Source organism: Aythya ferina (assembly GCF_964211825.1).
Source record: "Aythya ferina genome assembly, chromosome: 8".
Taxonomy (NCBI): Eukaryota; Metazoa; Chordata; class Aves; order Anseriformes; family Anatidae; genus Aythya; species Aythya ferina.
The window spans coordinates 12513995-12753782 of NC_140304.1; the positions used below are offsets into that span (position 1 = coordinate 12513995).

Below are 239788 nucleotides of genomic sequence, written 5' to 3' on the forward strand. Positions count from 1 at the left end.
GCTGCTGCGGGGGGTGGAGAAGGGAGACGGACTCGACAGCTGTGCCCAGGGAAACTTTCCACCCGCGGTGGCTGCCAGGCTAAATATACTTTGGGACGGGACCCCCGCGGCCACGGCGGGGAAAAGGGGGACCTGCCAGCCGCGGGGCCACCCCGCCTGGCAGCTGCCAGGGATCTTGCATCAGCATCCAGTGTATGGTCCCCTCCCCGCTGGCCTTGTCCCCGTGCTGTCCGCTCACCCCAGGGCAGAAATCCTGGGGGGGGGGGGAAAGGGGATGGAGATAGCCCCTAAGGTGCTCGTTCTGCTGGGGACGGGGATGGAGAGGACAACACAGCAAGGGGCAAGGGACAGCAGGTGCTGACGACCCTTTTCATTGGGGTGGGTGTGTGGGAGCTGCAGAACCTCTGCTGCCAGCTTCAGCCCCCCCAAAACCCCGCTGCGCTCCCCGAGGGCCGCAGCCGGGCCGCCAGTGCCCCCCAGCGGCAGCGGGACCCGGCCGCGGCGACACCCGCGGTGCCCGGCCCCACGCGTGGCACCGGGACACAGAGCAGGGAGCCGGGAGAGGGGGAAATTTGGCAAAGGTCCTAAAATGCTTAAGAAGTGTTAGGGGAGCCCCTGGTGTCAATGCAGTGGCTGCTTTCCCTCTGTGATCCTAACAGGCATTTGCAAAGCAGCAGGGAGAGGGTTTGTGCCAGCTTATGTAAACATATTTATCTATCAATCTCTATATATGTATACATACGTATATATACGTATATATACGTATATACGTATATATACGTATGTATACATTTAAATAAATGTATATATAACACATATATCTGGAAGAGAAGTCCTGTGAGCAGTGGCTGAGGGAACTGGGGGTATTTGGGCTGGGGAAGAGGAGGCTCAGGGCAGACCTCATTGCTCTCTGCAACTCCCTGAAAGGAAGGGGTGGGAAGCTGGGGGTCGGCCTCTTCTCACAGGTAACAAGTGATAGGACTAGAGGGAATGGCCTCAAGTTGTGCCAGGGGAGGTTCAGGTTGGAAATTAGAGAAATTTCTTCTCAGAAGAGCAGTCAGGCATTGGGACGGGTTGCCCAGGGAGGTGGTGGAGTCACTGTCCCTGGGGGTGTTTGAGGAGAGGTTGGACGTGGTGCTGGGCGACACGGTTTAGTGGGTGACACTGGTGGCAGGGGGTGGTTGGAGCAGATGTTCTTTCCCACCCTCAGTGATTCTGTGATTCCATGATTCCATTCACACCTAACTGGTTCTATGACCGTATCCAACCAACAGCCAACTTGGAGCTTTCCTCTCACTGGGGGCTTCCACTCTGCCCCCAAGAGGGTTTTGAGGAGAACCGTGCCACGGCTGCCCAGCTTGGACGTGGCTCTGGCCATGGCTCCTTCTCACCGAGACACCCAGGGCACGGCCCAAACCACGGGGGGCTCAGGCCCACCGCCCTGCTGGGCACACAGACCCCCTGTGTGGGCTGCAGTGGCAGCAGCAGGCTTCGAGGCTGGACGCTCCAGAGGAAGCCGAGCCCAGGGCAGTTCTCCACCCCGCGAGCCCTCAGCCCTGCCCTTCACTGTGCCTCTTCTGTCGCTTCCAGGGAACGGGCCGGTGGGCCTCAGCTTCTGTGGGGACAGACTGCCAGGGAAAGGGCGCTCTGCATGATTCCGCCTTGCGCTGCCGGATGGAGGCCAACGCTGCCGTCATGGTGAGGAGCCTCAAGCGCCTCCACCAGCTCCGCCTGCAAGAGCTCGGGTTCCCACAGCCGAGGGAGAAGGCACAAAACAAGGAGAAGAAAAGAAGAGCCCCCTGGAGTACCCCCGGCAACAAGGAGGGTAGCCCTTGGTCTTACGACCTCCAAGGCCCGTGCGAGGGCAGGCATCGCACTGGGAAAAGACGCAGGTGGAAGCAAATGCCTGGCTAATAATTCTGGCACAGCCTTTTCACCCATCTGACAGTCAGTTCTCTTCAGACTGACAGCGAGCCAGTGAGGCAGGACACCCCTCAGCCCTCCAAAGGCTCTGGTGCTGAAGGCACCTCCCCTGGCAGCTGGATGCCAACATCGCCCTGATCACCGCCCTGCATGGGCGCCACCGACATTACTGGCTGTCCCCTGGTGGGCTGCCCGTGCCCAGCCAGCACAACACCAGCGGGGAATCGACATTCATCTCATGAGGGCCTCCAAGGAGGGTCCCCTTTTGCACCCTCCCAGAGGCGCCGCTGGGGCTGCTGGCATCCCATGGGACGTGGCTCCACAGAGGACAGCAGGAGCATGCGTGTGCAGTGAGCTGGCTGGGGGACTCTTGGAAATCCCTGCTGGTAGCAGACCACTTCTCCCAGCTGAATAAAGATCATCCTTACAGCAACTTGTGTCCTTTGGTACCAAGGGGCTTGGGGCACAGACACACAGGAGGCAGTGGGGCAAGTGAGGGCTGCTGCGTGTGGGTGTTAGAGAACACACCTGCAGAGGAATGAGGGAGCTGGGCTGGGAGAGAAGAGCTGTGAGGTGCCTCTGAGGCCCCAGCAGGAGAGACCACATCCTGGCAGGGTGCCCGTGTCCCACTGAGGTTTCCTGCAGGTGCCCATGGCCCTGGGAGGTGGCAGAGGCTGGTGAGTGCCCAGGACCCTGTAAGTCATGTCGCTGGGGGACTAATTCCAGACTAACTCCACTCCTACTTCACAACACTTTACATTTGAAGGCTCTGCATAGGGACCTGGAAAAGTTGGATCAATGGCAGAGGCCGAGGGGATGAGGTTGGGGTCCTGCGCTTTGGCCACAGCAACCCCATGCAATGCTCTGGCTTTGGCCGGAGTGACTCAAAAGCTGTGCAGACCAAAAGCATCTGAGGGCGTTGGTTGATGCTCGCCTGAACATAAGCCAGCAGTGTGCCCAGGTGGCCAGGAAGGCCACCAGTGTCCTGTCTTATGTCAGGAATAGTGCAGCCAGCAGGGCCAGGGAGGTGGTCGTCCCCCTGTACTCAGCTCTGGTGAGGCCGTACCTCGAGTGCTGTGTTCAGCTTTGGGCCCCTCACTACGAGAAGCACATCGAGGCTCTGGAGCGTGTCCAGAGAAGGGCTACGAAGCTGGTGAAGGGCCTGGAGCACAAGTCCTGTGAGGGGCGGCTGAGGGAACTGGGGGTGTTTGGGCTGGGGAAGAGGAGGCTCAGGGCAGACCTCATTGCTCTCTGCAACTGCCTGAAAGGAAGGGGTGGGGAGCTGGGGGTCGGCCTCTTCTCACAGGTAACTGTGATAGGATTAGAGGGAATGGCCTCAAGTTGTGCCAGGGAAGGTTCAGGTTGGAAATTAGACAAATTTCTCCTCAGAAGAGCAGTCAGGCACTGGGATGGGTTGCCCAAGGAGGTGGTGGAGTCACTGTCCCTGGGGGTGTTTGAGGAGAGGTTGGACGTGGTGCTGGGGGACACGGTTTGGTGGGTGACATGGGTGGCAGGGGGTGGTTGGAGATGACTGTGAAGGGCTTTTCCAGCCTTAACCCACAACACGCAGCCCGGGCTCCTGCACCAAGCTCAGGATGCGGCTGCCGAGCTCAGCCTCAGCTCCGGGCGGGCTGCCGACCCCTTTGCCTGAGGCGCTGAGCGCGGCGGGTGCCGAGCGGTCCCGGAACGTCCCTTCTCGGCTCGTTTTTCTCCCCGGGCCGCGGTGCCGCCGTACCGGGGCCGGTCGGGGCGGTGCTGTGCGGGCGGAGCGGCCGCCATGGCGTCGCCCTCGGGGGCGGCCGGCAGCGGCGCTGAGGGGAGCTCGGGGGACTCGGGGGGCTCGGAGCCGGCCGGCGGCCGCCACCTGCCCGCCCTGTTCGAGCAGGCGGCCGAGCGGCTGCCCGGGCTGCTGGGCGCCGCCAGCAAGGAGCAGCTGCTCTACCTCTACGCCCGCTACAAGCAGGTGAGGCCCCGGCCGGCTCCTCTCCCTCACGGAGAGCCCCTCGGTGGGGCTGGGAGGCAGCAGGGACGGGCTCGGTCCCCGCTCTGTGCTGGGCGCCCGCCTGCCGGGCTCCCCGTGCTGAATCCGTGGGGTTTGGATGCGGCCCCGTGAAGGATGGGGCTGTTTGTGGAGCCCCATTGAGGCGGGTTGGTGGTTCAGGGGGTCGCCAGGGCATTAGGTTGTAGGGTTGTGGAATGTTCTAGGCTGGGAGATGCTCTTCAGGCGTCCCACTCAACCTTGACCATTCATGATTGTGGCGTGCTCTCGGTGGTCCTGCTCGGCGGGGGCTGCTCTTCACGGGTCCCTCACAACCTCAGCCCCTCTGTGAGGGACCTTTTCCCATTCACTGACACCTCTCCCGTTCAGCCCCTGAGTATCAGCAACTCAGGGATGTGCCGTGTTGGAAAGTGCAAGGCGACTTTCCTGCTCCTCTGGGAGAACTGATGTCAAACAAAAGCACCAGTTAAGGTGGAGAGAGCTGTAATTGGCTCACCCGGAGAAACAGAAGAGTTAAAACTTGTGTTGCACGTGGAAGATTAAAGGGTAAAAGCTTGAACCTGACTCACCTGTATGGCAAAAGATTGCCCAGAACCGAATCCCACCCGTTTGGGTTAATAGTTGAAGTTAGGCGCGTACATCTTCCCCATGATTTGTCTCCCACACTGAATACCCTCGTCTGGCTACTGCCACTTAAAAGCATTTCTATTTTTTTTGGTGTAATATTTAATTATCCACCAAGCTGGTGGCTCCCAGGCTGTGGTCTCTGGGCCATGAGTTGTACGCGGTCTGTTAAGAACAGACTGGCCGCGTGAGGCTCTGTCTTGAGGTTTTTCTGGTGCCTGTTTTTTTTAAACAGGTCTCCAGGTTTCATCCTCCTCGTAAGAAAAAGGAGGGGAAAAAAAGTGCCAGGAAAACTTGTAAGAACTAAGACCATGACGAGAATGAGGTGAAAAGGAAGGGCTTTGGTGCAAATGCTTTGTAAGTGTCCCAGTTGGAAAAGGGGAAGTGTCGCTGATGTACTTCTCTGTGAGTGTCAGCAGACTCTAAAATATTTATTAGGGTTGTCTCTGTAAGAGCAATAGAGTATTTAATGTTTCAGTTAAAAATGATTAAAATGGGAAACTCTTTCACAAGGTTTGATACCAGGCAGAAACAGCAGCAATTAGCACTGTCAGCACCGATGTCCAGTCCCCTCCAGCCGAGGGGCGCTTCCATCCCCTCCACCTCTGTCCCTCTTGTCCCCGGCCAAGAGGATGCACGGGAAGAACCCGCCTGCTCCTTGCTTCGGGGCTGTGTCAGCTCCCTGGTTTCTGTGCCTCCGGTGCCAGCTCGCACAGCTGCTGCAGGATTAGGCTCTGCTAACTTGGACTTTTGCAGCGTTTGGGGCTTTAAATCAACGTGATGGCGCTTAATGCGAGTTTTCTCTATTTAATTACAGCAGCCGTAGCAGCATGCGTAATGGGCTGCTAATATATTACGCCGGTGGGCAGTGGTATTGCTCGCACACAAAAGGTGCTGACTCAGATCTGTCCGCTGCCCTTGATTTGGCACCCTTGTCTTTCCTCCGTGCGGTGTTTTATGTCGCTCAGGGCTTTGATTTAGGACGCAGCGCCGTCATAAAAGGGGTGGCAGTAACAGCTGAGCTCTCTGTTAAAATACTGTATATTATTTATTTCCAACTGTTTGGGTATATAACCGTTTTCCTGGGATTTTATTACCTTTTATTGGAGGCCATTTCAGGGTTTTATTACTTTTCTCTCTGATTTTGTTTATGTGTCAGAGACTTGAAAATAAGGGAATTGCTTAGTTGTCACCTCCAGTGAGCTTTTTAGAAGATGTTGCTGGCTTTACGACTCAGGGGAAGAACAGACTGCTTGGCAGGGCTCTCGCCTGGGACCCGTTTTGTTTCTCCCCCTGCTTTTGGGCAGATCTCTCGTCCTGCCTGCCTTGAGCCTGCAGCGGTAAGGTGAAGGTGGTAGAGCTTGTGGGAATGCCAAAGAGGGGGGCTCGGGAGCTGTGGTGATGGAGACCAGTACAGCACTTGTTGTTCAGAGCAGGGAGCGGGTCCAGAACCTCCCTGGGAGTGACCCGAGGCTGGGAAAGCTGCTTGCCAGCGGGATGCTCCGGGCTGCAAACCCAGTGCTGCTGGCAGGGGCTTGTGCTGCCCCTGGGGAGGGTAAATGTAAGGATTTTGGAGCAGCTGGGACTCCCCGCTGCATAAACGTGTTACTTGAAAACTTAGCACACAGCAGTTTGTTCCCCACCACCGGGAAGAAAAAAATAAAACAGTTGTGGTGTGATGAGCAAGGAGAATCTCGGGGTTTTTCACGGGACGGCCCAACAGCTGAGATTTTATCTGGTGGTACGCAGCACTGCCACGTCTCTCAGTCTGTCCAGGAGCTTTTCTGAACGTTGTGACCTCCAGCCGTCAGGTGAAGGCATCAGCCAGGGCTTCTAAATTTCCCTTTTGGCCACAAACGCAGACACAGCCCATTCAGAGCTGCCTGGGTCAGCTTTTTGCATGGTTCAGGAGTCTATTTAGCTAAAAATCCCCTTTCTCAGCTACTGGGCTCCAGTCTCCCCTACCATTAGGTTCCTGTTTGGCTTCTGCTGCGTTATGGAGTCCTGCAGCAGAAAGAAGGAAGCCAAGAATTTTTTTTCTTCTTCTCTCCAGCAAAAGCACTGCAAGCCTTTTTAATATATCTCAAAATAGGAAACAGGGCACACGCGTGGTTTTTTTTTCCCCCCACTCTTGATGGATGAAATTTAACTACCGTTCCTTGATTTGTATTACTATTGATGTTACTAACAGTCTTTTCAGTGCTGGAACGGCCTCTGAATGCCAAATCTGGAGAAAAGGAACTGCTGTCTTGTTTTGATGACGGCAGCGAACAATTAATATTAAAAAAGATGGTATTTCTTTGATCTGGCTTGGCCAGTTTTGTATTGAAGAATTGCCAGGCAGGCATTTTCCACCCAGATAATGAATTCGCATTTTATTTCCGTGTTTCTTTTGTTTTATGGAACAAGTGGTCCAGTCCATATCTGAGCACAGGAGGAGACATTTACAACACAAATGAGCCGTGACTGATTTACGGGGCTTAACTGTTGCTCGTCCTCTCCCCCAGTTCTCCACGAAACCCGCGATGGGTTGTTTTAAAGGCCGGCTGAGATGCCCTGATGTGAACGGACTGCTCGCCAGGAGATGGTCAGATGTGCAGAGCATTAATTTCAGTTAGTCCCTCATCTCCTCTAGCACTCGAAATGAAAACATGGTGTAACTAATAAATATCTCTCGGCGTGGGCACGCTCGCTCTAAGGCCTGATTAATGATTCCCATCCTCAGCAGAAAATCCCCACCCTGCTAAGGTGAAGAATTGTTGGTTGATTTAAGCGCTTCACCTGCCTGAACACTGGAGCATATTTCATTTACAAATAGAAAATAACGGGGGGATGCAATTTGGCGTTGCTCGGCTAACAACGTGTTTGGCCAGCAGCCTTTGCCCACCTCCAGGCCGTGCCTGCATGGTAGACCAAGGGTTTCTTGGCCTTTTGTTGTCCCTGCAGGACATGCACCACTTTCCTTAAGCTGAATGTAAAAAAACTAAGACGAATCCACGCTTTGTGTAAGTCCGTTCCCTTCCACGGTGATATTTTCGTTTCAGTTGGATCCGTTTTGCTGAGACAGCTGTGTGCCGAGGGCTTTATTCTGTAAGAGGAAGGGGCGCTGATGGCAGCCGGGTCTGGTGAGTCCTCACTGCGTTCACCAGCAGGCACAGAGGCATGTTCACGTCTAAATTCTCCTGAGCTGACTTTCAGGAAAACGTTACCGTGTCTCAGTCTTCTCACTGCTCTTCCTGAGACGATCTTATCACCAGAAGCCTCTCAGCAGCGTGCTTGTGCTGTTGGAGCTGCGGGCAGGGGAAGCCTTTGTCCGTCCTCTCTGTTCCCTTCTGTGGGCGAGCTCGTAACGGAGATAGGGCTGCTAGACCCCACTGAAATGAAAAAAGCAGCTTTGTGTGTCACATCAGCACGCCTTTATATGAAAACCCAGCTGAGGCCCCCTGGTGCTAAGTCCATTTCACGCTTTTACGTCGGGATCCGCTTGGGAACCTCGTCAGTTCTGGCGTTTCTGAGCTAGAGTGGAGCCAGAGAAGTGCACGCCTGATTCTGCACCCATCCCCTAAATTTGGTGTGGTGCTATTCCTGTTACTTCTCCCTTTCCCCCTTTTCACTCGTGCCTCCTCGTGCCAGCCCGCTTCGTCTCGGGCGGTTCTGCTCAGGCCTCGACTTGTTCCGCTCGCGGAGTGCTTCCTGTGCAGCCAGATGCCTCGGAGCTGATTCAGAAGCTGCTTGGCGTTCCTTCCCCCTGACTTTGTCCCCTTGCCTTCCCGAGGACCTTGAAAATAATTAAGCAAAGTCTGTTTACTCAAACTTGGTGCGGAAGCAGGTGAATTTCATCCTTAATGAATAATCATCTCTCTAGAAACCCTAATCAACAGATTTTTTTCTTGATACTGGTGGAGAATGAGGCATTTGGCTGAGTAATAAACATAACATTAAGTGAGAAATCACTTGCTGGTGATCCCTGTTGGGTAATGCATGCAAAAGAAATGAGCTGCCTAACAAAATTGCTTCCCTTGCATCACACAAAGCAAGCACAGCGATGCAGAGGTAACTGTGTAGTAATTGAGAGTGCTAAAACAAGGGTAAAACACAGCTGAGTTGGGTGTCAGTACTTTCCCTCAAAAACTTTTCATCTGGCACAAGAATAAAAGGACCCGGAGCCATCCGAACCTGGTATTTTCTTAAGCAAGTTCCCTTCCCTTTGGTTTGTTCTAACAGAAGGAAATTTCTTTTCTTTAGGTGAAATTCGGAGCCTGTAACACTCCAAAGCCAGGCTTCTTCGATTTTGAGGGGAAACAGAAATGGTAAGAGGAAACGCTTGTAAACCCTGCATATTTCAGGCTCTAGTTTGTGTTGCATCTTGTCTCCTCTGTCAACAGATTACAGCCCTGACTTAGAGGAGGTAAAATTTAGAGTGTCTGCCATGGGATGGCTTTTGTTTAAAAGACACTTTTGTATTGGAGTGCTGCACTGGCAGCAGTCATGGCTTCACTGAAATGTTGGCTGCTTCCACATGAATGGAAGATAGCTTTACAGCCCCTAAAATCATATATGTGACTCTGATTGCCGTGTTCTACCGCTGACACAGTAAAAAGACATTGTGCTGTCTCCGAGTGGCTCACTGATATCTTGCTCTCTGTCCTAGGGAAGCCTGGAAAGCCCTGGGAGACACCAGTCCTCATCAAGCTATGGAGGAGTATGTGGCTACAGTGAAAAAACTGGATCCCAGTTGGAACCCACAGGTAGGAAATGTGAAAACACTGTTTGGAAAACAAACCCACATCCGTGTCTTTTCAAAGCCAGCAACGGTTCAGCTTCACACAGACTTCAGTTGCTGCATAGGAAACTTCATTCTGAGCAGGTCAAACTCTAAATCCGTTTTAAAACTCCCCTTTTGTTAAGACTGAAACTTGAAGAACCATCTTTTTCATTCGTAATTATCTTCATTACAGTAAGCACATGCGCAGGGTTGATTTGGCTGTAGTGATCTAATTTATTTTGCTTTTATGGGTTCATGCTGTATTTAGCATGTAAGGATACTTTTTATCCTTTTCTCATCTTTGTCTTTTCAACTACTCTTTAAATGTTGATCAATACAAAGTAATCTCCATAAAAGTGATGTGAACTGAATGATCAATTCTGAAAATGTTTCCTTTTTGTTTCGATAGAGCAAATTACCAAATCTGATTATGGTTAGGTGCTCCAACATAACAAGCGTATTTTTAAGCCCTGTATGTGTTTGTTATAGGGAGATTGTACTGTCATCTTAATTAATCTGCCTTTCATCTGCCAGGTTTATTACTTGATTGAATATTTAAGGATCTCTCTCTGTTTATAGACTGATTTTTATATAATTTTTAAGAGGATTGGATTTTGGAAAAATACTGCTTTTAACTGGAGTTAGAATGGAGATATTTTACTAACAGCAAAATGCTGAACGCATAGTAATTTCTTCGCACAGTAGGAAATTGATTCTTTTTTTGTCCTGCACTTTGGAAGCAAATTCTAGTTTGAGCACCAGCCTATGAATCAAGAATTTGATTCTCAGTTGTCTTCTGGTACTGCTCTTCAGTCTAAAGAGTAATTGTCTTCTTTACTAGCTCATGTTCTGTGGGTTTGATCCTGTTTTTGCAGCAGGTGTTGTTTAGAGAGAACCCTTTTTAATATCTTTGGGAAAAAGTTTTATGCGCTGTACAGTGTGGTTAGCAAAAGTCAGCCACATGCTGTGTGAGTTCTTGTCCGATCTGAAATGGTCATACAGGAATATTCAGGATTCTACCTAAATTTTTAAAAATTATGAGGAGGCTACCCAGCAGCATAAAGTGAAACATCCTGAATATTCATTAAACATTGACCAAAAAAAAAGAATAATTCTTGAACCTTTTGTGTGTAGAGCTTGTGTTTGTTTTGTCATCATGCATGATTTCTCGTGCATGATGACAAGTTCAGCTTGGGGTACTCTTCTCACTTCATTGCTTCAGAGAAATACCTTTTTCATAGGCATCACCTTCAGGTTACAAAGCTGTCAGCTAGGAAAGTGGAATAATCTAGTAGTTTTCAGATCTTTTTTTAAGAAACCACGAGGAATGGTTTGCAGTGCTGCTCCTTCTCTCTTCCCCTAAGGTGAGGAATGAATGTGTGAGCATGTTTTTTGTTTTGCATACCCCTGTCCCCAGGACTCAGCAGAAACTGGACTGTGTGGGGTGATGCTATTGCACCAGCATGTTTGCTCTTTCATGTGTTGTGCCGTCCTCCCTTGTTTATGGATGGTTGATGCAAAAAGTGTGGGTTTGCAGCTTTAAAGAGCAACACTAGAGCTTGAGCAGAAGCTTCTGTGTCAATAGCAGGGCTGAGGGCATCTGAGTGGTTTAAAGACGTGTGATTTTCTTTCTTTGAATGCTTTTTGTTGCAGCTTTTCAACAGGTAAGTTTCTCTCACTCATGTAACCGTGTATTTCTTGACCTTTTGAAACCAATGATGTTCTCTGTGTGGTCTCAGTACATGGCATTGTCTGGTTTACTGTTCCTTCACCACTGCACAGGTACCGTGCTTCTTGTCCTTATCCCTTTTCCCCTATTCCTTGCCTATTTCTAGCTAGAAATCTGTTAAAAGAGCTGTGAGAGCTTTACACTGAAGGAATCTGCTCAACTACAGAAAGGCCTAACAGGAAGTTAAAAGAGCAGAGGATGCAATTTAAGAGTTAGCATTAGAGCACACATGGCTTTGGATTCTTTAAAAGATTCCATCTGTCCTTCCTACAATATTTTCATTTTAATTCCACTCGTCTACAACCAAAATCCTGCCAGGATTCTTCTTGTTCTTTGATCTATCTCATGCTGCAATTTTTTTCCTACCACATCCACCTTGTGGAGCCACGAGAGGGAGCTCTGTTCTTTAAAATGACGGAGGTACGTGCATCGGGGGGCAGTGATGGAATAATAGCTATTTGAGTCTTCAAATTTCAAATTGGATTTATAGAAGAGATCTGTAGGAACATTACGAGGTTCTTCATCACTGTCACTGTCTCCTTTCCATGTTCACCTGCTGAATTTCTGAATTGCTCTTGTGTTCTATAGATTATGAATGAAATACTCCTAGTGTTTGGTAAATGCGATATAAAGCTTGGTACAAATTGGAAAAGTTCAGCTTTTGGATCATTACAGATGGCAGGCAGCAATTAGAGTACGAAGCTGTCACATTTCTCATTGTGTAGCTTCATGAATTTTGCTGTTGGAAGCTGTCCCAATATTACCTGCATATTTTCTCTTCAACTGCTCACTTTGTCCCTTAAAGTCTTTCTTGTGTTATCTTCAATCCTCCTCCTCTCCGGTTTCATGTATTCGCAAAGGGCATTGATCCTTGTCTTGATCCTTTAGTACTAACTGTGCAAAATGTAAAACTTGGGAGCACCACATAGATAGACAGACAGATAGCTTCCCCAACAGATTTGTTACTGCTCTGTGGCCTTTGGGTTGTCCGTTCCTAATAAATAAAATGGAAATAAATGCCGTGGTTTTCGTGCTGTCTCAACATATCCACTTCTTTCACTTTTCTTGATTATTCCTTGATTCATTCCTTCACGTTGACCTTGCAGTTTCTTAGTGCATTGAACTTTAGTACGTTTTCAGCATCAGACTGCTCTGATGTAGTAATTTTTCTTTGTTTTCAATGGGGACAAAACCAAAGTGAACGTGTACTGATGCAGCAGGAGCATCCTGAATTCGGGTTCAGAAGCACCGAGAACACCACTAACAGCCAAAATCCGACCACCTTCTTCCTGTTCCTACCTGGAGGCTGGAGCACCTGCAGTTACAGGAGACAATTGAATGTGGAGAGGCAGTGCCCACAGCTATTTCCTGCTGGGTGAAGCTAGAATGCTGCTTTTGACAATAGTGGTGCAGCTGTTGGGTCATCTCCATGGCCATTTCCCGTGTTTTAGCTTTTTCTTCATCCTTGCCACCAGCAGGCCGTCTGGTAGTCATGCCTCATCTCTTCTGTAAGAACTTTTGTCTAAAACCTAGCAAGGAAGGAGATGTTAAAAACAGCAGATATAATAAAGTATATTGAGATAAGTTATCTTTACGTTCACAAAGCTGCTGTATTTATCTTGAACCCAGAAGTCTATAACCCCTGATCACAATTGCCTTTCTGGATGTTTTTGCAGTTGGATCTCCCTGTTGGCGTGGTCTTCTGAATTTTTGTGTTGTAGGTGGTTTTGCTCCTTTTCCCAAGAGCAGCTGTTAGGAGGTCAGGATTCAACTCCTGCCTTGATTCTCCTCTTGGTGCCATCTACCTTCGTCATCTTCTACCTTTTAGCACATCTTTTGTTTCTTGTTCTTTCTTCTGAGTCATTCCTTTTAGTCTGGAGTTCCAGGCAGTGAAAAGGTAATTGCTTGGACCAGCTCAGCTCCATTTGCATATTTCAGAGACATCACCTGTCCTTAAAGTCTATTCACTCTTTCTCCAGAACACAGAATAATTTATGAAGCAATTCTTTTGTGTTCTCTATTCTTAAACAGAAATGTTTTATGCTGTCAACACATCTGACTGCTTCAGAGAGGTGTATGTGTCCTGGCTGCTTCACTTCTCATACTTTCACCTGTCGTATTCCTGCCTCGCTGGCAGCAAATGCCACGTTGCTTTCTGTGGCTTTTGCTGATGTGTGTGAGGGTCCAGGTGCTCTCCCGGCCAGCCACCTGCCCGTTATTGCCTACCCCCATCCCTCTCTGCATCACGCTGGGGCTCTGCAGTACCTACTGTCTGGGCGTCAGCAGTGGTTTGGGTGATCTGGGGAGATCTCAAACTGAGTGCTTTGCATCTCCATGCAATAACTGTTCTCCTGTACGTCGCTGTCTCAGCTGTATGCTTGGGCATTGATGGCACTCAACATTTTTGAGGCGTTCTTAGCAGCGATATTTGCTTTTCCACACTCTAATCTCCCCGGCATGTATTTGGTGTCATGGAAATCCCCAGTGGATTTACACCTCTGGATGTTTCAGACCTCACATCAGCACGGGAGTTGGGTCTGTCCACAGGCATGGACCACGCCGAGGCAGGAGCAGGATAGCACTCAGCACCCCAAGCGAGTCCCTTTTGCAAGGGACGGGCTGGAGGTGTGCACAGCACGTGCGGCGAGGCAGTTGGGAGCTGTTATTGATCGTTTCTTGTAACAAGATGGTTCTATGGCACGGCTTGGACAATAAAAAGAAATAATAAAGAAAGCATCCAGAGCTGCTCATCAGTTTTAGCCTTCCATTTGCTGATTGCAGTTTTGGCATCTCTCGATTCTAAATATTTTCTTCTGCTATTTCTTATATTGCACATTTACCAGTTCAATCTCAACAACCTGTCATGCGACTAACTTCAGCGGGGCACCCTTCCCTGAACCGTTGCAGAGGCCTTCTGTCTGTTTGCTTTGACAGCTGAAGTTCACAGGAGGTGTTCGTGATTTTCTATATGTGTATCAGGAAAAAAATGGGCATTTTAACTTAGTTAACTAACTGTAATTCAACCTCATCCATAGTGCACAAAGATTTCCACTGTGTAACAAGGGAAGTTGCATCTTAGGAGCCCCAACAGCAGAGATGCATCTCTAAGGAGAGCAGAAATAGAGCCTGAGCTCTAAGAAAATAAATGTTTGCTGAATGTTTTCGAAGCTCTCAGAGGTTTGAAATTCCAGTGCTGATGTTTACGGGGAGGAAAGCTGTTTTTCACCTATTGTCCCGTGCTTTGTTTGGGAAGAGGAAGATTGATTTCTCTGTACTCTGGACCAAGTAGTCAGCAGGAGTAAAATACCTCTGTTGCTGCTGGCGTGTGGGAGTACCGAGTCGTGGCAGTCAGAGCAGCCAGGAGAGGACCCCTGGGATTAGGCAGCCCGTCTCATAAAAAAGAAAACAAACTGCAGAGCGAAGAAAAAAGCAAAAGCACCGTTGCTTGCAGGCTCAGAGCAGTCCCGAAAGCTGGAAAGCCTGCAGGTGAAACGCAGATGGATTTGCTCAGTGGCCAGTGGGTGTTTTTGCAGGGAGTACTGCAGGGGGCAATATTTGCTCGGGTGGGCGGCCAGTTGCCCTGTTCCCTCCTCCTTTTCCATTGCTGTAGAAATAACCTTTCCCTGCCACATTTTAAATGCAACAGGCAAGTTGAGGGAAACTAAAACATGGCAAAGGGGGATTTGTAACTCCAGGATACAGTGGAAGGTGAAACAACTTCTAGGCTTGCAGCAGAGCTGCGTGTGTACATCATAGGAGGTTGCACCAGGTGTTACCAAAGTGTTTTAACAATTGATTTAAATTGATGACCCTCTTGTATTTAAGTAGCACTTCCAAGGCAGTTTAGGTTTTGTGCAGTGTCTCAAATGCAAACTGTATCCAAGTATGTTAACAGGCATTTTGAAATCCAGACCTGATTTTTTTTTTTTTTAAATATAAACCTGGGCTCAGTGCTCAAATTTGCCTTCTTCATGTCTGTCCAGAGCACGAAGCTTTGCTCTTTTACAGTCCATAGGTTTTATATTTGGTCAATTTCTGAGAACTACATTAGCAAATGGTAAATCATATTATGTAGTTTCAGATCGAAATATGCAGATTTCCTGCAGGCTGACAATTTCTTCTGGAAATTCAGAAATGCATTGGAAAAACTGGTCTGTAAACAAAACGAGCCCGCCCATCGTGTTTTCCTGTTTTGTCTATCAGTCAAACAGATGTCACCCTCGATAATCTGTCCAAGCAGCCACTCTTTGGGGTTGGGAAAGAGGAGCAGGGTGGCGTAGGCAGGATTACAAGGGGGATGGGGAGAGCAGGAAGGAGAAGACCTGTTTGGGTCTCTTGCCTGTCGCAAGCAGCAGTGTGTTCAGTCACCTGCTGTGTGCTTAGTTTGGGTTAATGTCTCAATTTATTTCTTTTGTAGTATAAAACTAATGTAATTGCATCAGGTGGCGTGGGGCTATGTGGAATTATGGCCGTGCTCCTTAAAGCTTGCCTCCCTGCGCCTTGCTAATGCAGCACGCCGGGGAGAGGAGCCTCCTGCGTGCTGCACAGCAGTGCTGCCGGCGTCCTTGCTCCTCTCCGTCCCCATTTCTTTCTGGGTTTGTGCAGGTCTTTGTGTGCCAGTTCGTGCCCGGTGAGTCTTTTGTTTGACTCTGTTTGGTTTTGTTTCACCCAAATGTCAGTAATTGTTCTGAACGATAAAAATGGTAACAAAATGCTGAAAACAGGCAGCGCTGCTTGCTAGCTGTTTTGAAAGCTCCCACCTCAATGGATGGCCACTCTGCAAGATGCAAATCACTGAGATAATTCATAAACTAATCAGACTTTCTCCTTGTAAAAAGCAAATAAGTAAATCAAGGGCACAACAGCAAGCCTATATGTATTTTTAATTGTCTTTAACAAAGAAGAAAGCACTAGGAAATTGTTAAAACAAAAACAAACAAATCCCTGTGATCCAGCCCAGACTGGGGTGTGTAAGGGACTGCGGTGCCCTGTGGGTTTGGGCAGCCTTACAAACTGCAGAGTTGCTTGTTTTTCTTTTTTTTTCAGCCCAGCTCAGGTATGTGTGTTTGCTGTATGTCCCGAGAGGGTTAGATCTTGACACCCAGGATGGTTCCTCTGCCCTGCTGCCTTCTGCAGCTGTGCAAGGGGCAGGGGCAGCCTCCAGGCACAGGGAGGCAGTGGGTGGTGCAGCCTGTGCCGTGCCATTCATGTGCCCCTTACTCTAACACGCAAGCCAGCAGGCAGAGCAACCCATTTTATTTCATCAGACTTGGGGAAATAGCGGTTCTTTGGCTGTACAAGTTAAGCCTTAAACGCTTTGCTTTTGGCGCAGTTTCTTTTTTCACTGTTTTCTTGTTCCTTGTGCACAATGCAGTACAATATCACACTGCGAACACCAAATAAATTTCCCAGTTCTTTTGAAATTAAGGTGGATAATGCTGTACCCCTTACTGCTTATTTATCTTCTCATGCCAATGCTTCATTATTTTAGTTTTGAAGTATTTGACAGAGGTCCTTCTCGTAAACCGAAGTGTCCATGGGTCATTTGCTACCTTGCTGTCTCTTTGCAGATGTAAGTGCCTTTAGCAGCTGTATTCATGCAAGAAAGCCCAACTCCGGCATACCAAGTAGGAGGCAGCGTGTTGTTTACCTGCTTTGTTATGACTGCTGTGCTCTGAGCAGCAGCTGGAAACTCAGCTTCCTCTTTACATTTACTGCTGTTAAAAGCAGCGCAGGCTGACGGGCAGTCAGAGTCCTCGCTCGGGGCCGTGCAGACAGCACTGCCAGCCATCGGGCTGTGTTCGTTGAGGTGAGGGAGGGGATTGATAGGCAGCCCGTGCAATTTCTGCTCAGAACAACAGCAGCAGAGGTGGATGCTGGCAGCTGTTCGCCAAGAACCCACGTGAGGATGAGGATGGAGCCATTGGATGTACCCCAGGTGCTTGGTTCTGGCGAGTCGCTCACACAGCTTGTGGGGCTGCCAGCACCAGGGTCTGGGCTCTGCCTGGGGACATGCTTGGTAGGTGAGGTCTCTCTCCTCTGCATCTGTATTTCGCTGTAGCACAAAACAAAACGCCAGATCCAGAGTGAGATTTTCAGGTTTTTGGACTCCTGCTTCTGACAGGCTGTGCGTAAGTGAAGAAGTTGAAAAGAGCAAGTGTCTCCTGGTGGAAATAGAAGCAGCTGGAACATGTGTCGGTCTCCCACCCCCTGGGAGCCTGTTGGATTGTTCTCTTTGATTTTACATCTCCGTGGAAATTTATGGTCCTAGCACCTTTTATTTATGACGTTGCAGTCCTTGGTCAAGCAGTTGATTGAAATACAGCAGTGCCAAGCCGCGAGCCTCTATTTTAGAAAGATTGAAGTTTAGAAAGCAAAGCAGCAATGCAAAGTCGTGTATAGAAAGCTGCACTGGAGTCCTGTACAGAGGCTGTCTGGGCTGCTATATTCCAAACTCCTTTAAAGTAAAGAATTACCAAGGACAACGATTTATACCTTTTCGCTCTGCTACTAGTTAAGCCACCTGGTGTTGTTGAAAACATGCTGCTTGTCAGATACACAATCTTACTAGCTCTGCTAACTTCTGCATATAATATCCATATTTTTCCAGCTCACATTAGCAGTGGCAATGTGCTGTGCTGTTAGCATAGTGTGTGCAACATCATATAGCCTCTTGCTCAGGAGCTCAGGAATGTAGTAGTAGTTGTCTTCTGGGACTACAAGCAAGAAATTAGAGGGCTTATCATTTTTAGCTGCCACTGCAGAGGCTTTGGTTAAACGCTTAAGCAAAGAGGAAATAGTTTTCCTTTTGAATATGTCAGTGAATTAATTTCTATCACCTCGCTTTAATTTATATAAAAAGAAATCTTGTGCTATTTTGAAACTTACTGAGGAAAAATAATAATTAGGGATGTGGCTCTGCTTGCTGCTGCCGAGTGCTGCTGCAGCATAGTGATGTGTGTGGCGTCCTGACCTCGTGGTTCCTGGCTTGCTGGTGGATTAAAACATTGCATCCTAGCCAGATACACCACAGGCAACTGGAGAGGGGGAAAGAAAAAAAAAAAAAAGGAAAGTAAATAAATTCAAACTACTGGCATCCAGTGATGACAGGATGTAGCAGAACGAGGCAAGGTAATTGATTGTGGAACTCTGCACAGCAGGGACCTGGTTGCTTTTTTCTTTCCTCCTTAATAGATGCCCAGAAGTAACCCATGTTGCTGTATGGCTGCAGTGCACAGGGAGCAGCGCGGGGTTCTTCTGTGATCCCACAGCTGTGGGACTGCAGGCAGAATTTCTTCTGTGGGACACAGCTGAGCTCTGGGGTCTTAAAACTCCCACTTGAATGGGTGCTTCCTGGCTGAGAGAGCATCTCAGTACCTGAGAAGGACCACCGGATTGGCTTTATGTTGCTGCCAGTCCTCTGCTGAAGGCTGCTGCTGCTTCAGCTGAGTTGATAGGAGGTGGATGGCTGCTCATACTTCCAGGTGAGCCCAAGATCTTGGCTTAAATTGAGAAGGCGAGAGTGAATTGAAGATGTCAGACTGCAAGCTGAAGTGGCACGGACAACCAGGTATTGCCCTCTGCCATTTCTGCCTGGAGAGGTGATGATTTCTGGCAAGGAAGGGCTTTGATTGCCACGTGCAGTTGTTTTCATTCATTGCAGACAAATGGCAGTGCTGCTTCTCCCCACCAACAAAAACGGGGATAGTGCAAGTGCTGGAAAGCTTGTTCTTATGGAGCGGCTGTGAACCTGAGAGCAGGAATGAGCAGCGTCGGTGTGGCTTGAGAAGCAACTCCACCTGCAGTCAAACCTCAGGCAAGGACTCTGCTGGCCTTCATTTGGAGACTCTGGACTTCATTTAAGCGAGCTGGTAAACGAAGCTTTCAGCAGCCATGGGTAGTGGTAGGATTTGGGGATCTGGGAGGGCTGCAGCCTTGCTGTTAGTGCATGAGTGGCACAGAGCCAGCACGGTGCTGCCACAGGGGGTAGCAGGAAGGAAGAAAAAGCAGGACAGGCAAAACAGGAGCCTGAGTGTAACGGGGTGCTTGGGAGGGGAGGAAAACCAGACAGAAACCTGCAAGCATTGGCATGGGAGGTGGGGAGGACTAGGGGGTAAGAGGTGCTTTCTCTGCTCAGAATTCCTGCAGGCTTCCTGAGCAGAAGGGAACAGACATCCACACACCCCAAAGTCTTCCTGGGGTGCCCAGAAATGAGAAGAGCCTGGCTTAGAGCCACCAAACCCTGTTGCCTTGGGTAGGGAGGCAAGGTGGTGACGGAGGTTGGGAGGAGCAGGGCCAGCCTCCTCTGCTTGCGCCACGAGGCGGGCGTTTGGGAGATGGGTTTGGGTCGCGCCGTGGCTTCCTCAGGAGCTCGTGGCAGCTCTCATCAAAGTGCTGCTCCGGTTTTGGCCAGCAAGCCGCCAGGCTCTGCTCGCAGTTCGACTGTTTTAAATGGGGAAGGGTGCAACCTCTAATTAAAAAATCCTATTTTTCAAACTAATTGAAGCTGTTGCGGAACTTTAAACTCGCTGCGTCAGAGGCTGTTAAAAAATCAGGGACTTGGATGGAAGCTGTAGGTTTATTTCACTGTGGAGCACAAAACGCCTTGATTTTTGGGTGCAGAGCTGTAGACATTTACCTGGTGGTGTTCAGACAGGGGAGGGTCCCTGTACCCTCCTGCTTCGAGTGGCTAGGTTTAAAAGAGAGAACGTGTTAATAATAGTAATAAAAAACCAGATGATTTTAGTTAGGAGAAAATAGCTGTCGTTGCTTGGTGTATAACCCAACCTACAGAATAATTAAGCTGTTGCTTTTGTGAAAGTGCAGCTTTCTGGGTTAGAAAGAGGCTCAGTGGTTATGTTTAGTTTGCTCTTTACATGAAGTATCAGGGAGGCATTGGGTGTAATTACTGGAGATGAAGTTTCTGTTTAGATGTTAGCTAACACATGGGTTAACGTTGGTAAATGCTGTTTGTTTCTTAACAATGGAAAAAATTGTCCTTTAAAAGACCGTGTATTATCTGGGACTTAGATGCTTGGGCTTAAATAGGAAAGCTGGCACTCCTTACACGTCTGTAAAGCACCCCGTAAGTATTTTGAGCTGAGTTATCCAGCTCCAAGGCGGGCAGTCTTGGGCTCAGTGTCCGTACACATCTCTGAAGGCTGAGCAGCGCTGCTGCATCCAGATCCTGCTGAGGCTGAGCCTTATCCTGGTACCTTCAGCAGCCTCCTGCTGCCACCCTCTGATCCTTCCCCTGCCCGGCTCAGCGGGGACAGGGACTGCCAAATATCTCTCCGTTCTGTCACTTCTTTGTCTGCAGAGCTCGTAAATCCAGCCTCTGCCTTTATGACCCGGATCTGTTGGAGGAAAGATTTCCGTGGCGGTGGTCGGGTGGTCCTGGGGCTGCGGTCCCTGGCAAGCAGGGGATGAATCCCACGACAGGCAGGCTGGGCATGGGGGCTGATGTCCTGGCACTGCCGTGTTGCTCAAATTTAGGGTGGCTTCGGAGCATGAGCTGCATCCCACGCAGCCTTTCAGCCTTTCCAGTTTGGCTCGGGATATACTTCTTGCCCAAACAAACGTCTCTGTTAATCTGTACAGATGAATGCCTTGGATTAAATTGACCAGAGAAATGGCAATTACAGTAAAGGCTGTTTGTGTGTATGCCTTGGGCTGCCGTGCCCGGGCACTTGGGGATTATTTTTTTATATGGTCAGCGTGACAGAAGTGATCGATTGCTTCCAGGGCTGAGGATGCAGGGCGCTGTGCTCCTGGTTTCTGCCTCCCGTTGGCGGGCTGCAGCTGGCCCCGTGCTTCACCCACTGGGCTGTGGACCTGGGGAGTCTGCAAGCCACTGCAGCAGCCACAAAAAGGAGCTGAGGAAAGGCAAGTCTGCCATCACTCCTGCTGTTCTCACCTGTGGACCTCCTTTTCCATTAAAAAAAAAAAGCTCCACGCACCAAAAAAATGTTGTGAACCGCTGCATGAGGTTTCTTGGCTGAGCATATTATTTCATGTCATGCAAATGTTAAAATGTAGACAGTGAGTCATGAAATCAGAGCTGCTAGCAACAGTAAAACTTGCTCAGAGTTAATGCTAAGCATTTTACGTTTATTTCCCCTCCCCTGACTGTCTTTACTACTAATTTCCAACTGTGTTGATGGTACAGTTTTTAATTAACTCATTAAATGAGTAATCTTCGAGGCTTTGCCTAAGATTGCGGGTCTGTTAAACTATGCAACACAACGACATTAATTATAGTGTATTTGTTTTTATCTTCCGAATATAATCAGGAAAATATTTCCTCCGTCTTGGATTGTGTTTATAGGAGGAAATTCCGCGATGGGATTTAAAAGAACCAGAAAACTTTATTTTTTTTTTAATGTAGCCGTTAATGGAATCTTAACTAAACTGTCCCTGCAATATTTAAAAAACAAAAAACAACCAAAACCCATTATCCCGGGGAACGTACTGCTGTGTTTTTTGTTTTTTTTTTCCTAGGACAGCGTGCTCAAATTGTGCAGCTCCTCAGTGGTCTCTTGAAGATGCTCCAGGAGCTGAGTCATGTGCATTCGCCGGCCGAGCTGCCGCTCGGAGCCAAGGAGGGTTGTTGGGAGAGGAATATGAAAACCCGCAGTTTCTGACGGGCATTAGTAGGGCTGGTTCACGAGAGGCAGCTTTACAGAAGAGCCTAGCAGTGTATTTTTATCTTGTTTGCATCTAGCTGGCCGCCACCGCTCCGTAGAGTGGTGAGGAATGCTGAGCTCATACTTTTTAGCAGGGAAGGGAGGATTTTTATGAATGCTACTGAAGCATTTAATTTAGTGCCTAATCTTGCAGACAGTCATTTTCGTTTTCCTTTGGCAGCCTCGCCCCTGAAGGGTTAATATTTACCAAGTAGTGTGAAGTTCAGCCAGGCCGAGAAGATACAGGTGGAAAATACCTTCGGAGGAGCACATCGCTTGTCCTCATTTCATGCCTCATTAGCTGCCCCGTCCCGCATTGTTATGGGGTCAGGAGCTGCCACACGCTTGGGGGAGAGGGGACATCTCCTCCCATCCCCGGACCACCTGCGTTTGGGGTGCAGCTCAGCCTCCTCCTCATCTCTCTCTCCTGGCACTGGCCTCGGCTAGTAAAGGGAAAGACGGCAGCAATTATGGCACACACAATTAACGAGCTTCTAATCTCCAGCCTTGCGTGTAATTGCTGCTGTCAAATACAATTAGTGTCTGCCCAAGTTCCCTTCCCAGGGGGACAGCCGGGCCATGACACAGGGGGAGAGGAGGAGGAGGGGGTGGCTGAAACTTTAGGAGAGTTTACATTTTCTTGTTGCCTCCCTAATTATCCTCGCCCCTGAAATGGTGTGCAGAAATGTTAATCCGGTGCATTTAGGGGACGTGGTAACCAGCACAGCACTCCTTGAGGCCTACCCCTGAGTTAGCTCTGAGGCGTCTTCTGTCAAATTTGTCGCCCGAGACAATGCCAGCTTAATTACAATTCAATCAGCACGCTTCAAGGGTTTGCTGCTGACTTCGTGCGAGCCTGAAGGGGTTAGAGGACGATGCCTGTCCCGTTGTGGCAGCTGAGACTGGAACAACTGATCATCTCCTGGGTGTACTTGGGGCAGGTTGGACTCAGGATGAGTTTTCTCTTGCTGCCACCAAGCAAACCTCCATGGACACCCAGAGCTCACAGCTCCTCCAGGCTCAGGACCCTTAGCTGCACGTAGGAAGGGATGTAGGAAGATTGGTGCAGAGCAAGCGTCGATGGAAGCCTCTGGGCTGCGTATTCACCACTGCAGGAACACTTCAGGAAAGTTTTTATTGTAATGACTTTACTGGGGGTGTTTCTTCTCTCCTTCCCATGTGCCAGGTAGTGCTGCTCCTCTGCACAAAACTTGTCAGAGGTCTAATTTTATTCTGAATAAAGTTAGGATGTCCTGTATTTAACTCTTGCCTACGATCTAGCTTTTCTGTTATATTACAGCTTACAAAGACAAACAACAACAAAAAACCTTGTGCTCTTCTTGCTGCTCTGCTGTGTCTTTGTAGGACTTGTGTACCTTTTCTTCAATCACCCATAAAACAGCTGTGTGGGACGGGGCCCAGTGCAGCCCCAGTAATCCCCCAGTAAACTCCCTCGCGTCCCTGCAGCGAGTGCTGGCACAGGAGGGCAGTGAGTCACCAGAAGGGCCCTTGGAAGTGGCACGTTGTGAGATCTGTGGCAGCCTGCTTTGTGTACATCCAAACAAATCCTGGGCTCTGAGACAAGAAGCAATAAATCCCTGCCCTACCTTCAGGGATCCAGCGAGAGGTTAACCTGCCAAACCACCCACTTGACAGGAAATTACCTCTCTCTTATGCTTTTCCTCCTGCTGCCCAAAAAGGCAGGAGGAAAAATGGATCATGCTGTAATCACGGGAGACTTTTAAGACCAAAACCGAAGGTGAACACAAAACCCCTGCAAAGAAAATGTTTGCCTCTGTAATTGCTTTTCGTTTCCATAATGCTTAGTAGGATAAAACTATCTTCTTTCTCCTTTCTTTTTCAATCACAATTAGACTTTAATGTTGTTAAAGCTTATAAGTGAGTTTGAGCTACTGTCTTCCTGAAGAAAAGATGGAGCTGAAATTGTCAGTGAGACATTGGACAGGGTTTTTTAATGTGTCTGTCATTATATGTTAACCTCTGAACTGGGACACGATGTCTGGTTTATGGCTGACAACAATTTAAAGGTATACATCTTGACATCGTGGATAAAGGAAGAAGGGGGAGTGGGGCAAAAAATGAATTAATGATGTTAGCAAATATTAGTCCCCGTATTTCCATTTTGTTCTGAAAGTGGTTGTCAGGCTTTGAGGCTGCCTGGAGCAGCATTGTCCATGACAGGCAGTCAGGAGGCGAGCGGAGCTTGAATCGAGCCGGTCTTTTATTGACAAACACAGTGCCTGGAGGCAGGGATGAGGATGCTCTGCTGTCCCTTTCAGCACAAGTGTGGCTTTTCTCCTGCGGCAGAGCTCCCCGTGCTGCCCCGCGAAGGCATTGCCAGTCAGGGGGCTTGAAAATGCCTCTCATGAGTGCATTTGCTGCATGCAGAAGCACACCTTTGCCCATGATTTATGCTGGCTTCGGTCAACCAGATCCACCTGCTGAAGTTAACTGTCAAGAGTAAAAGTGACTTCGCTGTCAGCCGTAAGGGTACGCAAGCAGCAAAGAATCAATCAGCAATAATTAGGGGAAAACGTGGGAAATTCCAGTGCCTCTTAAGGCATTTCTTCACCCCTTTACTGCCTCTTCCTGGATCTCTTCTGTGACACTGCTTGTTCTTCAGCATCTGAGTGCAATCCTCCAGGACTTCTAGCCTTGCTGCTTCAAGTTCCCCTATATCCCCAGTTCCTTTACCAGCACCTTGAGAGCAGTTCCTTCACACCCATGGGGCACGTTGTAATTTTGCCTTTTCTCCAGCATCTCCTACGTGGTCCTGACTGCAGATAATACAGCTGGCATCTGTCTCGGATTCGGATTGCAAATTCTGGGAGCCTGGGATCGTGTTATTTCTTAGCTCTCATTAGTTACACGTGTAGCTGCAGTGCTTCGGCCTGCGCTGCCAGCGGTGAAAGAAATGGAGCTGGCTTAATTGAGAGCTACATAGTTAATTATTGGGGCCTTTTTTAACGGAGGAGAGGGAATTTGCAGCGTCAGTTTTTAATTTCATTGTGGCTCGCACGGTAACTCACTGCCTGCCATCCGTCTGCGTGTGACGTCTGCTTTATCTTTGCAGCCTGAAGAGCCCTCGTTCAGCGTAGAAATGCCAGGAGATTAAGAAAGGGATCTGCAACAGGGACACTTCGGCCGGTATGAGCAGCAAATAACACCACCGGGGTGGCTCGGAGCGAGCAGCTGCTCCTGTCCCACCTCTTATATTACCAGCCTGGCTTGCCACGTCGCGTTGGGATGCTGTGGCACAGGTACTGGCTGAGCTCACGGCATAGGCAAGGCGTCAAGGGTGGCTGGAAGGCACCCAGTTCCTATCTGCATCGAGGCTGCCTTACCGGTGCTCCGGGGAAGAAGTGTGGCTCCTGGCCTGGCCAGATTCCCCTGGGGAAGTCCGGGGCGATGATGGATGTTGGACCACGGGGCTGTTTTTAATGGCTTTGCAGAGGGGAGGCACGTGCTGAATCCTGAGAGGCGAGCCGAGCCGTTTGCTGGGCATTTTTCATAAACTTGTTCTCCATATCGAGGGCCGTGATGGAAGAAACTGGGTTCAGCATTCACAAATGGGATATTGAGTTCCCCGCTCCTGGCTGAAAGAGAGGAGATAAAAGCGACTTGGACAAAGCAACCTGTGCACGGATTGAGAGCTAGGGAAGTTTTTGTGTGAGCGTTTTTGGGAAAGCCTTTATCGCTGAGTTTCCCGCTGACCTTAGGTGTACTCGATCAAGAAGATTAATCTTTGGTGGAAATGCATTGGTTGCGCAAAGAGGGGGAACTTAATCCAAGAAACCTTTTCTTACGATTTGTGCCTCGAGAAGGATGAAATGTATTCGCTCGAGTGTTGCCTCTGACTTTGAAAAAAGCAACCACCGAGAAGTGGTAGTGGGAAGAAAGGGAAGAATATAGATTAAAAATTTTCCTGTAGCTTCTGGAACTGGTGCCCCCAGCATCCAAGGAGATCGGCTGGTTGTGAACGTAGCTTCATTTTATAGAAATAGCTCTCCCGTGCAATAGCAGATGATCTGAAATTAATTTTCTTTATAAGTGGTGTGGAAATAATTGGTGGACAGGAAGGTTCTCTGCTGAATAATTTTTTAAGAGGGGCACTGCACTGTGGAGACTCCAAAGCCCTTTCGCTTCAGGAAGGAGGAACTTCGTGTCACCTTTTACTCTAAATTAGAGAAAGCCAACTTGCCATGGATGAGCCTTCAAAGCCAATTTCCCTTCTGTTTTTTCTTTTAGAAAAGCTTGTCTGAGATATCTGCAAACCCAAATATTATGGCTCTGGGCTAGCGCAGGAGAGCTGAAATGTGGAGTTGGTGGGTTCGAGCCAGGCAGAGGGGAAATTTATTATGGGGAAAAAGCAAAATTGTTTAAAACTAAAGCAACTTAGGGAGCAGGAAGCAAGGCGAATTTAAGCATGTTTTACTTTAAAAAATCAACATCTTTCTGGGTAGATTTATGATGAGACAGCAACATTTTTGGTGTAGTCAGCAATGTATTGTGTCTACCAAGAGAGGGCTCAAGGTTGGGCCAGCTTTCCTTCGCTTCTCTGCTTTTATTCAGCTTGGGTATGATAATCCCTTGTCACGGAAGGCAAGGGAGCTGTCCTCTGCCAGCAGCATCTTGCACTTAATGGGCTGCTCTTGTAAGGAATTACTGCCGTGAATTGCAAACCAGTTTCGCCCGCTCACCTAAGGACCGAGATACTGGACTCCCTGGAAAAAATCAGGGCTTCTGGTGTCCTGCTGAGAGGGCTGGGCTCTCAGACAGCCCTGCTGAAAATCTGGCATCAGGTTAGAGGCAGGCAGCCGGAGAGCCCAGACTGCGGGAGGTTTTTGCAGAGGGAGGCCTGAGGCTGCACATCGATCAATCAGCTCTAATTGTTCGCTTCTATTACGGTGGGGATCATTCAGAATCCTAGAGTTCCTGGGAGTCAATCATTTGGAAATGCTGCCCATTATAGAAATTTAATTTTAAATCTATATTAAATAGATTTACAAAGGCAAGCTTTGCAGTCTAGTAACGTAACATTATGCCGCCGCACAGAGCCTCGGCTTTCGGGTCCTTGGGGGCCGCAGCTGAGAGCACTGCGGTGCGGAGGCAACGCCAGCGGGGCGGCGAGGCCACCACGCACACCTCTGGGTGACCAAGCTGGCCACACTCGGGGAAGCATCGATCCCAGTTTGCCCAGAGATGCACCCAGCTTTTCTGGATGGTGTGGGGTCACGGGATGCAGTCTGCCATGCAGATGAGGCATCCAGGGGCTGGGAGATGGAGGGGAGGGATGGCAGGTGGATGCTGGACCAATCTTTCTTTTTCTTTCAGACAACAGAGAAGAGGGGAAAAGAAAGCAAAACTGCATTTGGAGGCCCAGTTGTCAGCTCGTTGTATCAAGAAGAAACAATCAGGTGATTATCTCTGCCGCACTTGAGTTAAAAACAGTGTTTTCTGATGTCGTCTTGTACAGCTTTTTTTTTTTTTTTAATATCACACAAGTGTGGTGGCAACTACAACAGGATAATAAATGACAGGAAAGAACTTTTCAGGTCCATAATCATTTAAATCAATAACTCTCTGTATCATTGCCAGGTACTAACCTTTCCCTAGTGCAAGATGTGGGGGAAGGGCAAGGCTTCCCATTTTTCAGTTATATGGCTGAAAAAGCCTAATATTGGCTTTTTTAATAGAAAGCTATTCAGACACCACCTTTCTCAAATATTTATTTCTTTACCAATATATTCATTAAGGATTGTTCAGTGCAGGTTTTAATATTGGACAGTGTTTGCCTTCGGGGAGAGTTTGCACCCTATATCAAATTAATTTTTTTCCAGCTTCTGCAGCTAGCGTAGCAGAAATGCATTCACAGAAGTAGAATGGCTGCTATTTAAAAACTGTCAAGGTGCAAGTAGTAAGTGACATTAGCTACTGAATAAGGACAGCTGTTGGTGGTTTTTTTCCTGTTTCAAACTACTAAACTTCTAATCACGGGAGTAATATTAACTCCGATACATAAATGATTGCCTGGAGAATCTTTGAGAATGTGGCAACATTTTTAGTTAAAATGAAGAGTCAGAGAAGACTAAATGTTTGAGCAGTGTTTGCTGTCACGTTGCAGTTACCCATTTATGTGTTTGTGATCCCATTTGTTTTATTGTATGCCTTGCATCATTTCAGTCCCAGGAAATTAGAAGATAAACACTGTTTTCTCTACACACCCCCTCCCAGGCTGGCTGGGAATTTTCCCAAAGTGTTAAAACTCTAACGCAGCATTTCTTTGACTTGTCGCAAACTCATAAAAAATAAATCTTGAGCTGGTGGCTTCAAACCTTTTGCAAGGAGCTCGGGTAGATGTCCTGAGTAAGCAAACACGGCGGCAGCAGTGGGCATTGCAGTGTGCTGCACGGCAAGAGGGAACAGTTGGCCAGGAGCAGCCTTTCCAACCTGGCTCGGGGAGCCAACACGTCCTTAACTTGTCCCTGGACCTTGACCAGAGCTGGGCAAGTATGACGTTGGTTTAACAAACTGCTTGAGGAATAGCACTTCTGCTAGCCACAAGCTCCTTTTTCTTCCCTGCTCTGTCAGTAGGGGTCTCGGCTCACGTCCTTGATGGCATAGTTTGACCTTGTAGTTTGGATTCTGTCTGAGCTGTTCCTTCAGGAGTTGAACATATCAGTGCTGCACAGCGTTGAAATTAAATGAAATGTTTATTCCTACAGTTCTTTCAGAGTTGTGGCTATCCCAGGTATTGCCTGTGGCCCTTCTTGATCACGAAATACAGCCCAATATACAGGAAACCAGGTTTTGTCCTGGTTAGCTTGGTCTCAATTGGTCTCAATCTTCTCTTTGTATTTTTGTTCTCATTCCTCTGAGAACATGGCTCATGGAGGACTTGAAGGTGACTGCAGCTCCAAATACTTTTTTTCAAACATGCCACGTGGAAAGCAGTGCACTGTGTGGGTATCAGTGCCCTGATAGCTGTGGTCTCGTACAGCATAGCTGTAATCCTCACAAACTTCAGCTGTGGATGGATGTATCCACTGACACAGCTGGTAGAGTGAGATTCTGCCAAAAGGGAGTTACAAGAAGTCTCTTCACGCTGCTTGCAGAACAGAAACTCGGGTGATCCATTAGCAGTGCTTGGCTAGTACGCATCAGCGTCCTCACCTATAAGATGGGGAGTGAGTCTCACCCACAGAATTACACTGGTACAAAATCTGAAAGCAAATGAAGCTAAGAAGGATGGCTCTGGACATTTGATTTTGTATCCAAATGTATTTAGAGCATAGAAGTGATTTGGTTTGTTAATACCACCTCGGGGGTGGGGGAAGCAGAAGGAGAAAGAAAACTTAGTGCCCTGAGCCAGCAAAAATCTGTGTGTTGGTAATTAGCAGTAAGTAGGTGGTGGTTCATAGCCTAAGATCTGAGAAAAGAAACCTGTTTGTGGACTCAGTTGTCAATGGTGAGCCTTACCGAGCCTTTACAACAAGCCTGCAAAAATTGGAATATAAATCAATCCACTTTAGTCTCTGTTTCCCTGAGCTGTTGATGGGATAAATATTTCCCAGTTACGGGGTCACTTTAAGAAAGCCCAGAACGAGGGAAAATCTTATTTTGTGTATTAAAAACTAAAACTCGAGTCCTCACCAGCCTTGGGTTCTGACAGACTGCTGAAAGCAATGAATCTCTTAGCAGGCAGCACCGAGCCAAGTACAGCCTGCCGTGTGCCCTTTAGGATTCAGCTGATGCAAAGGCAGAGAAAGGCTGTCTAATTCATCTGGAGCCCAGCATCTTCACCACCTCGCCGTGCACCAGCAGATAGACAAGAATAAGAATGCAAGTGCAGAGTTTTAAAGGTTCACCTAAGCAGATCCACGTAATTTATTCTTACCAGAAGCTTTTGAACAGTTTAACAAATGATTACATAGCAGCAGCTCGGAGTAGGTTAATAGGGAGATGAGAGATCTTGTTTTAAATGTAGTGTAAACCACGAATTTACTGTCAGCAGTCATTTACCAAACAAAGCAGCAATGCTACTGCTTTTAAACTGAGTGTCTGAAATTAAATAATGCTCGCATTTATTTTGTGGGATGAAGTGCTTGGCTTTTAGGGTGCGAATCTGTAAATGCTGGACAAGGCGGAGCTGCCGTACCCCGCCATAAAGTCAGGTGGATCAGAAATTGGAGGAACCGGGGTGGTACAAGCACTGATTTTGCCGAATCACTAATTATCTCAAATATTACTACTCTGAGAACAGGACAGCAAAATGGTCAGCCTGGCTCATGTAACTACACTGCGAAGGTTCCAAATAAATTCAGGAGCATCTGTAGAAACAGGTTATACCGATCTAATTAAATCAATTCAGACAGAGATTCAGTTAAATCGGTGCAATTTGTGTGTTCATAGATCAATCCTCAAATCAGGAGAAGGTCTCTTGAGCTAATGAGGCGTAGCAGTTATTTACTTTGGGGTGCTGGGCACTGGTCATCAATTAGGAGTCATTAATAAACCCTGGCAATAAAGAGCTGAAGTACCCCCAGTGACTAATGGGGAGCAGTTGCACAGTGTATTAGCATAGTGCTCTGCCTTTGTGTTCCTCTGTAAATCACTTATCTGGCTTTGGGCATTCCAGAAAAACAAAGCGTGCTGGTGGGGGAACGTGGAGGATCCCTGAAAGGAAGGACTGCGAAATTATCAGGGACTGCAGACCGCTCAGCCCAGCGGGGCTGGGGACGGTGAGGGTTGGTTTGGTTTTTGCTGTTGGATCCAGCTTTATGTCTGCTTGTAAGACCAGAACAAAAGCAGCAGTAGTTGAGCTCTTCGGTGATCAAATAACTGTAATTAGCGTTTCACAAACCTGGGAAATAAACAGTGAGGTGAGGCTGACTGGCGTGTCACCGCTGTAAATCTGAGACAGGGGCTGAGCGAGATGCCAGAAATACCGCAGAATTGGAAATTCAACTTTAAAGTTATTTTTAAATATATTTTTTTAAAGACCAAAAAAAAAAAAAGGCAGTTTACAAATGTTTCCAGCACCCGAAAGCATTCAGTTGGCAAGGTGCGAACACAAAACCCTGCTGCCAAACGGCTCTGTGTGGGAGCCCTCCGGCGCTCAGCCCCAGCACCCCAGCATGGAAGCACCGAGGCTGAGCTGAGCTGATTTTCACACTTTTACCATCCCGAGGGACGAGGGAAGCCCTTTTGCTACTAAAAATCAAAAAACCTGAACGCTTTCCTGCAGTGCTCGGGAGCAAAGAGCACCCCGTGTCGGCCAGGAGGCGCGTTTAGGAGCCGCAGGTGAGTGAGTGCTTGCGTTTTGGCAACTGGGTGGCGAGCACCCCTCTGTCCTCCCCATCCCAGGGCTCGCCCGTCCCCCTGGGTCTGGGAGCCCGGCTGATGCCGTGTAATCTATCAGAATTGTATTAATCCCGCTAACGCAGCCGCCATCTGGCCCCGCTGCCGGCCGGCTTGCGCGAGCCCCCCCGTGATTGATGGGCTCTGGAATTGATTAGTTGTTCTGCGAGACAAATGAACTGTTTTGGCAGAAAATACCAGAGGTCGCTGCGTGTGGTCAGGCACAAAGGCTGCTGAATTTTAAAGAGCCGCTTCCAGCATCCGTTTGTAAAGATGCTGCTTCGCCGCGGCGTGACGGCTTTTGGGAAGAGCCCGGAGCGCGGTCGGGGGGTTTTGTTCCTTTCCTCCGGGAACACCAGCATCGGGAATGAGAACACGATGGCAGCGTTTGTGTCGGGACGGGGCTGGCATCGCCGGCTGGTGGGGAAAAAAAGAGGGTTGGCACCATGCCTCGCACTGATGCTGGCCCACGAAATCCCTGCGGAAGAGCCCTGCCTGAGCAACCCATCATCGCAATGGAGAGGCGTTTCTCAGGAATAAAACACCTGCAGATGCAGCCAGAAGGCATGCCGGTGCTCTGAGGTTGGCGTTATTTAGAAATGGACCCTCCAAGACGCTTGCCAAGCTGGCCTGGAGTTTAGGGCATCCCCTGAGCAGTCACCCTTGGGCGCTTCACTTTGTCAGGCAGCGGGGCGGCCTCGTTCAGGCCTCGCTCCCGTTGGGAGGCTTCATCCTTCCTTGACAGCTCCCGTGGGGGCTTTTTGTGGCCTCCCCACCACTGGTGACGCTGCTCGGCCTCCCGTGAGGGCTGGGGAGTGGGATGGCACACGTCTTGTGTGTCCCGGCCCCCCTCGGGGGACAGCGCACAAGTGTGCAGGCAAGTGGGCAACGCTTCCCCGGGGACAGCCCGCCGGCTCAAAATAAACTTGAGTTATGGATTTATTCAGCTTGTAAAACCTCAGCTGGCATAAATAATTGAGAAAGCAAAGGTTTGTCTGCGGTGCATACCTCAGGGACCCGCTCCTGCCTCCCCCCCTCCCACCACCCTTTCTTATGAAAATGATCCCAGTTGCACTGATAGATAATAACAACACCAAGCAATTAAAAGCTATGGGTGGCTGGAGAGAGGAGAAAAGGTTCAGTTAATGAGCTTTTCCTCTTCCTGTGCCCAGGAGAGCCTCAGAAGTGACGAGGCGATTAAAGCGAAGAGATAATTATAGATTATGTGAAAATGGGTCCCTTGGGGGCCCAGGGCCTCGACACAAACAGCCAGCGTTGCGAGTGCCTCTCGGCTCCCCACACGCTGCCTGCTCCGCTCCGGCGAGCTCCCACCAGCTCGGCAGCCCCGTGCCAAACCCACGGCCGATGCCACCTGTTTGTGGCACCGTCCCGGGCGAGGTGCCGGCCCCACAGAGGGTCCCATGGGGTTCAGTGCTGACTGACCCCACAAAGGAGGAGAGGAGGCCCAGAGCAGCCCACGAGGGGTGGAAGGGAATGGGGCTGGCCTCGGGATGCTCTCTGTTTTGAAAGCGACTCCGTTTACAGCACTAAAGGTAAGGAGGAAGCGAAGCCTGGCAAAGCAACAGCAGATCTCTTCTACGAGCTGTTAAAAAACCATCATCAAAAAAAAAATACAGAGCGTCAGGTGGTTTGGTTTCTGGGCCTTGCTGCTGGCTCTCACCAGTTCTATAGGTAGAGTGCAAATACCCGCTAAGTCCCGGTCTGAAAGCAGTGCATCACTTTGCTTTCTTGTAACTGCTCTGCTGGAGGGGTTTTTGGTGCATATTCGTACACACAGACATGAAACAAAAGGAAAAAACTCAGCTGCAAGTATTTTTAAGCAATGTCTTATTTGTCCAGTTCACATCAAAAAAAAAAAAAAAAAGTGCGTGTGGGAGGAATCTGGTTTAAATTCCTTTAGTGAGTTTTTTTGTCCATTTACCTTCCTGGTTTTGGCACATGGCAAGACCAAATCGGTTTGAATGCCTGAAGCACAGCTTCATGGGACCAGTTTGTTGGCAGGTAAAATGTTTTTGTTAGGGCTGCATGGACGTCCCTCCAATCTGTTTGTGCAAAGGCTCACTTCTTTGATTTGTAGAATGGATTCAGAGTCCGTATGATACATATATATAAATATATATTTAAGTGGGGGGCAGCAGGAGAGTGGTTTAAAGCATGACAAATAAATGCGCTGTAGAAAGATGAAATTTCCTCAACTGTTATCTTCATGTGGGGAAATTGCTATCCTGGAATAATTCCATTGTGGAGCCTGCTCTGAAAGAAAAGTGGCTTTTTGGAAGGAGAAGATACAGAGCATTCACAGGGGCGGTTATTCCAGAACAGCTAAATCATACCCAGATAGCTGTGCCCATTTATTCTCCCTCCAGACAGTACCGGTATCCTCGGGAGAAGACCACAGAAGTTTGTCTGGAGGTGGTGGTAGGATGATTGCTCGGTTTGGCTCCAGCACGGGCTGCAAGCAGTTGTTTCATTGCTGCTTTTTGCCTTTCCACTGGTACCTTTGGCTCTGCCGCATCAGATTCGGCAGGGCTGGTGTCATTGCCAGGGACGGAGGGTGCAGCCTGAGCTCGGGGTTGTGACACAAATTCATCCAGGAGTAGCCGAGGATGGTTGTGATGGAAGGAGAGACTGGATTATGCTTTGATGGTGCAGTGGAGAGAGTCATCTGTCATAAATGGTGTGCTTACAAAGGGGGAAGAGCTGTTTGAGCCACATTGTTCCATCTTGTCTGAATGGCAGGCTCACCAAAAGGCTGCTTTCAGCAGCCGAGGGCACGTTTGAGAGGCTGGACTAACAAGGTAGGACCGGAGGGACCTCCCGGCACGTCACATCAGCCCTTGTTAGTAGGGGCAGGCGTGCCTCGTAACCTCCATCACGAATCTGTCAGACCCCATCTTGAGCAGCACGAGCCTTTGCCTTTCCTAGTCCCACCGTGAGATTCCTTTTTCCCCAGGACTCAAAGCGATCTCAAAGACTCAAAGCAATGGTGCAGGGTACAGCCAGGGCCCCCACCGAAGGAGCTCTTCAGAGACCAGTTAAGAAACTGGAAGCCGTCTGTAATGCCTCTGTGAGACCTCATCCAGCCCCCAGCTCCTTGCTGGAAGGGCACAGCTCAGGAGGACTGCTGTGTGCAAAGCAGGGGTGATGTGCAGGGCTCCTGGACGAGAAAGGTGGGAGAGATCGGGGCAAGCGGCTTCCTAAGGGGAAGTACTGGGATTTCTGCTGCTGGAGCTGAAGATGAGCACTGTTTTGTTTTGTTTTGTTTTGTTTTGTTTTATTTTATTTTATTTTTTATTTTATTTTATTTTTATTTTATTTTATTTCCAAACTTTTACTGGCACTGAGGAAAAATGCTTAAAGCGTTTTTAAGGCGAACAGAGTGTCGCTCTGGATGTCTAGCGGTACAAGACAGAAAGTCAGAGTTCCCCCACGGAGCCCTGCCTGTCCTGATGTGAGGGGGGACGTGGCCTGGTTGGCAGCAGCGTTTGTTTTTTTCAATTTTTGCTGGGGTTGCAAATGGAAGAGCATCGCTTTTTCTTTGTTAGCAATTACTCAGTAATGCAATAAAGTTCTGATTTTACTTCTGCTCTGACTCACATCAACCTGCAGTGTTCGTGAGCAGATAAACGTGAGGAGTGCCGTTACCTTTTAGCACCAGGAGAGCTGTTTCCCTCGAGCTGCCCCGGTGCACTGCAGGCATTTTCTCTGCTGCCTGCCAGGCTCAGAGCACAGCGACCTCCCTGCTGGGTCTGGGCTGCCCTAGCAAGCTCCTATTCTTGTGAGGCGTTTCCTCTGAGGCTGTGGTTGTTTTTGTTTCTTGACCATCCTGCAAGTGACCCCGCTGCAATCCTTTTTGCAGTGGTGTTGTTAAGGCAGAGCTTGGCCGTGCCGTGTCCGAGAGCAGCAGGCTGCATGCGAGGGGCCAGCACCCGCTCCCTGACACCTGCTGCTGGCAGCAAGAGCAACAAGTTGGGATGTCACAGGCGTCAGTGTGGCCTCAGATTTACTAAAACTTCTCTTACCAGCTAACCAAGCAATTTCTCATGAAGTTAAGACCTTTTACAGATTCTTGAAACACGCAGGAGCTTTGTGTGAGTCGCTGGAGCTACAGCGCTCCATGGCAATTAAAAAAGCAAGCGCAGGAACCTTTTTACCCTGTACAAATCTGTACTGATCTGCACTTGCTTATCTAATAGGGCACACAGGTTGGATCAACCCGTCTCAAAAAGGATGTAGCAGAAGGAGGGAGACTGAAGAAGAAGATGAAAGGGGCTATCAGAGGCAGCGTGGAGTCTCTGTCCAAAGAGACAACGGGATGGATTGGTAGGAGAGAAGGTGCCTAAAACATGGTCTGACCCAAAGCGGCTGTTGTTACAGGCTTGTTTGTGTAGCAAGGAGAATAAAGGTTTAGTCTTTTATCTTCTGTGGGATTGCAGAGCTTTATACCAGGGCTGAATGTGGTTTGTGTTAACAGACTTTATAGACTTGTGCCAGCTCACAGGAGCAAGTCTTCTGCCCTGGCACAGCATTGTTTAAAAGAACCTTTGTTTTCTAGGAAGCAGGATTTCCAGGTCTCTTACCTGGAAAAAAACATTGTTCTGCATGCCCCGTACCAGGAGTCTGTTCCACTCCAGTGATGCTGTTGAAATGTCCATGGCAAAGTTAGGGCGTATGATGTGCACGTGGCTTTGTGCTGTGCAGTAACACGGTGCTTCTCTTGCTTTTGTTTCCTGAATAGGGAAGAGGACAAGAACATTTTTGACTACTGCAAAGAAAACAACATTGACTATGTAACCAAAGCCATTCAATCGAAAAAAGTGGATGTGAATGTTGCAGATGAAGAGGTATGGATAAAAAAGATTTAAAAAAATAATCTTGGAGCTGTTTTGAAAATGGCAGCTTTCCACTGGCTTTCTGGTAGTGGATGCCCTGTGATGCTGTTGCATATCAGAAACTTCCTATGTTATTTCCAGCAACACCAGCAGCAACTTGCAGAGTAAGACCCCTTACAAGCCCCACTTTCTAAAGGCATCGTCCAGTCTTTATTTTTTTTTCTTATCAGAATCAAAACACCATAAAACACCATTTCTCCACAGGGAGCTAATGCAGCTATTGCCAGAAACCTCAAGGAGAGGGCGAGTGTCTAAAATGTGAATTGTGTCAATCTTTTTTTGGTGACAGTGAACACCTGAAGCAGACAGCTCAGCCCTCAGGAAGTGCAGCAGAACCAGCTTCACCGCGCTGGGTTCAGTGCTTGCATACTGCCACCTAGCCCTGCTCTCGGTCAATAGGATGTGCAGCTACTTTTGCCCGCTGCTCTCCAGCACATTGTGTCTCGGTGAACAGATGAAGTGCTTACACATTCATAGACTGAGACGCCACAAATTCAGTTGGGTTCTCCTGTAGCTCTAAGCAGATTTCTGCCCTCTGAGCCATGACAGCCCCGGCTGGGGCTCTGAATGCTGATGGCAGGGCCTTTTATTATTAATCAGGAATTCGTGTGAATTAATTTTCAGCGGAGAGGGAGGGTGCTCGCCATCAGGCTTGGAATTTCACATCGTAAATTCAATGAGCTGAAGCTGTCGTGTGCCACACGGTTGCTGCAACAGCGCCGATACTGAGCTCCTGCTGACCACAGGCTACAGCACTGAGCACCCAGGGCAGAAGCTCAGAACATGGCTGGAGTCCTTTAAGTGATAAAAGCTCACTTTGGAGATCACGCACTTGCAATAAGTACATAATAGCATCACGTTTCATTTCCATTGCTGAGATGCTCATTCCTAGTTAGGCAGGTTCAGAAGCTGTTACCTTCCTTTGCATTCAAACAGCAAACGTGCTTGTTTTCAGGCAAAGAAATTGTTTTGCTTTTTTTGAAATTGTGAAAGATGGCTGAAGTATTTCTGTGCTCTCAGTGTAAACATTCAGAGCCAGATCTGAAAACTGTCAGGTGACATCCTCATTGAGAGTTACCGAGTCCGATGTATGAGGGGGCCTGTTTCAGGAGCTCACAGCCCGTGACTCTTGCAGAGCAGGGAGCTGCTTCAGCAAACCTGTGACACCTCTGCACCCTGTGAAAGGTTGATGGGATGGTTCTCACTGGTGCAAAATCTCCCCACAGGTGAAATTCTCACAACATCGCTTATTTTTGCTTACCCCAGCAAATGCTTGACACAGGGAAGTAGGAGGTAGGAGCCTTTTTTTTTTCCTTTTTCTTTTTCTTTTTTGGCAAGTGCTGGCTTCCTGAGGCTCGTTTCTAACTGGTAAAATAAATAAATAAATAAGTTAGGGTACCAAAAAGGAAGATCTGAAAGAAATACTTCAGTTGTTTTAGGGAGCTGAAACCATTACCAGTGTTGTTTGGTATCCAAATGTATTTTTCGAAATCTGGAGTGCAGCTGATTTTCCAATATCGTGCAGGTTGATTGAAGTTTTAGAACCCATTTTAGGATGGAGATAACCCAGAGCGAGCCTTTGGTAGAGGGAAGTGTATGCAAGCATAATCTTGTCATTTTCATTAACTGTTTTAGTGTTACTGCATAAATATATCCTGCCGTACCCAGAAGATGCTTCCCCTAGCCCTCAGAACATAACTCACGCTGTCAGGCTTTTGATTTAAGCACATATAAATTTAAAATGGCAGCAGGGATACGTACAAAGAGTTAACTTGTGGAGCAAAACCTTCCAAAGCATCAACCACTCTCCTGCTAACTGCACAGCCTTTCCTCGTGGGTAACGACTCGGCTGAGGTTGCAAGGTGCTTAGGTTTTATCTCCAAGTGATGCATTCGTCCTGTATCTAATCGCATCCTCTCTAATTTGGTGTGAGCCTGAAAGAAGTTAGCAAAAGGAGAAAATGAGAAGGAAAATGTGAAATGGGGACAAGCCTGCTTAGAAGCAAAAGGATTTCAGAAGGGGCAAGAGAAGTCTTGGAGGCTTTAGACAGAGATGGGCTTGGCAACTTTGGATGCATAAGCTGTCTACTTCCCTAGATTAAAAAAAAAATGAATAAAAACCTTCATGTAGAGCACTGAAGCCTGCATACCTGTGAACAGTTTGGATATAATAAGCTTCAGTTTAGAATTAGACAAAGAATCTAATGACAGTAATCATGTACAAGCCTCCATTTACTCTATCTAAATTGCCCAGGGTTCAGCAGGATAGCTTGCACTCACTTAGGAGAAGTCGCACAGACTAAAACAACCAGTTCCTCATGCGTGTGTCAGCAGGATTAATGGAAGAAGAAATGGACTGTGGCTGTGGGGTTACCACAGGGCTTCGGGCACCTTCCGGGAGCGTGGATTGTTTGCTGCCTTTATGGGAAAAATATTTCTTGGACTACTAACTAACCAGAAGTTGTCCAGAAGCATAGATGAGCTGCTTTTGTAATTTGTGCCAAGGGCCGTGGAGGCTGTGGAGAGAGGGTTTTTTTTTTTGTAATTGTTGGAGAAATCCCAATAAACAAACATGTTACCTGTGTGCAGCATTTAAGCCCTTGCCAGAGCTTAATGATAAAAGGCGTCTGGATGGTGCTCGTTTGGGCCCCGGTTCCCATGCTGTTGAGACAGCGAGTGCCAAGCTGCTGCCAGCTTGCCAAGGCGAGGGCAGGTGGAAATGGGTTCAAAGCAGCATCGCCTTTCTGGGCTGCTAAGGAAGAATTTCCCTGAACGTTTCCCAGCTCTGGAAGTGACTGACTTCCAAATCAAAGCTGAATTTCACCTGGATTTTTGCAACCGCTGCCTTCCCGTTCACCACCTCCCCGGTGTCAGGAAGGGGACGCAGCCTTTACGTGTCTCTCTCCGTAATTACCAGAAATAAAATACTTGCTCCAGGTTGGATCAGCTGCCAGTGGTGTACGACCATTACAGCTGCAAACGTGGTACCTAGAAGGACACCCTGATATCGTGGTGTATCCGCTGGGCTTGGCTTTGTTCTCCTCTTTCTCTGCACAGGCTAATTGATGTGAAAATCATTCCCATCCGCTCGTCTGCCGAGGCTCGGTGTATCCGAGACAAATCCCTGTCCTGTGCTTTGTTTGTGAACACCCTGTGACTTGGAGCTGAGCAAAATTGATATGCTGCTGGCTGGAGAAACTGCTGCGGGAGCTGGCCAAGCTGGCAGTGGCTGTCCAGGCAAAGCACAGAAGATTTAAGAGGCAGGGTTAGTGCACTGGGGCTATTTTTATGCTTTTATTTTATTTTATTTTATTAAATATTTCAGAGGCAGGGGAAAATGCATCCTTCCACATAACTTCTGCAACAATTGGTGTGTGTTTGAGCTGCAGGGAGCGAGCACCTCGATGTTTGACTGCGTTTGGGCAAGACCTCGCCCCTGCAGTGCTTTCCCCTGCAAAATTATTGCTGTCAGTCTGAGTTTTTTTACTACCTAATGAAATAGTTGTATGGGAAGTGCTTTGGGAAAGCTCAGTCTGTGGCTCTCCACGTTTCTGCCCTGTTGTTTAACCACGGAGACACATGTTGATAGCAAGCAACAGCTGGGCAAGGCTAAAGGATTTTGCGCTGTGGGTAGCTGATAGCCGTGCTGCACAGCGAGCTGAGATCCTACATCCAGCTGAAGCCTGGCTCATCTCCGAGGCTTTTTTCTTGTTAGGAGGACATGGGAAACAAGTCAGCTTTGTAGCTGTACAGCTGTCTTAACTACCTGTAGCTAGAACTGAGCATTTTAACTTGTCTCATTCTATGCAAACAGCAGTGAGTATCTTCTGGTTTTAAACATAAGTTTCTTGGCAGCAATTTTTGTTCTATCGTAAGGAAGTGGAGACTCTTCTGCAGGTATTTTTACTTCCATATCAAACGGTGTGCTCGTGCAGAGGAGGTCTCCGAAATCCCCAGCACCCGGTGTTTAGGAGATAACACGCTGCAAGGGTGCAGCCACTGCTGGGCTGGAACGTGTCAGCTGCTTAATAGCGCACGATTACAATGCAGAGCCATTTAAGGCACTAATTGGAAAATATTGTACCCATTTAGAATTGCAGAGAAAATATATAGGTAAGCAGAGTGTAATTATCCAAAGTGGAATTGGCCCAAGACTTGAAATCCATACTCCTGCAAATAGCACAAGGAGATTTTTAATGACTGTGGGTGATCGGGCCTCTGTTTCTCGTCGTGTTCACAAGGCAACGTTTGCAGCAGAACCAGATGTCCAGCGTGGTAGGAAGGGACCAGTTGCACCCTGCTGCAGCATCGCTGAGTTCACAGAATCGGCAGCCCAATTCCTCCTGAGCTGCTAGTCTTCCTTCATCGGTCTCAGCCAAATTCGGCACCAATAAAATGAAATAAGATCCTGTTTGGCTGGAGCCAAATGCAAAACAACAGATTAGAGCCACAAAACTATAACCTGAGTTTCATCAAAAGGATAGAAATGGCTTTATTTTGCCCCACAACTGCACAAAAATTGCAATTGTGTAATTTTGATATTGTTCCTGTATGCACGTATAAAGAAAGTGGAGCAACCAGTTGGAAGTACTGAGTGTTAGTGTGCATATTGCAGGTAGTGCTTCTTGCTTCTGAAATAAACGTCTGGCATAAAGAAGTTGCTGTTATTTGCCCAACTGAAATCCTTATTTTTAAGTAATTACCAGCCTGGGTAGGACTTAGGGATGCTAAAGATAAATGGAAGATCTTTCCATGTTTACTTTTTTTATTTTAATTTACTCTTTTCCCCTCTTAGGCTTTGATTGTGGTGTTGAGTACAAGAGCATCCGTCAGTAAATGGCCCCATGGATGTCACCCGTGCTTCCGCGGAAAGTCATTGTCAGAGAATTCATTCTGATTCAGGGTTAATTAGTGTAACATTAAAATTATGCGTTACAAAAAATTAATTACTTGCTGGGTCAAAAAGTGTGTTAAAAAGCTTAATGCCTCGTGCCTGAGTTCACGTTTCCTCCCTCAAAATAATGGTCTGCCTCCGCTGCTCCCGGAGAATGCCCGGCAGGAGGAGGGCGAGCTCCAGCCCCAGGTGTCTCCTGCCCCACCTGCAGATTTTGGCACTCGGCTTGGGAAGCTTGGCTCATGCTTCCCGTTAGCAGATGAATGAGCTGCTCACCTTGCTCACCGCCGCTGTGTCGAGAGATTTCTGGCCAGGCGGTGGCTGATCTAATTGCTTTCGCCTCTGAAGGTCTGGGGCTGGTTTGTGTAGGATTGGGAAAAACGGGTCAAGTTTTTCCCAATGAAACATGGGTTTCAAGTCCAGATCAGGAGCACCAGTGTGTTACGTACCTTTTATTTTGTTTGTGTTTGTTCTTGGTACTCAGTACTTCATAGCATGACTAGTTTTTTGGGGTCTGTTTTTGGCTAGCTCTGATAATTTTCTCTTGGATGTTGCAGGGCAGGGCTCTGCTCCACTGGGCATGCGACAGAGGACACAAGGAGCTCGTTTCAGTACTGTTACAGCACGCTGCCGACGTTAACAGCCAGGTAAGGAACGAAAGGCTGAACCTGAGCGATGTTACGTAGCCTCCTGACCAAACATTTCACACTCTGAATTCTTCCAAGACTCCACAGCAAGTTCTTTCACACCATTAATCACAGAGAAGAGCATCCAAAAGCGTCAGAGGTAAACTGGCAGCAATTTTGGCATCCCTTAATACGCCAGGCTGGGAACTGCACTGCTTCAGCAACAGCTTAGCAAGGGCTTGGTGCCTTCTGGCCAGCCAGCTCGAAGCTGCTCCTAGTTTTGTCAGCTTGTAACGAAGGGCTGACCTGTCTAAGTGGGATTGTATTCGGAAATAATTGCTCAACATATCTCTGTCAAATTGTGATTGACTGCTCTTTACCAGCCTGGCTTTTGTAGCCTTTGTTCTCCTGCCCGTGCACCTCTTGACAAATTTGCTAGCTCTTACCAACAGTGGCTTAAACAGCCTTGCGATAGGCACCTCAGGAACTTGTACAACCGTAACCACACTTGCAACCTGCAGGCTTCTCAGCAGACCTGTGATGTTCATAGGTCAAAAGCAGCTGTGTTAGTACTTACACACAAAATCTTTGTTTAAAAAAAAAAGTCTATCTGGCCCTTATCTGAGCAGAATTGCAGATGGGATGCGTATTAGGAAGCATGGCTCCAGAGGAGCCAACAACCCAACAGCCCAGGAGTGGGTTCGGTTTGGAGTGCTGTACCATGGCAGCAGTCTGAAAATTCACTTTTTTGATGTTTATCTCATTTCTTGGGGGTAAGGGCTGACTCTTAAAAGAAAAGGCTGAATGAAGAATCATCTTATTTTTCCCTGAGCATTAATTTTCTGTTAAATTCTCTTTTTTTTTTGATGTATTGCACATTTTCCAACCAGATTATTTTTGGCCAGTAACAAAAGGTTAATAATAGCCATAAAAAGAAAATCAATCTTTGATTTTTTTTCCACCAAGGTAATAAAGGAGAATTTTTATAAAGGTTCTGGTTTTGCACGTAGGTGTGTTCCCCGAGAAGGCAGACACATTTTTATTCTCAACCATTTATGAATTGCAATAACATCTCAAGTCTTTGTGAACCAATGTTTATTTCTTTTTCATTTTGACCTTTCCCCTGTGAGAATTCATATCCAGAGAAGGAGCAGAAAGAACTCTGTGAGGAGCAACCTAAAGAAAAAAGGGAGAGGGAAAAACTCTGGCTTCCTAACAGGCCATAAACGCTGCAGTGTCTGCTCTTACCCGTTCCCAAAAGCTCTATCAGTTAATGTCAGGGCTATAAAGAAGGGTGTAAGGGAATCTCTGGTGCCTTGAATCAGTGGCGCAATTATTTCAGCCCAACGTGCTCTCAGCAGAGCTTCTCTTCGCAGGCTGCCCCAGCCCGGTGTGCCAACAGCCTCTGCAATTGCCACCCGCTCGAGTTTTTGGGTGCTTTCCCATCTCAGCACCTAAATGCAGGCAATGTAAGAGAGAGAATAAATTTGGGGATTGTGAGGGTGAGATAGTGAAGGAGAGTGATCTTACAGACTGATGTTTATTTTTTAAATTACCTGTGTTTTAGCATGCTTCTAAAAATCAGTCCATCAGCCTGACAGATTTACACCCTTCCATTACCACCTCAGTACCACTCATTCTTGTGGCATGTTCAAAACAGCTTCGGGTCTTGGAATCACCACGTGCTGTGCTTCTGGACTGCTGAGATCCTGCACCATGCTTTTTGGTTTAAATGGTGGTGCTGCAGTTTCAATGGGGCGTTTGTGTGAGTGAATTATCAAAATCTTCAGAGCCAGAGGCCATTTCAAAGTGGGTGGTGGTTGGGTGTTTTGGGGCTCTGCTGGAAGTACCCAGAGCTTGGAGATCAGTCTGAAAACAGCCTCCTGCAAGCTCTGCTTGCTTGAAGAGTGTGCTTTTAACTGAGCAATGACGTGGAAGGAAGGGGAGCGTATCTGTAACCCAGCAGTTACAAAGCAGCTCGGGCAACATGACTGTAATATCAATTTCTAGCTTTAAAATATATCAAGACATGAATAAGTTTTCCTTGCAGAAGGTCAAGCAACAAAGGGAAACCTTTTTTCCCCTGTTGAAGCTTCAGTTGTGACAGTTTTTCCTTGCAATGCGTGCTGTGGAAAACTGCTCCTGGGGCAGGGTTGGATGCCTCTGACTCTGGTCTCCTCCTGCTGCTCTGGCACAAAAGCCCCGTGTAAGTGGTTGTCCTGTGCAGGGAGCATTGCAGCTTTCAAGTCTACAAAATATGAGTGCTGTCTTAAGAAAGATGAAGGGCATCCTGCTCTAATAATTGTGCAGTGGGAGGGAAAATGATGAATGCTATCTCATATCTACAACATCAAAACAGGAGACTTGAGACTCATCCTGGTCTTGCTGTAGAGGCACTTCTTTTGCATTTGTGTGTAATTTTGTTTTCTGGAATAATCCATGCATTCAAGGTATGCCTTTGGGTACGCGTGGGTACCTGTCCTGGAATGGTTACTCTGCTTACTCTGAGAAAACTCTTCAACTCGACCTGGCCACGTGAATGAGTCTTAAACGCTGTTAGTTGCTGGTGGGTCCGTGTCACTCGGTGTACAGGGTAATTAAGGACTACGTCTAAAACAATACTTGGGTTGCTGCTGAGTTAAAATTGTGCCCAAATATTCCTCTGTTTTATGACTTAAACCACATTATCGTGCAGTTCTATTAATCAGCTTATCGATGTTATAGAAATCATTTGTACATGTAAAACTGCAGTCTAATTATAGTACTTCAGGGTTGAAAAAAGTTATAACAACAGTTTTTGTTTTATTTGCTGACCCTTCACGTCCTCAGTAAAGGCACATCACTGTACAGAGACTTCGGAGCTGCTGTCAGTAAGCTTTCCATGGGTCACCCACGGACCCTCAAGGGTTTGGGGAGGAAACTTGAGAACCAAAGCTGGAATCTGCCAGGTTAGGAAGTCTGTTGCTGGTGTGTGTGGATTTTGTTTTACTCGTTCGTGCACTTTTGTCATTTCAGTGAAAGGCATCGTGTGCCTGTGGCTGCCTGCAGTGAGAGTTGGTTGCTCCTTGGTGCCAATGCTGATGTTGCATCCGCATCTTGTACTAACTCCCAAGGCAGCACAGCTCTCTGAAGCCGTGCTTGCTAGCTTGTGATTTGGAGCTAGCTGGGTTTACTTTTTCAAATTTTTCCTCCAAGAGTAGCAAGAGGAGCGTGATTGCCTCCTTGGCTTGTCTTTTTTCCCAGTCTCCTGCCACAAATGTCTAGCAGACAGCAGCTACCATCATCCCCATTTGCATGCTAACACCCTGGTGAGTCAGAGAGCTTCTGGAGACCGGGACGTGGAGTGGCTGTCCCCTCGTAATACCTTCGGTCACGTCTTCATTGGAAAAAAAAACCTTTTCAAATGGAGACAATACAAACATAATAAATGGCAGGGAGGGTTCATCTCCCTCATGACTCAATCCTTCTCAAACAACATTATTATTGACTGGCCTATTGGTTGCCAAAAAGGAAAATCAATTGTACTAGAGGTAGTTGCTGGGCCACAGATCATGGGGCTAACCCAGCAGAGACAGGTTGATTTTTATCAACTGCGCAAAGACTAATTTCCACTATTAGCTAAAAGTGAAGTAGAAATTATGGGTATGTCAAATATTGCCAAGATTGGTGGTCTGTTGGTTTGGTTTTGTTTGTTCAGTTTTCCTGTTTTCCTGCCTGACTCTTGAAGGATTTTGTGCGCAGAGGGTAAAAAGAAGCGAGAAAAAGTCAGACCTCCTTGCCTGCAAGTCACTGCCTGTATTTTTTATTTTTCTTTTCAACTACGTTCATTCTGATTTCACAGCAAGAAAATGAACTGCTTCAGTGTCTTTGTGGGTCTTGTGTTGGAGGCAACATTTGGAAGTGAAGCCAGTATCAGCCAGCACACATCCTCCCCTGCCTTCGTGCCTGTGTTTTTCTGTAGGGAGACGTTGAGGAAATTGGTGTGGGCATCTTGATGGTTCTTGACGAAGAACCAGAGGTCCCAGGCTGTGCCTGCACAGCTTTCCCCTCCCTGTTGACTCTGTGCCTGTGTCCATGCAGCCCCCCCCCACCTATCAGAGCAAACACCGCTGTAGGTAAGGTGCCAGCCATCAGAGTACTCTGCTGTTAGGGCCATTCTCTAAACCTCATCAGATTTAAAAAGGAAAATACCTGAGCCTTGTGCCCTTTTTGTTAATGGCCCTGGTATAAATTTTCCCCTGAATATACTAAAAGCTTGGCTCGTAAAGCCATGAGGACCCTCTCCTGGATCTGACGAGTGCTGCAGAGGTTTGGCGGCGTTACGCTCGCCGCAAGCAAATGCCACTGCAGGTGCTGCTGAAGTGACCATCGCTGCAGTAGGAAGCACGATGGCAAATGGATGAAGAAACTAAACAAAGATGAAAGGCAAGGCAACGAGTAATGAGAGCAGAATTATTAACCACAACAGTTTTCTTCCTTCTTTATAGCCCCCCCCCCAGTCCCTATCTCAATATTTCTGTACTCGGCTTTGCCAAGCAGATCTCAGAAGACTGCAGGCTTACACCCCTTCAGTCCTGACGTTGTTGCCAATGGGTGTGAAATCCATTAGCCAAAAGAAAGGAGAGATCTGCTTAGTGACAGAGGGTAGCTTTCTACATTAAAGCATTGACATGGTGCCAGTCACACAGTTATTAGAAGTGGCACCGCTCCATGTCTCTCCTGTGGGTCTCTCTGTGGAATGGAGATTGGCAGCAGGTTGAATGTTAAATGGTCACCACTCAGCAGATGCTGATTTTACCTACTGGGAGAAAAGTCCCTTTCAGCAGAAGCATTTGCAAAATGTTTGCAGCTCTTAATATATGCTGGGGGATGCAGAGACTCGTCCCTGGTTCGTGCTTCTGAAGACACCTCAGGTCTCATCAACACGAACTCCAGATCGTAAGGACACGGAGATGTTTCCTTCTGCCTGTGCATGCTGATTTTTTTCTTTTTTTTTTCTGCATTGTCTCTTCCCATCTTCCAGCTTGACATGTACAGCCTTTGTTTCTTCTGCTCCCTGTAGACGTATGAATCATTGCTTCGTTGCTGGTGCAGCAAAGCAGTTGGCACCCTTGCCCCGGCAGCGCGCGTGCAGCACTGCCTGCAAAGCAGGCTCACCAGCCTGCTTCGGTGTGGTTCCAGCAGTGATTTCAGGACCCACGCAGTCCTTTCAACCTCTCCGTGCAAAAGCAGCGTTTGAAGAAGTGAAATCCAAGAGCCTGTCCTGAAAAACTAGCGGCAGTCTGCATTGTTTTACCCTCAAAGCTGCTTTCAGGGTAATCAAAATGCAGGGATTAAATCGAGGGACCAGGGACAGCAGCACATTTTAGGGAATTGCTGTGGGATCGCGTGGTTTGTGGGCATCACCTTGTCCTGAGGGCTCTGCTGTGCAGAGGGAGGCACTCTGCGTGGCCAGTGCTGGTGCAGGAGGAATGCAGTTTGCCACCAGGCACATAGTTTTATCTCGGGCAGGCTCAGGAAGCGTGACCACGCTCTGCATCAGGACACCTTGTGCCTGTTTCCATACCTGATTAGCACAGCTTTGTGCAGCGTGGTGGCTGCAGTCTGCGTGCTCCCAGGAGCCAGGCCAGCAGCAGGTAGCTCTTAGATGGGTGCAGGTGGCACTCTGTTGCCTGTCATGTCCTGGTGCAGAGGAGAAACGTGTGTTTTATTCCTTACTGGCTGTACATGTCTTTGCAGATGCAGGAAATGTCCTTACCTCGAATTGCCTCCCTGCAAGGACTTGGGATGGTCCCAAGCCCCATTGTCCCAGGGTCATCTTCGAAATAAGCACCTGCCATTTCTGAAGTCATTGTTGGAAATGCTTTAGCCCCTCATTAAGGCATTTGGTGAGCTGCACAAACAGGATACCAGTGGCAGCTGAGCTGGTTTTGCAGGTGAACACATCACCACAGGAATGGTCTGCAGCCTTGCTTCATTTCCTACATCCCAGGCATCACCGTCTGTGCCAGGGGAAAAGCCTTTGCCAAGCAGCCAGATACTGTGCTCAGGGGAGACGGTTCCTAGAGAAAACTTGAAGAAGTTTTCCCTGCTTTGGAGGAACTAAATCCTGCCACTGGTCTTCTCCCTGAGGAGTTTTCAACATGGGAGAGTCTGGGTTTACTTCCCAAATGGCATTTTGTATTCAGCTGTTGTTGGTTATCTCTCCCAGTTTGTTTAAAGTAAAAAAAAAAAAAAAAAAAAATTCTGAGCACATCACTGGGGCATGCTGAATTTGAAGGCTTTGATGCAAAGAACTTTTACTAGTTTCCTAGTCCTAAATAAGATTGACTTTATCCCAACACTTCGGATGTTGGGACAGTAATGCTTTGTGCTTTCTTTTTAAAAGATATTAAATAAGATTTTTACTAATTTACAGCTGCTGCTTGACTCCATGGGTCATAAGTGGCAAACTGCCACTTAAAATGGCAAAGCTAATTTAGGTTTCCACCTCTAAACCTCTATATCTCATTTCTGCATCTGTGATTGTAGTTGTCAACACAGGACTCTTTCAGTCTCAGTATCACATCCCTCACAGCAGGAGGAGTAAATGCGTAGGGAACAGAACAGGGTAAGAATAGAGGTAGTTTTATATATTTACCCAAAGCGTGTGGCTTAGAGGCTTCCTAAGCCCCTGCTGTTATCTTTGTGCTCCTGGATTTTCCTTTGATAATTTTCTCTCGTCCCTATATGGGTCCCAGCCTTTTATGCTGGTGGGAGCTCTGTGGTTGAACTGCATTTGCTTTGCACGTGCCACGGTGATTTCATGCGGTAGCCCATCGTTCTGGTGCAATGAGGAACAGGAATTGTTCCCCTGGTTACCTTTTCTGTCCTGCTTTTGGCTTTATCAGCCTCCTTGAGCCTTCTTGATCACTTCTTTGTCAGACTGAGAAGTTTAATTCTAAATTAATCTGTTTAATTGTGCCCTATTTGGAAGCCGCTCAGTAACTTTGCACCTCCTTGAATCATTTCTAGTTCCTCCATGGTTTCTTCCAGACGTGGGAGTAGCTCTTCTCTGTGCCCCTGCTGTAAGTGCAACATGAATCTTAATGAAGCAACATAATGATGTTTTCTTACTTCTTCTCTTTTTTTCTAATGCCTCCTTTTTGTTTATTAACTGTTTATTAAGTGTCCTGTCACTCTGAGATCTCTTCATAGCATTTTACAGTCAGCTTTGCTTATGCTGCTTTGGAAGATGTAACAGAGGATGCTTCACTCTCAGCCTGCTTCCCCTGTTTGCTTACGTGTTTGCTTTACAACCCAAGCCCTTGCACTGAGCCCTTGGAGTGATCACCAGCAATTGTGCAAGTTTATCCCTTCTCCCTATTCAATCATTACCTTTGTAATCAGCTACCAGTCAGTGCAAGGACCTTCCCTCTTGTTCTCTAGCAGTAGCATTTAATAGCTTCTGAGAGGATGCATTTGGAAGGCTTTTGGAAATTCGTGTGGACAGGAACCCCTGGGGTGAGATGCAGCAGAGGGCTCAGCGGTGCTCACCTGCACAGGGAAGCAAAGGCTGGGGCTTTTCTCCCTCTGCATCTCGCAAGGTGAGTGCTTCATTGCTGGAAAACAGCAAATCCCACACTGCAGGAACTTTCTGGCTTACCTAACAGTCTGGTTGGTTGTCCCAGCTTAAACATCCCGCGTTTAAATGAGCCTTCTGTCTCCTGCTACAAGGCTCAGCTTGGCTGGGCTAAATCAGCCTGTCCTAAGAAGGGTTTCTTACAAAATGAAGGCCTGAACTTAGATGAAGGTGGAAGGTGCACTGAGGCTTTCTGCTGTGTTTTCTCAGGTCGGGACCTGGCTTTCTGCAAGCTGTGTTCCAGCCTTTGAAAAATTGGTAAACTTCCATCGTCTAAATCTGTTCCTCCTGTTCCAGCCAATTAAACATTAAAATGAGCATGACAAATAAGTGTTCATTTATGGGTCAATAACTCCGTAGTGTGTCTGTGACATGACTGGCTGAGACAATCCATTTCGGTACCGTCCTGGGCAAGCCGACATCTTCAAGTATGTAATTGCTTTTATACAGAAGGAGAAGTAATAAGGATAATGTAGCCATCAGGCCTCGACTCCCGAGTTCAGAAACTTCCCCTTGCCAATCAAATTTCTTCGGTATTCAGCCCGGTTTGGTCTCATTGCAGAGGCATTATTGTGCTGTCAGAAAATACCCTAATTGATATATATGCGTTATCTCCAGTGTGGGATGTTACCTCCTTGAAGGCGCTCGGTTTTGTCCACCAGCCAAGTAACCATCCGTGAGGAGGCCTTCGCGCACGCGCCGTGGCACCAGACAGGGTTGCCTCGTCCCTCTCCTCTCCCCCCACCCATTATATCTATATTTTCTCAGCACTATTAGATTATTAAATGCTTAATGACTATTCCATTCCTGCTAACTCTACTTTTGATGAGCTGCAGCGATAAAACTTTGGATCGGCAACGTGTGCGTCTGGTTCCTTTATAGGAAGGGCACATTTGGGGAGCTGAAGTAATGGGGGATAAAACTCAATTAATGAATAGAAATAAAAAGAAGTAAATGAGGTAATCAAACTCGGAGAAATTAGTATTGGCAGGTTCTGAATGATGCTTTTGGATGAACAATCTTTCAGAATCCTTCCTTGTATGCTGCTGCCGTCTCTTTATTTATTATTAAAATAACATGATCCATGAGGCGCTCGGGGTGACTCCCAGCCTAGCTAATTCTAATTAATCCAGTCAGGGAGAGCAGCAGGGTAAGTGGAGCAGTCTATCGGATTGAAATTCATAACTTAATTGAGGTCAAAGTCCCGGGTTGGGAGAACAAAAGTCTTTCGCTGGGACCAGGCAGATCAATAGCAATAAATATCTGGCTTGGTTACAAGTAGCTTATAGTGACGGATTATCTGACACTGGGCAGAGGTCTTGGTCTTGTTGAGGGCAAAGTCCTGTGGCATGCCCAGGGTAGGGTGACTTTCATCAGTGCTCCCTCCAAAACCCCGAGGAACTCCTCCAGGGCTCGTGGGAGCCGCAGAAGAAGGACGCCCATAACGACGTCCACATGAGTCGTGCCGAAATTTGGATTCGGCTTCTCAAGGTACGGGTGTCTCGGAAGTAGCACAAGGGCACGTGTCACATTAGTGCTGACGGAGGTTGGAAGAAGTTGCTCAGACTTACAGGAACTTGGAGCTAAATCACAGCGTGTCCAGAGAAAGGCCTTTAGGACCGGGGGAGCTGAGCGGTGGATTGATGGGCTTTACGCCAAGCCTGTATTTATAGCACGTTTACATTAGATGAGAGAGGAAAGTTGGAAGAGGGCAGCGTAAATAACCACTAAGGTAGCTCTGTCGTGGTGGAGAAACCAGCAGAGGCAGGTGTGGGTTCACCTGATCTTCAGAAATGCAGACACTCTCTGCTCTGACCTCCAAAATGTTCCCTCTGCGTGGGTTTGTATCTGCCAGCGATGGCTGGGACCCCCAGTCCTTATCCATGGCTCTACGGTGTGACTTTGAGAGTCAGCTGCAGCCCTGGGCCCAGGGGAAGAAGCCAGCAGGTCCTACCCTGAGCCCTGGGCACCGTACTGTCCACGCAGCCCTACCTGCTGGTTCTGGAGTATTCAGCAGCAGTAGCAACCTCAGGAGCTTCTCTGAGCTCTTAGCAGGTAGGTGTTTGCCTGGTGCTCAATATCGAGATGCTATCTTCACCCGGGCTGGTTGTTATTAATGCAGTATTTATGCAGATTCAACTGTTCCGCTCGTATCCTCTGTAGAGGACAAATCCTGCTGTGGTCAGCATTTGATCCATCTCTGATGGATGTTGTTCTGCCAATGTACTTCAACACCGCTTGGAAGTGAGATGGAAACCGCAGCTCGGATGCAGCCAGTGGCTCTTTGACGTTCCCCCTCCTCCCCATGAGCACTGCATCAGCCTAAAGCATCTTTTAGTGTCCCACTCGCCAAAAACGTTCAAAAGGTCTCTACACCTCCGCTCTAGGTGAGATGTCTTGGCTGGTCAGCTTGCAGGCTTACCTTGATGGTATTTCGGTGTTCGTAAGTGGTAGGTGCACCCTCACACCTTTCTGAAGCTGCCTCTGGAAAACACCTCTTGTTTTCCACTGCAGGACATTAGCTTCAAATGCACAAATGGACAGAGCACAGCAAACAAGGCAGCTGTTCAGTGCATGTGTATAACTGCTGTTGAGGTTTCCTCACTGCAAGGCTGCACCACAGCCTCCTCTCTAGGTCGGTGCTGTCCCTCTCCAGACTGCTGCTGCCCTGGTGATGCTACCCCGTTCCTTCCCAGCATAGACCAGGGCAAAACAGAGTTCCTGAGGCTATTAAAAACTTTATAAATGGCAGAAATCAGTAACAAAACTGCATTGGCAGCTGCCATTTTCCCTGTTATAGTGAAGGGGGAGATAGTTTGCTGCTTGTCATTAGCAGTTGTTCATGTTATTAAAAAAAAGTAGCGCTGGATGTCCCAGCCTGCAGCACCCCTGGTGATTCAGCGAGGAAGTTCCCCTTGTGGTTTATTAAGAATTGAGTTCAGGTTTCTAATTCTCCAGTTTTGCTACAAAATCCTGCGTGACCTTGAACAAGTCACTTGATTTCTTTCTGTCTTGGTTTCCCATTTGGGAAATGCTGGGGCAAATAATTGTTTTTTATCTCATGGATATAACAAGATTATAAAAATATGGTAGTTCTAAGACCCTGAGAAAACCGATCAAATGAAATTAAACAGATCTTGCAGCCCAGACAAAATGAGATGAAACAAGCATGGAACTATTAGGGAAAGAAATGTTTCTTTATCTTCCACAAATAAAAATGCAAAGTGATTAAGTGGGTCTTTTCTAGCTATTAGCAATAACAGCTCCAGCCAGCTGACTTTTGCCACCCTTGAAAATTAATTTGCGGGGTACAGTCCTGAATTTAGTGTGCTTACAATAAATACCCCTAAAAATGTTGTCACCTTCTGCAGTGCAGGGTGTAACTGCTGTGATAGTACTGCAATTACTTGCCCTACGAATAAAAAGTGGCTGCTCTAAATGAGATGCTCTAACACGATGGTTTGCAAATTTCTTTTAATTGATTTTTTTTCCCCTACGATATTTCCTTCCTTAGTTATACATATATTTTTATATGTATTTTATATATTTTTATTTTTATCCAGGCTGGTTTCAGAGGTCTGATTCACAGCATGTATGCATCCCAGCCAGCTCCAGGTGAGCAGTGGCAGGGCGATGGACCGGGTGGCTGGAGGTGGCCTTATCCCCAGCAGCTTCTCCTCCTGCCATGCAGCTACACACCAGAGATCACCGCACGTCCCTGCTGCTGGGAGAGGCTGGGCACGTTCCTGTACGAGCTTGGTGTGTGCAGGAGATGATGGAGAGGAGGAAAGCCCCAGCTCTGGAGCCATTTTCCTTCCCCGGCTCGGTGAGCAGATGAGAAATGTCACCCTTTCAGCAGGGCCCTCAAAACGAGATAGTGATTAATGAACAAAACGGGAAAGAGTAGGGAAGGAGCTGCGAGTGGCTGACTTTCTGCAGCACGGAGGGAAGATGAGAAGCGTTTCAGAAAGCACTAGGCTGCAGTGTGCTACGGAAAAAGCCTGGTAGGTGCTTGGGCAGCCAGGGGCAGGGTCACCTGTGTGTAGGAAATTTCATTTTACTCTTTTTTTTCCTTTTTAACTTCCTTTTTTTCTTTTTAACTTCAAGTTTTAATCACAGTCACACCGTGCAAATGACATCTGAGTCTGAAGCCAGATCTGCAGAAGCTGCCCGGTTGCCTTCTCCGCGATGCCCTATTCCCGATGCTATTGTCAGGGTATTTCCGAGCGATGCTCACAGATTACACGGCAATTTGGCTTCCGAAGTGGTGTGAAATTGAGCATTGCAGTCTAAATTCCACTGGTCAAACCCAGAAGAGGTTTGTAAAGTTATGGCTCAGCAATTGCAGGTGATCGATTTTTCATAGCTTGATAACCGAGCGCTCAGGTTTTGTACAACAGGAGGTGATCGCGGGCACCCTCACCTCCGGTCCTAATTGCAAAGTAACGAGGTTAATGTGGACCGTGAAGGCAGTTTCGATCTGGATATTTCACAGCAGCAGAAAAACTCAGAGCTCTGGTGACTTCTGCTCATCAATTTTTCTTCTCGGATGGAAAAGTGAAGCGTGGAGGTGGTCAGCTTGCACTCATCAGCTGGTAGGAAGCAACTTGCTAAGCCACAGGAGCCCAGCGGCTCAGGAAGAAGTCTCAAACTGAAGAAGATGCAAACTGGAGTGTACCACTGGAAGCATTCATTTTGACCTGTTTTAGATTATCTTTTTTTTTTTTTTTTTCCTTTTTGCCAGGTGTTCCTCTTGTGCACGGGTAAATTACGACACGAAACAGCTCTCTGAATTTACCTAGGAACAACTACACGGTCAGAAACTCTTAGATTTTATTTTGTCAGGCGGAAAAAGGAAAGCACAACTTGAATCGAAAAGAAAAACTTGTCAAGCTTTTAAAATATTTTTTTTAAAAGGCAAGTTTTCACTGCTGTGCCCAGCTCCTCTACATCTGCATGTGAGCAGGGCACACCGGTAGAGCAGCACATGGAGAGCAACGGGCTCAGCGTTGCCCTGAGCTCTTCTAGCTGATTTTTATGGCTGAAGCTGGCATGAATGCCACTTGAGGCATCAGGCAAGAAGCAAAGGCTGTCTGTCCCTTTCCCCAAAAGTTCTTCTTGGCATCAGATGCAGAGCGACAGGTAGTGCAAATGGAAAGGCTGAGGGAATGGAAATAAGGGAGAACAAACCAGAGATCAGCACAGGAATAGGAATTGTGGCTCAGCATTTCCCCAGGCGGTGACACGGAGGGACATGGCAGAGGAACTCTGCCTCCAGGGATTTAGAAGATGGCAAAAGGTCATTCCCAAGGACTTCTGATGAAGGACAAACACGTGAATCCCCTGCTGAAATCAATGGGGCTTTTATCTGCGTGCATCTCGGGGCTGAACGTGTCCCTTTCTGCAACCAGATCGGTTAAAAAAAAAACAAAAAACCTACAAGTGTGGCTTTCTGTCACGTCCATTGGGAGATAAATTCAGTGACGGGGAAGAAATGGGAGACTTTTCATAGAGGGAAAGAGAAAATTGATTAATTTGCATAGGAATGTATCACAGCTGTACCCCATGCAGGAAACGTTCCCTCTCGGGACAGGGTGGTTTGAAACCAGCCAGCCGGCTGCAGAATTAAGTCTGATCTGAGCAGATAGTGGCACTGACGGTGGCACCGCGTTCCTGGAGGGAGGATGCCCTGCTGCTGACAGCACCTGGTGCTATCTCGGGGGTGTCATCTTCTACTCACACGCTGGAGTGGGCTGCTTCCAGCCTGCGGATGCCGCAGCGATATTCCCCAGCCGGGGAATTGCCATCTAGATCTGCCAACTGCAACCTGTCTTACTTGATGTGGCTGCTTGTTAGTCCCTACATCATCAAATAGCATAGAAACATCCAACTCGGTGCTTTTCAATCATTTCATCTTTGAGACCTTTATTTTGTAGCTGGTGCTGTGTTTCCGCGAGTTGTTTGTGTTTGTATCCTGTGAATCTGGAGCTGTAGCTAGTCAAGGATGGTCCAGGAGGTGAGCAAGTACCTGTAAGGTTGTGTCCTGGGTGTCCAGTGTGCTTTTAGCAACACTCTTCCAGCAGATCAGTGGTTTCTTTATTGTGGTTGCTTTCAAGGCACTAGGCGAGAACGATTTCTGCAGCTCTGGAGAAACAACAAGGTAGATAAAAAAAAAAAAAAAAAAAAAAAAAAAAGGAGAAATTTGCTATGTTTTGGTCATTAAACAAATTTTGTGCAAAATTCTGGTTATTGCTGCTAAAAAAAAAAATAAAGTTCTGGTTATTGCTGCTGCTCTGGTTATAGCGCTGGGGAGCAGCAATGTATGGCGTTGCCCTCCCTCGTGCACATCAGTACCTGGAAAAGAGTAAGGCAGTAATTCTTTAATCTTGAGCACTGAGGGTTCGTTTTGCTGGAAAAAAAAAAAAAAAAAAAAATCCTAAGCAGTGTTTTAGAGCAAGATTCAAACGGCCTCAAAAAGGCATCAGTTAAACCTGCCCGCGCTGTGATCGCCAAGGAGCGGATCTTTCAGCTGGCGGCGCGTTCCCTGGGGGTTCGCATTATTAATATCTGCCTTATGACAAGGTGCCTGTGCTGATGCCAGGTTTTTTTCCCAGGCAGCATGATTAATTTTTTTTCCCTTTTCTTAATATCTCAGAGCCAGATGCTTCTCAATGTCCTCACAGGGGTGTATTGCTGTTCTTAAGCGCTCCTCCTTCTCCCCCACCCCTTTCCAACTAATTCATATAATGGCCCCGGAGATGTGTTTTGTAGAGCCACAAAAAAAAGCAAAACTTTGAAAGCATCCCGAGATGATGGACTTGACATGTGCAAATCTGTCCTCCTGACGTTCCTGGTGGGTTTGCCGTTTCGGGGCGTGCTTCTTTGCCTAGCACTTTGCAAATTGTGTACACGCAGAAGTGCTGAACGCAGATATTCTGCTGGGGAGAACGAGCAGCAGCGGGGCGTTGAGCTGGCATCTTGGAGAGAGCAAAGGAAGGCTTGGCTGAGGAAGAGGAGCACGTGGTAGCTCTAGGAAGCACCCTGGGTCTTCAAGCATTGGTTAGTTTAAAGACTTCAAGACTTTGCAGTACTAAAAAAGGTCTTTATTGTGTAAAAAGAGAAGAAATTAATTCTCTGCTGGAATTCTTGTGCAAAAGTGCAGCTGCACAGGCTTGGGTTTTTCCAGCCTTCAGATGAGCTTCCTTAGCCAGCTGTGCAGGAATGGTTTGTCCAAGAAGCTCCTACTTCTGCCATGTCCATCCAGCAGTTTCCCCCGGGTAAGGGATTCCCACAACTCCTGTACTGATCCTCACCTGCTTTCAAAGATGCCTGCGCTCACCTGGACTTCAGGGTGGTTTCCTGGGGGAAGCAACACCCCAAATCCCAGAAACAGAATAGTTAATGGTGGATAGATTAAGAGACAGGTATAATTTAATGAATTTGTAAGTGTGAGCAGGGGAATCAAGTCCTTCCTCCCTGTCTCCCTTAGTTTTGGTGCAAGGGGAGGCTGCCAGGAGGGCAGGAGGACATTGAAGCACTCCCTCCCGCAGCAGGTCACCTCGCTGTGTGTCAGGCACCGGCAGGCAGAATGGGAATTAAGTCAAAATTAACCTCAGTCAGGAAACCCCCTAGCCCCGCTTTATTTGGCCATTTAATTGAATTAACGACGCCGTGTAAGCGTGCTGACCCCCAGATGTAAACTGCTCCTCCCTCCCCATTTCCCTCCTTCATTCCCTCACGCTAACGGAGCCGGTGGGGATGTGACTGCAGAGAGAGGGAGGAAAAGAGGGAAAAAGGCTGGAAATAAAAGGAAAAAACTCCAGCCTGGTGCAAACCTTTCCCTTCAGTGTCACAGCTGTGCTCACCGTGCTGTGATCTTTGGTGCCGCTAAGCTGATTGCGCCCGCTGAGGGGTTCATCCACCTAATCCCACGGTGCTGCAACTGGTTGCTTTCTATTTAAGCACAATTTGTATTTTTTTTCCGGAGAACTAAAAGTCAGTTTGGCTTCAGTGGACTCTCGAAGTGGGTCAGGCTGTTACGGGGACCCACTTTTTGACGTTTGCTCGGTTAATACAGGAAAATAGGACGCATTAGTGGGCTCCGCGTCCTAATGGATGCTCTCGGGCTGGGAGAGGTCTCTGCATGCATTAGGGCTCACGGCGTCTGGCGTGGTTTGGGAGGGATGGATTCAGGAGGTGCTGTGCTGCCACTTGGATGCCGCAGCAATTTTGGTTTTGCTTGCGTGGACAAACCACGCCGGCACAGGCTGTGCATCTAAAAGGGACTCTAATGGGAGATGCCAATAGGTTCGATTGATTTCATTAATTTAATAATCAATTTAAATCCAGTTCTCAGTTATTTTTCCAAGGAAGGGTTGATTCCCATTTGTTAACAACCATTAAAACATGTTCATTTGCAACTAGATACAGCCTTCATGGTAAATTCAGTTCTCTTGCTAACCAGATATACAACATCCGTGTGTGTTTAATTTAACTTAGAGCAGTTTAACCTACTTCATTCACACTCTTAATTTTTAGGTGCATATGAATTGAAGTTAGAATTTCATTGAAAAGCCTTTTCACTTTTCAAATTCTCCTTAAAAATAAATTGAAATCTCACCAGAAGTATGGCGATGGGGCTTGGTTTTGGAAGGGGGAAAATAAACAGAATTGTATTTGTGTTTGTGAATAGCACATTTAGGAAAGGAGATGTTTACTACCAGAATGTGTCAGAAACCCTTCCTGCCCAAGTTTTGTTAACAAAATCAGGAATTTTAGGAGCAAAATGAAGGAGTGACTGAAGATTAGCTTAGGTTTCACCTCTGCTCTTAACCATTCTTAAGACCTAGTAGGTCCATTGCCTCCTACTTCATTTTTATCCAGAAATAGTTCAAAGCTATTCTAATACCTCAAAAGAGTTGTTACAGGAGTTTGTGTGACTTACCTGGTGATTTTCTTCAGATAGCAGGCATCAGATATATGCTGCTTGAAAACATACGTTATTTTCCATTAACTGCAGTGATTTTATGGGGTTGTATTCTGCTTGAGCCATCACTTAGGACAACCTGATTTCAAATATATTATTGAAGTATTTTTATTTTAGCAGAAAAAAATAATTTTATGCCTTTCAAGCACTAAACAACATTAGTTTTATTTTGTAGAAGGTTCTTAAAAAATGTTTTTTTCATGATTCCAAGTACAACTTTTCTTATAAACTCTAAAGCCCCATTAAAACTGGTAGAACACATTATTTCAATTCCTTCTCGTCGTTAAGGCTTACTTGTTTAATTGGACAAGACCTGTAAAGCTGCTCGGTAAAAGTGGGACAAGACTGAAGATAACACAGGAGGTGTGCACAAGGATGCTAAGCCACTTGTGGGGTGTCTAGCTGGCAGCTGGGACAGTCCCAGTTCACACCTTGTGCTTTTCAGGTTTGGGCTCTTGCTTATTTTGTCTCCCCAGATTACCGAACGAAGGCAAGATTCTCACTAATGGAGGCTTACGTGTGGGCAGATCTTATTAGGAGAGGGAAGACCTAGCGTGGAAAAGGACAGCACGTCCTGCTAGTCAGAGCGTGGGGAGCTCAGCATCCTGAAACTAATCCTGGCTGTGGGCTGTGCTCCTTGTTTGACCTTGAGTAAATCAGACAGTCAGGTTTTTTCTTCTGCGTGTGTCTCGGTTTCTGTAACTGTAACATGGGAGCATTATGTGCATATATCCCTGGGTCTTGCCTAGATTAATAAATCAATATTTGTAAAGTAAGCCTCGATAAATGCTAACTGTATTAATACGTGTGCTCAAACCTTGCACAGAAGTTTGGGAACACGCCTGCATTGCTGCCGTGCGAGTGCCTGAAGTGCATCAGGGGCTCTTGGCCAGGGGTGGTCGGCTGGGAGAGACCACTTTGGGCTGTGCTCGTCCTCCCAGGGGACTGCCTGTAGCACAGATCTGCCAGGAGGTCTTGAATACAACTTTTCCACTTAACATGCTCCCCCATCACCCACTGTCAGCAATGAGATTAAATTCTGTGCGACTGCAGAGGACGTTGCATGATTAAAATCCTCTTTTAGAAATTAATATGTACCATCGCTCTGGAGCACGGTGCCTCTTCTCCGAGAAGGGTATTGTCTCCTGAGCACTCAAGGTGGGAAAAGCCACCAAGTGAAGCTGTCTATCTTGGAATTTTATGCTGCTGCACAGTTGCTCTGCTGACAGCTACCGCTGCTTGAAATCACAGGGACCTGGGGACTTCTCCCTTCCCAGGGTCACGGTTTGCAGGATAATAAAAGGAGGGTTTCAAACTTCTAGGTCCTATCAAGAAAGGGAAGGATTTCCTGAAGGAGAGGGATGATCCAAATCCCCAGCAACCCATTCTCCATAGTAACTCTTTTCCACATCTGGGTATCCTGAACAAAAGCCCTTTGCCTCCAAGCGTGGCATGGCAATTCCTTACCTTGCTGCCCACATCAGCCTGAAGAAATCAGCAGTCAGCACATTTGCACATCCAAATTCAGCCTTCAGACACTGGCACGGCCACAGAGGTGCCTTCTACACCAGCTTCATGTGCTCTCACCAAGCAGGGCTGCTCGTTTGGTCCAACCTGAAGCTCCCCAGTTGCCATTTCCATTTTGCTCCAGGTGCTGGGAGGCTGCGTGGCGTAACTGGGAGGCACAGCAGGGTGAGTTACCCTGGGTGGGTTGACAGGTTTCTGGAGGAGCTTTTCTGGAAGGTAAAGGATATTTTGGATATTTGGATACCCCTGCTGAATACAGCCTGCAGGCTCTGAGAAACAGGGCTCAGCAGCCCTGGCTGTGCCCAGCAGCCTCCCTTTTCACATGCACATCCTTAGTGCCACACAAAGCAACCAACAAGAGCAAGCCCCACAGGTGTTCCCTGTTAATATACATGGGGAAAGTGATTGCTGCCTATTTAAATCCTGCACTGAAGGTGGTTCATCCTTCTGTGAGGCTTCAGATGCTGTTGGTGGGGGTAAGCATGTTTGCTGCTCTGAATTATCTATTGAGAAACTGCTTATGTTGCCAGCCCATGCTTTGGGGTTGGTGTCCACAGGGTGAGTTCCCCTGCTTGTGGCCAACATCACACCTTGCTGGCTGGGGTAGGGAGTGAAAATAGCAGCTGTGTCTGTTGTACAGCCCCAAGGGCTTGGGGTTAGAGCAGGCTGAGTGATGTTTCTAGGCTTGTGCCAGGTGGTTATGCTGCATGGGATTGATTCAGGCCACTGTTTGTGGGTGAAAGTCAGTGAGAATTTACATTCCTTATCATTCTTTTACAATATCCAACAAATACTTGAAAATTAATCATTGGAAAAGAGAGGGGAAGATTTATTTTCTTTAAAAACAGAAGTCCCGAGTTTTATCTGTTAATTTTTTTTCCTAATGTAGCTTTGGAAGTGTATAAAAGTGTATTTCAGAGGGGAGAAATCTGATTTAGGGGAATGATTTTTCATCTGAGAGCATATATAAAGCTGTGCCTTTATTTGCTGTTAATATTTGCCTGGTATTTGAGTCTAAAATGAGCTTGTTAAAGCACTCTGCCCTCGCTGCCTTCAGTGGGTGGCAGGCAGCACTTCCACTCCCATTGCCCAGGCTTCCCAGGAATTGGAATAATGATTTCTCCTGTGAAATTAGGCTTTGCTGAGTTAGGCTTTCATGGCTATTTCTAATCCAAAAATTAACCAAAAATCTTCTGAGCATCTAGAAGAAGTCTTTAAACAACATAAAGGCTGCAAACCTTTTTTTTTTTTTTTTCTTCCCACCAATAAAAGCAAGTTTTTTAAATAGTGATTTTTTTTTTCTGGACTTTGTTTTCTCTGCCAGCTTCCCACTGTGCTTGGTTCTCCTGTTCCCCAAGTTATGCAGGAGCCCCCAGAGGGCTCTGGGGGTTTGCTCAGGACCCTTGCTATAGGAGGTTTCTTGTACTTCTACAGCCTGAGCATCTCTCACCTTCCTAACTTGCTCCGGGAGGGCCCTACCTTCCTGCTCGTGGCTGTGCAGGATTTAAAAGGAGTTTGTGTTCCTTCTCTTCCCATAGTCCTGTGGTGTTCTTAGAACATTAATTCAGAGTGTTCTAGAGAAATAGCTGTCTTTAGAAACGTGCACACTGGCTGATTCAGGTATACAGGCTGTGGGCTCCAGAATAAAATCGTGCAGATGTCTGCAGGGTGGGCACGCGTCCAGCACATCCCATCCAGGCTGGAGATGCACCTTTTGTGTTGTGCCTGCGGAGCCCAGAGCATCCCGTTACCCTCACCTGTGCACTTCTGATCATTCCTCTTTGGTTCTGAAGCGATGCTTTGCAGTTAGGTATAATTCAGGCACGTGTGGCTGCAGGTTTTACTGTACCCATCGCCGCCCCCAGACCATGCAGGTGTCTCGGGAGCATGCCTCCAGTCCTGCCCTCCTGACCCACTCCAGTCCTCGCTGTGGGCAGACACACGGCCGTGCCCCTTGCTAATTCCCCTCCTGTAGCTCCAGGCACACGGGGATGTGTGCCCCAGCTGGAAGGCACGTGGCACATTTGGAGGCCTGCTGGCAATGTGCAGCTCTGGAAATGCCAGGACAAATGTGCTGTGGGATCGCAGAGCACGCTTTTCCCCATGCCTGGCAGCTGGAAACACTCACAGGCTCATGGCTCCCAGCAGCTCAGTCCTGTTTTTCTATCAGAAAACCAAGAATCTGGGGGAATTCACAAAAATGCCACCTCAAAGCAGGCACACGGTTTCCAAACTCTGCCTTTCTGCGGCTGTTAGCGGGAGGGTCGATTTGGGTCAAAATGAAGGCAAACGCTCCTTTCAGACCACTTCACGTTTGGTTTATGGACCTGTTAAGGCAGCGGGATAATCCCTTTAGCTCACCCATGTAATTCCTAGTGAATATTTATTTTAAAGTGACTTCTGTGCCCTCCCTCATTAGCAGAGCTTGGTAATGCATCTCCCAGCTGCTGAGCAGTGGCTGACAGCGGGAGGCTCTCTCCTTTTGTCTCCTTGCGGGGTTTTTAAACCAACTCTTGCTGGTTTAACCCCTCCAGCTCACCTCTAACCATGGGGAAGAGGGTCCTGAGCCCGGGCTGGGCTCTGAGTGCTGGGCACCAGCCCCGCTGGGGGAGGACGGAGCCGGCGGCGGGTTCAAGGACGCGCTCCCGCGTTAATGTGCGCAGACATGCTCCCTCTCCTGCGCTGATTGGCAAGGTTAACCCGGAGAGGCTGCAGCTTTTTCAGCTGATTTGATTAGACCCACTGCTTTATCCCATTTCCCCCACCCCCTCGGCCCAGCACCTCCTGATCCTTTTAGTGCAGCCCTTGCTCCGGTGAGCAGCCCTTCGGATCTCACCCCCCTCCACCGCCACCACCACCACCGTCCTTTTTCTGATTTTCGTGCAGAATTTTGACATGCAGCAGATGATGCAGCCCTAAAGGGAAGAGCAGGCAGCGGGGTCTCAGTCTCACGGGTGTGTTATTGTCACTTGTCAAGGGGCTGCCACCTCTTCATCACTCCCCCCAGCTCTGCCTGCTCCCGGTGTGCCTGTGTGAGTTTGGGGAGCAGAGGGTGAGGCTGACGTGACCCCAGCAGGATGCCCGTCACCCTCCAGTTCCTTCTCTGCCTCCAAAACTGGGGGCAGGAGGGAATTTTGTAGGCAGGACCAGCTGCTGGTCCCTCGGTCCCCTGTAGCCCAGAGGCTGCTTGAAGTCTCGTCTCCGATGCTTCGACGTGGGTTCCTTCATCCCACAGATGCGGCCTGGTCCCAAAGCCACACAAACCACATCATATTTCAGCAGCAGTACCCCCAGTTTTTCTGGGCAGAGGTGGCTGTGGTCCCCTGGGAGTGGCACCAGTGCCAGGCCGCAGGGCTGCCAGATCCTCCTTGGTGTTTCTCTTACACCGTGGAGGCGAGCGCTTTGTGTGCCTCGGGTTGTCAGTTCTGGGCTCCATCCCTCGTATTAAGCTGATGCCTGTCATATTAAATACTCCAGGGGAATTGGGAGCCTTGTGTCAGCGTGCCTAAGTGCCTCTTGCCAAGTCTCTTTAGTCCTCATAAATAAATAAGTGAAGCCCATAAATTACAGGCGCTCACAAAACCAAGAGTGCCCAAACTCCCAGATGGAAATTACCGGGGGGAGACCGGCACTGCTGCATTTTTGGGAACCCCACACTGACCCGGGGGAAGGTCCAACGGGGCTCTTTGTCACACCTTCATGGCCAGAACTGACCTAAATTGATGTGGGTTGAGGAGCTCAGCCCAAACAGGGGCTGGGTCCGGCGAACAGGGCCGACCCCACAGACTCGCCCTGGGGAAGCAGACAATCCCCCGCACACGATGTATTAAACCTTGACACGCTGCATTACTTAAGAGGTCTCGGGGAAAATTAAAACCCTTTCGACTGGGTTTTGCAATGCAGGGGAAATTTTAGTGACATTTAAAAGGTTTCTCTTGTGTTCCTCTAATGGGATAAATAAAAAAAGGCTTGTTTTAGGCCAGCAAATGGGGGGACAATCCAATTTCCCTGATTCCATCAAGACACTCTTAAAGCATTAGCTCGTGCAGTTTTGAAAAAAAAACACACACACGACAGGCTGACCCCTCTGCCTGATGGCTTTGAGAAGTGTCCTGATGCGGAGGTGCCCGTCCCACCCCGTGTGCTCAGAGCCTTCAGGCAGCGCTCCCCAATCCACTCCCCTGCCCTTAACCTGCTTAGGGGCAAGCTGTGCAGGAGGGGGCACGGCCACCACTTTGTGATTCACCGCAGCCATCCACGCTGCTCTGCAGGGGCTGTGCTCCTTCAATTTGGTGCTTTGGCTCTCGGGAGGGGAAAAAAAAAAATAAATGACATCAACCGGTAACGTTTCTGATGAGGGAATGAAATCTTTGCGTTTTTTTTTTTAATCGGTGTTTTGGCCCAAAATAAATACAGGTCCCCCCCGTGGAAAGCTGTATTTGCAGCTCGGGATGATTAATGTGTCAATACTTAGATTTGGGGGGGCTCTGGGGGTGGATAACGGGAGGTACGGAGCTGTTCACCTCGGGGTCACCGCTTCAGCTCTGCCCCAGCTCGGTGGCCACCACGGGTGGGTGCCATCTGCTCCCCAGCAGCCCACCCCGTGCACTGGGCTGGTCCCAGCTCTGCGCACTGGGGCAGATGTCGGGGTCCCAGCAGGCTCCCAGCGGCTTTTTCCAGGCCGCCGAGCTCAGCCCTCGCCGTGACTTCGGCCCCAGCCTTCAGCTCGGGCCGGGTGGCTCAGGGGGACCTTGACCTCCTGCCGTGCTCACACGCCCCGTGAGCAGCCAGCCTGTTATCCCTGCCACGGCTGGGGTATCGCCTTCAAAAAGCAGGGCATCCCCGGCCATAAATCTGGCTGTCGGAAAGCCGGCCGCGGTTTCCCCTGCGCGCCTCCTGGTCCTGCTGAATTGCATTAGGATCGCCGCTGTCGCGCTCTGAAAGAGCCCTTTAAAGCGAAGAGCAGTTCTGCATCTCGCTAAATAAGTGATGACAAACCAAACTGCCCAGATTTAGTCTGGCTATATCTTAATGGCGCTGTGGTTCCTCCGAGAAATCCCGGTTACTGACAGTGTGATGACCCGAGGCACTTTTCCCCAGATGTTTTTCCTATCTTTTTTTTTTTGCCTTCCGTATTGGCACTCGATTAAAAGCTGGTTGGAAAGCCGACTGTCTGCGGGTGAGCAGCACTAATAAACCTTTATCCTCCCTATTTCTCGGCTCTTCCAGCAGGAATTGGTCCCAAAGATCGTAAACCGGGAGGGGAGTTTTCGGAGTGCAGCGCGGAGCTGTGCTGGATGATAAAACGAAAGAGCAGCTTCGTGCACAAAGGGCCTTATAAAATAAAATAAAAAAAATGATAAATTAGCTACTGACACAGCTCACAGAGGCTGTGAAAAGGCCTTTAGATGTCACAGCCCTTGGAGGTCAAGAGGCAGGAGCCTCTTACGTCGGCTCCGGCCGCAGCGTCTCCCTGGCAGTGCTCCACTTGGGGCAGGATCCAGGCTCTGATGCCTTCCCCCTCTGGCAGACGGCTGCGAGTGCGCGAACGCCCTCTCTAATTCCAGATTAGCCACAGAGAGCAGCCGTCAGGCTTAAGGAGCAGGCGTGCTTGGGAAGAAGGGCTTGTCTGGAGGCTGCGGGGCACGGCGCTGTCCTGAGGTGCTTCGGGGTGGCTGGGCCAGCTCCCTGGTACCACGTTTGCTCTAAAAGAGCGGAAAAAAAATGCCTGTTGGGCTGGGGGCCACTGTAATTCATCTGCCCACTTACCCCAGCCTTCCCCAGGGCATAGTTTAGTAAAATCCAGAGCTCATTTAGTGGGGTTTTATAACGCCAAACCCATGGTTCAGACCATCCAAACGCAGAAAGTTTTGATTTTGCAAACCTAGCCGAAGAAGGTTTATGAGACCAAAACACAGCCTCCAGATTCTTTATCCTCACCAGTTTAAAAGCAAAAAAAAAAAAAAAAAAAAAGGAACTGAGACATCCCTTAGACCACGAGCAGTGCCTCTGGTCCTCCTGGTACACATCTCCCCATGCCTGGTCCGTGCACAGCACTGCTCCTGAGCACTGCTCCTGGCTGCGGCGCAGGGGTACAGGGATGCGTTTTGCAGCTCCTCCTGTGCAGTGGGATTGCAGCCGTGCCTGCAGTCCTGGAAACTGGCTTCAGGAGGCTGAAACCTTGTTTCCAGCCCCACAGCTGCTCTTGCACTCCTGCATGCCTGCAGTGTCTCAGCCTCACCCTGCCTTTCTCACCCTGCTTTGCCTGAGCTGGGCAGACTCGATGGATCTGCGCAGACACCTGTGCTGAGCAAACTCCTGTGTTTGGTGCTGCTCTGGCCCACGCAGGGATGGTTTCTGTGCTTTCTCTTGGGTTTCTTTATCTCTTAAAAGCCACCCAGCTCTTGGCTTTGAAAATGACACATTAAGCAGAGAGGACATGGAGAGCTGCAGGGTGGCAGCTCCCGTGCCATTAAAGGTGCTGGTTAAAGGTGCAACACCTCCCTGGCCACCCCCGGCTGTGGGTTCAGTCCTTCCTAGGAAAAACGGTGATTTACAAAGTCCCGAGCCCCTCTGAACTCTTTTAAACACAAGCCTCGAAGTCAGAAAGGACTCAGGTAAACAGAGCAGCAGCAGCAACACCCTCAGCTCGCGCCCACCCCGCTAATTTCGGCAGCCCCATGGAGCATCCTTCTCTCTCGCGGGGCAGAGCTGGTGCTGGGTGCTGGATCTCACCCTGCTCACGGCATCGCCAGCCCTGCTGCAGGACGGGGGAGCCGTGCTCAGGACGGTGCCTGCTGCCCGCTAAGCTCCCCGCTCCCGGCCACACGTGCTGCCCCGATAGCCGACAGCCGGTCCCACGCGGGCACGGCGCCAGCGGTGACTTTACAGGCTTTGTGGCGGAGATTATTTAAAGGAGATTAACCCTTCTAAACCCCTTAGATTTTAATTATTTCTGTATGTATTTATAAAACCCGCAGTCTGCTGGTTCCAGGGCACAACTGCCCCAGTCCCCATCCGTAACCTGGATTCGGGAACGCACAGCACAGCCCTATTACAGGACAGGGCTGGGCTGGGGGCATGCTGCTTAGTTATTTATTTACTGCCCTGCTGGAACAATCGACGAAGCTGAAACATTCAGCTTTCCAACTGTAAAAGGAGCTAATAATGAGGGTGACGTTAAAATAACGCTGCATTAATTGAGCTGTTTGTGAGCCCTCGCTAATTGTTTCGCTTCGGGCAGCCCTGCCCTTAGCGCATGCTGCTGCCTGGGGAGGTAGGGAGGTAGGGTCGTGGCACTGGCAAGCAGGGGAGGGAAGGAGAGGGAGTCCTGCTTTGTCCCTTCGGTCTTTTATGTTGGTGTTGTCAAATGACAAAGCCTGGAAAGTCGCCCAGGTAGCGCTCAGAGGAGAAAACCAAAGGGCGTGCGCCTCCATCCTTTGATGCGCCTCCATCCTTTGATGCTCTCTCCTATTTGCCCTGTTAGTGCTGGGCTTATTGGGTTTGTTAGAGTTAGGGAGAGATGGAGGGAAGGTTTGCACTCTGCACATGAGCTGGAAAATCCAAATATTTCCACACACCAGTCCCTGCAGGAGGGGCAGGACACCCAGCGCTGGTGGTGAGCGACATTGGGTCAGAGATGCTGCAGAACCCTTAATACAGGTCCCAGTCCCGGCTTGAGGCCGAAGGCCCTGTTTCTGTGTGTGTGCTGGGATTGCTGCTGAGATGTGATGGTATTTAAATGTGGCTGCTTGTTTCGTAAATACAGACATAAAAGGTGGCTGTTAGAAAGAAACAGACCCCACAGCATTACGGACCCCGATGATCTGAGAAAAAAATAGGTCACTCTGAGGACATTTCCTAAAATCAGATGATTTTATTTATCCTTGCACCTTGAGCAAGGAAATAGATGCCAATAGAGCCAAGGAGCCCATGATTTTTTTTATTTTTTTTCTGGGAGAACTCTTTAACATGCACACGGTCCTACTTCTCTGGTGGTGAACATTTGACCAATATCAATTAATTTCTCATCACGGCCTTTCCATGAGCTAAGAACACAACAGCGGCCCCATTAGGAGGGGAGATGCGCCCGGCTCCCTGCACTGCCCCACTGCCTGCCGAGTGGCAGGCTCAGGAAACCTTCAGTTTTCCTTCAAGCTGCCCCAAAATTAATACATATTTGGGGATTTTGGGATTTGCATGGGCAAGGTCTTCAGCTGGAAGCACCGGACCCTTGCGCTCAGCCCCGTGCCCTGCAGTGGGGGGGGAGGAAGCAAAGGGTTAAATTTCGGGGCTGTAGAAGCAGATTGTGTTTTCCTTCTATGATGTGGGCTGACAAGACATCAGTATTCTATTCATCTGTTGGGAATTAGGCTGTTAATCCAATCAATGACTCTTGAGCGAGCCGCAGCCTGCCTCCCCACTGGGGAACAATCGGATCAGACGGGAGATTGTTTAAGAGCAGAGCGCGGTCCCGGTGTCAGGTGGAATTTCCAAGCATTCCCTAGTGAGTTGGGGATGGGAAAGCTGTCTCAGCCCATTTATCCTGCCCCTTAAATAACCAGGTATCTGCTAAAGTGATAAAGCAGCACACGAGCAGAATGGGGAGCGACGAACTTTTACGCGGGGGGGCAGGGAAGCGCCAGGAGAAGGGATATTTGAGCATCACGTAATACAGGGCTACAAAGGAGAGAGGGGGAGCAGCTTTTGGCTGTCCTGTTTGCAGCCTGTGATCATATATAGGTACTTTTGTACGGCTGGCTCAGCTGCAGCACTGTGCTGCCTGTTGCAACTCGAGGCACGGCTCCCTCCAAGGTTTGCATCCCCATCCTTGCAGTGAGACAACAAAGCCCAAATTTTCCAGGTTTTGTCTTACACTAACACACCTCTGCGATGACCGGGAAGGTGCCTGATGCTGGAAGTAACGGAGAGCACCAAATATTCCTTGGGGCACTACAAACACAACCCCTCAGCAGTGCTTGGGTGCACAAATCGGGGCAGGAAGGCACCCCGGGCCGGCAGCCCAGGAGTCGCAGCAGTGCACGAGGTGCAGAAATGCATTTGTTCTGCAGTGAAACAGCCACGCTGCGGGGGGATAGCGAGGTGCGAGCACGGGGTGCTGACAGCAGGGAATGTGATAAAGCCCACTGAAACTGCACGTGGAAATTGAGGTGCGGAACTCGTTGGGAACTGGGGCGGTGAGGGATTAGCGTGACCCTGGCCCTCTGAACTCCTGGGCCAGCCGGGTTTGGGGGCAGTAGCGGATGCAGGCTGCTATGGGGAGCGAGTTCCTGGGCATCAGGTGCTCTCTGAGCTTTCTGGGATCTGCCTTTAGCAGTAGGTTTGATTGCCTTCAAATCAGAGCACCTGAATGAACCAGGAGCGTATCCTCAAGGCACAGGTACGGGTAGGGAGGTTCCCAGACAGAAGGATCCCCAGCTGCTCGGCTTTAAAGGGCTGCTGCATCCCTCTTCCCTCGATCATAACGGTGAATCAAACAAAAGCTAATGCAATTTCCTTTGCCTTTCAGTAGCAGACTGTGCTGTAAGGGTCCGTGCCATTGGAAATGTAATAATTGCTTCTCTATGCAGATCTAATTTATCCAGGAGGCACTTAGGAGATAGCCCCAGTGATAGCCTGGTGATAGGCTCTGGAGAAGGGCTCAAGAGGTGATGATAAAGATCTGTCTAGCACCTTCCAGCCTGGCGGGTATCTGCCTTGAAAGGTATAAAGGGGCAGGAGAGAGAGCTCCTGGAGAAGGACAGCTCGGCACCAGGAGCAAGGGGCACCTGCCAACCATGCCTGCCTGCTAGATTTAATTGGGGAGCTCATGACGGGATATCCAAGCCCCGCGTGGGTTAGCTTGGGTTGTTGCAGACCCCAAATAACAGCTGTGTGTGGCTGGTGCCTGGATTTGGGTTTTGCTTCTGACGGAAGTTGCCCTGTGTCCTTGGTCCTTGGAGCCTTTGCAGGTGTTAATGGTACGTGCCCAAACCCAGGCTGCTGTGTGCAAAATAAGCACAAAAATGAAAATAAAGGCTGTGCTGGGCCATCCACTGAGTTGCCTGGTGGAGTTCAGGCTGCTTGTAGCAGCCCAGGTCGCTCGGTTTCGCGTGCTGGTGGGCATTAGCATACGAATCCTGGTGCGCTTTTGGCTGCAGTCTCACCCGCAGTCATCCTGGGGATAAAATCTCGGAGAGAAAAAGAAGATGATGAGGTTAAAGTAAATTGTTGGGAAGTTGAAGTCTAAAGTGGAAATAAATGAGAAATAAAACCGTTTTTAAAAGTGGAGGGAAGTATTTTCTTGCGATTTTTCATCTCCCTGGCTTGAGTGAGTCTGTGTCGTGCGGCTGCGGAGATTTATATTCACAGCTCCTAAGCAGTAGTTCAGAGTCTGTATTATCCCAGCCCTTTTTATTCACTCACCTTCTAAAGACGTAGTGTAAATATTTATCTTCGCTGGCCCATCCACGCTGCCCAGGCCCTGCGCTGTTAAACTCTCTTATCACCTCATCGCTCTTATCTGCTGCGATCCCTGCCAACCTTTGGAGCCCGTGAACAGGAACGAGCACGCACCCGTTAACATCCCACAGATGAACAGAAAAAAAATGGTAACGGAGGAAGAGAATACCTTCACGTGCCATCTTTCAGAAGGGAAAGGTTACTATTTGTGTTTTCTGCTGATGTCTGCCCAGCCCTGGGTTCATCACCGTGGACCAAAGCCCTTGGGTAAGCAGAGGCACGTGGTGAGCATATCCTAACCGAAGTGCTCACCCACAAGAGAAGGGACCAGCTGCCCTGGCTGCACACTGGTGTGGATTTGTTGCTCTTCTGTGCAGAAGAAAAACCCAACGTGGAGCCACTCTTGGCTTTGTTTTCCCTCCTAAATGAAAGGTGCATGTGTAGGGGGTGTCCCCCAGGCGGTGTCCATGCCTCCTTTGCATGGGCAGGGGTTTCTGTAGGCAGCTGGGTGAGGATTTGGTGGGTGTGGAAGATCCCTGTATATATAACACTATTTAAAAAATGTCTGTATGTATGAAAACAGTGCAGTCAGCCAGTGGCACATCTCCACGTGGCAGCAGGAGCTGTGTTAGGTGATGTACACAGCTGCAGGGCTCGGTGCAGATGGCTCCGTGCCGCTGCCTCCCCATCTGTACTTCCAAAACCCTGTGTCAGGTACACCAGGGAACAGAAATCCCCAAGGAACGAGCTGGGGATGGAAGCCCCGGTGTAATCCTCTCCCTTATAAGACCAAACTGGCGTGCAGTGGCCATAGTACCACTTAAGGGATAAGACAGTCGGTCCATCTGCGCTCGCTCCGTCTTCTCTCATTTCTCTTGCCCAAATTTCTCAGGAGCACCGCGCAATCCCCTTATCCTATAAGTTACCCACTGCCAGCGGGATTTCCACGGAGTGACATCTGTCGCAGACCTTGCACGTAGGAGGCAGCAGTAGTTTTGCAGCATCTTTGTGTCGATGGGTTGGGTAAACACGGACGTTTGTTATTTTTGAAGTTCTTGGCTCGCCAGCCGCTGTTACGGGGCATAACGCAGCGGCTCCCAAAGAGGAAATTGTTGCAAGACAAGCAATATTCTTTTATTTGCATACTCTGTCTTCATATCAGAAGGAGAAGTTGTTGGCTCAAACGCTTACAAGTGAGTGCACTGTCACGGGGCCACACGCGCAGACCAGCGGCATTGCAGGCTCAAACCTGGCTCGAGATGTTCTCTGCAGGAGCCCGTCCTTCGTGCTCCAGAGCACGTTCAGTGCCCGGGTATTTACCTGCCTCCTCACGCCTCTTGGGCCTCTTAGCTGCCTCGGCAGCAGCCTCAGACACCTTTCTGTCTGTCTGTCCTGGTGGGTGATCTGTGCCCGGAGGCGTTTTGCCTCCCCGAGACCGAGACCGGTGGTGGCTGCGGGTCTGCCACCAGCTGCAGCGCTTGCTCCTGGCACGGGAATCCCCGCGTGTAACCATCAGCGATGCAGCTAATTTTAATATTTTAAAGCTAGCCAGAAGTGTGCTGTGCTGTCGTGAGGCTTTGCTGGAGCAGCCACGTGCTTTTTTTGTGGCTACAGCTGAGTTTTGCTGGGGGCACGCAGCCCTGCCATGCAGCACAGGGCTAGAATAAAAGCTCATTTCCAACTTTCCTGTGCCCTAATACAGAAAAGAAGGGCGCCAGCACTGCGATTACCAAACTTCCCATGCTTGCACTTTGGAAATAACCGAGGGAAGCATTCAGGTTTTTATGTTACAGATCTGTAACACGGTTGGTTTCAGTGGGTATCAGTGGGCTCTGGGTTCTGCTGTAGTCGCAGCGCCGTGTGATTTACATTTCCCCAACCCCAAAGCTAAAGTGGAGCGAGAAGAAGTAAACAGTCACAACAAACACCCCCTTTGACTCGGCGCTTTATATGAACCAAAGCAACAAATATCCCCGTCGGTTTCAAAGGAGAAAAATTAACAGCTCCAGCTGCACTTTGGGCGGTGTCCTTTGCACCAAGACCAGCTGGAGTTCACCTTGAGACCACATCTGCACATCACGATTCGACACAAACATTTCCAGAGCCTGGGAGGTGGCATTCATCTCCTGAAATTTCCCCAGCCATAGCCCTAACACGTACTTTCACGGCCCATCCGATTAGTCCCCAGGTGTGGGCACAGCACCCTGAAGGATGAGCACGGCCCTGCCTGGTGCCCAGCTGCAGCACACGGGGGGCTCCAGAAACCCAAATCATCGAGGGGCTGCCGTCAGCAGCCTCCGGAGGGCATTTCAAGGCCCTTAGCGAGGGACCACGCCGGAGCTTTTTCCATTTCCCTGGATTAAAAATTGTCACGGAGGAAACAGAAGCGAACAGCATCGCGTCGGAGAAGTGGAACAAATGGCATTTGGCCAGCGGTCAGGCTCAGAAGGGAAAAAAAAAAAAAAACACGGTGTAAATAAAGTGTAAACAGTGTTTGCATAACATGGGATTAATAGCTCTTTTTAAAAGCAGCGTCGGGATTGAAGAGACGCATTTTGTGTGCTGGGACCTGCAAAAAGGCCGGTCAGGCAGCCCGATGGTGGCAGTGCTGAAGCAGCAGCGTTCAGCGCAGGCCTTTGGAAGAGGAACAAATGTCTGGAGCATTTCTGGACCAGCCCTCGGCATTTTGCAAGGAGCTTGGAGGCGCAGCTTTCCTCCAGGCAGGGATTTCTGCCAGGGGGCCCGGGTCCTGTTGTGCCTCTCCGATTCGATCCACCTGCGGGTATTTTTTTGTCGCTGTTGCTGGCTGAAATTTTGAGAGCGGTGATGCAGAGCAGAGCTCGCCTCCCATCCCCCAGCCCGCGCACACCCTGCATATTTTAAAGCCTGCCTCTCCGATAATTCACCCGTGCTGCTGCCACCTCTCCTCCTCCTCGAGCCCGGCTCCGGTCCGTGCCATCCCCAGCGCTGCTCCGAACCGCTCTGTGGCTCTGCACCAGGGCCAATTCCTCATTAACACAGAGGAATTAGCAGCTGCCATCCATTGATGGGGTCCGTGGGGTCCCCTTCCCAAAGTTTGGCATCGCAGCGGGGGCCAGGGTAGGAGCTGCAGAAATAGGGTCCCTGCGCCACGGTGCCACCGAGCATCGTTAGTGGCATGGTGGCAGGGGGAAGGAAAAATCTCACCCGCCACCTTTTATCCCAAAAGGATGTGAAAGAGATGCTTGGGCAGCAAATGCCTGCTCTGTCTGCTGTCTCTGCTGCTCCTGTGCCACCTTGGTGCAGAGTCCCAGGGCAAGGCACGGCAGCTCTCACCCTACACCATGGGTTGGCCCTAGTTTCTCAGCTGGATATGGCTAAAGTCATTGATAATAACCAGCCTGGAAACCAGACATCTCCAAGCAGCAGTTTTCTGTGTGGTTTCTACCTGTTCTCCTCTCCTTTTTTCTCCTTTTGTCGGTTCCAGCATCCATGGTGGGCTGTCGAATTTGCACCTTAATCCCAAAGATGATGGTAATTAAAAACTTAAGTCTCCATAAACAGATGCAAATACATTAAGGAGGCAAGGAGCTGACTTAGAGGCTAATCCCGGTGGGGCAGTGAAAGCAAAGGGGACAGTAATTCCTCCCTGCTGGCATTTCACCTGCTCCCGTGGCAGGACGAGGCTGCGGCACGGGGCAGTGCCAGCTTTGTGCTGCTGGGTCTGGGGACGGGACACGCAGGAAGAGCAGGGCAGGACACACCAAGGGCTGGTATCTTCAATCCGAGTTGATTTTTTTTGTTTTGGTTTGGTTTGGTTTGGTTTTTTTCATTATGTCCACTATCTTGAGCCATACAGGCACCCAGGTGCATTACCTGTTTCCTTACTCTCAATGGGCACCTACAGAGGTAGCTGCCACCAAAGCTTCAGCATTAGTGAGGATCCCAAAATAAGGTTGCAGGAATTAAATCCTTCATTTTCATGAACTGAATTATACTCATGTTGTTATGCCCGGCTAGGTGCTGGTTGCCCATCAATATGGACCGATGGTGGGTAAGAGCCTGGCCGCTACGTAGCTGGGTGTCCAGGACTGTTGCTCTGGTCAATTAATGTACTGCTGTGATTCACCTCATTTATTGAAAGCTGGCATTTACTTCTAGCCACACGGCATTGCCTACACCTCTCAAATCAAGTCTCTGTCTCTCTTCCAGGACGGCGAAGGCCAGACTGCGCTCCATTATGGTAAGCTGCCCCTCGCCTTGGTGGTTCCCTCTTAACAGGATGGATTTGTAGCTGGAGCTAAGTACAGAAAACAAATTTCAGCAGGAACATCAGGAGGGAAGATGGGGTTGTTTAACCGGTGACCACGTCCATGAGGAATGTGGTCTAACCTCCAAGTGGCCTGGTTACAGGCTGGTTTGGTGCCAGCTGAGAGCACAACAGATCCTCTGCTGCCAAACCAAGCAGGGCAATGTTACAGCTTGCATCACTCCTACAACTGCATGCTGGTTAGATACAAGATTTTGTAGCAGTTCTTTTAATTGAAAGATTGTTCTATCCCTAAATGAGAAAAGTAGAGAGACTAAAGTGACATATGCAGTGCTGACGTACAGGGGACAGAAAAAAAAACGATTTAATCTCTATCATAATTTTTTCCAAAATTAAGACATACCCAGTTATTATTTTTTACTCCCTCTCAGTGGCTGTCAGTGTGTAATTAAGAGCCTACTTGTCATTCTGAAGTGTTTGTGCCTCCTTCTCTCTTGCTGAGCTCTCCACAAGGACATTAGCAGGATGGCAAAATTGCTTTGTAGCCCATCGGTCCGAGACACAGCACTTGGACCTGGAGCTAGACTACCAGATTCCCGGGCCCTTGAACCAAGACTGCAATTACAGTAATGCAGGAGTGTTCCCCCTGTGATCTCTCCTGCAGGAGGCTTCATTTTTCAAATTTGTATCCCTCTGACTGAAGCAGAAAATCTGCTGCGTGGTGCTGCGGTGTCTGGAGAGCAGCACTTCGGTGCCTTGCTCTCTACCCAGCTCGTTCCAAATTTGGGGCTGGGTGTTTAACAAAAACTTAACTATTTTAACTAACGTTATTTCAGAAGTAGTTTCTCTGATCCACCTGGCCAGCTCTGATGTCTAAATAATGGGTTTTCCTTTTTTTTTTTTTTGAAATGTTGTGAGTGTTAAAGGACAATCTTCCCTTCCCTCAGGTGTTATCCCTGTGAGTCACCTGCGGGGAAGCCTCTGGGTCTCAAGCCCATGGGTCTGGTCTGCAGGAGATTTCCTTCCTAGTTCCCTTATGTAGCAGGTCTGGCCACAAATCACCCAAATCTTGAACCCCTATTAAATGAGACAATTGCTCTGATTCAAGTGCTACCAGCCTGAAACTGGGGCTCGCCAAAAAGCCGATGCCAGCTCAGTAAGGGCTCCATAACCAAGACATTCATTGCAGCACAGGCACCAGAGCAGAACGCGGCCTCCCCTTTTATTCGAGCCTTTTCTGGGAAGGGTTAAGCCCCGGGAGCGGCTGCTTTTAGGGTGTAGCCATCCCTTTTTATGAGCGAGCGCGGCCTGACAGCTGGCCTTGTGGCGACAGCTCTCCTGATTACAGCCGGCGTCGGACCTCAGGATGCACCAGGCTATAAATTCTGCCTCCTTCCACCCATCAGGGCGCTGACCCTGGGTTTAAGTGCAGGTTAAGCGGGGGCCAGTGCTCAGCTGCCTCCCAAAAGCTCCTCTGGCCTGTGGGACCAGCCGGGCACGAGCGTGGCCTCCCACTGAATGGCCTCCTGGTCTTCGCCACCCACCCATCCATCCATCCATCCATCCATCCATCCATCCATCCATCCATCCATCCCTCCCTCCTTCCATCCATCCATCCACCCGCCCACAGGGAATACAAAAATCATTGCCGCTGCCGCTCCCAGAGGAAATCAAGGCTTCTCCGAGCGCTCGCGGCCACGTGGCCGCGGGGTGGGCAGGCTCTCTATCCTCACGGGCGCTCTGTCTTCCTTGTAAAGCACCATCTGTTCGGCTCTGTCTGTGCCGTGGCAGGGCAGTGGGAGGGGACGCTGGAGGGAAAATAAATAAAAAAAAAAAAAAAGGGGGGGGGGAGAGAGAGAGAGAAAGAAATTCATCATCTGAACCCTGAGGATTAATGGAGTCGGAAGGCGAACTGCGCTGAATGAAAATTCATCTTCACCCTTGCTGGTGTCAGGGCTGCCGCTCCGGCCCCGTGACAAATAGGGGTTCCCAGGGGGCCATAAATCCACCCCCCTGGGGCACGAGGACGGGCACCGCAGATGCCGCTGCCTTGGCATCCCTGGGCTGCCCCTTTTCCACAGCCACCCCCGGGTGCTCCCTCCCCAGCCCCTCCGTCCGGGCTCCCCCATGTCCCCGCTGCCACCTGCTCCGTCATCAGCCCCGTCCCTTTCCCCTTTTTTTATCTTTTTCCATCCGAGCTCCAATCGCCGATTGAATTTATTTTAATTAAACGTTGCTGCTTGTCCCTTTGGGTCAGGACAGAAAAACTGCGGAGTAATGCAAAAGACACTCTTAATTACTACATTTAATGGCAAAAAAAAAAAAAAGAGTTAGTCGGTTATGTTGTAAAAGTTATATAATTAAATTTAATATATATATATATGAAATTAATTATATGAAAGATAATTAAAACCAAGAGACACCAATCCGACAGGACGCCGCCTTCGCAGTCGTGTAGGGCAGATGGGGCCGGGATGGTGCTGGCTTCCCTAGGACCCATGTGGGAAGGGGAGATAGAGCAATTGGGACTTTTGCTGGTGTTAGCCAGGCTGGGCTCTTCAGCGCTGAGGTTTCCTGCTTTTTTCAAGACCCTTTTTTCAACACGACGTCCCTGGGACACCCAGGGGAAGCCACCAGCCACCAGCCACCGCGCCGAACCGAACGGGGCCTGTCACCACCACCCAGCCCCTAACCCTTCCCTTTCTCCCTGCAGCCGCCGCCTGCGAGTTTTTGGACATCGTGGAGCTGCTGCTGAAGTCGGGAGCCGACCCCAGGCTGCGGGACCAGGAGGGCTGCCTGCCGGAGGAGGTGACGGACTGTAAGGCCATCAGCTCGGCCCTGCGGCAGCACGCCGCCGGCGGGCCCTAACACGGCCCCATCCAGGACATCGAGGCTTCAGAGCACGGGGTCTGGGCTTTCGGGCTCGAAGGCTGGCCCCCCGCGGGCAGGACGGGCGCAGGGCTGTGCATGCTCGGGCATTTATCGCTGTTTTTGGGGTAGAGAGGCCCGGATAAGGCCCTGCTGTTGTTTTACTGTCTTCGAGGCCGCTCCTGGCTGGGCCGCTCGCCTCTTCCCTTTGGGGCGAGGCCCGGTTTGTTTTTATTTTTCTTATTTTTTTTTCTCCTGGGTCCAAGCAACGTGTTATAAATAAAAACAAGCACAGCATCGGGACGGTGCCTCCGCGTGTTCGCCTCGTTGGGACGCCGTGGGGATGGGTGCCCCCATCCCGGGGAAAAGAGGGCTGAAATACAGCGGGGACTCGAGCCACTTCATGCGTCCTCTTTGCTGGTTTCAACCTAGCAGGAAAAAAACCCACAGATTGGGGTTTTTTTTTGGCTGACACTGATGGCTTTTGCTGTGCTGGCTCGGCCTCGGCAGGGCACGGGGCTGCTCCTCTGGCCGGGGGGCTCCAAGCCCCCTGCCCTCACCGGGGAAGCTCAGCCCTTCTGCCCACCGACACCACGGAGGGACCCTGGGCTTGACGGATGCACCAGGCAATAAAAAAATCTCTCTTAAACCCGGGGTGCAAAGCGGTAGCGACGAGGCCCCGGCTTTCAGGGAGCACATCTGGGGGCTCAGCGCGCAGCCCTGGAGATGTTTATAGCACTTTAGGTCTGTTTGTGAGGTTGGAGCCTTTCCAAAAAAAAGCAGGGGGCGGTGGGGGGGGAAGAGAAAGACATATATTATTGTTTATAATCTGCTTTATTCAGCCAAACCTTTTCCCCAACAGCCTTGCGGATTGCTGCTTAAATCCCCCAGTGCCTTTAACTACCGATACAGAAAGTGGTTAATGTGCATTCGGGCTAAGCTTGGCATCTACTCCAGGAAATCACTTTAATTGAGAAGCATTAAATGTTAAAATGATTAAAATATATAAAGCCAACACACCGGTGCCCGTGGCGGGGCTCAGCGCCCCCAGCGCCTCTCACCTGCACCCGCCTTGGGCGTTTTTGGGGTGCCCGGGGGGCAGTGGCAGGGATGGAGGTGCCCACCCTGAGCCCTCCCACCCTGCACGAAGCAGCACGGCTGGCGTGAGGTGTGCCGGATCCGCGCCGAGCTGCCAAAACTGGCATCACCCATCCCAGCTGCCGGGACGTGGCCACCAACTCGGTAAGGTTCCTCCATGGGACAAGCCAGAGCCACCCCATCTCCATCCCAGTCCTGGGGACCCCAGGCTCAACCTCACCCGAATTATTGCCCACCCAATATCCCGGGGAGGGTTTCAGGTGGCTGCTGAGCCACTGCCCCCCCGGGCGGGGAAGAAAAGCCCAGAGACAGCGGCTGCTAAAGAGCGTCCCGAGTTTATTTTACACGGCGCGCCCTCGGTGCGGCGGGCTGACCGTACACAGCTCATGCCATCGCGCAGGAGGCAGGGTACAAAGCGACGCCCCGGGCCCAAAATTTGGGGCAGGGGGCAGGAGAGGGGATGTTGTGTCTCCCCAAAGACATGGCAATAAATAAGGTTTTATTCTTTGATTTCATTTTTATTTTTTTATTTTCTCTTTTTTTTTTTTTTTTTTCCCCAGGAAACAAGACTCTCACTTTCTGGAACTGTACAAAATTTACACAGCGAGGGGAGGGGGGGGACGTTTGGCCTTGTCATGGTGTGGGGGGGTGGACAACAAACAAGCACTGCCAGTGGGGACCCCCCTGCGGGGGTCTGGCCCCCGATGTCCCCCCTCCCACCATCCCAGGGCTCCCACCAGTGGCCGGGAGCTTGGCACAGAGCAGCACCAAAGGGGGGCACGGCGGGGGGGCACATGGGTGCAGCACTGACACACCCAGCTGGGGGGCAAGGGCACGTCCTGGCGATGTGCTTTCTTCAGCTGAATGTTTAATTCTTACTCATTTATTTATTTTTTTTCTCCCTTTTGCTTTCTGGGCTCTGGCAGCAGCCCGCACACCCCAGGGGCACCGAAGGCCCCGGCAGCAGGGCTGCGAGGCGCTGAGCTGGGTTTCAGCCATCGGATCAAGTGCCTTCAGCCCACTGTGTGCGTGCACCCAAGGGTGCCAAAACCACCCCAAGGCCCCCCCCATGCTGGCTGCACCCACACTCGGTCCTGCTACCTGGAGGAGGTGTGTGGCCGGGGCTCACCCCCGTGTGCCCTTCGCTCCTCACCATGCAGCTGGCAAAATGCCCTTTTCCCCTCTGTTTTTCGGGGAAGTTGTTGCCATACCCAGGAGCAAACAGGCTCGCCTCACCCCCCTGCTCCCCACCGCCTTTGGCCGCGTCCCCTCTCCCCGTGCCAGCCCCGGGCATCCCGGCCACGACCGATATTTTGGGCCTCTCAGGCTCAAGGTTTGCAATTCCTCCGTGCCGTGCTCGCGAGGCACAGCCCGCAGTGATGCACCGCGAGCGCTCCTGCGCACCCGGGGATAAATCACGGCCCCGCAGCCGCAGGGCGACAGCTCCGCTCCCACCCCGCCGCCACCACCCGAGCCGGGAGCCAGCGGCATCACCCCCCGGGGAGGGGTCAAAAATAAACCCTTCTGCAATATAGACTTTGCCTTCCCTGATTGTCCTCCCCTCCCGCCTCCATCCCGCCCGAGCACGTGGCTCTCCGCCAACACGGGGAGGGACGAGGCTGGAGCAGGGCCGGTGCCCCCCTTCCCCACCGTGCCGCCCTCACCTCCCTTGTGCTTACACCCAAAAGCATCCGACCCCGTCCCCGCCGAGCCCCGGACATCACCGATGCCCTGGGGACGCCCCCGTTCCCCCTCCCCGTGTCCCCAAAAAGCCCTCCGTGTCCGATTCCCACGGGAGATCCTGGAAACATCTCACGTACGTCCCGGCGGGCGCCTCCGGCGGTGCTGCGTTTGCGGGCTGCTGGCGGAGGGGGTGGGAGCGGGTTTGCGAGGGGGGCCGGGGCGGGGGGCGAGCGGTGTTTAGAAGGGGGGGTGATCCATGTCGTCCAGCCAGGAGGCCGGGCTGGTGGGAAAGTCTGGGTACCCGACGCTGCTCCCCGTGGAGATGTCGGAGGTGGGGCCCCCCCCGGCCATGGCGCGCAGCGTCTGACTCACCCCCTGCGCCCCGTGTGCCACCAGCCCCAGGCCGCTGTCCATGGCGTAGTCCAGCCCGTTGAGCAAGGGCGGGTGGGACGGCAGGGACGAGATGGACGATGGCGACTGGGGGAGCCCGTAGGGGCTGCCGTCCCGCAAGTCCTGGTACGATTGTCCCGTCCCGTCCATGGAGAAGTTCCCGTTCATCAACTGTCCGCCTGCCACGTCCCCGACCGTGCCGTAAACCCTGTTGGTGTGGCCGAGCTCGGAGAGGATCTGGTCTTCTGCTGGGGAGAAGGGGGAGAGCAGAGGGGGTGTCAGTGCATGGAAAACCCCACAGACCCCCCCAGCCCCTCGCCCCTGTCCCCGCTCACCGCGGAAGCTGAGCTCGCTGTCGCTGACGCCGCAGTCCTCGGCCGAGCTCTCCTTCTCCAGCTTGCCGCCCCCGCGGCTCCGCTTGACGCTCTTGTAGAACTGCCCCCAGCGGTGCCGCCCCGCGTCCTTCTTCAGCCGCTTCTCCTTGGCCCGCCGGTTCTGGAACCACACCTGGGGCAGGCAACGGGGACGTGGGTGGCACCGCAGCACCCCCTGACCCAGCACAGCAGCGCCCAAACAGCCCAGCCCCACACACCGGGACCCCACAGCTCTGCACCACAGCTTCCAGGCACCCGTGCAGATGAGCACCCTGCAGTCTGACACCCCAGCACGGCACATCCATGACACCCAGCACCCCAGCACCCATGCAACCCAGCACCCCGCAGCCCAGCACCCCCCTTGCTGGGACCAGCCCGTCCTGGGGGCAGGGGGTCGCCCCGGGGCTCACCTGCACCACCCTCATGTCCAGCCCCGTCTCGGAGGAGAGCTGCTCCCGCACGTGCCGGGCGGGCTTGGGGGAGTTCTTGTAGGCATTCTTCAGCGTCTCCAGCTGCTTGGCCGTGATGGTGGTCCGGGGCCGCTTCGCCCCCGCCTCGGAGTCATCTGGGAGCAAACGAGCAGCGTGAGCATCCCCGAAACGTGCCTGGAGGAGCAGCCCCTGCCTAAAGCGCAGCCCACCCGCTCCGGGACCAGAAAATCCTCAAAGAACTGGATTGCCCGCTGGAGGCGGGCACCAGGTGCCGTGAGGGCCGCGCTTACCGTTCTGCTTGGCGGTCTCGTAGTCCTCCTTGCACACCAGCCTCCCGTCCTCCATCAGGTAGAACTCGTCGCCCGTGGCCAGCTGCCGGCTGCAGATGATGCAGGCGAAGCAGTGCAGGTGGTAGACGAAGTCCTGGGCTTTCCGCACCACCTGCGTGGGGGGGATGCCCTGCTGGCACGCCGTGCATTTGGTCCCGAAACGCCTGCAAGGACAAGCGGTGGCCCTGAGCCCCGGCCGGGGACGGGCACGGGTGGGCTCCGGTGCAATAAGGGCTGGGGGGGGGGATGCTGGGAGAGGGGGCAAAGTTTAAACCAGCAATCAAGCTAATTATGCATGACACTTCACACGCCGGGGTTTTATCTTCTTCAGCATGAGAGACCGGCCTAATGGATCTGAGGAAGGTTTGATTTTAATGGTTCTTTTAACTAATGCTTATAGGCTGCCTGATTTCCCCTGCAAGGACAGTACATATTTCATCCACATTAATACCAAATAAATTAATTACACCGCCCCGCTAGCATGATGAATCCCAGATTAATTCAGAATGATAGGGCTCTTACACCATAATGACAGCCCGCTGGGTGCACCGGCCGCGCCGGCGTGGGGTGGGCGCGGGGCCCAGCACGTCTCCAAGGAGCCTGCAAGAATGGTGCACGGAGCGTACAAGGAGTGTGCAAGAGGTGTGCAAGTAGCCTGCAAGAATCGTGCATGGAGCGTGCAAGGAGTGTGCAAGGAGCCTGCAAGAACGGTGCGTGGAGTTGCAAGGAACACGCAAGAGGTGCACAAGGAGCGTGCAAGGAGCAAAGAGCTTGGACAGAGCTTGCATGGAGCGTGCAAGGAGTGTGCAACAAGCGTGCATCTCGCCCCCCTGGGCCACAGACAGAAAGCAAAGGGTGCCATCGCTCCATGTGCACCCGCAGGACAGCGGGATGGGGCAGAGGGAGGGATGGACAGGACAGACAGACCCCATTTCTCCGTGCCCAAGAGCAAGCCTGCAGAAGGGCGCACTCATTGCATCAGCAAGGAACAGTGATTGGGGGAAAAAAAGTAAATAAATTTAAAAAAAAAAAAAAAAACTGGCTTTTTTGGCAGCCCCAAAGAAGCTGGCCTGAAATCCCCATGTGCCCCACAGGTCACGGAGCCGGGGTCCAGGGGCAGGTGAAATAAAGGTGAAGCGAGCGGCCGCCGTGGAGCTATCGATCGGCGCGAAATAATCCAGGCGGGACCTAATCTGAGAACATCGCTGAGCTCCCGGCTCTAATTAACATCGATTACCCACACCTTTCGGGCAGCTATTTAAATGACTTTGAGATTAATAGTCTGGAGAGCGTCGCGGGGGAAACGCTACCACCAGGGCTGGGGCGGCCGCCTGCCCGCCGAGCAATCCCAGCGGCATTTTGCGCAGTGACTTTTGGCTGCCACAGCAGCAAGGAGAAGGGGAATCTGCACAGCACCAGGGTTTATCCGTGCTGGTTTTGGCTTCCCAAGGGGCACAGAAGCCCCGCACCAAGCCCCCTGTGCCACTAAACCGGGGAAAGTCCTGCCTGGGGATTACGGCCGTGTAATCGCCATTTCGCGGTTTAGCCGGCGATGAAGGATGGGGCACGCGGCACAGCCCCCCTGGGGCTTGCAGGGGACAGGGACAGGGATGTAGCCCCTGTCCCTGAGGTGTGGCAGCTCCTTGTTGGCCCGGCTCCACCACCTGAAGCAGGATCCGTCCCTCCTCCCCTCTGCCTCACGTCACAGCAGCCAATGCCAATGTACCCGCTGTGCCCGGCCCTGGTGCAACACCCGCTGCCAGCCCTGGGGAAAACTCCCAGATTTTGCCAGCAATCATGGAATAAAGCGTCTTTGCTGAAGAGTCCATTTCTTTTTCCCTGGAAAAAGGTTTTTCTTCCCTGCAGGAGCTGGGGAAAACACCGAGGAGGGTGCATCACGCGGCTCAGGGGCCAATTGCAAAGCAGCAACAAAATGAAACGAGGTTTTTGCACACCAGGAGCAAAATAAAAGCAATAAAATTAAATAAAATTAAAAAAAAAAAAAAAAGGCAAGGGAAAACAAAAAAAAAAAAAAAAGAGGAGAAAAATGGGGGGGAAAATGTGAAAAAAAATAAAAGCAAAGGGAGAGAAGCGGCACCAGCAGAGCCCCGGAGCAGGCAGCGCTGCGCCTTGCATGGGTGGCTCCTGCCCTCTAGCTCCCAGCACCGCGGGGCTGCCAACCGAGATCAATTCGGGCTGCAAAATATAAAAGGGAGCTGGGCAGGGAGTGTGAGGGGGAGCTGGGTCTGTAGGATTAAATCCTGACAAACAGCACCCAGCCTGGGCCAGCCGGGAAGCGGCAAAATTTCCTTGTTCTAAGCACTTGGGCTTGAAAAAAAATATAGACAGGACAAAAAAAAAAAAAATTGGAGACGTGATGCTTTAAAATGGTGTGTGCTTGCCTGCTTTGCTGGTGGGGTTTTTGGGGCGCTGTACTCACTTGAAGAAGTCTTCCTTGCAGTAGACGCTGCCGGCGCGGGCGAAGCAGCGGTCGGCCAGCTGCATCTGGCAGTCGGCGCACTTGAGGCAGGAGCTGTGCCAGTGCCGGTCCAGCACCTTCAGGATGAACTTGTCAAGGATGTGCTGGTTGCAGCCGGCGCACTGGGGGATTTCTGGGGAGGGGGAGATGGAGAGAAAAGCAGCGTCAGCCCCCCCCCGGCTGCTCCGTGCGTGCACCCCTCGCTTTCCTGCGCTCTGCCACCTGTTTGCCGTGCCGGGAGCAGGGACTGAAGCCTCCTCCCCTCTGGCATCGAGGAATAGATTTCCAAAATTCGTTCCCACATGGAAAAACGTCTCTTCCTCCCCTGCTTGCTCCCACTTCACCCCGAGGACCGTGCGTGCCCGGTTTCCCCCCTGCAGGGGCTGCAGGCTCGCCCGCCGGCTCCCAGCCGCATGTTGCGGATCCCCGGTGCTGGAAAGGGGCTGAAGCAAGGGGGGGGGGGCTCCAGCAGGGCTTGGGGTAACCCTGCGGGTGGCCAACGCGTCCCTGGCCTCCTCTGCAGCCCCCCTGCTGCAGGAGGATGCGTGTGCGGTGCCTCACACACAGCATCTGCCCGCAGCCCGGCTGCTCCCGTGGATCTGGAGAGCCGGGTGTTTCTCTCTCTTTCTACCCGACCCTAGCTCGGAATAAACAGGGGGGGCTGTAAAAGTCTGCAGGAGATTGCCCGGTAAAAGCCATGCACAAAACGCTGAGACGCACGCATGAAAGAAAATTGATTTTTTGGGGAAAAAAAAAAACCCTCACGCTCATAGCTGGAGATGCTCCGGCATCAGCTCTGCCTCCCCTCCCGCCGGTGCCAGCAGAGCAGCTCACGGGAAATATCTGGGCTGCTGGGGGGATTTTTGTTCTGGCCACCACAAATCCCGGGTGGGATTAGGAGCCGCTCGGCTGCCCCCGGAGCAGTGGCTGGGCGAGCGCCTTTGCCCCGCGCACCCCAGAGAGGGATGGGCAAGGGGAGAAGGAGGGGAGAGGGAAATAAAAGGGGAAAGGAAAGGAAAGGAAAGGAAAGGAAAGGAAAGGAAAGGAAAGGAAAGGAAAGGAAAGGAAAGGAAAGGAAAGGAAAGGAAAGGAAAGGAAAGGAAAGGAAAGGAAAGGAAAGGAAAGGAAAGGAAAGGAAAGGAAAGGAAAGGAAAGGAAAGGAAAGGAAAGGAAAGGAAAGGAAAGGAAAGGAAAGGAAAGGAAAGGAAAGGAAAGGAAAGGAAAGGAAAGGAAAGGAAAGGAAAGGAAAGGAAAGGAAAGGAAAGGAAAGGAAGAAGAAAAAAGGAAAAATGAGGAAAAAAAAGGAAAAATGAAGAAAAAAGAAAAAAGGAAAAAGGGGAAGGGAAAAGGAAAAGAAAGGAAAGGATCAGAAATGACAAAATGAGAGGAATTAAAAGGCAAAAGAGAAGGAAAAAAAGGAAAAATGAAAAGAAAAAAAAGAAAAAAAATGAAAAAGAAAAGTGAAAAGAAAGGAAGAAAGGAAAGGAAATGAGAAGGTGAAAAGAAAGGAAAGGAAAGCAAAATGGAAAAAGAACAGAACAGAACAGAACAGAACAGAACAGAAAAGAAAAGAAAAGAAAAAGGTAGAAAAGACAGAAAAAGAAAAGGGCAGACAAGAAAAGAAACGGAAAATGAAATGAATATAAAAGGAAAAAAAGAAAGGAAAATAAAAAAATAAATAAAAAAGAAAGGAAAAGAAAAGGGAAAAAAGAAAGGAAAATAAAAGAGAAAAGGAAAGGAAAAGAGAAGGGAAAAATAAAAAGGGAAAAGAAAAGGTGAAAAAGAAAAGGTGAAAAGGTGAAAAGAGAGGAAAATAAAATGAAAAATAAAGGAAAAGAAAAGGGAAAGAGACAGGAAAAGAAAAGGGAAAAAGGTACGAAAAGGAAATGGAAATACAGGAAAAGGAAAGGGGGGGGAGGAAATGAAAAGAGGAAAAAAAAAATGAAAAGGAGAAATAAAGGAAAAGAAAATTGGGAAGAAAGGGGAAAAGGCAAGTAAAAGCAAAGTGGAAAAGAAAGAAAGAAAATAAAAGTTAAAAAAAAAATAATGGGGAAAAAGAAAGGAAAAGGGCACAGTAGGAAATTATATCATTACAGTCTAAACCAAACCAACATTACTTAAAATTACTTTGGGGTTACTGACAAGTCTGTCAAGTGAAGCCAGCTTATTTTATAATTCTCGAGGGCAGATAAGTTACAATCCCAGTGGCCTTCGGGCCGTATTTATTGCTGGCATTTAAGCCCGTGTCACATTAACAGCACGAGGATGAATAAAACCCCGCACACGCAGGTCCCGCAGTCCCTCTCCCCGCTTGTTTTGGGACTGCACCCAACTTCTTGCCCTCCTTTGCACCTTGCTCACCCCTGCCACAGCCCAACACCAGATTTTGGGGTCCCAATTCCACCCGGACCCTGCTCCAGAGAGATTCCGGCACTGCAATGCCCAGCCCCGGAGCGGCCGGGTCGGTGGCACCGAAAAGTGAATTATCTCACTTATTTCATAAACATACGTGCTGCTTTATGAAATGGGATTTATGTGCGTGTTTATTTGTCCGAGCGGGGAGGTGGAGGTGCTCGGGAGCTCGCAGGTTTCTCGCTGTCGAGGGCAGCGGCACGGCTTCACGTCAACACGCAAACAGTCGCGATCGGTATCACAATGCCTGCCCCCAAATTGCCGGGGGGGGGAAAAATAAATAAATATACATTCGAAAATAAAATATAAGATGAAGCAAAACTAAAAAAAAAAAAAAAAAAAAAAAAAAAAAGCAACTAAACAAAAGAAAATAAAAACAAATCAAAACGCAACGAAACAAAATAAGCCGAAGCAAAGCAAAACAAAGCCAAGCCAAGCAAAAACCGAGCCGAGGACCGGCTCTTGCCCGCGGGCTGCCCGGAGCCACACGGTGCTGCGGACCACCCCCCGGACCCCCCCCGCCCCGGGATGGGCGCACACGGAGCGGCCCCACGCGTGGCACGGCCCCGCGGGGCCCCCCCAGCCGCCCACGGTGGCGGTGACAGCGATAGGCGGGGGACAGACCTGGTGCCACCATAGCAGGCGATTTTTTAAAAAAAAAAATTATTATTTTATCATTTCGGGAAGAGCTCCCCGCAACCCCGCGGCCTCTGCCTTGCAGCAGGACGTTAATAAATAGCGCTGTTAATCACGGCCGGCAATTAGCACGAAGCACCCAGGGGCTGCCGGGGGGTGTGGGGGGGTTCTCCTGGATTTCCCCGCCCGGGGGCAGCCCCTTGCCCCCCGGGAAGACATCCCTGGGCAGGATTGGGCCCCGACATCGCGGTGCCACGGGGCCCGCTGGCTGCTCGTAGGGCTCAGCACCAGGCAATTAATTAATTAATTAATTGCACGGCTTGGGCCCCCCAGGAGGCGGGGAGAACCCGGTAGCACGTATATGTGTGTGTGTGTGTGTGTGTATATATGGACACGGCTATATAGCAAATAGATATCTATCTGCCACCAATTTCTGTGCTTAAATAAATCCGAATAACAAAATCTCGTTTGATTTTTCCCTGCTAATTCCCGCTGCACGGTTACCGCGGCAGTGGTGGGGGGGGAAGGCTGGTGGCACCCCGAGGGGCCGGGGGGGAACAGGGGCCGTGCTGGGGGCTGAATCTCCCTTCGGACACCTCGTTTATCCCTTGCTGCAGCGAGATTTTGGGGCCATAAACGCCGATTCCGCGGCTCTGCCCCGGAGCTGTCATTTGGCTGCGGGGGGAGGTCAGGATGCGGCCGTGGGACAGAGCCCCGCGGCCCCGGGGGGGGGCCCACCCGTTACACGGGGCGTGTAATTGCCTCCGGGCCCGGCCATGGGAACGAAAAGGGGCAAAAGCGGGGAAACAGCCCCAAAACCTGGTGCGGGGGGGTTGAGCCGAGCCGTCGGGACCGGCACCGGTGGCGCACGGACAGCGGCTGCGGGTGGGTGACGGCGGCCGGGCCGGGACCGGGGGGACTCGGGGGGGGTGCAGCGGGCACGGGAAGGAGATTTGGGGGTGGAGGGGGGTGAAAAGAGGGTTTGGGGGCGCAGCAGCGAGCAGATGAGGGCGAAGGCCGGCGGCAGAGCGGGACAGACAGACGGGGCACAGCCGTCTGTATCCCCCCGAAAAGCAGCCGCCCCCCAGGCAGAGCCGCCCGCTCAGCACGGCCCCGGGGCTCGGGTCCTGTTCATCCCCGCACCGTTGTCCCCTTTAATCCCCCTCTTCCCCCCCCAAAAAAAACCCACAACTTTCCCGGGGCCCCGGGGCCGCAGAGCATCGCCCGGCTCCCCCCAACGAGCTCCCCGTCCCCGGGCTCGCCGGGACGCTCCGGTTCTCCGGAACCGTTTGCAAACAACGGGAAAAAAAAAAAAAATAACAAAAATAATCAAATCAACAACAACAGCAACAAAACCGCCCCCACCGCCGGCTCCCCACCACCACCCCCGGCAGGGCAGGGTCCGGCCGGCCCCGTGGAAAGGGGGGGGGGGGGGGCAAAATCGGGGCTCTCCCGCAGCACGTCGGGGCCGGGCCGTCCCCGTGCGGTGCTGTGCCCGCAGCCCGGCGGCGGGGGGGGGCGGCTGGGTGCGCTACCTGTGGCTGTGCGGCACGTATGGCCATGTGCACACACACACATATAGATATAAATATATAAATATATAAAATATACGCCTGGTGCGGGGGAGCCCGCAGCCGCAGCGGGATCACCGCCGCCCTCCCCGTCCCGGCTGCAGGGCTCTCCCCTCCGCCGCGGCTTGCCTGTCGCGATAAACGACATAAGCGGGGTGTCGTGCGGTAGGGGCCGGGAAGGGGGCACCGCGAGCATCCCCGCACCTCCCCACCGCGCCGCGCCGCGCCGACCTCCCCGTCGGGGCCGGGCCCTCCCGGCTCCCCCCGTGCCCTGCGGCAGGGAGCGAAGCGGGGGAGAAGAGAAACGCGTCCTTACGTTGCACCGGCACGCCGAGGATCTCCGGCAGCCCCTTGACAGCCCCTTCGGCAGCGAGCGCGGAGCTCTGCATCATTTTATTGGCCCGGGGGTTGGGGGGACGGGAGGGCAGGGCAGGGCCGGCGGAGCCCCGGGGCCGGCGCTCGGAGCCCAGCCGTGCCCGTGCCGGTGCCGGTGCCGGTGCCGGTGGCGGCCCGGGCGCGGCGCCGCAGCTGTGCCCGCCCGCGCCGCCCGCCTCCCATTCATTCCCCTGCGGGGAGCGCGCCTGACGTCACCGCCCGCAGGGGGGCGGGGGCGGGGCGGGCCAATCCCCGCCCGCCCCGCGCCCTAGGGGGCGGGGCCAGCTCGGAGAAGGGGCGGGGTTTGTGGGCTTCGGGGGAGGGGCCTGCGGGGAAGGGGCGGGGCTTGCGGGGCGCGCCACGCCCCGCGCGCGGGGGTCCGGCGGCTGCGGAGCGTGGCGAGGGTGTCGCGACAGAGGGGATCGCGATATAGGGATCGCGATATAAGGGAATCGCGATATAGGGGACGAGGAGCTCTGCTTCACGAGCTTCCACGAGGGATCCCACAGCCAAACGGGACCCGGCCAGGGACCCGCGCTGCGGGTGCCCGCGGGACACCAAGAATTGGGGGGAAAAAAAGGGAAAAGGGGCGAAAATAAAACACGGGAGGATGGAGGGGAGGAATGCAGCAATTCTGGTGCTTCCTCGGGAAAAATCATCAGCCGCTGCTGGGTGTTCACCCCCGCGCCCGGTGGCACCGCAGGACCCCGGCTCCTTGCTCACCGCAGCCGTGGCCCCCCCGGCCCCCACCCCAAACCCCGCCGTGCCGTGGGGGTGTCGGCCCTGACCCCAAACCTCCCGGCCCCAAAACCCGGCTCTGCGCTGCGCTGAGCGCATCCCAGGCCCCTGCAGCCCCCACCACCTGCGGCCGGGGCCGACCCCGGGGACGCGGCTGCTGTCCCCAGCGGGTCTGGGGGAGAAGTCCCCCGGCAGGACGCGTGGCCGTGCATGGACAGCACCTCTCCTGCTCCTCCTCCTCCTCTCCTCCTCCCGAAGCGGTTCCCCAATTACCCCAGGGCTGTCGGCAGGCATCGCGCTCTCCTCCTCTCCTCCAGGCTCTGATTTATCTTTCTGTCTGGAACGCGGCTCCCCCCCCCCCCCCCTTCCCCCCCAACCCCCTTCTCCTCGGGGAATTCAATTTTCATTCATTTTTCTGCCGTGCCGGATTGATGCAGACCCCGCTGCCCCGCTCCATATCACTCATCGCGACGGCGAGCGGCCGCGGGGAGCAGCGCAGCGCCGAGTTTCCCCTAAAAAACCCCCCCGAGCATCCTCCTCTCGGGCTGCCCGCGGCTTCCCTGTGCCCCCCCCCCCGTCCCTGTGCCCCCCCGTGCCGTGTCGCTTGGTCTTTGCCCCCCCAGCCCCTTGCTGCCCCTCTGCTCCTCGCCTTGCGGGGTTTGGTGGCCGCGGGGTTTGTTTTGCCTTCGGGGGGGAGAGGGTGGCGCAGGGAGAATCGCCCAGGTATTTCCCATCCCAAACCATGAGCGAGGATTTTTTGGGGGGGGAATTCCCCCCCTCCCACCCCCTCCCAGGGTTTATTTTCTCCCCCGAGCTAAATCGGGGCGAAGTTTCGGCGCGGTGCCTGCCGGGGGGCGACCATCCCGAATTCCAGCAGGTTGCATTTCGGGGCAGTTTGGGGGATGCTCAGCTGGGTTTCCCCATTTCCAACCGCAGCAGGGCCACCCCAAGACCCCAAAAACCCCCCCAAAGCCACCCCCCCGCCCTGGGCCGCATCCCGCCCCGGCGGTGCCATTTGTGCCACCCCTGCACCAAGCTCGCCAGGTCTCAGCCCGCCTCCCGGCGCCCCCCTGCGCGACCAAACCAGGCTCAGCACGGCCCCCCCCCAATTCTTGGGCACCCCCCCACACACCCCAAATCATCCCATCCCCATCTCCCGGAGCTCGGGCACTTACCGGCGGCTGGAGAAAGCGGGGGCTGGCGGGCAGGGAGCCGGTGATTTTAATTGGGAATTATCGGACATTAAAGGCCCCCCCTGTGTGTGTGCGTCCCGTGTCCCCCCCCCTCCCCGGTGATTTTAGGGCCCGAGCAGGGGCGGCGGGGGGGTGCCGGCACAACGCTCTCGCCCACGCCGAGGAGGGAGAAAGGGAAAAGGAAAAAGGAAAAAAAAAGGACCGAGGGGAGAAAGGGAGCGGCTGGGGGGCGGCGAGCCGGGGGGGGGGGGGGGGCAGGCTGGCCTGGAGGAAAATTAAATTGCACTTGAGGGCAAATTCTATTAGGGAATAGCGCCTGGCTCCCGCAGCCTGCGGCCACTTAGGTAATTAGCTGTGGGGCCAGGGGGGTGCTGGGGGGGGGCTCGGGAAGGGGCGAGCCCCATGGGGGGGGCTCTTTGGGGTACCCCCCCTTGTCCCCAGGATGTCCCAGCCCAGCCCTGAGCGGGGCACGAGGCGGCGCTGCCCCAAAGGTGCTGCGGGAGGGGGTCCCCTCCACGTGCCCCCCCCCAAAAAAAAGGGGATTCAGGCCCGCACCAAACAGGATTACGGAAAGTCTATTTACGGGACTCTCTTTTTTTTTTTTCCTTTTTTTTTTTTTTTCCTGCACGCATGGCAGCTTCAGCTGCCCGGCCCCACAAATCTCCCCGCAGCGCCTGCCGGGGATGCTAATCCGGGCAGCTAAACACCCCCCCAAAAAAAAAACCACCACCCTGCATCCCCCCCTCCCCATCCCATTTTGCCAACCACATGTTTTGGGGTCGGGGGGGGGGGGGCAGGGGAGCAGCTGGTGGCAAGGCTGGGCCGGGGCGGGGATGCATGGGGTGGGGGGAATTGATGCTGGGGATGAGCCCCCCCAGGGAAATCAAGGAGAGGGAGGCAGCAGCGACAGGCGATTTATTTCGAGGGCAGGAGGCTGGGGCTGCAGGAGCCAGGGCTCCCCGTCCTGCCGGCCCTCTCCTCCCACCTGGGCGAAGTGAAGACAGCAAGAAAAAGGTTGCAAATCGGATTGACGTCCCCCACCCCTTAATAAAGTTTATTATCAGCTGGGCTCTAATCCTTTTAAATCCCCCGGGCGGGGGGCAGGGCCGGGATTAGGGAGGGCAGCGTAATCCCAATGAATTTGTTACAGGGGGGATTTAGGCAGCGCCAGCGCAGCAGATGGCCCCGGCCCCAGAAAACAACCATTTTCCTTAATGATTCCTAACAAGGATAAAAGGGCAGAGGGAAACGGGGCCAGGTCCCCCTCCCCGGGGATGCTCCCGCATCCCTGCCCCACACCAAGCCGCAGCTCGGCACCGGGGCTGGTTCATTCCCAGCTGGTTTCCCCGCGTGTGCCCCGCTGCACGGGCTGCTTGCCTGTCCCCCCCCTTGGGGACAAACCAGGAGCTGGGGGGGTACACAGCAGCAAAAAGCAGGGGAAAATTTAGGGATGAGCCGAGACAGCGGGGCCGCCGTCGGCAAAAAATAATTTATTCCACTAAAACAAGCAGAGAGCGAGCAGCGGGGGGTGTGGGGTGGACACGAGACGCAGGTGAGACCCACGAGTGCCCCCCCTGCCCCGCAGCGCCTGGGGGTGGGGGGTGGCCCCAAATCCCAATGCTCCCGGCCCCAGCAGTGGTGTGACCCCACAGGGCTGCCCCCGGCACGGGGCCGGGACCCCAACCACCGTCAGCATCCCCGCAGCACGGGGAGGGACGCTGCCACACCTCCATTCCCACCCCCCGCCCCCCAAAAATCACCCTCCACCCGCCGCCCTGGGAGAGGCAGCAAAACCTCTCCCTGGGTGTGAGGCAGCGGGGGGGGGCCCTCAAATCCCAGGGGCTGCCCCGTCCCCCCGCTCGCTCTCAGGCCACGGGGAAGCCGGGGCGACCCTTGCGGGCACGGGTACGGAGCCGAAAAAACGTGTACATGCCCAGGAGGCACATGGAGGAGAGGAAGTAGAGCGCGATGCAGAGGCTGACGTCCAAGCGGGAGAAGCCCAAGCCGAGCACCCGCAGCCAGGGGCTCCTCCGCAAGCTTCCTCCTTCCTCCTCCTCCTCTTCCTCCCGGGTCTCCGGAGCCCGCAGGCGCTCCCAGCCGGCATCCTGGTGCAGAGGGATGGTGTCCCGCTTGCTGAGCCGCCGGCGCCGGCCGGCTGCCCGCAGTGCCTTGCTCTTGAAGTGCTGCTCACTGAAGGAGTCCAGGTCCACGATGTCCTCGCCCGCCTCCCGCAGCCGCGGGTTCCTGCGCACGATGCTGGGGCGACGCAGCTCGGGGGAGCCCGGCCGCCCCGTCTCACCCTCCCCGTCGGGTTTCTCCGCCTCCTTCTCTTCCTTTTCCTTCTCCTCTTCCTCCTCCTTCTCCCGGGGGCTGGCCGTGCCCAGCCTGGCACCCACCACCGCCTCCTCCCCGGCCCGGGGGACGGGGACGGCGTAGTCCAGGTCGATGTTGCCCGGGGAGAAGAAGGTTTTGAGGAAGCTCAGCACGGCCAACTCGTCCCAGGCGTGCACGCCCCGCTCCTCCTTGTGGCACTGGGGACACATGTCCGGCGGGGGCCACTGCAGCTTGGGGAACTGGGGGTCCTCCGTGTCACTACCTGGAGGGGCAGCGGGTGAGAGGGGTCCTCTGCAGCCCCCCACGTGCTGGTACCGACACCACGGAGCAGCGAGCAGAGGGGGACGGGGACAGGGACATCTCAGGAGGATGGGTGCTCCAAGGGCAGTTTTGGGAGGCTCCATGCAACCAGCTACCAGCCCCTGGGCTGGGAGGGACATGGGATGTCCCCACCCCCATGGGACCCCATCTTAGCGAAGCTGTTGGCCAACTCCACCATGAGGAGGGATGCTCCTATGTCCCGGATCCCTTCCCCTTGGGAAACCAGCCTGGCTCAGTCCCCACACCTCCGGGTCCCACCCTGCCACCCCTCCTCTTCCCCACCTCGGCCCCCTTACCCGCCAGGCGTGCGTTGACCTCGTTGTGGTGGGACCAGAGCCAGAGGACGGCCTCGTCCCGGCCCTTCACCTGGTCCATGGACTTGGCCGCCATGGCCTCGAAGTGCTGGGCGCACTCCTGGCAGCCGAAGAAGTACTTGACGTAGCAGCGCATGGTGCCCAGCACCTCCAGCGGCAGCTCTGGGGGGCACAGAGAGCGATTGTGGACCCCGCAGAGCCTCCACCGCTCAGTTTCCCCTTGGTACAGAGCACCCCCTGTCCCCCTGCCCATGGAGGGACGCCCTTACCTTTGTCGGGGCCGCCCTGGGCAGCCTGGACGGTCAGCAGGTGGAAGACGGTCCAGAGCCCGCAGGGGTAGCCGCGGAAATGGGGCTCGCTGCCCCTGCAGCCCACCCAGGTGACGTTGGTGGGGAGCACGGCCGGGGGGGAGGCCTGCAGGACAGAGGGACAGGGCCTGACGGGGCTGGAGACCGAGACGGGGAGGATGGGGAGGACTGGGAAAAGGGAGGAGGGAGCCTTACGTCCTGGTTGTTCTTCACCGCCTCCTTCAGGGCGCTGCGGGGCAGCTCGGGCTCCGTCCAGTTCCTCAGCCAGCCATCAAGGGTCTGCAGGTAGCTCTGCACGCAGGGGCGCCCGGGGAAGTACTGCGATGAAACGGGGGGAAAAACGGGTGAGGAAAGAGTCAGAGATCCAGCACCCGGCCGTCTGAGCAGGGCACAAAGCTGCTCTGACAGGGAGGCAGCCAAAGCCGATTAGCGGCAGCGCTCGCAAACCGCAGGCACGGCGGGGAGATGGGGAGCCCGTGAGTGAGTGCTGGTGGCAGGAGGATGGACAGAGGGACAGGCTCGTGCCACAGCCACCAGAAAGACAGCAGCAGACAGGAAAAGCAGCTGGAAGTAAAAGGAGCATTTTGCTCCTTCCTTGCCAAGACCCTCCCTGGACCCACCAACAACACCACAAGCCCTAAATTTGCAAGGAATTCATCCACCATCCACCATTGCTGCTGCAAAGCGCTGTTCCTTCCTTCCACGTGAGGTTTTAACCACTCGATGCCTTGCTTTCCAGCTGTCATTCCTTCCCCGTCACAGTTCCCCCTGCTCCTTGCCTCCAGCTCCTCGTGGGAATGCAACAGTTAAGGCTCAGCCGGGCTGGCAGCAATGCTGGTGCCACTGCTCCGTCCTGTGGATGAGCATGGGAACGGCAGCACAGCACGGGCTCGGCGTCCCTGGGGAAAGCCCTGGCACACGGCAGGGATGGAAACACACAGCAGGATCTGCCCAGTGCCATGGGATTCAAGAACCCGGACTGGGAAGGGGCTCACTCAAATCTGCTGGAGAAATCTGGGTCCAAATGCAGTGCTTGGTGGCACCGCACCTGCTGGCTCGGAGCTCCTCTGCGCTTGAATCTTGCCAAGCCCCAGAAAGGAGAGCCTGATTTCAGGTTTTCCACGGCACCGTGCAGAGCAGCAGCGCCTTTGCCAGGCTATCAAAGGAGCCAGCAGAGAGCAGGACCCCGAGCTGAGCTCCCAGACAGGAGCTGCAAACCCACTGCCACCCGCTGCAGGTGACAGCGCCTCTTCTGCAGGCACGCAGCCTGCTCAGCCCGCAGACACCCACCCCTCCGTTCGCACCCGAAGCCATCCAGCACCACCAGCCACACGAGCACCCACACACAGAGGTGTGGGCAGGAAAATAAAACCCCCAGCACCGCTCTCACCGACCGGGGGCTGGCACAAACCGCAGGGCACAGCTTCAGAGCAGTGACGGATGGGGGCACAGGGCTGGCATCCCAACCCTCCGCCACCCCCATGTTTGCTTTTCACCCCGAACCGAATGCAGGCTGCTCCTCACCTTGGCCAGTGTGGCCACGTAGCACTTGAAGGCGGCCAGCTGGGCTCCCGACAGCGTGGCCGGCCGGCCGGCCTCCACCCGCAGCGAGTAGTGCAGCGCAGACTCCAGGTCGGCCATGTACACCTTGGAGCTGGGGGCACAACGCGACGCCCGTCGGCGCTCCGCTTTGCACCCCCGGACTCTGATTTTGGGGGGTCAAAAGGGCATGGTCCCAGCCCCCGGTCCGCCCACGGACACGTCAGCTCCTCCCATCCCTCCCTCTGCCACCCCAAAATGCCCAGGAAGGGCTCTGACCGGTCAGCCTGCCTCGGCTGCGCCGCGCGGGTCTCGTTGGGAGCGCTGGCGGTGACGTTCAGCCGGTAGGAGCCGCGCGTGACGCCGGAGAGCGTCCGCAGGTAGTAGGTGTAGAAGGAGCGCGCCTCCAGGTGCCTGCGGGGAGGGAGGGAGGGAGGAGCCGTGAGCCCACCCTCTCCCACCCCAAAACAGCTGCTGGGAGCGCTGGGGAAGCCCCCGACTCACACGGGCAGGCGGGAGAAGGAGCCGTTGCGGAGCAGCAGGTAGGCGGAGGGGAAGGTGGTGACGCCGAACTTCTGCACCAGCTCCTCCTCGCTGCTCAGCACCCTCCTCACCGCCACGTTCTCGTACTGCAGCAGGTCCAGTGCCACCTGCAAGTGGCCCCAGCGTCAGGCAGAGGGCAGCAGGGATTTTTTTTGGAGGTGCTGAGCATCCCCATCCCTCCCTGGCCACACGCGTGCCGGGAGGAGGAGGCACCGGGGACGACGCCAGCTGCACCCACCTCTCTGCCCACAAAGGAGTCGCTCTTCTCGAAGATCAGCGCCAGGTACTGCTCGCCGTTCCTCTGGAAGAAGCTGTGAACCTCCTCCGCGCTGCAAGAGAGGAGCGTGGTGGTGTTGGGGGGTCCTGCAGGTGGCCCCGCCGGCACCACCGGGGGGCTTCGCCCTCCCACGTCAACGGGTCCCTGTCCGCAGGGATCGGGGACAGGACGCTGATGTGGTTCCAGCCCCTGTTCCTCCCTGCTGAGGTTTCCAGCCCTGTTTTCTGCTCCGGTTCATCGGCTCTGAAAGCCCGCAGGGTCAACTAAGGAGGTAGAAAACAAAGCGTGGGCAGGGAAGGAGGGAGCTGTGCGCTCACCCACGGGGAAAAAAACAAACAATAAAACAAAACAGCAATGAATTTGAACAAGGGTTGTGTTTTGTTTCTTGGCTAGGACATGGAGAACTGCAGCATGACCCTGGCCCAAACATCGCTTTGCAGAAAGCCAAATGCTCCCTCCGCAGGCACCACCTTGCTCTCTTTCCAGCCAGGCTGAATTAAAAGTAAAATAACATAAAATAAGGCGGGCTGGCTGACCGCTTCTGGCTCAGGATGTCCCCGGAAAACCCCTTTTCCTGCTGCCCCTACCTCGCGGGCTCCAGCGGAGGGCACGCGGGCGGCCAGGTGTCCAGGCTCTGCTCCAGGTTGGTGATGATGGCATGGCGCAGGTCCGTGACGGTGGCAGCGGGGTCTGCGGGGGGACAGGACACGGGGCTGAGCTGTCCCCTGGGGCTTCCCTGAGGGGCCAACCAGCGACCTGACTCCCTGCACCCCCCCAAAAAAAAAGGAAGAACATGGCTAAAAGGCCCTGAATACTCACTAGCAATCCTTATCCCATCCTCTGCCTTCTTGGTGAAAGCTCTGAAGAACTGGAAGGAACACAGCACAGATAAACACGAGGTGTCCCCGCCTCGCCGGGCATCCCCGCGCGTGGGACGTCACCGGGACGGGACGGATGCTGCCCGGCTCCGGATGCGCCTCGCCCGCCCCGAGGGGAGGGATGCTGAGCACTGCCAGGCGGCACGGCGCGCACCTCCAGGGGACCCAGGGGTGCAGCCGGGACTGCCCCGGCCCTACAAACCGCTGCCTGCTGCTCCTGAGCTTCCACTAAGGGACCAGAAGGGTTTGTGACCCCTGCCCTGCCCGGGTTGTGCCCTCTCCTGCATCCCGAGGCACCTGTGGAACCAGATTGTGCCACGTAGGTGTTTGCTTTGCAGGCCGGGCTGGGAGCTGTTTGCAGAAGGCGCTGGGCTCCGACAGGGAGGTGGGGACGAGGGGGTGCGGGGCCGCAGCAGCAACGCCCTCCACCCAGTAAGACCCCATGGCAGGGCTGGGCGCAGCTCCTGCACCCCAAATCTTGACCCTGCGCTAGGTCCGTCAGCCTGCTGGACCCCACAGCCCCAACACCGCTCACTTTCCCAGCAAAGGGGGAAGCTGGGAGGGGTTTCACTGCTCCAAAAAGTCTGATTTTTGCAGCACCGTCCTGCCAGAGCCCAGCCGGCCCCGCGGGCTGCACGCACACACAGGGCGTTCGACTGGTTCCAGCTCACCGAGCTGCAATTAACCCTGCTTTAATTAAGTGATGGAGGACGGGGCCGCCCTGGCACCCAGCTCTGAGCGCAACAAGGAGTTAAAAACCCATCCCTTCTCCCCTCCTCTCCTTCTCAAGGAGATGGCAGCTCGCCCTGCTTGCCCGGTGGGCATCCTGCTGGCCGGGGAGCGCCTGGGGAGCTCTGCCTGCCCTGCAGGTGCTGGACGGGGCTCTGTTTACAGTGGGAAGTGCCGAGAGCCAGCGTATTTACACAGCTCAGCGGCCGGGCAGGGGCCCAGGAGGAGGGATGGTGCCCTGCCAGCTGCTGCCAGCAGAGGTTCCCATCCGGGGCAGCTGCTCGGCCCCGGGGCGAAGCAGCCTGCAGAGTCCCAAAGGGAATATTTTGGTGCAGTCGTGCTGCCAGCCCCATTGAGCAAGAGAGGGGCAGGCCACAGGGAAAAGCAGGGTGAAAAGCGGGCACTGGCCAAGGGGCCTCTCCCCACCCTCGCCTTACCTTCAGCGTGGGGAAGCCGGTGATCCCAAAACTGGCGCACACCTGCTGGTTGGCCTCGTCGGCACAATCGATGGCTGCAAGGATCACCGCCGGCCTCCACTCTGCGGGGACAGAGGATGGGGTCAGCCACAGCCCCATGGAGCATCCCCACAATTCGGGCAGCTCCCGTGCACATCCCTGTGCATCGCCATCCTCGAGGATGTTCTGCTTTTGGGGAGCACGAGCTGCCAGCTCTGTCGCTTAGTGCCGATCCTCGGCGATGGGAAAACCTCTCCCTGTCCCTCCTGGTGGTGACGGTGGCCACGGAGAGCTTGCGCAGAGCCAGGCACGGGGCCAAGGCAGAGCTAATCCTCCTGCCGCCAACGCTGCCTGCAGCAGGGCTGCAGACGCCCCACGCCGCCTGGCCCCGTCCCCCGCATCCCTCCCGTCTCCATCTCCCACCTCCGCCTCCTCCTGCAGCCCCGGCACACGGCGAGGACAGCTTAAGCACCTTGGCCTCTTTTCTTGCCTCCCAAAGCTCAGGGGACTCATTCCAATCAATGCTTGCTTGGAAAAATCTTCAAAAAAAGAAACACCCACCCCACGATGCGTATTTTCGGTCCTGCTGGAGCCCTGCCCACACCTTTTCTACCAGAACTCGGAGCCGATCAGCTGGGATCCCTCAGTATCCCCAGCCAGCAGCACCCAAGGACAGTCCCCATCCAAGCAGTAACGCTGTCCGTGGCCCCAAACACTTGTCTCGGGGGCTGGTTATGGCCCCACAGCACCTTGAGCCCTAAGCACCGGGTGTGCTCACCCGGCCGGTGTTTCGTGCCCTACTTTTTGGGGCGGCAAAAGCCACGGCAGAGCCGGGCGAGGCGGCGCCAGCCCTGCACGCCCTGCCCCGGCCGGGTGCAGGCGGCTCTGCCCGCGGCCGCCCGCCCGTCTGGTTCAGCGGGATGGGGCGCGGGGCCCCAAATGCTGCCGGGACTGGGGAGGGACGGCTGAGCCGTGGCTGGGCACAGTGGGCGAGCTGGGCTCCGGCTCGTCTCGCCCGGGGAAACGGGCCCAAAAAACACGCCGGCAATGCTCCAGTGTGAGAGACAGGCAGGGGAAGGAGATGACGTCCGTGACCCTTCTGTCCAGCGGTGTCCCCGGGGAAGGTCCATGGGCACGTCAACCAGCAGGATCTACAGGTTTCAACCAGCAAAATGGAGACCAAAACCTCCGAAATGGCTCCTTTTGGGTTCATAAACAGCCCAGCTTGAGGCCACCCTGCCGCGAGGGTGGCGGTGCCACGTGGGGACAGGAAGGGCCGTCGGGGCCGCGGGGGCAGCCGGGGGCCAGGCACGCTCCTGCACTCATCGGCACGCGGCGCCCCGCAGCCGGCGTCCTGCCCGTCGAGCCCGTTCCTACAAAAATCCACCTGGGGGGACGGCGGCGTGCAGGCTCCTTCCCGCAGGCTCCTTCCCGCTGCCAGCAGCACACGGGGGCGGCTTCCGACCCCGTCAGACCCCATCGCGGGGTGAGCATCCGTGGCACAGCAGCGTCCCGGTGTCCAAAATCCAGCCGGGCTTCAGTCCGCTCAGCATCCCGCAGCGGGGCGAGACGGGGCGAGGGTCCCCGTGGCAGAGAGGGAGCGGGATCCCCGGCGATCCCCCATAGGGGATGGGGTGCTCACCCTATTGCCCCCACCCTTCGCTCCCTGCCCTCGGAGGTCAAATTGGGGTGACAAAACCGGGGCGCAGCTCCCCCCGGGGGGGTCTCCCGTCGCCCCCCGACCCAGAGGGAGGCGAAAAGTCCCGGCGAGGGGGGTTGGGGGGATTTAGGGGATTTATGGGGGCGACCGCGGGCACTCACCGCGGATGTCCTCGGCCAGGGCCCGCCATGTGGGGGCGAAGTGGACGCAGTGGCCGCACCAGGAGGCGAAGAACTCGACGGCCCAGGCGCTGGGGGAGCCCAGGATGCGGCCCTCGGCCGTGGTGGCCCCCAGCAGCTCCAGGGGGTCGCTGGGCGAGTACAGCCCGCGGGGACGAGCCGCGGGCAGCGCCAGGGCCAGCACCAGCGCCGCGGGCCACCACCGGCCCCCCGGGTGGCCACCGCCACCGCGGCCACCGCCACCGCTCCGCGCCCGCCGCCGCCACATCGCCCACCCGGCCGCCGCCCGGCTGTAGGGCCGCCCGCCTGTAGGGCCGCCCGGTTTTTGGGGCCGCCCGGCTTTTTGGGGCCGCCCCCGGCGGGCGGGACCGGAGGGGCGGGGCTCAGCCCCCCCCCACCCCACACACACACCCCGCTGCCATCGCAGCGCCCCCTGATGGGAGCTGCTCCTACCTGAGGGGAGGGTTTTTTTGGGGAGGGGGGCGTCTGTTTGGGTACCCCCCCACCCAAACGCCACACGCACACACCACACGCACAGATCCCAGCTCCTGGGGCTCAGCCGCACCCCGGTGTTTTGGGGGTTGTGCAGTCTGAGGGGGTCCCCACCTGCAGCACCTCGCACCCCTAAATAGCCCCCCGCTACCCCACAGGCAGCTCCTGCTGGGGGTGGCAGAGGCACCCAGCGTGTCCCCCTGCCCAGGACCCCCACCCCATCACCAGGCAGCCCCCATCCCATAAACTGTCCTATGGAGGCAGGGGGGTGTCCCAGGAGACCCTCCCCAAAAGGCCAGCAGCACCCACGGATGCACCGCGTAAAATCCCGATAAACCAACACGGGGCAAAATGCAGCTGATTCAGGCCCAAAACCTGCGGCACTGCCATTATGGAAATTCCTCGAGGGAAGCCGCCCGCCTGACGGCAGCACCCAGCTCGGACACCCTGACGTCAGCCAGGGCCACGCCGGCTGGGTGGCATCTGCAGGGGTGTCCCCCCCACCTGGCGCTGTCCCCACACGTGGCGGGGACACCCAGGGGCGCACGGGGCTGGTGGCTGCCATCGGGGAGCGATGCCTGGCCACGTTACGCAGCACAAAGGCCCCAAATCCAGCTCCTCCGCCCCAAAAAAAGCAGGGAATCCCAGCCCTGCAGCCCCAGGTGGGGCCGTGCCGGTGCTCACGCACGCACCCGGAAGGTGCCCGTTGCACAGCGCCCCGGGGCAGAGCTGGACATGGCCTCCCCCCCCAAAAAAAAACCACTCAAAAGCCACCCTAAAAGGTGCTGTCTCCAAAAGGAAGACCTTCCTGCCTTCCCCGCCCCGCCGTGATGAGGGGCCCCGTGATGGGGGGTGCCCATCGCTCCCCAGAGCCGGGTGCTGGCTCCAGCCCCAGAAAGGCCATTAGCCGCGACCGGCCCCACCTAGGTATTTTAGGAGGACTTGCCATGCTAGAAAAACAAGCCTGCGAGAGCCAAGCCTTGCCCTGGCAGGGGAGCACAGGGGCCTCAGAGTGGGGCACAGCCCCAAGGGTGCAATGGGGAGGCGATGGGGACAGAGCTCACGGGATGTGAGGGCAGTAGGGGTGCCCCCACGCACCCTTTGTGGGTCCAAGCTGATGCGAACGGGGGCAGAGGGTGGTACAACGCGGCCCAGGCAGCTGTGATTAAATCCCAATGGGATTATCGCAGCACAGGGAGGGGGCCCCTGCACGGCTGATGTGAGCAGCAGCCTCTGGCTGGCACAGGGATGATGCCATGGCTCGCTGTCAGCCAGCAGGAGATTAAAAAACAAAAATCCTGCCAGCAGCCGCCCGGTTTCTGTCCGGGGCAGCTGTTCCCGACAGCCTCAGTGCGAAGGGATGTCATCACCGTTATTTTACCCTGGGCTAAAGTCCTTGTTTTAAGGGCTCATCATTTAAGGGCTAACCCCATGATGGGGTTATCACGCTGAAGGAGAGGCTCGGCACCAGCCTAATTGCCAGCATCCTCCCCATGCAGCTCGCCCCTCCCTCCCAAGGCAGCCCGAATTCCTCGAATCCTTTTTTAGCTGCAAAAGCAGCTCCCTCGTGCCCCAAGGCAGCGAGGGGAGAGCCTGAACCCTGGGGCTCCGGCTCCTTTTGGGGTGAGCCAGGCCCTTGCTCACCCGCCCCGGGCTGGGGATGCTCCTGCTTCCGGGGAGCCGCTGCCGACCCCCTGCCGCCAGGCTGGCGCGTCCCTGCGGCACCAGGCACGGGCTTGCCCCCATGGCCTCTTTTTTTTTTTTTAATTTATTTTCTTCAGATCAGGCTTTTCTTCTCTGCGTCAAGCCGGGAAGAGCTGGATTTTCCTTGCAGATCGCCCCTGAAGGCAAAGCAGGGGTGTTTTTTTTTGTTGTTATTGTTGTTGAAGATGGATTTGAGATTAAGTAAAATGAATTTTAAAAATAAAATGAAGAATTGGTAGGAGGCCAGAGAGGTTTTGGGAATGCCCTCCAAGTGCTACCTGCCGCTGGTCCTTCCCTTGCCCTTTGGAGCCCCCAGCCAGCCCCAGAGCCCAGCTTTAGGCTCTCGTGCTGTGGTTGGGAACGTGCTTGATTTCCATTAGTAGAGCTTGGCAAAATGTCTTCAGCACCCAGCTCAGCATCCTTAACCTGGGGAAGAGACGTGCTCCACTCCCACGTAACGAGGCTAAGGATCCCTGCAGATGCTCCCAAGCTGCACAGGTGCCATGTTCATTAAGCTCATCAGCTCTCAGATCTCCCTTCCCAGCCAACAGGAACTGCCTTGAAGTCAATGAGATGTGGGCTACGATCCTCAAAGGCCACTAAGACCTCAATGAAATCATTGGAGCCCTGCAGAACTCGTTTCATGCACCCAAAATGGATCGTTTTCACAGACACAAAGAGCTGCTCTGATCGTCTTTGTACTGGGCTAGAGGAGACACAGAAAGACTATTTGGGTTTTTATGTATTCAGGTCTTGAACTGCCAAAAAAGGATTACTGAAGGTGTTTTGGAAAATGGGGAAAGATTTATAATGTCTGCATGAATCTGGCTGCAGAAAACCAATGGCTTAAAACGTCAGGGTAAGACAACCCAGGAATTTCTCGCCTCCCTTTAGTTTTGAAGTTTCAGGGACGGGGAGATCCCAAAACGGACTTTCTTCCTTGAAAATTAAAGAACACGTTCCTGCGTAATTGGGATTCCAGGAACTGACTCCAAGAAAAACACGCGACCGATGCGAGACTCATGGCACAACCATGACAGGTGCCCGCGCCGTCACCCAGCCCTGGCATTCAGGAGGCCGCTCGGAGGAGCTGGCACCCGATTCCCCATGACACACGGGTGGACACGAACCCCGACCGATGCCAGGGCTGCAGAGGTGCTCGCTCAGCAGAGCCCCTAGGACCAGCAGAGCCCCTCTGGGCTGCCACCGGCAGCCAGCAGTTGATGATTTCTACCTTTCAAGCCCAGCCAGCCTGTAATAACAACAGACGCGCAAGAAAATCTGGGGTGCATTCTCAGGATGTGATGAATGTGTTCACGTAGGTTGTGTCTGCAGCAGGACTGCAGCAGTTCCAGCCCCTGTCTGCTATTCACCCTCCGCTGATTCATCCCTGCTCGGGACGACGCAGCAGCGCTGCTCTTTTCAGAGGGCGCTGGTAGCACCCGGTGCCCTCTTTGGGTACGTCGGGGTTGGAAACGAATTTGAGATCCACTCAAAGTCCCTCCTTATAAGTCACCGCCACATCCCAGGATGCACAGAGCAGATGTTTTCCACTCCAGCTCATCTGCCCAGCGTCCAGGAGCAGATCGGAGGAGACCACACCGCCCAGATTTGCCACCTCATCATTTGGCAGCTGGCTTAATTGCAGCGCATGAAGCAGAATACCACACAGATGACAACGGGGCGCTCCCGCGGGCTCACCTGCCAAGGGCCACACCGTGCCCAGCCTCCGGCTGGCCGAGCTGCACGGGCTCCATCACCTCCGTAGGGCAATGAGTTGGGTCGAGGTGGGACCGGGCTCCTCAAGCTGAGCGAGGCAAAGGGCAGGATCCTCTTCAGTGCCTTTGTTGTGCTGGAATGAAAGAACACAAAGCCTCTTTAGAAAGGCTCTGGCCACGTCTCCGACTATCCCCGTGCCACCACGGCCCAGCATCGTGGCAGCGCACCCAGATGAAGGTGCAGGAGCTGGCTGATGTTACCACCTGGGATGCCCCCCCAGAACTGCCATCTCCAGCCAAATCAGAGAAAATCCCGTTTACAGCCAGCCGAGATGTCACGGTTGGTGGCAGACAAGTCAGCCAGCCACCAGGAGCCACCAGGAACCAGCACCGGGGAGGGAGCACAGCCCAGGGCCACAGCAACTCCCACAACGGGGCCGATGGAAAACCCCAGAGCAGGAACCAACCAGGCCTGCTCAGGCCATCCTCACACACCACATCCATCAGGCCAAAAAAGGCCTCTTTCCCCACACACCCTGCTCCTGCCTGACCCTTGTCCTCCTTCCAAACAGAGCTGCCGAGGGCGGAGGCTCCTCTCTCTTCCTTTCCCCCAGCTTCCCCCAGGATCTCACTGGGGAGGGGGCAGAAAGGTGCAAATCTGGGGCCAGGAATTTTATTTGCCACGCCACAGCCGGGCAGCCCCCTCCCCTCCTTCCCGTGCCCTGCAGAGTGCTGCTGGCATCCCGCAGCTCCCTGCCGGCTCCTTTTCTTCTCAGGGCCGTGCTAATGAGGACCAAGGGGCGCTGCGGAAGCCCTTACGCTATGCAGGACGCAAAATGCAGATTGGGGCAGCATTTTGTGTGCTGGGGAAGGCGGCTGCCTGCCGTTGCCCAACCCGGGAGTTGCACCAGCTCCACGGGCGCAGCCTTCGCAAGGCAGCCGCGCTCCGGCGGTGCTGGGAAGAGTTGCACAAACGCCCCGGTAGAAAGTCTGTGCCAAAGTGGAGCAATGTAGGTTTGCAAATGAGGAAATTAGAGCCTTCGTCAAGCTGATTGCCGGGCATCCTGGGCAAGGACGCGGCAGCGATGCAGCACTTTGCTGTGTCACTTGCCAGAGCACCGTGGCAGCCTTCCCGCTGCTCAGGCCCTTTTTAAAGGCAAGCCAGGTCTCCAGACGGAGCAGCACAGTTCATTTTTTTCCAGCGTAAATGCACTCTAAAACACTTCCAGGGATGGATGCTGATGGCAGCAAGCAGATCCCTGTCTGCAAACACAAGGCTCAAGGAGCAAAATAGCTGCAGGGTGAGGGAAGTGCCACGGATGCTCTCCTGCTGTTTGATAATGAGGGCGCAGAGGCTGCGGCACTGCTTTGTTTCAGCCCTTTGGGCAGCAAGCGCCCCACCGCCACGCTCTGGCTGGTTCAGAGCAAGCTCAGGCGGCTGCGATGCTCTCCACCGAGTGCTGACACTGTGGGACGGCAGCAAAACAGCCTCAGAAAGGAGTGCACCAAGCCTTCCTCCACGGTGAGGTACCTCTGCTAAGGAGAAACAGCAGCAAACTGCTCAGTGCGGTGTTGATAACACCTTTGCAGGGGTTTTGTTCACCCCTATATAACTCACCCCAGCTGGAAGAGCAGCGCTGCTTTCTTGGAGGCTGTTTGCACACCTAATTAGGCACAGCTCCACCTGCACAGGGAACTGCATGAGTTTACCGTGCAAGCTCACTAGCCTGAAACTCTTCTTGCTCCAAACTCCACTTTCCCAGAGAACATTTCCAACATCCTTGCTAGACAGCAATCAGTGTTTAACGCTCAGCTATATGTTAAGAAACAGCCCCAAAACACAGCAGAGGTACAGGAGCAGCAGCAGCCGTGGGTCCTGAGCAGGCTCAACAAATGCTCTGGGTCTTCCCCGTCTCGTGCTGCGCCCGTTCTGCTCCTCCTGCACCTCCCGGCCACCTGCCCACACGCCTGGAGTTTGGCGCCACAACTGCTCTGCCCTCCTCTTGCAAAGCTCTGCTGCCTTTCATGTGTTAAAAGTTTTGGGTTCTATTTTTTTTTCCTGTTCAGAAGACAGTTTGCAACCGTCAGAGGAGAAAGGAAACCACAAGGATTTAGGACAGCTTCACCAAGAAATGAAGTTTTCAGGCAGCGGTGTTCGCCCTCCCCAGCTGAGGAAGTGAGCAGAGCTGGGGGCAGCAGCTTTACTCAACTGTGAAAATTCAGGAGCCTAATTGAGTGCTCCAAAACAAGGCTTAGGCTCTGAAGAATTTCATTCCAACACTGTTAAGATCTTGTTTTCTTTTTCTTTTCTAAATTTTGGAGACCACGAGTTTTTAAAACCCATTTTACATAAAGGCGAGGAGTCATTTTTCTCCAGGCAAGGCTGTGTAGTGCCTTTCTGCAATGATTACACAACGTTATTTTCTGTTTTGGTTTTTATCAGTCAGCTTTAACAACAAGGAAATTCTAATAACGTGTGATTATAATTAGGGCAACTAATGGGATTTTGTGGACTGTGATTGGCATTGCAAGTACAGCATCAGACAGAGAGGGGAACATATAAGGGACAAATCTCCAGGACACCTTCAGAATTAGCAGCCATTTGGGTAATTATAAATCTCCGTTTTATAAGGAACGAGGAAACAAGATTAATTTATAAATCAGTTTATTTACAGATTTTGTTCTCTTAAAGTACATTTCAGTTACGAAAGATATTTACACTGGTGTACACAGGGACCCCCCTGGTTATTTTACAGTTCTTAATTACAAAAACCCCTCCACATCCTTGGGTCTGTCTACTGTGCAAAGCTGCTCTGGATGTGAACATTTGCTGAAACTGGCCCAAAAACCAAGTTACCAGGTTATTTACACATACACAGTAAACAGGTTTCTTTTTAGTATCTCCACAACACAGTACATCGGGAGACGGAGCCTCCCAGAAGGCGGCTTTGCAAATGTATATCAAAAGGCTCTGCAAAGTCAAGGGAAAAAAAACTATTAAATGCAGGTTAATTACAGTATTCCTCTTTCATCTGTATATATTTTTGCATTTAACGTTTAAATTACAAATAAGTTCAATAGTTTGCTTTTCTCCATTTTAGTTGATTTGTAAACACTTCAGATGCACTAAATACCTTGTAAGATTCAACTGTTTCTCTGCTGAAAAGTACTTTATTTTCCTAATAGTCTTAAGGTAGCAAAGGGATATGAAAGTCAGAACTGCGCTCAGTTCCGTGCAGAATAGTCACTTAAAAGGTCTCTATCACTGTGCTACTGAAGATCTTCTGCAGGTACACACTTATTCAAGTATTGCAAAAAGCTAAGGCCACTTTTTCAAGAAAGGAAAGTGAACAAGACGGGATTTTTCCAATCCCTCAATTCCACCTTGTGAGCAGCGAGCCTCTGAAAGGCAGAAGTGCTGATTTGCCGCAGCTCAGCTCAGGAAGCATCCTGCTGCGAGAGGTACTCACGCTCCTGGTCCTCACGAGCCTGGGCTTTCCCAGCCGGCACCGAGATCCTTCCGAAAAGGGAATCGCATCTCCACAGTGACACTGGCCACTGCCTCAAAGAGCTTCCAGGTCTCGGAAAAATCTCACAGCCTCGAAACTTCTCACGGGGTTGGCACCAAGATAACCAGGACCCGGTAGTATCATCTTGTTCTTTTAGTGGGGAGGTTGGGGAGAGGAGAGGAATACAGAACTCGGCCTCTGCTGTCAAGACTTCGGACTCCCCCCTACCTCCTCGTTATCAGACACGACCCAGACAGACCATTGCTTCATCGCAGTAATCATCAGTCCCAAAGTAACTCAACGCACTCGAGCTATTGAGCATACACTCAACTCAAAGCAACTCAACACACTTGAGGTATTGAGAAGAGAATTCACGTATATTCAAGTCTTTGTAGGGTTGCTCCTGTCGAGGATTGCTACCAAAAAAATAAACGGTGATGTTTGCAAAGGAATAAAGCCATTACTTACACAGTTTTCTTCTGCCCGACCAGCCGTAAAAACAACTTCTGTTGAGGGTGCTAAACTGCTGCTGATCTAAACCAGCGAGACAACAGGCACATCATCTCCAATGGTCCCTGGCACCCTGGCAGGCCAACTGCGCAGCCTCCTCCCTGCTGGTGGCTGCACAGAAAAGCCCCACCAGCCCCACAGGGCAGCTGAAAAGCCTCCGTGATGCGCAGCACCCTTCTCAGCGCCGGCCACACCACCTACGGGACAGAAGCTAACTGCATGCCTCCGATACTCCAGCCTCCAACCTGCGCTGCGGGTTTCTACCTTCTTTCCGTAATTGCTACCTATAAAAATAACAATCGTCTCTATTGAAAAAGATACACCCAAGGAAAGGGAATCTGAGGCAGTGATCCAAGCAGTGACACCAGGCTGGTTAAATGCAGCAGCTTTAGTTTGCTTCTATTTTAAGCGTTTGAGAATTTCACAGTTCAGCATCATGACACCTTAGGCGGACAAATGAATCACTTAAGGAAAAAGGCTGGACGTTGCTCTGCCAAGACCATTTGACTTCCAGCCAGCCAGAAAGGCTGCTACTGCAGGACAGACGTGCATATGCCCTGCTGGAGGTGTTCCTATTACAGCGTTATCTCCTCCTTCTTCTTCTTCCACTTGTTAAGCTTCCATGCGTATGGCTCCCCATTAACTCGCAAGTGAGGTGCTGGCAATACTACATCTGAGAGTCTGCTTGGACCTCTGATATATCCAACACTTCCCAGTGCTGTCCCTGAAGAATTACCAGCCACGTGTCGTTGTGCAAAATGCAAATATTCCAATGATAGCTCTCCAAAACAAAACAAAAAAAAAAAAAGGAAAAGAAAAAAACTAATGGAGCACTAGCAGAGAGAGGCATCCTAAGAAGCCCAAGAACCAAGCAGATGAAAGCAGCAGCAGGTATCTCCCCCACCACGCCTATCGTGGGCAGCAGCATCTTTGGGGGACCTCCAAGAGGGCTTCGAAGCATCTCCCTGCACTCCGATGTGTCTGGAGAACCTGGCTCTCCTCTGCATCTTGTCCCAGGTTAACAATTCGGGACATCCACTATTAAGGCATCAATGTTCGACCCCAGATTGTCTGTGTTCATCCAAGAAAAACACTAGAATGGGGGGGACAGATTAGGAAAGAGAACTCAGCAGAAGGACACTGTGGTTCAACCCGGCACCGAATGAATCGGGTACCAGCTGCCCATTGCCTAGAAGTTCTGGGAAAGGAAGGAAACAGACGGAGCAGGGAAGTTTCATATCGTTTTTCAGCTCAGTCCCTTCACCTCTCCCTTGTCTCTGAATCAGGTGCAGAGAATCTCCGTTCCTAGCTGTACCTTTGCTTCCCACCCCCAGTCAGCGAGGTTTGGTTCCTCTCACCTTCCCTGCATCTGCCTCGAGGAGTTGGAGGTTGTGTGTGAAGAATACAGACACCGGCAGTTTCCAGAACAGACGCTTCCTCAAGTTTGGCTGTCTCAAAATGTAAGACAGCACAACCAACTGCACAGGACACTCTCCTATAACCCACTTAATAAATTATCTGAAAATAAATTAAAAAAAGCCACAAGCACAAAACATGCAGACAGTCAAGCACTGCTTTCTTTGGTGAATACACTCTGTTCTCTAAATTGTTCAAGTGATTGCTTCTCCGATTTATTAGGTGACAAGAAGGGAGAAAGCTGAGGGTGTGAAGGCCAAATTTTTGCAAGGAAACATTTTCCACTCCTGCATGTCTCGTGCCTGAGAGAATCCTGAGTATCCATTATCTAGGAGCAGCTGGTGCTCCAGGAAGTGAAGAAGTGCTACACGGTAGGAGGAAAGTTGTCCACGGGCTCATCTTTCACGTTTGGCATGAGGCGGCCTTTATCTTGCTCCACCTCTGGATTGAAGCACGTTACATAGGAAAAGCAGTAAGAATTCTTTACTTGAATGCAAAAAGCAACATCACCTAATTTCCCTGGACTGACTGGCACCGTATCTGGTACCACATCCCAGGAAGAAAGACGAAAACCAACTTCACAGAAAATGGAATTAAATGGGCTCCGGAGCAGAAGAGACTGATGCACATTGTTAGGGCTGCAGGAGAAGAGGTGTTAAGGTTAACACTGTTCAGTATGGTAAATATTCAGTTATGACTAAAACCTGACCAAACCATTTCTTCTGCAAATCACTCACATTTCTAAAGACAACTCGAGCACTGATGGCTGAGAGCCTTTCCAGCAAAACAGCCAACATCCCAACTCAACCCACCCCTTTCAGAACACAGGCTGCACGTCACAGCCCCAGGGCAGGGGCCACGGACAGCTGCCGACAGCTCTGTGGCAGAACTGCGTCGGCACGCAAACAGTCTGAGCACTCCACAATGCAGCCTCTAGTGAGGATCAGCTTGTTCCAAGCAACAAATCCGGTGCAAGGTCTCTAGCGGCAGAGGATGCAAGTTCAGGTTGCTGCAATCGCATCTGTACTGCCTTTAAAACCCACGTGTGGAAGTCCAGCAGCAGTGCTCGCAGGGTGGAGAGTACGTCGGGAGTCAGAAAGGCCCATGACTCAGTGGTTACGTAGCGTCAAGTTTATTTTCAGCTCTGTCAGACAAGCAGTAATCTCCGCTGTTTCTCATTTATCTGGTTCAGTACATCAACAGTGTCTCTGATTAAGGCCTCGAAGATCCCGTCTGCCAACTGCATCTTTACACACAGTTCGTCCTCGTCGTAGTTCACCCACTGTGCTTCTTCCTCGTGAAGTTCCTGCACCTGGGAGGGTAGAGAGGAAAAGGCAGAACAAACAAACATTACAACTCCGTTGCTCTAGGATAATATCCCCTGCAAAGTTCCAGAAAGAGTCCATAACAGCCTGTATCTGCCAACGGCATGTCTGTCTTTGCAAGAGATTACAGGAAACGCTTGGAATAGCAAAACGGACACGGAGCTATTTGAACCAGGCTATTTCACCGCATGGACATTTGCTACCTTTCACCATGCTACTTGTTTCAAAGGATTTCATATTCCTGCACAAGTTTTTCACTTGAAAGAGCTCAGCTAATGGGATATTTTTGACCAACACCAGCACAAGCTCCATTAAAAACTCCCTAATTGCCCATTTGCAGGAAGCTGATTTCATGCAGCTTAAACTGGTAAGGAATCACGCAAAGGGCTTCAAAAGGGGAAGGAAAAAAAAAAAGATGAAAGATTTGACTACAGTTCAGATTATTTGAATTAGGAAACCTAAAGGAACTTACAAACTTCTCCAGTTCTTCTATATTGGAAGACAAAACACTGGTGTGTGTTGTATGGCAGTCTTACAACTCATTTGCACAAAATACTTCATGCTTCATTGGATTTGAGAGCATTATTACAAATTGACTTTTGTGCTTTTACAGCCAGAAGAATAACTCAATGCATATTTATTTCTGTTTCTTCTTAAATTGTTGACATGCAAAATCCCATTTCACTGGTCACTGGCAAACAGGTGTCTGAGTAACAGACAGAAGTGAGTGATCTCACTCAGCAAATAAAGTCGTACCAGGAGTCCCTCCAAATTCCACACCTCCAATTAAACTTACTAAAAATTTGTTTTGGTGACTATTTTAGCGTTATAGACACATCCTAACAAAGCTCAAACTTTCTCAAAAAAACAAAGAGTGGGGACAAACAACACTCTTTAAAATGATCCACTAGTCGGGTATCAATATGCAATAGCGTTGTCATCTCGACGAGCACAAGAGCTCCAGCCCCAGTGCACTCTTCCTTCTGTCTGAAGCACGCAGCAAGGTGCCTGTTTTGGAGGTGACAGCTGCGGCAGCACAGTGATGACTCAATAACCCAAACACAGCGTGAAGCCCAAGAGCAGGCTGCTCTGGGAACCCCAGGGAAGCTGCATTGCTTCCAGGGTTTTTAGCCATTCATAAGGCTTCAGTTACACATGGGTTTTCTGTCTGACAGCTCTTTTCTCCTTCTCCTAAGAGAGCCTGGGGAGAGGGGCAGGGATCTCATCCTGCACGCAGCTTTGGAAGAGTCACACTAAATGCTTACAAATCTCCGTGCTACCGCAGCAAGCATCCTTTTTGGCACAGCCCTCATTTCCCTTACAGCTGTCAAAGATGGAGTGTAATGGTTTCATTGCGCTCCTCACTAGCAATGAAGAAGCAACAGCACTGGCAATCAAATTCTGAACGTGCATCGTAGGCAAAAAATAGTTTAAACTGTGAACACTATCAAGTGACAGATAATTGAGTGTAAGTTTGTTTCAGCCATCCACCCCCACACAGACTTCTGAGGTCTCTCCCTCGAGAAGCTAGCAGCCTACACTCAGTATGTGCTGGTTGTAAATTTTGATAAGCCCTGGACTAAACAAAAGCAGCGTGTCCCATATCCTCTCATTAACAAGGAGGTATAAAACAAGCACCAATTTGGAGCTGATCACGTGTTGTGTGACTACACACAGACCACTTAGATGAGGAAGAGCAGGAGATAGGCAACCTGGAAAGAAGAGGGTGCCACAAAGAAGTGTTACCGAAAAAGACAGGTCTTGGAGAGCAAACAGAGGCACCAAAAAGGAGACAGTGAAGATCCTAACTAGAGGAAAGATCCTGAAAGTGAGGGAAGATCCTAAAGATGAGAGAGATGGGTGGAGACGAGTGTTGGTGGACCTTGGCCCATGACTCCCATGACTGGCAGCCGGGAGCAGCTGCACAACACCAACCCACACAACCTTCTGCCTGACCGTCCCTGGCCAGCAGCATCCTCCCTGCTGGGAACGTAAGGCGAGACCTGCTGAGCTTTAGACAAAGTTTTGATTTCTGTAGATTCCCATTCAAAATCATTGACATCTGAAAAATAAACTACATTGAAGGAGTCACTAGATCATTTGGGAGGCTGGAAATAAGAGAAATCCAGAAATAAACCACTGCCTTGGAAGAATGCCAGTATGAGGAAGGCAGGTAGGCCCATTTTCACAGCACTTCATGCCCGGTGTTTGGAAACGTTAAGATGTACGACTGTGCACAAAGGCAGGCTTTGATTCTCTTCTTACAGTTTGACTTCCCTTGGGTTTAGGTCGTGGGGGCCACAGAAGCAGGCTTCTGATTAAGCCAGCTTGACAGGGAGAGCTCTGCTTTGCTGGGGAATTCAAAACCGCACGGAGAACATTTTAGCCCTTGAGTCAACAAGGCCAGAAGGATCAAGTGCTTTTCAGCACTCTGTTGGCAGGCTTGTCAGGTGTAAAAACTGAACATGTAGGTTTGGCAGTAACGTGTGAGCTTTACTTTCTGAAACTCAGGATAAAAGAAAAGGGGTGGGAGGGTCAGCACAGGGAAAGCAACAGCAGTGTTTGTTCTGGCCCTATGCAAACAGATCAGCACAAAGGTTTTGGCTGAAGACCCAAGTGGAAAAATAGTGAGAGCAATCTATTGTTAGCACCTGAACTTAAATAAGGAGATATGAGGGCTCTTACTGTAGCTTACAAAGGTTTTGAAAGGTCTAGGGAACACTGATACACCCAAAGCAGCACCTCTGCCTACGTGTACGTCTGAGATTCTCCCCACAGAGCACAGACAGAACACACAAAATAAAGGAGGCAATACTAAGGGACATGAAATGAAAAGCAAACATCTACACGTTCCTTTACCTTGATTTGAAACTGAAAGTGAAGATTTGCTGTAAACATTAATAGTCGGAACAACTGCCTAGCAGACAAGATCTCTCCTAACAGGTTCTGTTACAAATGCTTTCTGAGGAGAGAACCCGCAAAAAAAAGAGAAGAGCACAATTGTTTTTTTTGTCACTGGCAGAAAACCATTGACAACTATTTTAGTGTGGGAAAGAACAGACAAAAGTGAAAACAGAACTAAAGATGCAGTTGCTGGTGGAAGTAGCAGAGGCCAAGGCAAAGCAAACAGGTGAAGGGCTTCTCCCCTTGATTCCCAGCTGGTTCAAAGGCAGACGGGCACCTGCACCTCCACGCATCACCAGGCACTGCCCTAACACAGGCTGCTTCTGCTGTCATGCTCCCTCCCACCACAATGAACCTTTGCTGCAGTCAAGGACTACTGCCAGGAATTAGGTTTGGTGTAATGAGCCTTCTAGGAGACATCCAGGAATAACCAGGGAGAGATTAAGCCAGGCAAAACAGCCTGGCACTTGCTCTGTGCCTTCAGAGAAACCTATGTCAGCTGAGCACACAGACTTGGCTCTGGGTTTTAGAGCCACCCCCCTGACAAGGCAGACAATGTCACTATTTGACAGTCATTACTAATGTACTGGAGAAGCAAGCACGCAACAGACTCTGCTTTCTCCGTATCAAAACCCTGGCATTAGTCATACCTAGCTCCTGGGTCAGACAGTATTGGATAGTCAGATGTGTTTAACCCCTCTCAAAGCCACTAAAAATATGTAGTTGTCTCAATAAAAGCTGAGAAAATGTGTTTTCACTTGAAAATGACTTTTACTTGAATGAGAAATTAAGAAACTGGGAAGGACTTGTGCTCAGAGCTTAAATGCAAGTAACAGAAATCAAAGAAGGTTCACCTCTCTTCTAAAAGACCATGTTTTATTTTAACTGCTTATCTTTATAAGCAGACAAAGAATGCAGAGAATCAATCAGCTTCTCTGTGCAGTGAAATGACACATCCTGCACATTGTAACATAGATATCTGCTAAATAAATCTTCATGTAACTTGAAGAAACAGAGCATTTTTGGTTGTGGTTTATTTCTAAAGAAGCTTCTAACAGCATCTAAACCTACCAAAAAGTCTTGATTTCTTTTTCAGCAACTCATTGCGTTGTACTACTTGAATCTATTTCAGACAAAATTTGTGAAACTCCAAATCTGAATCCTCTGTTTGGGGCTACACCGTGAGTTACCAGCAGACAGGCAGCAGATCTTTCACAGACCTGTATATCCTACTGTGAACTCGGATTTGTGTTACCACAGAGCTCATAAACTTAAGCAGAACATGAAGGCTGACCAGGGGACAGAGAAAGCTATCCAAGTAGTTTGTATTTTATAGGGATTATAATAGAATGAGGTAAAAGGAATTGAGCATCATCTCCTTAGGCTTTTTAGTTAGAAGCTTCTCTGACAGCAGCTCATGTTGCAGTATGAATTTGGTAGCAATGCCACTGAGACTGCCTTATTCCCAAAGCATGGCATGCTGCAACCTTCAGTTATTCCCAGCCTTCAGATAAAATTTTATTATCACACTCTAGTGAGAACAAAATAAAATTAAGCATGTTATTTATTAAGCCAAACTTGCCAGAGCTCTATTAATCTCTCACATCTGGGTCTGCATGTAAATTGCTGGCCAGATTGTCTGAACTTCCAACTTATTCTACCTAAAGCACTTTGATGCCTTCAACTGGAGCAGTTTTTCCCAGTCAGGAATCCTTCTTTCAGGTGTGGCTCTAAGAAATCTGAAGTCAACATCTAAAACTGGTACACAAGCATAACAGTTGTACTATTAATCCTCTCAGAGATTTAAACATAAGACTTTTTGCACACACTACAAACAGCCTCTGTAACCCAGAACCAAGAGTACTAGGACATGCAGGTCCTATACACAAGCCTTTTATTTACATACAATTCAAATTAACCCCCTGGGAAAAAGCCTGTGTTGGAAACCTTCCACTGATGGGCAATTAGAAGACCACACGACCCATGACCTGAAGTTAGCTCTGTGTGCGCGTGTGTGGAATCAATTTCAGGTATAATTAAGTAAAGCACGGTGTTAATGACAACTCATATTTCCAAGTGGAACCTTCACCATCATTATAGCCAATAAAGATGTTAATCATCCTGCAACACAAGTCAACCTTTCAAAAACTAGTACACAGCCAGATATGCTCTACCTTGCACTGTTCTAACAGTGAACTGTCTCTACCCAGTGGCAGCTGCATTCACTAAGTTCACAGCAAGCACTACAGAAGCAGAAGTCACAGTCACTGCTTTGCTTTGAGGAAAAGCTTAGCTGTGGGTTCCACCTGGCAAACTGTTTGCCTTGTACTAGGGACGCATCATTTTTCACACTGTCTTGTTGAAGTCTTTGCTCTTCTACCCCAAAGACTTTTGGTTGACTCTGGTTAGCAATCAAGTCTATTATGTTTCCAGTATCACTGGCTCCAATTAATCAGTATTACTTCAAAGTAGAAACATTTCAAATTAAAGTAAAAGGAAAAATGTATTTTCTTCCCAAAGAAAAAGTTCACTCTCCTTTCAGTCAAGTATTCCAGTTTCTCCTGCAAATTCATGCTTTAAATCGTGGGGAGTGTGCAAATCTAACCTCCAGGAAAATCCAGTATGAACTGAGAATTCAAGCCATTCACCTTACTTCATGTGGTTGTGGATGCCCCATCCCCAAAGGTCTTCAAGACTAGGTCAGATGAGGCCCTGAGCAACCTGATCTAGAGGGTGGCGTCCCTGCCTATGGCAGGGCGTTGGAACTAGATGATATTTAAGGTCCCTTCCAACCCAAGCCATTCTATTATTCTATGATTCATTGGTACTGGACTTGTTTTGTGTTTTGCTTTGTTTTGGCAAGAAAAATTAAAAAAAAATAAACACCTTCCATTGGGATCTTATGCACACTTTGCATTCTGTAAATAGCATGTTCAAATGCTGAAATGTATGACCATGTTATACTTCCATCTGAGGGACAGAATCTGAAATGTCTGTATTCATTTACTCACCAATATATGGTCCACTCTATCTCGTTTCTTCCGCCCAAATTTCATCATCTTCTGCCAGTCTGTTTTGTGATTAGGTTCTTTCCTCAGGCTGAACAACTTCAGTACTTCAGCTGCAATGAAGCTCTACAGAACAGAAAAGGTGAGATTTATCATATTTGAACTCAGAAATGACACGCATACACAACGTTCTTTCCCTAAAGAGTAAGACTATAAATGCATAGGAGGCTTCTGTTTAGCCAAGGGATATATGGTGAATACAAGTAAGTTGCACTGCAAGTCTCTGAGGTAGCCTTACACAGGCAGAACAATTATTAAATCCAGAAGTGGGAAAAAAAAAGAACACCCATTCCTGGAACAATCTTGAGAACAAGAATTTTCAGTTAAGCAGTACAGTAAACAGAAGATTATGACAGTTCATTTTGTAGGAAGTTATTAAAGAAAAGAAGGGCTTGAGTTTGGTGTCCTTGTCCTGTGACCCTGTTCTGCTCTTCCACAGGCTTTTCAAAGTCTTCTCAACTAAACAGGTTGATTCAGATACTATTTCTGACTTTTCTAGAGAGTTAACATGCTCTATCTTCTGCAGGTTTATCAAAATACAGTCCAAAATAACAATTCAAGAAGAAACAGTACACCTAGGAGCTGTCATTTATGTCCTGTCAAAGCTGTATTACAAGTTCTTTGTTGAGCACTTTCAGAAGCATTTTTTTTTTTTTTTTTTTTTCTCCCCTAACAACCAGCCCTACAAACTTAACTTTGCTCCAGTCAGGCTCTACCTTTTGGGGGTTTTGTCCTTTCTCAAGCACTACCACCAGCAACAGGATTTCTCCTTTGGCCAAATACAGCAATAACCTCAACCAGTCCAAGTCTGGATCCATACAGGCAACTCCCACTGTTCTCAGTGAGGTTGGCACAGGTGTGTCTGATGAAAAAATCCAGCTCATCCCATTTGGCCCAACCCTACAGTTGGATCCATGCCACTATACCTAATAGAGAGTTCCAACGAGGTCTGCTGAAGCAGCAGTCTGTCAGCATACCAATTTTGTAAGACCAAGGTCTTCCTGTCAGTTCTGCATAGAGGATTGTGGTTTAAAAGTAACTAGTATCAGCCAAGATGACTGGGAGGCAAATCTGTTGAGTAGAATGGAGCATCCTGACAAATTCCCTTTCAGGTTTGTCATCTCATTTCTCTTCTCAACACTTCTCATATTGGATAGATCTGTTACTACCTTTTAACCCTCAGGCAACTGTCACTACAACATTTTTCATCTCCTCTTCCCTGTTATCACAAGGATTTCTTCCTACCTTGATTTCATCCAGATCATTTGGATCTTTTACTCGGCGAAAGTAAGCAGATGTGATCCTACACGGTTTCATCCAAATAGGCTGATTTAGATTAGGATCCTCAGCAAAGATTTCTCCAAAGATCTCTTTTGTTAAATCAAATACCACCTTAACAAAGGAAGAAGTTAGAATTAAGGCTTCTGATCTTCATGGTAACAATTCAAAGGACAAGAACAAAATGCCTGAAGACCTTACCTTTTTATAGACCTGTTTGTTTATCGTGTCCGTGTCCTGCTCTTTAATGGTACCACTAAGATCAGTGTGAAGGCTGAAATTTTGAAGATCATGACCCAGCTCTTTCAGTTTCCAGAGTTCCTCAGCTGCTGCATGCACCATCCCTTCCACCTCCACTGCAGTATGAGGGACTGCCAAAGGCTCCTCACACGGCTTTGTTGGAACTTTCTGTGCTTCTACCTTGGGCAGCACTGCTGGTTCCTCAGCTTGCTTCTGCTGGACCTTACGGGAGCTAAGGCCATAGTCCTCATCAAACCAGTCTTGATCATCTCCCAGCACGCTCAGGAACTCCCGATTGAGCTCCAGCTCAGCCAGCCTCTTGGCAAGCTCCTCCTGACCGCTCGCACCAAACACTGGACTCTCCTGTGAATTAAGAGTCACGGGGCAAATATAAAACAGTGTCACACCGTTGCCTATCAGGCATTCAACTTGTATTTTTAAGTGCTCTACTAACTGGCTACATATGCACAACTACTCTCAATTGTTTTGAAGATGATAAACAGTGCATAGTAAAATTAGAAATGTTTCAACTCAGATACCTGGATCTTCTACCACTCCTGATGAACACTTTCAGAGGGTTCCTACAGAGCTTTCAGAGGCTTCCTACAGAAGACCACCTGTACCTGCCCACTGCGTGTCCTGATGTTTAACTGTTTAGGAAAGGCTGAGTAGTTTAAAGAGTGATAATGTGACATGTAACTTTTCACTTTGCTTACCAGCAAGTCTCGGATCTGCTTCAACAGCCTAAAAGCTTTTAGCAGGCAATGGCCGTAGTGACTGAGCAATGGTGAAATGAGCTGAAGCTTTCTGTGATGATAATATATTGAGATCAATGGCATAGCAGACAGGTTTACTGACATCTTCAGCAGAAAGGCCAAGTTCTAAATCTGTGTCATTAATGGTTGTTCTGAGGAAGCTTGAACTTCCACTGCTCATGATATATTACTTCTGTGGACAGAGCAGTCTGACAACTTAACGATCCCTATAGCAACTAATTATTTTACAGGATGATTGTTTCATATCAAGGATAGACAGAGGTAAGTTTACAGTTTAATGTACTTTGACGTTTTTAGAATAAAATTGAGGGTAACGATTAAGTGAAATCAAACACGTAAGCAGAATGCAATCTAAATTAAGTATTTTTCACTTTGATGTGCCAAAACTTGTCTTTAAGCCTGCAGGGCTACTAAAGTGAGTTGGGAATGGGGAAACATGAGAACACACATTACACCCATACATACAGACACAATCTTCACACCACCGAACAGAACTTGTGAGAAAACAACTGGTGCTACACCGCATCCTTCAGATTCAATAACCATCAGTCAAAGCAACCATCATCAACTCTTAAAATTAGAGCAAAATATTTGTTACTTACTGGTCTGGGACACATGTCTGGAGAGGAAAGTTCTTCTCTTTCATCTTCCAAGTCCGAGCTTAGAAAAAAATTATTAAGTCCATCAGGAATCTGCTTTTCTACTTGCTGCGATGGGGTATTGGATTCCTCCCTCACATCACAGAGTTCCTGGTTGCTGAGTTGGATTTTCTCATTCCTGACCTTCTTTATTTGCTGTAACTGATTGACCGTGTCTTTCACAAAATCTTTAAGCAGACTGTCTGTCAGCAAACTGACCTTTTCCAGTTGGTCTTTCGACTTTTCTTCTTCTCTAAATGGTAGTCTAAGCTGGGCTTCTAATTGGTTCTTTTCTTTTGTCAGCAAATCCAGAAGTGGAGTTGCAGGCTTCTCCACAACTTCAGGAGAGAGATCATCTAACTTTTCAGAACACTCTTCCCCCAGTGTTTTCTGCCTCTCCAGTTTTTCAGAAAGGAAATCTGAGATGTCATCCAACTGAGCAGTGGAAATCTTGTCCATCACACCAGAAATGGGAAGAGCAAGGTTGTTCTCCTCTTTTATAGCATGCTTCAGATAAGCCACCACAGACTGTTCTGGGACAAGTGATTCAGTAGCTCCAGAAATCTCCTTCATGCTGTTTGCTTTGGAAGATGAGTCCTCATCAATTTTTTCTCCAGCTGAGGCTTCTGAAACAGCTGTGCCTGCAGGTGCTTTATCCCGGGAAGAGTTCTCTGTTGCACTTCTGCTCTGGCTTTCATCTTCTTTGCCAGATTTGGAACTTCCTTTGCCTTTCTGCTCAGCTTTGTGTTGCTTCTCCAGTCTGTCATCAAAGAATGAATCTTCATCCTTATTTGTGTCTAAATGGCTATCAATACTTTCTGCAATGTGAGAGATTTTTTGAGGAGGAGCAAAAATACCGTGCCTTTCTTTGCAATCAAAATATTTAATACCATCGTAAGTTCCATTGTTGTTCCCTTCAGGTTTATCCAACTCCACACCAGCCCAAAACCCTTTGGCAAATTTAGTCAGACCTTTGAATCGCAGTGTTCCAGGTTGGACTTTACTTACAAGTACCCTATCACCAATGCTGAAGTTTGACAAATTATCTGTTTCTTCTGTGACTGAAGCAGAGGCCCATGGTGGTGGCTGTGTGGGAGCCTGTTCTTTCTCCACATCAATGCGTTCGGTATTTTTCATAAGTTCCGTTGGAGACTTAAGTTCCAACAATCTCTCCGAATGCTTGCTGCTGGAGAGAGAAACAGATTTGTCACTGAGGTATTCGCTGATTTCGCTATCACTGCCAAGGCTCGTGGATCTGCTTCTGTTGGTTTGTGTGTGCTGTGACTGCTCTCTCAGTGAGTGAGTGTCCCCTTTAGGGGAGAGAAGGGATGCTTCAAAGTCATCTTTGTAATGTTCCACAGCAAGTGTTTCTTCAACTGCTGCCTGTTTCCTGGAGGACGATCCTTCAAAGTCTTCAACGTATGATGGCTCTTTTTGACTAAACAGGTGTTCTGAAAGCTGATCATCTTTTTCCTCTGCTGATTTGCTCAATTTGCAATGAGACTCCTCTACGTTTGGGACAGTTACAGCATCTTTATCTGCCAGTCTCTGTTCTAAGACTTCCTCCTTACCATGAAGGCTTTCCACAGACAAACCAAAAGGTTCCTTTAGAGAGTGTTCATTTGCAGAATGGAGGACTTTTGCTGGAGTAACATCCAATAAACTCTCCTGTTCTTTATCTAAAGTCAACAACACATCAGAACTTTCCAAAGGTTTAATATAAGAATCTTCAATCTCATATTCTTCTGATTTTATATATTCCAAGTCTTCTGGTATCTCAGATTTTTGACTGAAGACAGCCTCCTCATTGGGTACACTTATTGCAATGCTTGTTGACCCGTGGGATATCCTACTAATATCTTTTATGTCTTTGAGAAGAGCTGATGAGGACACGTGATCTAGGGAATCACCAGATCCTGCTCTGGAACTCCTTGGTGACATTAAAACTGAGGAAGATTTTCTGGAAGGTTCTTCTGCATGAACATCTGTCACCTTCTTGCTGTGCACAGACACAGATCTCTCGGTTCTTGATGACACAGCATCTTGAAGGAAAATAAAAAGTGAATCATAAGAAGTGAATCACAACAGATGGCATAGCCTGCACTGTCTCATTGATGTTGGCAACCATAGCCAACAAAATTAACATCAAGGTTTCTACGCTAAAAGATGCAAACTGGTGCCTTGGAAACACAGATTTTTAACTGTCCTACAAACATGTGTCCAGTTCCAGCACTATAACATTTTCTAATTCTGTTTCTTGTACCATTAACTTTATAACACTACAATACTTAGCCCAACATAAGGACTTAGCAACCTCATCTAGTGAAAAGTGTGCCTGCCCATGGCAGGGGTGTTGCAACTAGATGATCTTTAAGGTCCTTTCCAACTCAGACCATTCTATCATTCTATGAAAACAACCAAGCTTAGAACTGCAGACAGAATCACAGAACAGCTTGGGCTGGAAGGGACCTCAACAATTATCAACAGCAAAACATTGATAAGTATTAAAAAAAAAAAAAGGAAACAGCCGTTCCTAAATATCTACTTCTAAAGCCTTACTCATTTTGGTTTCCTTACTTTCCCTCCAGTGATAAAGAAACAGGAAATAAAATAAAAGGAAAAAGGTTGTCACGTAATTATGATTTTATAAAAACCTCACCAAGAATAAAACTAAATAGTGAACATTCATGAAACAGCAAAAGCAAATGCCTACTAAGTAGAATTAATAAAGCATGAACAAAAAAACTTTATTTAATATGTAGTGCTATACAAAATATATAGTTATATTTGTATTTTTAGTTATATTTTACAGATATAGCACCTCTCATCAACATTTGTTCTAGTACAAATTCTTTAAAATAAAGAACTCAAATACTATGAGGTTTCAGAACTGAGAGCTGAGGGAGTAAGGGAAAGGAGCCATAACTTAGGGACCTCCACTCCCCACGTATTTCCAAGACCAAAACAAATGTAAACGTAAATATCAAAGTAAAAAATATAGCTTCACCGCTGTGGTTTTATCAAGTCTCCATGCTCTCTTAAAACCTCTTCTTGAATAAAGAAGAATAAGATTAAAGAAGTTTAAATAGTCAGGCTTCAAGACTTTCATCGGTAGTACTGATTCTTCTATTTACATACCTGCATACTCTGCAATGGATTCCAAAGATGCTCTGGATCGCTCTGATTCAGTCAGTGATTTCCAATTTTTAGCTGTCTCCGGCCTAAAAGTTGAAATATTGAGTTGTGTGAACCATTGTTACATGAGAAAGTGCTCCATTTTGATTTTAAATAGATAAAAATGAAACTATGAGCATCTATAATTCTATCAACGTATTAATGGTCACAAACGGTTTGGTTTGTCAACATACTGTTAACTTAGAAAACAGGAGTGGGGACAGAGTTGGTGGTTTGGCAAACCCTGGAAAATAATTTTTTAAAAGGTTAATCACAAACCTTGACCTTTTTGCAGCCAAAATAGAGAAAAATACTTTTTTTTTTTTTTTTTAAAAAAAGAATGCACTAAAATTGCACCATCTGCTGGAGAAAATGAAACACTTAATACTGTGAGAAGTGCAAAAAGTCAGCTGAATTGTCTACTTTTTAAAACATGAGATCCAAAACAGATGTAAGTTGAAAAGATGAACAGTTTGCCTCACAGTGCAACAGGCATAAAAACTCTTACAGGTCAGTGATCCAAACAACTGCTTTGCACATTCTTGCTCAATCAAAAATTATTATTCAGAACGAACTTGACAACAGCACCTGAAAGGCTGGGCAGGACAGAAATAAGATGCATATGATTACAGGGACAGTGCATCTTATCTATTTTGGGCCAAATGTAACCAGCAAATGTGTCAGCAGCATACTGCCACTGTCCAGTGCTTTAAGGAACAGCAGTTAGCAGCTTCGCTTGCACCAAAGGTGTCTGCTCAAACAGCAATCATTGCAGTTTCAGAATAATCTAAGCAAGAAGAAATCCCATTTACCTATGGAGTGGTGGTGCCTTGATCTTCGGTTTTTCAGTAGCAGCTGAAGATGGAGTTTTAATCTGAGGTTTGGCTGTGGGTGATAACTCCAGATCTTGGCTCAGCTCAGCTTCAGTCTTCTTGATAAACTCATCATATGACTGAGCATAAAGAAGTTATGACTGTTAATCTACTAAATTATAACTACTACAATTTGGTATACAAAACCTATCAAAATAAATCAAGCATAGCCTCAACCATTTAAGGACACTCTGAGTTTCTCTGTACTGTTTTACTTCCTAAAGCTCCATATGTGTGAATCCTGGGAATCAATACTTTACTTTCAAAAACAAATTACGTAAGCACCACTGTTTAACCCAAGCTGGGATACTAATGCGTATGAACATATATAAACCCCACCGAACACTGTAACCTGTTAAAGGTACACATTTTAAAGAGTGTGGTTTTGCCTCCAAGGCTCTCGTTCGTTACTGAAAGCAGTTAACTAGCCAAAAACAGTCCCACTTCCATCACAATTAAACAATGCCTTTCACAGCTGTTGATACAATATTTTGCCAACAACATCCACAATAAAATGATTTATCCATAGCTTTTACTTTGCCCATCTTCCTATGGTTCCTAACCTCCAGTTGTTTGATCAAACTGGCCTCCTGGGCTTTCAGTCTCTCCTTTTGCCTCTTTTTCTGTTCCTTTTTCAGCTGGTAAACCACAGACTTCCTTTTCCGTAGTTCATCCTTCAGGGCCCTGATCCGTCCTTCAATATCACTTTGATCAGATGTGGTTTCTGAAAAAGATTTTGTTTTAGCCTTTAAACAACTTGTAAAATAATTCTCTATAAAGCAGTCAATAGTCATTTAGTATACACAAAATATGGTCCAAGTGAAATATTCAGAAATTAAGTTAATTTCAACGTATTAAGTGGGATCTTGGATTCACAACACTACTGTATAGCATATGAAAGAAAAAGCACTGCATCTTACTTGATTTACAAGAGAGAAAGGCTCTGATACATGCAGTAACTTGTTACCAAACTTGTTCACGTCAATTGCCCACATTCACATTGCTCCCTCATTAAGGGCTTATCACATCAGCTGTGTCAGAAATTAACCTTTGCTGACATTTAAAAATATGACAGCTCAACAATGCATACCAAAAACGTAACTGAAGCATTTGTTTACAGTCACCATACACAATTTCAAACTACAAGGTACACTTTACTGATGAGAATTTCTCTTGGAATAGCAGGCTCCAAAAGCAGGTTAGGTTTCCAGCCCACTTCAGATTTTTTGCCACGTTGGCTAAATAGATCTATGAAATGAGAAGATGACTGGCTGACAGCTGCAAGGAAAGCCAGTTTGAACGATTAAGAGATTTTTACTGTTGTCAGGTTTTGGATTGACGTTTTATTCAAGGTGAAGGAGGGTAGTGTTGAGCTTAGACACATGGCAGACTACTCTACGATTGCTTACACGAAGGAAGCTATGTGGCACATCCTTGCTCCAAGTTCTGTTTCAAAGACCTTCCTAAGATGCCATTACTGACTGGGGTTATTTTTTTTTTTTCTTCTTAATCATTTCCTCTCCATCCCCTGCAGTTTGGCCTTCAATCCTTTTGATGATTTTCTGCTTCTGTTCTATTGTAACACTGTCCCCAGCTGCTCAGATCCATTCCCTGCAGGATAACCACATTCTACCAGCAACTCTGCCACTTTCATTATTCCTATTCTAACAAGTTCCTGGTCTCGCAGAGCTCTCAGACTTAGAGAAAGACTGGCTCAGTGCCTCACCACTTTTCTTCCCCACCCACCCGATTATGTCCACCTGTTTGTTGCTTTTCAAACATAGAAATACAGTGCAAAACAAGATCCTAGCCTCAGATGGTGCTGCCACAATTAAATATGAGAACATTTCCAAAATATTTATCTGATACAGTCTTATGGAAGCTGCTCCCTGTAGCTGATGCCCCCTTTATCTTCTACAGCAGCAATTTCTAACAGAAGGATCTAGAATGGTCTGCTTTTCTAATGCTTGATATTATCAATGCTGTTTTATGGACCAAAAGGCTTGGATGCCCATAAACTGCAACTGCTCTACCGAAGGCTTTAGAAAGTGAGTTTCCAGTAATATCTAGTCAGCCAGTGGGAACAGGAGGACATTTTGCTAATCCATTTCACTTCTCAAGACAACAAACAGCCATGAAGAATGATTTCATCATCAACAGCCAGCAAATACGATCAAACTACCATATTTATTTTCTAACAACGGTTGTTAACCATTTACAGAAGTTTAAAAAAGCATGGAAAGAATGGATCTCACTTGCTAATCACGAGTACTTTACGATGCCACTGTACTTAATTCCTCCTGAATGGTAAGTGACCATTATGCAATTATAGCTTTTATTGATCAACTCATAAGGGAAAGATCTGCACATGCTTTCATCTTCGACAATCCTGTCTACGCGTGCATCAGCACTGACATAGCGATGACTTCACTACTACTCAGCAGCTTGGAAGATTCGCCTCTTTACAATGGAATGATTTATTGTGAAACCAGCATCATCTTGACGGACTTCCCCTTTCTTATACAACTGCCAACATTTGAAATTGAATCATGGAATGGTTTGGGTTGGAAGGGACCTTTAAGATCATCGTCGAGCCCCCTTGCCATGGGCAGGGACACCTTCCACTAGACCAGGTTGCTCAAAGCCCCACCCAACCTGGCCTCAAACACTTCCAGGAATGCTGAAGATAGCAAATACTCCATTTTAAAAGAGTTTATTTTCATGACTATTGTTGCCTGCTATACTTTTCACTATGGGTTCCTCGAGTGGTTCCTCAATCAGAACATGAACATAACTTGATGGCTTCACTGGGTTGCAACCTGCCCTCCAGACGGAACACAAACACAAACTACTCAGTGCCAGTATCTAGGTGTCAGGTATTCTTTTCTATATCCAACAGAATATCTGCCTCAAAATTACTGTTACTGTTGCCTTTACATACATATTAAGCAAGAAACAGCATAAAAGATGACTAAGCTTGCTACATCAAGCATAGATGTCTCCAGTCTTCATAGTGTGCCAGTGAAGTTCTCTCTAAATCACAAAGAACAGCCAGTACATACAATAGAACCACCTCATTCTTTTTCCACCAAAGACTTCCTAAGCACTTAAGGAATTAAACCCAGAAAGAAAAGTGTATTCCTCTGTGGCCTTTATCTCATTTGCTAATAAGAAGTATCTTGTGATGCTGTAACAACCACACTGTGGAATACAAGACATTTAAGAGGCTAAAAGCAAAGAAAGGCTCAAGACAGTCTTCACAGCTCAATGGAGTGGACGATGGTGACTCACAGATGATAGTTTGCGCAGGAAGTCCTGGAATCCATGTGACTAACAGGCTGTGAGAACACATTAGGGAAAGGACTGCTCTGTACCAGTGCATTTCTGTTATTCCTTCCCTCAGCATTTACTGGTAGCCTGCTTAGATACTTGGCTGAAAGACTTGTGAGAGGGATATACACAGATCTTGTATTCTGTAGCTCAAAAGCGCAAACTTATGCCCGATTTTACTGCACACAATCCAAATCCTTCTCAAAAAATGGGAAACAAACAACAAATATTCATTTTCTTGAGCAGATTAGTATGATATTAATTACTCCAGTTAGTGATAATGCTTACACATTTCTAGATTTCTTCTCCCAGGTCCCAGGAGTACATATTGTACCCACAGTACCAAAGGAGACATGAGGAGGTAAGAAACTCAGTATTTTTTTTAAAGACGAGCCTTATACACCGAGAACAACTTTTTTTCTGATGATCCACTGTCTTACAGGCTGATCGTCCTGGCTGTGGACAGACATTCTGCATATGGCATGAAGCGTCCAATTGCTATGCACATGCCCGTGAAGGTTCAGTGGGCTCATTTGTACTGCCAGGTAACAGAGCTGGATGGCTTCTGGAGCCAGGTTGTGTTCAGGAGGAAGATGATCATGTTTATATGGTGCTGAGCCATATTCTGCTTTCTTACAATAAAAGCAGTGGAGAATAGTAATTTATTAAAAGCACATCTAACATTGGCATTTTTAAATTCTAGAAATACCTTAACTATTAACTCTCTTTTCATGCCTGTTTGCAGGAACCTGTGCAAAGATATACACCTTATGCTGAAACAATTATGCTGAAACAAGTGACAGAACTCTAAAACCTACCATTTTCCAGAAATTTCTGTCTGCCTCTCCACATATAGGTCTGCATTTTAAATTTACTCATTAAAATGATTAGCTTTGAAAAAGCAACTAAACCCATGCAGATATTACACTTACCTGACTGTGTCATAGATAAAGATTCATCAGACCAATTGTGGGATGTCTGATGAGACTTCACAGGTGAACGCAGCTGTCCTCCAGTTCTATGGCTGCCTTTGCTGGAATCTTGCTTTGATACAGATATGCTTTTGGGAGGAGACTATGTGAGAAGAAAAGGACAACTAAGTAACTGCTTGTAAAGCTCAGATTTAAAGGAGATCATTGCCGTCAGGACTAGTTACAAGGAAAGACTGGCATGACTAGAGAATCTTATAAGCAATGGTACCTATCCAGCTGCCTTAAAACAGCTTTAATCTTAATTTGCTAGACAATAAAACAAAAATACCAACAGCAGCAAAAGCAAACTGCTTGCTTTGAGAGTGGACTTCAGTACATGTGCTCAGACTACCCCGTTACTACTTAAGTGAACTGACATGGTTGTGACTCACAGGTGCTCAATACAGTGTATGTAACTGTATTCAGTAAAAATTAAGGGAATAAGAGCTCCTACTAAATATACCCATGAATCCAAAAGGACTGTTTCATGTAGAGGTGTGAGATGCCATTCTGAATTATTAAAACAGAAACCTATTTCTCTGTAGCCAGGCAAAAAAAATCTAAGAACTATTCTGGCAAAATGCTGCTTACCGGTTCAATATTATACCACAAACCTTTCCCACACCTCAAATATAACCTCTAGCTCATATTAGGTATTTTATTTTACTATCTTCTCAGAGAACTTTATGAGAAGAAAGTATTTCTAATAGAAATCTAGATGAGCAGTTCTTTTACCCCTCTCAGAGACAGCAAATTTTCTGTCTCTCATTCAACACAGGGCAAAGTTATCAGGTTGATATTTAGCAAAATTATCAATGAAGCAGAAATAACTGTAACAGAACACAAAAATGGATTTAGCTAGCAAGCAGACAATCCAAAACCCAATGGACTGCGTACCAGTTACAGCTATGCTTCTTCATCTTATAGCTATACTTTGGCATACATCACTCGCAAATAAAGCAAGGTGGAAAAACATGGCATAGTTTCCATGGCCTCAAAGAATTTACACAATGGTAACAAGCTAGCCTACAGCTAATTCACGTTGGTGAACTGGGTCAGTGTTCCACCACTTAATACCGCATACCTTTGTGACATATGCAGAACATTTTGCAAGACTACCCATGGGTTTAAAAGCATTGAAACTCTGTGCTCAAGTGATTTTTCCTCACCTCAAGACTTTAAAGAATATATCTGGTCACAGTGTTTATTCATAGTAACATGCAATGGTATTGCAAACAGAACAGTGTAATCTCTGCTTCAACAGTTGGAAAGGCTGTACTTGTGTTCTCTGACAATCTTTTAGAAGCTTAAGAATGCATACAGCATAAAAATCTCACTCACAAGTTTGCCAGGTGTGGTAGAGGACTTGAACTCCTCAGAATAAATCATTTCTTCATTAATTGTACTCTGATCTGGGCTTTCTGGCTGTCCATGGCCCATAGTCTCTGATGGGACAGACTCAGCAGCTGGACTGCCAAGATCTTCTGGGACAGAGCTTTCACTGTTCAGACGAGAGCAAGAAGGCACTGGAGACTCTTCTTCACTGGCTGTTTCTGAGGTTGAATAATGAGAAAAGACAAACCACTTCAGAACTTGCACTGACTTAAATGCCTTCAGAGAAACTGTTGCCTGTGTTTAAAGTAGGAACTGCTACCAACACATCAATCTAGTGTTATTTCACTCACCTATACACCAAGAGAGGAACATCGAGCATCAACAAGCATGTTTACAAAAAAAAACCAAAACAACATGATTTAAGACTACCAGTCTTAGCGACTGCTAAATGTCTAAAACAAAGTTTTTCAGGATATTCTAACATTTTCCAGACAACATACTCCAAAAAGATTATTATTAGGGAAACCTGTCCTTCCAGTTGCCCATACAACAGCAAGAGTCACTATTAGTCTGAAGAAGTCATGGTGGAGCATATAATCTGCAAGTCAGATCTTGAATTTAGAATTGATTGCTTCCTTTACAGTAGTTGCAGAAAACATTTTAATGTTATGATTTCATCATGAGTCTCTCAAATGGCAACAAGTAAAATAATAAGTTGGGTTTTCAATATTCCTGTTTACTAAATTCCGCAGGAGTCACAGCATTATGGAAGCAGCCATGAAGAACTATTTAATATTTGAGCAACGGCTGGGGAGACAAATTTCTCTTTCTAAAGGAGGACCATGCTCCAATGCTTACTGGTAGGTACTGGTAATACAAAGTAGTGTATTTTTTTCATCAAAGCCTCTGCCTTCAGCATAAGGAGTTTTTGCTCATTGGAACTTACTGACTCACACACATAACATCTTTAAGCTGTCTTACAGATGCCTAAAATCCACATGACTTTTCAGTAACAAGGGTAATAGGAAATAATTCTGAATTCCTTTTGCACACTGCTTTCTACAGTGGGAAAAATATATTATTTTGAGAACAACCCCTAAAGTTTTATTACCTTCTCCCACTGCAATCTGGTTCTCTGTAGTTCATACTGAAGGTACAGTCTACTTAAAACAGAATAATAAAGCTGTAGCTCCCCAAATCTGGGAACATGTTTCTTATAATAGCATCACTTATACTAATTACAGAAGTATTTGTTTTGAAAAAAAAAATAAAAAAAGAAATAGACTCCAAATTGTATGTAGAAACATCTGGGTGGCCTTTGCTGCACCGCATGCTTAAGAAGGTACACAGCAAAGGAGGAATACCCATATAACTACGGTCTAAAATAGGTTTAAAAAGAACAAGGCAGGAGATGACATTAAAGAGTGCAAAAATCAAGAGAACCACCAGCACCACCAGATCAGAAAAGGCAGGAAGTGGAAACCTAAGCAATCGTGTCAGATTGTTTTACTCTTGTCATTTGCATCAGTTCTCCTCCACTTCCTATTACCTTTGGGCTCAGTTCTCTGATCCCCCAGTTCTTTCTTGGCTACTTTGTTTTTAAGCAACTCTTTGTCCCAGGCAGCCAGAGCCTGCTTTTCTATCCGCCGTATTTCGGCTTCCTCTGCATCTAGGCGGCGTTTCCACTCCAGCAATTCTTCAGCATGTTGTCGACGCTGCATCAGCTTCTGTTCTCGCTTAGTTAGGAACCTGACAGACAGAGCAGAAGACAATGGAAAAGCAGTCGACCACAGGCAAAGATCCCAACAGCCAGAAGCTCTACGGCCACAATCCCCAGAATTTTAGCTGTTCAGATTGTTTTCTAGGGTAATATCCATACTAATAACTATGTCCTAGACTTCTGATATGTGCTGCTTGGGAAAGAATCAAAAAATATTTTTTTCCCGTAAAACTGCTGCTTAGATTTTAAGAATCTTCAACATCATTAAAAGTGCTACTAAATACTCAGTAAAATGAACAGGGGCAGTTCCCAGTTTTAGAACATGAGAAGTACCTGTGGCATTAGACTGGAACCCTCAAGAAAGCAGTGACTGTTTGAAAAATGAACCTTTCTTTTTGCTAATTCCAATGACAGAGAAAAATATTGTAGCCCCAACTGCCCCACAGTTCTTTCTAAATACATAATTATAAGAGAAGGTGTTCCTGTATTAATAATCCTCCTGAAGGATTTGCTGGAATTACTGGAGCTTTTATCCTTCTTCCTTTGAGTATCATCTCTGGATTGCCACACTTGGAATGTTAATTGTTAGTTGACAGCATAAAGAGCATAAGGATGCAGGACTGTTCTTCCCAGCTACTAACAGATCTGGCTACTAATTTAAAACTAAGAGAAAATAAGAACATCGTGCTGAAAATTTGCAATATTTTTTCTTTGTGACAAAGATTTCTCAAGACATCCATGAAGCCTCAGAAATGAGGAACTTGTGAGTTTGAATAGGTCTGTGTGCATGTACTAATTCTCTTTGCCAACCACTGAACAGAAGCATCCCTGGGCTTACTTCTAAATATTGAAGCCACCGAGAAAATAGCATTCAACCTTTAAGATAGGAACTAGAAGCAACTTCAACATCAGCTGCATGTACTTCCTCTCCCATGCCAAGTCCAGAGAAGACTGTGTATCTATCCTTTCAGCTCTTGCAGTCAAATTCTTAATGCGTCACAGAATCACTCTTCAGAAAATAGATGATTTGCCAGATAGAGAGTTTTCAAATCAGTACAGAAGGTGTGGTGCCTGAAAATGTAGTCTTCAAAGTCCTGTGATATTTCTCTTTGAAAGTGCCTTTATAATTTGCCATTTTTAATACAACCTAAATACTTAGCATCAAAGTTTTCAAGCTGCAAAGCAGTTACTAATTTTTGCTTTTTGATCTCCTATGTTTCAAACAATCCTCTTATATAGAGGGACTGCAGTGAACAACTGGGTAATCTGCAGGTCTCACCTGCTGAGGGACTTTTCCTATTTAGTCGCTTAGTGTTGCTCAATCTGTTCCCTGGAAAAGTGAGCTGGCAGTTCATCAGAAAGATTAAGATTCAGATGAGTCCTCCTCTAAGACAGATTCAGATCAGGTGGAAAAAGGTGATGATGTGAAGATAAAAGTTTCAGAAGCCAGTAAGGCATGCCCACAGATCCCCTTTACTATAGTCAAAGCAAGGATAAATGGAAAGCAGAAGCACCTCACAGACTGTCTGGAATACCTGCCACCTTTCAGTTCACAGGTGCTATGATTTCATGTATTATTTTATCACCTGCTGTAGATAAACATCAAACATTGTCTACTCTTAGGGAAAACTGACAGATTTATATCACCAAATCTAGATTATCAATGATAATTGCACTATAAACATGACACATCATGGTTGTCGATGTTGTCTTTAAGCAGCACTATCAGATTTATCAGCTTTTACTTTCAGTTACACATCAGTTCCAATTAGTCGAGCAGGTCATATATTTGGAACTTGTTATGTAGGTCATTACTACAGCAATGATCTCAATGCAAAAGGCAACTTCTTCCTTCACTAGTTGTTTCATTTCATTAAAATATCTGGGTCTTTATAGCTGGCCAGATCTTGAGAAAGGCAAGTCCGGTTGGAATAAAATCAAAGAGAAAGGCTGGAATAAATGGATTCAAAAGAGCAAGATTCCTCAACAGCAAACGTCAAATGAATTAACCCAGAAGGCCACAAGCGGGAGCAGAATTAACTAAACGACCATAAAACTAATCACCATACAAACACTAACTAATAACAGACTACCAGTCAGTCAAAAGGAATGTTAAGAGAGAGAAAGAAAATTCCAACATTCATCCTTTAGGAAGAAGCTGATTAAAGCAGCGTGGCTAAAGATGCAGACCCTTTTATAACCCTGAGGTATAAAAGGTCAGAACCACAAGGCAGCGTGCGTATTGCCTTAGCATTCACTACAATCTAGAGGGTTCCAGTTGTAACACCAAGGGTATCCATTCATCCTCACCAGAAGGGGTACCTTCGGGGGGGGGAAGGCAAAAAATACATCATGTATTTACAAGGCAGGAAATCTAGATGAGCAAGGAGGAAGCAGAAGCACTCACGTTACATCATACAACGTGATTTTCAAAGTCTAACTATTTCTCCGGTGCTAAGGTCCAACATTTTATCTGCCCATTCCAGAAGTGTTAACCTGTGCTCGTACTGCATTTATGCCCAACGTACACTGAGTTTAAGGTCAAACTAGGCAGTTCAGCAGCTATTCTGAAAAAGACAGTGGGAGCAAAGTGAACTGTCTGCTACTCAGAACACAGTAGGAATAATAAGAGGTTAATCTGGAAACAGTAAAGTGTCAAAAAATGTTCACTGATGTATCTGGTGAAGAACTTCTTGACTTCTTAGGACTGAACAGAGCATGCTCTATCAAAGAGTCTATCGCTTGAGAAAGGTACAGTTACCTGACCAATTGGTTGTAGATATACAGCTGGAATTTGGGGTGGAGGTTGGGAAAACAGACACTGAGAGAGGCCCAGTGGTGAGACGTAAAGACAGAGAAGAAGTAGTGAACAGGAGAGCAGTGTCTACAAAATAAGGAGGAAGAGTTTAAAACTAAGCAAAAAAAGGCAGAAAGAATGAGAAAAGGACAGCATCTAGCAAAGAACTTTTAAATTAATTGCATTTAACCTAACATCTCAGATAGAAAAACTATACATTGTTATGCAGAAGGTAATAGAACACATACACTTGTGCATAAGTTAGAACACTTCATTTTCTGTTAGTCAAAGGCATGCTACTTTCACATCACTGTGTTTTTCCTTAAATTTAGGAAGGATTTTTATTACTCTGATGCAAACTTGACATGCACCTATTGAAATCTCAACCCGAGCTTTTTACAACTTTTGATAATTCTAACCCTTGACAGAGAGCATTGTGAGCACTGAACAGAATGCTGGGTTTGCAATATATACAGCTTTGCTAGTCTGCAACTGAAAACACGTCCATTCGCCCAGTGAAACCTCAGTGAAACTATTGCTCCAAAGGTAAGCACCAATGGAAGGCCAAAAAAAAAGATGAAATAATTTATTTCAAAAACAAGCAAATCCAGAAGTCTGAAATATACCTGTAACTCGACTTTCAGATGCTATTTTGACCCTGTGATAGAATGTAGACGTGGTCTCAAAATACGCACATATTGCCTCTTTCATCTGAGATGCTAACTGCAGACAGATAACGCCTACCCTTTAAAAAAAAAATCTACATAAACTTAACACTGTGATGAAAATGATTTTTCCAAATGAAAGACTTTTAAGCTAACTAATTTATACTGAAATACCATGCTCCATATAGCTCTGTAGCAACTACAACACAGGGTAAGCAGCATATTAAGGAAAGCAAAAGCAAATGAGCATTTAATCAGTCCTTCTGTTGTACAGATTGTCATTAAAGCTGCATATGCAAGAAAAGCAAGGGCAGACGGGTTAATTCTCTTTGACAGAGCATGCTCCTGTTCACATGCAGGCTACGCAGGTTCATGAATAAAATCAAAACACAACTCTTTCGTTCCCCTTTTAGCAGAAAAGCTGTGTTAAAGACGCCTCATAGGTAAGGATTTTCCCTTTGCTACAGAGTACAGCAAGTCCAGCTCAGCAAGGTTTCCCAGTTCGTTTCTCTAGTCCTCTTTAGTCATCATTCAACTTCTTTTCTTTTGTAGTATCATGCAATCTGATCATTTCTCTTCAGAACGGACAGCTTCCTATCATTACAGCCTAAGCAAATGTCTTACTCAACTATGTTATTCTTTTGTATTTTATAAATAAGGACACAAAAATAAGGTACCAAGTTGGCACTGCTTTTCAATCAATAAGTGCTGCTATCATTATCAAGAGCGCCTCTAAAATGCTTGAAAAAGTTATACAGTCAATAAGACTGAAGTTCTAGGGAATTATTTATGTTTACAAAAAATACTACGTCCTCTGACCATATACAGCAATCAGACAAAACCATAAAAAACGCATGACCACATGCATTGCATCACATGTACGTACAAAATCCACTTATTCTTCCTCAAAGCACTTGTTTCAGCTAAAATCCCAACATACACCTTTTGAAAAGCATACGCTGGGTGAGCAATATTTTAGACTTAGAATTAAAATGTTTTTAAGGGTAAAACATACTTTGTATCTACTACAATCCTTTGTAGTACTAGGGACAATTATTTACTAATATGCAATTCTTACTGGAATTGTATGTGTTGCTTAGGATCAAAGGTACATTGAAAAAATAAGATTTCAAAACTGATATTGACTAAAAGGGTACCTGATAAAAAGTGGCAAATCTTGAATACAAAAACATATTTATCATCTCTTACAGGATTAATATCAAAATTCATAACCTGTAATTTGGTTTTGAAAAAAAAAAAGAAAAGAAAAAACATGACGAAGATCACCCATATGAACTAAAATGTAGTGACCTACCTTGGTTACAAGTTCAGAAAAATTGTTTAAGAAATGACTATTACTTGTATTAACTGGCACAGGTCAGACTAAAAAGGGGTTAGTCTCAAATAAGAATTTAGAGATTCAAACTAATGAGCACATGCTGCTAAATATTTTAAGATGTTTAAAGCAAAGTAATTCCTGCACTGAAAAGATGCAGAAACAATTTCTTTGATTCAAAACAATTTAACAGGTGAAATCAACAGATTCCATCTTAATTTCCAGACCCAGGAATTGCACATATACTTGATTATTTCTTCTGAAGACTAACAGATGTTTTCAACATTTTGTCCAACCTGTGGACCACATAGGAAAAAAAAGGAAAGTCTTATTAACTGCCTTTCTGAGTCACACACATATTCCCTGACTTTCTGCGAACCAGAACTCAAACTCAGTTACCAGTTTTTCCACAAGACCATCATTATTGACTATCACTATTTGTAACTCATGCTTCAGTGCCATACAAAAATTGGCACTAATTCCATAGACTCGTTCCCTGCATTTTTTTTTCTTTAAAATAAAAGGGAAAAGGGAAAATACAATATATATGTACCACCATGATCATTTGACGTCAGGTATTTCATTGCAAGAGGAACTCTGACAAGATGTACCATTAAGCCAAAGTCAACTCAAGTTCCTTGTATGTACAAATGTCATAGTCTATTCAATTTATATGCATTTACTGACTCAATTTGAGTCTTTGTAGTAGTGAAAAAAAAATGTATCCTATGAAACACTCTCTTCAAAGATTACTACAGTTCTAGTAACGCTTATAATCAGCTATTTTTCAGGCAACTCAGATCAAACTGTGTCTTATATCTATACCTCTGTAGTCTTTCTGATGGCCACTTTTAGTGCAGATACTGGCCAAACCACTTTTTTAATTAAAATAGTGAACTTTTGTAAAAGAAAAGGAAGCTTAAGTTACTTTTCGTCCATTCTGCTGCGCATTTTTTTAAGTTTCTGCATGATGCTACTAGTCTCACTGCTGGAGATTGAGATTGGGGAAGGGCTGCGTGTTTCTGCATCAGTTGGAAGTGGGCTAGAACCATTGCTCTGTTTGATGTCATCCTCACTGTGAAGCTCCTGCAATTAAATGTTAAAAACAAAACAAAACACAACATTAGGAGTATAAAAAATATGGTAGAATAACTTTTCAAACTGTGTTAATCAATCTCACTTCTCAGGTCATCAAACAATACATCAAATAATACTTCAGGTAAGTCTGTACACCTGCAGATATTATCTTTATTCTCCAGCTTCATTTCATTTGCCACCATTTTTAGTAGTCCCCTTGTCACCATAATTTAAGTTCTCCCTTACTTGCAACTAGAACAAAAAATCCCAGAAGAATTCAGTTAACCAAACAGAAAATCAATTCTTACTCTATTACTATTACTAAGCTTGCATCTCCAAAATTTTCTAAGAAGTCAGCCAGTTATCAAACCCTGTCCTGATACCTCAAAGATGTAAGCAACTTAGTTCAATAACACAAACACACAAAGCAGCAAGTGTGAGCTTTAGAGCTTGTATTTTAGTTCTTTGGGGTCTGATAACTAATCAAATGGAATTAGAGCCTGAGACCACCAGCTACCGCCCAGTTAAAAGAAAAAACCTGAGACTTTTGGAAATGTGTTTCCTTTAACAACAGTTTGAAGAAATTAAACAACTAAAATTGCTGAGATGTACAGGATGAGACGGTTTGGGGGAGATAAATGCTTCCAAACAATAGGTCCAATTTAGTACTTTCTAAGCTTGTAGCTGAAGTCAAATACCAACTGCAAAGCCAAAGAGGGAAGACTCCAGTTTCTGTACTGAACACTTACCAGCTTGTTTTCTCCTGCAGATTTTAATTTTTCCTGCAGTTTCATCGTAGTCTGACGGATTCGTTCTATCTCCGCCTGCTGTTTAAGGATCAGCTGTCTCTCCTTCCGAGCAGCCTTGTTAGCCTCTTGAAGACGCTTAATTTCTGCCTTTTAGGTATAAAAGATTAAGCAAAAGAACTGTGACGTACAGCTCTTGAACACATTCTGAAGCGGTCAGTGTCCATGATATGGGATTACTGAAATTACGTGAAGTTAGCTAGCCTGCAGCTTAAGCAGCGGAGAATAGAAGACCAATTAATACATCCAAATCTCAACCTGTGAGATTACTGATACAGAAGGACCCTTTAAAACAATGTGTTAAATACTACCAAGAAGTAGATACAACATATGGTTGAGAAATACTGCTAGTTTCCTATCCAAAAACCTGGCACGTCATTTTCTCAATTGTCAACTTGTACAATGTCCAAAGCAATTAATGACCACACAGAGGTATCGACAGGATTTTCCTAGAGGGCATCAATTACCTTTTCCTGCTGTAACCTCAGCAGCAGACCACGCTGCCTCTTTCGAATAGGGGGCATCTTATCATCCTCTCCCTTGTCTCGCAAATGCCTGAAAAAGACAAAAGGACACCTAGGTCATTAACTTATAATCATTTGTCAGGCCCACAGTGATAAACAGTTGGAATCAAGTATCTGGTGGGAAATGTCTCTGGTCTTCCTCTCATACTAAGAGAGCGATCGTCACAAAGCATTACTGATTAAGTCCGGTCACCACTGTTTAGGAGTATCTCTAGGTTACTTCAGAAAGCATTTCAGGATAAAGATACTTAAGGTTGGAAACAAATCATTAATGACAACACATACCCAGATTCATGAAATTGCACCTGAGTCAACTAAAGAGCAAATAAAATCATTAAAAATTTAAAAAAAAAAAAAAGCAAATAAAATCATAACCAGGTGATAGTAAAATCACAACCAGGTAATAGTTTTATACATTCTTGAATTAAGACTTGTAGAGTAATGGATAAGAAATACCTTCTCTAACTAAGAACAAACACTGGATGTTCTACTGTTTCCATTAAATTCTTGTATCAAGCCATGTTCAGTGTAAACATCAAAGCATACTTACAAACTAGGTTCTTCTCTTTTCAAGTGATAGTAACATTTACACAGATTACAGATGTCAGAAGTTCAACCACTGATATTAATGAGGGAGGAGTGGGGTAGAAGCAAAGCATCACAAAAAAAAATAAGTATAAGAAAATGGTCAGTTAGCAACAAGGTATATTCAGCACTATCTTACTTCTTCTGGTGTTCCAGCCAAGCTAATTCAGCTTTTGTCTTCTCTTTCAGAGCCTTCTCCCGGAGCCGAAGTAGTGAGGACTGATGAGCTGCTCGCATTTCCTCCTCTTTCATGTACTGCCTTACCATCTCCATGGTAAATTTAGAGAAACTGTCTTGTCCCCCTGAGAATGGCATGCTTAGCTCCTGAAAGGCAAGACAAATTTGGCATGATTTAATAACAGAAATTCCAAAGCATTTTTCAATTACAAACTGTGTGCACATGTACACACATGCACACACTTAGATACAAAAAGGGAAGCTTTTTTTTTCTCCTTTCTAAGCTTTTGTAGACCAGCTTTTTCTGCACTGCCTATGTAACAGCTTTGGGATGTCCTCTCATGGGGCAGAGAGAAGCATCCTCTTGCACCTCCTAGCTGTGAGTAGGCAAGGCAGAAGAATTCATCCATTGGGCTTTTGTAACATCCCTCAAAAAAATCACTCCTCTGCTCCAAAGCCACAAGAGAACAGGTAGAGGCCTGGATGGACTGTTCCACAATACAAATCATCTCACTTGTACAACACTAACATCCAGAATGGTCACACAACTTTGTTTTCAGATGCTCAAGGAACCAAAGTTTGTAACACACAAGCAACAAAGAACAGCTCACCAAGCTCACCAGCATGACCGAACTGGGATGGTTAATTTACCTTAGCTGTGGTTGATTGACCTACCTTGATGGATGACAGAGCTGTTTTTTCTGGGGAGACTTCCTCATCAGAATCATCACGACTACCCCGTTTCTTCTCCAAGTTAATTCTACGATGACTCTCTGAGGGCAGCAGAGACCGAAAAGACTTCTCTTCAATCTCATCCTCTGTCATGGACTCATCAAATTTCAGGGAATACTCTGTTGCAACTGAAGCAGAATCTGAGGAAGAAATCACAGAAGTGGGTTAATGCTCAGGTATGTACCACGAAGGTCATTTTACTCTATCTCAACCCAGTAAATTTGTGAGGGGTAATGGCAGGAAAGACAGAAAAGACTAATGCAGAAAAAAAGATTTTTGGAAGAGTGACCTTGAGTTAGAGGACATAATACTGTTATCTAGCCTAAAAAGACTTAATAAAATCCTGTATACAGGTATAAACACATTTTTGAGGCTCCTGAAACATCTGGTGTTCAGCTTGTTTATTCAGCATGTGAACCATGTGAACATCTGGTTACAGAAAAAAGCAGAATAGCCCACAGACTCCATTGCTCTGATTTGCAAAATTTCAAAAGATTCCAATCTCACTGTGCCGTCCTCTGTTTAAGAGGCTATCAATTCACCTGGGGCTCAGCTTTCTTTATGCATATTCCCTCATTTATTTCAGAAACTAATTCTGAAACAGCACCTGCCTTCCCCCCCCACCCTTACCACCTTCAGATTCATCACATGCAAATACTGCTAACCTTTTTCATCCGGCAGGGATAAAATACTATCACTCGGCAAGGAATCATCCACACCAGTATGAGCCTGCTCTTCAATACTGCTAGTTATCTTTTCACGACGGGAAAGTTTTTTCTCGTTCTCCTTAGAAGATGGAACGGAAGGACTCTCTTGGCGGCTGCTGGTGCTACTGTTTGATCAAGAAATATTTTTTTTAATTAAGATATTACTTTGTACATTTCAAAATATTTAAAGACAAGGCAAATGTCAGTAGGGATATAAATCTTTGAGTTCTGGAATCTAAGACTGGTTTACCTACTGAAGGTCTAATACCCCCTTTACCTCTTTAAAGAAACAAAACAACACTTGAAGGAAACATCTCAAATACCACTTTGCAAGTATTTTCACAAACAATATTTCTTAATTATAGCACAAACAAAACAAATGAAAAAACATGTAATCTAATCTGTTCTCACCTCCGATCATGAACCTTTGATCTTGAGGATTCAGAATAACTATCAAACAGTGGCGAGTAAGTCTGTTTGGAGTCACCCATCTCCTCTTTACCTTGTGACATGGCACCAGATTCACATTTCCTAAGAAATAAAAATGGTTTTGGTAAATCTGTGTTGTCTTAAAGAAAAAGATAGTTTCCATATACTTTTATCAGAAGAAGGAACAAACAGCTAGAACTTATGAAAAGACCACTTAAAACCTTAGAGAAGTTAAAACATCCCATATACTTAAATACTTAAAGCACCTTTTTCCTACTCTTTTATATAGACTTTCAGAGAATTGGTTAGCATCTCACTTTTGGGGTACACTATTAAGGTTATAAAGATGGAATTTAAGTTTTCTTAAATGCTCACTTAATGTGACATCTTAAGAGTTTTCTTCAAGAGTAAGCTAAGCAAAAACTAACAAATCTTACTTCCCCATTCCCAAGATGTGAAACATTTGGTAAAACCTGTTTGTATCAGTTCGGGCTCTCAGTTGTTTCACAAACTCCGAGTGATGCTGCCGTTGGTGGTCAAATAACGTGGTGACTGGAGCAGCTGGAGCACTTACAGTGTCTGAGATCTGGGTTCGAGCTAACTCTATCATCTGAGTAGAGTAAAAAACAGAGGAATATAATGAGCTTCTCAACATCAAGATGTTTTTGAAAAAAAACAGTCATTCTTGCAGGCAATTCACTGATTTGTTGAATGAACATGTAAATGTTTTGAGATGGTTGTAATTACATACATGTCAGTCTTGGTTGGAAGAGGTGCATATTGCTTTATAGATCCATATTCTTTAACTTATGGGGAGCAGGATTGTTAATATGAAACTAAGATATGTGATGCAAGACACCAATGATTATATCTTATTCTCATCAAGTTAACCAAACTGTTCACTACACTGATCTTCACAGAGCAAAGCAAGAATGCAAAGCAAATCAAAAAGAAAGCAAAGGCCTAATTATAACTAATTTTTAAAAACATGCCGGAAACAACATTTTCATTTGCATTAGAAAGTGCATCTTATCCCAAAAGTCGGAAATATTATTTCCCCTCAAAAGGGAACAACAAATGTAAATTCCAACATCATGCAAACTACCAGGTCTAAAATTGGCTGCCTTACATCAACAGATAGCCATAAATCTTGCTTTTCTAATGTGATCTGCATGTGAAATAGATACAGGAGCAAACTTGATGGGAGGATGAGTATAATGCTTACAAATTAAAGATGTTATGTTCACTATAACCAATCAGTCCTGGAAGAAAAAACTGCTGAATGGTTAGTAGTTAACTGGAAGATCATAAGAAACGCGAGCAGGGATTTAAGGCTGCCGACCAAATTCCAAATATTGATACCAGAAAAACTCCTTTAAAGTCCTATCATTTGGCATGTTATGAAAGTGAAGAAGCTATACCAAACAGAGAATAACTGAGAGGCAAAGCAGTATTTGAACTAATACTAAAATTAAAACAACTTTTTGTTTCAGTCAAGAGCTCACCTCACGGTGAGCTGCATCTGTAGTGAGAAGTGCAGTTTCTGCCTGCTTGGCTGCAACCTTGCACGTGGGCTCTTGCAGCACATCTACGGCCTCCTGCCGTGACTGGACAAGATGTTGTAGTGACTCTGCATGGACCTGTGCAGAAAACACAGAAATTTCAGCCTGTCAAAATTTTCTGTCTATAATATGTACTGGTTTATTTCTCAAAGCTTGGGGAAAAAAAAAAAAAAAAAAAAAAAAAAAAAAAAAAAAAAAAAAACTTTGAAATTTGCCCCAGGAAGGATTATTAGTATTTAAGATATATTAAACCCCTTCACCATTTTAATATGTTCAGAGCTTCAGATTAATAATACTCATAGGCACAGATTTACTTACAGCATTTTGCCTTTTACACACTCCACATTTTTTGAAGGGCAGCATTACCTGAGCTGCCTTCTGCCTTGCCTCTTCCAGTTGTCTCTGACTTTCTAAAGCTTCTTGTTCAGCTTTGATTTTCAAAAGAGCTAAGTCCCTTTCATGGCGCTGCTGCTGTGCCTACGGACCAGGGGAAAAAAAAAAGTTTTAAGCACTGAAGGTAAATGTAAAGAATCTTTTTGCCTTAGCCACTTGCTGCAACTACCGTTGTTAGATCTTCTTTACTGGTGCCTCTTCTGCTAAAGTCAAATTTTTATCCTATTGACTGACCTTCTCCCTTTTAAGCAGACAGTTAACTATGCACAGTCCTCCTAATCTTCCACCAAAGCGTAGAAAAGATTTATGAAACCAATTAATTCAACAAACTAAAACAAGCAATCTTGTCAGCATAAGGAAATTTCATCCAAACCCATCCTTTTAATGGAATACGACAAATGATCCAGCCTAACAATCACAACGCATGGCATCAGTGATGGGGCTTTGGGCAACCTGAGTTTGTGGAAGGTATCCCTGCCCCTGACAGGGGGTTGGAGCCGGATGACCTTTAAGGTTGCTTCCAACACAGACCACTCTATGATTAGGATGCAGCATCAAGCCCAGTAAATAGTCAGATCTTTATTTTATTGATGTATACAACCAAAGCAGCGCTTCTAGCTAATGGTATATTAACGACATTTTGTACAGTCACCAGTTCTTTGGTGTCAACATAAATACAAAAGTAAACAGATATTAATCCTAAAAAATGGACCTCACCAAAGATGCTTGAGTATGCCCATTAGGATTTTTCTGCATTGACAACAAAAGCACAATTCAACCTAATTTGATTATTTTCTCACAAAATATATATATAAAAAAAAAAGGAATGTTAATACAAGGAAGTATTTTTCCACTACCTTTAGAATCTGAGCCAAAGAAACGCTCTCCTGCTGGGCAAGTGATATGCCTCGTACACGTTCTACGTCTGAAAGCTGTCGGACAGACTCCTCGATGGCACTGAGGTAGTTCAATTCTGCCGACAAACGGTGCTGAAGACCAGCAGGGGAGAAGCGCATACATCCTGCAGGACAGGACTCAACAGTCAGCCTCCATAGGACTTCAGTCCCCCACATCATAAAGAGCAAAAACATAACAGCTCTGGAATTAGCATGGCTTTAACAGAAGAACTCACCGCTCGCTGAGGCTGCTCCTGCTGCAGGCCTACTAGTTCCCAGACTCAAGTCAGAGAAGGCTAGGTTAGGCTTCAGCCCCGATGCTGCACTTCCAGAAAAGCCAGCAGGTGACTTGGCTCTTTCTGCTGTATTGCCTATAGAATCAAACTGCAACAATTTTTGGGAACCTGGAGATGGGGAAGAAGTTGGTGTCTTCTGGGATCTTCCCTTGTCCGAGAAACTGACAGAGAAATCAAGATAGAAAGAAGTCAGTATTCTCTTAAGTCCAGTTATTTGATGACAAACCAAGCTCTTTCCTTTATACACACTGAACAGAACTATGCAAAAGGCCTCTTCTTTTTAGATCACACAGGCCCAGTCTGCTTTTTACTTATCTGTTTCGAGAATTTGGGTGAGGAACTTTATAATTGCAGGAAATCAGGCTAATATTTGATATCAGAATATCATGAGCAGTATTTTGAAAAAGCACAGTTTTATCAGTATGCTGATGGTAACCTATGCTGACAGATAAGCCACTGCCCCATGTCTTGATCTCTTTTACCAACGTGCAATGAAATGCTGAAAGGCCAAAACTTGACTTACAGAGTCATTAAAAATTCTACTGTAGCATTTCTTGTTAATAGAGAATTAAATATCTCACTTTCAAACATATAGAAAATGATTCAGGCACTTCTGAAATTTACTATTCTGATTTTATTAAGCCAAGAAGGGTTAATAGTGGATGCTTAAATCCCTTAGGAAGACATTTAGCTTTACATACTTGGTACATCCTAAGAGGGCAAAGAACCTTTCAAACGCAATACTACCAGTGAAAGCCACTAATGTTAAGTCAATACCTCAGAACCATTCTATATTCACAGAGAGTGAAAGACCATGATCTGTTGCTTTTTAGAAAAACATGCAGTGAAAACTACACTGCGTGTATTTCATAACTGTCTTCATTGCACAATTAGCAAAAAAACAAACCACATTCATAACCCGACAGAGGATGCAACAGGAAAATTAGTAAATTTTTCTTCCTGTACACTCTATCCTGAGATGCAGTTCATCTCTTAAAGCATCAGCTCACAGAACTTGATAGACTTATGCACACGTTAGAGCGTCCATCTTACTAACATTTGATTGTTTCTGTTACTTCCCTTTTGTATCTAAACACAGTTATTTTTGGTAGCATGCCATAACACAACCCATCCTACTTGTACTCACATACAGTCTTACAAGGTTTGTATTACCTCAGCAGGGAATGTCCAGATAAATTTTCTAATGTGCTGTCTGTATCTGGGTTCTGCTCATGGTCTTTATTAGAAATTCTACTACTCGATAAGGACTTCTTTGCTTGTTGGGATCCCCGCTCTAATTCAGATGGCATTTTATCTTCTTCTGGAAAGTGGTGAGAACTTCCATGGTAAGATTCCAACCCTAAGAATGAACAAGGTTGTCAAAAAAATTATATTTAGTATTTTAAGTATGAATATTCTAGCCAACAGGAGCCCCAAAACAAATAATTGAGAACTTTCTCCCACATCCCCCACTTAAAGATGCCTTTGAGTTACAAGTATGCAAATCCAACAAGCAAGAAATGTAAATTCGACAGCTTCCTACAGGAAATTAAGTTCTCTTCTGCATATTGCATCCACTGTTAAAAAAAATATATCACTCAGCTTTCACTTCAACACACTATCAGTTTAAACACAGAAAACAGACATTTGAGTTCTTCAGTACTGATAATTAAAGCCTACCTCTCTTTTGGTAAGCTAGAGAATTTTGAGAAAATAGGAAACAAAGGTAATCGAGAACACCCAATCTTTTTTTTTGATTCTTTTATTGATTTTAAAACCTAGCTTTTCCTTATATTACCCACTTTTTATATAGGAAGAGTGTACCAAATCTCAAGTTTCTTTATGCTTTTGTAAAATGTACAATTTACTGTAGAAAAGAGTGTATTTATTTCTACAGCGTATAATTCATGCACTGAAGAAAACTGTGATCCAAAGATGAAGCATACAGGCAAAATCCATAAACGTGGCTGTAACCCCAATTTCTCAGCACCCTATTAGAATTTCCTCAATACAGAGTCTGAAAACATTTGCCACAATATATTAAAGTATAAAACTAACTAATTTGTTAGAAAGCTGGATTAGGAGGAGAAAAAGTTCACTATTGTTTATAACCTTCTGGCTATTTACTTTCACACAAGTACTTTTTAAGGTCAGAGAAGAAAAAGTCTAGAAAATTTAGGAAAGAACTACTAGATGAATAAATAAATCATCCTATCAGTGATAGATTTTGGTTTCTGGACACAAAGACAGGCCACGATTTCCATACCAAGAAAACCTTAAAACCTTTCTCAAAAACATTAATATCCTACAGCCAAGTGCTGCACTTACGTTCCTTTTTCCCCCTCTTTTTAGAGGAAGCAGATGAGCGAGAGGATGCTGCAGATCTTGGTCCAGATGAATGCTGAGAAGCAAGCTCTACAGATCGAGATTCATGGGGAGACTTTCTACTAGAAAGTTCTTCCTGAATGCTTGAATTACTGCTGCCAGCAACACTAAAAAGGAACACATTAACGGTGATTAACTAAAGACTTTGAAGTCCTCCCCATTACACTGTGTACAAGAAGTTTGAGAGAAAGGACTAAAACTGCACTAAACGGCTCATCTTGAAAAGCATAGATTCTGAAATTAATAACTATGACATTCAAGGAATTAGGAATTTTGACATGATATTCAACACGCTGAAATAGACTTCCAATAATATGATCAGTAAAGAATGGGTAACAACCATCTCTTCCAATGCAGACTCTTAAAAGCTATTTGACTACTGACTTGGACAACACAAGAATGATTTTGACTATGACCGCATCTTTGGGCGCTTAAAAATAAAGATTAACAGCACATACACACTATGTGTGGTCTTCCCAAAGGTGCACAAAAGATGCAAGTGTATCTCATTACAAAACAGAAGATTCATGAAGCCACATGAATCCAGCAGCAAGCCACTAAACATGGAAAGTCTAAGATTAACAGTCTTCTGATTTTAGTCTGAAGAAAAGGGCTTAAAAAGTTCTTACAGCCGATTTATGTATCCATATCCTGTATTACTAAAACTAACAGTAATTATAGGCTCTTTCTGAAATTACAAACTAGCGGATGTATTTTAACACTTTCAAATCTTACCTCTCATATAGGTTTTACAAACACTAACCACTTGAGCATCCTAACAGCCACAGAAGTTGGAGAACTGATTTTCACCTGACTACAAAGGGTCAGAACACTGCTGAATGCTACATGCCAGACTAAGGAAAGAATAAAGAACATCAGGCAAAGATCAGAAGCACACGACTCTAACCTTTGTGTCTAAAAGCTGTGCTGTCTGCTGAATTAACTGCAAGATCCTAAGGAAAAACCTGACCACTTTGAGTAGTGTTACCATACAGCGTATCAGAAAAGCTGTGCAGCATATGAAACACATTTTGAGTTCTCTTAAATTCTGCATTTTGATTTTTTTTTCCAGGAAGTCTAACATACAGTTACCTGAGGTCACGTGCAATCTTTTTGTCTGTTAAAGTGCCACTTCCCTGAGATGAAGCAAAATCATCTTCATAAGAAACAACACTTTCTGGAGGGCTCATGGCAGGCAGCAAAGGGCGCAGAAGGGAAGAGCCTCCATTTGACCTTTCATCAAACACTAATAGGGACAAAGAGAATGGAAGAGACAGAAATAATACTGAATGCAACATCCATCAAACAGGTAATAAAGCCGCAGAAGTTAAAATGCCTCCAATTACAATGAGTTAGAAATGCTTCCTTTCAAAAACAAGAAAGTTCATGAGAACAACAGTAGAGATATCCCATGGAAGCTTTAACACAAAACAGGCAGTCTTCCTCTTTTGATAAATTACTGAGTACTCCACTTCATTAACATACTCCTGATAAAATATTTTTGAAGAGGTAATTGCTTGAGAGTGCAGTCATCTGCAGAAAATTTAAATGCAATCATATTTAAGTACCATTAAAAAAATCAAGGAAAAAAAAATTAACTTCTCAAAACCCATTCACTCCTCAAAACGAGGAACTGACGGTAAGAGAACGGTACTGAAAATGAAAAAGATTGTACAAGGAAATGAAAAAGTCAATGAAGCACACTGCAGGAGACTTTTGTAAAGTATGCCTTAACACATCAACACCTGCGCTTGTTTAAGTACCAATACAGTAAAATCTTATCTTAAGATATTGTTACAGGAGTTTTAATTCATTAAGAGTGAATGGGTCACACTACTTTTAGACATTTATCAAAAAACTCATATGAACAATGATGCAAAATGAAGTTCATACCATTCACCCACAGAAGTACAAGTTTTTAATAATCCACCACAAGGTGCGTGTAGTGAGACCTCCAAATATAATGCAATCACTCATGTTTATGCCACTAAGTAAGTGCTGCATAAAGCATTCATTTCATCTTTCTGCCTTAAATTAAATAAGAAAGACAACAGGAAGATATGTTAATTCCAGATGATCTCAAGTGCCTACATAATTGGAGGATGCACATTCCCAACCAGAGGCTCCGTTCTCCTTTGCAGCTCCGTTTACTCACACAATAAAGAAACCTAAAGCCATAAATGGCAGGACTATTTTCTTCATCACCACAAGGGCCTTTCGACTTCTATTTATTTATAACCTTACCAGGTTAGGAACTGGGAAGATGGTATGAGACATACCTTAGTCGAAAAAAAATCTTAAAAGAACGGTATTTGTACAGAGTAGAGATAAACAGTTGGAAAAGACACAGATAAGTGGCTCATGGCAAGGAGACTTTAGGTAGGCTTGTAGAAGTGAACTGTTTGGTACTGCATGGAGTAAAGCTAAGCATCGTAAAACACCGATTTCCAAACTTAATCTGAGCAATTTAGATTCAGTATGCAATTCTGGATACAGTAAATGTAAAATTGCCATTTACAGTTCTGTAACTATGAGAGTCCTTAACACATACAATCCAACATATGAATATGAATTAATGACTGATTTGGAAATGCACAAAAATCAAACACAATCTCAAAAAAAAAAAGGGGGGGGGGGGGAATGGATCATTTATCCTCCAAAAGTTAAGCGAGAAAACATTATGCAGACTGAGGTTTGATGCATCTCAAAACTCATTCCCTAGCTGTGAATTAACAAATGTATGGAATAGAACTGAAAATAGTAATTCAAAAGACCTTTGAATAATTCTTCCATTTTTCTCCTTACCCTTTCCATGAAGCTGATAGCTTTTCGCAAAGATGTTGATGACGCTGTGTGGGCTTCCCTTCGCTAGTTCTTCCCACGGCCCCTTGCTGTGCATGCCACTTGTCTGAGTGTAAAGCGGCAAATACTTCTCAGCTTCTTTCTGAAATTCCTTTATGGGTTCAAAAGCATTTCTCTCCCGAACACAGAAATCCGTCTCTTTCAATGCCTCCAGCATCTTCAGCGGCAGCTGTTTGTGCTGGCCTCCTTCCTCCTCGGAGAGGCTTCCATCGCTCAGGAGGGGCCCTTCGCTGATGGAGTCTATGCTGGACTCTTGAGGAATCACGGCTTTGTTCTGCCCGTAAGCCTGGTTTTCACGGCCCAGGGAGTCGGTCTGTCTCTTGGACAAATGTCCCAGTAGCCCCTCGTGCCGGTGACCGGCAGGGGACCTCATTCCCAGGCTGACTGCGGCTGTATGAGGCCTGATGGTCTCAGGGAGCTTCTTAAATTCACTAAGGTTGCCTACCCCAGGAAGGTTGTCATCAAAGGCTGTGTGAGACATACAGGTACCCAGCATTTTTTGGATTCTGGCTGAAAAAGCGTCTTCATTTTCCTCTCTCACAGGAGGACTCACAGCCTTTGCCCACCGTCCATCGTCCTGGTTTTCTTGCATAAATTCATGGTCAGAGTTCCACATGGTGCCATAATTGATACCAGCCCCGGCCAACTTCTTGGCTTCGCTCTCAATTCGGCTAGAAAGGGAAGCAGCTGTAGCTTTCAAAGCCTCAATCCGATCTAATTTGCTCTTATATTGGCTAGCAGTAGGTTTTCCTAAGAGATTTTGTTGTGCAGCAACTGAATTCATGTACGGCTGAGACATCAAGGTCAGTGAGCCCACGGGGGTAGCATGGCTTCTCCTGCCTGCCAACACTGCATCACATTCCTTTGACAAAAGGCCCATCTGCTCCAGAGTCCAGTGCTGGGAGCAAGGGCCTCCACTTGAGCCCATGAGACCTTGTGGGTGGACTCTTGGGCTCAACCTGTCTGGCTGTACCCAGGGAGGCTCCATCAAGTCACTTCTGAAATGAAAAAAATGCTTAAGTTGATGACTTACAAGTATTGTTATTTTAGATGAAAGTCTCGTTGTCACAAATTTATTTTCTACAAATTCTTTCTGGGAATCAGAGGGGCAGGAAACAGAACAGAAAGCAGTTGCACAGAATGTTATAAAAAGCAGAGCACCTCCCAAATTTGAAATGCTGTTTATGGCGTAATGTGTGTTTTAGAGATGTAACAAGCAGAAGGTTTTCATAATCAGCAGCAACCCTTTTCCAAAAGTTTCCTGACTTCCTAAAGGAGGAAACTTCTAATTTTTTCCCCTCATCCACATGGGATTTCTTAGCCCTAGTCTTCGCCCTCCAGTTGTACTCAGTCCACGTTTCACTGGAGCTGTTCACACTGTTGCTTACATGACATGGTGAACACTTAGAAAGGACTGGAAATGCACACATGTTTGAAGTGCTGTAAAATAACTTTTTTATTTATTTATTTTTTTTATTCCCAGGTAGCTACCATCTGCATGATAAAAGCTCTGTATAAAGATATACTTCTTCCAAAGCTGCTGCCTTGGAGCTTCCTTTGCTATCACTTGCACGTGTTCTGAATACTAGGAATCCTGGAAAAGTCCCCCACAAAAATCTGTTTATTATGAGCCTCACTAAATATCATATGCAGCTTTTTAAGTTGCATCTTGCCCTCTCTACGAGTACCTACACTTATTTTTCCTTATAGTGCAACACTAAAATACTTACCAGCATATGGTTTAGCAGCCTATTCTATATACAATACTACACAACATTCCTGGTTCTTCTTTGAACTTTTCATGAAAGAAAAGAAGCCTCATTGAATTTACAAAGTCAATGTGGATTTGAACAAGGGAAGGTTAAGGTAACAAAGCCAGTTTATGGTTATGCATAGATATTGATTATGTAATTAAAAATGAAGACATACGCACAACTGAGCAATTAAGGACATGCAAGAAGCTCTATGATTTTCAATTCCTTACCTAAGTGTTAGATAACCTAAACCTTCAGTAAGAAAAAAACCTCTCACAAGACACCAAACAATTATCAACAGGAAAATGATAAAGATAGGAAACAGGGCAAGGCTAGTTCCAAGCTGAAACAGAGGTTTTTGGTACTTTAGAGTTTTTTAAAAAAGGCAAGATTCCAAGACAGTAGATGAAATGGAAACATGGAACAAATCAAAAAAGAAAAAACAGCAGATGTGTTCATCCAGTCATCTCCTCTCGCCTGCTGCCAACAGCAGAGGAAATAGTCTCCCAATTTCAAACACACATCTCTCTGATGTCAGCAAAAGATTAGCAGCACCCACCATTCACTTTATTTATAGACTCAATAAATACTAATAGCCAAAAATTTCATATGCTTTTCTGCATCAAATTCCTCCTTACTGTGAGAAAACGTAATTGCCAAGAAGACAATTACTCTCCATAGAACATGAATGTAAAATGCCAGTATATTTTCATCTCTCTCAAAGTTGAAAGCTAGAATATTTCCTTCTCTCTGAAAAGGCCCGTAATGGCTCACCTCAGTAGTGGCTGCTGCGGTTCTGACAGTGACATGTCACTACTTGAAGATGCACTAGGAGGACGTTCTTGAGCCTTGTTTTCTTTGTCAGATTCCCCAGATGGCTGATAACCAGGTTTGGGCTACAAATGAACATAACAAGAAAAATTCATTTTCAGAAATCTGTAGAGTTTAGAAGCTCATCTCATTAAAACTGAAAAGGTTTGAATTTCTAAGTATAGTATCTTTCCTACCATGGAAGGATTTAAAAACACAGGACATTTGTTCGTGTCTCAGCAGAATGGGAAAGGAGCTTTGCTCATATACTGAATTAGCTCAACTGAACACATCAAATTGATATTAATCTTTTACTGTATGTTAATCTTCATTTCCATTCACCTTTCAAGAAAGGTCTTGCTGTGCTGAGAAGCAGCAAGGATGTTCTGTGTATTTAAGCAAAAGCTACACAACTTTCTTTGTGTCCTTTCTCTCAAGCAGACCAGGACAAGCCATGCCCTTCCTAGTTACATGACCTCCTATTCTTGCAAACAACTGCAACACATGAAGTTAGTGAATCAGCTATACCTGTGATTCCTGCACTGTAGGCAGCTGAGATGGCTCTTCTAAAAATGTATGTTCCAGCAGTATCTTAGAGTAAGTTTCCTGTAACCGTTTGGCTGCTGAAGGCTCAGGAGGAGGCACATTCTTGACTTTAGTAAAAGCTTCCTTCTGCTTTCTGTAGAGTTCTTGGAGCCTTTTGTTCTTCTGTTCTGTTGCCTCCTTTTGTGCTTTCTTCTCTTCATTCTGCTTCTTCTTCCGCTCCTCTTGCTGCCTGATGATGTACTGACGAACCTCATCTGTATCATAGTGACGTTTCTTAGAGATCACTTGAGGCTCCTCACTAGCAGCTACCTTCTCTGGTTTCCTTTTGGTTGGACTGTGGCTCCTAACATTTTGAGCAGGCAAAACAGACTTCTGATTCTGCTTTTCCACATTTTTTTCTTGTTTTGTAGTCATGGAATCCAACTGCAAGTCATCGAGAATTCCACGGATCTCCAATGGCAGGAAGTCTTTATTTACAGAGGTATGATCATCTTGGTTATCATCTGGAAGAGCAGATTCCAGTTTCTTCAAATTATTCTCAGACCGTACTTTACTCCTTGATCGTTCGGAACTTCTTGAAGAGGTTTTCCGTGTAACATCCAGTCTAGAATCTGAACCTGTCCTTCCAATACGGCCTGTTGAAGAAAAAGACTTGTGGAATATTTCAGGTAAAAATCAAACTTGGGAACTACATGCTATCACTGAAACAGCTGCGAAAGTGAGGATGAGGAAGGAGCGAGCTACCCTGTAGTGATAAGAACTCGTGGAGAGTAGTGCGGTCATAAAATGGAAATGGTGATGGGCACACTTAAAATTATACAGCTCATTTTGTTAAAACCTTATCCCTAATTTCTTGCACGCGAAGACTTCCCCATTTTTAACACTACAGGTAACTTTGCACAAACAGCCTTAGACTGGTATTATCACCAGTTAAACTGAATTGGTATAATATACCCCCTCTTTTTCTAATGACACTGAAGCACACACCACCAAACAATTCCATTAATTTTCTGCAGTATTTTGGGAAAGATTCCCTTGCTTTATAACAAAACACTGCTTAGTCACCTCAACTGCAATTCTCCAGCATGGTATCACCTATGCAGATCTCACTGTAAATGTGTTTTTGCTTCAAATGTTTAGTGTCATAGCCTGAATTCAGCAGCCTCTGCTTAAACTGAGCTCACACCCTTTATCCTCTTACCAGCCTCAACACTTCAGAGGAGTATGAATAGCAGCAGCTACCACCTGCTGCTTATTTGCCCTGTCTGAGATTCTGGACAAATTATGAAAAGGTCTAATGGAACAATGAATGAAGGACTTATGACACCCACGGATGGCATTATACAGTATCTGGAAGAACCATCGTTCCTTTAAAAGAAGATGTCCAACCACAGCTTGCATATTCTATGCAGCACATCTGGAAAATTCATCTGGTCTGTGGACCACTTCTAGCCATTCCTTTCCTCACTAGCCTCAAGAGGCAAAGAGAGTGCAAGTGGTCTGGTTTTTCTGGTTGCAACCTACATCCTATCTTTCTCAGAGCTCCTGAGCACCTTCACATCACAGCATGTGCTGCAGGTCAACTGCATGGGCAGGGCTGACTTCCTATGGCACTGAGAAAAGCTCAGAATCCACCCAGGGAGAGGTTATGCATGGATGTGAATAAAATTCTCCCCTTGGATGCCCCCAAGTTAAAAATAGTTATTTTAAAAGAAACCAATTACACTCCATATCAGCCATCTATGTAATTCTGCAGACATGCGAAGTTATATAATAAATTAAGAACAATGAATAAAGCACAGTGATAAGGTACAGTACAACTCACCAGACTTAGCAGCTCTCTCTCGTCCTGTTCTGTCACTAGATACAGCTCTTCTGTCCTGTTCTATTCTGGGAGCTGGACCCAGTATCTTTTTTACTAGCTTTTGTCCCTCCCGCCAGGAGGATGCACTTATTACATAGTTTCCACCTACATAAAAAATAATAAATAAAATTCAAGCACAAGATGGATTTTTCCAATGTATCACAAAGCAGTAAGTATTTCTTGCAACTGTCACTCATTACTGTACCACTTAATTCCGTGTACATGGTACAGCTACAGTTACATGGTCATGACAACAACATACCATGAAGACACCCAACAGCCGAATCACACAACTATCAGTGCTTCCTGCCTAAACATAACACAGCATGAAAACCCAAAATATACCGCAGAACATTACAGCCTTATGAAACCCAATTAAAAAAGAAAAATGGTTACGTAGGCCTAAAATGTATAAGCAAATGTTACCTGGGAGAGACATTTATAGAGGACTGAGAAGCTGCTGTTCATCTCCACTTAAGACAAGAAAATACATAAAAAAAAGAGATGGAGGATCTAAAATGTTCTAATAAGAACAAATACAGAAGTGGTGGGTAAAGAACAAAGCTAGTATCTTTTTAATATGAAGATGAAGCATTTCCTAGAAAGAACTTGCAACAGATTTCTACAGATAATTGCTGAGATAGGTGTCTTGTGAGGAGGTTAAAAAAAATACTGAGCAGCTGTTGTCTTACACAGTGCTAATTCACTATCCTCTAACTGACACTTCCGTACCTTGACTGAAAAAAAATGAGGTATTACCCTAGTAGTTTATTCACTTAATTAACCTGGTAGTTAATTCACAACAGACTGCTTTGCAGATGGCATAAGCCCAATCACAATGGTATTAGTATTATTTATCATACTACATGTAATTCAATTATAAAAATTGGTACCGGAGTATCTATACTTAGTATTAATGCTAAGTTCATTCATCTCATCTTTCCTACCACTAACTTCAAATATTATTAATCATGTTTTGAAATGTCTTAAAGCACTTTGGAGAAAAGCATCAAATAAAAGAGTAAAGTATTAATAAACTACTTCAGACCACTCCAAAATATTTTATTGCTAGAAAGATACCTAGCTTGAATATTTTATTTGCTGTTGATCTCTTACCATTCAATTTCAGTTTTCGTCCCTACCAGGATTGCCTAAGCTCATTTGCTACAGCTTGAACACAACAGACAAGCAAGACAGGATTGTTCTCCAGGACCCTACAGTACCAAAGCAACTTAAAGTGAAATCCAGAAGACCAGACCACTAGTGCTCTGGCAAGCATAGTCCTCGATCTTTTTCCTCTCTGTTCATCCCCCTACATTATTTTTTTTTAACCAGAAAATCCATTCAGTAAGGAGTCTGTAACCCACTATTCATTTACTAACAGTCCTCTTCGCTTGTGTCGTAAATTATCTGAGTATTTTATAAATCTGTTATTAGAAATATGTCACTACAAGACTCTTTCAAAGAGATTCATCAGCCAAAGGGTTTCTCTTGCCTGACTTGTAATTCTCATTTACTTCTATGCGCATTTAAAAAGGCAGTGTGGAGTCTCATCTTCCACTTCAAGTCAGCTGTTCGACCTAAAACAAGCTAACAGAGCAGAACATGAGCTGTGGCTATTTATAGCCTTGGCTATGTTAAGCAGTTTCTTACTGCGGCTGGAGAAGGATGGATCACCACTGATACGCCACTTAAATCTGGTTCACATTTAATCCACTACAGAGGATAACCAATACCACTAAAACTCGTGGCAATCTCTCCTGCCTCCTTTGGGACTGTCACAAATACTTCCATTGGTTTAGTACGTTTCCTTATGTATGAATTGATCAGCATAATGACTGCTAATTTTCTGTTTCCTATCACAACAAAATACCTGCATGCAGCATAACTGCATGCAAAAATGCATACTCACTCTCAAAACCTTTCTGTAACAGTTTATAGAGAACAAGAACACACGCATCCTCAGTGCATCATACAATCTACATAACATTTTTGCACATCTGCAAAGGCACTGAAAGCAAGAGGCCTTATTTTTCTTTATTTCTTGAGATAAAACTCATCTCTGAAGCACAGAGCTAGTCACCTTGTTTAGACTCCGGACTTGCCGACCGTGTCAGTTTTTGAACCTTCCGCACTGGTCTGGTTGCTTTTCTCTCTTTGTTTTTCTCACAAGGTTTTTCTTTCATTGTTGAATCCTCTAAAAATAAACAAGAGCTATTGAGTGATATTTCATGGGAAAGAACATATAATGGCAAGCTTGTCTCAACATTTAGCTTGAAGAAGTGAAGCTCGGAGAAACACTGATTTTCCCAGATCATATACTGAGATCAACTACTCCCAGCCCAGCATTTTGGTATTCTTATAGCACGAAAATATTGAATCAAGTATTGTTTACTTATGCAGTGGAACACAATGAAGCCACAGCAAAGCTGTAATAAATCTTTACAAAGTTCATTTTCTATCTCAAATGCTATTTTGACAGTTAGGAACGATTCTTTGTTCTCTTCTACTGTAACCATTCCATTTTAGAGCATTCACGTTCCGTAAGAACACCCAGTTCCTTCACTGCTGAGGTACCCAGGCTGCTGCCTCCACATTAACACACGGCAGCACATCTGCTCTCTGCCTCCGAGCTGCAGCATGAGACAGGACACCCGCGTGCTCTTCCTGCAATATTGGCTGCAGAATTCACCCAGTGACGCAGAACTATTCTGTATCACTGAAGCCCTCATTTACGACATCATTAGGTTTTAGGCTTTAGAGATGCCAAGAACACTTATCAAAATAAAGTCATTTTACCATGTTTTTACAGTTTTACATACAAAAAGGAAAATCGGACGTGGCTCAGTCACTACCCCACTGCCTGGGTTTCCCAGCTGCTGCAGGCAGAAAGCAGTATCTAAGAAACGCCATGGCCACTATTAACACTTTTTTGCTCCTCTATCCAACATGGATCAAGATGAAGTTTTATCAGTTTGATGCCAATACCAGCTTTTATGGCCTCTAATTTCAGCTGAATCTACTCTGATGGAGACACATAGGAAGGATCAGAGACAGAACAACAGGTGATACTAAAGGGAATTTGAGGATTCTTTCTCCCCCTCTATATCCTTTCCCTACCAATTCTCCATTTATGCTCAAGCCTGACAATGAGCACGGGGACAAGAGAATCAATGCATCAAGTACCAGAGGCCTCAGTGACTGCACCTGCAGAAATCTATTCCGTCTCCTCTTCTCTCTCAGTGCCAGACAGTTTCTTCCTGATACCAGGAAACGACAAGCTGCTTCCCACTCGCTCTGTTCATATTACAGCAATTTTGTTCAGTGACGCCAATTCTGAACATCTTTAAAATGGGATTATTGGAATCCTGGGATCAATATAATATCCTTCAGCCTAACTGGTAAAGATACTCTGCGTGGTCTGTGCTAACATGTAAAAAACTCCTTGCAGAAAATAACAGTGCTTCTGCAGGTGTTAGAAATCTTAGAGCTTATGTAAGCACTAGAGATCATGGAATAGTTTCAATCTAAGTGACTATACACACCCAAAAGTCCACATGCTCTAACTTTATTACAGAATTAACGCATGGACAGATAATCCTAGAGGCTAAAAATACATTTATAGTACATATTATGTGCAGCTCCAGCATTTGATTACTCGGAATCAGCTATTCAGTATAATCTCCTCAGGTCAGAAAGGAGACACATTCCACTACAGCTGTTCTACACATGGCATCACAACAGGCATATGGCTGAACATACACACAGCTTGTTCCTTTTGCAGACAGAAGTCTTTTGAAAACACGATCCAAATGCCTATCTTTTTAATTGGATCTCTTAACTGGACATACGAAACTTCAAAAATTCCGATTCCTATAAAGAGCTCATGAACCATTCACATTACACTTGCCAAAACTAAGAAAAAAGCCAGACTAGATTAAAAGTCTTTAGAAATTTGGAATTAAACACATGAGCTAATGCTGGACAGAGTATTTACAGAATTATTTTATTGAGAAGAAGTAGCTGCCCTTCTGAACTTTTTTCTGAATGATTCCAGAAAAAACAAATTCTTGGTACCTCAGTATCAGAATCTTTGTTTCAGCAAGACCAAGAAAAAATTCTCAAGCTGTACAAGCAAAACAAAACTGAAGTCTAATCATTTCCATATGAGCCACTACACTATCAGCATTCAAAAAGACACCTACAGTTTTACAATAGCATTGCATTTTCCTCTAATTTTAAATATGTTTTGATCAATGTGAGAAGTTATTTTTTAATATGTAATAAGCAAGCTCTTAAGCTTCAAAACTAGAGGTTCTCAGGGGATGTTATTTGCTGTTCCTTTCTTTTTTATTCATCTCATCTCTTCCCCTTCCCCCCAGCTTAGTCAGTCAAAAGCAATTCAACCTTACAGCTCTTCACTCTAACCAGTCCAGCAAATCAAAAAGCCACTTGGGTATCCTACTATAGATTATCTAGAGAAAAGAGCTGTCAATGGTACTACAGTTTTTCAGAGTGAAAAATGAATAAAGATTGGGTCTTAGAGCAGTAAATCTGAAAACATAAAGCACATGTTACATCTCTGGTCTCTTAGCAGCTTAACTTTAAAGCAAATTACAGCAATTTTTATAATCTTTGCTCAGTTTTAAGCATCAAAATCTTGTGCTACTAAATAAGCTCATTACCTAAAAAAAAAAAAAAAATCCTTCTTCCTGTGTTTCCAATCTCCAAGAACAGTATTTAATGCTTTGCAAAAGGTCATCAAGTAAAGAAGAATGAGTAACAATTTTCTAAGCTTTTAGTATTCAACGCTCCTTCCCACACTTTCACTTGGAATAAACTCCAGTGGTAATGGTCTGTTAATTCACCACTGTGCAAAGCTAGGCAGCCCCTCCTCCCATATTTCAATCAAACCTTACCAAAGGTGACTAAGTTGTAGAGGGAATAAAATCTGGGTTATTTAAAAAGTTTCTTATGTCTCTATCTGCTCTACCTGTATCTGCTCACCCTTCTTAGGGGAGCTGTAGTTAAACAACATCACAGTAGTTATCCTAATAGCCTCTGCAGAACAGAAATATGACTTTCTTCTTGGGTCCATTGAGAAGACCCAAACACTTTGAAAGAAAGCTGGACACACCTGAATGTTCTGTTTTCTGGAATCCAGGGAGAGCCTCTAAAAAAAAAGTCCTTGTGTACAAAACTCTGGGACACAAATTTCTCCAAGAACATCAAGAATTGGATTATTCTCATATAAAAGCACTTAAATTCTGCAAGGCCAGAGATATGAAATCAACCTGATGTGATATAATCTCATCCCCAGATACAGCTGCAGACATATCCCTTTAATGCAGGCTACCAACTGCACTTTAAACAAGCAGATCCCGGACACTTTCCACAGCAGATGCCCTCCCTCTCCCCTTTACCTGCCTCTGCACTCCAACTAAACCACTGCTGTACTAACAATTCCCCCAGTAGCTTCAGGACTGACCATTTAACACCACACCGAAGGAAGCAGGATTCAGGCTTCAACATAGTGTATACAGTCCACTTATCACTTCAATGGTGTTAAAAATGGCAAAAAATGTCAGAGTTGTTCCCATGAGACAATCCAAAGGTCTCATGAAAACCAAAAGTGTTCTGGTTTTGACCTTTTCAACAGGAAATTGAATTCATTCATGCAAACATGTATAAAGTTACAAAATTAAACAAAAATTGTTTTATTAAAGACTTTTTTTTTAATTCCTGTTTCAAAAGATGGCTCTCTCTTGATTCTTTTCAATATTGATTTTCTATTATTTGTATTATTTCTATTAAATTAAAATTAGAAAAAGATGGAGAAGGATTTCTCTTGTTATCGTTCAACAAGTTACCCCTCCTATGAAGAGAAGTACAACATATTTAACACTCATTGTTTCTTTTTCTTGTGTTGTTTTTGTTTCCATGACTTTGTAGACTTGTGCCAAATAAATTTCACTGCCTCTTAGAGAAGGTTGTGCAGCTTAATAAATGCAGTTTGCATATCACCTGTTAGCTGGAGTGCTATATCTCTATACAGCTCCCGACTAATGTGAAATTCTTCCTCATGCCAGATCTTCCCATCTGGAGTGCGAATCTTTGTTTCAGCAGGATTGAAACCTGAAAGTAAACAATTTAGGAGTTTAAAATAGCTGTTTAAGATGTAAATAAATATTTTGGGGGATGAAGGGAGTAATTACTTACTTGGGAAATTCCCAAGTAAGAAAAGAACTACTTGAATTTCTAATAATAAATTAAAATAAAGCAATATACCTGTCTGCTGCCTGCTCATAGTTCAAAAACAGCAGACTGGATGAAGAAAAGACTTACCAAAAATGCTAGAGGCCTCCTCAGTCTATAAAATGTTACTAACAACTTGGAATGTAAAAAATGTATCAAAATAAATCCAAATAGTAATACAGCAAGGTTACTTTTTATAGTAATTTGTAAGCAGACAGGAAGAATTTTGAAGGATTTCACATTTTAGTAGAGTAGCAAGAACTTCTTTGCTTTCCTGACCGTATTTGTGAGCATACTGTTCTATCCACTCCTGTATGGCCCAAACACTGCAGTGATTAATTTCCATGCTCTGACATGTTGCTGCGCTAATTGATCTTTGCTCCTTCACCATGAATAACTAAGAGGGGGATTCTGTGCCTCCATACCTTTGTATGCTGGAGCAGCAGGTGCGGCTGCCACTTTCCTGACTTTGGGAGTAACAGCATTCTCCACATTTGTGATCACTACAGGTTGCTCAGCGTATCCTGAGTGTTGTCCTCTGCTACCCAGCTCTTCAGAATGCTCCCACTGCTTTCGAATCCGCTCCTTCAGCTTCTCCAACTTAGCATCATGCTGCCGCCGTTTCAAGATTTCCAGCCTATGAGCACTAGAAGTACTCATAGTAGAAGGGGAAGACACTTTCAGTTCACTGTCCTGGGACGTGTTACTCAGAGGAGTTTTAGTGCTACACTCATCTCCTCTGGAGCCACTAGTTTTTTCCTCTTCCAATCTTGGAGGTGTGGCAGCTTTAAGAAATGCCTCATTTTGCAAAGCATCAATTGCTGGTCGGTCATTCAAATACCTAACAACAGTCTCATCTGCAGCAGAAGATGATGGGCTTTCAAAATCTCTGCCGTGTAGATCTCGCTCATCTCTGTCATGCATCATACGGCCCATTACTTCAGTCTTCCCTTCTGCTTCACAGAAGTCCAAACTAGACAGAAGTTGCTTGGCCTCCAATTGGCTGGAACCGTGATACGGCAGAGAACTGTATGGATCCCTGCTGTAATAAAAGCAAGAAAAACTTCACCATCAGAAGCACAACTGTAGGACCTCCCAAGCCAGCTATTGGCATGCTCATTAACTGAAAGAATGACTTGTCTCCACTTTAAAGGCAAGTTGTTTTAAAGTTTGAGCATGATATATTTAATAATGCAAGTCTGACAAAACCAAAAGAAGTTGCTGTTCAAAATTTAAAGTACTTTCTGCACTCTCTGAATAGGACTATATAGATAAAATTGAAAACCTAAATTAGGGCACAAAGGAAAAAAAAATCAGGAAGCAGTGACATCACCCTTTAATTAAAAGAAAGCTTTAAATAAAAGCCAAGTGCACAACTTAAGTGACAAGCCTCATTAACATATGTTCTCTAAAACAAAGCAGTGCACCCATGCACAGTTCCTTGAAAGCACGCTCATTAGCTGAGAAAACAAATAAATTGCACAAAGACCCCTGCCACGTAATTGAGCATTAAAAAGGCAAGCCACTCGCAACACCTTCAGAGCAAACTGTATTGCAACAAACGTAAATGTTACTGAGAACAGAGAAGTTCAGCAAGCATTGTGTGCAGAGTTGTTCAGTTAACAAAACTGTTCCAAGATTACAAAACTGATCCAAACCAGCCTCCCATGAAAGGAAAGAAGGACAACTCACACAAGAAGTGAAACAGGAGACCAAAACTTCGGAGGAAGGATAACAATTATTGATAGACATGAAGATGAATTAAAAAAAGGAAAAACACCACTACTGTCCCAACTCTATTCAGTCAGCAGCAATTTGACTTCACTGAGAGAAGACTTAGCACAAAAAATGCCAAGCATGTGTTCAAATCCATCCAAAAGGTATTACCAACCCAATCAAGCTATTCCTGAGGGATAAGGCCTGTGCTTATAAAACACAAGGAGCTGAAGAAGGTACAGTAAAAGTCTTCTAAACTCTGATGTAATAGCAAGTTATAATCACTTTATTTCTGCTGCAGGTTCTCTTTCTGAAAGTTTTTAAAGCATCCTACGGTAGCTTATAGAAGCAGTACAGTACTTAAAACGTAGGGAAAAACAAGCTTGCTGTATTTATCCTCACTCCTCACACCCCTCCACATTCCCTGGCCTGTAACATCCCCAGCCACTTTTCTCCTTGATCCAGCCGTTCTTACTCTTTCAGTGACTAGTTTTTGGGTAATGCACATAGACACACACCAAACCAAATGCACATTTTGTACTACATTCTTGTACCACACTGTCCTATGATAATACATTTGGAAACGTGCTAAAGAACTGATGAAATAAAGTTGGAAAAGCATGAGGAAATAATCTTTTTGGTCCTTCTTACAAACCTTATAACTTAAGAAACTTATCAGGCCACTGTTAGCTTGATAAGATGGCCCCAGTTCAATGCATTTGACTTTAGACTCATTCTCTGAACAAAAAGTAAATTTGTAACATTTCTAAAAAATGAATAAACTTTTGTTCAACACCACATGGTGCTCATGTGGGTGGGCAAGGGGAGGAAGCAAATCAATTTCTGAGTTGCATTCAAAAACATCGGAATTAAGTTAATTCTGATCTGAGCATATTTGAACTGTCAGTTGTCCCAGCACTAACCTGTATGAAGCCAACGGTTCACGAAATTCCACACGGTTGTTTTTCTTCACATTGCTTTCAAGGGTTGTCGCTCGAAGAGGGCTGCGTGAGGACTTCTCCTTGCTTGATTTAGTTTGGCTGGAGGACCGGGAAGCTGAAGCAGAAACCAAAAAATCATCTATATATGCCTATTTCCTTTCCACAAGGAGAAGACTCTTAGGGCAGAACAATTAAGCAAAGAGTTTTGGAGGGTGAGCAAGCAGCAGAATAGCATCTGAAGTACCCTTTCTCTTTCAACAATTTGATCACAGGAACTAGAAGCAAGCTAGCACATGCTTGAAGCAATGAAATTTAAAGAGAGAAAATAATTCTTAAACATTAATTAGAAGTAATTCAACCTATGGATGCTGGTGGTGCTGCCGCTAGAGGTCGGTCTGCCACATGCACTGTAGAAAAACCAGCATTACCAGGATGTTCTAAAAAGTTGATGTTAAAACAAAATAAAGTATCAGATCAGCATTCATTCAGGGTGTAAGAGTTGACAAACACTAAAAATATAAACAGCTTTTCCAGTGTAAACACGGGCATATACAACTGTTATCCAAAGACTCTCACGAAGTATCTGGATGCAGCAAGCACTCACAGCAACGGGCGAGTCCTGTCACTCCCTACAGCCAGATGACTATGTTAGCACACCTTCTTTCCCAAGCTAAGAAAACATTAGTTTCTCCTGGGCAATTAGTCTTTCATCAGTAAAGATCATAATCAGGAGACAACTTGGGTGCATGAAGGAAGGGGAAAAAAATAAAACAAAACAAGTCTTTCCAGAATGCAGTGGCTTTACCCAGCCTTGCATGCTATATCCTAAATAATACATACCCTTTCTGCTTATTTTCCTGCTTGCGCTAGCAGAGGGCTTCTTGGCATCCATGACAGAATCAAACACAGCTGTACTGGTGGGAGCTATTTCCAACTTGTTCTCTATATGACGTAGCTAGAATTTGAAGATAATACATGTGAGAATATTGTTTTCAATTTTTAAACCACAAGTATTTTCTCCTAATGTGACAATTTTTTCCTCATTTTTCATAAAGAATAAAACTTCAGGCAAAAGCAACTTCACAATGCTCATGCTGCAAAACTGGCCTTATGACCAGAAACTGTAAGAGTATTAAGATTTATTTAAGAAGACTGAATTAGGTTTTGCTGCATAGTTTTGTTTCCATAAGTAGGCTGTTGTGAAGAAATTAATAACAACATGCCATTCAGAGTCTTAACACAGCGTCAATGAAGTATTAATTCCACTTGGAATATGTTCTATAATGCTCTTTTCAAAAAGAGAGCATGATACAGGATTTCACAAGTAAAATCCCACACTGATGCTCGGCTATTTGAAGTGACGAGGCTCTGGAAAAGAGCTGAATTCCCCCCAAACTCAAGCTGTTTGGCTTTACTGAAGTCAGTTTCTTAAAAAATACAGTGCAATTTCTCAAGCACCTAAGTTAATTTCCCACTGAAAGACAGCAATTCAAATGCTCAAAGTAAATTGAAGAACTATGAAACACACTGGCAGAGCCCCAGTTTCTGACTGTTTTGTAGTAAGCAGGAGAGAGCAGTTGTTTTCAAAATTAAAAGAAAAAAAGTAGAACTCCGCATTTTCTTAGATAGAAAGTAAAGTAATACTACTCTTGAGACTTAGCGGGTGGCACTATACACTCAAGACTAAGCTTGCTGTGGCAAAAATTTCTTCTATTGCATGTGGAAAACATTTTCCAAAATACAGGACCGTTCAACATGCAGATACTCCAGCCACGTCCTTAATTTTCAACTCATCTAACAGCAGATCACTGAGTAAAATAATATTTAGTTAATGCTATTGCAAAAGCTGATTTGAAAAGAGGTAAGAAAAAGAGTAAGTACTTACAGCAGCCTTAGTCTGAGAAAAAGTAGCCCATGCTGCAGTTGGATCTTGGAGAGCAGAAACAAATAAATACATCTCTTATTAGTAAATGGAAAATAATGAAAGAAAATGTCACTTCAAAACAATTTTCCTTGGCTCACTAATCAAGTTCTTTGAATGACTCAATTCCAGCCTGTCAATATCCTCAGTGAGAGGCTGTTATCAGTCACGATTCATCTTAACAGAGCAATAAAGTATTTAATGTGAAATTTAATGAGTTCAGCAGGTTACGTTGAATGCATTATTACGCTTGGAACCAAATCTACCATTCATTAGAGAAGATGTTTAAAAGATAACGTTAAGAGAGTTATCTACCCCAACACAAGTATCTTACGTTTTCCTATTACGCTATAGTTTAGCTAATTTTTTGTTGTTGTTTTGGTTTTTGTTGTTATTTCTCTCCCCTTTCTTCTCCAGTAAACTGAGCACGAATACATGGTCCCTGAAAGACTACTCAAAAATCTTCGAACACGTGAATTTTGAATAGTAACCCTTTTGAACTCTACACCCTACAAACAAAAGAGATGTAATGCTTGTGAAGAGCAAACAGGAGGCACTAATCAACTCTCAGCCTTAACAGATAGCATGAGCTCTACGCACAACTGAGGTCAGTAGGATACAGTAGTACTTTCCTCTAAAAATATTTACGTCTTCAGTTCCATTCTTTCTTTTAAGAAAAAATAATTAATGGTTTACAAACACAATGTGCAAAACCTTAATGTGGATAGGAGCCATGGAGGACAGTAGTATTAGAAAGTTAAAAAATAAAAAATAAGAGTCTCCTTGCAGTAAAAAACAAAAACAAAACAACAACAACAAAAAAACCTGCTAGTTTCATTTCAGGTAAGATGCAGCAACACCAAGGAATAGGAGGGACAGGGAAGTAGCACAGAAAAGACTTTGCTTTGTCCTTGAAAGACAGCACTTCATGTCTACAGAACACCTCAGTCTCACAGTGTATGGAATTTGAAAAGAAACTGAAGCTATCTCAAGAGACAATCAACAATAATGTCCTCTCACAGATAAACTATTCAGCTGTTTCTACTTTTAAAATAATTTCTGGCATTCAGTTTTGTCATAGTGGCAATCATATGCTTGATCTTGAACCACAGACTTAACATGTGACTCAGCTGCTCTCCCAGACAAGAACCTTCTTCCTCTTACGGATGGCAGTGTACTCACTGCCTCCCTAAATCACAGGCTAATCAGGACACTAAAAAGCTAACTGGATTCCTCCAACTCAGGGCGACATAAGCACTGGCAATCATCTTAGTGGTGATGTACTGCTGCTTTTCAACAGCCTTTAGCTCTTTACCACTTTGGAACTGAGCAAGAGAATCGGGAGTGGCTGCCCCTCAGGCACTTCTTTCGAGAGACTACAGTTCCCAATTTATGTTCCTGCACTGCTCCCCCTCTACAACAGTCCAAAAAAAAAAAAAAAAGTGTCTCTGTGCTATCTTGGCAACTGTACCACAGGCTGGCAACTCCTACTGCAGATCAGCAAATACTCTGCAGATCAGAGCACAAAACTGCTACCTCTGCAGAAAGGAAGCCGTGTAACACATGGCCTTAGCTTCCACACTGAGGCAGAAAAATGCTGTCTATAAAAACTCCACAACATTTCAAAGCAGTCACAATGAAACATCTTTTAGAATAAAGTAAAATAAAAATCTGTACCTCTGGTAGAATCCTTGGCTTGGTTATGCCTTGGACTTTGTAGAGGCACCTCATTTGACTTGTTGGTCCACATCATGTCAATTTCTCTAAAAAAATAAGAAATATTCACATAAAAACCAAAGGTCATATGCTAAACAGTGTATGATCTTGATCACTAGGATGAATATTCACCTTATACGATTTCAAACCCGCATCATGAACAAAATCAGAAATTCAATAGCAAGCTACAAATCCATTTACAGCCTGCAGTTGTTCAGAAACCATGTAATTCTCTAGATAAAGAGGGCTTCGCTTTTGTTTTCTTTATTTGTTGCAAATAAGAGTGAACTTGATAAAAAAAGAAACTCAGAGGTCATCCAATTCAGCCCACAGCAGTAAGTATTCCCGCAAAGCCAACAGAAGATGACCACGCTGAAATACTGCACTTGAAGGGGAAACAGAGGCAGTACAGCTTGAACTTATAAAGGTTTGAGGAGAATACTCAGTTCTGCCAATGCCAGACAAGTGTGTCACTTGTCCCTGTTGAAGACAGAACAGAACCCCACAGCAGGACACTACAACCAGCAAAAAGAAAGGCAGGTAATTTAATGAAATAGTTATTTCTTATTGTTTTCGTTGCAGATGGCAGATTCTGCTTTTAGGACAGGTGTTGCTGAGCTCGTTCACGCACACCCACAGCTGGAGCCTCACATTACTTACACTGCAAAGCATGCTACTGCCTAGCCCTGGAAATCATCTTAGTTATCTTCTCCACCACTGGAACAAAGAAGTGTTGTGCTAGAGAAGTGGAAAGCGAACATTAATAAAAGTGCAGGCATTTTCCATATAGAACCAAGTCTGAGAGCTGCTGCACATGTCGTATCATCCCATTATCAGTTTCCGGCCAAAGAGAAATGTGACAAAACCCACCTGATAAGTACATTTAGCCTAAGAGAAGTTCTGGACAAGCAACCATTTCTTAAGGGATTTCATTATCACTCCTCAAGTAAAGATTTGGGATTTATTCTTATCCTTTGACTTGCCAATATATTTAAGAGGACTTATCTGGGACTAGAATTGTTCTCATTATTATAAACACACGACCCTATATAGCCTATTTTATTATGCCCTGTGAATGCAGTATTGTAATATACTCTATGTATTCCTAAACTCTTCAAGGAAAGTGTCAGCTTTATAAAGATGTGTGAAATTATTCATCTTGTCTTTCAGCCTGACACTCAAGCAAAGGCTGCCAGCCCTTTGCCTGTGCTAAGCAGAGCACAGGTCAGGCTGAAGCAGCAAACCCACCTTGTGAACACCTCAGTTGCTACTGCTCACTCCCAGCTCTGTGCTGCTGCTCAGCAGCACTGCTGCAGTGCCTCGGTTCAGAGCATTGTGCTGCCCTACAAAAGGCTCCTCAGCTGCTTACTGAAAAAGCCAGGGAGCGATCACACAGCGCCCTGCTGTATTTTCCTAACAAATCCCTGCAGTGCCAGCCCCAGGTTTATGGTCGGACCCTCGCTGGTTTCAGCACAGCCTGCTGAGCTCCACTGAGCTGCTTTGCTTAACTCAGGTTTCTGTTGTTTGGGGGGGAGAGGAAAGAAAAAAAAACAAAAAACAACACATCATCGAACTGAGAACTCCGGAGCTGTCTACAGTTTCAGGAAGCCAACGCTGTAGTAGTTCTCGTACGCAACGTAATTCATAGCTGTAAAGGTTTGGTCTTTAGATGTCCCTCTCCCCTCCTTTGCAGCTGAGAATTTATTAACTTTTCAAGATCTACCTACAAACGATGTCGATTTTCACCATTGGAATTGCTGAAGATTAATAACTTCTTTCTAAACAAGTACTCATCTAAGTCAATGCCCTGCCCCTGCCAGAAGTTAAGCCAGCCAGCAGGCACTTCAATGCTACCAAGAGTACAGCCAGGGGGCAGGGGAGAAAAAAAGTAAATCAAGATACAGTTGCCAATCTATTTATAGGATTTACACGCTGGGTACTGGACCAGTTAAACACTGAAATGCTCTGACATTAATATTGACCGTAGAATGATACTGGGAAGTTTAAACTATTTTTGAAAACCAACACAAAAAACGTCCCATGAGCAACTTTAAGAATAAACACATTGTAAAAATTGCATTCTGAAATGTCTGCTTCAGAAATATAAACATTTTTTTTCTAAACTGAATGATCCATCATCATCTAACACATAACTTAAAAGAAGGAGGTTGGGGGTTGGACAAAAAGCAGCTCAACAACTGAAATTCCAAAGAATTTGTGGAAGGCAAAGGTTATCTGCAGGCTGGATAAGGCCATGAGGATCTTAAGAGTTTGTGACCAAAGGTAGGAGACCGCAGATTCAGCAAACCTGCTCTCCTGGCTATCTGACTGCTCCCTAGTCGATGCTGCCTGCTTGCCCAGGTTAATTGCACGCTGCTTTGCCCAGCCTGGTCGAGTGAACAGTGAGGCTTGAGATGACACCAGAAAGGAGGAAATAGAAATGAAGAAAAGTACACGGCCAAATAAAAAAAAATAATAATAATAATAAAAAAAGAAAAACGAGCATTGTATTTACTACACATACCAAGGATGGTATTGAACAGCAGATAACAAAATAAAAAGTCAATATAGTAAGAGAGCAGCATTTTTGAAAAGGAAGAACGATGCGAGAATAGAATATGCTAAGCAAAGGTCCTCAAAAAATGTCAAGAGATAAAACCAGGACTAGGAAAAGAGACAGGAAAGCAGGATGTAAAAAACGAGAAGGGAATGGAGAAAAAGACAGGTACGACAGAGAAATGGAAAAAACTTGTGAAGAACCAGCAGAGAGCAGCAAAAAGGAAGAAAAGGAACCGGCACAGTGGTCTCATTGTGCAGTTTTTCACGTATCCTCAGGAAGATTATTTTTTTTCTTGGTAGCACAACCTCAAGCAAAAGAAAGAGGAAATTCAGAAGTCATGACACCGAAATAAGGAAACAGGAGAGGAAACTGAATCATACGGATTCAGAGAAGGCAGAGGCTGTGACCAGGAGGCTGCTCACTGTTTTGGTTCACACTTAGTGGTTATGCAAAATGCCAAAAAAAGGCACGGTGTGCAGAGGGAACACTGCTGCTCAGGCCTCTGTGTCTTATTACAACACAAGGGACGCCAAATGAAAACGAATCAAAAAAGGAAACACAAAAGGAAAAGACGAAGCTTTGCTAAGGGCAGGGAAGGAAACAAATTATTAATATTCACTTCTGAGGGATGTTCTTAAATGTTTAACCCTGTTAAAAGGGGTTTTGTTACAGCCTGGGAATACACGAGGCCAGCACTCGACGCAGGTTAAGCCACCACAAAGCTGTGGTGCCAACAGAAGAGCCGCCTGCCTTTCCTCATGCCTTGCTCAGGCATAAAGTCGATGGGGTTCTGTGGTAAAGCAAAGTTGACTGTAAATATGGCAAGGACTAGAAGTAGCTTTTTGGTTCTTTTTTGCTGTTTTAGCTGTGTTGCACCACAAGCTCCATCCTCAGGCAAGCAGAAGGCGAGGAAAGGAAGCCTTGGGGAACATGATTGATCCCCTAGTCCCGTACCAGTGTGCACAGCATAACCTGCACCCGTCACCCGAGGCTAAGGCTTGAAGTTGCAGTTACCCATACCTCGAGGAGCAGGAGTGGGGTTGGTGGCACTGCCACCACCTCCTCCTCGCTGTGGAGACACCACTGGAGTTCAAGCACACGTGGGGACGCTGCGCAGCCAGCTGCAGCGCGTCCCAGCGCACCCAAGCCTCGCACAGCGCCCGCAACACAGCCACGGGGAAAATGCACACAGACACAGAGGCCTTAGGGACATTTTGCAAAGTATTTTAGGTTTTCCACTACAAAGAATGGAAAGCTGACTTGGGAATCCCAAAGCCCCTCTGGAAGCCCAGCCAGCTGTGGATTGCTGGTAGTAACAGACGGGCACAGGTGGACACGCGCGGTCAGACCCCGCGCACGCTGCGTTGCTGGAAGGGGGGGATTGCTATTTAAAGACGCCAGAAACACTTTCCACGTCTCCTTCAATACCGCAGAAAACAGTTTCTAGTGACATGCTGGAGTCTGCAATACAAATACCTTTACCTACTCATTTTTCTGGAATCTGAGCTTTTACCATATTGCATTACCCCAAATAAACAGGAGCTCAAAATAGCCATAACACATTGTTCTAAGACTTTGTTATTCTCGTATCAAATTAACATTAAAAAAAAAAAAAAGCCTCAATATATGTTGAGAAAACTCTCACTCTCAAGGCAGTTTGATGTGGGTGATTTACTGACCTTCCTCCGGGCTGGGGACAAGTTCCAGTGCAACAATCTACGAATCAAATTTGTGTAATAAATAATAACAACAAATTACAGCCTGCTCTGCACAACCAGTCGGTCCTCCCCCTGCCTTCTCTCAGTGCTCACTTATTACATAAGCCTTCAAATGAAACACATTTCAGGGGCTGTGGCTCTAAAAGGACGTTAATAATTCAATGCCCAAGTCCAACTCCAACTGGCCAGCGCTTCACAAACTTCATCTCAGCACTTCCCCACCATACCACCTCTGAGCCTGCAACTTCTGCTTCGCTCCTCCCAAATGACTTCAGTCCAAAAGTTGGGGATTTTTCTTCTTGGGATTTTTCAGTTGTGCCACAATACACAGTCAGTGGGTTCAAACCACCCAGGGTGGCTGTTCAGGTGGTTCTGCCTGGTATTTAATCTGCCCTGCTGCTGCTATTACTCAACTCGGGAATATTTTATTGGTCCAGACTGCACTGCACCCCGTGAGGGCACATACAAAGATAACGATTACTTGAAGTCGATGCAAGACAATACTGACAATAACCAACACTGCCCAAGGAGCCTGCAAATGGTAGCTGCTAAACATTTCAAGTAAAATTTTATAAAACACTCAGTATTTTGTCTTGCAGTGCAAACAGTAAATACACCAAAAGATCTCTCACATTCTGCTTCTTACGGCTTTGGAAAATACTGATTAAAAACAACACCCCAGAAGATTTTAAAAGCTACGTATATACGACATTTGATCTGTTTTTAAGCTAGAAAAACAGTTAAACGTTTAAAAAAAACTTTTAGGGATATGAAAGCAGTTGTAAAAAAGAGCGCAGCCAAGATGCAACATACATTTGCAGATAGAAAAGCAGCAAAAATGTCAACGCACATCGCTACCTCTAACCATTAACCAGTAAGATAAATGATATCAACAGTCCCACATCCATCAAACACCAGAAAATACAGCTGAAAAATAGGAACATGTTGCACGAGATCTAAGACGAAACCACTGACATAAGCCAGCTACTAAATTTGCATCCCAGCTACACCGAAGATTCCTCTATAAATGAAACCTTACTGAACAATTCTGTCCAAGTAGAAGCTGAGGATGGATATTTACAACACACTTCTGCTGGGAGAAGATATGGCACATTGCAAAAGCATCCCTGCTTCATCACAGGCAATGTAAAAGCAGCGGCTGGAAGTAAAAAATGGATGAGTAGTTTAACCAAAAGTAAAACGCACTGTATGTCTTACTCTGCTGCATCACATGCTAGGAGGTGCTCTGAGGAAATCCATTGAAACGAGTGTTGTGACAGCTAGCGTAACTTGATTCATTGTTCGTGAAGAAATCCAAGTACAAAGGCACAGACAATGCACCATTTAGTACGGAGATGCACACAAGGCTTTGCCTATCCATTCAGGAGTTCTGTATTGCCTTTGACTAGGAAGATCTCTGCGTTTATGACAGAGAAGGGAAGAAGCAACACATCCTACTTTCAGGAACGATAAAACACTCCGGCATTTGTTGCCTTGGCCTTCATAAAACAAGTTCACTCATTGCATCTCTAGTGACTGCAAACTGCACGTTGGAAGATCTCACCCCTTGCAGCCCAGAATAAATCCATTCAGCAGAGTAAGCTCAACTTCTTCACCAAGCCCTGCCTTCGAAGGGCCAGCGTCCTACACCCTTCATCCCACAAGGAACACCACACCAAGACAGTCTTAGACTTTATAGGCAACTCCTTTGGCTGAGTACAACAACCAGACCTGCCAATTTTGAGAGTGTACGATACAACTTGCAATCTTCAACAATACCAAGGACACGTGAGCAGAGCAGCAACCTCATCTGCAGGTCGATCACTGTGTTCTCCAGCGCATCACTGAAGTGCACGAAAACTTCAGGGAAAGTTGCTTTCTCAAGTCTTTGCTCTGAAACTGCGTTCAGAAGCACAGTGTCTCAACAGCAACATTTCAGAGGTGAAAAACAAAAACAAAAAAAAACAACACCAAAGAAAACAAACAGCAAATTCAAAGTAAACAAAAAAACAAAAAACAAACAAAACAAACAAACAAACAAACAACAAAAAAAAAAAAAACAGCTACACACAAGCTGAAGAGTAGCCACCAGCACACTGCCGACTGGCACTAGGGCTGAGCTGACTTTTTCTTGAACTTGATAAAATATATATATATATATATATATATATATATATACACACATTCTCTCCTATTTAAATAATTAACGTTCCATCCCATGAAATGCTGTAAGAGCCTGAGCACTAAATTCAGATTTTTCTGTTCTGGTATGACAGTTCCACCTGCTGTATTTTCCTACCAGCAAACCTAACACATCACATTAACGTAAGCAGGAAATATCAGAGAAAAAGGTCTGGGTTTTTGTTTTAAACTTGGGCACCTTTTTGCCATGGATCACACTGCGTGAAATCTTGTCCTCAGTGAGCCTGTTCTTACAAAGCTAAAACACAGCCAGAATCTGTCAGCATTCGGTAAGTTTCAATTGACTCCTAGAACTGATCAGTTAATTTATTTGCTCTATTCTTTCTGCAGTATATTGACAAAGGTTTCAGACGTAAGCTTACAAGTAATTTTATCCTCGACAGAGCTGTTCATTAAAGTCTGTTACATCATTAGAACAATGATACACAGATCTTCCATGCACTTAAGTCTACAGATAAATATTACGTTGAGACATTCTGATCCAGCCTAATATAGTAACTGTACCAGGGAAGTTCTCTCTCTGCTCTCAACTTCTGTTATCATGGTTATACCACTCAATTTCTTCTCATTAACACAGCATAAACTGGTTTATACAGCACAAATTGTATTAGCCTCAGTACATCTGCAGCACATTTTAAACAATGCTGTACTGATTAAAAAAAATAAAATAAAAAAATAAAGCCATTTTACTCCTTTACTTCCTAAGGTAACACTGAGCAAATTTAGCAACTTGACAACAGTGAAGGAATCCACACATTCCTCCCTGGTGATCTTGCTGCTTCTCTGCGATAGATGCAATGCTTGCCTGACTGCATGATGAGCCAGTTCAACTCACTAACCCAGCAGAAAATTATTCTTTTTTTTTTTTGGTCGTTGGGTTAGTTTTCCACCAGTTTAGCAGACTGAAGCAGATTGCTGAAGGGTCGATGCCAGCACAGCTTCAAGTGGGGAAAGAGAAGCAGCAGCAAAACGTTACGCTCACACACCTGACACTGCGCAGCTTTGCTTAACTGCCATGGACACGGTACTATAGAACAGAGATCTCTGTGCACCAACACTTCAACTGGTACCAAGAGCGCCTTACTTCAAAGATGTCAACTGGACTACAGGCTCAGCTGAGCACCCAAAGTCAGGCAGACTAATCACGTCAGTGGCTTTACCTTCAGGTGTCTGATACAACAAACCTGTCCCGGCAGAAACCAGCAGGTACTCCAGCAGAGAGGCGTGAGAAAATGCTAAGCGTGCTTTATACCTGGGTTGCTAGAAGTTGACTCTTTAGAGTAGAAGATGCTGCAGTTTCAAGATTGGGCTCTTATCCATTCTTTAGTTCACAAAGGATAATTCTATCACAGTGGCACACATCACTGACAAAGTTATTCCAAGACTTGAAAGACACTTCCCACATTAGGACTGTTTATATTGGTAAAGCCTTCCCTGAGTTGCAGCGACAAAACTGAGCTATGCAATAGCTTCATAAAACAAATACGTGCAGACAAAATGATTTATAATTTATAAACCATGTTTCTTCCAGTTCCCACCACACCTAGCCTAGGGAGCGCACCGCAAGATCTAATCCAATCAGCAGTAAAGTTTCCACAGTACCCTGGCCCGGTGCAGAAATGTGTCATACTATCGAAATTAAGTTGCTCCACTTAGTGGATGCAGCATACCTTTGTTTAAGGCAGCGTCACTCGCAGAAACTGAAGCCTTCAACAGTTTACACTGTTAGCGTGGCCACACCCTCTGTTTTATTTAATTAGCCGAAGCATTACCTAATGAAACTGTTGTAGCAATCAGAACTACGCGGAACAGCGAGCAGTTTGTATAACCGAGCCTGGCCGGGCTGACAGCACGCTGAGCTCACCAGCCACCCACCGAGCGCCCCACCGGCCGCAGCTCCACGCGCGTTTGGGCCACCCTTTTGGTGGCAGCGGGCTCTCGAGCCAGCCTTTGAGCCTGTATGCTCCACAGCCCCACGAAGGAGTCTCAGACGACCAAAGCACAGCGCTGCCTGGTCGAGCTGTCAAATTCCAGCCCCCAGACGCCGGGGAGTTCACCTGTTCCGCTCGGAAACCTCGGCGAGCGGGCACGCAGCGTGCCAGGAGACGCCTGGTTGCTGAGATACAGCTTCCATCCGAAGGCGGGCAGCGACCAACCGCTCCCGGCGGCTGCATCAACAGGAGGCATCGCGTCCAACCCCATCCATGGGGGAAAAATAAAAAACAATAAAAATAATAATAAAAAATAAAGCCGCAGTCACGCTCGTCTAGGACTCTTGATGCTAAGGAACGGCCCGAGTAAAGGCAGAAGGCGCTGGGGAGGTCCGGGCAGAGCCGGCGCTGTCCCCCCTCCCGCAGCCTTGGCGCTGCCACGGGCCCGGCGGCACCGGGGGCACCGGCTGCGGGCCCGGCGAGCGGCTGGGGCAGGCGGCGAGCCCTGCTCGGGGCACCGAGCGGCTCCGGGCGGTTCTCCCAGCGAAGGGAGAGGCACCGAGGGACCCCCCAAAAAAAAACCGAGGCAGAAATGAAGCGGACAGACCCAGCGGGGAGCCAGAGGCGGCCGAGCGCGGTGACAGCCGGCAGGGCCGCCAGCCCAGCCCAGCCCGGCCCGGCCCGGCCCGCAGAGCCCCCGCCAGCCCGGCCCGGCCCCCGCCGCCGGCCCCGCCCCGGCTCCACCTCAGCCGGTCCCCGGCGGGGCCGCGGCGAGGCCTGGGGCCGCTCCCGGCGCCTCCTCACCTGGCGACGACGACGGCGGCGGCGGCAGCGGCGGCTCGACGCCCGCCGCCCCGGGGGCAGGTCGCGGGGCATGCCGCGGGGGCGGAGGGAAGGGCGGCGGGGGCGGGCGGCGCCCCGAGCTCGGCTCCGCTGCCCGCCGTTGCGTTGCGCGCTGCCTCAGCGCCGCCGGCCCGCCGCCATTACCGGCCCGCGCCTCACACGGAGCGGCGGCGGCGGCGGCGAGAGCGGGAGCTGCCGGGCAAATCTCGCGAGAACCGGCCGCCCAGCGACCTCACCAAGATGGCGGCGCCGCGCCGCTCCGCTCGCCTCCCTCCCGCCCTCGCCGCCATCTTGTGTGTGGCGCGGCCTGCCCGGCCCGCTCCGCCAGGCCTACCTCAGCCAGGGCCCGGGTCCCCGCCTCAGGGACGCCGTCGTCCCGCGTCCCCCTCCCGGCTTCTCGCCTCTTTTTTTCCCCCGGTGTCGGTGCCTCGGCCCCCGTAGGAGCCTTGTGGCAACGGGAGCAGCGGCAGGGCCGGGCGCCCGGGTTTTGGTGTGAGGAGAGCGCTTCGCAGTGCTTCTGTGCTGCCGCGTTCGCCAAATAACTCCCGTCGAAACTAGAACCCCATCTTTCGGGCGTTTGTATTCACAGCCAAATCATCGTTATAAAAACAGCAACTTTTTTTTTTTTTTTTTTTTAAATAAAATTAAAGCAGCTCTGATTACTCCCGGTTTCCAAATTTGAGTTTAGATATTAACAAAACGTTTGCCAAACTTCACAGAGGTGACTAAGTGCCACAGACCTAATTTCACTTTTAATAGTTATTACATATTACACACCAGGAAGAGTTTGTTAGCATGCTACCTGCTGCTACATATATTCCCCCAAAAAAGTGCATTAAAACCACCCACATTTCAAAAATAGGTCTAAGATGTTATCCTACTGTAACAAAATAATTTCCACTGAAGAAGGAAAGTCATTAGAATAGGAAAAAAATAAATTATTCCTACAGTTATTTTGGGAATGTCTCCTTCAGGGCTTGTCTACAACTCCACCAGACTCTGGTTTTCAATCATTAGTAGGGTTGTTTGATTACAGGTGCCAAATTTCTTGGGGGAGCACGGGGGCGGAGAGTTATCTACCCCAACCCCTAAAGGATAACTAAAATTACTCCAGCTTTTTTTTTTCCCCCCTCCCTTAAACTGAAAAGGATTAAATGATTTTTACATAGCCCCTCCTCTTGCAAATGGTGAACATTTTGCATATAAATTATGCCAGTATGGGAACAAGATTTGAAAACACCCTAAACACAGAGAGCTTTACAGCTACAAAGCTTAAGCAACTCAAAACTTAATCATGTCACAATTACAGGATACCCATTTAACCTTAATTTGGCTCCTTTACATACACAAACTAATTACAGAGCATGTTTCCCAGAGTAAGCATACCTTCTTTGAAATGAGGCAAGCTTGAGATGTCAGTGGTTAAACCTTTGAAAATTGTTTTTGTTTTTGCCAGGTGAGGGAAAAAAAATACGGGAACGCTGAAAGACACGCACAGCTCCAGTAGGAAAAAGTGGTAAGTGGTGCCTCGTTCCCCCTGAGTTCTCAAAGAACAAACCTGTGCCTCCCAAATGCAGGAGACAACTGTTAGTTATAATAATAACAATAATTTCAGTCAATGAAGGCAGTATTACTACAGCATATGGGAGCTCTAATCACAGACAAGGGCAAATTAAATTATTGCATTCCCCATCATCACCTAGTGTTTACTTAAATTCAGTGCTAAATATTGCAGGCTTGGCAGCCTTTTTAAATTATTCAGCACTTTTGTAATGCATTGGCTTTTTAATTATGCTTTTAAACATAGCTTCTCTTTTCTGCTTGGAAGCAGTTAATCTAGTTTCAAGCTCCGTTTCATTTTCAGGCAAACAAGGAATCACATTAGGATTTTCTCAAACACGAAAATCATTTCTCAGTCAGTCCAAATTAAAAGGCAATGTTTGACTACTCTGTTTTTGCTTCTACGCAGCTTCGGTTCCCTGTATCAGTGGAACTTAATCATAAAACCTTGCATTACTAAAGATTCCTTACCAGTGTGCAAAAAGCTCTGACAGGCAGACCTGACACACACAAAAAATAAAAAAAAAGGAGAAAGAAATTCTTACAGTGAACACAGTACTCTTAGGAAGTTCTTTAAGATTAGAAATAATGACACTGTTTACCTGCAAACAGCCACAGCTGAGAGAAAAGGTAGAACTGAACACTCCGGTCCCGATCCAGTTTGATGAACTGCTCGTTAAGCTGCGAAGCAATGGAGATAATGCAGCAAGCACTCCCCAAGCACTGGAAGCGGCGGATGGAGACAGATAGTAAGTTAAGGCTAAGGAGCCACAATCTCATCTTACACTAACTTGGCTATTGCAGCTTTAAGAGAGAGGTTTGGAAAGTTTTCCACTCCATATTACTCTTGCACACCCCTTCTAAAATTAGAAAGGGGCAGCTGGCTATTGCAACTGAGAGAACGAATGGATCCCCCCTGCCTGCCTCCCCCCCTTTCCTTGACTGACGCGGCTCCCAAGAGCCATGGAGGAATTTGGGGAAGGGTGCTTCCACCTGTTGAACGTGGAATGAGGTTGTCCAGGCACTCCATTATAAATCCAACTGTCAGGCGCTGACAATAAAACAGGACACGGGACAGCTGTGAGGACTACAGGAACCCCCCTCCCTTCCCCTTCTACATACTCGTATAATTTTGCAGCTTTGTCTTACAGCAGAAACAATGCATGAAAAATTGTTCTCTGTGTGATTTGGGCTTCTAAAACAGAAGGACTCACTATAGATCACTTCAGATTTGGTCTCAGTCTTCCAGCTGTGCTACAGGGTCTTAGCACAGAATCTGGCACTATGCACCTCCAAAACCACATTTTTTTCTAAATACATAATGGCGATTGCACCACAGACATTGCAAATAGCTTCATTCTGTACAGCAAGCACTTATATGTCTACCATAACATGGAGCTCACCTTGCCTTTTACACCCAATTTGTGTTGAATCGATTATCATTTCAAAATATTTTTCACAATAAGATATCAAAGCCATGACTTAAAAAAAAAAAAAAAAAAAAAAAAAAAAAGTGGAAAATCAGTAAATGCTGTTGTTGGTGTAAAAAAAAAAAAAAGGGGGGGGGGGAAGGAATTATTCCTTATAATCACCTATTTAGCATATTCAAAACTCCTCTGCTCAGTGCAAGGTGACTCAGAGCAGGGTGTGCGAGACAACACAACAACAGATGAGGTGATGCATTGTTCTAGGTCCCTTGTACATCAATTGCTGCTGAAGGCAAAATAAGTATTGCCATCCCCTAGGTGCACAAAGGCAACAGCAGGAATTGCAGAAAAGGGCCCCTGTCCTATGCTCTGCTTGGACTGGCTACCTGCAGGGGATTCTTGCAAGCTCCCAGGCGTCTGTCCATCTGCTCACAACACGAGGAACAGTTTGACTGCCCTGGGAAAAGATCCCTAGTGGGACAAAATCCCAGTTTCTCTTTCCTGGGTGTCTCACTCCAGGAAAAGCAAGCTCCTGAGTCGGTTGGTGGAGAAAGCAATGAAGGCAACAGTAGACAGGTAATTTCAGGATTTTGTATTAAAGGGTTAGAAATCTATTTCTAGTAATGCACACAGTTCACTGTTCAGCACAACCAAATGATCTGTGCTGCTATTTCTCATTACCAGAACAGCACGGCATTTTCCAATCCAATTTGCAGAGCACTGGAAAATAAGTGTTCTGTACTGTTTTGTCTACAAATTACAGCTCGACTGGTTCTGCTCCCCTAGAATCACGTTCTACCCAAAGTTTACATGATGTAAGCCTATGGAACAAGAATCATCCCCTTTTCAGCCTCAAGGCCAGACCTGGTGTCTTTGCTGTCTATAACCACAGCTTTGCTATCACAGGCTATTTGATTTGCTGAGTTGTTGACAATTAAGGAGTCAACTTCAGAAATTAGATTTCTCTGGAAGTAGCCAAAGCATTTTATCATTTTGAAAACATCAGCTGGCTCTCTATCTGCTGCAGGCAATGAAATAATAATACAAGGAGGATAGTAATCAGCTGCCTGTGAGCAACAGACAGGTATTACTCTTCACCTCTGGCTGAGGAGGAGTTACTTAATGAGATCTGACTTAACTACCTGCTGATACTTAATAAGAGACTTTTAGGGACAAAGCCACAAACAGGACCTACTTCTTCACCAGCAGAAACTGTCTTCTAATTCCGACCCTTCCCACTCCTCCAGAAGGGGCTTGCTTTTACTTTGTCCAGAGCATATATATGGAAATACATTCCACTTTCCCTACAATTACCAAAAACGTAATTCTTGTCTGTCACAGCACCAAGTAGAGCATTAAGTCTTTAGCTTCCAGACACCCTTCTATTTTGTCTTGAAATAGGGGAACAACATTCTTTAATATCCTTTGTCTGGGAGGGTGGGGTGGGGGGCGGAGTTAACAAAAGAGAGTAAACTGAATTACATGTTTTGTTAGTATAAAAGCATGGAATCTCCTGCCTTCATGTCATAGCTTCTTTTTGTGTGTGTGGATGGCAATTCTGCCAAGTGCATCCTTTTTTTCTAAGCTATTTTAGCTAAGACCTGTCCGTCCAGCCATTCACAGCACACTAACTTGGCCCAGAAGGTACAGGAAGATGTGGCTAGAAATGGGACAAGAGTGAAGTCATCTCTTTAGTCACCTGCTGACTCTGGTATCAGACTAATGAAACAAGTGAACCATACATTAACATAAATTCCAGCTGAAATGAGACCTGAGAAACACTACAAGAACACCAAGTAAGAGAAAATTCAGAGCTATTACAGCTTCCTTAATCACGTCCAGCTAGAGAACAGCCCAGATACTATTCATCCCACTCAAGTGTCTTAGAACTTCTAAATTTCACAAAAGGTCTTATTTTACTTGTATGTATCTGGTCAAAGATAAGAGAATAGCCTTAAATATATAAGCCAGAAAGTCTGAGCACATATAATTCAATGGGCAAATCTGAAAATGTTTTATAAAACAAACAAGTAAATTTATTTTTAATGATTACTAAAATAGTTTACATAATATACAAGCAGATATGCTATCAGGGTACACTCAGAAATAAATCACAGTTTGTTTTTAAAAAAAAAATAAATGCATTTGTCCAGTGAAATGTTCAAAATGTGAATGCCATCTTGTCCTTCCTGAGCTATTCTTAAACATCTAGAACAGCAGCACTTCCATGTCTTTTTTACTGCTTATATTTATTCTCATTAAAATCATGTCCAGTGCTGGACCAATGCTGGACCTCAGTGGTCAAAACAAATTCACCACTGCTTTAAGTGACCACAGTTATGTATCTCTCAAACTGTGTTCTTTTATGTTTATTTATATGCTTAAGGTGATTTTGGTCAATTCCACATCACACCCCAAACCTTTGCTTGCGCAGAGAAGTCAGAAGCTCCAGCACCTCCAAGAGGTTTTCCTAGTTAACGAGGATGTTTACAGGACAGCTCAAGGAACTTGTGAATAAAGGATAGGTCCAAGAACCACTAATCTCAGCTGATACAAGAAAATGTCCCACTAATTTGAGAACAGTCTTCACACATTTGTTCAAACTCAATAAAACTGAATGCACTTGACCAGTGGTTCAAGAGGATACACTAACAGCAATGAAATGGAAGTGCTGCAATTCACTTTTTTTTTTTTCTTTTACACAAAATATTTACAATAGAAACACATACATGTTTTTAGTCTGATATGAGGGATTCTTGGCAGGAGGCACTCTAAAAATAAGTTTTAAAAACACGCGTTGCAAATCTGTTCTTCACTAAAAGCTTATGCAGCAAGCAGCAGGTTATATGCAGACACATGAAAAAAGATCCGTTTTCTAGTATACTGAGTACCACAAATAAATAAATTCTCTCGATGCAAAAATAGTTATCTTATTAAAGGAAGAAATAATTACATCTTCCTAAACTTTTGTTTGGAAAGATGTAACATGTCTTTAGTACACATGTGGCTGACTTTTTCATTTTCCCCCAAGTTTTAAGACTCGCTAAACTTTGACAAACAGCAGAGAATTCTTGGATGCAGTGAGGCAAAGAGGAACTAAGGGATAATTTACCTGACATCTACTACTAACTTCAAACTAATGTTTGAACCCCAGCTTTTCTCACTCTCCTGACTGGTTGGGGCAGTCTCATTTTAGGAAGAAATGCTTGCTGAAAGGTCCTCCAAAAGTCACAAATCTCTCAAGCAATTCTCGCCATTTCTAGAAGTCTCCAGAGACAGCTGACATCTACACTGTAGTTAAAGGGACCAAGAAAAAACTTGTGTTTAGACCCACATCACTTTATCATTTTCACTGTATTATAAGAAAAGTAAGTAATTCTGGAAGACGAAGCTGATGTTTTTACATCCCATTACCTTGTTACATGTGATATTAGCTTTTATCCACCAGCAGAAAGGGATATGATCTTCACAGCAAAGCCAACAGTGCACCAAAAGTTTCATGAGCAGATGAGTGTTTCTGCAGTTGCGGATGCTTGCTTCTAACTGCAGGACACCAAACCTGAGTAAGTTACTGAAGACAACTTACCAAGAACAATCAAGTTCCTTGTTTACGTTCTGCAGTTTATTTAGAGAAGTCCCAGTTACTTTAGCAGAAACAACCCTGTCACTTGGTGAAATTTCTTTGCACAGAAAGGACTTTGTGCTGCCTGAGCTCAGCAGCCACAGTAGGTTTTTCCCTGTTCAGCCATTACAACGTATTTTTTGTCTTCCTCCTTTCCAGAGTCCTCTCTAAGAACTTCTATGTGCATCCCTCCATAGGAAGGCCCTCTTCAGGCCTAACAGGTAACACAAGATGAGAGATACGGCTCCACAGTCCACTCAGCTTATCTGTATCCATGCTATTGTAAGAACTGGGAACATCCGAACTGGTGAACTTGGTCTTGAGGAAATCCTTCACTTTCTCCTCAAGTTCTGGCACGGTAAGGCTCTTTCCCAGTGACTGCTCATCCAGGAGAACAGTCAGCAGAAGAGCCACATCCTTAAATGCCGCATTTTCATGGTCACAGTACTTGTAAAAGATCAAGGTGGAGCCTGCAGGCAGTAACTCAAAACGATGCACCACTGCTACCTTCTTGCCTTCGCTGAACCCAGAGCTGAGCTGGTTATCTACTTCCATCTTAACATTGTCACTATCCATTTCGGCTTTGTCTGCCCCGTTAATTTTGATTGCAGTAACATTCTGGGAGAAGGCAAAAGCATCAGCAATCTCATTACTGAGGCACCTCAGTGCTTTCTCAGCTTCTTGGCCAGCTGTGAACAGTAAGATGGCTGGCTTCGTGTGCAGCTGGGAAACATTGAGGTATTTCTCAAGGAACATGTGGGTTATTCTCCACAGACTGGGGTCCTGACTTTGATACGTTTCTTTGAGTTTATCCATCCGGGCCCGAAACACTTGCAGAATTTGAGTAGTTCTACTTGACGAAGTTGTTAACATTCCCGTCCACCAGAAATAAAATGCCAGTGCGACAATTAACAGAACCAGTAAAGTCCATCCCTTTTGAAATCCACTCTTTGATCCACCATCCTCTATAGAAAGGAGGCGCAAACAGGAAGAAAAAAAATAACGTTTTTAAAAGGAATAAGAAGCCAACAAGTAAAAACCAACAGCAAAAAAAAAGAGCATACAGTAGAGGTCAATGAAATCATCCCACTCTCAAGCTACTGGTACAGCAGTTGAAGAACATAAAGATGTTCTAGGTTAAAAGAAAACCTTTCAGGTTTCACTCTTCCAGGTTAAAACAAAGCCTTTCACTTCTTCAGCAAGTTAGTGAAGAGTCATCATTTAAAAAGGACATTTTGAAGGATTTCCAGATTGACTAAGAAATTGGACATCCTTCTGAAAGAAGGAGCTCTTCTGGAAAATCCACCCTTTATTTAACCAAATCCAAACTAACAATTATAATGGTTCTCAGGAAGATCAAGTTTGTTCCTACATTTAGTTTCTGTAGAAAGAGCCTGATAGAAAATCTGGCAGCACCAGGATTGTTTGTGTGTTGCTGTTTCTCCTCCCTGTCCTCTTGAGGAATAAAAATGGTCTCTGCAGCAGTATTTGCATCTCAAACACTGGTGCTCGACACTATCAGAAAGCCTTTGTGTTCTTTGCATCAGCCAGCTTCACAAAGAATATACATGGCAAACAGCACACAGCAAGCATACAGAATATCAGATATTTTGATTTGGTTTTGTGTTTGAACAGTTAAACTAACACTTGTTTGACCTACTGCAAACATAAGGCTTGATCCTGTCTCCAATAAAATCAGTAACAAAACACACCAACTACCCTGGCAACAGCAAAGAACTATACCCCACACTACCTTTTTATGTCCTAACCTTTATCAGGACAGCAACACAACAGCTATTAAATAAGAACATCACTAGGCCTGCCTCAGTTTTAATCTTGCAGCAAATCTCATAGACATTACAGATGGAAGATCTTAAATTTGGGTGGCAGCATTACCTATTATACAAGACTCCTTCCTTAGCACTGAAAACACATGCGCTAGTGAGCAAAGCATCTGTTCTGGCAAGGACCATCAGTTTAACGCCAGCAACCAAGAAATCTACTACTTGGACAAGCATGGGAATAGCTTATGTAACACAAGCATGAAATAAAAGTGAAAGCAGAAGTCTTACTTTTGGCCGAACGCTGTGACTGCTGCTGTGACTGCTTCACTATACTGGGTTGGTCTCGAAATTTACTTCTGCCTGTTAAGGGATTAAGAAAGCAACATGAGAAAATCACATAAGACAACAATTAGAAGCAATCTTCCAGTGGAGAATTTGGCAGGGAGTTGAAGTCACAGAACTGCATCACCTTCCATGGAAAGCTTCAATGGAAATTCAAACATTTCAAGTACAAGATGACAAAATGGCAGATTTAACAACCTGTTATGGTCTGCACAAGGATACCACGCCCCATTTAAGTTCCCCCATATTGCTCAAGAATTTGAGGGACAGAAAATTGAAACTTAACATATGTTTAATGAAAACAAGATAATGCAAGATTTAGGTAGGAAAAGAAAAGCAGCATTTTAAAGGCAGAGTCTCACATCCCCTCCCAGCTAGCTTGGTTGAGAGACCTGCTTCACTGTCACTCAGTTTATTGGGATGAATTGTGCTTTTAAAGAAAAATGCAAGCTTTCAACTTAAAATACACTTTTGGTCTGTTTATTTAAATGGGTTCAGACAGCAAAGTAGTACAGACACAATCCATCAAAGAGCGCTACGGACAACTTTCCCAGGAGACCTGTATGAATATATACAGAGCAATTATTGGTCAGCATGTTTTCTGCACTTAGGCAGTTAATTAAAAAGACATGAGAATTTCTGGCTCCTTGAGAACTACAGCCACTGGTTCAAAAGTAATATATAGCCAAATCAGGATACTGTCAATGACACTGCTAAGAATAAATTGAACAAACACACCCTGTAGTAGTTATTTCAAGAGAAGTAAAATAAACACAACAACCTTGCTTCTGTATGAATGTAATAACAGTAGGTGCTAAAAGCAGTTCTGGTTTAAGCCAAAGCTTAACCGGCTTAATGAGCTGCTCTGTTCTGCAATTCCCCTCCACCCTCAGTAGGGCACAGATATGGAGCTTGTAGCTGGCTAAGCTGTCACAAGTCTAGTAGTTAACAGATCAGAATCATCCCAGTTCTGTATTTTACAGGGTACCCTGTTTGCACAGACTAGCTTTCACATTTAGGAGACGGCTGTGATTCATATCCTTAAGGAAAACATATTTCCATGAACAATCCAATAACAGATTCTATGCTACCTATGAATCTTGCCTTATTTACAAGGCAATTTGCAATGAAAGCCAAGCAAATTATTTGTTTTGCCTAACTCAGAAAGTCTAACTTCTTTAGACACATTAGACTTTTCAGAGTGTCAATTGATTTTCAAGAGTTCTTCACCCAGCGAGCATTGATTTGGTCAACAAGCACCCAGGATCTCTCATGCAGCATATATTGCCTCTGGCACAGGAATTAAAAGTATCAGACCAGCAAGAACAGCCTGCATCAATTCATATTTTCAAAGGTGTTTCACAAATGTGCAGCTACCACAAGATGAGCTTCTCCTATGGAAGGCAGTGTGGTTTAAAAAAAATTTAAAAAAATGTCAACTACCAAGTTCTCCAAAATGAATTCTGATTTACAGGACGTTGGTTTTTATCTTTACTGTTCACGATAGAAACAAGTGCTGGGATGGCAAGAACTGAAGACTACTTAGAATTCAGAACTTTTTTTTTCTTATTTCAAGTACTCTTCCAAGAGGAAAAGGAAAAAAAAAATCAAACACCACAAGCTAACAAACACAAAAGAGTCCCCCACCAGCACAAAAATCTGAAACAAGGAATTGGTCATTGGATGAACAAATTGTCATTTGCCAGTATAGAAAAAAGGCTGCTCCTGTCTAGGAGTATCAGACATGATTTAAATCACAGCAGGCCACCATTACCCGGGGAAAGTCTAGAGAGGAAGGTGACGTGGGTACACTGCTACCAAAAGGTAAAGGTTGTGTTCCCTCCCTCACGCCCACAATACCACTGCTATGTGCTCTCCACTTACGACTGCCCCATGAACCAACTCAGCTTCCTAACCCAGCCAAAAAAACAAAAGGGTCATTTTCTGTTGGGTAAGCAAGTTGAATAACCTCACAGAAGGGCCTGGCTCTGGAACAAACCAGCTTTCCAGCTCCCATTTGTGTCTCCCTCCTGGGTCCCTTTCTACTCTCCGGGACTGAGAGTTACAGGGCACAAGAAAAATGTAAGCAGAGGAAAGGAGAAGAATTCTGTACTTATCACTTACCATCAGGGAAGGACTAGCTATCTATTTTTCTACTTACTCTGTGGCTTAGGTGAGTGGTGCTCTTGATTTTTCTCAAAGAAGTCAGCCTTGCTTTCTGAAACCAAAGCAAAAATGAAACAACTTGGTCATCACATCAGAGTTCAGAATAAAGTAGACAACCCAAATGCTTCTAGGTCTTGCTATGCAATCTTCAAAGGTTATCAGGGAAGGAGCATGTGCTGTATTGACAAACCAAACCTGCTCCATATGACAGCCTCTTGGACCGCTCTGTAGAGGGAGAAAGCTTCCATATCTAATGGAAAGGGCTTAATGTGGCCTTTCACCCTGCTCTTCCCAACATGCCACAACAATATCCTTCCCACATTTTCTTTAAAATGCAATGATGATGAAAACACGTGATTCTGTGATCACTACTGGAAGGTACCAGGTCTGACACTTGAAACTGAAACTTTTGTTCAGCAAGAGGGAAAAACAAAAACACTGTAAAGTTGCCACCTTAACAGCAACGCTATCAAACCCAGAGGAACTCAGTAAACGGGCACATTTTTCTAGCCGCCAGAGTAAAATGCCTGCATGTGCTCCTGGGAAACTGCAGGCTGACAGAGATCTGTTCTTGAGGACATCTCAGCTACTTAGTTTGCGTCTATATTTTGTCAGTCTGCACTCCTAATTGCTTTCAGCGCTCTTGCATAAGCAATGAATTTAACTGTGTGATTAGGACTGTTACTGACTGACTGAATGCAAACAACTCCCTTACTCTCCAACCATTTACCAGCTCTCCTAAAAACCTCCCTTACGCAGCTTATCTATTTAGATGTATTCAAATCACTTTCAGCAACTGAACTACCCTCTGCTGGTCTAAAGGAGCCTGTACTTTTTTCCTCATTGCATTTTCCTATTGCTTCTGTAATATACATCAACAATCCCTGAGCAATGAACCCTTAAAACACTTGGCATAGTTAGCTTCCCCCTGCTAAAGTTGAAACTAACTCATCTTTTTAGAGAAGGGATGGTTTTGTTTTGCTTTGCATAGGGCAGTTAAAGCTCCACTCTTGTAAACATAACAGTTTTGGAAGCAGGTATCACACCACTCATCTTGATTTGCTTTTCAGAAGACAGAAGGTTATGTATTATCAAAGTTTAAAACCACACTTTCTTGCATATTGGGGTTTTACACCCCAGCAGATGGCTGTCATACTACAATCAGTTTTGGCTCACAGGCAGGAGCAGACCCTGAAAAAAAATATTTTCAACTCCTTCATCTGTTCATGTTTCAACTCAACAACTCTCCCTGTTTTAAGAAAACTGAAGGGATGTCATTTTAGTACAATTAAGCAATCGTTTATTACATCATGGGAAAGACACGGACAAAACTAGTGTTGTTACCTTTTAATGGTGCGTGAACACTTGGTTGATGCCCTGCTTGTTTCTTGGGTTCAATGCCATCATAATCCTTTGCTTTTTCCTTTGCTGGGTTCTCTGGAAGTAAGAAATTTGAAGAGCTGCCTACTAGGAGAAAAAAAAAAAAAAAAAAGGATCGGTGTGACTGCAGTATCATTTGTGCTCATAACATCACGAAACTGATGAACCAAGACACAGTTTCAGAACACACATGATCTTAATCTGTGATATTGCTAGTTATGATCTCATAAGAGTTACTTTCTAGAAAAGTAACCAAAAGAAACTAAGAATTGAAAAGTTAACGGCAAGTTTGAGTTCTACAAACATAGCTGTCTGCGCCACACAGACTTTTTTTTAAGGAGTCTTTGGCTTAAAAACACTTTAAACAAACAGACATCAAGACACCAAATGCTAAGGGCTAGGAAATGCCCTACTAAAGGAATTCAGCATAAACTAGTAAACACAAGCCTGGAAGTAAAGCGATTTTTTGCACTGGGCACACAATTTACAAACAAACAATAATTGTCCTATGTTTTCCATAGTGTTATGGAGAGGTAAAGAGAGAGAGAAGCAACTTTAGAACGTAATTCCCCTTTTTAAATAGCCCAAGCTGTCCTTTATCTGTCTCTCTTTTTCTCCCATCAACCATAAAGGAAATCTGAGGCACCTATGCTCCTAATTTAATCCCTAGCTGGGAAGAAATCTAACCCCCCTTTATATTGTTTGCCATAAATCACACAGCCACTTAGATGCTGAAATCAAACTTAGTCAACATAGAAGTAACAGAGCAAAGGTCAGGGCTGGGAAGCCAGTCAGAAACAGAAGGCCAGCAAAAGAGGTTTGAAAAGACAAAGCACAATCAGATTTAAGGAAAACAAATCCCCTCAGGTATGGAATAAAAGCTGTAGTACTGCTTGATCATGATACAGTGACCAAGCTGAGGGCATAAGCAAGAAGAAACAGCAAACAGGAGAATACAAGTGGTAAAGCTTCCTCTGCAACATCCACACAGGGCTTTGTTAAAATAAACAAACAAACCAGAACAGTACTGTGTTCTCCTATGGTTTCACTGATTTATTTTTATTTTTTAAGTGTGCTTCTAGAGCTCTTACCGTATGTGTGAGGACAATACACATCTTGCCACTTACTGTTTATTAATTTTACCTCAAAAATAGTGAGCAAAACCTTTTCTCTCATATGTTCTGGTGGCTCTAGCATGCCAGTGTATATAAAGAGTATAAAGGAGGAAAAAAAAGGTGGAAGAAAACCGTAAATTTTAAACTGAGATGTCATGCCACAGGTAAAACAGTAAAGTACTTGCAAATAGTAAGTGGGACACTGTATTTTCAAATTTGTCCTAAAAATCAGTTAAATGACTTATTTTCCACCAGGCTAGAATGCAGATTCTCTCCCATTCACTTGTTTCCCAAGAATGCCAAACAACGTAGCTGTGGTATTTCTCTACACACTGAGATTTTGCAAGAAACTCTCACCGTCAGCACTGCCTAGTAATCACAAGACCAGGATGATCTATGAATTTAAAGAGGGCTGCTCATGCAATCCATACTTCTTCATTCCTCTCCTCTTTGCACCATTCCATACTCTGAAAGCACTCTTAAAAGTTGTTGCGAACATGAAGGCTATAAACACACTTCACTGCTCACATTAACAGCTTGCAGACCAGCACCTTCTGTGTCCAACAGACAGGAAGAGTATTGGGGCAAGCAGACAGCATACACAGTAACTCCTACAGAGGAAAGCAAGCCTCCCCTGCATGGTTTAACTTCCATAAATATGTACATATAAGACTTCCATCCAGAACACACCTGTTGTACCCCCAACAAGGCCTCGAGCCTCCTGCCCTAAGGACCATTTGTGCCTCCTGAGCAGCTGGCTAGGATTTTCCTGTGCCTTAAACCTGCTAGCTAGCCACCTCCTGCAGTCACCTACCAGGAGATCTTGCAATCCCCGTTCCATAAACCAGCTTAATCAAAGGGAGTAGAAATCTGTAAATTCATAAACTACAGGCTTATAAACCAAAATACAAAGCCACTACTTTACCACTGCAACTTGGTCATTTAAGTCTGGTACACGTTTGCTCCTGTGGTTTCAATCTTCTTCAACACAAGAGATGAGCCTGCAACATCCACAGCAACTACAGACAGCACAAATTCGGGCACCAAAAACATCTATCACATGCCCTTTGCTTGTACAGTCATAAATTCTACTTGCAAATTTTAAGACAAATTCAGCGTAGGTCGCTAGTGTGCACCGTTAGCTAGCTGAACAAGAAGATGCCTGATCTGAGACAGGGTTTTTACACCCTTAAAGTTCTTTAACTTTAGAAACAGGTTTCCTAATTTATATTTAAAAACTCTAAGCAGAAGTCAGAAGCCAGTTCCCCAGCTCATGGTTTCATTTCCATGCTGCTCCCTAGGAAGCATGACAAAGAAACAAAGCCCTTCTAAAGATGCACCCTGCTTGTCCTGCTGCCTCACAGGCCCTGCATTCCCCCGGTCTTCCCTGAGCTCTGCAGAAGAATACAACATTACATTAGCTACAGAGAGCAGCACCGTGATGGGGGTAATTACTCCTTCACTTCTATCTCAAGCAGTATAGTCTCACATTTTACAACATTTGTGTACGTAACTGTCTTTATCAGTGTAGCGATAGGACAAGGGTTAACAGCTTTAAACTAAAAGGTAGATTTAGATTAGAAATAAGGAGTGAATTCGTTACTGTGAGGGTGGCGAGGCCCTGGCAGAGGCTGTCCAAAGAAGCTGTGGCTGCCCCAGCCCTGGGGGTGTCCAGGGCTGGGCTGGATGGGGCTGGGGGCAGCCTGGGCTGGTGGGAGGTGTCCCTGGCTATGGCTGGGGGAAGAACTGGGTGGGCTTCGAGGTCCCTTCCAACCCAAACTGTTTTGTGATTTTATAAGCAAATGCCACTGATGCTGAAAGCCTGGGGAGGTGGGGGATGGCATCTCTCTCCCATCGTCATCCTTTGAGATGCCCTCAGGAAAATAAATAAATAAATAAATAAATAAATAAATCCACTCAGACGAACTTCCTAAAGCAACGGCTTTTTCAGAGATGAAGCTTTTCCACTTGCTAACCAGCTGTGCTTTTTTACGTTGCGCTTTACGCGCTAACTAGTGGCACCCTCACTCCTAACGCCGAGGTTCCTCCTTCCCCAAAGGCAGCACATCCACGGCCTCCGCCTTCCTCCTTCAGGGCGAGCCTTCCCCGCGGTGAAAGCTCGCAGGCAGCTCAGGAGGCACAACGGGAAGGGAGCGGAGCCCTCTGCCCGCAGCCCTGTGACGGGGCCGGCGGCACAGGGCGGTTTTAGGCACCGCCGGGAGCCCGCACTCACCTGCCGCCCTGCAGGCTCGGATCGGCGGCCGGGTCAGGCGCTCCGGGCTCAGCACGCCGAGCTCGCCCCCTGCAACGACACACGCGTGAGGCGAGCGGGACCCCCGAGGGGGCTCCAGCTCCACGCGTCCCCTGCCCAAACCCTCTCGCAGCCCCCACGCCGCTCACCCTCCGGCGCCCCACCGGAGCCGTGCTCGGGCTCGGCCTCCCTCTCCGCCGCCTCCGCCAAGCGGGGGCTCTTTCGCCGCCGCTTCAGCTCGGGGGCGTCCGGCGGAGCCCGCTCGTCGCCGTCCCCCACCATGCCGCTGGCGCTTCAGACAACCACCGCTTTCCCCTCAGCCCTGCCCTTCCCTGCCGCCGCCTCGCTCGGAGCCTCCCCGGGACCGAAGCTGCCGCCTCGGCGCGGCGGGGGCGGCCCCGGCTGCCTCATTTCCCGCAGCGGCCCCGCCGCTTCCTGCGGGCTGAGGGGCGGCCCCTGGGCAGCGCTGCCGCCATGTTGCGCGCGGCCCCGCTGAGGGGGCGACGGCGCCGCCGCCATGTTGTGCGCGGCTCCCCGCGCAAAGCCCCTCTCGGACACCGAAGTTTGGGACTCTCTTTCTTTTTTATTTTATTTTATTTTTTGTACATGTTGTGCATTATTGAGCATGGAGGCTGTGTGAGGGAAGCGCCAGTCACACTCCTGCAACAGCCTCCTGTGTCCACACATTTCACAATAAAGTATTTTAATGCTATACCAGCCCACTGTAAACATTCCGGTTTCGCCTAGAAGCAAGTAAATATTTGTGAAGTAAATTATGCATGCTCTCACCTGTACCGGCAGGTGTCATATAAGATGTAAATGCTGAATGTAGGCATTGAACAACGTTTTCTAAAGCAAAAACAAATGAGGCAATAAATGCTGCGTTGGGAGGTTTCAAAGTACAGCCGAACTGTTAGCGCAATTCAAAGTAGGGAGGAAAAGACCTGCTGGAGGCACGGCTTGTGATCTCTGACCTGGCAGGTGACCTGGTGCGACTACAGCTACCAAGCAGTATCACATTGCTCACAAGAAGAAAAGTGGGGGTCAAGATTAATTAAACGATTAACTAAAAACAATTTAATGAAAGAAAAGCAAAAGCTGCTCACAGAAGCAAGAAAAATCTGCTTTCCATCAGCAGGTGATGTCCAGCTACTTCCTGGGAAGATTGGCTTTAGCAAACACAGCAGTTGTTTCAGAAGACAAACACTTTCATAGCAAATGCTCCTGCTTGCCCTTAGTTTTTAGGGTTGAGCTTGAGGTTATAAGGGATGGAGTATCCCTTTGGGCAGTTAGGGTCCGCTGTCCCAGCTGTGTCCCTTCCCAACCTCTTGTCTGGGACTACTGGCTTTTGGAGGGCTGGAAAGAGAGCCTTGATGCTGTGCAAGCGCTGCTCAGCAACAGCCAAAACTCAAAGCACAGCACTTTTTGGGGTGCCATGAGGACAGTGAGCCCCATCCCAGCCAGACCCAGTGCATCACCAGTACACTAGTTCAGGATGCTGTGGGAATAGAAAGAGAGCAGACCATGGCATAGGGCTGGGCTTTTTGCACTTCACCCAAATGATATTTCCCCACCCAGTCCTGCACTAACTGTTTACAGACCTGGTGTCCACAAATGAGTCTAATCCTGAAACTCTGCCCCCATCACCCCTGTGCCAGGAAGGTCTGGAAGTTTCCTGCACATAGCATAAAAAATGTACTTTTTTTCTGCCCACTCAATCCTAACCTGCTGCCTGTTTTGCAAATGTCTCAAGTTCTAGTAACGAGGGGTTTGGTGAACAATAACTCCACGTGGATCAGCCCTCCCCTCTGTCAGCCTTCTGCTCCCCAAATTGAAGAGTCCCACTCCCAGACTCTGCCCTGTACCGGCACTGCTTCAGTCACCTTTGCCTGTGCCTCGTCTCAGCCATTTGCAGATGGTAAAAGGGTTCCAGGCTGACCTGGGGGGCTGCAGCCTCTGTCCCTTGCTTTGATGCCTTTCCTCAGTGTGCCCTGTGCCATGCCACCGTTTCCCATGAAATGGGAAGTATTACCATTTTTTTTGAAAAGCATTGCCCAGATGTATTTAAGCCTACAGCACAGAAATGCAGCCAGAAGCACAGTCCAAAAGGAGTTCAAAAACACTGAGCGCTTCCGGGAATGACAGCCCTGCTTCTCCTGGTGGAAGAGCTGCCAGCACTGGAGAGGAGGGAGGAAAACTACAGCTCCCAGCAGCCTGCCTGGGCTGCCGTGGAAGGGCAGGGTTCACCCTCGCGCCGACAGCAGCGGAGGATTTAGGGCGCGTTCGGGAAAAGGGCTGTCCGGCCGAGCCTAAAGGGCTTCCAGGAAGGACAAGCCCCGGGGCCATCGCTGGCCACCTTGCTGCTTCTCTTCACAGCCCCGACAGGCTCCAGCCCTGCCCAGGTAAGTGTCCGAGGGCACGGCGGCTTTGTGCTTCCCTTTCTGCAAGTGGGAATGGCACAGAGAAGGGAGGGACAGCAGCCAGGCCAGGACAGCCATAAATGAACCCCCACACTCCTGGATCTTGTTTTTAGCAAGAAAACTGATCTGTAGAGGAGCCAAAGGGAAAGGTTCCCCTCCAGCCGCTGCGACGGCTGGGTATTGAGATCTTTGATCTGCATGAACCCAGCTCCAGCGGGGAGAGTTTCTCTGGAGTTTTCCACGTTGCCTGTGGCTGGTCAGCAGGCAGGCGTTGCCCTTGTCACTGAAGGTTCGTGGCATACAGTACCAGTTACATGAACCCGTTTTCATGCCTCCCAAATAATTTTGAGCATGGAGGGGGGATTCTCTTCTTCCACCATGAATCACTGTGGCTGTGTTTGTGCTTGTCAGGTCTACAGATGTTCGGCTGCAGTTCCTGAGGCCAAGGCAGGATGATGGTCCTGCTGGGGGTAGGATTTGGTCAGCCACCTCACCAGCAGGGAGACAAATCCCTGCACAAGCAAAGGAGAAAGTGAAGTAAAAGGTACTGAGACCCAACAGGAGCAAGAAAATGGAAAAGAATCCAAGTGTGGATCTGCCTGGAGGTAAGCCAACCCTGTGCTTGCTCCATCTCCTGGGAAAATCCCATCGCGAGAGTATTTCAACAGTGATAAAGGAAACTGAAACAAAATCACAAACTGAGAAAAATCCCATCTTCTCCAGGCCATGTAGTAACAATTTGCCTTCACTTTCGGATTCTGGTCAGCAGCAAGTTTAGGCTCTGTGTCCAGAATGGCAGCACAAGAAGGGCTAAAGATAGAGCTGTAGGCTAGGAGAACTTTGTTCCTGGTACCCTAGTGCTTCCCCCTGAGAAACAGCTTTGTAACTTGGGCTGCAGGGAGGGGAACACCTCCTCTGGGCCAGCTGCCAAGTATAAGTGCAATCAGGTAGAGCAGCAGGGTTATGCATGGTATGTGGCAGGGGTAGAGTCACCTCCCTCTGGTGACCAGTCAAGGCTCTGTTTAACACAGGTGTCTCAGATGGACCCACAAGGAGAAGTGGGGAGTTAACAACAAACAGGCTTCCAGTGAAGAAGTGAGTCCCATCGGGTTGTATCTGCCAGGTGGGCATGACGCAGTTCACCTCAAGTGCAGGATCCAAATTCTGCAGAGGCCAGAAGCCACAGATCTGCAGACGTTAAATAATAAGGCAGTTTTCCACCACCCAGAGATACAAAACCTGCAGAATAGGCAGGGCAAGGAGCACTGCTTGTGCCCAACTTGAATAGCAGGATACCTCCATGTTCACTGCATTTCAGTTCCTACCATGCACTTACATCCTCCTGGTGCCTTAATACACGAACATTTCAGTGATACCTTGATGCTATAATCTTATCAGACCCGTCCTAAGCATTCAGAATTGCTCCTGTAACAACAGGAACAAAGCAAAAAAGAATGTAAAAGTCCAAAGGACAGCATGTTCTGACATGTGGCAAGCACAGCTTTTCTCTGTTTTCGAATTAGGAGAGAGTTCCTTCCATTTTTGTCAGTCTTTTTTTTTCTAACTAAGCATCATTATTTCTCTGTCATTGTAGTGTAGTTTTCTCACTTTTGGTCACCCCAGGTGCTCAGCTGTGTTGTGGCCAACCAACCACACTGTGGTGATAACATTTGAGCTTTAAAAAACCAAAGCTACCAGCATTGGACAGGTCAAAGTTTGGAGAGAGGATTGCATCTCTGAGAGTGATCGCTCATTGTGTGGCCACTACTACAGTCAAAAATCGTAGAGGGCAATTTGAGCCGTCTGTTTGGACAGAAGGCAGTGTGATTCCCTGGTGATGCTGTCTGATTGTGGTAAACTCTTCTCCAGAGCAGCTCGTGTAGATGTTTCTGAAATGCAGGACCCGGGAGTTTTACAGGGTGGTGGTGAAGCCCTGGGTATTCCCATGTCCTGCATGGCTAGCTGAGCTTGTGAACTCTGATCCCAACAGCTGGGCCAGCCCAAGATGAGGTGGAGAGCACAGCAGAGCATCCTGCACACCAGGAGCCCCCCAGAGGAACACTTGAGCACCAAGAGGCGAGCAGGTGCCCTGAGACCTCCTGCAAACCAGAGGAGGACTCTTCGGTGAGTAATCCACCAACTGCTCTCGGGGAAGAAGTGAAGCCTTCAGAGTTAGCTGGCCCTACAATGGAGGAGAAGGCTCCTCAGGAAACTGAAGCATCACTGGAAGAACCTGTGGAGAAGAGAGATGGTGTCTCCAAAAGACCTCAGGAAGAAGATGACTCAGACAGAGGTGAGTCCCTCCCCATCTGCCTGTACTGCATTTCCAAAATGCTGATAACCTGGGCCTTTCCTTCGAGAAGGCAGAACAGGAGAAAAGGTGGCTGCTTCTTGTGCTGAAAGAAGCTAAGCCTAGGTCTGTGAATTTCACTCCCTACAGTTGTACAGGCCCAAGACAAAACGGACAGCAAAGGAGACAGCAGTGTCCTCCAGGAAACTCAGCAGGACATGGAGATAAGCAGGCAGTGTGAAAGCTGCACAGCAGAGGAAGATGCTGTATCAAGAAAGGAGTCACTGAGCTCTGAGAGCAAAATGACACATTCAGATGTGAACGCCACAGAAGATGTCACTGAGGGCGTCTCAGCAGAGGAGAGCACCAGTGTCCCTCTGCTAGGTCAGGAGCCAGGAGAGCACAAAGAGCCAGAAACACAGGAGAGGGAATCCTCAAGCACGTTAAGGAGCAAACATGGGACAAAAGGTGAGCTGGTGGTAGTGCTCATTGTAGTGCTTGATCATTCATAAGTCATTTCCGTAAATAACACTTGAAATTTGAGCCACAGGTTGGTTTTGTAAGATTCAGAATATGTTGCAACTTCTTATGTTCAGCCTCAGAATGTCTCTATTGAATAATGACCTTACATTTGGGTTTAATTTGCTGTTTCTGTGTTAACATAGACGTTTGGAAGAGTAGCCCCATCGGCAATAAAATCTGGGGTACAGGAAGAAGGTGGCGGAGACCGGGTTGGCTTCCAAGCTGGCCTTTGCATGGAGGCAATGAATACTATGTCCAATATTCAACAGAAAGAGACTAGATAGACTTAAAATTATTCAAGTCTATCATATTAAATAACCAGTCTAGGAAAACTGCTGTTGTTTGGGGAAGATCTGGCAACGTAGCATTTAATGAAGGAACTGCCAGTCCCTGTAGGATGCTGTGCACTGGGTCTGGCCAGCACAGAGTTAGCTTCCAGCACAGCAGCCAGCAGGGGGTTGTGTTTTGGATTTGTGGTTAAAAATAAAGCAACAGAAAAGTGTTGATAAGGCACCTGTGTTTGGGCTACTGCTGAACAGGGCTTGCATAGCCTCAAGGCTTTCTCTTTCTGCCAGCAAGTAGAATGGGATGGGCTAAAGATTTGGAGGGGACACAGCTGGGACAGCTGTCCCAAATTAACCAGAGATTATAAACTATAATGTAATGCTCAACAATAAAACTGGGGAACAGGAAGAAGAAGGAGGAGATGTGGTTGGTCATTGCATGGAGACTCTCTGGTCATTGGTCCACTTGGGGAGGTGATTGCATCATTTGTGACCCCCACTTCCTTCACCTCTTCAGCTGCCTTTAACTTCACCCACAAGTTTTCTCACTTTTGGTCACCCCAGGTGCTCAGCTGTGCCATGGCCAACCAACCACACTGTGGTGATAACATTTGAGCTTTAAAAAAACAAAGCTACCAGCATTGGACAGGTCAAAGTTTGGAGAGAGGATTGCATCTCTGAGAGTGATCGCTCATTGTGTGGCCACTACTACAGTCAAAAATCGTAGAGGGCAATTTGAGCTGTCTGTCTGGACAGAAGGCAGTGTGATTCCCTGGTGATGATGGCTGGTTGTGGTAAACTCTTCTCCAGAGCAGCTCGTGTAGATGTTTCTGAAATGCAGGACCCGGGAGTTTTACAGGGTGGTGGTGAAGCCCTGGGTATTCCCATGTCCTGCATGGCTAGCTGAGCTTGTGAACTCTGATCCCAACAGCTGGGCCAGCCCAAGATGAGGTGGAGAGCACAGCAGAGCATCCTGCACACCAGGAGCCCCCCAGAGGAACACTTGAGCACCAAGAGGCGAGCAGGTGCCCTGAGACCTCCTGCAAACCAGAGGAGGACTCTTCGGTGAGTAATCCACCAACTGCTCTCGGGGAAGAAGTGAAGCCTTCAGAGTTAGCTGGCCCCACAATGGAGGAGAAGGCTCCTCAGGAAACTGAAGCATCACTGGAAGAACCTGTGGAGAAGAGAGATGGTGTCTCCGAAGGACCTCACGAAGAAGATGACTCAGACAGAGGTGAGTCCCTCCCCATCTGCCTGTACTGCATTTCCAAAATGCTGATAACCTGGGCCTTTCCTTCAAGGAGGCAGAACAGGAGAAAAGGTGGCTGCTTCTTGTGCTGAAAGAAGCTAAGCCTAGGTCTGTGAATTTCACTTCCTACAGCCGTGCAGGCCCAAGACAAAACGGACAGCAAAGGAGACAGCAGTGTCCTCCAGGAAACTCAGCAGGACCTGGAGATAAGCAGGCAGTGTGAAAGCTGCACAGCAGAGGAAGATGCTTTATCAAGAAACGAGGCACTGAGCTCTGAGAGCAAAACGACACATCCAGATGTGAACGCCACAGAAGATGTCACTGAGAGCGTCTCAGCAGAGGAGAGCACCAGTGTCCCTCTGCTAGGTCAGGAGCCAGGAGAGCACAAAGAGCCAGAAACACAGGAGAGGGAATCCTCAAGCACGTTAAGGAGCAGACATGGGACAAAAGGTGAGCTGGTGGTTGCACCCTGCTGCTGCTTCTGTGTGTACATGCCCGTGCTTTGCATAGGCATTGGAAAATGTAATAATGAGGTTTCTAGTGGCTGTTTTCAGTTTTTTGGAGTATTTGCTTCTTAGCACAAAATTAACTGGCTTCGCTCTCTCTGTCTGCTCCCTCCTCCCCCCTCTGTTTCGGAGCACTCAAAGTACCATTAACTCAAAGCAATATTAACTTCTAACTCTTTTCCACAGCTGGAAGCTCTGGAAAGCTCTGTTACTTGTCTGACAACCCAACTTATCCACTCCCTCAACAGCGAGTGACAAATTTCTTTCTCACTGTAGGACGTGCAGCCCCACAGCCAGAGGCTCAGCCATGCTTGCAGAATGTCACCACTCAAAATACAAAACAAGAGAAGACGAAAGAGTTCAACTTACTGAAAGGTGAGGAAAAGAAGCTTCCCTTGTGCGTTACTCATCGACCAGAAGGCCCCGATCCACCAGGAACAAGTAATGAAGCACATTTAATTCTTCTTCTCTCTTGGGATCCTTCACAGCCTTCTAAGGGTTCGAGGGAACTGCTTCTCATCAGGCAATAGGGATTTTGGGGAAACAGCTCACAAGAAGGCAATCCATCCCCTTAAAGATAGGGGAATGTCTGACCCAGTAGTAGGAGGAAGGCAGCTTAGGAACACTTAGCTGGGTCTGCCACCTCCATACATGGAGGCAGGTGCTCCAAAGGGTAACAAATCTTAAAGAAAACAGAGGTGTGTGTGGGGGAATGGGACAGGAGAAAGCTTGGTGCCAGCTGTAATTTCCTGTTTTGCACTGTAATTACAAAGCTGGAGCCCTGCCTCCATCTCTGGAGCTGCAGCCCCCCCAGCTGGTGAAGGAGCACAGATCCCACAGCATGGAGCAAGCACCTTCTTCACTGTTCCTGGGATCCCAGAGAGCGTGCTTACCTGAACCACGTTGCTGTCATGGGGGAAGGTCAAGCAGGGGGAAAAGAGCCCTTGTAGCCACTTTTCAGCATATCACCATGGGTAATTTGGGACTGACTGCTGTTCCCTGTTTGTATCTCTTCCCTGCTGAGCAGGACTTCTCATTCTGGGCCTATTATTGCTCATCTTCTGCATACTCTTCTTCATCAACCCAACCGCCGAGTCCCAGCCGGCCCCCAGGAACCCCACGGTGGAGGCCTTCCTGTCCCATTTCAACGAGCTGCAGGACAAGTTTCCCGGGCAGAATCCCCAGGTGTGGTTTCGCGGGCGCAAGTTCTTGCAGAAGCACCTCAACACATCCAAGCCCACGCAGCCAGCCACCATCATCCTCACGGCCGCCCGCCAGGCTGAGCGGACCTTGCGGTGCCTTAGCACCCACGTGGCTGACGCCTACTCGGCCGCCCTGCATGCCAGCACGGCGCAGATCGATGGCAGGGACCTGTCTGAGCTCCAGAGTGACGAGGCCAAGCTGCAGGTGGACTCAGAGCTCAGTTCAGCTTTCCAGGCTGGGTACCGTGCTGCGGTGGTGCACCGCTTCGAGCTGCTGCCGGCAGGGTCCACGCTCATCTTCTACAAGTACTGCGACCACGAAAGTGCTGCTTTCAAGGACGTGGCCCTGCTGCTGACCGTGCTGCTGGAGCAGGAGGAGCTGGAGACCCAGATCAGCCTTCCGAGGGTGGAAGAGAAGGTCCATGACTTCCTCTGGGCCAAGTTCACCGTTGCCAGGACCCCCAGCTCCTACGACTACATAGACTCTGACAAGCTGAGTGGGCTGTGGAGCCGCATCTCCCACGTGGTGCTACCAATCCATCCGGTGCAGAACATTGAGAAGGGGGGCTGCCACATCCACACCAAAACCTAGGGACAGAGGCTGCCAGAGCCCTGGGAAGGGCTGAAAAGCCAGTCCTGGCCAGCCCTGGTGCAGGCAGAGACACAAATGAACAAGGAACTCACTTCGTAACACCCCCGTGCTATTCCTCTGCAATTTGTTTCCCATTCTTCCTGGGAAGAGTTCAACAGGTACAAATTGATCCAGGCCTTTTGGCCAGCTGGAGGCAATAGACTGTACGCTTCCTTCTGACAGGTGGGAAGAGCTGATATTTTAGACTGCTAGTTGCACAGGAGCACATTACAGTGTGGGGAGGCAGGAGGAAAAACAGTGCTTTGCAGGCAGTGGAACAAAGGAAGGTCAAATTCCCTAAACCCAGCATTCTGAAGTCATGCTTCAAAAAGAAAAACAGTTTGCTAGTCAAGGGTTTGACCAGTCAGTTCTGATACAGCTCCACTGACCGATTTACAGACAAAGGCCAGATCCTAAATGCCATCTGGCATTCAAACAAACCTGCAATCCAGAATTCCCCCAAACATCGATTACAAAAAATTTAAATTTGTCAGCACTTAAACACTACATAAAAGCAAGGGAATCCCACACACAGAGCAGCCCTTACGCTGTTCTGAAAACAGAGAACGAAACACAAAGCGCTTCATTATCGCTCTGATGGTGCAAAGCCTCAAGGGATCACGCAGGTAAAGGAATGAGTTTAACTTAATGCTACCTCTTAAAAGAGTTCAGTTGTGATCCGTTTGCCACCACAGGGCTACAAGCAGCTCTTTGGGCTGATGCATCAGCCTTGGTCCTACATGATTCCTCTTCACCCACGTATCTGATCTGCACTTAGGGCTGGAAGCCATCGGAGGCATTTCTACGTCATTTCCTGGCACAGATGGTGAGCCCTCAGGGTCACGAGAGGAGCGAGCTGACAAAATGCGCCCTCAAGCCCCTTCATGGCTTTTCCAGGGTAATTCCTGACACACTAGGCCTTGCCCAGGGACCATGTATTTGCAGCCCAGAAGTTCCCTGGCTTGCTTTCTGCGATTCTGCCTGCCCCTCCCCAGCTAACTTTTATTGATGAATGTAGATGATGACACTGATATTTATTTCAGACCACGTAAGGCAGCACACCGGCTCCTTGCCCACCAAAGGTACATTTCCCTTCCTGCCAGGCAGGTGGTGCTCTGGCTGCTACTGGCAGAGCTGATACCAACTAGTAAAGACAAAATATTTGGCATAAACACCAGAAACCCTTAAGCAGGCTGGTTTCGTACTGTACCTCCTCTTCTGCACCCCAAGAAGAGAAAGCCGAGTCCTGCAAATGCTGTGGTGGCCCCGCACACTGAATTGCTGCAGGAGTGCTGGGGCAGAGCTGCTAACTCAGGGAGCACCTAGGAGCAGGCACAGGTTGAAGTATTTATAATAACCCAGCAGCCTGCCCCAGGTGTCAGCCCCTCGTGCCTACAATCCTGCCTGCTGGAGCACAGCGCGGCTTCTCTCTGTACAGGCAGCACAGACTGAAGCCTTGCCGAGGCCGAGTCTGCATCTGAACAAGACACAAATTGAGAACAGGTCGCTGTTTTTACAAGCAGTGCATCTGAGTTCTTCAGACCCCTGTGTTGGCCGGGTCTTCTGCCAACGGTGCCTTGCTGATCTGCCCAGCTGCTGGCTCAGCTGCTCACACCAGTGCCTGCAATCACAGCCCGTTTCTCCCGTCCTCTGCCACGTGCCTTGTCCTCCCGTGGGAGATTTGTGGCCATAAACCTGGAGCAGGGGACAAAAAGAGGGAAGAAAAGAGGATTATTTGTTCAAATGGGAACCAAAGAGCAGACATTTCATTTCCTTAGACACCAGTCACAGGAAGACAAGACTTAGGAGGTGTTGCCCACTCTCTCCACACCTGACAGCACTTTATCCACTACCCCAAACTTACTGATGTTTATCTCCATTGGAGACATGGAGCTGAGTTACCCCTGCAGCATTAGCTGTGGGTTAGACATGAAGTGTCCCTTTGCAGTAGTTTTAACCACGCCAAACAGCAGGCTAGACATGCTGGAGCCCAGCATCAGCAGACCAGCCTCAGGGCTTGATTTTGTACAAGATACCAGTTGCTTCCTCCCCTTCCTCTTTTTTTCCACTGCTTTCCACTACTTTGGTAACAGAAAACAGTTTCTGCTCTGCATGGTTCAGCATTGGCACTGATGTAAGAACTGGCAAAGCATTAATCATGTTATTGTTATAGTATTTTAAAGTTAACTCACTACCAGTTTTATCTACTGTGTGTATAATGCATACTCAAGGCAACTTCATGCTGCTTGGGCACCTCGCTGTAAGCATCATCCAGCAAAGCTGTTCTAATACAGATATATTTTTATGACCTTTTAAAGATTTAAAAAAAAATAAAATCTGCTTGCTTCTGAAACAAGATTTCTATTTAAAAATAAATGAGATTGTGAAAGAAACCAGCAGTCTTCAAATTGAGATGTAGCCTTACTGTATTCTGTTCTTTTCTCTAGCTATTTTCAGTTCACTAAGCAAAAGAGCTCATCATATTGGACAAAGTTTTATTTAGGTCAGGGCTGTAATTGTGCAAACAAAGTGAATACTTGCTTTTCCTGGAAGAACCCTAAACAACCTTTTTCTCAGTAGTTTGAGACAAACATCCACAGCTTCTTCAGCTAAGCCCAAAACTGAAAGCAGCCCCACAAACTGCTTTGGAGAGACCCAGCTGCAAAGTGCAATCCCAACTGAAACATACTGAAGTTTACATAATAATTAATGATAATAATTAAACTGAAACCCACTGACAACTGAGAAAGTTTAGACAGCAAATATATTGCATTTCAACACCCTTCCACTGTACTCATGGTGGAAAAAAAGTCTGTTCCACGCAATTTCACAACACCTCAGCACACCCAAATTTTAACATTTATGCTGAATTATTTTGCCCGGCTCCGGTTTAAACAGATGGAGCTTTTTTCAGTCTTGCCTCCAAATTCAGAATCACCCAAACAGAGTAGCCAAATGCTTTCCAAGAGCAGCTCTATCTGGAAGGGTGCATTGTTTTGGGATGTTTTTCCCCCTCGGATGTCATGCTCATCCTGATGTGTGTTGGTAAAGAGCACGATCGTCCTTGCACCTGATGCAAGGAAAGGCTGAACTGAGAGTGAGAATGGTGCCTGCTGTTGTAATTTGAGGGCTAAATCTGCAGCAGCACAGAGAAATGCTCTTTAATGCATACCAAGCAAGAGCCCCCTGTGCCCTGGGGCCAGCTTGAGGTGGGGGGGGGGGACAACCTCAGCAAGGCCCTCCGCTGGTTTATCCCACACAGGGATTTGGGTTACTGTCTCCTTTCTGGACTAAACTTCATTCAGAAACATCACAACTCGGGCAGCAGGAGGTGGGTGCCTCCCTAGGGCAGGGTGACAGCTCGAGGGACACCACCAGGCGACACCAGGGGTGTGGGGCACAGCCAGACGCACCCACAACAGCTCCAGAGGAGGGAAACCTTTCCTCTGCACCGGCACGGACCGAAGCTAGAAGAAGGCAGGATGAGGGGCGATGGGCAGCGACCTCGGCTCTCGCAGTGCTCCCAGCACAGGGAAGGGGCAAAGCACCAAGGAGCCCCTCGCTGGCCTCTCCCTGCCGTTTGCATCTGGCTCCAAGGAGAAGGCTCTGCAGATCCCTGGCGAGGGCACTCGAGAGCTGACAATCCTCAGGGCCAAAGCACAGGCAGCAGCATGCTTCAAAATGGGAGGTGGAAACAGCCTCCCCTCCTTGGAGGCCTGCTCCTTCCTCTGCCCCAGCAACCCAGGACCACCCAGCTGCCTCCAGGAAAGTTTTAGGACATTTCGCCCTCTGCCTCTTCCACGTTTTCAGATTAAGCTGAATGAAGCCACTCTTTTCTTTGTACTGAAGGGGATGAGCTGCAGAAGGAAGGACTCCCCCCATTTCCATAGTCAGAGCTTGTCTGCGGAGAGGAGCCTTGGGCCACACAGGTTCCTTCTCAAAGGAAGAACAAAGCCCTGCCTGGGGGCCAGAAAGGGGCATCTGTGCTGGGGCAAACACCAGGTACAGCCAGGCAAATTGCTGGAACCGTGTGGCCAGTGGGACAGACCACAAGCCCAGCACAACATCCTGCACATCAGGATGTTGCAGAAAAGCAGGGAAGACTGCTGTCAAAGCCAGGCTCCCTCCAGCTGCCTGGTCAATGGGACACGAATGTCTGAGGGCAGGGAAGAAAACACACACAGAAACAAAGGGGTGTCCAAAGACTTTTACACTCCAGACCGAAGCCTTGCATGCATTCTTCTAAACACTCAGCTTCTATAATTAATGAACGTAAGGCTGAAATCCTAGGCAACTCCCAGAAGGCAAGGGATGAGGGCAAATCAGTCCCCTGCAAGCAGCCCATGCATCTGAACATGTCTGGTTACAAACACGCAAACAGACGTTGGTTTTGGTAGCTGGTGATGGTTTTATTGGCAAGCATTTAAATGTATTAATCTGTTTAATGGCATCATCAAATCCTTCCCTACAATAGTTATCTGGAGGGTCCCAGGACCGTGGGGGAACCTTTACATTCCACACCCTTGCTTCCACATTGACTGAGAGTATTCAGAATCTTCCACAAACATTAAGAGAACAACCACACTGCTTAAAACTCGGGACCTAAAATCGCAAGCAGCATTTTAACACTATCTAGCTGCATTACACTTTACATTTGCCTCACCCCTGTGACCAGAAGAGGCTCAGGAGATGCACGTCTGGGATGAGAGCAGGACTAACACAAAAGGTCAGGACAGGCACCGAGGGGCCCTGCAGGGGAGAGCACTGCAGTTCACCTGGATTTGCCCTGTCATGCTCTGGTAGTGCCTCACACGCAATCCCCCCTCCCCAAATCCTCTCTGCACCATATGTTACTCAACAGCCTGCTGCTGCCTCCTGCCCTTCCTGGGGCTGCAGCTCAGCAGCTGGTGGTGAGGGGCTGAAGATCAGCCACAGCACAGCTTGTGTGAGAGCAGCACAGCACCCAGCAAGCTCATGCAGCCGGAGCTGGCCTCCGTTTCCTTCTTACCCGCAGCCTCTCCCCCACCTCTGCACCTCCACAGGGCTCTGCTTATCTTCATGGCAGGAGCTGCCTCACGAGGAGCATTATACAGGGCTGCAGCAGGGCACAAAACCCAAGGATCGACTCAAGCTTTAGTGGAAGGCAGCTCACGGAGAAACTACATTATTTCACAACTCCTCTCCCTTGTTTTCTGTGGGATGGGTCAGTAGCAGGTTGCCCTCCTCCTCCCTTTGCCCCCCACCTGCTGGCAGACGGCTTTGATCAGGGGCCCCGCGTTGCTCCCCCCTGCTGCCACCCCTCCATCCTTCCTCTCCCCTACCGAGAGGCTGAAGCCCTGGGTGGGGGAGAGGTGTGGAGGCCTCGCATCACCTTCCCACACCAACCACAGCACATCTGGCAGGCAGAAGCCACGGCTGCCAAATTCCTGCCCAGGCTGGGGACACCTCATGCCTGGCACCAAGGCGTGTGGGCACAGAAGAAGCAGGGCATCGTGGCCGAGGCTGTGCCACGATCACAAGCACTGCGGGGGGATCCAGCAGGGAGCGGGGAAGGTGCCAGGAAGCTTTTTAAGCCATTTCCTTCCTTTTTGAACTCACACAGTTGACCAGCTCAGCACGCCAGACTGAGAGCAGTGCCTGGAAGATTGGGATCAACAGAGCCCTTTAGTCTGGGACGCCCCAGGTTGCTTATGGGGGCTTCAGCTTCCTCCAGGGCCTCATGCAGTGCAAGCAGGATGCGGCGGGCTCGTCCTGTCACTGCTGACAGGGATCTGGAGGGGAAAAAGCAGCGAGCGAGGCGGTGAGCCTCGTGTCCTCCCATGAACCACGACCCGCTCCGTTTGCCATACACACCCCGCAGCTTTCCCTCCCGCTGAAACAGCGAAGCCCAAAGCCAGGCGATCGCCCAGCGAGCAGCATCTCCCCCAGCTTTTCGGGATAAAACACCAAAAAGCAGCCCCGGGCCGGGGCCAACCCCCTCCACCTTCCCCCGGCGCCTTCCCCTCAGGAGGCCGGCGGCGGGGCGGGACGGGGCTGGGGCTGAGCCCCGGGGCTGCCCGGCCCCGCCGTGCCCCGCTCCCCGCCCCCGGCGGCTCCGAGCGCCGTCTCCCCCCCTTCATCCCTCCCTCCCCCGGCGGCTGCGGGCCGCTGCCGGCCGCCCGGCAGGTTGTAAAGTCATTAAGCCCCTCAGCCATGCCGGCCCGCGCCCCGGCGGCTCCTGCCACGGCCGCTGGTGGGCCGCCACCGCGCCGCCTCCTCCGCGGCAGCAGCAGCAGCAGCGCGGCATGGCCGCCGCTCCCCGCCGCCTCCTCCTCCTCCTCCTCCTCCTCTTCCTCCTCCTCCTCCTCCTCCTCAGCGCCGCCGCCCCCCTCGGCGCTAAGGTAAGCGGCGGCGGAGCCTCCCCCCTGCTCGCCCCTCGCCCTTCCCCTCAGCCTCCTCCGCCAGCACAAAAGGCCGGCGGGGCGAGGGGGGTCCCCGGGGGGCTGCGGGGCCTCGCCGCTCGCCTGGGTGCCGGGCGGGGCGGTGACAGCCGGGGGGGATGGCAAAAAGGGGGATCTGTGCTTTGAGACCCCCGCGGGGGCACCTTGATCCCCTGAGGTGCATGTGCGGGAGCCGGAGCCTGGTGCTCCCCTTGTCCCTGGTGTCAGAGCAGCGCTGAGCCCCTGCAGCGAGACCTTCCCCTTGTCCCTTTTCCCTTTTCCCTTTCCCCTTACCCCTTTCCTCTTCCCCTTCCTTCCCCTTTGGCCAGACCACCCTTCACAGGGTGCTGGCCGAGCCCCCCGCTCGCAGGGGTCACCGCACACCCTGGGGCTCCACGTGCGAGCTTCCCGGCCAGGTCCCTCTGTGCACGAGGGATCCTGCGCTGCTAGCAGAAAGAAAAAGGGCTTGGAGTGTTTTTTTTCCTTCCCCAGACAAAGCCATGGTGAGGTGAAGCAGTCTCACAAGAGCTGTCTAATGCACAGCGATAGGCACCGCAGCTTTACACCCAGCTTTGTCCAGCAGCGTCTCCTGAGCTGGGCTTGTCCTCGTTTTAAGCTCAGGCAGTGTCCCGCTTCCACTGCGTGTTCACCGCCTGCTCTGCTTACCCCAAACCATAGGGCTCTGCCAGACAGAAACTTCAGGCAGAGCAAGCCGGGTCAAGCTGAGCAGCTGTGAAATCCTTCATCTAGGCGTGGAGGAGTCCCGTTCAGGTCGGTGACTGCATACACAAGCCTGGGCTGCTCGGGGTCCTGCTGCCACAGACCCCCGTGGGGGCACCCAGGACCCCGTGGCTCCAGGTGACCCCGCAGAGATGAAGGATTGCACGCTGCAGGAACGGCTGGTGGTATTGCTGCATGCCCTCCGATCGCTATCTTCCGTGCCAGGCCGTGCACACAGCAGTCATTAAGGGATTAACCTGCAATTGCTTTTGCTCTCTGGTTTTCTACAGCAGGGTTATACAGAGAATGCGATAGAAAGCCTCCATCCCTAGATAAGCAAATTCCTCCCTGTGTGGAGCTGTCTCGGCTCAGTGTATTCAATGCCTCTGAAAAAAACTGGTGGTAGAGATTCCTGTCCTGCACACCCCACATTGCTCCCTTCTTTCCCTTCAGAGATTTCCAGCTGTTCTACTAGCTCATCCCAAAGTAAGCGTGTTCTCCTACTTGAAGGGAAGGACCTAACCAACTTGGATCAAGTATTTTGTAATGACATGCCTGTGAACTTTCTTTCATGGCAGGATTATAAACAGTACTTCATAGTTCTTTGCTGGCTTCTGTTTACCAGCTTTCTAATTTGCTTCTCATCTGTGCCTCATTATATGTCCAGATTTCTGTTACTTATCTGCTGCAATATCACATCTTTTGCAAGTTTAGCGTTTTTCCCCGGATTGGTCTTCTTCCTACTCCCATACAAATTATTCTATAGGTCTCTTTTTACCTCTGGGTACTTTCCCATCATGGGAAATTCCTTCTGTGGTATCTTGTTAAAATATTTCTAAGCAAAATCTGGTTTTATATCTGTGTCCTACAATGAATCTCTCATACAAACTATCTCTATACAAATAGGCTAAGACAATGACAGAAGAAGAAATAGCTTTATACAAACATCATTTTTGGGGGTAAAACATCAGGGCACAATTGCAAACCCTATTGTTTTTTTTTTTTCAGGGCTTGCGGCAGAGTTTATTGCCACAGCTTTGATCAGAGCACAACACAGGGAACCCAGACCAGGGGGGCTGAGCATGGCCATTCATTTCCAGGAGTGTAAGATAATAATCTGGCAGCCGTTCCAGGCATTAGGACATCTGAAGCTACTTAGTATTTCAGTAAGTAGCACAGTTTGCTGTAGAGAGAAGCCCTTAGGTAAAGGATCCTGGAAATTTCTGGTAGAGGACACGCGGTTAATGACCTCGGGAAGGGTCTGTTCGGAATTTAGTTCATTTCCAGCTGCTGTTTCTTCTTGTCTTAGAAGCTCTGACAGGGCTGAGCTTACAACAGCTACTTGTGCCCTTCAGTGGTGGTCAGGGCCCGAAGGCATGTCAGGCTGCAACAGAGGGCGTACCCCTGCGAGCTCCTCTATTAAGGCGAGCTGAACAGGGATGTTTGTTGTCTCTCTTCCTAGAAAGCCTTTTTTTCCCCAAGACACAGACTAATGAATCCCGAGATTCAATATGGGAGACTAAGCCAGTGACACAGTCATTGCCATTATTCCCAGGCTTCTGGGAAACCCATTGTAGTTCAGAGCTGATCTGACGCACGGCAGAGAATCGTTAGAGGATTTATTTTGTCCCTTTCTGCTCTTCAGAAAGACTGCCTGGAAAACCGATAGGATGTCAGCCTGGGCTCGCCCTCCTGTGCTGGGCTGCAGCATTTTGTTTGTGGCAGCCTTTGTTTGGTGTCGATGGGGGGGAGAAGGGAAACAGCTGCCGAGTCTTTGGGTAGACAGAAAAAGCTTTCAGTGGTGCTGGCTTAGAGACTGATGTTTCCATCATTGGTATTGGTAAATCTGGAGGCAGATGTTCTACCCTGGAAGAGTTCCCCACCCTGCCTTATCTTTTCAGTCTGGGCAGGAGGGCTAGAACAAGGTTTGTGTGCATAATGCACTGCAGAGTGCTCCTGGTACCCCCCTGCACCAGTCCACGCAGGCTGTCCTACACGCCTTGCTCCTTAGATTACAGCAGGTTGGGTTTTAAAGCTCTGGTCCCCCCACAGCAAGGGGACAGGAGGGCAACCTTCACCTGTGTGTTTGTACAGCCTCTGTCCAGTGAGGCACAGAAACAGCATGGTTAGCCTCAGAGAGGAAGAGCTGCAGCTGTGTGATCACCTTGTGCCAAGCCACAAGTGCCTCGAGGGAAATTCTTGCGGAGAGCACCTGGCTGAGCTGGAGCATGGTCTGTCTTAGCTACCGGTGGTAATTTCTAGCCCTAACATTTCTCAGCACCTAAGGAATTGTACCTGATCTCTTCCCTGCTTTGGGCAGAGCCCCCATCCAAGCCCAGGCAGAACCAGCCTTGCGAACACTGGACCTACGCCTGCCTCCTGCTCCAGCATTTCTAGCCTGCTCTGTGGGTGGTTCTGCAGCACAGCACAAGTTAGAGCAGCTTTAGCATCTCCCACAACCAGGGCAGTGCAAAAGAGTTGTTTTAAAGCCCGTCTGACTTTTCTTTTTCCACGGAGTGTGGGATTTACTCAGGGGCTTGGGAAACTAAAGCTAGGAGCTTATCTAATCTGGAGTCTATCCCACAGCCCTTAATTTGTTATCTGGAAGTTTGGAAAATGCAAGTATCTCTAATTGAAAACAAGAGGCGTTTGTGTGTCATGGTTAATGCAGATTTATTTCTGACAAGAGAGTAAATTCAGCACAGATTGGAACCAGCTGCCCCAGCTCTAAGTACCTGAGTCTGCCCTCCACGTCTCCAGGCCTAGGACTCGGGTGCTGTCATGCCGTAAGTCTCACTGGCTGAGGCGACAGCTCAGCATTGTCCTTGCTTGCATGAGGAAATAAATGCTCCTGAGCAAGGACCGGCAAGGGAGCTTGGTCATGGAAAACCTGAGAGCCAAATCAATCTACTTAATGTGTGATTGATTCCTCCAGCGAGGGGAGGAAGCAGGAACAGGGAGTGCAAAGGGGCTTACAGATAGAGAGGAACACCCAAATCTGCTGTCGCTGCTTGAGTTGCAGAAAGAGCCTGTGCCCAAGGCATGCCTGCGATGGAGGTGGGTGGGAGGAGGTGAGCACCAGCGAGCTGAAAGCAGGGCACTGACTGGAGGAGGATCCAGCAGGCAGCTGTGGCTTGTCTTGCTTTTGAGAGCAGCAGGGCCTGTGGATCATTTACTCCAAACACACAACATCTTTTTCATAGCAGGGTAGGTCAGTAGAACAGGGCATTTTGCTTCTCTTTGCTCATTTTCCCTCTGTACTGTCTCACCTATATAGACTGTAAGATCCATGGAGCAGGACTATCTTGTAGGTTACAAATACACCGGATTTTGATTGCCATTTGGGGAAAAACTGTGTCAATCCTGCAGCTTCTGGTCCACATGCCTTCCCCCGGGGCAGTGCTCGCACCCCGTGGTGCTCTGTAGCTACTCAGTCACGTGGAAAGATGCCAGCTCTGATTAATACCCCAGCTACAGGAGAAGCTGCTTTGCACTGAGCTCCCCACACAGACACAGATAAATCACTGTTCTCCTTCCCTGCGATTGTGAAGAGCTCTTCCTCCACAGGCCTTGAGATGCTTATCACAGAAGAGTGTAGGAGGGGTCAGGGAAAGACTTGAACTGAAAATACCTTACAGCGAGAGACCTTTAATTTCTTTCATGGGTAGCTCTGGAAGCTACACAGTCAGCATTTCCATTTGCGATCTGATCATATGCACTCAGACAAAAATTCTCATAGGACACAGGTTGAAATGAGCATTTGGCAGAAGAGAAAACGGTCCTTTTGAAAACATGCTTCTTTCTTTTAAATTTGATTTCAAATTTAATCCTTCTCTTGAGCAACTCTGCTGCTCGCCACAGCTCTTGGTCTCAGTCAGACAACTCAAATCCAGCCAGGACATCCAAGTACGTCAAAGAATTTTGTTGTATTGTTTTCACAGTTAGCTATTGTAATCATCAAAGGTAAAGCATCAGGTAACGTGGTGCTGTTTCATGCAGCAGAGCAGGTTGTTTCCAACGTGCTCTGGCTGCTGTATGATCGCCAAGAAGAGGCACTGCGCGCACTTCAAACATACTAAGTTACAACTTAAAAACATTTGCACAAAAACAGCTGCATCTCCTCTGCCCAGTGGATGTTCTGTTGGCAGATGCTGTAGAAACAGCAAATTCTCGGGCAGGAATTACACTACAAGATGAAGAACACTTTGGTTTTATTACACCAATAAAGAGCGTCAAGCCAAGAGGCAGTCAACCAAAGTAGTGAACAGAGCACATTCAGCAAGGAGCAAACTCTGCTGAGTTTTCTTTCACATCCATCAATTATCCTTCTGCAGAACAGTTCTTCTCGACAGGACTATCAGCTGCAGCCACAAGCCTGCACATTTTGGTAAGAGTAGCAGTGATACTGCTTCTCTGTGCCTTTACTTAAACATAACAGATCTTACACATGCACTAATTATTCATTTTCTTCTGCTAACACTGATAAACCGTGAGCATTTTCCGCTGGGTAAATCACTTCCAATCACTGCCCTGTGGTAAACTCAGGGCTGCATTTAACACCATTCACAGCTGTGTTTCAGCAAACAGCAAATTCGTTCTTGTATGTTCTAGTTTGCAAAAGTCCCAAGGAGCTTTTAGGCCATCAGACACGGAACGGGAGAACAGCACAAGGAAAAAAATCTTGCTAAAACAAAGAGTCACTTACCTGCTGGGAGTTACAGAGGCAGAGCCAACAGCAGCCTGCTGCAGTGACCTTGTTGGGGCCAGAGGAGCTTAAGTTTGCCAAATTTAAAGGATCAGCCCCGGCGAGGCATGCTGGGTCGGGGAGAGCCCTCTGGGGAGCACATTGTGGGGTGGGTGGCGAGAGGTCAGCAACGCAGTGGTGAGATGGGATGGCTGCAACTGCAAGGGGCTCTGCTCCCGAAGCACTCTTGAAAATGACTTTTGTGAGGGTTGCAGCGTGAGGAGCTTGGACCTGAGCCGACTCGTGCACAAAGGGGAGTTTATTTGTTGTGGTGCAGCTCCAGCAGAGGACAGATGCCTCCCCCAGCCCCCCTCAGCCTTTCTCCTCTCTCCTGACCACCCGTCAGAGCCAGCTGGGGCTGCGATCTGCTGGCATATCCGACTCAGAGCCAGGCCTTGGCTCAGGCTGCAGCTGGGATTATCCCCACACGTCCCACCTGAGGGCCCTTCTCCACATCACACCGGTCCCAGAGGCATCCTGTGGGTGCCGCCTCTGTCAGGCCTCCCTCGGGCCGAGGCAGCAGGCCGCCGGGTTCCCCCGCTAACCATCCTCTGTTTCTGTCAGGACAGTAGTGAGGCAGCTGATGGAGCTGGCCCCTGGGACGAAGAAGTCACCAAGTGGTGGGGAGAGTGGAGCTCCTGGTCCACCTGCTCCCGGTCCTGCGGGGGAGGCGTGATGTCCCGGGAGAGGCACTGCCTGCGACAGAGGTACGTCTGTCCCCACAGCACCCCTTGGCCAGCCCTCAAGGGGCACAGGAGTGCCCCAACCCACGTTTTGGGCTCTGTAGGGCCTCAGAAAGGAAGGCAGGTGGGCAGCTAGCAGGCTGTGGGGCCTGGGGGAGACTTGAAGATGACAGGGTTGTGGGCTGGAGACCAGCTTTACTCCTCCTCCTCTGTCCTTCACAAACACTGCTTCTCTACGACTGCTCTGAGCAACCTAACCCTGACTCGTAGCCAGTTCCCGTGCGTAGGATTTTGGCCCTTATTCCCAGACACCTTCTGGGGACTCGGCTGGCAGCAGCCAGCTCAGCCATGCCTCAGCAATTTCCCCTTTTCACTCCCTGCAGAGCTGGCAAGATTTTTTTCCCCCTGTCATTTATCTGGCTGTCACCTGACAGCATCTCCATTTGTCCCCTGCAGCTGCTACAGCCCTGGCGCTGATTGAACAAGGTTTGTGGGGAGCTCCAGCTGTCCCCTGTGGGTCACCTTGCCACCAAGCCCTCCTCCTCGGGCACCTCACTAACCTGCTTCTCCCGAGCTGTTAATGAGAGCCAGCATCCTGCAGCACAGCAAGCTGCAGGGGCTGCCCGGCCCCTTTCCCTTCTGCGTGAATGCACTCGGGAGTGCAGGAAGCTCAGACAAGGGCCCCCCACCTGCTCTGCCTCCTGCAAAAGGAAACTTCTTTCATGTGGGCTGGTTGGCAGCATCGGGAGGGTCCAGATGTGCTGAGGTGCCATCCATCTGGACGCAGCCTCCTCACTGACGAGGCTTGCCAACGTCTCTGCCTCTGCTCAACACAAAACCCAGCCAAAAGGTGCTGCAGCACTAAGCAAAGCAGCTTGTGAGCCAGCTGTGCCCCACAAAACAATTTTTGCCCAAGTCTGCAGACTGCCCCTGCTTCAGCTGAAAGGCACAATGATTTTTGAAGCCTTGTGGTGCAAATTTAAGCTATGCCTACACCGCATAAAGCATAGCTCTGCAGGGATAGCTGCAATACATCAAGGCAGTCCAGCCTGAGTATGGCTATTGCACACCCTAAGTTCCCAGCCCTGTTAACCCACTGTCTGCTGCTGATCTTTACCCAGAGCACAGTGCCTTAATCTGCAGTCCTAGCCTTTCTCCCCACACCTTCCCAGCTTTCAAGATTTTTTTCAGCATGTGCACGTCAGGAACTTGGACAAATGTTGCTTGCCAGAGCTAAAGCATCAACTGCTGAGAAACTCATGGTTTTTTGTCCGTTACCTGTACCAAACCTCTCCTGTTAATCTTTTAGGGTGTCCATTCCCCATGGGAGGTGCCATCTCTCTGCCTACTGCTCAGTGAGTTCTGAAATCAATTCCCCTGCTCACTTCAGATCATGGGAGTGGTGGATCTATTGGTCTATTGTCCTTCTGTCAGATCAACCCTATGGGAGCTCAGAGGTGAAGGGGCACAGCAGTGCAAATACTTCACTTGCTCCCTGTTCTACTCAAACTGCCTCAAAAAGAGAGTAGCCTAAAATTGCATTCCCCCTAAAAGCACTGAAAATGCATTTCAGAGACGTTGGCTGGCATAGATACAGAAAGCTTTGCTCTGATAAAACACCAGCCTGGCTTCTCCCCGTTAAGTCAGGCCTGACTTCTCAGTTATCCTCAATTTCTTAGAGTTTCATGGACCTCCAGCTCATTTCTGCATTCTCATTCTGCTTTGCAGGCTCCAGATGCCCCAGGGAACAAACAGCACCATGTGTGTTGGCCAAGCCAAACACTACCAACTGTGCCAGCAGCAGGTGAGAACCACTTCCAGCACCAACTGGTTCTTACTGGGGGATGTGGGATGCAGGGGTCCGCACTTGGAGCTTCAAGAGCACCAGCAGTCAGGGTGTGACTGGTCTGTCAGAGGCACGGGCCACTCCTGGGGCAGCGTGCCTCTGAAAACAGGGGAGATGGGCTCTACTCTCTGGGACTGAAAGGTGGGGGAAAAGGATATAGATAGGTTAGATTAGATTATAGATATATTTGTTGTGGGGTGGGGGGAAGGAAGACGTTTTTCCAGTATGCTTTTCCCTTTACTGTAAGTAAATTTTGCAGTACTGTTAAATGCAGCTGTCTGAGGCGATGGAAGCCTGGCCCTTCTGCCTGTATTATAGCACCTCAGAGTCCATCACTGATTCCTTCCAGGGTGGACTGGGCATTTTCATCCTCCAAGGATGCAGCAGGGACAAGCAGCTGTCACAACCATGGCTGCGACATAGGGAGCTTTTGATCACGTTTATTCCCTCCATAGCCCTGCCCAGCCAACACAGCAAGCTTCAAACAACAGCAGTGCTCCAGTTTCAATGCCAAAGCCTTTGGGAAGCGCTACTACCACTGGATGCCCCTCTATCCAGGTGGGTTTTCACAGCTTCACACAAAGGATCAGGGTGAGAAAACACCTACAGGATCTCCTCAGACACAGGAGAAGGATGCAGGGGGCAAGGGATGGATGCTCCTCGTTGGTCTGGAAGTACTTTCCTCTGCTACCTCCTTTGGAGAAATCATTCCCTGTTTCTTCACAGAACCTCTCTGCCCAGCCAGGCCTTCTCTCTCACCACATTGCTCCTGTTTTGGAAAATACATCAGCAAGCGCTGGCGGGCAGACAGGACACAGGCTCCTCTGAGGTGTCTCAGCTAACCAGCAGTCATCCTGGCAGAGTGGCTGTTCACTTCCTGCGTGCCTTCTACCATTTTGGCTGCCTCTTTCGCCCAGCGTGCTTCCCACTGGGCTGGTAGTGGGTTATTCTGAACAGGATGTCCATCCGTTTCCTGCGCAGAGGAGATAAATTGCTCCACGTGGCTTGCCAGATGGCCCTTGAGGCCCAGAATCAGCTCCTCTGAGACACGACTGTCTTTCTGGACCTGCCTGTTTTTCTCTTTCCATTAGCTGCCAAGGGAACATAGAATATCTGTACCTCTAGCTCCATTTATCAGCTGGAAGGGGTGTAGCTGGCCACAGTCGGTACAGTTGGTGCCTCTCTTACAGGTCTTTTTTGCTCTTGTGTATTTATGTGTGGCCTGGGATCTGCTGAGGCAGATTCCCCTGTCTGGCACAAGGGATGGCACTGTAAAGGGGAGAGGGTATGGCAAGGAAGTGGTTTTGCCATCGACAAGCGCTTCTGCCAGGCCTGGTCCCCATCTGCAGCCTCCTACCACAGCCCCTTTACTGCCGAAACATCTGTAGCCTTGGGGTCTCATCTCAAGAAGCAAGAACATCAAAGGTGATGTCAAACCAGCAGCATGGATAAGAGGGAAGTCCCCTTCTTCACTGCCCATCTCTGATCACCTTGCTCTGCCTCTGTCCCTTCAGATGACTACACCAGCATCTCCAACAAGCCCTGCGACCTCCAGTGCACCACTCGGAGCGGAGAGAGACAGCTGATGGCCCGAGCACAGGATGGTACCTCCTGCAAGGACAGGACCCATCAAGGAGTCTGCATCAATGGGAAGTGTGAGGTGAGGCTCTGGAAGGAAATAACACAGAAATGGGGAGTATAAATGCATGGTGGAACCTCCAAGGCCACGGGCCCCAGCAGGGAAGTGAAACTGAGGCCTGGCAGGAATAATTACGCTCCCTTTTGAATGCCTACAGACTAGAACAGAGCACAAAGGACATTAGATTCACATTCCCACTGAGTAACAGAACTTTCCTCCTAGTACAGAGAGGACTAGAATTGAAGTGACTATGCTTTCATAGTCATCCAAGTTGAAAAAAAAAATCTTATATTTGATTTATCCTGCATGCAGCAAGGATAAAGGATGGGTGTGTGTAGTGTTACGCTGAGGTGTCTTAAAACCTCAAGTAGGCCTGCCTTTGATGCAGCATCTCCTGCAGAGTGATGCTGTATGTAACTATTGCAGTGCAAAAGATTGGCTTAAAGACAGCTACAGAATGAACTGAAACAGCTTACCCAAATCTTACTCCAGTCACCTACACACACACAACCTTGCCCCAGCTTCAGGGGCACAATGTAAATGGTCACAACTTGCACCAGTGAATATCTCCTGCTGCCAGATTCATTCATTCATTCACCACCCTACTCCAAGCTACCCTACACCCACACCCAGAACCTCACCTAAATGACGTGGTAGCGTTTCCTTGAAAAGACCCTGCCACCAGGAAACCCTTTCTTGTTTTATTCTTTGCAGCCAGTGGGGTGCGATGGGAGCCTGTATTCGCCCCGGACGATGGACAGATGCAGGGTGTGTGGAGGGGACGGCAGCACTTGCCACCGTGTCTCGGGCAGCTTCCGAAAGGCAATCTCACAGATAGGTACTCCCTGCTACCACAGTCCAGAGACTTCACCTGCTACTCCTTACCACCAACTGGCATGAAGGGTGACTGGCTTGAATGCGGGTAGGAGTTTCCCAGCTGCTTGGTGGAAAGAGCTGAAGAGTGTCGCCACGTCTGCCTAAATGCCTGTATTTTATCCTTTTAGCTTAATCAGAGGAGATAGGTTTTGATGTGCTGTATATTAGCCTGGCGAGTTTTCCCTTTACCTCTTTACGGGAGGAAGCAGCTGGGGATCTATTTGTTCTTATTGATTTTGGCAGCTCCCCCACCTCAGGTGATGTGAAGAGGTCAATGAATCTTCTTTATTTGTGCTAGGCGTTCACTGGAAGCTTAGGTTCCTGTGATGAGGGTCACGGCATTTGTTTCAGCCTGCGCTCAGTCTCCAGCTTTCCGCAGTCCTATGGTTGTCACAGCTGTGGGACAGTCCCTCTGAAACGGGGCTGAGATTAACGGTTCATCTCCTGCCACCTCATGGCTCATTCCTCCACTCACAGAAGAAATAGACTGTGGTATACTCATTAGTAATTAACTGTGGTTTGAGGATGTTTTAGAACATCATTTCACATTGCTGTAGTTCCACTAGTCTACCTCATTCTCCACAGATGCTAGACCAGAGAAGCACTCAGGCTCCTTTCCAGGTCGGGGTAATGGTGCCGACCTCTCTAGCAGTACACAAACAGTCTTGGCATTCTGTTCCAGCTCTCATAAAATCTTACAGGTCAGGAAGAAAACAATGAATTTCTATTAGGAAAGACAAGCTGGCAAACCCACACAACTTTAAGAGCCTTCTCACTTCCTCTCCATTTAAAGGTCAATCTTTAAGCTCCTCTTGAGACAAATTCTGTTGAGTCAGGAGCTGAGGGGACCTACAGTCTTCTCCCTCCTCCCTTCAGCATTAGTGTTAGTCACTAGTAAGCTTTTTCTGTGGTCTTGCCAGAAAGCTTGAGAGCACATTCATTGACGCACCTAAAGCCACACAGTTATACTTGCACAATTCCTTTTTAACAAACCCAGCTGTAGTCAAACTGAGCCTTAGAGACCTGTAATGGCCATCTGTAAAGGGATTTCGTAGGGGAGCTAGGATTGGAGCTCACAGCCTGGCGTGATGTGTTTATGTCCTTAAACAACCTGCTAGGGTTAGTTCTGCCCTCCTACTTGCACATTTATCCCACAAACTTCTTTGCCTATGTACGCCTTTTTATTTCGTCCTCAGGGTTTCCTCACCTCCGTTCTGTTCCTGCTCCTCAGGTTACGTGTTCATCACCAACATCCCTGCCGGTGCCACGGACATCCTCATCATTGAGCGCAGGAAGACAGAAAACATCCTGGGTAAGCAGAGGATCCACAGGGATGTGGAGGTGCCAGTTCAGCTCTCCTTATTGCTATGCAGTGCTCTGCATAGAATATCATATTTGTCTCTTTTGTCTCTTCTTTGAAGCACTCGCTGATGAATCTGGGCATTTCTTCTTCAACGGCAACTCTGCCATTGACAACCCCCAGAACTTCAGGGTGGCTGGCACGATCTTCAAGTACCGGCGGCCCTCGAGCCTGAACTCAGATGGGCTGGAGTATATCATAGCTCAAGGGCCCACTAACCAGTCTCTGAATGCCATGGTAAGTGAAGAGCTAGTTTTAGGCCTTCCTGTCTTGCCTGTCCCAAAATTGTGAGGCTCCCCAGACAAATGGAATATTCACCTTGTTCCCAAACCAATTGCCTGGGGCTGAGGAAGCCAGGTACTGCCTTGCAGGTTTCCAAGGATGCTATCTTCTCTCATCATCTGTCACAAAGTAGCTGTGGTTAGAAGAGATCTCTGTGAAATACATGCCCTTCAAATAAAACAAGTTTTGTTTTCTTCCCTGTTTCCCCCAGTACTATAACTTCAATGGCAAAATGCCACATATAACTTATGACTACACTGTACCACGGACACTACCACCTCTCCGAACTGCAGCCCCTGCTGTAGACAGACCTCACTATCATCACCTGCTAGAGACCAGCCAGAACTATCCTGCTCCAGCCAACTCCAGAGCTGCCAAGGACTCCAACGCCACATGGCTCTCCCTGCCACCAGATGACACCAGCGAACAGCTTAAGACAACCTTAAGAGAAAGGCATGAAGATTTAGGCTTCAGTCATCCGCACTTCTTCCAAACCAACTCCACCAGTCAGCCTCGGGGCTGGGTCTGGGAACAAGGTGAAGAAAAGGAGAAATATGACTTCCAGATAAGACAGGTCTACCATGCAAACACAGCAGGAGAGGAAGAGGAGGACAAAGCAGCAGCAATCGGTGGAGAAACAGAATTGGGTTGGTTGCTTTATTTTTCTTTCTCTCACAAGTCTGCATTCATTGATAGTGGACGTTCCACAATGGCTTACTTGAAATCTAGAGTGGCTTTCCCATTGGGGCTGCCAGAAGAGAAGGATGGTTAATAACAGGGGTGGAGACTGTCAGGGAGCAGTAAGGGCTGGTTGCTCCTTAAAGGAAGGGGAGCAAAGCTGAAGTTGATCTGGGAAAGCCAAACAATTCAGGAACAGAAGTAGGAGCAAAACTCACCTACAACATAGGTGAGGCCAGACCTGAACTTAAATGGAGCTCCTGGGCCATGGGTAGAGAGTGCGTGAGGATCCCACGTGAGGCTGGTCAGGGCAGTTAAGGTGCCATGCTGGCACCTTATGATTTTAAGGCCAAATACTTCATGCTTTTTTTCCCCTTACTGGACACCTAAACCACGTGCTGAAGTCTAAGTCATACAAGACAGTGAAAGCATCCCCCTGTTTCTCTTCCAGCCCTCAGATTCAATCAGATTTCCATCAGCACAGCTGTACCCTACAGCACGAGGAGATCCGAGCTCTCAGAGAACAGCCGCGCAGCATCCTCCAGGCTTCGTCTCTTCAGGCGGCTGTGTCACCGAGACCTGCACCACACCGCCTTCTGTAGGGAGCTGCAGCACCTGGCAGCCAGGCTGGCCCAGAGGAACTCCACAGCAGGACTATGGACCCAGACGGCTGCCCGGTGGCCGCAGGGCCTCCACAAAGCACCGTCCCGTAAGAACTCACTGGAGGACTTGAAGGTGGAGGCATATGCTGGGAGTCAGGGGGAAGCAAGCAACTACAGCGTGATGGCATCTGTGGAGAGCCCTCTGCTAGGTGCCAGCACAACTGCGGACATCAGCCAGGCAGAGCCTCTGCAAGCCCCTGGCGCTGAAAGGTGGCACTTGGTTTCCTGGGCAAAACAGGAGCGTGGTTAGCTGGGGAGGGAGGGTTGAACCGATCCTCTGATAGTCTCACCGCTGTCCTTGACGTCCCCCTTCTCCAGTGTCTCTCCATGGCAGCTGTTGGAGGTCCTTGAGAAATGGTGTGTCCTCCAAAAACTGATTGGCGTAGCTCCTGGTGTGACACAGAGCTTCCAGAACCTATTTTGTGTCCTCCTGCCTCAGAGGGATCCATTTAAATAGGTTCTGTAGGACCTGCAGGGCTGTGGCTATTCACAGCCTTGCTAGTCGAATACAGGAGGTGGATCAAGGCTTTGCACTCTGCTTGTCATTGGGACATCTTGTCCAAGGTGGGGGGAGATGGTGATGGAGAGCAGGAACAATGGGTTTCGTCCCGTTTTCAAAGAAAGTAAGGAGGAAATTTAATACGTTTCATGTTTGCAGCAATTTTCATCTTTATCTCATGCCACCTCCTCCTCTCTTTGCAGCAATGAGTTTAATGTGAGCCCCGTGGGCCACGACGACATCAGCTTGGCTGACATGTATCGCTGGAAGGTCTCAGCCTATGCCCCCTGCAGCTCCACGTGCACTTCAGGTAGGTGAAGACCTGATCCTTATTTTCAAGACGGGTTCATCCCGGTAACTTCTTTTAATTGGAATCCACACAACCGGCCCCCAGTTTCTTTGCCATTTGGTTCCCTGTTTTTATGGTATCTAGAGAGGGCAGATGCATTTTGGTGGAAAACCAGGATATTACTGCAATGCCATTGGTCTTAGAGTGGCATCTTGAAGTGATTGACTCTTGTAATCAGTGGGGCAATTGTGAATTTCCGTACTTTGTAGGATGAGTTTTGGCGTCAGTTTTCCTTCCCAGGATGGGAGGTTAGGATGACAGCCCTCAGAGGAGTCTGGGGAGAGAAACAGAGCCATCCAGAGCATCTGGCTGATTTTTGTTTGGAGCCTTTTATCAGTTCAAGCCTTTCCTAGGCAACTGATCGTGCAAGGGAGATCCTTTTTGGCTGCTGTTAGAGAAAACACTGGTATTTTTAAAATTGCAGGTAGAGTTTCAGAGGCTCTTCAATAATTTAATCATAGTTGAGGGAGGCTTTTGCATCTGGTAGAGCCTGACCAAGAGAGGATCTTGATTGTCCAGCAGGTATCAGCGCCTCCTACGCGATGTGTGTCCGGTACGATGGAGTGGAAGTGGATGAAACATACTGTGATGCCCTAACCCGGCCAGAACCTACTCACGAATTTTGCACAGGCAGGGACTGCCAGCCTAGGTGAGTGGGAACAACATCAGCTGTCCGTGGGTACCACACATCTTAGTGAGGATTATTTTTGGCTCGACAACCATTTCGGGGCTGGAAGTTGTGCTTAAATAGCTAAACCCACTTACTCTCATGTTCACAAAAAAGGGAAGGAATTTATTGTGTCTAAATTACCTGCGAAGCACAAAGCTGTCTTCTTTCAAGACCAGCCCCCCTTAACATCAACATCTACGTGATCAGCAGCAGTTACTGGTTCAGGGAGTCCCAGGAACACACGCACTCCCCAGCCACCCTCTGTCCCTTGGTCCCCTTACCTGGGTTTTCCTTTGTGCTTTCTCTCCCGGTGCTCATGGAGGTGGGAGACCAGCCGGTGGAGTGAATGCTCCAGGACCTGCGGCGAGGGCTACCAGTACCGCACCGTGCGCTGCTGGAAGATGCTGGCTCCGGGCTTTGACAGCTCCGTTTACGATGACCTCTGTGAGTCAGCCGGGCTGGCCAGGCCCATGGAGAGGAAAGCCTGCAAGAACAAGGCCTGTGGGCCTCAGTGGGAGCTCTCCGAGTGGTCTGAGGTAGGTGGCAGGGGAGCTTTGCATCCAAGGATGGGCTGGGGCCTGGAGGAAAATGACAAATGTTGGGCACTTCCCTCTGGTGCGTGCTGAGGAAGCGCTGCCCGACTGTGCCCTGGGGAAGCAAGTACTGCCTTTACCCCCTTTTTCTCTTCCCCTGCTGGGGTCCTGCCCCTCTCCACTAGTGCAGCAGGAGGAAAACACCTCTGCTTGTCCCTCTTGCGCTCTGCTTCTGAGCCCAGGGGCTGGCTCTGTGTCGTTGCAGTGTTCAGCCCGGTGCGGCACCCAGGGGACGATGAAGCGGGAGGTGCGCTGCTCAGTGGAGGCACCCCTCTGCGACGAGTCCCGCAAGCCCAGCAGCGAGAAGGCGTGCTCAGGACCCCCCTGCGACCGCCGCTGGACTGCTTCCGACTGGGGCCCGGTGAGTCCAGAGGGGCTGCTGCTCCCTCCTCCAGTGCTGGGGGTACAGGGCTGGCAGGAGAGGGCAGACAGGCAGTCACACTGCTGGTCTGCTGGCTTTCGTCTGGCAGAGGCTAGAGAATCGGTGATTATCTGCATTTTTGCCTCTCCATGCTGCAAAAATGCAGATTATCTCTGATTAAGTCCGAGGGGAGTTCTTTAATAATTTGGGATCCTCCTGGCACCTGAGGAATGAACCCCCCTGACCAGATGTACCTCTAAAGGCCCATGGGGTCAAGTGCCACACAGCCCCAAATGCAAGCCTAGGCTCCAGGCCCCCAGCACACCACAGACCGTGGCCCCTCAACCTTCCTGCTGTAACTAAATGCCCTCTGTTCCTCCAAGTGCTCAGGTGCCTGTGGTGAGGGACGCATGAGTCGCTTCGTCGCGTGTCGCAACCTGGAGGGCAAGGTGATCTCCGACGCGCAGTGTGACCCGGCCGCCAAGCCCCTGGCTGTCCACCCGTGTGGAGACAAGAACTGCCCCGCGCACTGGGTGGAGCAGGAGTGGGACCAGGTAAAGTCCACCCCACATCCCACAGGAGCTGGTGGGTGTCTGGCTCCCTTGGCAGAGCTGTACCCTTGGCACAGCTCCTTCCACAAAGAGGGAAGTAGCAATGCCCCAGTTTGCCCCCCCATACCTCAAGGTTTGTGGCACTTGCTGCCTTCCCAGGGAGCTCCATTGGAGGGCAGCAATGTCCTAAGGAAATCCTCCTCTCCCACCTCTGGCTCCCAGCTGGCAGTTGCAGGCACCTCAGCAGAGCTCTGTCCAGAATCTGCACTCACCTCCCCAAGATTTTGGTCCCACCACTAAAGAGAAAGCCCCAGAAAAAAACAACTGGTTCTCTGATTAATAATAGCCAGAGGTAAACCTGGACCACAGCCCGAGTCCCTGCCCTGGAAGTCACATCCAGCCCAAGAACGCTTACTTGCCTCAGGACTCAGAGTCAAGTGAACGTGGCCCAGGTGCCTCGTTCTGTCCAGCCATCATTCTCACCAGCCTACTCCCTCTCTGTTGGTCAAGGGGCTTTGGGCTTCCCATGACAAGCTGGGCCAAATCCCAGAGCATCCAGAAGGGACACATTGACTCACTTGTGGGGTTTGACCTTGTAAAGTCTTGAGAAAAACAGGGATTCACAGAGCTTTAAGGAAGAAGGTCAGAAAAACAACCAAGCTCTCCCTCCCCTCCAACCATAGCTAAGCCTCTGTTCTCCTTTTTGTAGCCTTCCTAGCTGTTGACTGCATTCAGCTGTGTCCCTCCAGCACTGGTTAATGAGCAGAAACTGGTTAAACCTGGGGACCTGTGGCAGTCCTGTCAACCTTTCCTGCTCTGGCCCGTGGTGTGGGTCACATACAACGCTGTGGTACAATTTTTCAGTTATGCCCTGGTGACTAAACTCACCTGAACCCTGAAAAGCCAGCTGGGCTCCCCACCTTTGCCTGTGCCAGCATCTTTGCTGTGTTCTCTCAGCTGGTCAGCTGTGGGTGAGCTGTGCACAGGATGACTCAGGAGGGATGCAAGCCAGCTGTGCTGGCCCCGGCATGGTGAAGACAGGCACAGAGCAGTGAAATCTCAAGCTGGCAACTGCTGCTGTGGGCATCAGGGAGCGGAGCAGAACTAGAATCAGATCCTGCTTCTCTTGGTGTTGTCCTGAGAAGCTGAGCCCTCCCACCTGTGCCTGCATGGCTGTGGGCTGAGCTCGGGTACTTGTCCATGCAGCTCTCCTGTAGCGCACCAGTTTGATCCCCTTGGCCCACGCACTGCTTGTCAGTGTTCCAAGACACAGGTTGCTGCACAAATACACTACACGGTCTTTGAGGACATAGAGGTACATAAATTAAGTCAGAAACAGCCTTTTGTAGTCTTACCTTGACTCTTCCAGCTCCCTTGTGGTAGCTGCTCTCAGGCCAGCCGAGCTCAGTTCAGCATCCCCCACGGATGGATTGTGCACAAATAACCAGCTCCTGTCCCTGCTCACCAAGAAATTCAGCTCCCTTGCAGGCAGCCGTTGCTCCTGTGACTGCCCCCTTTATACTGGTGTTAGCACACGTTAAGCACCTTGCTTCTGAGCAGGATGCCATCTTACCTGGAGCTGCACAGCCGAGGAGCATCATTTGTTTTGTTTTCTTCCCCAGTGTGATGCCAGCTGTGGGCGAGGGATGAAGACCAGGGTCGTCTTGTGTGCAGGCTTGGAGAATGGGGTGTACAGGGAGTACCCTGAGACGCGCTGTGAAGCCTCCCAGAAGCCTGAGGAGCACGCTGCCTGTTTCAAGAGGCCGTGTTCGACGTGGTTCACTACCTCCTGGTCGCAGGTAGGGCTCAGGGAGGTGGGGAGTGGGGAGATGAGGCCTCATAACCCTGGTTGATGGCGTACAACCTGCACTGAGGATTTCTAGCAGCCTGATCTGCTGAGGGCTCTGGTAGGATTGGACAGGACCGCGAGCTCTCTGTTAGCAGACCAGGCAGCAGAGGGAGAGGCTGGCACACAGGAGCTGGAGAGCATGTGGATTATGGCCTCAGGCAAGAGCACGCACTGCACTGCAGGCATTACAGCCGCGTCTCCTCTGCCAGGAGTCAGTGTTCTGTCCTTCCCTTGATTTTCACTAGTGAGCATTTAGGGAGTGGGGGTAGGCAAAGCTGTGGCTGACTCACAGCAGCCATTTTGTCCATCATCAATCATAGCATCAGCGTTCAAAGCAAAAGCAACTCTGAGCTGCGTTAAAAAGCAGAAAGCCAACTCCTCCCTCACTCTGCCCCAGCTTCCAGGGGCTCTCCTCCAGCAACCAAAGGGGAGCTAAATCTGAGATCGGTGTGGGATCTGACCCAAGTCTCCTCAAGAGTAGTCTCCAAAGGAAGGCCTTGCAGGAAGAAAGAACTCGGCACCCACAGGAAAATAAAAACCTGCCTCTCATGATCCCTTCCCTCGATCTCCACAGTGCAGCAAGACGTGCGGTGCTGGTGTGCGGCTGCGCGAGGTGAAGTGCTACCAGGGGGAAGCGTTGGCTCAGGGCTGCGACCCCGCTTCCAAGCCAGAAGCCAGGCAGACGTGCCAGCTCCAGCCGTGCCCCACAGAGGCACCAGGTGAGGCTGGGAGGGTGGGAGAGGAGCCCTGGGAGCCCTTTACTCCCCCCAGCTCTCAGCTGGGGGAAGCACATCTCCCTTTGTAACCTTTTCTGTGGATGCTTCTGCTCCCCAGAAGAAGACTGTGAAGACAAAGCGACGGCCAACTGCGTGCTGGTGCTGAAGGTGAAGCTGTGCTCTCACTGGTACTACAGGAAGGCTTGCTGCCGGTCGTGTCGGCTCAAGTCACCCTGACTACCACCAGCCTGTAGTACCCTTCCAAATTCAGGGGCAAGAGCCCCCTTGAGCCAGACTTTACCACTTGAAGCCACACCACTTGGCTTGGCTATGGAGCCAGTCCCTGTAGACGAGCCTGCTCAGCAAGGAAGGACTCCTAGGACTTAGTCATCACCGTTCCCTCTCCACCAAGAGGTTTTTATTCAAAACAAACCATCGGTTCCTAGAAAGCTACTGAGAAGTGAGTTGGGAAAGCCTGTCCCTGCTGTCAGTCATCTCTGAAGAGCTCCAGGTGGAGGTGGTGGGGCGCAGAGGCCAGCCCACAGCAGGGCACAGACCACAGCAGCAGTCGCTCTGCCCTGCCCTGCTGATTTTTCTACTACAAGGGTTATTTCCAAATCACAGCCCAAAAATTCTGTGTCACAATAAAGAGCTAAACCATAAATCTGTGTTTTTTGGGGTGCATGTACCTAGGTCTGGTCAAGGGAGGAAGAGGGACATGAGAGGGACAAGAGCAGGAGCAGGTAAGGTGGGGTGGAAAAATCCTTGCAACAGGACAGTTATAGGGCAGCACTGGATGAACCCTGCTTTGTGTTGCCTGCCAAAGAACAGCAATCACTCCTGTTTTGTATTTCAAAGTCCTCATTTATTTCTGACATTGAGTTTGGACCCACAGCTCAGCAACAAAGACAGAGAATAATAACAGGGGAAATCTGAAGTGGAAAAAATCTGAGATCCCTGCCCCCACCCTGTGCTGTTCCTTCACCATTCCCCAAACCTCACAATCCCCAGCTGTATCTCCCGTGTCTCCTGCCCTTTCGGACTCACCCATCCATCTGCAGCCACGCCAGGCCAGGGGTTTGTGCTGGCTGCCAGGACGATCCTCGCCTTGGCCATCCCACGACTTGGGATCTGCCTCGCCAGCCGCGGCACCCTGTTAGCTGGCAACAGGTCACATTTTGTTTGCGCGTGATGGTGATGATGATCTGGTTGCCTTCCTCTCACCAGAGGGGTGACCACAGAAGCAAAGCCTGGTGTGTTATTCCCACCCGGAGCGGGTCGTGGCAGGAGGCCTTGCTTCACGCCAAGAGGTAGAGTTGGGTGCCAGGAGCTGCCGTGCCCTCGGGTCACGCTGTGATAACTTCACGTGGCTCCAAGCAGGAGGGAGACCTAGCTGAGCTCTGGCAGGAAAGGACAGGATTCGCCGGGTTAGCCAAGAAAAACTGTTAGAGACTATGTTCCTGGGGAGGACTGGGTGGGAGCCAGGGACTATCAGCCAGGGAGCTTCACTGCTGCTAGCTTTCTTCCCCCTGCCTGCCCTTAACATGAGAGGCCATGAAGGCCTGCTCTCGCTGTTCGGAGAATGGAAGGAGACTGTAAAAGAGATGCAGGTAGGCTGAGGCTGGGGATAATGGAAATGCAATGTCTTTCTGGTCCGGAGATGGAGGAGACAGTGAATAATGTTTGCTCAAAAGGCTGTGTAAAATGTGGGCTGGGGCACGGTGGTGGGATTGGATTTGGCATTCGTCTGGCTCCTTTTCTTTGGGTAGTATGAGCAGAGGTGCCAAGCCATGAGGAGGTCAAGCATGTCAATTAGCCTTTTGCCTGCTAACGAAGACATCTGAGGCATGTGCCTCCATACCGAGACCTCCTTCACCTGTGCTTGAATGGGGGAGGTCAAAAATTACCAATCCAAATCTTTCTGGTAATCCAATTTCCAAACTGTGGAGGTGCAAAAAATCCCAAAACCAAGCCATTTCAACTTCTGAGCAGTTCTGCCTGATATGGCAAAGGCAGGGCAAGCGGCTCCTGCTCCTGCTTCTAGCAGCATCCGCACGGCCAGGGGGAGCTGGGCCGGCTGCATCCCTCCCCCTGCCATTAACAGGGAGCGCCGGTTGCTATGGGAAGTGCCCATGAACGATGGAGACGTCCTTTGGGTCATTTTTCACCTAATTTGATTTATGGAGGAAGAAGGAACTTTCCCACGTTTGTGCTGCAGACGGAGCTGCTGGCTGAGCTGTCGTTAGCAGCCGCGGAGCCACTGAGCCCAGGCTCGGGTCTTGCAGCCTCTTCTTCCAGAAGTAAAGGAGGGGGGACCCCGAGCACCTGGAAATCACGCTCTGTTAGAGGTTGTGATCCTTGCACAGGAGGAGACCTGACCCGGCAGTCTCTGCTGTTGTGAGCAAAAGCCATCCTCAAACCAGCTGTGCTTGGCTGGGGGTCCAGGCAGGGCTTTGGATGCTGAAGGTGATCAAACTGCAGTTACCGAGGGGTGCAAACCTCCTCGTAAGTAAAGTCTCGATATCTTTATGGGCCCAAGCTAAAACCGCTCCTAAGGAAGCTCGTGAGGAGTGGAAGAGGTGGGGTTTTGGCTGCAGAGGGATCTACCTGTGCCCATTCGCGTGGGTCTCGCAAGCAACTTTGCCTCCCCTCACGGCGATCCAAATCCTCTCTGGTAACTTCTCCTACATGCGTGCAGACCAATGTGGCCGGGAGCCGGTGCCGTTTTTGGCAGTAACACAGAAGCAAAGTGCTCACGGTGCCCCGGCCTCCCCGGCCTCACATCCCCCTGTGCTGCGGGGGCTCCCCTCTCCATCCCTCGGGGCGGCTGCGTGGGGACTCCGGGGAGCCTCGGGTAATTAGGTTGGTTTGTACTGTACATAGCCCTCATTAGACAAGTCCCTTCAGGAGATAGAGCAGTAATTACACTTATTGTGGGTTCGGAGACCGCCGTCTCGACATCCTCCTTCGATGATGTCTCCCTTACCCGTAAAGCTTCGCCGTGCCGGCTCAGCAGGAGGGCTGCACGGATGCCGCGCTCCTCCCTTGCACGGACCCCAACCCGGCCAGGGGGGCGAAAATCCCCATCCCCGAAGCGGGGCGCGTTGCGGGGGGGTCACACCTCCGTGCTGATGGCCCTCGGCGGGGGGAAGCTCTCGCGGAGGAGGCCGTGCCGGCTCAGCGAGAAGCCCTGCAGGGCCGCCAGGTTGACGGGTGGCCCCATCTCCTTGTAGCAGGCAGGCGCGTAGGCGACCCGCTCGCCCCCGTTGCGCACCATGTCGGGGGTCCGTATGTAAAAGGGGGAGCCGTAGGGGGAGCAGGTCGGGCAGCGGGGGTGAGCCCCGTGCTGGTTGAGCTCGGGGACGGGCGTGGGGCTGCCCTGCCCGTCCACGACGCGGGAGTTGCAGGCGTTGCACGTGCCGGGGTGAGAGTGCGCGGGAAGGTCGGGCTCTTCCTCTTCCTCCTCCTCCTCCTCCTCCTCTTCCTCATCGGAGTCATCTTTCTTGCAGCAGTAGTACTGCGGGAGAGGGACAGGGCTTTTATCAGAAAGCGCAGGCACAATGAGTTAGAGAGGAAGGAACGGGGAGAGGCTGAAATCCAGCCTCATCCATCACGTTTGGCTGCTGCAACTTAAAGGCCAGCCTCGCCTCTGTTAATAAATAAAAATAATTACAAACAAACAAACAGAGTAGAGGTGGGAAGAGAAAAGTGGTGAAGCAGGAGTGGTTCAGCTGGATGAAACCTGGCAGGATGCAGCCGGGGGGCGTCATCCTTTCCCCTGGCAGCAAGGTTTGCATGGGGAAGGCGTTTTGGGATGCCACCCCCCGAGTAACTGCTGTGCTGCCCGTCACGTTGCTGCATGGCGCAGACTTCGCATTAACTTTTAAAAAGCAGGAGGTTGTAGCCGGCCGTTGTTGAAAGCCTCCTCGTCTAATTTACTTGGGGAAAAAAAAAAAAAAAAGAGCTCTCCATCTGGTATTGCAGCCCCAGCCGAGCCTACACCTGAATGAACAAGCGCTGCAGATCCTCAAAAGCCTTGGGGGGAGGAACAGCAGCACCTGGGGAGATGTGGTGCTGCAGCTCCCTGCCCATCACCAACGAGAAGCCCCCCAGATCCCTCCTGTGCTAGCGATGCTGCTGGGACCCCCGCAGCCCCCCGGTGTGACGGGGATGTCCCCGGCGCTCACCTGTAGCCTACAGTAGCAGAGCACGGCAATGATGCACAGTAGGATCACAGTCGCTAGGATTCCCCCGGTGATAACAACAGTTCCCGCTGTCATCCGACCGATTCTCCATCAAACTCTGAAAGGCAGGATGTGACCGTAGGGCTCGGGGGCTACAAGGACACGGGGGCAGGCATCACGTCCCCCCGCCACCCGGGGGCCACTTACCCAGGAAAGCGGTGGCCGAGCCTCGCGGTCACGCCGGCCCCCGGGTGGCCGGCCGGGGTTGGCAGCTCCGCATGGCCCCGGGGAGACGCCTGCGGCCCTGGGAGGGGGGAGAAGGAGAAAAAGGTGCTGTCAGCTCGTCCCCCTACCCGCTGTCCCCTTCGGTCCGTCCCCAGCACCATGGCAAAATAATTCACTTCTGTAGGGAGCACGGCAGGGTGCTGCAAAAATGCGGAAGACCAACCCACCAGGCTGGGAGAGGATGCTCCAAAATCTGTGATTTCAGCCCAAATGAGTGAGTTGCACCCAGGAAGCCCTGCTGGGCCATCCCGTGCCTCGGGTGATGCAGTGGCTTTGGGAAAGCGTGGGCAGGGCTGGCGCAGCCGCACTTCATTACTGGCCCCGCAGCCCCCTAATTGATAGGGCCCCAGAGCCAGCCGGGGAAATCTAATTACCCGCTGCCCACGTGGCCCTAGCTGATGGAGGGGGGTGGCAGCTTCCAGGCGAGACCTGCCGACCCCGCTCCTCTGCAGCACGGCCCCAGGCAGCTTCATCCCCATCTCCCCTCCCTCTCCATGCTTCCATCCCGATTCCTGCTCCCGATTCCTGCTCCCGATTCCTGCTCCCCGAGCCCCAGCCTGAGCTTTGGGAGGGGCATCGCTCAGACCTGGATGGGGCCAGATGAGGTCCTCCTGCAGGTTTTGCACCCTCAGGGACCACACAGAGGGGACAGGGGACAGCCAAGGAGGGACGCGATGCCTCTGCCACCCACCGTGGGGTTTGCAGGAGACCGACCCCCGGCAGGTCCAGCCTGCTGCAAATTGATTTCCTGCGCTCAGCCAGGCACCACGCGAAGCCAAGAGGATGGTTCGTGTTCAATTTCCTCCGCAAGCTGCTCTCACACGTGAAACAGGGAAAAAGAAAATAAAAAAATCCAAGAAATCGATGCGCCCAAAAGCCAGCTGATAGCACCATCCGTCAGCAGAGCTAACGACAGGGACGGACACGCGGCCGTCATAACCGAGCTGCACCCTGAGATGCTGCCAGGAGCTGGGGGCAGCAGGGACGGCTTGGGGACACGGGACAGCGCCTGGTGGTGTTATCACATCCCAAGGCAGCTCCTTTAGGAGGGAGGAGACGACAGTGGTTTGGCCGGGAAAGGCAAACGCTGACCTCTGGCAGCCCCCGGGAGGGAGCGCGTGGCGAGCCGGGGTGATGGATGCTGCAGGCAGCCGCTCGCATCCAGAAAACTTCATTTCGTGGGAGCCGTGATCTGATTTAGAGCTCCGAGGGCAGCATCCGATTAGCCCCAGGTCCAGAGAGAGCGAGTGGGCTGCCGCGGGGAGCAGCTTCAGCAGGGAGGGACCAGCCCCAGGGATGGGGCATCTGCTGCCCCACCATGGCGTGGGGACAGGGGACGGGTCCCCAAGCTCTCCACGTCCCTGGGGTGAGCCCAGCTGCCCCAAATGACCCAGAGGAGAACCCGGGTTTCTCAGAAAGGGCTTCAGCCCCAGGGTGTGCATCAGGACCCACCAGCACCCAAGCCACAGCTCAATGAAAGCAATATCTCTATCAGCATTAGGAGGGTCCCCTCCTTGGGGCTGCACCACCTCGCGTCCCAGTGACAAAGCACAAGGCGGCGTCCCCCATCCCCAGCGGGGACACAACACCCGGAGCAGCCACCTCCAGCTCCTCCGGGCGTGCAGGCAGAGCCGCTTGGTGCAGAGATACATTTCCTTTAATTGATGCCGCGTGGCAGCGCAAAGTTACGGCCTGGAAAGCGACTCTGGAAGCGAGCGGCTTCTATATTTACTCCCCTCGCCGTGCCGCCCACGTCAGACGCGCGCAGCTGGGAGGCGAGGCTCCAGCTCCCGTGCCCAGAAAGCAGCCGGCTGAGGATTTGTTTTTTAGGACACCACACACAGGGCCGGGGCTCTGCCCCCATGCCCCCAGCCCCATGCGAGGCAGGATGCTGTGGGCAAAGCGCCGGCGTGGCCCCAGCCCGGCTCTGCTCCCCCGGCTTCGCTCTGCAGCGCGGGGCTAATTCAATGAGATGTCTGCCTGGTAAATTAGCCCGGCCGCTGCCTTACCAGAATCCTCTAACAGGCCTAATTGGAACAAAACAGCAGCAGGGGCTGCCGCCTCCAAGCAGAGCAGAGGGCAGCTCCTGGCCTCTTTTGGGTCACGTTTTTTTTTGCCTCACTTGGGTCAAGCACCCGCAGAGCCGAGCCGGGGCTTTGCACTGCAGGGCTGCAGGTCAGGGCAGAAAGAACCCCAAATAAAAGAGCCCCCCTCTCCTGCTCCATCCACAGATGGCCCCAGCCCGGACAGGGGCATTTCAATTGGATTTTTGGCTGCAGCCAGCCCTAATTCAGAAACAGGGGGGGATCTGGGCACGGCATCTGCAACCCCATCACAGCAGGGTCGGGAAAACTCTGATCCCAAGCTGCTGTGGAGGGCAGCAAGGAGAGCTCTTCCCAGCAGAAAGGGTTTGGGACACCCACTTCCAATTCGAGTTTATTTTTGTGCTGTGCCGTGCAGTGTCTCAAGCCATGTGGGTTTGCCCCAGAAGCGTCATATGGGAAATGAACCCTGCTTAGCCTCATGTTTGCATGCATCAATTGCAAAAAAAAAACCAACAAGCAAACAAACAGAAAAACACAACCTCAAGAAATGAGTAAAAAAGAAATTAGCTGGGGCTGCAAGGCCAGGATAAGGGACAGAGACCTCCGCTCAATCCCCAGGGCTGCGGGCACACCCCGTGCCGATACGATCTGCTCTGCTCCCCAGTTCGATTCTCTTGCCACTTCCACCAAAGGAGCGAGCGTGCTGCGGGGCTAATCCCATTAGGGGATTTAGCGACACCAAATCTGTCTTCATCCTGGGCGTGAATTGAACGAGAAGGATCAATCCCGGCAGTGTCATGGTGCTGAGCATCCCGGAGCATCCTGGTGGACCGGCCCCAGCAGGATCTGAGCGAGCACAGCAGCCAGCTCCCATGAAGGATTTTTTTTTTTTTTTTATCTTGCATTAAGCCAATTTCCCACTGGCTTTTTAAAACTACCTCCGTGACAGCCTCACCTCCAGGCTCTGAGAAACACCTTGCTAGCCCCTGCCTTGCCCTGGACACCGATTCTCTCACCCTTTCCACCTTGTTTCCATCACTCCCGTGAAAACCCCGTGCTGGCCACCCAATTTCCAGCCAGATCTGTTCAGCCTCAGCACACCGTGAAACACGCAGCCCGATGCACGAAACACAACTCAGGCAAAACCTTTCCTTGCAGCTGCCGGCTCTGCTCCTGCAAGCTATGCCCCAGGGGAATGCTCTCTCTGAGCTTTTGCAAAGCCAACGGCTTCAGCCCCCGGGCAGTGCTGTCCCAGTCGGGTCTGCTGTGGCTTGAAGTCACCCAATTGATTTGATTTGCTATAAAAATAAATAAATTCTCCTGCTCAGGGACAGTGACCACGCATCCTACAGGGCAGAGAGGAAAGGCGATGGTGTGTTTTTGGAGCAGGGACGGTGCCGCTCCTGGGGACACGCAGGGGACGTCCCCCACATCTCCAGGAACCTGCAAGCGTGCCAGGGAGCCAGCGAGTGCTGAGGCTGGGATTCGATTAGCAAAGACATTGTTAAGGGGTAACGAGCATTCAGCAGCCAGGCGGGGAGAAGGAATGGGAGCTCTGTGGCCGACGCATCCCTGCCAGGAGACACGGGGTCTGCAGGGAATTTGCCCCCAAGCAGGGGATTCAGAGGCCCCGATGGGGGGATTTGTCATCTTTCCCTGCTGCCCACCCATTGTGGGCATGTCTGTAAGTTGTCAGCAGCTTTAAGGAACCTGGAGCCAAAAGGGCTGGCTACACCTCTGTCTTTGCCTAGCCAGGCAGGTGCCTTGCAGCATCAGGGAGCAGATAACCCTCATTCCGCTGCTCCTCCCCAAAAATACGCCCTAGGGACGGTTGTGGTTGTAACCCCACTCCTGCAGTACCTGTGGGACTGAAGGGTGCTCCGCAGAGGTCCCTTTTCCATGGAAAAGGGCTGCAGGAGGGGGTGGCGGGGGAGCGCAGCCTCTTCCTGCGCATGATGCAAGACCTGCTGCTCCGGCTGCCAGCATCCCCCCGGCGTCTTCGCTGGGAGTATAAACAGATATTTATTTTAATGACTCATTAAGGCCTAATCACATTCACCGAGCAATACAGAGAGAGGAGCCTCCCACGTGCAGCAGTACTACAGCCGGGAGCACTCCGCGGACCTTTTCCTCCCCAAAAGCACGGGCAGACAGAGCGGCGCTGCGGTGGGGCTGGGTGCCATTCCTGGAGCAATGGCAACGCGGTCAGGATCCCAAAAGACCCAGAAAAGTCTCAGTTTTCCTCTTCCTCCTACCCACCATGGGGGATGCTGTGGTCCAGAGAGAAACCAGGACCAGCCGGGAGCTTGGGGCGAGCTGGGTGCCCACCCGCAGAGCCTCAGACCAGTCACTGATGGGTCCTGGCCTTCAGGACCCGTGTCTTCTCCCCTCGCTTTCTTTAGGGGAAAAATTCAAAAATGAGGTTTGGTGACACTTTGGTTGCCCTCAACGGTGGTCACACCAAGGACAGTCCAAACTGGTGGGGAACCAGCCAGAACCACGCTGCCCTGCCAGGGTGCCGATGCCCAGCCCCAACCCTGCTCTCCTGGGCTAAATAAATCCCAGCAGAATCACTCCAGGAGCACTTCCAGAGCCCCTTTCTCCTCAAAGCATTGAGAAAACCCCATCCATGGCTGCTTCTCAGGACCACCCACTCCTTTTGGCCACCGCGTACCAGCAAGGAGAGGAGATGTAACGCAGCCAAGTGTGAGCCAGCTTTGCGGAGCAAACCCCTTGTTATCTGCTGGGTTTCAGAGCAGCTGTTTGGTTTTCAGGTTGATTTAGCCTGCGGTGGGGCACGGGCTCCTCCATCCTCACCCAGCCCTCGATGCCCGGCCGGTCGCACACGCAATGTCACACACGGCACCGAGGGAAATGTGGCATGAAGCCTCTTAGCACTGTCAGCAAACGAAGTGTGAAACGCGCTTTCAGGAAAACACGGGTAACAGAGCCTCGATAAATATTTCATCTGGGTGGGAAGGCAGCGTGGGGCGGCTGGGCTCGGGGGGGATGCAGGCTGGGGAGGAAGAGGAGGCAGCCGGGGCAGGGACCGGCTTGTTTCTGCTTGCCCACGGGGTTTCGGGGTTTAGGCATGGCCACAGAGCAGATCCCAGGATGGGAGCAGCACTTGTATTTCTGCTCCTGCCCGTGGCTAAGCTCAGCTGGAGGCAGCAGGCAAGGAGCTTCTCCCTTTCTAGAAATCACCGCTCGGCTTTTCCTACCCCTGCCCTCCAGCCTGGTTCAGTTCACGGGTGGCCACAGCTGAAACGGAGCAGCCAGGCCCCAAAAAATCCCATGGTGGAGGAGCCACACGATGCTGCTGGGACCCTCTGCTCCCGGGTTTGGGCACAAAGTGATTTCCCAGCCTTCGGCTGCACCCTGCTCGTCCCCTCCAGGAGTGCTGTGCTACCGCACCCAAGGCGAATGGCTGGAGGATGCTCTGCGTTTCTCCAGGGAGCAGGGTTTGCTGAGTGGAAAACCTCCTGCACCTGATTCCTGCTCCATCTGGGATCTTTCAGCCTGGAGCAGAACGGTGATGATGGCCCCAATGATGGGGCTGAAACCTGTACCTGCTGGGGGCAAGTTCACCATCACCCGCTGCTCATCGCCCCATAGGGAAGAGCAGCCTGCTTCTTGGCTGGTCAACAGGTGAAAGCCCTCCTAGAGGAATTAATCTGCTCTGAAAGCCCAGCTCAGAGCCCATCAGACCCCACTAGGAGGACGTTAAATGCTAACGAGCAGCCCAAATGCAGCCGGTGCCCCGCAAATGGCTCCACGTTGGGAGCTCCGCAGCTCGGAGGAGCAAGGGGCAAGGCTGGGGGTGAAAAACCAGAGGGCTGGTACCACAACCCTCCGTCGGGTGGAATATTCCACGGCACATCAGAAACCCTCTCTGCTGTAGAGAGGATCAATAGCACGCCGACAAAATCCAGCTGCAAACGCTGTTTCCACATGCCCTTTTCCAGGGAATACAATCCTCCAGGATAACCTTAAGAGACAACAAAAGCCAGACCACTAACTCGAGCACAGGTCTCCTCTAATTACTGAGGCTTGGCGAGAGATAAAGCAGAGATCCTTGGGACGAAACAAAAGGGTTTGATTTCCCTCCCTCGGCCGAGGGCAGCCATCATTTCCACTCGGCGAGGCCAGGGGCCGTCGGGGCGCGATTCCCAGCCTCGACGCTTCCCAAACTTCACCCCGAGAAGCTCAGCAGCAGAGCGGGGCGAGCTCACCCCAGCCTCGGGTGGCCCCAATGAGTTTCGGGTGCCTTTGGGTATGCACCTGGCTAGGCACAAAGTTGGGTACCGGGACCCCAAGGAACCAAGCGGCAGCCCCGGAGCTTCGCCCAGCTGAGGCTGCAGCCCACCCTGCACCCCCTGCCCAGCCTCCCTTACCCACGGAGCCCCCAGATCCCTTTTTCCCAACCCTATTTTATCCAACCTTTTTTTATTATTATTTTATTTTATTTTTTCTTTATCTTTTCCCCAAATCCCCGAGCCTTACCTGGGAGCCGGCGGGGGGCCAGGAGGGCAGCACCGGCGGGGCGTGGGGAGGAAGGGGAGCAGCGGCGGAGGCTGAAGATGAGGATGATGAAGAGGAGGAGGAGGAGGACGAGCAGCGGCAGCAGCACCGAAGCCGGGAGGCAGCGGGCAGCTGGGGGGGGCGGCGGGGAGGAGTTTGCCGCTGGACGGAGCCGCCCCCGGCCCCGCACCGCCCCCGGCCCCGCCGCCCCAAACCCCAAACCGGGATCCCCCCCCGACAGACCCCGGGTGTCCCCACTCAGCCTGCGGCAACCCCCCGGCACCCCTCCAAATTCATCCCCTGAGCGCTTCAGCCTGCACCGATGCGGCGTGCAAGCACCCAAGGGACACAAACACACCCCCACGGGGATCTGTAAGGCCCCCACTTCGGGTTTTGGAGCCCCCAGCACCCCCAGACCACGATGAGGGGCAGACAAACCGTGCCTCCGGTCCCCCTTTTGTAAGCCCAGGTTAACACCCAGGCTGTCCTCAGACGGACACAGAGAGGAGTTTCTTCGGGACTCGGCCAACACTGGGCTGAGATTGCAAAGCCCCAGGAGGGATGCACGGAGCGGTGCTGAAGCCCCCCAGCAAAACTGTCCCCAGCCACCACCCCCAGCTCCATCCCAAAGCACACGGGATGCCGAAGATCCCAGTGAAACAAACACAAACCAGCGCTGCTCTGGCGAGCAGCAACATCAGCCTGCCAGATTTTTGCTGCCGGCAGCGTGTCACCCATCGCCGTTTCATTATTTTTTAGAGCAGCGAGAAAAGACAGAAGACAAAAGGTGGGATTCACGCCTTTGTGGCTGCCGAGAAAAGCTCGGGAAGGGGGGCACCAGATGCTCCACAGCAGGGAAGGAAATGGGGAACAAAGTTGGTGGTTCCAGGCGGCAGGGTTTTACATAAAGCACAAGGATCGGGGTTAGCAACACCAGTAAATGTAACAGCAGCTTGAGCCAGGACACTTCTTATTTCTTTTTTTTATTATTATTATTTTATTTTTCTCTCTCCAGGGAGTGGAAAAGGAAGCACAAAGCTTCTCATGACCCAGAAATCTCCCCTGAGGCATCATCGCTGCCTCGCTGGCACCTCCGTTTCCGCTGCCTCCAGCCCCCGCGCGATGCAGGGACCAGAAACCTGCCCAAATCTCACCCTCCGACACGCAGTGCTCATGCATGCAATCGCCTTTCCAGCTCGTGAGTCTTGCAACTCACTTCGTGTCAGCCCAGAAAGCCTGTAGGAGGGTTGTAGGACTCCTTCTCCCTGCTGCTGGAAAAGATTTCACATCAGCAACTCCCTTCCTGCCCAGAGCGTGTCCCAAAACACTGATGCCCAAGGATGCTGAGGAGCTGAACGCCCAGCTGCTGCCATTGGGATTTCTTCTCTTCCACTTGGAGTTTTGCTCTTAGGTATGTTTTTAGCAGAGCAGCATCACTCAGAAAAAGCCTGATGGTGCACAATGCCATCCCCAGCCTACTCCTGCCCAGCACAAAGCCACTGATACAGCCAGGGGGGTACGAGCACGCTGAGGGGACACCATGGGTCCCCATCCCACGTCACTTGTGGGGTTGGGAACAGGCTGGGGGCTGCTCATAGCACCTCAGTATGATGCTCGCCACCCCTTTTCCTCTTCCAGGCAGCCAGCCCCGCTCCCTGGGGAGCTGGGAGCCAAGGTGCAGAATTCCCCTGGGCAGCACAGCCCTGCCAGCTGCGCCTCACTCATGGCACACCTCCCTGGCACTGCATTCGCCTGTGCAAGCACTGGAAACAAACCCGGCCCTCGGCATGAGGGGTGCTCTGAGCTGCCCAGCCCCTGTATCCCTGTTATCGGGGCTGGGGATGCACCCATTGCTCCCAATGCACGGGCTGGAGGGGAGACCTGGCATCTCCTTAATGATGCAGATATATCTTTGTTTGATCGTTTGATTTATTGTTTGATTTTTTCCCCCCCTTAGGAATTGGGGAAGGGAGGTTGTGTTCCCAAAACAAGGATCCTTCTCCTCCACACCCAGCCCCTGGGA

General features: G+C 48.4%; 8 protein-coding genes and 3 long non-coding RNA genes across 38 annotated transcripts; 4 read left to right on the forward strand and 7 right to left on the reverse strand.

Annotated features, from left to right (window-relative positions):
• Positions 1–3700: 3700 nt before the first annotated feature.
• Positions 3701–78265, forward strand: ACBD6 (acyl-CoA binding domain containing 6; the record flags this gene model as incomplete). 4 transcript variants are annotated; one of them, XR_014695376.1, is made up of 8 exons in its annotated part: positions 3701–3886; positions 8792–8856; positions 9198–9294; positions 27081–27163; positions 35866–35971; positions 41470–41559; positions 52723–53163; positions 53267–60034. XR_014695376.1 is itself a non-coding variant. In XM_084527246.1 (8 exons), the coding sequence occupies 8 exons, from the start codon at positions 3701–3703 to the stop codon at positions 77248–77250; spliced, it is 813 nt and encodes a 270-aa protein (XP_084383372.1). In that variant the 3' UTR covers positions 77251–78265. The 4 variants fall into 4 exon arrangements, 2 of the variants coding, with proteins under 2 accessions (XP_084383372.1, XP_084383371.1); XR_014695377.1 differs by having other exon boundaries at positions 52723–52985; XM_084527246.1 differs by lacking the exons at positions 52723–53163; positions 53267–60034 and adding exons at positions 74325–74355; positions 77096–78265.
• Positions 58285–70505, forward strand: LOC311440389. The gene is made up of 2 exons (XR_014695382.1): positions 58285–59260; positions 59701–70505. It is a non-coding gene; the product is annotated as an uncharacterized lncRNA (long non-coding RNA).
• Positions 78266–80019: 1754 nt separating the features above from the next.
• LHX4 (LIM homeobox 4) lies at positions 80020–91022 on the reverse strand. Of its 2 annotated transcripts, none has more exons than XM_084527244.1 (6): positions 90942–91022; positions 83996–84167; positions 81517–81719; positions 81206–81360; positions 80757–80928; positions 80020–80669 (listed from the first exon to the last, which is right to left on the reverse strand). In XM_084527244.1, exons 2-6 carry the CDS (start codon positions 84058–84060, stop codon positions 80269–80271), a joined length of 996 nt encoding a protein of 331 aa, XP_084383370.1. In that variant the 5' UTR covers positions 84061–84167; positions 90942–91022; the 3' UTR covers positions 80020–80268. The 2 variants fall into 2 exon arrangements, with proteins under 2 accessions (XP_084383370.1, XP_084383369.1); XM_084527243.1 differs by lacking the exon at positions 90942–91022 and adding an exon at positions 88970–89060 and having other exon boundaries at positions 80021–80666.
• Positions 91023–92402: 1380 nt separating this feature from the next.
• QSOX1 (quiescin sulfhydryl oxidase 1) lies at positions 92403–100803 on the reverse strand. Its single transcript, XM_084528648.1, has 12 exons — positions 100479–100803; positions 98640–98740; positions 97415–97463; positions 97183–97285; positions 96557–96647; positions 96280–96425; positions 96055–96189; positions 95761–95890; positions 94432–94554; positions 94198–94342; positions 93911–94090; positions 92403–93555 (listed from the first exon to the last, which is right to left on the reverse strand). The coding sequence occupies exons 1-12, from the start codon at positions 100762–100764 to the stop codon at positions 92825–92827; spliced, it is 2220 nt and encodes a 739-aa protein (XP_084384774.1). The 5' UTR covers positions 100765–100803; the 3' UTR covers positions 92403–92824.
• A 6255-nt stretch (positions 100804–107058) lies between these two features.
• CEP350 (centrosomal protein 350) lies at positions 107059–178701 on the reverse strand. Of its 14 annotated transcripts, none has more exons than XM_084527534.1 (40): positions 176444–176744; positions 175766–175876; positions 167190–167275; positions 165477–165520; positions 164432–164546; positions 163574–163706; positions 161360–161976; positions 160704–160814; positions 156763–156876; positions 154641–154784; positions 152798–153450; positions 152234–152355; positions 149649–150703; positions 147936–148089; positions 146787–146950; positions 145632–145818; positions 144399–144619; positions 144124–144287; positions 143192–143350; positions 142817–142951; positions 141749–141921; positions 141294–141413; positions 140841–141004; positions 140119–140315; positions 139406–139590; positions 138625–138712; positions 138101–138247; positions 137203–137360; positions 134238–134360; positions 131306–131505; positions 129763–129974; positions 128383–128524; positions 124684–124844; positions 124061–124200; positions 123213–123295; positions 120039–122116; positions 118622–119023; positions 118388–118534; positions 117086–117208; positions 107059–111157 (listed from the first exon to the last, which is right to left on the reverse strand). In XM_084527534.1, the coding sequence occupies exons 2-40, from the start codon at positions 175840–175842 to the stop codon at positions 110993–110995; spliced, it is 9663 nt and encodes a 3220-aa protein (XP_084383660.1). In that variant the 5' UTR covers positions 175843–175876; positions 176444–176744; the 3' UTR covers positions 107059–110992. The 14 variants fall into 14 exon arrangements, with proteins under 14 accessions (XP_084383660.1, XP_084383655.1, XP_084383662.1 ...); XM_084527529.1 differs by having other exon boundaries at positions 140841–141007; positions 141785–141921; positions 143240–143350; positions 161360–161973; positions 176444–176743; XM_084527536.1 differs by having other exon boundaries at positions 140841–141007; positions 141785–141921; positions 161360–161973; positions 176444–176743.
• A 2901-nt stretch (positions 178702–181602) lies between these two features.
• LOC311440518 (torsin-1A-interacting protein 1-like) lies at positions 181603–192530 on the reverse strand. Of its 2 annotated transcripts, none has more exons than XM_084527542.1 (6): positions 192279–192530; positions 192112–192180; positions 188728–188847; positions 187379–187435; positions 185164–185235; positions 181603–184056 (listed from the first exon to the last, which is right to left on the reverse strand). In XM_084527542.1, the coding sequence occupies exons 1-6, from the start codon at positions 192409–192411 to the stop codon at positions 183269–183271; spliced, it is 1239 nt and encodes a 412-aa protein (XP_084383668.1). In that variant the 5' UTR covers positions 192412–192530; the 3' UTR covers positions 181603–183268. The 2 variants fall into 2 exon arrangements, with proteins under 2 accessions (XP_084383668.1, XP_084383667.1); XM_084527541.1 differs by having other exon boundaries at positions 188728–188850.
• Positions 192531–194199: 1669 nt separating this feature from the next.
• Positions 194200–203626, forward strand: LOC311440568 (uncharacterized protein). 2 transcript variants are annotated; one of them, XM_084527637.1, is made up of 8 exons: positions 194200–194531; positions 194961–195154; positions 196540–196842; positions 196990–197307; positions 198577–198879; positions 199027–199344; positions 199677–199841; positions 200428–203626. In XM_084527637.1, exons 2-8 carry the CDS (start codon positions 195121–195123, stop codon positions 201192–201194), a joined length of 2208 nt encoding a protein of 735 aa, XP_084383763.1. In that variant the 5' UTR covers positions 194200–194531; positions 194961–195120; the 3' UTR covers positions 201195–203626. The 2 variants fall into 2 exon arrangements, with proteins under 2 accessions (XP_084383763.1, XP_084383764.1); XM_084527638.1 differs by having other exon boundaries at positions 194211–194531; positions 199677–199775.
• Positions 198687–200406, reverse strand: LOC311440569. The gene is made up of 3 exons (XR_014695469.1): positions 200294–200406; positions 199770–199970; positions 198687–198819 (listed from the first exon to the last, which is right to left on the reverse strand). It is a non-coding gene; the product is annotated as an uncharacterized lncRNA (long non-coding RNA).
• A 3790-nt stretch (positions 203627–207416) lies between the features above and the next one.
• LOC311440383 (ADAMTS-like protein 2) lies at positions 207417–227394 on the forward strand. Of its 7 annotated transcripts, none has more exons than XM_084527238.1 (18): positions 207417–207613; positions 213681–213823; positions 215528–215603; positions 216101–216203; positions 217160–217305; positions 217999–218122; positions 219392–219472; positions 219582–219757; positions 220014–220449; positions 220932–221352; positions 221845–221951; positions 222510–222639; positions 222983–223196; positions 223459–223614; positions 223998–224168; positions 225788–225964; positions 226589–226733; positions 226849–227394. In XM_084527238.1, exons 1-18 carry the CDS (start codon positions 207518–207520, stop codon positions 226965–226967), a joined length of 3021 nt encoding a protein of 1006 aa, XP_084383364.1. In that variant the 5' UTR covers positions 207417–207517; the 3' UTR covers positions 226968–227394. The 7 variants fall into 7 exon arrangements, with proteins under 7 accessions (XP_084383364.1, XP_084383365.1, XP_084383362.1 ...); XM_084527239.1 differs by having other exon boundaries at positions 222513–222639; XM_084527236.1 differs by having other exon boundaries at positions 213686–213823.
• Positions 217064–224830, reverse strand: LOC311440388. Of its 2 annotated transcripts, none has more exons than XR_014695380.1 (4): positions 224585–224830; positions 224293–224461; positions 222942–223144; positions 217064–217313 (listed from the first exon to the last, which is right to left on the reverse strand). It is a non-coding gene; the product is annotated as an uncharacterized lncRNA (long non-coding RNA). The 2 variants fall into 2 exon arrangements; XR_014695381.1 differs by lacking the exon at positions 217064–217313 and adding an exon at positions 221963–222378.
• Positions 227395–227573: 179 nt separating the features above from the next.
• On the reverse strand, positions 227574–237789 carry FAM163A (family with sequence similarity 163 member A). Of its 2 annotated transcripts, none has more exons than XM_084527248.1 (4): positions 237748–237789; positions 231122–231218; positions 230918–231032; positions 227574–230247 (listed from the first exon to the last, which is right to left on the reverse strand). In XM_084527248.1, exons 3-4 carry the CDS (start codon positions 231008–231010, stop codon positions 229846–229848), a joined length of 495 nt encoding a protein of 164 aa, XP_084383374.1. In that variant the 5' UTR covers positions 231011–231032; positions 231122–231218; positions 237748–237789; the 3' UTR covers positions 227574–229845. The 2 variants fall into 2 exon arrangements, with proteins under 2 accessions (XP_084383374.1, XP_084383373.1); XM_084527247.1 differs by lacking the exon at positions 237748–237789 and adding an exon at positions 231367–231484.
• Positions 237790–239788: the final 1999 nt, after the last annotated feature.

Coding starts and splice junctions, on each gene's coding strand:
- LHX4 (XM_084527243.1), bottom strand. CDS start 89,045: ATGATGCAGAGCTCCGCGCTCGCTGCCGAAGGGGCTGTCAAGGGGCTG. Junction 84,168..88,969: donor CCTCGGCGTGCCGGTGCAAC/GTAAGGACGCGT, acceptor CCCCCTCCCCAG/AAATCCCCCAGTGCGCCGGC. Junction 81,720..83,995: donor TGCAAGGAAGACTTCTTCAA/GTGAGTACAGCG, acceptor TTGTCCTTGCAG/GCGTTTCGGGACCAAATGCA.
- QSOX1 (XM_084528648.1), bottom strand. CDS start 100,764: ATGTGGCGGCGGCGGGCGCGGAGCGGTGGCGGTGGCCGCGGTGGCGGT. Junction 97,286..97,414: donor GGATGGGATAAGGATTGCTA/GTGAGTATTCAG, acceptor GTCCCCCCGCAG/ACCCCGCTGCCACCGTCACG. Junction 96,190..96,279: donor TCCTTCTCCCGCCTGCCCGT/GTGAGTCGGGGG, acceptor CCCTCCCCGCAG/GCACCTGGAGGCGCGCTCCT.
- CEP350 (XM_084527527.1), bottom strand. CDS start 175,842: ATGGAAGCTGTATCTCAGCAACCAGGCGTCTCCTGGCACGCTGCGTGC. Junction 144,288..144,398: donor AGGAGCAGCCTCAGCGAGCG/GTGAGTTCTTCT, acceptor CCTGTCCTGCAG/GATGTATGCGCTTCTCCCCT. Junction 123,296..124,060: donor AAGGCACCACCACTCCATAG/GTAAATGGGATT, acceptor TTCAACTTTTAG/GCCGGAGACAGCTAAAAATT.
- LOC311440518 (XM_084527541.1), bottom strand. CDS start 192,411: ATGGTGGGGGACGGCGACGAGCGGGCTCCGCCGGACGCCCCCGAGCTG. Junction 187,436..188,727: donor TGTTCACGCACCATTAAAAG/GTAACAACACTA, acceptor CTTTGGTTTCAG/AAAGCAAGGCTGACTTCTTT. Junction 185,236..187,378: donor CCACTCACCTAAGCCACAGA/GTAAGTAGAAAA, acceptor ATCCCTTAACAG/GCAGAAGTAAATTTCGAGAC.
- LOC311440568 (XM_084527637.1), top strand. CDS start 195,121: ATGGAAAAGAATCCAAGTGTGGATCTGCCTGGAG. Junction 195,155..196,539: donor AAGTGTGGATCTGCCTGGAG/GTAAGCCAACCC, acceptor TGATCCCAACAG/CTGGGCCAGCCCAAGATGAG. Junction 196,843..196,989: donor AGAAGATGACTCAGACAGAG/GTGAGTCCCTCC, acceptor CACTCCCTACAG/TTGTACAGGCCCAAGACAAA.
- LOC311440383 (XM_084527236.1), top strand. CDS start 207,426: ATGCCGGCCCGCGCCCCGGCGGCTCCTGCCACGGCCGCTGGTGGGCCG. Junction 223,197..223,458: donor AGCTCTCCGAGTGGTCTGAG/GTAGGTGGCAGG, acceptor GTGTCGTTGCAG/TGTTCAGCCCGGTGCGGCAC. Junction 224,169..225,787: donor TGGAGCAGGAGTGGGACCAG/GTAAAGTCCACC, acceptor TTTCTTCCCCAG/TGTGATGCCAGCTGTGGGCG.
- FAM163A (XM_084527248.1), bottom strand. CDS start 231,010: ATGACAGCGGGAACTGTTGTTATCACCGGGGGAATCCTAGCGACTGTG. Junction 230,248..230,917: donor TCTGCTACTGTAGGCTACAG/GTGAGCGCCGGG, acceptor CCTCTCCCGCAG/TACTACTGCTGCAAGAAAGA.